General features: G+C 48.8%; 5 protein-coding genes and 2 long non-coding RNA genes across 12 annotated transcripts; 4 read left to right on the forward strand and 3 right to left on the reverse strand.

Moving 5' to 3' along the window:
* Window positions 1-13,970: 13,970 nt before the first annotated feature.
* Window positions 13,971-28,910, reverse strand: ENO1 (enolase 1). 3 transcript variants are annotated; one of them, XM_036925284.2, is made up of 12 exons: window positions 28,753-28,910; window positions 26,330-26,421; window positions 23,749-23,844; window positions 21,847-21,905; window positions 20,148-20,217; window positions 19,542-19,675; window positions 18,863-19,085; window positions 17,566-17,763; window positions 16,491-16,692; window positions 15,910-16,018; window positions 15,626-15,684; window positions 13,971-14,410 (listed from the first exon to the last, which is right to left on the reverse strand). In XM_036925284.2, exons 2-12 carry the CDS (start codon window positions 26,412-26,414, stop codon window positions 14,341-14,343), a joined length of 1,305 nt encoding a protein of 434 aa, XP_036781179.1. In that variant the 5' UTR covers window positions 26,415-26,421; window positions 28,753-28,910; the 3' UTR covers window positions 13,971-14,340. The 3 variants fall into 3 exon arrangements, with proteins under 3 accessions (XP_036781179.1, XP_036781180.1, XP_057355672.1); XM_036925285.2 differs by lacking the exon at window positions 21,847-21,905 and adding an exon at window positions 22,210-22,268; XM_057499689.1 differs by lacking the exon at window positions 21,847-21,905 and having other exon boundaries at window positions 26,330-26,423; window positions 28,753-28,904.
* Window positions 28,911-29,426: 516 nt separating this feature from the next.
* Window positions 29,427-53,528, forward strand: LOC130683296 (uncharacterized). Its single transcript, XR_008996875.1, has 4 exons — window positions 29,427-29,680; window positions 29,767-29,863; window positions 36,726-36,867; window positions 52,676-53,528. It is a non-coding gene; the product is annotated as an uncharacterized LOC130683296 (long non-coding RNA).
* Window positions 53,529-75,856: 22,328 nt separating this feature from the next.
* Window positions 75,857-106,777, forward strand: CA6 (carbonic anhydrase 6). Its single transcript, XM_036925282.2, has 9 exons — window positions 75,857-75,953; window positions 79,867-80,007; window positions 81,998-82,177; window positions 86,895-87,043; window positions 87,694-87,786; window positions 90,920-90,989; window positions 102,254-102,411; window positions 104,313-104,436; window positions 106,339-106,777. The coding sequence occupies exons 2-9, from the start codon at window positions 79,929-79,931 to the stop codon at window positions 106,449-106,451; spliced, it is 966 nt and encodes a 321-aa protein (XP_036781177.2). The 5' UTR covers window positions 75,857-75,953; window positions 79,867-79,928; the 3' UTR covers window positions 106,452-106,777.
* A 30,860-nt stretch (window positions 106,778-137,637) lies between these two features.
* On the reverse strand, window positions 137,638-165,263 carry LOC118932185 (solute carrier family 2, facilitated glucose transporter member 5-like). The gene is made up of 12 exons (XM_036925444.2): window positions 163,782-165,263; window positions 158,353-158,451; window positions 157,636-157,796; window positions 153,785-153,909; window positions 146,874-147,026; window positions 142,329-142,454; window positions 142,045-142,232; window positions 141,847-141,957; window positions 141,293-141,394; window positions 140,903-140,978; window positions 140,304-140,431; window positions 137,638-140,209 (listed from the first exon to the last, which is right to left on the reverse strand). Exons 1-12 carry the CDS (start codon window positions 163,812-163,814, stop codon window positions 140,006-140,008), a joined length of 1,506 nt encoding a protein of 501 aa, XP_036781339.2. The 5' UTR covers window positions 163,815-165,263; the 3' UTR covers window positions 137,638-140,005.
* A 9,808-nt stretch (window positions 165,264-175,071) lies between these two features.
* On the reverse strand, window positions 175,072-192,632 carry GPR157 (G protein-coupled receptor 157). Of its 2 annotated transcripts, XM_036925280.2 has the most exons (4): window positions 192,124-192,624; window positions 181,760-181,973; window positions 178,366-178,560; window positions 175,072-177,877 (listed from the first exon to the last, which is right to left on the reverse strand). In XM_036925280.2, exons 1-4 carry the CDS (start codon window positions 192,504-192,506, stop codon window positions 177,671-177,673), a joined length of 999 nt encoding a protein of 332 aa, XP_036781175.2. In that variant the 5' UTR covers window positions 192,507-192,624; the 3' UTR covers window positions 175,072-177,670. The 2 variants fall into 2 exon arrangements, with proteins under 2 accessions (XP_036781175.2, XP_036781176.2); XM_036925281.2 differs by lacking the exon at window positions 178,366-178,560 and having other exon boundaries at window positions 192,124-192,632.
* Window positions 191,172-198,824, forward strand: LOC118932142 (uncharacterized). The gene is made up of 3 exons (XR_008996876.1): window positions 191,172-191,276; window positions 195,199-195,549; window positions 196,576-198,824. It is a non-coding gene; the product is annotated as an uncharacterized LOC118932142 (long non-coding RNA).
* Window positions 198,825-257,663: 58,839 nt separating this feature from the next.
* On the forward strand, window positions 257,664-280,946 carry H6PD (hexose-6-phosphate dehydrogenase/glucose 1-dehydrogenase). 3 transcript variants are annotated; one of them, XM_036925276.2, is made up of 5 exons: window positions 257,664-257,961; window positions 265,967-266,603; window positions 267,688-267,805; window positions 278,313-278,582; window positions 279,250-280,946. In XM_036925276.2, the coding sequence occupies exons 1-5, from the start codon at window positions 257,861-257,863 to the stop codon at window positions 280,611-280,613; spliced, it is 2,490 nt and encodes an 829-aa protein (XP_036781171.2). In that variant the 5' UTR covers window positions 257,664-257,860; the 3' UTR covers window positions 280,614-280,946. The 3 variants fall into 3 exon arrangements, with proteins under 3 accessions (XP_036781171.2, XP_036781172.2, XP_036781173.2); XM_036925277.2 differs by lacking the exon at window positions 257,664-257,961 and adding an exon at window positions 262,238-262,392; XM_036925278.2 differs by lacking the exon at window positions 257,664-257,961 and adding an exon at window positions 263,809-263,923.
* Window positions 280,947-285,893: the final 4,947 nt, after the last annotated feature.

The raw sequence follows: 285,893 nt of genomic DNA on the forward strand, positions 1-285,893 counted from the left end.
GACATTCTTCCTGGACCCTCATACTCTTGAAGCAATGTGGATCCCCATCCTAAAGGAAGAGTTGCAAAGGAAGCGGGGAAAAGCAAAGCACAAATATGCATGATGGAAAAATTTCAAGATATTATCTTGCTTTGTTCACTAGTGGACAAGTCTGGTTCAGCCCAGGGCAGTGCTAGAGAAAACATGAACCTTAACCCATCTGTAATTAGGGACTTCCTTCCTCTCCCCCTTCTTCTGTATCCAACCCCTTCGGTCAATCCTCCATGATAATGAAGCAAAATAGTAGGAACTGTGGTATCAGTGGATATGCAGGCACAGGTAAGATAGTGGGGGTTTCCTGCCCTGCAAAGATCTGAACAAATGTAAGTCACGCTTGAAGCACCCTAAGTGTCCATCAGTAGATGAATGGATAAAGAAGATGTGGTACATATACACAATGGAATACTATTCAGTCATAAGAAACAAATCCTACCATTTGCAACAACATGGATGGAGCTGGAGGACATTATGCTCAGTGAAATAAGCCAGGCGGACAAACACAAGTATCAAATGATTTCACTCATCTGTGGAGCATAAGAACAAAGCAAAAACTGAAGGAATGAAACAGTAGCAGAATCACAGAACCCAAGAATGGACTAACATTTACCAAAGGGAAAGGGACTGGGGAGGATGGGTGGGAAGGGAGGGATAAGGGGAAAAGGGGGCATTACGATTAGCAGACATAATGTGGGGGGGCATGGGGAGGGCTGTACAACACAGAGAAGACAAGTAGTGACTCTATAGCATCTTACTATGCTGATGGACAGTGACTGTAATGGGGTATGTGGTGGGGACTTGATAATAGGGGGAGTCTAGTAACCACACTATTGCTCATGTAATTGTACATTAATGATACCAAAATATAAATTAATAAGTAAGTAAATAAATAAATAAATAAACGATGTAAGTCATGCTTGCTGCTATAACGGGCCCAGAACATCACAATCCCAGCTCTCACTCGTTGGTGTTTCAGGGGTGAGGCCACTACCTTGCACCCCCGCTCCACTGTGGGCTGATGACTCAGCTGGCAGAGGGTTGGTGGGAGGCAGCAGATGGAAAGCCACGAAGACCAGCAGTCACAGGGACAGAGGGCTGAGTCCTCGGGTGGCTGCATTCCCGGAGCAGACCCAGAGAGCTCAGCAGAGCAAGGACCCTTTAAGGGACCTGAAACAGAAGGTGGTCAGTTTTTTCTTATTGAGAAACGGTTCATATTACTGTGCCTTTTCTGTTCCATTTTCAGTATAGCATGGGTGGCTCGTGACTATAAGAAAGACCACTTAGAGTATCTGCATATAACGCTCTCTAGGAGACCATAATAAGCATAACAGCAAAGAAACCCTCCTGCAGTGGCAGCCAGGAAGCCAAGGGAGAGGTTGAGAGGAGTAGAGGGACCTGGCGCTTTACATGCAGCTTGAGGCAAAGCACTTCAGAGGCACTGGAAACAGAAGGGGCAGCAGGTCATCCTCCCACCTCTGCTGGACAATGAGGAAGCCAGCCAGGTGGCCGGCAGAGGTGCGGTGGAGGAATGTTACCCATAAATAGGTGACGTGTCAGCCGCCTGCAGGCAGCCTCCAGCGGCCCACTCTGGGCTCCAAGGGAGAGTGACCGCCCTGCAAGGCTGTGCTCGGCGGCCCAGTGGCAGGTGGCTTCCTGAAATCACCGTGCTGTGCCGTGCAGACGCCGCGCAGACACGTCAGGACTCCGTGCTCAGGCCTTCACAGCAAGAACGGAGGGCTGGCTGGAGTTCCCAGCCTCCCAGCGCTGCTCGGCCCTGGCTGCTGCCAAGCACCAGAGGGGAGCTTAGGCCTCCAACACAGCTAAGACAGGCAAGGCCTCGACAGGGCTGCCTGCTCTGGCCTGTGCCCTCAGCTGGTCCTAACCCACCAGAGCCCCACTTCCTCCTCCCCTTCGCTGAGAGCATTTGAGGAAAGGGAAGGGAAAGCAAACCCAAAGGCTCTACCTTGGCCAGGATGATTGGTTTCTCTTTCCCAACTACATTCTTTGCTTAGAAGGGTCAAAGGAACAGAATTCTTAATACATCACCTTATAATTGATTCTAAAGCAAGTTTCAAATACAGTAGGAACCTCTGCCGCACCCCCGTTTTTATAAAGGAAGGGACCATTAAGACTGAAACAAGTTGTGTTTCCATCTGAGGCTCAGAGAAGTTAAGTGGCCTGGCCAAAATCACACAGCTGGGAGGTGACAGCAGTCAGCTGTGAATGGGAATGGATGGCCTTGCCTGCCTGCCATCCATTCACCCTCTTCCTAGTCGCAGCATCTGCCCTTCCTTTGGGAAATGCCCCTTCCCTAACTTCAGCCCATATTGCTGAGTGAAGCTAACCTGTCGCAGGACCTGGGCATGGGCATGTGACTCAGGCCTAACCAGTCAGTGGTTTCATCCCTGTTTGTCACAGTGATTGGTTCAAGGATGGGTATTTGACCCAGATTGAGCCAATGAGTCTGGTGTAGGATTCTGGCTGACACAGTTGGGAGAAAGAAACTAGGACTGCCAAGCTGAACATAAAGAGGTGTGGGGGCCACCAAGCCTGGAGAGCCTGCCTGGGGGTAAAACCAGCACAGAGGACAGCAGAGTGGAGAGATGGAGAGATCCTGAGTCCTGGTCACATTCTCTCAGCTGCTGGATCCAGCCATGCCTGAAGCCATATGCCCATAGACATCCTTTTTAGTTCAAGCCCCTTTGGATTTGTCACTGCCTCTTGCAAATGAAAAGTCCTGAGCCCAGCAGACCCCAAACCCATCAGCCAGGTCCATCATGCCCCCTGGGAGCACCAACCCATCCTATCCTGGGGTCTCTAACTCCAGCAGTACTCAGCCTCAGCTTGTCTGTGCTCCATAAAGCTGTGTTCACCTTTAAAACACAGCCCCTGACAGGGTCCTGGCCCAGGATAGGTACACAACAAATGAAAGGAAGTAGGCGCCAGGAACAAGCTGCTTTGCCGTGATTTTCTCCTTTGGATCAAATTAGCTCCAAGGAGTGTGGGAACCTCAGCAGGGCCAGGATTCTCTCCCTGCATCTCCTCCCACCTTCCCTGGCCACTCTGTCAGCTCTTCATCCTTCTAGGAAGGAGACAATTAGAGACAAAACAGAAACTCCCATCTACCATCTCAAAGGAGGCAGGAACCCTGGAGAGGAACCCATGTATAAAGCTGTACAAGCTTTGTATCTTGTAAACTTTTGTTATTTTTGTTATCTCCCAGATGCTTCCTCATAGTGTCTAGGTAAGAAGGAGGGGGGTGGGGGAGGCGGAGGAGGGGAGTAGAAATCCCTTACAGAAAAAAGAAAATCAAGGTAGGGAGCTGGTCCGTGCCAAGGTCTGCGTGAATTCCCAACGCCAGTGTTGGTGTGACACACGCAGCTGCTCTGAAGTGGGCTCGTGTGACAGACATGGTTTTGGCAAGGGCTGCCTCCAATGCCAAGGTCTGTCTGATGAATGTCACCCCGGCATGTGTGCAATTCCAGAGAGATTTTGCTCTCCAAACCTCTCGTGCCAACAACCCTGGGAGCCCCCATCCCCACGGGGCCATATGAATGGGATTCAGGGTGTGGCCACATTTAGGAGACACAGAGGCTGTCCTGCTTATTTTGCAGGTAACAGGACAAAGGACATCCAGGTGCGCAGGCACATGCTTTTCTGGGACTCAAACACTTGAGGTTTCTGGTTCATTTCTATTCTAGTCTCTATATGTCTGGGTCACCTGAACTGGGGTGACACGACCATGGACACATTGGTTCTGTGCTCATCAGTGGGTTAGGCTGAGCGGCCTTCTTCCAGGAGGAGCGGGGCCACGGCCCTAAGGTCAGAGAAGGGCTGGCCAAGCCTTTGTGTCTCTATTTCTGCTTCGGATTCAGGTTTCTCCAGTGCTGTAATTTTCAGGGTTCATGGGGGTGCTGGCCACTTACATGGGTCTTTTAACACCACTGGCTCTTTCTGCCGAATACTTCAGCCCCTTTTCTCTGCAGGCTGCCTGGATTTGATGGTGGATAAGATGAGGCCTACCATGCCATAGAAGCCGGGAAAAGGCATGAACGGGAGGCCCAAGAGGAGGGATCCCAGGATTGATTGCTCCCCAGACCCCATCTCTGCTGCCTTCCCCAGACCAGGCATCCAGGGGCCCTGCCTTTCTTGGTGGTGCTGATTCTCTGTGAATGGAACCAGATGAGAACAGAGGGCAGAGGCTGACTGCAAGGCCGGAGCACCTCTGGAAACGGGTGCTGTCACGGGGGCGGGGGGCCGAGCCCCTGCGGGATCTTCTCAACCAGCTGAGCAGGTGCACATGAACTTGTCCACCACGTGTGCTGCCAGGAAGCTCCCGAAAGGGCCACCCCAGCCCTCGCTGGCTTGTTTTCCCAGCGATGCCAGGCACAGCCGTGCTGCAGGGAGGCCCGTGGCCAGCGGCTGCCACGCTGCCGTGTGTTCCTGTGAGGCTGCGCAGGTGAGATGAGACCCACAGCATAAGACCCCAGAGTTTGGTTTTAGGGCCGGCGCAGCAAGGGCAGGAGGCACATTGTTGTCCTTCTGCCTGTTTCCTTCTCATTCCCGTGTCCCTTGGAAGCCTGAATGACAGTCAGCACCCAACAGTCTGAGGGAGACAAGTGCTTCCTAAAAGCCTCAGACCTCAGGGCCAGCCAGGGGAGAGCTCGCTTTGACCGCATCGCCGTGGCGCGGCGCCAGTTCCTCTGGCAGGTGTTGACAAGGACTTGCTGTCCAAGAACTTCCCTTTACACCGCGACAGCTTCATTCATCTCGCCGAGCCTTGCCCAGAGTGTTGGGCAGGCTCCACCCTGGCCCCGAGCCCCTGTGAGCCACGGGGTACAGTCCGCTCAGGGGAGCAAACAGTGCCGGGCAGCTGGGGCTGGAGAGGAGGGCCGAGGTCAGCCAGCCTTGCAGAGCCAGCAGGCGGATGGGGCCTGGAGGCCAGGGGGCTCAGGCAGCTCCCACAGCGCCCCTGGTGGTTGAGAGGAGCCCTAGCCCACCCCTAACACCCAACTCTCCCCCAGCCCCCTGGATGAGCCCGGACCCTCAGCCACCGGCTTCCCCAGTTAAGGAGTAGCCAGGATGAGACCCCGAGCAGGGCCAGGACTAAGGGGAGGGAGCACCTCCTACGTTTTGTGTCTTACAGGCCTCTCTTGCCTCACCCTAGACCTGGCCCTGACTTTCACCCCAGGATGGCGGATGGAGGGGCATCCTGCTCGCACGCCAGTGGGGACTGAAGCTGCACCAGCAGGCGGCCCGGGGAGGGCTTGGGGTCGTTCTAGCCCTTGGCCCCAGGCCTCAGACGTCTGACCAGGAGTTCTGGTTCCACAAGGCAGACTGAAGGTTGCATGCTGACTGGGGAGCTTCATTTTCTCAGTCTTGGCCAGGTTTTCTCAGGCTGGACTAAGGGCTGAGCACTGCAAGGCACTTGATGATAAAAGTACAGCTGCGGGTGAAGCAGGGTGCTGGGGGGCCGTGACATCTGAGCACATTCTCTAAAAGCACCACCTTTCTAACATTTTTAAAGGTGATCTGTTGACAGCTATTACAACTTAGATGAGAATGACATCTTTTCAACAAATGATGCAGAGACAACTGGACAGCCACATGCAGCAGCTTACCCCAAAATGAACTCAAGTGGAGCAAAGACCTAAATGTTAAGAGCCAAACTATTAACCCCTTAGAAAGAAACACAGACCTTGGGTTAGACCATGGTTTCTTAAATAGGGAACCAAAAAAAATCAAGCAACAGTAGAAAAAATACATTAGACTTCACCAAAATTCAAAACTTCTATGTGTCAAAAGAAATTATCAATAAGGAGAGAAACAAACTATAGAATGGGAAAAAAAATTTGCAAATTATATATCTGATAGCACCTAAAATACATAAAGAATTCTTACACGTCAACAGCAAAAAGACAAACCAATTCAAAACTGAGCAAACAACTTGCATAGACATTTCCCCAAGAAGACATACAAGTTACTAATAACCACATGAAAGGATGCTGAACATCATTAGTGATTAGGGAAATGCAAATCAAAACCACAATTAGATACCACTTCATACCCCTTAGCATGGCTATCATCAAAAACCAGAAAATAGCAATGTTGGTGAGGATGTGGAAAATCCCCACTGTTTTACATTCTCAGTGTTGGTAGAATGGAAAATGGTGCAGCCACTGTGGAAAACAGGAGGAGCTGCTCATTAAGGTTATGCACAGAGTTCCCATATGACCCAGCAATTCCACTACTAGGTATAAACCCAAGGACACTGGAACTGTATGTTCACACAAAAATTTGTACACAAATATACATAGCAGCATTATTCACAAGAGCCAAAGAGCAGAAACAACATGGATGTCCATACTCTGGAAATATATCCATATGCAGTCCAAAAATTAACTCAAAGGTCAAGTACAGGAACTAAAACTATTGAACTCTTAGAAAGAAACAGGTATAAACTTTTGAAACCTTGGATTAGGCGATGGTGGCATTATCCATACAATGGAATCTTATAAAAAGATGTGAAATACGAATACAAATGACATGGACAAACCTTTCAAACATGATGCTAAGTGACAGAAGCCAGACCCAAAAGACCACATATTCTATAATTCCATTTATATGGAACATAAATTATGAAATTTATGTGGAAGAGGTAACTCCATAGAGACAGACAGTAGATGAGTGCTTGCCAGGAGCGGAGGGAGGGAAAATGGAAAGTGACTGCCAGTGGGTACAGGTTCTCTTCTTGGGGCGACGAAAATGCTCTGGAATTAGATAGTGGAGGTGGTTGCGTGACTTTGCGAATATAACCTGAACTGTACATTTTAAACTGATTAAATTGGTGAAATTTGTTTTCTGTCAGTTAACAAAAGAAGACACCAAAGACACCTGAGGGAGCAGTGAGGTGCCTGGAGGAGGGCGCAGAGGGTGACCCCTTGTTATGCCCCAGTGCCAGGTTCACCCCCTTTGATGTGAGAACCTGGTGGTGCTTCTTGGTCACTGGCAGGCAGGAAAGGCAGTGGGCTGCGGAGAGGTCCGTGGCCCCTCCCTGGTCTCGCCCTTGGTTTTGCTAAGCAGATTCCCTGGGTCTCGGGGGTGATGGGGGGGGCTGGGGATTATCACTGCCCCCCGAGGCCCCAGGCCGACACTGTCTCACAGTGCAGGGAAGCCCCACCCTGTGGGACCCCTGAAATAACTTGGGGCCTCTCGGGTCCAAGGCCCTACCTTCTTCATGACCTCACCTGTAGAAACATCTGAAGGCCTGGTTGGCCATGTTCTCCAGGTTTCCCTCTCCTTCGGTAGTTTGCTTCTGAGGTCATATTCTTGGACTTCAACCACTGTTTGTTTTTTTAGTCTCTGCACTTAAACAAAAAAGTCTCCGTTTCATCTTAGGCACCAAACTTGTGAGTTCCAAGTTCCACCATGTGCCTTGTGCCTTGCATCCCGGCCTGCCCACGTACTCACTCATGCCTCAGGCACCTGCTGGGTGTCAGGTGCCATTCTTGGCATCAGATACTTGCAAAATAAAGATACTGAGGAAAATAAAGACTCATGATGTTACGTTCTAATGAAGGAACACTGAAAAGCAGATGCTTAACATTTTAGGTGATGTTATGTGCTTTGGAGAAAAATAAAGCTGGGTAGGGGACAGAGAGAGTATGGGCTGGTGTAGGGCTGGGTGTGGGTGTGGGTGTGTGCACAGGCATTTTGCAGAGACAGCAGCACCCCCTTGCCCTGTAGTGTTTCTCAAAGCACTACAGCCCCAGTATCCTAATAGTGGGGAACCTGTGAACAAGCAGACAGGCCCAGACTGAAGGGCAGATCAGAGGGATACTTCCTTGCAAGACCTACCCAGCACTGCAGCGAGACAGGCAAAAGCCAAACAGTTCCAGGGTGTCCTTTTAAGGTCAAGTTTAGCCAGGCCGTGAAGAGGGCAGCTTCAGCCCTTTGGGGAAAGGCATCTATAAGTATCCATCTCCAGGAGGGGGTGGCTATGGCCTTTGAGGAAAAGGACCTCCTCGTCCTCAACTGGATCGGAGCTACTGAGGGTCACTTTCTTCCTCTTGGAAGACCCCTGGCTTTGGGATTCAAATAGCTCGAGGCCTGGGAATACATCCTCTACCTTGGAGGTTGTTTTTGAGGTAAAGATACCAGAATTCATACCTTTTTGTCTGTCAACCTGGGGGCACTTACAGTGACACCTTGCAAAAGACAGTAACTCACCAGCTCTGTGACCTAGGGTAAGTCACCTAACCTTTCAGCCTGATTTTACACAGTAAGAAGATTATAACACCTATTTTATAGTGTTTGGTGAGGAGTAAATGAAATGATTTATGTAAAAAACTAGGCCAGGTCCTACAAAGGTAATCGAAACAGTGATGCTGGCATTAGGATAGACATATAGACCAGTAGAATAGAATAGAGAACAGAAATAAACCGTTGCATGTATGTATAGTCAGTTCATTTCCTATAAGGGTGCCAAGACTACTTAATGGGGAAAACATGTCTCTTCAACAAATGGTGTTGGGAAAACTGTAAGTCTACATGCAAAAGAATGCAGTTGGACCCTTACGTTACACCTATTATAATAAAGATTAACTGAAAATGGATCAGAGGCCTAAATATGAGAGATAAAAACTATGAAACTCTTAGAAGAAAACATAGGAGCAAATCTTCCTAACCTTGGATTTGGCAATGGTTTCTGGCACATGACACCAAAAACACAAGCAACAGAAGAAACAATAGATAAATTGGACATCATCAAAATTTGGAACTTTTGTGCTTCAAAAGACATGATCAACTACAGAATGGGAGAAAATATTTGCAAATCATGTACCTGATAGTCTCCAGAAATATAAAGACTCTATAACTCAACAGCAAGACAACCCGGTTAAAAATGGACAAATGACTTGAAAAGACATTTCACTGAAGGAAAGCAACAAAAGGCCAAAAAGCACATGACAAGATGCTCAACATCATTAGTCATTAAGGAGATGCAAATTAGAACCTCAATGAGATACTGCTTCACACCTACTGGGATGGCCATAAAAAATGGAAAATAAGTGCCGATAAGAATGTGAGGTAACTGGAACCTTTGTACATAACTGGTGGGAATGTAAAATGGTGCAGATGTTGTGGAAAACAGTTTGGGAGTTCCTCAAAAAGTTAAACAGAGAATTACAATATGACCCAGCAATTCCACTGCCTAAGTGCATACCCAAAATAATTGAAAGCAGGGACTCAGATATTTGTACACCAATGGTGTCCACAGAAGGGTCCACAGAAGCATTATTATTCACAACCAAAGCATTACTCTAACCAAAAGGTAGAAAGAATCCAAGTGTTCATCGACATAAGAATGAATAAACACTGGTGGTATATCCATAAAATGGAATATTCAGCCATAAGAAGGAAAGAAGTATTGCTATATTTTACATGTATAAACCTTAAACACATTATGTTAAGTGAAATATGCCAGACAAAAAAAAGATGAAAATTTTACAAGTCCCCCTTATGAGACAGAAAATAGAATAAAGTTACCGGGGGTTGGGAGGACAAGGAAATGGGGAGTTATTGCCGAATGGGTGTAGTTTCTGTTTGGGATGAAAGAGTTCTGGAAACAGATAATGATGCTGATTATACAATTCTTTAAATGAACTTAAGGCCAATGAATTGTACACTTGAAAAATGGTAAAATGGTAAATTTCACCATGTATATTTTGCCACAATTAAAAAACTAGGGCATTGTCTTGCATAGTGACTTCTCCAAAATAGCACCAGGGGCCCTAGAGAAGGACTGGGAATCTGCGGAAGCAGCCCCCCTTGGGCCTGAGTATGCTTCCCTCAAAAATGTGCAGTCCTGGAGGCAGTCTGGTGGCCAGAGGGAACCTGAAGGTGACTTGAGTTCAAGCCAGTCTCAGAAGTGGTGGCCATGTGACTGTGATGTTAGAGGGTTTTAATTGCTCCTGAATTACCATGCTCACTTCTCACCCATGAGGCGCCTGGGTTTAATTACTGTCTTAGGTTACACATGCAAGAGAGTCTGCCGTCACTCCTGGTCTCTGCGGACAGGAGCCCTGATCACCAGGCCTTCACGCTTTGCAGCAAGATGGGCAGGAAGAAGCAGGGCTGCCACAGGCCACGCTGGCCTCCCTTTAGAGCCCACAGGAAGGATGAGAGCAGGCCTGAAGGTGGGGCCTGCCTGTCCTGTTTCTGGGCCTGCAGGAGCCGAGGTGTTCACGGTTGCATCTGGGGAGCCCTCGGCTTCTTCAGGCACCCGGAGATCAGCTGCCAATGGCAGAGAAGCCCTGGAGGACCTGAACTCACAGAATCCCTAGGGATAAAGGATTTTCACAGAAAAGGGAAGAGCTGGGAAGATAGCTTGCAGAAGAGACCTGGACCAGGGGTTGGTTCAGAAGCCGCAGAGGGCCGGGCAGGCAGGGGAACTGCAGCTGCCATCAGAAGTGAGTGGCCAACACTGCCTTCTCGGAATGCAGGCCCGGTGCTGTCAATTCCTAATCCATTAGAACTCAGAAATTGGAATTCTTACAGAAAATGTTTTTTAAATGTTGACAGAACTTTTAAAACAAATTAGGTTGCCTGGATGAGGGGTTGGGTGGTGGTGGGGGATAGGGATTGACCGGGAAGGGCTGAAGGAACTCTTGGGGGTGCTGGTAACTCAGGTGGATTGGTGAAAGCACATCAAACTGAACACTTGGAACGGGGCCCATTACTGAAGGCTACACGTACTCAGTAAGGTGGCGAAGCTGCAGGCTGGCGGGTGGGTGGCAGAGCTTGCCCTGGCTGCTGCAGGCCTCCCACTGCACTCTCCCTCGAGTTTAGTCACGACCACAGGTGCTTTATCTGCTCTAAAGACCTTCCTCCCTTTTCCCTATGCCCTGCACTTCTTAGGTAAGCCTATGATCTCTGCATTCACTTGGATGTTCACTATGAAATAACCCACAGGCAGTGCTCATGGTCATGGAACTAGTCAGGGGGCAGGCTCCTGTCCTGGCCTCTCTCCAACATGGCGCAGCTGTCTGGACTATGTCGGCAGCAGTCAGCTGCCATCTTCCAGCCTTGTCTGCACTCATTAAAAATTAGCAGGGCTGCAGGTTCCCAGGGAAATGTGGCTGCTTCCCACTGTCCCCCTAAAAGCCTGGCATTCTGGCCCTGCCCGGCCATCACCAACCCCGCGCCCCAGGTACTGTGCACCAGGGTTCTTAGGCCCAGCAGCACGAGCCACCGGAAAACGTACAGCTCCTCATGCTTTGGGTGCCACCCCGGGAATCTGATTTGCTTGGTCTGGGCAGTGCGAGCTTCAAACCCTTCCCAGATGATTCTAACATGTGGCCGAAATTGAGAAGCGCATGGCTTCAAACTTTCAATTGATTTTTGTTCTAATATTGAAGGTGTGGGAATTTGGAGGTTGGAAGACTACAGATGAAATACATGTTTTGTAGAAAATAATTTGTAATATGGCGCTAAATTTTTAAGAAGATAGAAAACATAATGCAAACTCAGAGACCACCAACTACTGCTAACATCCCTCTAACCCCTGCAGCTCCTCCAAGTCTGGGGACCAAGCCCAGGAGTTCCTGGAAACGTTAGATGTTGCCTGTCCTGCTCTAGACAGGGACCCCAGGAAAAGATCTGGTCTGCAGTTCTTCCAGGCTTATGTCTGCCAATGTCAGGAAAGGACTTCATTGCTGCTGGGTTAGTTGTCAACTGTCCTTTCCCTGGGGACTGTGTGCTTGGGGGCAGCCCCAGAAGCTTCCTTATGGGGGTTGGTGAGCAGATCTGGAAGGGCTCCTACCCATACTTGCCCTTCCACCCGAGTGTCTTGCTTGACGGTTTCAGCCCTGGACGTGTCCACTATGGATTGAGACCAAGAAATGTCAACAGAATGTTCTTATTTGTTTATACCCACCTTTATTCTCATGGCAGTAGGTCGAGCACTAGGATCCTGTTTGCAGCCAGTCTGTAGATCTGAAATCCACCTATGTGTCCTGCCCAGAGAACTGGGCAAAGCTCTTTATAGTAACTCAGTCAGTAGCTCATTGCCTACGGCTGTAGAAGCCACAGCCTAACAGTAAGCAAATTACATCAAATAGTTTAGGGTCAGGTGAGGATCCTGGCCATAGGAACTTTCATTTTCCCCAGTGATACATGCCTGTATCTGCCAGCCACTGTTTTAAAATTAGTGTCAGCAATGTGGATATTAAACCAAATTTTAAAAATACTAACACTTACTTACCACTTAAACCCAGTGTAAACACAGATGAGGTCCAGTAAGACTGTCACACCCAGCTTGATTCAGATTCCTCCAGAATCAATTTTCAGATAGAAACCAGTTATTACAACCTCATTTTGGGTGCATGTACCATGTTAGATGGAAATAGGACTTTGTTATTTGGAGAGTAAATATGGGTTAAGATGTGTATGGCTGCTGAGGCGACAGGGGATGATGGTTTGTGGTGCATCGACTTGACTAGAGTTCTATAGTCTATGAATCTAGGTATTACTGTGAAGCTCTATTGCCACTAATTATCATTAAAGCCGCTCATCAGTTGACTTTAAATAGGAATTATCCCGGAATACCTGGGTTGGCCCAACTTCATCAATTGGAAGGTCTTAAGAGCAAGGCTTTGAGGTTTCCCCAGAAATCCTGTGCCCACAGTCCTGTCCTGGTCATCTTCCCTCTGACTGCTCTAGGGATCCTCAGAGAAGCCAATTCCCTGTGATAAAATCTCCTAATATACACCTACTGGTTCTACTTCTTGGGTTAAGGACTGATAAGAGATAAGCAATGAATAAAAATGTTCACAAAGGGGCCTCTCAGACCCCTGTGGCAAGGTGTTAAAACAGCTCAAGAGACTCAGATCGAATTACCTTAGGAGAAGAAAAAGCAAATGCTAGTAAAACATCAGATCTCTTCATAGGCCAGAGAGCAACCGGCAGCTCACCTCTTGCTTTTCAATGAACGCAGTGCCTGCATCTGGGCTTGCACCTAGTGGGTGGCAACGGGGCCAAAGGCACTACGGTCGGAACTGTCAGTAAATATGGGGCCTGTTATGGTGCCTCCCTCAGGAAAATGGCGAGGACAAGTGAAATAAGCCAGCACACCACATACACTGGCTCCTTCTGTGGCAAAGCCAAGGTGAGGAGCTGAGCTGCGGGGATCTAGCTGTGGTTCCTGCACAAAGGTGCACCTGCAGAACCACGTCTGCAGCCACCAGACAGAGGGACCTGAAAGACCAGAAGAACCACCACGTGAATCATTGCTGGACAATAAACAGGTTAATTATGTAACCAAAATAAAAACACCCCCCCAGCTCCTTTCTCTAAGTGAACTTTCTGCAGTGATTCTGCCTGCCCTGCCCAACACAGGGGCATTGCTGGGAGCACCTGGAAGGTTGGGGAAAATAAGGAATGGAATTAATTCTCATCTGTCTACATAAAGCTCCAGGACCCTCCAGATGCCCTCCTACCTCGACAGAGCTGTCTTTTAACCACCTGCTTACTGCTTCCCCTGGGGACAGAAAGCCTACATGCTAGCTTGCTGCGGATGGTTTGCTCTATTCTGACAGCCCCTCTGGCTCCCACAATTATATGGTCACATGACTGAGACGCCAGGCTCCCTGTAATAGCTCTGCATTTGCATTTTCTCCCTGACAAGACATCTCAACTTAAAGTCATGCCGACTCCTGGCACTGACCCATCTTTGTGCGAGGGACACGGCACCCCTGCTCCTCACCGTTGCCCAGACTGCCCTTCCCAGACATAGCAGTATCCCCACCTTGTCCCTTTTTGCTATGACACATAACCTCTAGCTCTTGCAGGCCTGTACCCTAACTACAATGCTCTACGCACACTCTACACATGGGGATGGTCAGACCCACAGACTGTACACACGTGCACACAGAAAATTCCTACGGATCATTGAGGCCTTTTTATTTTGCACACAAAACCACTGGGGACCTTGCCTGTGGACACCTTGGAGATAACAGCAAGAGAAACACGGCCCTGGACACTTGGTGGGAAGCAAGGTGGGGAATAATGCTCTGGGCCAATCACATGATTACAGAGCTAGGGTTTCCAGCAGGTTTCAGGCAGTCGAGCGTGGCTTCTGCAGCAGTTCTAAGGAAGCAGTGAGGTCACAGGGAGGGGGCGGGCTGGCAACTACTGGAGGCCTGAGAGGATCGGCTGGGGGCCTCAAGCTGCCCACGTGGACATCAGGAGCACAGGTCTAATAGGCCAACTAGGGACTGCAGGGCTGAGGGGCTCACTGCCCAGAGATCACTTGGCAAGCGGGTTTCTGAAGCTCCTGCCGGCAAACTTAGCCTTGCTGCCCAGCTCCTCTTCAATTCTTGGGAAGAAAGATGGGGAGGGGGAGGGAAAAAGAAGTCAAATCCTGACTCCTGTGGCCCCGTTTCCCCCCCAGAGATGAGGTCAAGGCCACACCTCCTCCAAATCGAGAGCCCAGCACCTGCCCACCTTATTCTCCAACCCTCTGAATGTGATCTCCTCACAGACAGGCACAGAAGAGCGCCCAGCTCTCCTCACCCGCCCGGCTGTCCACCTGCTGCCCCCTGGCCCCAACCCATGCTTCTGAAGGACAGAGTGCACGAAATGTCAAGATGCTGATTCTTGAAAGATAAACCAAAACCCCCAAACTTTGTAAATAAAAGGACAGCCTAATTTCAACAACTAAGTGGCATGGGGAGAAAGGAGGGAACCTGTTACTGTGAACTCTAGTTCTTGATGTCAAAATGAAGGAAGGAAGGGCTGAAGCAAGTGCCTGGGACAGGCAGGAGAGATGGAATAAACAGCCTTGGTATTGTTATCACAGAATTACTGCTCATCTTGGGCACTATCGTGGTAGAGTGGTTCTGTTAAAAAATACAAGGAAATCTCCAACTGAAAGACATATACACAAAGGCAATTATAGGTGACATCACTATATGACTGGAATCCGCTTTAACATTCTCCAGCTAACAAAAAGTGCGGTGTAAAGGGACAACCCATACAGGAGTGTCAACAACTTCTATCTGGGTGACAAGGAAAGGGCACGTGTCCTACTCTTCACTGTTTTTATTTGCTTGAAATGTCCCAGGATAAAATGTGCAGGGACCATGTGGGAGGACTTAACGAATGCACGCTCCCTTCCCCAAGACAGAAGAAAGGACCAAGTACCCTCACCTTCCCCCACCTGCCTGGATGCCTGAGCTTCCCAACAACACCCTGAGACAGAAAGGGGGACCAGGATAACCAACGACACCCTGCTGCTGGGCTTTGGCTATTTCCTTCCTTTCTCTGAGCCCTGGTTTTCTTGTCAACAAGGAAAATTAGACAATAACTAAGGCTTCCTTGCAGCTCTAAAAAAGTTATGATTAAATTGTCCAAGGGGCAGCCTGTCCCCTCTCCCACCATTAGATGGCAGCACAGTGTAGTGTGGGCCCCTGTGTTGGGGCAACACTGCAGGGAGCCTTGATTGGGCTCTCTGGCCACTTCTCCCAACCTAACATGCTTAGGCCGGGGACCCCCAGCCCCTGCCCCCACCCAGTGCAGGCATCCTCTTTACCTGAGGATCTGATTGTACTTGGCCAAGCGCTCGGATCGGCAAGGTGCACCTGTCTTGATCTGGAAGAAAACAGAGGCCGAGTTTGCTTGTTGTGGACACCCAATCTCTGTGGGCATCTTGGGAAGGACTGGGTGCCACAGGAAGAGACAATTTCTTCAGGAGGGTCTCTGACCTTAGGAGGGAGGGGAACAAAGGACCCCAACTCGACCCTGTCCCTCTGGGTTCTATGGTCAGGAACCTGAGGTCAGTGGGAAGGACCACTTCCCACCCCACGGAGTGCTTACCTGCCCAGTGCACAGCCCCACCACCAGGTCAGCGATGAAGGTGTCTTCGGTCTCCCCGGAGCGATGTGACACCATGACGCCCCACCCATTGGACTGGGCCAGCTTACACCTGCAAGCCGGGAGGCGACCCAGGGTCGTGATCACATTTTCCAGGCCCGACAACAGCGGCCGCCCTGCTGGTGCCTTGGCCCACGTCCCCAGCAGGAGCCGAGACAGCTGTCAAGCATTTAGACAACACGGCACCTCCCACCCTCTGAACTCCATGGTCCGAGGACCTTCTCAGCCCTCTAGTGTGTGGAGACCTGGCTCAGCCTCCTCAGGGGACAGAGGCTTGTCTCCTGACAGTGCCTGACTGACATGTCCTCATGACATTAAATGACGAGTCTGGGGCCACAAAGGGGTAGGATTAGACCACAAGTGCCCAATGCCCTAGGCCCCCTGGTGCCATCACTTACTTTAAAGGCCACCTAGAGTACAAACTTGAAACCCCATGACAGTTCGTCAGAAGGGCTCCCTGCACCCAAGGAGCTGCTGCTCAGATGTGGTCCCTGCACTGAGAGCCACCCGCCGAGGGCACTCACGCCTGGAGAGACTCGGTCACGGAGCCGATCTGGTTCACTTTGAGCAGGAGGCAGTTGCACGACTTCTCGCCCACAGCCTTGGAAATCCTCTTCGGGTTGGTCACCGTGAGATCATCGCCCACCACCTGGATCCCTGCACTGGCAGTGAACTTCTGCCAGGCCTCCCAGTCATCCTGGTCAAAGGGGTCTTCAATAGACACCACTGAGGGGAGAGGAGCACCATGGTTCATCAGGGCAACCCTCCTGTCTGCTAGGTGGCACGTCCCCTGCCTGGCCTCACCCTCACATATGGGACCGCAACAGCTCCTCGACTGATGTCATGGAAACACTCAGCCGTACCGACCTACTCCTGTGACTGGGCATGACCGCCACCTGCGATCTTGAGACCCTGCAGTGACTAAGCAGGAAACTGACCTGCTCAGGGTGGTTTGAATTTAGTGCCACCAAGAACAGGAACAGAGCTGTGGACGCAGAGGGTGAAGACCTGGGTTTGCGTCTTGGCTCCTTGAGCAAGTTAGTTACCCTGGTGGTTAGATGGAGGGACACAGTCAGACCTCCTGCTCTACTGGGTTTGCTGAGTGCCACTGGGCAAGGTACCAGCCCAGCCCGTGCCACAGCTTCCCCTCCTACTAGGGGGTATTAGCAGTCCCTACTCTGTGTTTGTTAAGGGGCGGGCAGAGCCCAGAGCCCAGCTCACAGGAGACGGAACACACTGGCACTTCTGGTTCTCAAGGCTGGCTTCCCCACCGTCCTCACAGAGCCAGGACTGCGTTTGCCCAGGAGGCTGTTGTGATAGTGACAGAAGGTGATCACATTTTGCAAATGACTCATCACACAAAGCCACAGCTGGCTGGCCCTGACGAACCATCTCCTGGCCCCTCTGCTGCACCAAGGCCCTGTGTGAAGCCCCCATAGGCTGTCTGCACCTGAGCTTGAAAAGCCCCTGGCAGGGGGCGTGTGTGGCCTATGCCCCGTACCCACCCTCACGGCTGTAGCCGTCATCGGCCAGCCGTGTGCAGCAGCTGCCCTCATGCACGCCAGCCGCTGGAGAAGGGGCCCCTCCGGGGGCGCTCACCTGGGTAGTCCTTGATGAAGGACTTGTACAGGTTGCCCAGCTCATCAGGTGTGATGTACCTCCTGGGGTCATCGGGGGACTTGAAGTCCAGGTCATACTTCCCTGACCTGAAGAACTCAGAGGCAGCGACATCCATGCCAATGACAACCTTATCGGTGTAGCCGGCTTTCCCGATGGCATTCTTCAGCAGCTCCAGGGCTGGAAAAAGATGACAGCAAGTTTGGGAACGACAAAGGGAGAGAGAAACTTCCATTAACAGTTGCTAAATGGGAACCACACATAACAGAGAGACCAAGAGGCGCTCTGGCCCCACCACCTGTGCCAACAGTAACACTTCTCTCTACTCTGGGGCAAGAAACCATTGCTCAGGGCCCTAGTAAGTCAACAAAGGGGAATTCAGTCTTGACTCTAAGAGGCCTTCTCAGTGACAAATGCCCTAACATTTAGCAGCAGGAACAGCTGCGCTGGCCAGAATACAGTCACAGTGACCAGCTGGGTCAGCGGTCCCGAGGAACAGGCTTTCAGGGGGGCCTGTTCTAGGCTGGGATCCAAGAGGGAGCCCTGGACGGCGAGGCCCTGCCTCCAGGCCCAGGGTCGGGGGTCTGTCTCACCAAGACACTTGGCTCCTGTTTTGCACCAAAGATCCCTAAGCTCTGAGGTTAAACCCTGTGAAAGGGCCATTTCTGGTGGGTCAAAATGTCAGAACAGCAGCAATTCCACACGGTTGATGCAAAGAGTAGGATGGATATTTCCTTTCACTCATTGCCCTTGAAGGCAACAAAATGTTTCCTTCTAGAACACCAACTCAGCTGTGATTTCTTGTCCCCAGGCTTTCCATGCCCTCTACTCAATTCTCACATTTAATTCTGGGCCTGATTCAAAAGCAAAACCAAGCTGTGTAAGCACTACTGTGGATGAATGACTAAATCAGTTTTGGTCACAGTCCTGAACAAATGGCATCTCTGAGCAGAGATTTCAAACCTTTGTCATTGCAAGATGGAGTAAGAATACAAGAGGAATAAACTGCCTCCCTAGGCCCCACCATCCAGCCTAAATTTAATCATCAGGCCATTCAGAGGTCAAATAAATAATGAAATTCCTTGTTATCTTAAAAGAAAAAAAACACAAAGCCCTGGCTCCCATATCCCCTCCCAGAACTTGCTTGCTGTGTTTTGCACTTTAACACTTGATGAATGGAAGGTGTCCAAGAACCACAGTTCCCGGGGCAGGTGTGGCTGACCCGCCAACAGAGTGGGGTTCAGTGTGGCACACCGTGGGGATTCCCGTAGACCTTTACCTTCTTTATTTTCCAGGATGTTAGGTGCAAACCCGCCTTCATCCCCCACATTGGTGGCATCTTTTCCGTATTTCTCCTTGATGACATTCTTCAGGTTATGGTAAACCTCCGCTCCAATGCGCATGGCTTCCCTAAAGTTCGCTGCACCAATAGGCAGGATCATGAACTCCTGCATGGCCAGCTTGTTGCCAGCGTGAGAACCACCGTTGATGACATTGAAAGCCTAGGGAGAGACAGAGGAGTATGGCAGCTGGCCCCGAGAATCCCACTGAACACAAGCCCCCCATGCCCAACCATGCGGATCACAGATGAGGCCCTGAGTGGCTATGAAATGCTCCCCAGGCCTCTCTGTAGTCATTACCAATACTGTCCTGAGCACCGGCAACCTTCTCAACAAATGCACACAACCCAACAAGGCCAGTGTGACTTTTACCTTGAGCACCGCCCCCCACTATCAACAATAAAGGATGCTGGATGCAGGAAAGTCAAGTCACTTGTTTAAGGTCACTCTTAGCAAGTAGCCTAAGATTCCTTTGCAGCAAAGACCTCTAGACCCTAGTCATATACCCACCACACCGGGAGAGTCATACATGGGTGAGATGAAGATGTGGGATGCTTGGGTCACGAGAAATCTAGCACTACCAACTGCTCACTTGGGAAGTTCAAAGAAGCTACTCACTGGAACTGGCAGGATGACCTCGGAATTGCCAGCCAAGTCAGCGATATGGCGGTAGAGGGGTACCCCCTTCTCAACAGCTCCAGCCTTGCAGACAGCCAGTGACACACCCAGAATGGCATTTGCACCAAACTTAGCTAGAATAGAACAGAAGAGTGCAATGAAGGTTATTTCTTCCTCGCTGATCTTCCTCCTGCTGGCTTCTAGCCTGCACCCCAGGCTGCAGTACACCTTGGAGGGTATTCTGAACCCCCTCCCCTCTCATCATTATCTACTCCCCATGTTCACCCTAGGAATGCAAACAGTGTTCCATATAGACTCATCTTTTTCAAGAGAAAGCCCTTTCCTTGGTCTCTGGAACTCTGGCAAATTCCACAAATTGCTTGATTATAAAGCACAAGGCTCTTCTGAGCAACCCGTACACACACTGTCACCCAGTTGTGCTCCTGATATTTGAAAATGTGATTTATTAAGGTGGGGCAAGGAAACCAGAAGAGACCATAGGTGGTCACACAGTTCATCAACTGGGACAAGACCTCTCCCCAGAGGCTCACAAGGTCACGAGGACACAAGGCCACCTTCACCAGCAGTCCACCTCAGGCCACTCACATTTATTTTCCGTCCCGTCCATCTCAATCATCAGTTTGTCAATCTTCTCCTGTTCCACGACGCTCAGCTTCTACAGGGAGAAGGAAGGACAAGCCACTGGGGAGGCAGCAGTGCCACTGCGCATGACCTCTGCTTTCCTGCCATGGAGCCGAGCAAACTTTGGAACTGTGCAAAGTCCCAATCAGCTCCGTGTCCTACATTTGTTTGGCTGGCAAAAGGGGGGAAACTCAAAGAGAAAATGGGGAGACACAGAACTGCCCAGACTTGCTTTAAGTTTCAGGCATTTCCCTGAGCCCCAGGGAGCCAACGGTGACATATCTAAGACTTGGTCCTTGCGTCACAGGGGCCAGTCTACTGAGGGAGTCCAAAGTTACACTATGCCAAAGACGACCACCTGGTACGTGCTCAGGAGGGTCTTGCCACAAAGCAGCGTGACTCGTGGGGCAATAAATAACTGATGGAACTCATTGTTCACTCCCGCGAGCCGCACCCTTCAGAGGTAAGTCACACTGCCACCACTCGTGGCTCTCCTCAGTGACAGCAAATTCCATCATCTGATGGGGGAGACGATTTCTGTGGGTGTTCCCAAATCATTTAACAGAACGGTGACTGGTCAAAACTGAGTATTTTTGGTGAGTGTGCAAAGTAGTAAACTGGTGCCTTAAAAACTGGCTCAAAGTGATTTAACAATTGGCATTACCTTTAAAAGTCACAAAAATCAATGACGTGTTATTTTATTTATAATATTATTTGTATAAAAACTAAACCATGATTAGCAGTCACCCCAGCAAACCGCCGGTGGCCACCCCTCATTGAGAGAGACTGAGGCACGTTCACCCCAGAGGAAGGAACGTGTCCAGGAAAGCCCTGCTCATTGCATTTGTCCCCCAGGTCAGGGCACCAAGGCACCAAGGCCGGGGTGGTGACGGTGCCTGGGAGACGGCACAGCAGCCATGAGAAACTTCGTCCAGGGATCAATTAGAGGGCCACGCAGGCCGGGCCCCAGTAAGCACTCTGGGAGACAAACAGCAGAGGAGCCCGTGGGCCCTGGCATGCAGGAGTTCCGGGAGGGGAGACTCCATCGAAGGAGAACAGGACAGGAGGCTGGGGCTGGGTTTCGGCCTTGAGACGGCTTCTCTAGCCAGGGGTTTTCAAATCCGTCCTGTCCGGGCTGGCGCCAGTTACAGGAGGGCGGAAGGGAGGCTGAGACAAAGCTGTTGAGTAGGCTGCACACTTGGGTCCAGCCCTACTTCACCAATAGCCACTCTCCTTTTATCTGTTAGACAAACCAAGGCTCCAAGTTTTATTTACTAAGAGTTTCACTGTTTAAAAAACTCAGCAGAAATATAGTAATTCCATAGTTCACAAAGAGTCAGTGTGTCCCATGGATACTACAGTCAAAACCCTTGAGAGCCACTCTTAAAATCTGGATCTTAACTTCCCTAAGTTTAAGATAGCTGGAGGGGAAAATCAAGGCTCTAAGACAGTCTCCTGTCCCTGTCATCCAATCCCATGCATTGTTAGATGTGGACACACAGGCTGAGGGGGGTTAGAAAAGGCAAAATTATCCTCATGCTTTACAGGGAATCCAATCGGTGTCTCTAGCTCTCAGAATAAGCTCTCCCATACACAGAAGGCCCCTGGCCTGGAAGACACTCTGGTGGCATCAACACATTAGTTAACAAAAGGCAGGTCCTACCTTGCTAATCAGGGCAGGTGCAATAGTTTTATTGATGTGCTCAACAGCCTTTGAGACACCTAGAAGGAACAATCAAATCAAATTACCAACATTAATGAAAAACAGGCTTGAGCAGCACTGCTGGAGATGAGCCCAGATATGCGGAAGCCCACCAAGAGCATGATGGGACCTCCTTCAACCCCCTCTCTCTAGCCCTCAGGATCAAGGACTTCCTGGCCCAGTCTGAGCGCTCTTACCTAGGACCCCCAAGGGTTAGAGCCACACACAGAACCACCGCCTCAGAAAACCTGCAGGGAGGTTAGTTGGCAAGACCATGCACTGGAAATGCCAGCTGCAGAAACTGAAGGATGTCCGATGTATTACCTGTGTGCACAAGGCTGGTGCCAGGAACTCATTAATATACTTAACAGGTCTGGAGACGCCTGACCAGCAGAGATGGACAGAGAAGGAAAAAGACAGACTCAGAAGAGCAGGCCGTGAAGGACGCTGAGTTGGAGAGAGGAGAGAGGGGGGGCGGGAGGGTTCTGCAGGGTCCAGGGGCTCACCCTTGTCACAGGCACAGCTCAGCTCTGCCTCAGACGAGCACCGCCCGGGGCCGAGGGCCAGTGTGGGGCAGGTCCCTTGTGGAACTCTAGGCAAGACTGAAAACACTGCCCTCTACAGCATAACAGCTGACCGCAGGCCCAGGGTTTCCAACCTTATTTCACTGTTGCCCCCACCCCCATGGCGTTTTTAGATTTCCCTACTCGCTCTCCCCTGAAAATGTCCTCGTACAGATACACTACAGATCTGTTTACACACTGGCCCTTTGCAGGGCCCTAAACCGTGTTTAAAACTGAGTTTTTTTTCCTCCCCGCAACAACTAGTTTCTGCCCCCAGAAGGGTGACTGCCCCTGTTGGGAATGCCTGGTCTACCCCACCTCATGTGGCTGCACAGGTTCCATCTATAGGAAGGTGGATAAAATTAAAGTTCCTGTGGCTAGGATTCTCACCTGGCCCTAGTTGGCCAGCTCACTACCCACGTGTGGGCAAATAATACATTGCTATTGACTCTATATAAAGAGCTCCGCCCAGTGCTCTGGGCAACATGGTGGCATGGCTGTAAGGCTGCAGGAGAGCAGAGCAGAGGCTGCAGTGGTGGCAGCACCAAGGACAGAGCCAGAGACCAGCTTGCTGCATACAGATTTGCTCTGAGTGAACAGGATTCTAGTGATTGACCTGCCACCATGGAAATAAAGTTGGGTATAACCTTTCACTCCAAGAAAGTTCTACTGTCATTTCTTTGGTCACACTGAATCCATAGTGAACTTGCCCGGGGCTGAAACCCATTGGCAAGACAGTTGCAAACACAAACAAGTTTATCTGCAGATAGCTCACCAGAGATTGACTCTGCCACAGTGGTGCTTCTGTGAATCCATCAACAGAAAGATCAAACTAAGACTAACCTGTAGGTCACCATTAACAGTGAGCCATTAGATAGACCTTCTAGATACTTTCCTTCTCTGAAACCAGGCCCTTGAAGAGAGCTGATGGCTTCAAAGACCCACAGGGCCCTCCTGGGAGAATGGCAAGGCTTTTTGTTAGTTTAGTAACATGTGTTCTTATCCTTAGGGCCCTGGCCTGAGGAGTTTTTCACAGAACGGAGACAAACCAGAATACAAGTATTAAAACTCCTGCCCGAGTTTACAGGCTTAGGAACACTCGGCTCAATAAGCCAACAATCCCACGTGGGGGGTCCATGAGCACCAGCAACACTGTGGGCCAAACCAGGCGTTTGCCTCCCTCAAGTACAGATCCCAAGGAGGGTGGGAGACTGGCCGCGCCAGGTCAGGAGCAGGGAAGGAGGTGTGGGAGACATGTTGCAACCACGCTCTGGACGCAGGTGCAGGTCCCAACCCTTACCTTTCCCCATGTAGCGTGTCTTATCATTGTCCCGGAGCTCCAGGGCCTCATAGATGCCAGTTGAGGCACCACTGGGCACAGCAGCTCTGAAGAGACCTAGATGTCGAGGGAGGGAGGGGAAAAATCATTAACGATTAGGAAACAGTTACAGCCCTTGCCCCAGGACAGCCCGCTCACAGATGGCATTGCCATTAGGAAACAATCACTTCCTTCCAGCAACTGGGAGGTTCAGACGGTCTGTTCTTCCTGCCTCTCACATTTTTATGATTCTGCAATGCAGAACCTACAGAAAAGCTGGTGAACTTCTCTAGTTTAAAAAAAAGGCTTTATAGCAGAGCTCAAATTGTTATGTGTACACACATTACCTGGAGCTCTTGTTAAAATGCAGATCCCCCAATGGGGGTAGGTGGGGGGCGTTTAACAAGCTCCCAGTTGGTGCCCTGCATCTGGCCTGCTGGACTACCCACCACTCTCCCAGCAGTGCTGCTCCACAGAAGCACAGTGTAAGTCACTTAGGGGACTTAGGATGTTCTAAGAGCTACGCTGAAGATAAAACAGTAAAAACAGGTATCTTATTTAACCCAATATATAAAAATATTATCATTTTAACGTGTAATCAACTAAAACACTATTTCAGACAGTCCAGCTCTAAAGCACTGTTGCTAAGTTACCCTTAGGAAACCGAGATCATTCAAGTTTTGGCTCAAGAGGAATTTCTACAGCTTGTATGTTTCAGTTTAGGCAGTGGTAAAAATGCTGTTTTGAGGGTTCTCTGCATAATAGGAAGCCAGGAGACAGGATAGATTGGGTGAAGAAAGGAATAAAGACAATACAGGTGCAGTTTAATAACACTAAAACACAACTAAGCATCGCACCAGGCAGTCTAGCAGATATAAAAACCAGCCATATGGCTAAACCTATACTGTGAAACAAAGTAAATGGCAAATCTTAGACAAGGGCAGTGTCAAGAAAGGAACTGCAGAGATCTGGTTACACAGGGCAGATGGGGTTAGGGGAGCAGGAAGTATAGGCAGCCTCCTGAATCTATTTTAAACTGTAAGGAATTTCCCCATCTGTGGGTGTGAAGAACTAGTGGGTGTGTGGAGGTGAAGGAAAATGAACAAAGGGAAAAACCCAACCAGGTATTTTAACAAATGATCTACCAGTAGGCCTGCATCTGCGTCACTGCAGGGACTGAGCGGGCGTCAGGACCCATGTGCCTGTCGCAGGCCCTGGACTAGCTGAACACCCGAAGGGAGCAAGGGCAGTCCTCGTGTAAACTAGGCCACTGGGTGGTGATGGGCTGACACTGGCTGGACAGTCACAAATGACCCACGCTGGGGGGTAAGCTGTGCATGTGTGGAGGAAGTGGGAACTCTAACTTTTGCTTAGTTTTGCTGTGAATCGAAAACTGGTCTAAGAAATAAATTCTAAGAAAGAACTAATAAAAGGCTCCCAACAAATCCATGATTTCCTGTTTTCTGAAACAGATTTGAGCACGAGAGAAGGTTCCATTTGCTTAAATTTTGAAAAATAGTCATTTTAAATTGTTTTAAAGAAAATGCCCCCTCCCAACAACTTTCTAGTTAGTGTTCTCAGACCTTTTTTCACCGTTTGAAGTTCAATTTCCAAGTGGAAAAGGTTCACCCTCTAAGCAAGCTGATCTTGTGAGATGAAATTCTCAGCATCTTCTGAGAACCCAAGGTATTAGCCATAAGGCACAGGCTCAGAAGCAACCCAGCTCAGAGAGTACCCGTCACAGCAAGTAACCACAGGCAGAACACTGAGACTTCTGCAAACCAAGGGGCCTTCTTTTCCTGGGCAAGGGGGAGGGGAGGGCAGGAAGGGAAGGGCTGCAGGTTCTCGTGCCAGGCCTGTGATTCAGACCCTGACTCAGCTCTGACCAGCAGGCCTGTGAGCCCCGCACCACTGCCTGAAGCAACTTTTCCAACCTCACCCACTAGGTCTATTTAGAAAATAGCTGAGACACTGCTGGAACCAACACAGGGCTACAGGAGCATCAGATTTTTGTTAAGTAATAAAAGGGGGGAGTTATAACAGTCCCCATTCTATTCTTCCATGTGGGCAAACTCCTCCTAGGGGGATGTAAAACCAGGTAAAAACAACAGCCTCTGAAATGTCCCAACACCCCGAAAAAAAAATGTCCGACCCTTGGTTTAGAGTCATTTCAGGAAACAAAGACATGAGCGCTGCTCACACACTCGCACTCCCCTAATCTCCTTCCTTTCCAGGGGAGGCAGAGCTATCCTATCTATCACACCCCATCTGCTTATGTGGCCATAGCAAGCTGTGAAGCACAGGTGTGAGGGTCCCTCCCCTACCTCACTGACCACAGGCGACCTGTTTTCTGTTTTAAATATCAAGAAGCATAAAGACAAGGACTCCAAGCCTTGCAACCCCCCACCCCCCTACTCCAGGGAAGGAACCACTGCCTATTTGCACATGCAGACCAGAAAGGCTTTTTTAATAATGGACTTTTTCGTGCCTAAGGCTCTGTCATCTTAAGTTTTAGAAGTTGGAGTGTGGTAGAAGGAACTACAGAAGCAAACGTGGCACATACCTTTGCTGGTGTAGAGGTCCACCTCAACAGTGGGATTCCCACGAGAGTCGAAGATTTCTCTGGCATGGACCTTGAGAATAGACATGGTGACTCTCTGTGGGGAAAGAGTTCATATTTTCCATCAACCACAATGCAGCCTTGGCTCATTCATTCAAGGGATTGCTCCTCAAGATCCCTAGGCTAGGAAGAACCTGCACTGGACCGAATACTGGTTGTAGGAAGGCTGCCGAGAGAGAAAGCCTGCTGGAAAGCAGTGAGAGTTGTTCCTACAGAAGCAGGTTGGGCCCAGCTCTTCAAGGCCTCAAACCCTAGTATCTCAGGTCTTGTCCTATAAACACAGAAAGCCTGAAAATGTGTGCCAGGGAGAAACCAAATCCAACAAGAAAAATTAATGTGTTGCTCGTATGAAGAATGGCTAAAGAGGCTGTTATCATTTGTTACCTATGAGGGTTGGCATGGGAATGAAAAGGAACTAAGTCAGGACCAAGGGGACACGAAAGTCACAAGCAAACCCATCTAAGGCCAAAGTGGGTAAGGGGCCCAGAAGGAAACCAGGACGCAGGCCTGGTGTGCAGTGAAAAGTGAATCGAAAGCTGGGGGCATCATCTAGTTAAACTTGAGGCAGCAGTAGGATGTAAACTGGTAGCTATCGGATACTCAGGATTTTGAGTGTGGTGGCCAGGTATGATCTCCGTGGTCTGTGCACTGTGATCTCTGCTGCTGCCCATTTCTGGGCCTTTCAAATTTCAGAGTACTTGAGTCATTAGCAAGACAGGACATGCCAGTAACGACATTTAACTTGTATTTATTTCAACGGGCATTTTACCCCATTAAAAAAACTCAATAATGCGATTCCATAATTTATAACTATCTTTGAACACTAGGGTACTCCAAGGGAAGAAGCTTCTTTTGAAAACCCTTTAAAAAAAAAAAAAAGAGAAGAAAAAGACGACGACCTGTAGCTACATAGAGCAAGTCCTCAAAGAAAGCCCCTTTCTCACTCCCCACTCCCCTCAGAGACTAAGGAAGAAACTAACCGCACAATTTGTAAGGCTGAAGTGGATGAGAGGAATCGAATTAGTGTTCAGGAGCCATTATCTACCCGGGCTCCCCGCCAATATCTTTTCTGGAATGTTCTCAAGCAGCAAATATTTGGTTTTTTTTTTTTTTTTTAGTTTCAAAATTAGATACTGAAGTCACTTCTGTGGCTTTGTTATCTACGTAACAATGGAGTTTCATTCATTAGCCAGCAAAAAGATATCTAGTTTTTATCTACTATCTTACAAAAAAAGCAAATCTGTTTAAATCTACTTTTTAGTTTTAAAATTTTGGGATTTTGGCAAATTATATACTTGTGTAGTATTTCCATCACCCCAAAAGGCCCCTCAGGCTGTTACCCACCATAACCCCTACCCCCAGGCCACAACGTTTTACTTTACCAATTTGAGATGCACTTTGAAATATCTTCATTATGCTGCTTCAGCATAATTTTAAAATCTCGTTTTTTGTTTGGTTTCAGTGACGTAAGACAATTTAATCAACTTATTTCATGACGTGAAAATAAAATTCGACTTATTGTTAAACTGGATAGAAAAACTGTTCTCCATGGTCATTAAGGCTCAGGGAACACAGACAAGGAGGAAAGTTGGTCTGACAAGGAGGCTTCACAGTTTCTTATCTGCCTGGACTGACCCACTGGCCGGGGTCAGCGAGAGTGGACCGGGCAGTCAGGGCCCACGTGTGTCCCGGGGGCAAGTCAAGCCCGGGACCACACTGCCCAGAGAAGACCACATTGCAGGGAAGCTAAGAAAATTGTTTTCTTAAAGTACATCCTTCTTATGCTGGACCAGGGGCCGACTACTGGTGGCCAGCCCGGGGAGCCCGGAGCAGAGAGCGCCTGACCTGGGCGAAGAGGCCCGGAGGGATTTCCCAATTACCTAACGGCAAGGCTGCAGCCTGCTCAAAAATAAGCCCCTCCTTAAATTGTATTAGTCGCTTCTCACTCCGGAGCCGCCGAGCAGCAAGCTGAGGGCCCCCCCAACCCTCACTCCCCCGCGCGAAGCAGGGGCTGCTGGTGGGGGCGGGGGAATCGCGACTTCCTGGGCATCTGCTCATTCCCTGCCCCCTCCTCCATTTGGGAAGGACACCCGGGGTTAGGCCCGCGTCTCCCCTCCAGCCTTTCTCTCTCAACGCCTGAGGTCATACACGGCCCGCGGCTCTACTGCTGACCTCCCAGTGCAGTCAGGCGGCCCCGTAACTCCGGAATCACCCGCTGATCCGCACCTCGCACGCGCCGACCCGCCCTTCCACGTCCCCGCCTGACCCGGGGCACGCAGTCAGACGGACCGAAGTCCTGCAAGCCTGAGAGGCTAGTATGCCGCCCGCCTGGGCGTCTGCTCCGCAGCCACCCCCGGATTCCTTACCGCGCCAACGGATGTCCCCGCCCGGGAAAGAAGCACAGGGTGCTGCAAACACAGAGGGCAGACGAGGAGCTAAAAGGTCTGTGAGCTCCGAGTACCGCGAGCTGGTCTCCGCGCAGTCGGCCCCAGCTTCCTACCCAGTTCCGGTGGCCACGCCCACTTCCCGCCCCGGGCCCGCCCACTCCCGGGCCCATTCGCCATTGGCCCGGTGCGCCGTCACTCGGGTCCTCGCCTCCGGAGCGGGGCGGGGCTGCAACCTCCGCAGCCAATGTGCCCGGGACTGGGGTGCGACCACCCGGGGAGGTTGGGCGCGGGGTGGGGGGATCCGGACTTTCCCGCGGTCGTGTGTGAGCACGGATGAGACCGCGCCCCCGCTGTCCTTCGCTCTCGCCCGCTGCTGGGACCCCTGGCCGAAAGGGGCCTGTGGCGGCTGGTCCCCAGGGGAGGGGCGGGGCCGGGTGGGGCGGTGCGACGCGGCCGGCATGAGGGCTTCGTGCCCCGGCACGTACTCCGAGTCCCGCACGCCTGCAGCGTCTCCGGCGCCACACGTCAGGCCCCTGACCTTGCTGACGACCTCGCGGTCCGCCCTTTCCGGCCCATCCCGTCCCACAGCGTGGTACTGGAGACCCCGTACGGCTAGCGACGTTAGCGGCCGCTTACGCGCCCCGGTTCCGCACCTGGACTAGGGATGCGCGGGACCGCAGAGCCGCGTGCTGGGGGCCACGTGCGCCCGTCCGCGCCTGCGCGCTGCGTCCCTCGCCACACCCAGCCCTTCCGCGCCCTAGAGCCGCCGGTCAAGGCGATCGCGTCCTTTCGTCCTTGGGCGTCCAGGCCGAGGTGGCCGGAAGGACGTGCACTCTCCTTTAATTACAGCTGATACTTTTTGAGCTCTTCCTAAGGACCACGCACGTCTCCACGGGTTTACACAGCGGTAATTCATTACCCCCTAAGTGTTAGGAAGAATTGTTAATGTTGCATTTGAAAGGAGACTGCATGTCCCTCCCCTTGCCCACCTAGGTAAATCAAATCTATCGGCATTCATGTGAACCGTACACGTAGTGATTTGGGACTGGAATTTCACCCAGACGGGAGGATTTCTCAAAGTTCATTACAGGTAATATTCCACAGTAGTCAGAGTGGGCGCAGTGATTTCTACCTTTCTGATCAAGAAAAACGGATACCCGTTTTGCACCATGTGCCCGCCCTTCAAGGGAGGATTGGAGGCGAGCATTGTCTTCTATTGTAGTTGTATTCTTAGCATTCCTCCTGGTCTATAAATCTGAGAGCTAAACCAGTGTCATCTCCATATTTTCCATGCCTTACATAGATTCCAATGTATTTGCCTTCATAATTATTCCTTCTGGTCAGCTTCAAAACTGCTTTTCTTCCTTAACAGCTAGTATTTTTTATATCTGCGGAGCTACTGGCTTAAGTTTCTAAGCCAGGATAAATTAAGTTACCCATTTTCCAGTGCCTAAGAAGCAAAAATTTAAGATTAAATTCAGCAAAAAAGCAACAAGGAAATTGTAAAATGTTTCCTAAATAATTTAAGTGAATTTTGCAAGCAGAGTTTGTGATTTCACCAGCAAACTGGTGGTTCAGACTGCTTACAACCAAGATCCCAGCCCCATGACTCAGCAGCAAAATCAACAGCCAGCATCTCTCAAGTCACCTAACTCTAAGAAAATTAGACACTTAGCTCTTATATTCAGAGTAATTCTAAGGCGTGGCCCTGAAAAGGTTCCAAAACAATCTCTTATTTTACACGAAAGTGGTTAGAGAGATTAAAGATAGCAAGACATGGCTCTTATAACTGCTCTCTTATAACTGCCAGAACCAGTGAATCTAGCAGGAAATCAAATGCAGAACCTGATCTCAGCTGCTGTTGCAAGATTCTTGGAGGCCACAGCATAGCATTCTGAGCCAGCACTTGGGACTCTTAATTGTAGCTCAAATGTTAAGGGTTGGTAGAGAAGCCCTCAAATCTTTTCCAAAATCCACAGGCTGCCAAATGCCCTCCCTGTCTCCAAGGCTCTTAAGACTTTTTTAGCAGGCCCTGGGGTTCACATTTGCCTCAGTCCAATCCATTTACCTTGTTTACAGGCATTTAGTTATTACTTATCCCTGGCAGTATGCTTGTTGAGCAATTTTATGGCAGTGGCATACCAAGGGCACTTGCCTTGCTGGTTGTCAGACAGGCGAAATGAATGTCCAGTCTGTTACCAGATCACCCTGGGAAGCACTGCAGGCATATTTGCAGAACACTTGCCAGTGGACACCAGCACTGAGTGAAGGTCAGTCCACAACAGCCTATGATCCACTCACTTGGGCTACTGATTCTACCTTTAGTACATATGTGCACCCCTGGTTAAAAACTGCTGGTTGCCTGAAAAAGTGACATACCTCTTTTGGAAGGGGGGTCTCTAGCCAGACAGGAAACTTCAGGGTTGGATAAGGAGCCCAAGGAAGGTGAAAAATCAGATGAGAGCAGAGAGGCCTCTAGGGATCTAGGTGGATGGCCCTGCATTTAAATAGACTGAGGGTTTTGGGTTTATCACAAAATATTTCACATATACCAAAGACTACATAAAGTGTATCTGCTATAGAGGATAATGAAAATGTACCCACTACTAGCTTAAGAAATGGGAAATCAGCAATGCCATTAAGGTCACTATGTGTTCTCTGGCCTTACAGGAGCCACTGTCCTAAATTTTGCGTTATTTCCTTGTTTTGCTTTATGGTTTTGAAATAAATTTTTTGAACTTTGTATTAATGGCATCATACCATTTTGTAGCCTTTAGCTACTTTTTTTTGCTCAAATTGACAAGTGTGAGCTCCAGCCTTGTAGCTGTAGATGGCTCATTTTCTGTGCAGTATAGTATTCCATTGTGTGGATATCCTTGCCTTTTCCTTTCAGTGTACATTTGTTACTTCCTGGTTTCTCCATGTTAATACCAGTAGTGCTGCTATAAGCTTTGTTGCAGATGTCTCCTGAGCACAAGGGTGGAAGTGTCTCTAGGAACTGTACCTAGGACTAGGACATAACACCTAGACATGGAATTCCTGGGTTACAGATATAAGCACCTTCAACTCTGTTTTCCAAAGTACTTGTATTTCTATGCACTTCCAACAGCAGTGGAACATATATATATGACCCAACATGAAAAACAAATAATCTTTCTTTGCAACTTTTCCTAGAAATTCGATTTGTTTTCAATTTACTATCCTTTTCAAGTCCCTTACTTAAACCCACATGTCCCCTCTGTAAATTGCAGTTGGCATTCTACCCTTATGATGCCTCGGAGGGCACCTCTTAGGGCTTGTAGCTGTCAACAGCCTCTGCCCCTGCCTTCCTCAAAGCTGACTTCAGGAGTCATCTGTAGGAAGTAGGAGTTGGGCAAGGCATATGTTTGGGAAGACAGAAGGGAAGAGCACACTATGGCTTTTAAATAAGTCATTGCTAGGAAAGCATTTATCTAGGGGTGCCCAAGTGAGGGGAGGATAGAGGATAGAGCTTAAAGAAAAAAATCCCAGGGGAGTCAGGGGAGCAAGGAGTGGGCACCCAGTGAGCAGAGTTCCACGGGGAGGAGCCAATAAAGGTAGTGGTGGCAGGGAGTGGGGGGTGGTGTGGGCAAGTGGAGACTGAGAGGGGCTCAGGACCAGCAAGAGAAAACCAGTCTAAAGGGGTATCAGAGGGAAGTGTCTCTGTCTTGGTATCAAAGAGCTCTGCATGGATCCTCTGGGCCTCAAGTCTTTTATCTTTGAAATGGGTGCAATAATACCAACCTAGGGAGGGGTGGCTCTTACCATCAGCCTGGGACTCATGCTCACTCATGCTCACTCATTACTCACTGCTTGAATGGCCTGCAAGGCCCTGATAGCTCTACATAGCTGTAGTTGGTCCCTGGGGCAATTTCCTTTTCATCTCTATCTGTTGCCACCTCTTTTCTCAGTTCTTAAGGTTGTCGCTTGACGGGAGGCCCAGGGGAGCAGCTGTCTTGGGACTGAGGTGTCCTGAGTGTATGGATGGCCAACAGAGGTTTCCTGTCAGCCATGCTGGCAGCATTCCTGGAAGTAGGAGTAGAGGACCATCAGGTGGCCCAGTCTGAACTGCCAGTAACCACAAAGGAAAGAGAGGTCAGTCGACAATGTGACTCCGAATGGAAAAGCATGACTCTGCCATGCCACCAGGACAGTAACCACATCAAATTTACCTGTAGCAGCTTCCTGTTGGAGAAACACAACTGATGAAAGCTTCATATCTGCTGGATACTGTAGAGATACTGCAATTCTGTAACAAGCTTGTAGCTGGAAGGAGAACGCAGCTTGCAAAGTCAGAGCAACAGTTACATTGTATGGCAACTCGAGTTCCAATTACAAACTGTCTCCAGCCCCATGCTCATGGGGACATCTGTTGGCACTTCCTAAAGAAAAGGGTAGAAATTCTGCTTTTCTACAAGCCCCCTTGGAGCAAGATCCAGGGCCTCCTACATTGGAATTCCTTAACTAACCTTGTTTCTTATTTGTTTGTCACCTCAGGGTCAGGAAGTTGCCCAGGAGAGAATAGATTTCAGCACAGGGTTTGTCAGGATAGTCCTGTGGCTGGAAGAGCCATGCAGAGAGTAGATTGATGATTGGCTGAATGAGGCTTCTAAGCTGCTGATCTTAAATGGAAGTCTTGCTCCTAGATGAGGGCATGCTGCTAAAAATTCAGTTTGTGGCAACTGGCGGCGCAGCTGCTCCAGTGAGTGGCTGACTCAGGATTTGCACCAGACAGGTCCAGCAAGGTGCCAAGCTGCTAAATTGCCCCTTTTGGAGGGGCTTCTGAGTGTCTTCCACAACCATGGCACCTGTGGAAGGATTTTTAGACTGGGCAGGCCTTTCCCATCTGAATGCAGCCAAATGAATCAAGTATCAAGGACCAGCCTGTGGTCAGTGAGGTGTCCTGGCCTGAAAGCATGCCCAGTAGGAGCATGTCACAATGGACTGTGGGTGACTGGCTGGCCAAGTTTGGATTCAGGACCTACAAAGAAAATGATCTCTTGGTAGAAAAATGCAGATGTAGATGTAGAAACACATAGAACCGGCTATAAGCAGAAGCCACAGGCCGGAAAATCCCTGAGGAAACAGACTCCAGGAGGTGGCAGGAAGAAGTAGTGTCTGTCAGTGACTGGCGTAGGAAGAAGTAGGTGACAGCTCAGCAGAACTGATTGGACACGGAGATGCAGTACGCAGAGTTGTGACCTTTTAGTCCTCAGGAGACTGGGATGTCCAACTGCTCCGATTCCTGTGTTTCTACTTCCCTGTGACACCCCCAGGAAACCCAAGTAGCAAAGGAGCCCATGTGAATCTTCTGCTTCGCAGTCTGAACAAGCACATAAACAAATCTCTACCAGTTGGAATGCAGGCCCAAGTCTAACTCAATGAAAATAGAAAGACAAAGTCCCTGAATGGAAAAGAAGTGAATAAAACTTGTTACTACAGTAACTCATTGAGCCCCTACTCTGTGCCAGGCACTGGGTAATGCAAGGGAAAAGCAAGCAAGGCCTTCACCTCAAGAAACTTACATTCTAATGGGGTGCGAGGAGGAAGGTGGACAGTATTTTAAAATACATGTGAATATACATGTGGCCCATATCCGAGAAGACACCTGAGCAGAGACTGGGGGAACTGAGTCACTGGGAAAAGTGTTCCAGTCGAGGAAACTTAGTATATTGAGGAACTGGAAAAGATTGGGGTGCCAGAGCTGGGGGCTAGAAGAGAGGCAGGACCTGATGCTAGGGTGATGGGATAGGGATCTTGTGGGCAATGCCAGGGATTGTGGGTTTTACCTTGAGAGGAGGTTGTAGTGGGTTTTGAGCAGAGGGATGACATACTGTGACTTGTGTTTTTGAAGGATCATTCCCGCTACTGTTGAAAAAACATAAGAGCATGTTTCAGTTATCTGATGCCGTGTAACAAGTCATCCCAAAACCTAGTGGCTTGAAACAACAGCCTTTTCCTTGGCTTTTGATTCTGTGGGTTGACTGGGGCTCAGCTGGCAATTCTGCGGTTGATCTCACTGGGAGTCCCTCATGTGGTGCTTTCAGGTGGGAGCCTGGTGGAGGCTAGCAGATCCGAGGTGGCTTCCGCATTGGTTTTGGGGGACTTCAAGCAAACAAATTTTTCTCTCTCACAGTTCTAGAGGCCAGAAGTCTAAAAATAAGGGTGTTGGCAAGGTTGCTTCCTTCTGGAAGTTCTGAGGGTATTCATCCCATGTCTCTCTGCAGTTTCTGGTGCTTTCGGCATTCCTTTGAGCTTGTGGCTTGTAGACTTGTCACTCCAGTATGACTCTGTCTTCACACGGCATTCTCCCTGCGTACTTCTGTGTCCCTGTGTGTGTCTTTCTTTTTATAAGGATGTCAGTCACAATAGATTTAAGGCCTACCCTAATCCAGTATCGCCTCATCTTAATTTGATAACATCTGCAAAGACCCTATTTCCAAATAGGTCATGTTCCCAGGTTCTGGGTAGATGTGAGGTTTTGGGGGACACTATTCAACGCAGTATAGTCTCCCATCCTGCAGGATCTTTCCTGCAGCTTCTCATCAGTATTCTAACCCAGAGATTGGCAAACCATGGCCAACAGGCCAAATCTGTCTGTAAATAAAGTTTTATTGGAATACAGCCACACTCCTTTGTTTACATATTGTCTATGGCTGCTTACAAGCTGCAGTGGTAAAGCTGAGCAGTTGCAGCAGAGATCTTAAGACCCACAAAGCCTACCCTTACCCTTTATAGAGAAAGTGCCCACCCCTGGTCTGTCCCAGCTTCTCACATGCACATGACAGCTGTAGCCCAGGGAGCAGCCATCCAAGAAGACAAGACTTAGTATGCAAGAACCAACAGAGAACCCCCTTGCTGATGTCCCATTGGCCAAAGCAGATCACATGGCCAAGTGTACAGTCAGTGTGGGAAAGGTTACCCATAGGTGTGGATACCAGGAGGTGGGCTTTTGGTATCACCAAAGAAATGGTCTACCATGGGGCAGGGCTGGAAACAGGGAGGCCTGGTGAGCGGACTCTTTCTTGTCTAAGGCAGAGACCATGGTGGCTTCACAGGTCACTAGGGTGCTGGCAGTGGACACGTGAGAACTCATTGGATTCCAGGAATACTTGCAAGCAAAGCTAATGGCTTTTGCTGATGGACTGGATGTGGGCAAAGCACACACTTATTCCTACCCCACCTACTGCCAAAAAGGATCTGAGGCTCCTTGCAGGAAGTTATATGCAACAAAATCAATACATACAGCTCAAGACTAGAAAGATAAGCATCAAGTGGGCAAGTCTGAGGGGCAAACAGGCATAGGTGGGGGAAAAACTTGAGAGCAGGGCTGCCCTTGACCCAGAGGCACCTGTGTGGTGGTAAGAAAATGTACCTGTTCCTTGAGACATTTTGCTTCCATCTTAGGAATCTATAGTTATAATAAAAATACAAAAATATCAAAAAAAGGATGACAGCCATGACTGGATGATACCCCTTTGGCATCAGCACCCGTGGGTGGTGCGTGCTCTGACCACATGTATGCAGTGGCGCTGCCTGGGGCCTTAGTTCACTGTGAGCGCTGGGGATCCGACTGGCTGGTGTAATGCTGAGTGTATTAGAGAAGATGTTGGAAAGAATATTGATGAGTTTGCTCCCATGAAAGCCAGGAAAGTAAAATTATAATAGATTATTTTGGGGGTACAAGTAATATATTTAAACTTTAAAATAATATTGTGAGTTTTAATACAGCTACTTTTAATTTTTAAATATTTTTTGCAACCACTTTAATGTCCTGGGAAAAAGCAACTATTAAAAAATACATATATTTGGGGGCATGCATTTTTCTTCTTGAATCAAGCTCCAACATTATTTTAAATGTTGATATTTTGTTCGCTGTGGATTTCTGGTGTTCATTTGGATGTTTTAAGATGTGATTTCTCTTGATTACTGAGGTTTTGGGTGCCCCCTTGAGTTCTGCCCCACAGACGAGTGCCTCACTCATGGCATTAACGGCAGCTAGTGCTTGAGCAGCATTAATGGAAGATTTCTGTCCAGCCTGAGGGTCGTGGTCTGAAGAATGGTGCTCAGTTCTGAGTAAGTAGACCACAAAGGACTCCTGTGGGAGGCAGGCTGGGGGGATGCAGGACCCCTACCCCCCAGGAGGAGGAGGGCAGACTTCAGGGGACTCTGAAAAAGAGCCATTGAAAGATTATTCTGCAGCAAAGGAAATAGATTCAGTCTTTGTGGCTCCAGAAATGAGGACAACAATGGAGAGAAGGTCTCAGGGAGGCCAAGAGCATTTCTAGAATGACACATGGTTCCCACACTGGGCCCCGAATGTTCTGGAGAGTCTGGGGGCTGCAGTTGTTCCATGTCAAAAGCATTATGTATATTTAAGGCAATTAAAATCAATTCACTTTCAAACCTTTTGAGATTCTTAGAATATCTTTAAGATCCTTTCTGAAAATTTGGGGAGAAAAAGTAACCCCAAGGTGGAGAATTAGCAGCCCAGGCTCCTGCTCTTATCCCATTCATTTCAAATAGATTTTTGGACCCAGGAAAGGCAAAGATGCTTCATCAAAGACAAAGATGCTTCTGTTCTTCTGCAATTAAAGTCTGCCCCATTTGGACCCTGTCCCAGGTCTCACTAATGCAGTGCTTGTGCCCAGATCCCTGGCAGGAGGTGAGCCACCCTAGGCTGGTGCCAAGGTCCCTTTCTTGTCCATCCTAATGGTGTTCTTGGGCTCAGTCTTGACAGGATTTCTCTCCTGCTGCCAGCTTCCCAGGCAGGAGCTTACATCTGCACAGTGCCCCTTTTACTGTGAGTTTAAGTTATTCTCATTCATCAGAAGAGTCAACATACTATGTCCCGTTTACTGCAAAACAGTTTCTTAATCTGGGCAGGAGTCCCATGAACGAGGTAGAGATGCAAGGAGTGCCTGAGACTGTATGTAAATGTGAGAGTCCCTGCACATTTTCTGTGGCAAGGCGTTCTGCTTTAAATTTCTGAAGGGGTCTCTGGCCCCAAGAGATTAAGGCACATTGCTCCAGAGAGTGCCCCGAATGATTTTGTCTTTGTTTATCTGCATCAATCCAGGAAGTGAATTAGCTTTTCTATAAACTGTGAAATGTTGCAGTAGTTTCTGTCCTTAGATCGTCACTGCTTTCCACTTGAAGCTCAGGAAGTCTTAACGTGGACTGCAAAGCTCTCAGCCAGCAGAAGGCCCCTTCATTTTCTTCCCTCTCCTCCCAGCTTCTCAGATGTCCTCCTCAGAAACAGGAGTCAAGAGGCCCCCCCATGTGGGTGGTCCTGCCTTCCAGCCCTTTCTTGTGAAGATCTTTCCTAGGCAGTACCAAGAAAGTGCTTGCTTGCATGGGTGGTGTTATAGGGTATGTATATGCAGTACTAGGGTACCTCAGAGTTGAAGGCACTAGACCCTCTCTTTGACTAGAAGCCTTTTGGATTCTAGCATCTTACTCCCCAGAAAAAACAGACAAGAGCCAAGCTCAGCATCTTACGAAGACAGGCAGAGAGGGGTGGTTCCCCTCTTTAGCAGGCAGCATTACCTCCTGCCAGCTTTATTTGGAGCAATGTCTTGGGCTAGAATCTATGATAAACATGCCAGGAGAAGATAATGAAAAAGCCAAAAAAAAAAAAAAAAGACATCAGTTTCTATTAGCCATACTGTAGTTTTTACCTTTCAGAGAGGTTACATATCCTTTTTGAGTTTCAGGTTCTTGCACCACACAAAAGGCATATTCATGTGTAGATTCCCACAGCGTTTTGGGGTGCTCTTAGACATAGGTAGGGTGAGAGCATCAGTTTCTCTTTTGCTTTCTGAATGAGCTATTTGGAAAAGTCCTGCATGCAGCAAAGTTTACTAAAGGCTTTCCACCCACCAGTCAGTGCTGCGGATTCCAAGGTGAGTCAGATGCAGCTCCGGCCTTTGAGGCACCTGGACTGGCTGAGTAGTCAGAAACAAACACAACTGTGATGCAAAATTAAATGTTGGAGGGGTCCAGAATATGACACTGTGGCAAGAGAATTATTTTGAGCTGAAGGCATTAGAAAACAGGATTGTTTTTTTCCTGAACTCTCTTTTTTTTTTTAGATAATTATTTTTTATTGAAGGGTAGTTGACACACAGTATTACATTACATTAGTTTCAGGTGTACAACACAGTGATTCAACATTTATATACATGATAATTCTAGGTACCAGCTATCACCATACCAAGTTGTTACAATATTTTGACTATATTCCTTATGCTATACATTACATCCCAGGTACTTATTTATTTTACAATTGGAAGTGTGTACTTTTTTTTGGTTGTTGTTGTTAGGGCATCTCTCCTATTTATTGATCAAATGGTTGTTAACAACAATAAAATTCTGTATAGGGGAGTCAATGCTCAATGCACAATCATTAATCCACCCCAAGCCTAATTTTCGTCAGTCTCCAATCTTCTGAAGCATAATGAACAAGTTCTTACATGGAGAACAAATTCTTACATAGTGAATAAGTTACATGGTGAACAGTACAAGGGCAGTCATCACAGAAACTTTTGGTTTTGCTCATGCATTATGAACTATAAACGGTCAGTTCAAATATGAATACACATTTGATTTTTATACTTGATTTATATGTGGATACCACATTTCTCTATTTATTATTTTTAATAAAATGCTGAAGTGGTGGGTAGATACAACATAAAGGTAGAAAACATAGTTCAGTGTTGTAAGAGAGCAAATGTAGATGATCAGGTGTGTGCCTGTAGACTATGTGTTAATCCAAGCTAGACAAGGGCAATAAAACATCCACATATGCAGAAGATTTCTCTCAGAACAGGGAGGGTGAGGTTCTAAGCCTCACCTCTGTTGATCCACAATTTCTCACCTGATGACCCCCCTGCGACTGTGCCTGTCTTAGGTTGTTCCTCCCTTGAGGAATCTTACCCGTCTCTGGCTAACCAGTCATCTTCCGGGGCCATACAGGGAAATGTTAAGTTGGTAAGTGAGAGAGAAGCCTTATTGTTTGAAATGGTTAGCTTTTTATTTCTTTGCATATTTATGCCCTGTGGCTTCTATGCCCAGCATTTGTCTTGAGGTATCTTTACCACTTGGAGGAGTTATGATACTCGGTAAATTTGATATGAGGCACGAATTCTATTTAAGAATTCGTTGTAATTAGGAAGGAAGAAGAAAAGCTATAGAAGTAGCAGGCGGGAGAAAACATGGGAAGATTGATTATTTCTTTGACATATCTTCTTGTAGAGTAACTTCAGCATGTATAGATTTTAAGCTACTACTTAAATTGCGCACACACATTAACATAATAGGAGTATAGTTACATAACCAAAGCATACCTGTAATTACCAGCCATCTCCAGTGAAACCAAGAAAACCAGTTAGGCACCCTAGGCATTTGTGAAAACTTATCAATGATATGATGGTTATTATCTAACTGAATTTGAATAGTTTGAGAAAAATCAGACAAATTAAAACAACCCATTCCTGGGCACTGTTCACATCCCATATGTTCTTTTAACAGTAAATAGTCTGTAGTTGTAAGATTTTGGAGCGCTACAATTTGCACTTCTCCTAATTCTTGGTTGAGTTCCAACAGTATAGATCCAGTCCAATTTGTTGTTTTACTGTATGCACCAGCCAGCTTAGATATCTCCTTCATTCCCATGGCAAGTCCAGGAGCTGGTGGGATGAGTGCATCTACAGCTGTAGCAGTGCGTGGATCTTTGTTGGGGTTTTTTGATGATCATCTTCTGGCATGAGTCTTCCCGAGAGTGCTGATGTTGGAAGTTCTCTTTCATATCGTATCTTAGTTCATTTTCGGGGTAGCCAAATTAGGCTTTGATCCTCTGTATAAACACAAACAGACCCTTTGCCTACACTTTTATATGTCCTTTATATCATTGTGTAGAACTCATTAGAGGTCACCACATAGGAACTGCATTTTTTTTTTTAATCATTAATCTACACTTACATGACGAATACTTTGTTTACTAGGCTCTCCCCTATACCAGGTCCCCCCTATATACTCCTTTACAGTCACTGTCCATCAGCGTAGCAACCTGTTGTAGAATCACTACTTGTCTTCTCTGTGTTGTACAGCCTTCCCCTTTCTCCCACCCCGCTATGGATGCTAATCTTAATACCCCCCTACTTCTCCCCCCCTTATCCCTCCCTACCCACCCATCCTCCCCAGTCCCTTTCCCTTTGGTACCTGTTAGTCCATTCTTGAGTTCTGTGATTCTGCTGCTGTTTTATTCCTTCAGTTTTTACTTTGTTCTTATATTCCACAGATGAGTGAAATCATTTGGTATTTCTCTTTCTCCGCTTGGCTTGTTTCACTGAGCAAAATACCCTCCAGCTCCATCCATGTTGCTGCAAATGGTAGGATTTGCCCTTTTCTTATGGCTGAGTAGTATTCCATTGTGTATATGTACCACATCTTCTTTATCCATTCATCTATCGATGGACATTTAGGTTGCTTCCAATTCTTGGCTATTGTAAATAGTGCTGCGATAAACATAGGGGTGCACTGATCTTTCTCATACTTGATTGCTGCATTCTTAGGGTAAATTCCTAAGAGTGCAATTCCTGGGTCAAATGGTAAGTCTGTTTTGAGCATTTTGATGTACCTCCATACTGCTTTCCACAATGGTTGAACTAATTTACATTCCCACCAGCAGTGTAGGAGGGTTCCCCTTTCTCCACAGCCTCGCCAACATTTCTTGTTGTTTGTCTTTTGGATGGCAGCCATCCTTACTGGTGTGAGGTCATACCTCATTGTAGTTTTAATTTGCATTTCTCTGATAATTAGCGATGTGGAGCATCATTTCATGTGTCTGTTGGCCATCTGTATTTCTTTTTTGGAGACCGTCTGTTCAGTTCCTTTGCCCATTTTTTAATTGGGTTATTTGTTTTTTGTTTGTTGAGGCGTGTGAGCTCTTTATATATTCTGGATGTCAAGCCTTTATCGGATGTGTCATTTTCAAATATATTCTCCCATACTGTAGGGTTCCTTTTTGTTCTATTGATGGTGTCTTTTGCTGTACAGAAGCTTTTCAGCTTAATATAGTCCCACTTGTTCATTTTTGCTGTTGTTTTCCTTGCCCGGGGAGATATGTTCAAGAAGAGGTCACTCATGTTTATGTCTAAGAGGTTTGTGCCTATGTTTTCTTCCAAGAGTTTAATGGTTTCATGACTTACATTCAGGTCTTTGATCCATTTTGAGTTTACTTTTGTATATGGGGTTAGACGATGGTCCAGTTTCATTCTCCTACATGTAGCTGTCCAGTTTTGCCAGCACCATCTGTTGAAGAGACTGTCATTTCGCCATTGTATGTCCATGGCTCCTTTATCAAATATTAATTGACCATATATGTCTGAGTTAATGTCTGGATTGTCTAGTCTGTTCCATTGGTCTGTGGCTCTGTTCTTGTGCCAGTACCAAATTGTCTTGATTACTATGGCTTTATAATAGAGCTTGAAGTTGGGGAGTGAGATCCCCCCTACTTTATTCTTCTTTCTCAGGATTGCTTTGGCTATTCGGGGTCTGAACTCTCTTATCTGTCTAAAAGCAGAACTTCCCCCAAAGAACTCGAATTTCATAAAACCCCTTCCTGGGAGCAATCAAGGAAGATTGACTCTTATAATAAGACACTGCCTCAGAACTGTCACATCTCCCATCTATTCTCCTAAGGTCTGTCTGCCCCCTTTCCTTCCCCTATTAGGATGGTATATAAATCCAAAATTTGAATCATCTCCTTGAATCACATTCTTGTGTGAACTCCCCTACATAATAAAAATCTTATAAATAAAAACTTGTCTTTTCTTTTGCTAACCTGTCCTTTGTCAGTTTAATTTGCAGGCCCCCAGTGATAGAACACAAGAGAGTGGAAGAAAAGCTTTTCCCCTTTGACAACGTCACCACCAGGGTAGCAACACCTGTGGTTTCTGATTGAAATATGATTCAGGCTACACACTCTAAATTACCTTGCTATGTATATACTCTTACTAGTCCAGGTTCATTCAACAGATATTTACTGAGAGCCTACTATATGCTAGGCACTGGTTTGGGAGCTGGAGATAGAAAAAAGAAGGTAAAGTTCTTGATGCAGGAAACAGACAATGTGCATGTAAATAAATACATTGTCAGTTGGTGGTAAATGCCAGGGAGATCATTAAAGGAAGTCTCTGGGGGAAAGGGCATGATGGTGGGGTGTGTTGGAGCACTATATTATGTGATCCATATAGATAAATTTCTCAGTACAAAATTCCAACAATTTATATATTTAGAGACTCTTCCAGTGTTTTCTCTGAAAACTTGGCAGAGAAGAAGCAGTCGAGTTTTTCTACCACTTGCTTTTTAAATTACAAAAGTAGTCTATGCTGGTTACTAAAAAATTCCAACAAAACAGAAATACACAGGAGGGAGCCAAGATGGCGGCATGAGTAGAGCAGCAGAAATCTCCTCCCAAAACAACATATATCTATGAAAATATAACAAAGACAACTCTTCCTAGAATAAAGACCAGAGGACACAGGACAACATCCAGACCACATCCGCACCTGAGAGAACCCAGCGCCTCGCGAAGGGGGTAAGATACAAGCCCCGGCCCCGCGGGAGCCGAGCGCCCCTCCCCCCAGCTCCCGGCGGGAGAAGAGCAGGCAGAGCGGGAGGGAGACGGAGCCCAGGGCTGCCGAACACCCAGCCCCCGCCATCCGGGCCAGAGCGCAGGGCCCTGGATACTAGGGAAACAGGGCAGCAAGAACACTGAGCGGGCACCGGAGGCTTGGTGCCGGAGGACATAAGAAAAGCGAGCGGCCATTTTTTTTTTTTTTTCTGTTTTGTTTTGGCGAGCGCTTTTTGGAAGACTTAAAGGAATAGGGACCCCAATACTAGGGAAACAGGGCAGCCAGACCGGTGAGCAGATGCCTGAGGCTGGCGCCAGAGAATAAAGAAAAACGAGCGGCCATTTTTTTAAATTAATTAATTTTTTTAATTAAAAAATTTTTTTCTAATTTTTTTGTGGGGTCGTTGTTTTGTTTTGGTGGGTGCTTTTTGGAAGTCTTAAAGGGGCAGGGCGGGACACTTAATCCAGAGGTAGGGAATCCAGGGATCTCTCGGCACCCTAATCCCCTGGGCTGCAGGGAGCTCGGAGGCCCCTTACAGAGATAAATAGCCTCACGGCTGCTCCCCCTCCAACACAACTCCACCATTTTGGAGCAGCTGCCCAAGCCAGGCCACGCCCACAGCAACAGCGGAGATAAACTCCATAGCAGCCGGGCAGGAAGCAGAAGCCCTGTCTGTGCGCAGCTGCCCAGCACAAGCCACTAGAGGTCGCTGTTCTCCCAGGAGAGGAGGGCCACAAACGAACAAGAAGGGAAGTTCTTCCAGCCGTCACTCGTCCCAGTTCTGCAGACTATTCCTATCACCATGAAAAGGCAAAGCTACAGGCAGACAAAGATCACAGAGACAACACCAGAGAAGGAGACAGACCTAACCAGTCTCCCTGACAAAGAATTCAAAATAAGAATCATAAACATGCTGACAGAGATGCAGAGAAATACGCAAGAGATATCGGATGAAGTCCAGAGGGAGATCACAGATGCCAGAAAGGAGATCGCAGAAATGAAACAAACTCTGGAAGGGTTTATAAGCAGAATGGATAGGATGCAAGAGGCCATTGATGGAATTGAAACCAGAGAACAGGAACGCATAGAAGCTGGCATAGAGAAAGACAAAAGGATCTCCAGGAATGAAACAATATTACGAGAACTGTGTGACCAATCCAAAAGGAACAATACCCGTATTATAGGGGTACCAGAAGAAGAAGAGAGAGGAAAAGGGATGGAAAGTATCTTGGAAGAAATAATTGCTGAAAACTTCCCCAAACTGGGGGAGGAAATAATCGAACAGACCACGGAAATACACAGAACCCCCAACAGAAAGGATCCAAGGAGGACAACACCAAGACACATAATAATTAAAATGGCAAAGATCAAGGACAAGGAAAGAGTTTTAAAGGCAGCTAGAGAGAAAAAGGTCACCTATAAAGGAAAACCCATCAGGCTAACATCAGACTTCTCGACAGAAACCCTACAGGCCAGAAGAGAATGGCATGATATATTAAATGCAATGAAACAGAAGGGCCTTGAACCAAGGATACTGTATCCAGCACGACTATCATTCAAATATGACGGTGGGATTAAACAATTCCCAGACAAACAAAAGCTGAGGGAATTTGCTTTCCACAAACCACCTCTACAGAACATCTTACAGGGACTGCTCTAGATGGGAGCACTCCTAGAAAGAGCACAGCACAAAACACCCAACATATGAAGAATGGAGGAGGAGGAATAAGAAGGGAGAGAAGAAAAGAATCTCCAGACAGTGTATATAACAGCTCAATAAGCAAGCTAAATTAGGCAGTAAGATACTAAAGAGCCTAACCTTGAACCTTTGGTAACCACGAATTTAAAGCCTGCAATGGCAATACGTACATATCTTTCAATAGTCACCCTAAATGTTAATGGACTGAATGCACCAATCAAAAGACACAGAGTAATAGAATGGATAAAAAAGCAAGACCCATCTATATGCTGCTTACAAGAAACTCACCTCAAACCCAAAGACATGTACAGACTAAAAGTCAAGTGATGGAAAAACATATTTCAGGCAAACAACAGCGAGAGGAAAGCAGGGGTTGCAGTACTAATATCAGACAAAATAGACTTCAAAACAAAGAAAGTAACAAGAGATAAAGAAGGACACTACATAATGATAAAGGGCTCAGTCCAACAAGAGGATATAACCGTTCTAAATATATATGCACCCAACACAGGAGCACCAGCATATGTGAAACAAATACTAACAGAACTAAAGGGGGAAATAGACTGCAATGCATTCATTCTAGGAGACTTCAACACACCACTCACCCCAAAGGATAGATCCACCGGGCAGAAAATAAGTAAGGACACGGAAGCACTGAACAACACAGTAGAGCAGGTGGACCTAATAGACGTCTACAGAACTCTACATCCAAAAGCAACAAGATGCACATTCTTCTCAAGTGCACATGGAATATTCTCCAGAATAGACCACATAGTAGGCCACAAAAAGACCCTCAGTAAATTCCAAAAGATTGAAATCCTGCCAATTAACTTTTCAGACCATAAAGGCATAAAACTAGAAATAAACTGTACAAAGAAAGCAAAAAGGCTCACAAACACATGGAGGCTTAACAACATGCTCCTAAATAATCAATGGATCTATGACCAAATCAAAATGGAGATCCAGCATTATATGGAAACAAGTGACAACAACAACACTAAGCCCCAACTTCTGTGGGACACAGCAAAAGCAGTCTTAAGAGGAAAGTATATAGCAATCCAAGCATATTTAAAAAAGGAAGAACAATCCCAAATGAATGGTCTAATGTCACAATTATCGAAATTGGAAAAAGAAGAACAAATGAGGCCTAAGGTCAGCAGAAGGAGGGACATAATAAAGATCAGAGAAGAAATAAATAAAATTGAGAAGAATAAAACAACAGCAAAAATCAATGAAACCAAGAGGTGGTTCTTCGAGAAAATAAACAAAATAGATAAGCCTCTAGCCAGACTTAATAAGAGGAAAAGAGAGTCAACACAAATCAACAGTATCAGAAACGAGAAAGGAAAAATCACGACGGACCCCACGGAAATGCAAAGAATTATTAGAGAATACTATGAAAACCTATATGCTAACAAGCTGGGAAACCTAGGAGAAATGGACAACTTCCTAGAAAAATAAAACCTTCCAAGACTGACCCAGAAAGAAACAGAAAATCTAAACAGACCAATTACCAGCAACGAAATTGAAGCGGTAATCAAAAAACTACCAAAGAACAAAACCCCCGGGCCAGATGGATTTACCTCGGAATTTTATCAGACATACAGGGAAGACATAATACCCATTCTCCTTAAAGTTTTCCAAAAAATAGAGGAGGAGGGGATACTCCCAAACTCATTCTATGAAGCTAACATCATCCTAATACCAAAACCAGGCAAAGACCCCACCAAAAAAGAAAACTACAGACCAATATCCCTGATGAACGTAGATGCAGAAATACTCAACAAAATATTAGCAAACTGAATTCAAAAATACATCAAAAGGATCATACACCATGACCAAGTGGGATTCATCCCAGGGATGCAAGGATGGTACAACATTCGAAAGTCCATCAACATCATCCACCACATCAACAAAAAGAAAGACAAAAACCACATGATCATCTCCATAGGTGCTGAAAAAGCATTTGACAAAGTTCAACATCCATTCATGACAAAAACTCTCAGCAAAATGGGAATAGAGGGCAAGTACCTCAACATAATAAAGGCCATCTATGATAAACCCACAGCCAACATTATATTGAACAGTGAGAAGCTGAAAGCATTTCCTCTGAGATCGGGAACTAGACAGGGATGCCCACTCTCCCCACTGTTATCTAACATAGTACTGGAGGTCCTAGCCATGGCAATCAGACAAAACAAAAAAATACAAGGAATCCAGATTGGTAAAGAAGAAGTTAAACTGTCACTATTTGCAGATGACATGATACTGTACATAAAAAACCCTAAAGACTCCACCCCAAAACTACTAGAACTGATATCGGAATACAGCAAAGTTGCAGGATACAAAATCAACACACAGAAATCTGTGGCTTTCCTATACACTAACAATGAACCAACAGAAAGAGAAATCAGGAAAAGAACTCCGTTCACAATTGCATCAAAAAAAATAAAATACCTAGGAATAAACCTAACCAAAGAAGTGAAAGACTTGTACTCTGAAAACTACAAGTCACTCTTAAGAGAAATTAAAGGGGACACTAACAGATGGAAACTCATACCATGCTCGTGGCTAGGAAGAATTAATATCGTCAAAATGGCCATCCTGCCCAAAGCAATATACAGATTTGATGCAATCCCTATGAAGCTACCAGCAACATTCTTCTATGAACTGGAACAAATAATTCAAAAATTCATATGGAAACACCAAAGACCCCGAATAGTCAAAGCAATCCTGAGAAAGAAGAATAAAGTAGGGGGGATCTCACTCCCCAGCTTCAAGCTCTACTATAAAGCCATAGTAATCAAGACAATTTGGTACTGGCACAAGAACAGAGCAACAGACCAATGGAACAGACTAGAGAATCCAGACATTAACCCAGACATATATGGTCAATTAATATTTGATAAAGGAGCCATGGACATACAATGGCGAAATGACAGTCTCTTCAACAGGTGGTGCTGGCAAAACTGGACAGCTACATGTAGGAGAATGAAACTGGACCATTGTCTAACCCCATATACAAAAGTAAACTCAAAATGGATCAAAGACCTGAATGTAAGTCATGAAACCATTAAACTCTTGGAAGAAAACATAGGCACAAACCTCTTAGACATAAACATGAGTGACCTCTTCTTGAACATATCTCCCCGGGCAAGGAAAACAACAGCAAAAATGAACAAGTGGGACTATATTAAGCTGAAAAGCTTCTGTACAACAAAATACACCATCAATAGAACAAGAAGGATCCCTACAGTATGGGAGAATATATTTGAAAATGACACATCCGATAAAGGCTTGACGTCCAGAATATATAAAGAGCTCACACGCCTCAACAAACAAAAAACAAATAACCCAATTAAAAAATGGGCAGAGGAACTGAACAGACAGTTCTCCAAAAAAGAAATACAGATGGCCAACAGACACATGAAAAGATGCTCCACATCGCTAACTATCAGAGAAATGCAAATTAAAACTACAATGAGGTATCACCTCACACCAGTAAGGATGGCTGCCATCCAAAAGACAAACAACAACAAATGTTGGCGAGGCTGTGGAGAAAGGGGAACCCTCCTACACTGCTGTTGGGAATGTAAATTAGCTCAACCATTGTGGAAAGCAGTATGGAGGTACATCAAAATGCTCAAAACAGACTTACCATTTGACCCAGGAATTGCACTCCTAGGAATTTACCCTAAGAATGCAGCAATCAAGTATGAGAAAGATCAGTGCACCCCTATGTTTATCGCAGCACTATTTACAATAGCCAAGAATTGGAAGCAACCTAAATGTCCATCGATAGATGAATGGATAAAGAAGATGTGGTACATATACACAATGGAATACTATTCAGCCATAAGAAAAGGGCAAATCCTACCATTTGCAGCAACATGGATGGAGCTGGAGGGTATTATGCTCAGTGAAACAAGCCAAGCGGAGAAAGAGAAATACCAAATGATTTCACTCATCTGTGGAATATAAGAACAAAGGAAAAACTGAAGGAATAAAACAGCAGCAGAATCACAGAACTCAAGAATGGACTAACAGGTACCAAAGGGAAAGGGACTGGGGAGGATGGGTGGGTAGGGAGGGAAAAGGGGGGGGAAGAAGAAGGGGGGTATTAAGATTAACATGCATGGGCGGGTGGGAGAAAGGGGAGGGCTGTACAGCACAGAGAAGGCAAGTAGTGATTCTACAACATTTTGCTATGCTGATGGACAGTGACTGTAAAGGGATTTATAGGGGGGACCTGGTATAGGGGAGAGCCTAGTAAACATAATATTTGTCATGTAAGTGTAGATTAATGATACCAAAAAAAAAAAAAAAGGCAGTTCCTGTGTGGTGACCTCCAATGAGTTCTACACAAGGGTACAAAGGGCATATAAAAGTGTAGGCAAAGGGTCTGTTTATGTTTATACAGAGGATCAAAGCCTAATTGGGCTACCCCAAAAATGAACTAAGATATGATATGAAAAAAACTTCCAACATCAGCACTCTCTGGAAGACTCATGCCAGAAGATGATCATCAAAAAACCCCAACAAAGATCCACGCACTGCTACAGCTGTAGATGCACTCATCCCACCAGCTCCTGGACTTGCCATGGGAATGAGGAAGGAGATATCTAAGCTGGCCTGTGCATACAGTAAAACAACAAATTTGACTGGATCTATACTGTTGGAACTCAACCAAGAATTAGGAGAAGTGCAAATTGTAGCGCTCCAAAATCTTACAACTACAGACTATTAACTGTTAAAAGAACATATGGGATGTGAACATTCCCCAGGAATGGGTTGTTTTAATTTGTCTGATTTCTCTCAGACTGTTCAAGTTCAGTTGGACAATATCCACCATATCATACATAAATTTTCACAAATGCCTAAGGTGCCTAACTGGTTTTCTTGGTTTCACTGGAGATGGCTGGTAATTACAGGTATGCTTTGGTTATGTAACTATACTCCAATTATGTTAATGTGTGTGCACAATTTAATTAGTAGTTTAAAACCTATACATGCTGAAGTTACTCTACAAGAAGATATGTCAACGAAATAATCAATCTTTCCATGTTTTCTTCCGCCTGCTACTTCTATAGCTTTTCTTCTTCCTTCCTAATTACAACCCTTAAATAGAATTCGTGCCTCATATCAAATTTACCGAGTATCATAATTCTTCCAAGTGGTAAAGATACCTCAAGACAAATGCTGGGCATAGAAGCCACAGGGCATAAATATGCAAAGAAGTAAAAAGCTAACCTTTTCAAACAATAAGGCTTCTCTCACTTACCAACTTAACATTTCCCCGTATGGCCCCAGAAGATGACTGGTTAGCCAGAGACAGGTAAGATCCCTCAAGGGAGGAACAACCTAAGACAGGCACAGTCGCAGGGGGGCCATCAGGTGAGAAATCGGGGATCAACAGAGGTGAGGCTTAATACCTCACCCCCCCTGTTCTGAGAGAAATCTTCTGCATCCGTGGATGTTTTATTGCCCTTGTCTAGCTTGGATTAACACATAGTCTACAGGCACACACCTGATCATCTACATTTGCTCTCTTACAATACCAAACTATGTTTTCTACCTTTATCTTGTATCTACCTACCACTTCAGCATTTTATTAAAAATAATAATAATAAAGAGAGAAATGTGGTATCCACATATAAATCAAGTTTAAAAATCAAATGAGTTATTCATATTTGAACTGACTGTTTATATTTCATAATGCATGAGCAAAACCAAAAGTTTCTGTGATGACTGCCCTTGTACTGCTCACCATGTAACTTATTCACTATGTAAGAATTTGTTCTCCATGTAAGAACTTGTTCGTTATGTATGCTTCAGAAGATTGGAGACTGACGAAAATTAGGCTTGGGGTGGATTAATGATTGTGCATTGAGCATTGACTCCCCTATACAGAATTTTATTGTTGTTAACAACCATTTGATCAATAAATATGAGAGATGCCCTCACAAAAAAAAAAAAAAGTACACACTTCCAATTGTAAAACAAATAAGTAACTGGGATGTAATGTATAGCATAAGGAATATAGTCAAAATATTGTAACAACTTGGTATGGTGATAGCTGGTAGGTAGAATTATCATGTATATAAATGTTGAATCACTGTGTTGTACACCTGAAACTAATGTAATGTAATACTGTGTCTCAACTACCCTTCAATAAAAAATAATTATCTACAAAAAAGAAAAAGAAATACTTCAGCCTAATTTAGGACCTTTCAAGAAAGAAGGGAAGAAAGAAATCCCTGTCTTTCTTGCTCTGGAAGTCCCTTGAGAGAGAACTCTTTGCTGAATACTTACATCAGTGGTTTCAAAGTGGGGAGTAGGCATCCCAGGAAATGTTTAAGATGATCTACTGAGATAAAGCAAGAAATCACTAGAATTTCTACTGATATGTTTTTCAATCTGTTCAAATTTTTCTATTATAGCTATTTTATAAGGTATCATACTAGCAGAGTTTAACATTAGGATACAATTTAAATAAATAGGCCCACCATCTTACTACCCTGACGGACAGTGACTGCAATGGGGTGTGGAGGGGACCTCGATAATATGGGTGAATGTAGTAACCACATTGTTTTTCATGTGAAACCTTCATAAGAGTGTATATCAATGATACCTTAATAATAAACAAACAAACAAACAAATAGGCCCACAAATATGGGAAGTGCGTTCTCAGATTTTGCTTCTTTTTATCAGACGACTATAATAAAACATGTTTGGAAATCACTGGGTCTAATCTACTTACCCTACATTTCACTTAAATTTTTTTCCCTGGATATTTAAAAACCACTTTATTGGAGTGTAATTTACATAATACAAAATCAATTCATTTAAAATGTACAACTTAGTCATTTTTAATAAATGTATGGAATTTCTACATTAAAAAACAAAACAAAACAGAAATACACTCTTTTCTTATCCCTCCCTGTTTCACTACCACTGTTAATGGTCTGGTGTGTGATTCTCCACCTTTTTTTGTACATAGTCCAATAAACATTCATATAGGGATAGATACATGTATTTTTTTAAAACACTAAAATGGGATAATGCTAGGTATATTCTGCAGTTTGCTCTTCTCCCCACCTCATTGTATTATGTGTATCTTTCCAGGAACACCATCGTAGTTCATCCATCTTTGCTCTTTGTAAGGCTGCAGTGAAAAAAATCACACATGATTTAATTAGTGTCCTGCTCCTGGACATTTAGATTGTTCCCAAATTTTCACTCTTATGTGTAGGTCTGAAACAAACATCCTGACACTCAGTTTCCTTGCACAGATTTCTAAAATTTGAACTGCCAAGTTAAATGCTACAAATATATAACATTTTCATAGATATTGCTGAAGTGTCCATATCAGCTAACATTGCCACCCTATCAGCAAAAGAGAATTCTTGTCACTGTATCTTTCCCAATATTTGATAACTAGTGTTTTATTTTTTGCTCGTCTGTGAAGTGAAAATCATTACCTTGCTTTAATTTTCATTTTTATGAGCGCTGGCTAAATTAACTTCTTTCCATGTTTATTCCTCAGCCCATCCAGACCTCCAAGCAGAAGGAGTGGGAAGGAAGCAGAGGACTTTGAGACTTGCTCCTCTGTTGGCTTCACCCAAGCCAGTTCCGACACACCGGGGCAGCCTGCCCTTTCCAAGGCTTGACAATGTAAACGTGATCAGTAGAAGTAGAGATCGTCTACATTTAAAAGAAAGAAACCCCAGAACCAAAAAACTGGGGCCCAAGTCACGAGATCACCATCCATTGACACTATTCAATCTGCAGACACTTTTAGAATCAGCTGGAATAATGTTATGTAAATTTCATACATAAAAAAAATACCATCAAGCCATCTACTGAAGCTGGCAAGCTTGCATCTCTAGTTAGCTACAGATGGAGCTGGAGGCCTATGTCCCTAGAGAGCCTGAAGACAAATAGAAATGAGAATTAGTGGCAAAAAGAGTACTTAGTAAGGCTCAGGAGGACCTTAATAAATGTTTATTGACTGGTGTTAGGAAAGAGTATAAACCTAAATGTGATTTATTCCCACTAGGGTATTTAAACATTTTAACAGTAAGGTTTAACAAAGGGCCACGTGGTAGAAGCTGCTCCGGCTGGGAGTGGGGGTGGGGGAATTGATAAGGGCCTGGCTGTACCTGTTTGAGTTTTTTTTAAACCTACCAATAAGATTAAGACAAATGTAAAGGAAAGATATAACTGGCTTAGGCGACTTCCGGGGAAGAATGTGAACCCTGTAGTACTCAGCCAATGAGGAACCAGGGGAGGGACTTGCGCACTAGGATATAAATTATTGGCGCCAAACTCCCCAGATGTGCCTGCCCACCGGACACCTGATCTTGCAAGACCGTCATTAAAGCCTCGCTCCGCTGTTCTCTTTGTCTCCGTGACCACTTATTGAATTTGGACCAGTGAGTGTGTTTCTCACACTGGTATTAAATGAAAAACAATTCCCCTGTTTTCTGAAAGCCATCTGAAGTTTGTGAACCATGGTCACAAGGAAGAAAGCAAAAATATAGTCCCTGGGAAACATAACCTTTTAAAAACAGCCCTTTTCCTTTTACAAAAGTAGTCAGAAATTTAGAAAATACAGAAAAGTGAAACGAAGCAAATAAAACCCATAAACAATCCTGTGAACAATTCAGTTTGTCTTTCTCCCTTGGCAACTTCATCAAGATAGAATTCACATAATAGAGAATTCACCCATTTAAGTCTACGATCCAGTTTTTTTGTGGTATATTCACAGGGTTGTGCAACCATAACCACAGTCTAATTGTAGACTTTTATCCTCCCTAAATGATACCCCTGCCCATAGCAGATAATGCCCATTCTCCCCAGTGCTAAGCAACCACTAATCTAGTTTCTGTCCCTGAAAAAATTTATTCCAGATATTCCGTACACATGGCATTATATACGTGACAGTTTGTGTCTGGCTTCTTTCACGTCCCATAGTTTTTTCAAGTTTCATCCATGTTGTCAGAACTTCATTTCTTTTTATTGCCAAATAATATTCTACTCTGTGGATATCCCACATTTTATTTATCCATTCAACCATTGGTGGACATCTGGTTTGCTTACACTCTTTGGCTATCATGAATAATGCTTCTCTCACCATCCATATCCATACTTTTGCATGGACATATGTTTTCATTTCTCTTGGGTATAAAACTAGAACTGGAATTCTTGGGGCATATCTATCTTTCTTCCTTTGCTTATATATTGATATAGGGTTTTTTCTCCCATTACAAAGGGACTCATTTTGGACATTCTGTTAAGTAGCTTACTTTTTTTCTTCCACTTAAAAACATACTCTGAAACATCTTTTCATACCATTAAGTATTTCTAACCTGTAATCTTAAAAAACATTGGTGTTTTAGGCAAAATATAGGCTGGATGTGGAAAATGATATTTAGGGGGTGGCATTCTCCTGGTGATCCTCTCCCAAATTTCTATAAGGTTCTGGAATAGTCTTAATAATAAAGTCAAAACAAATACACAAGCTGCCTGTTTGCAGCAGGAGTGATGCGCAAGTTTTAAATAATAATCCAGTTATAAGGAATAACAAGAACTCCTTGTAATTGGGAGTTTGGGCCACTTGTTGCTGCTTGGGTGCCTTCTGCCCCGGGGGGTTCCCTCCCAGCACATGCTCTGCAGGAGCAGCAGGGCCCTTACTCCCGGCAGGGAGTGACGGGATCCTTGGCCAGTGAGAGGCCAGGAGCCCTTCCCGCTGTCCTCAGCTCCTTTGTGACTGGCTGACCCCCTGCGTGTGGCAGAAGAGCCCTAAAAAATTAGCAACAAAACAGAATTCTCGAGAAAGGTCTAAGGGATTTCTCAGTTCAATTTGTAAACACAGTCACATTGGATATTAAAAGGTCTAACACCAAGTACAAAAGATGTGTCTAAAATAAAGTCCTTGGATTAAAAATGATTGGAAATTAAAAAGATCCATAGGGGAGGGGGGTGGTGACACATGACCTTTTGATCATGTCCCAGAGGAGGAGACAGTAGCGAGGGACTCACAGAGGCAGGAGCAGGAGAAAGCCGTTTGCAGACACACAGGCTCCCATCTCCCATCTTTCATCGTGTTGAGTAAATTTGATTAGAAACACCATGCCATGGTAAAGGCTAGGTTCCGAGGGCTGGGAAGCACTGAACACCGGTTAGCAGCACAGCGGAGAGGAAAAACATGCCGGTCCTCAATTCCACCCAGTCCTCGCACCCCTCGGAGGGCCCCATGGTCCCGAATTGTGCTTATCAATCCCTTGCCTTTCGTTCAAGTATCACACATGCTGGTCTCCCTACCTGCTTGACTGCATAGTTGAAGTGTCTTTGACCTTCATGGAAAGGGAATTATACTCTGTATTTTCCTTGCACACTCACAGCATTCCTGTCCCATTCCCAGCCTCTTGAATTCTGTTCAAGATTACTGTGTGTGAGCCTCTTCAACAACTGGTGTTGGCAAAACTGGACAGCTACATGTAGAGAGAATGAAACTGGATTATTCTCTAAATCCATACAAAGTAAACTCAAAATGGATTAAAGACCTGAAAGTAAGTCATGAAACCATAAAACTCTTAGAAGAAAACACAGGCAAAAATCTCTTGAACATAAAAACGAGCAACTTCTTCCTGAACACATCTCTTTGGGCAAGGGACACAAAATCAGAAATGAACAAGTGGTACTACATCAAACCAAAAAGCTCCTGTACAGCAAAGGACACCATCAGCAGAACAAAAAGGCATCCTACAGTATGGGAGAATATATTTGTAAAGGACTCATCTGATAAGGAGTTAATATCCAAAATATATAAAGAACTCACATGCTTCAATACCCAAAATACAAATAACTTGATCAAAACATCAGAAGAGGACCTGAACAGACATTTCTCCAGAGAAGAAATTCAGATGGCCAACAGGCACATGAAAAGATGCTCCACATCACTAATCCTCAGGGAAATGCAAATGAAAACCATAATGCGATATCACCTCAACACCAGAACAACCACTATCCAAAAGACAAGAAATAATAAATGCTGGCAAGGGTGCAGAGAAATAGGAACCTCCTACACAGTTGGTGGGACTGTAAATTGGTGCAACTGCTGCAGAAAGCAGTATGGAGGTTCCTCAAAAAACTAAAAATAGAAATACCATTTGACCCAGTAATTCCACTCATAGGAATATACCTGAAGAAAATTAGATCCCTGTTTCAAAAAGACATATGCACCCCTATGTTTATCACAGCACTATTTACAATAGCCAAGATATGGAAGCAACCTAAGTGTCCAGTAGATGAATGGCTAAAGAAGAGGTGGTACATATACACAATGGATTATTATTCTACCATAGCAAGAAAAGAAATCCTGCCATTGGCAACATGGATGGATCTAGAGGGTATTGTGAAATAAGCCAAAGAAAGATAAATACCATGTGATTTCACTTATTTGTGGAATACAAAAACAAAGCAAAACAGAAGGAACAAAACAGCATTAGACTCATTGACACTGAGAAATGACTAGTGGTTATCAAGGGGGAGGGAGAGAGAAGGGGTAGGGGTAAGGGGGACTGTTGAACCACTGTGTTGTACATTTGATTAAAAAAAAAAATATATATATATATATATATATAAAGATTACTGTGTGTGGTCCTAACCCACACAATACAGTAGGGCTTATTGTAGGCATAACCAACCTTTATGTCTCTCGTCTACTGATGAGGGGCCATCTGGGGGCCGCTTTTTGATGTTATCAGCAAAGCTGCAATGAACATTGGACATTCTTGCATGAGTGTCCAGTCCACATGCTCTTCCCTTGATTTTTCACACTGGCAGCCCCACCCAGTCTCACGCCTGGTCCTGCTCGCCTGCACCCTGGTGTCCTGCAGAGCGCTGGGCCAGCCCACGTGAGTGAGTTTTCCACCCACCTTTACTGCATGTCTGGTTTCTATGGAGGCCAATGCCGGCCTTTCCCTGGGTGGAAAACCAAACCCTTTAAACCGCCTTGACTTAAGGACTTGCTTTTCCTTCTGGGAATAACCGGTGCTTGTCAGGGTATGAGCCCTGAGACTGGGCCTCTGTTACTGTCCCACCTGGGACACACCTTATGGCTTTTCATTCCTCAGGTTCCCTATCTGTTAAATGGGGGAGAAACACCTGTCTTGACTAAGTCAGAAGGTCGTCACAAAAAGAAACTGTCCAAAGGTGGCTCCCCAAGTACCACCGAGCCAATCTGTTGATAAAACAAACTGAGTTTATTGCTTCCCAGAGCAGGGGGAGCACCTGCAGCCTCAGCAGGTCCTCGGGGGGGCCACGGTGAGGGCAGAAGGTACTGACAATCAAGGTGCGGTTTAAAGTGGATCTTTCAGTGCGGGGACTTGATGAGGGTCGGGTCACCATCATGATACAACATGGACTGGCGGGGAGAGCAAGATGAGCATCTTGAGATGAGCTAGGAATTCGGGGGTCTTGGGGCACGTGCTGCTGGTGCTTTCCAGTGAAGAGCTGATGGGTCTTTCAGGAAGTTCTTGTAAGGATCAAACCATTTTCCTCGGCAGACCTGGGGAAGCATAAGGACGTGCTCATGCCGACAGGGAAGGGGAAAGTTGCCTTAATGCAGGAAGCCAGGGGTGGTTCTGGTTCTCCATGTCAACTGAGCCAGTACAGATGGTTTCTGTCCTCAAAACCCAAGCAGACATTTTAACTCTTTTCAAATGTAGGGAGAAAAGCTCTGTACGAGGTCAAGGAATTAGTGATACTAGTAAATATGTCTTTAGCTTTCTGGAAAGCATTGAGCATGCTAGGTATGGAATAAGATGACCTTAGGTTTGTACAACCCAGAAATACGGTACCTGGAGATGTGAAATCCCAGGTGCTGGCCCAGGGGCTCTGCGTCCCGAGGGTAAAGAAGCGCATTGTTCCTGCCCTGTACACCCCAACTGCCCCTTCCTCATCATTCCATCTCACGCGCCTCCCATCCCCCACAGTGCAGACTGGTGCTCCCTCCTCTGGGCTCTCTGGACTCTGTCCACCCCACACCCTACAGCTGCCTTCCCACCGGCCTGTCTCCCTCCTCAGACTGGGAAGCTGGAACGCGTCAGACTCACTGCTGTATCCACATGTCCAACCCAAAGCAGGTGCTTAATACATTTTTGCTAGATGGGTGAAGTGCTTCCCCATAGGGGATGTTGGATTCCATTTTCTAGCTGCCTCAAACCCACTGTCTGAATCTCAGATTCCTCTTGCTGTCCTTGTCTGTCAATGCTGAGATCTGGCGGTGACCTTCTTCAGGAATCCACCTGCACCCCTGAGATTCTGAAGGAGAAATAGATCCAGCCTTTGCAGGCATCCAAATCCCCCTTTGGCCGTGGGGAACAGCTACAGGGATCAGAGAAAACAGCTGCAGTTTCCTGTGGCTACAGCTGGACTGGGATTATCAGGCCAGCCACATCTCTCCCCAGCTGCCTGGCACCAGTGGGATGAACCTAGTGAGAAGCTCAGCAACCTGCCCAAGGCGGCAGAGCCAGGCATCTGTGCGATGCGGGTTTGGGCGCCAGTCTGCTGTTCGGGTAATGTTTTCCCCCTGAAATCAGCAATTTTAAAGCACTCACACTGCTTGTCACAGGGAGCAAAGGAACAAGCTGTGAAATGTTAGCTTTGGGTGGGGCTCAATTTCTCCCTCCCTGGCTGAGAGGCGGGAGGGGCACTGATTTCTCCACAGCTTACGGACAGATCTTCAGGTTGGGACACTGATAGAGGGTCTTTAATTCCCATGTACCCTCCTCAGCACCTCCCCCAGGACATCTCCCCACACAAGATCTAGGTAAAAATAGGTTCAAACACAGTTTTAAAGCACCATTCCAGGTCCCTCTTCCAATCTTGCGGCTGTATTCACAGAAATGCTAAAGGTACTGCTCACCGTGTAGCAGTGTCACCTATGTCAAAGTTCTTTTTCCTGGCTAATTTTGTCCAGCCAAGTTAACAACTATTCTGAAATGACTCTATTTGGTAATATTCCTGTGTGGCTGAAAATAATTTTTTTCCTAAAGAAAAGAAGGATATCAGGGACTCCATCCCATAACAACCCATTTCTCTCCCTTTAATATCCACTTAAGATCGCATGATCACTGAAAGATTTCAGATCGTGGAGCAGTCAGATACAGATCACTAAGTAACTACATATGAAATTTTTAAGGAAAGAGTTTTTTAAATGTACAATAAGAAGATATTTCCAAAAATGACCAGGTATATTTTAAAAAGAACCAAACAGAACTTTTAGAAATGAAAATGAATGGATTAAAAAACAGAATATTACACACAATTGAAGACGGAATTGGTCACCAGGACTGGGTAGAAAAAATCAGCCAGAATACAGCAGAGAGACAAAGAGAAAAACTACCAAAAAGTGGAGAATTAAAAGACCTTACAACCTAACACAAATATGGACCTGTTTGGTTCAAACAAACTAAATGTAAAAAACAGTTTTGAAAAAAATCAGAGACATTTAAATATGAGCTGGACATTACATGATATTAAGGAATTACTGTAAATTTTGTTAATTGTGAGGATGGCATGGTGGTTCTGGAAGGTTGAATAATGGCCCCCAAAGACATGTCCATGTCCTAATCTAGAACCTGGAACATGTTCCCTTACATGACCAAAGGGACTTCGCCAATGTGATTAAGTTAGGGACCTTGAGGTGGGTGATTACCTCAGGTTGCTGGGTGAGCCCAGTGCAATCACAAGGGTCTTTACAAAAGGGGATCTAGATGGTCACAGGCAGAGAGGAGATGTGGAGTATGGAGTGATGCACAGCAATAAGCCAAGAAATGAGGGGCGCCTCTGGAGGCAAGGAATAGGGTTCTTTTCCAGAAGCTCTGGAAGGAATGCAGCCCTGCCCACACCTTGATTTTAGACCCATTTTGGATTTCTGACTGCCAGAACTATAATAGAGATGTATGGTTTTCGGCCACAAAGCCTGCGGTGATTTATTACAACAGCAAGAGGAAACTAATATAGTGCTGTTGTTTTGTCTTAAGGCCTTATCAGTTAGAAACGTATAATAAAGCATTTAAGGGTGGAATGGCACAGGGTTTACTTAGAGTACCCTCAAAATTTAAAAAAGCACATGTTGGGGGAGACAAAATAAAATTTAAAAATGTTGACAATGGTTGAAGCTGAATGATGAGCACAAGGAAGCTCAGTATACCATTGTCTTTACTTTTATGCTGGCTAAAAACTTCTAGAACAAAAACTTAAAAAATATATCGTGTCAGTGTTGTGACCCTGGCCTCCATCCCCAGATGACTTCTGTATCTACACTCACAGCCTGGGTGGGCTCGCTGTCTCCGGCCAGACCTTCCTGTGGGCTCGACGTTCACATCCCATGGTCCACGTGCCCCTCCCTTGGGGGCTAATGGGCTTTCAAACCCAGCGTGCCTACGGAGTGATGGCCAGGATGTACTGTAAGGGGGACAACACAAGGGCATACCAGGGGCTCTAGCGTGCTAGCCTTTCCGTAAAAGGGGAAACATGTGAATACATGTGTGTGTCTTCGTGTTCATTTGTGTATTTAAGGAGAAACATGATAGGGTCCCAGAGGTCTTAACTGGCCTCGCTCTCCCCGCTCCCTTCCTCCTCTTACTCGGGTCGCCCTCCAGCGAGCCGCCTCCCAAGTTCTCCCTGCAGCTTTGTCTTCAGGGAACCTACGCGGAGACATTTCTCACGTCTACGGACCGACCCTCCGCTGTCTTTCCCGTCTCGGTAAATGGCAGCTCTGACCTTGCAGTTGCTTAGGTACAAACCTCAAGGTCAGTTTGATTTCCTCTCTCACGCCCACACCCAGTTCATGAGCAATTCCTGTTGGCTCTACTTTCAAAATACACGCAGGCTCTGGACATTCCTCCAAACACCTCTCGCCACTTCTAGTGCCACCGCGTGGGCAGGGCCTCTGCCACCTCTCGCCTGTGCTGTCACACTCGCCTGCTAACTGGTCACCCTGCTTCCGTCCTTGGCCGCTTCACAGAGTGCTCAGGTCAGGTGACTCATCACACGGTAGTCGCGCTCTGCTCAGAAATCTGCCCAAGGCTTCCTGGCTCACTTCCGTGGCCCAGTAGCATCTGCCCCGCAACCCCCCAGCTACCTCTTTGTCCTAAACTTCCTATTATCTTCCCGTCTTCTTTAATTCCGACATATTCAAGGCACAGAGGGAAGGCCGGCCCAAGGCGAGTGAGGAGGGGAGAAGTACAAGGCCAGGCTGAGGCGGGGAGGCGTCGCCCCGCAACAGAGAACTTGTCCTTCAGCTGCAGAGCGCAGGGAGCGCACAGCTTCAGGTTTTGAGCTTGGGCAGCCCCAACCCCACAGCACGGCGGGTTACGGGGTCTGGCCGTTTCTGCCCAGTGGGGCTGTACCCAGGGCTGCACTGCCCCAGAGCGCCCCCGAGGGTTAGCCGCGCCTGTGGTGCCTGCTCCCCTGGGCCTCTCCCTGCCCAATCCAGCCCCGTCCCCCTTTGCCTGCCACAGCCCCTGCCCCGCCATCCGGATAGGACAGGCAGGTGGGGAATGGGCCATGGTAAGGAGTTTGAATCCTATTTGGTTTTACTGGGAAGCCATTGCATGGTTTTAAGGAGGGAAATGCACTGGCGTTTGCCTTTAGAGCGATCTCCTTGGACTGCAGGGAGCGGGGTTGGAGCCGAGAGGCCTAGCTGTGATTGTTCAGGAGGAAGATCCTGCGTGGACTGAGAGGGCAGCAGAGGCCGCCGCGAGCAATGGTTGGACTCAGGATACATTTCAGCAGGACTTCCTGAGAGATGAGATGACAGATGCGAGCTCCTGGAGGATGGTGGTTGTTCCTGAGATAGGGAGGCCGCTTGGGCAAACACCTGGAGACCTGGATGAGGGGACTGTGAGCCATTCAGGTGGGGATGCTGAGAAGGCAGAGAGGCAAGGCTTTGAGCTGGGAGGAGAGGGCAGGCTGAAAACGGTTCTCCGGGAGATGGTGTCTCACAGAGCAGAGCTAGTTGGGGCTGAGGCGAGAACACGCCAGCCTGGGGCGGAGGGGTAGAAGAAAGGGCGTGCGATTGCCTCGTCCATGCTATATTATGGCACAGACAAAACAGGATGGATTGCAACAAGTGAAAGAGCGAGGTGGATCTGTCGTGTATGTACAAATGGCAAGGAGCCTTACTAAGTGGAGAAAACTCAAGCCTCGGAGCCGTACGCATCCATAACACGAACCCATCTGCACGTGTGTGTCTAGAGAATGTCCAGGACACACACCATGTAGTTGACGGCAGCTGCTTCTGGGGAGAGGGCTGAGGGGAGGAAAGGAAGTAGATTTACTTTTATTCCTCCACACTGCTTGGATATTTTATTTATTCCTTAATTTTATTTTATTTATCTTGTTTTACTTTGTTTAATTTTGTACAATAAGCATGTATTACTTGTAGTATACAATTTTTGGGTCCCACACATTTGCCTGTGGACTTAGATTGGGGACCAAGGGTGGCAGGGCAAGGGTGGGTGACATCCTGCGTGCCCAGGGAAAACCGGAGAAGGGGAATGGCCAGGGGGAGGGAAGGTGAGCACGAAGCAGTGGGTGACGGGATCCAACCGGGTTTCCATCTTCACTTCCTTGCCCTTCCCTGGGGCATGAGCCACAGCCGGGGGCCCGGGGGGTCCACGCTGGCCCTCAGCCAGTTGCTCTTTTGTGCGGAAGGGTTTGTTTTCATATTAGTTTCCCTGTTTTGCAGAGGTGCCCCTGGAGCCCAGGGGCAAAGGAAAGTAATCCATTTTCTTCACTCTCCTTCTGCTTTGTCTTCTCCTGTAGGGTGTTAAGGCCAGGCCAGGCCAGGCCATGGTTCTAAAAGTTCCTTTGATTCTTTAGAAAAATCCTTACATAATTTAATCGGAGGGACCCCAGGGATCAAATGCATAGTCTCGTCTGGATGGACTGAACAGAAAGTTCAAATTTAGTGAACGGGGTTGTTTGGATGAAGTAACGCCTGGATCTCCCAGAAAGGGGTCTCTGAAGACTGTATGTCTCTAGCTGTCCTGGAGGGACCTTCAGTTAGCTTCTGCATGAACACAGGTATCTTGGAGGAGTCCACGCTCTAGGGAGATGGCAGTGCCAACTCAGGGGGCTGGACTGGACGGCGACTGGGGTGACCCCCAAGTGATCCTGGCCTGCTGGCTGGCCAACCTGAGAATTTTGCTGTTGTCGTCTTTGTAGTTAGGCTGGTTGAAAGTGACATAGAGATTCAGGGTGACAAAGTCTCTTGAAGATTCTTGCCATTTTCAATGAGTATTTGAAAGATTCATTTCATTATTTGGGAGACTGCTTGGAAATCATCCCAGTGTAGTTCTTGTCACTTGCTCTGTGTGTGTACTTGCCTGTGTGTTCTAAAAATGCAGATAACTTCCCCCAAGTCTGTTTTCTTAATGAGCTCACACAGCCTAGCTTCTGAAGATCAAAGGGTCAGTAATGCAGGGCACCATCCCCTCTTGGGTAACATGATACGAAATGGGTTTCTGCCTGAGAAACGACTACTCTGCCTTTTCCTCTTTCGCTAGGGCGATGCATGTTGCAAAGACTGCAGGGCCTTAGCCCAGAGAGAGAGAAGGTCCTGAGCAAAGGGTTTGGATGCTGAGTTGAGTCCTGTGTCTTAGACTGGGTTGCCTTGAACACTGCAGAGGTAGCCTGGGGAGCCTCTGGGGAGAGACGCCGCCAGGGAGTGAGGAGGGCAGGACTGAGCACAGGGGGAAGGTGACCCCGATGTGGCTGCAGCTGAGGCCCATCCTGCTAAAAAGCTCCGGTCCCAAACTGAAACAAAATGGCTGGGACTTTGCATTTGCATCAGCAGGTGCAGGATGGAGGATCGGGGAAGATCTGGGTGTGACTCTATTATCCATGACACCTGGCTGCCACTGGCACCTCTGTGTCACCGGAGAAACTTAATATCTTCAAGCCTCAGTTTCCTCATCTGGAAAATGGGTCCCAAAATACCCTGCCTTTCAGGATTAAGGATTTGAGATATAAAATGCACATAATGCTTTTAGCACAGAACTAGTGTGACTAGTAAACTGCTCACTGGATTTTCAAGACTCAGGACAAGAAAAATAATGTACCCTATCTCATAAATATTTTTAATATCAGTTGCATGTTGAAATGATAACACTTTGGATATACTGGATTTAATAAAATTTATTATTCAAGTTAATCTCACCTGTTTCTTTTTACTTTTTAAAACGTGGTTATAAGATTAAAATTACATCAGGACCCATTTGATTCATGCATCTTGCTCATATATGGGCAGAAGTGTCTAGAGTCTATTCTAGACATTATTCTTGGCTATTCTATCATGTGATCAATGAAACATTATTCTTAGCACCCATTAGGCTAATTAAAAACCAACTGGTGCTGATTGGAGATAAAGAGAGCCAAAGTGGGCTTTGGATGAATCTTTCAAATTCAGGTTCTAACTACCTCTGGAGTTTTGCATTTCCAGTTTAGCAGAGCATAATCTACAGTCTACTTACTGGGAAGTAGATTGAAACCACGTCACATGTGCAGATCATGCTGAAGGGTTTTAAAATAAAGTGCAGGCACTATAAACCCTTACCAAGCCCTTCACTTTTGAGAAGACTTCTGTAGGTCTAGCAAGTGTTCATAATCACATTCAGCATCTTCTGTTTAAGAAGACAGGAAATCAGATGCTCAGTTTTAGGAAGCATTTCATTCAAAATGATTAACATATTTATAATAGGGGCTTAAAGGGAATATTCATTTATGCCAAGAAGCTCCTTCTCCATTGATGTTAAATCAAGAATATTTTACTGTACAAGGCACCGAATACTTCTACTCACTGTTTTCTCCTTTTAAAGAAAACATGACAAATTAGTGATCTGGAAGATTTGAATAAAAAAAATATCAGGGAAATCATTGTTTTGAGAGTTCTTTCAGCTTAATTAATTCACTTTGGCTGTCCAAATCCATTCTAGGTCTGCAGGCGATTTTCAAACAAAATGTTGTGATAGAGCTCATGCCAAAGATTTGGGGCAAGGATTTCTGCTTGCTGAGCTGTCACCGCAAGCTAACCAAATGTCAACAGAGAATTCTTAGGCAGATTAACTTTCCCCTGAATGATCTGTTTTATCTCATCCATCTGCATTCCTTCCCATGGGTATTTTCAGACTGGGCTAACAAGTTAGATACATAGGAATCATGTAAATTGTTTTAAAAAAAAATCAACAGGTATTGTTTATAGTTCATGATGCGTGATCAAAACTGAAAGTTTCTGTGATATGACTGCCCTTGCACTGTTCACCATGTAAGAATTTATTCACTATGTAAGAACTTGTTCACCATGTAAGAACTTGTTTGTTATGCTTTAGAAGATTGGAGACTGTTGAGAATTAGGCTTGGGGTTGATTAATGATTGTGCATTGAGTCCCCTATACAGAATTTTATTGTTGTTAACAACCATCTGATCAATAAATATGAGAGATGTCCTCTCAAAAAAAAAAAAATCAACAGGTGACTTGGGAAAAGTTGGTCATTGATCTAAAAAAATTCATTCAATTTTTGGAAAGAATTTCTTAGTTTATCAGTTTCAAGGAGTCTAAAAGTCTCTTCCAATTTCCTCTGCCCATTTCAAGGAGTCTTAATCTTTTTTCTTCAAAAAGTTAAATAGAATTACCATATGACCTTGCAGTTCTTCTCCTAGGTATATTCATAAAAGATCTGAACATCAGGTACTCAAGCTAGTACATGTGTACAAATGTTGGGGGAAACACCCAAACTGTTTATCAAAGCAGATGTATGGATAAGCAAAATGTCAAATGGGCATAATGGGATATTACTCAAGCATAAAGAGGAAGGAGATTCTAATGCAATGCTACAAATGGAAGAACTACAAAAAATAATGGTGAGTGAAAGACACCAGACATAAAAGTCACATATTATATGAGTCCATTTATATGAAATGTCCAGAATAGGTAAATCCATAGAGACAGAAAGCAGCTTGGTGGTTTTCCCGGCCTGGAGGGAGGGAATGGAGAGCGACTGCTTAATGGGTTTGGGTTTTCTTTGGGGGAGTAAAAATGTTCTGGAACTAGATAAAGGCGGTGGTTGTACAACCTTGTGAATGTTCTAAATACCAGTGAACTGCATTCTTCACAAAGGTTAATTTTACATAAAAAAAATAAAAGTAAAAAAGAAAGGTTAATTTAATGTTGTATAAATTTCGCTTCAATTAAAAAGGCTCTATCACTTTATAACCACTTATTTGATGGTCTGGGAGATGGGATTTTCTGAATAGCTAAACAACCGTCTATGGGATCAGTCAAATAGGTGTCCTGAGCCAGCCTGGACTCCCCTTGACACCAGACTCACTTCTCTTTATCACAGGCCCTCATCCCTCTACAGACCAGCTGTTGCAATTACACCCTGCATCTTGTATGAAATTAAAAAAAAAAAAAATTCTGCACGGTATTTTTCTGACCACTGGGTGTCATGAGTGTACAATATATGCTTCAGCTAGAAAACTGCATGCTTAGAGGAACGCAGCTTTGTGCAATATGGCAGCAGTGCTCTACATGACAGAGGGCACGGGCGAATAATGAGTTGTTTAAAGTTGCTTTGTTCCTGCAAACATGACACTGAGAAACAAACGACATGCAGGCATTTGAAGATCAGCAAAAGCACAGCACTGGCCTCTTTGCGTTTTCTAGAGTATTTTTTGTGGATCACCAGTTACAGGAAAGCAATCAAAATCTCACATAAGGTGGCCCTGGGGCCACTTCTCAAAGTACTCTCTGACCAAGAGCGGTGAGTGACCTGGAACCCTTTGGCCTCAGATGGTACAGCATTTCTGTCCTTTAGCAAATTAAAATAAGAACAAGTAGGTGCTTGTTATCACTATGTTAGTTCCCATTGACTGGCCTTTTGATTTCACTAGAGAGTGACTTCCTTGTAAATTGTCCTGAATACAGTTGACCCCACTTCGGAATCATATGGTTATGGAATTTGCAGCTCTTCCCAGTCTTGGCATCAAAACCTCCTCTCTGATGGAAGTATTCTGGGTTCCGTCTCTAATGTGCAAACCAGCATCTTAAATTTTTCCTCTTGGCTGTGGGAAATTGTCTGTGTTATTAACATCATTAACATATTTTTAAATTAGGAAGGAAGGTCATTGAATTAAGTAGGAGGTAAATTGGGGCTTTTGTTAGGTTAAATATAATACTTTTGAGGACACCAGAGTCATCTACTCCCATGGCAGATCTGTTTCCAAGTTACAAGGATTTTAATGGTTTAGTAAAAGCACATTCATGTTCATAAAGGTGGAACCTTTGAAATCTGGGCTTAGAGACATTGGAGGCAGGGGGCTGGAAAAAAAGAAGAGAATGTTCACAAATATGTTTATCACTATTTGAAAACATCTTATTTATTTGTAACATTTGTTTAACCAGAATGTAAACTCTGTGAAGACATAGCCTGGCAAATGATAGAAATATTGTATATTTGTGGAAGTATCACTTAGGAATGCTTTCATATACAAGTAACAGAACCCCTCCACTACCAGAGACTCAAAAAAAAGGATTTTTTTCTATTATTATTATTTTCTTAATAGCAAGAAGCCTGGAGGCAGTTGCTGGTACTGCTTCGGTTGTTCTAAGAAACCATAAAGGACCCAAGCTCTTCCTCTTATTCTGCTCTGCCACCATTAGTATTCTGTCTTTTTATTGTCATGGTTGCAAAAGAGCTGCCACAGCTCCAGGCATCAGACCTGATTTTAGTGCCAAAGAAGGGGGAAGAAACAATGCTGGCAAGCTATCCTCATCTCCTCATGCTTGTTTTTATAAGGAAGCAAAAGCTTTCCCAGAAATCTCCCCAGCTAACTTCCCTTTAGATCTCATTGACTAAAAGTGAGTGATGTAGCTGTTAGCTACTAGGAAGTGGGCAAAGGAAAGTGGATGGTTAGTCAGCAATGGCAGCGGTGACTTCCACAGTAGAATAAATGAATTGGAAGAGACTGATCAATAAAAGGTTGAAACCTATCTAAGGGACCAGAAAAGCCCAGTGAACATAGACTGAAAACTCTTAGGAAGATCACTCATTGCTGCTTTGTTTAGGATTTTTCTATCTAAGTTCATGGGTGACATTGGCCTATAATTTTTTCTTGTTCATGCTGTGTCCTTGTTAGACTTTGCTGCCATAGTTATATGAGGCTCATAAAATGAGTTGGAGAGAGTTCTCTATTAGTTGGCAATTTTTTTTTCTGTAAAGGGCTAAATAGTAACCATATTAGGCTTTGCAGATTCTACAGTCTCTGTGGCAACAACCGCTCGGCTGTTTCAGTGTGAAAGTCGCCACAGACAATACGTGAAAGTTGAGGCACGGCCACATTTGGCCCACAAGCTGTGGTTTAGCTATTCTTGTTCTAGGCTATGTTTTATGTGAGTTTGGAATTATTTGTTTCTTAAATGTTTGGGAAAACTCTCCTGTAGTACTTCATGGGCCTGTTTTTGATTTGTGAAAATATTTTTACACTTGTCGATTCAATTTCTTTAACAATTATAGGACTCTTCTGGTTGTCTCTTCCTAAGAGACATTATGTTACAATATATTCTTGTAGGAAATTGTCCAATTGGTCTACATGTTCAAATTAATGGAGAAAGAATTTTTCATTATTAACTTTTTTATTGTGATAAATATATGTATAATACTTATGCATATTTAATTATTTATATATAGGAATATAGAATTAATATGTGTATATATAGATAGTAAAGTTTACCATTCTAACCATAATTTTTTAAAAATTTTAAATTGTGATAAAATATTCATAATATAAAATGTACCATCTTAGCCATTTTTAAAATGTACAGTCCAGTGGTGCTAAGTACATTCACACTGTTGTGCAACCAGTCTCTAGGGCTCTCTTCATCGTGCAAAACTGGACATTTTAACTATTTTCAAATGTACAATTCAGTGACATTAAGCACACTAATAATGTTGTATAACCATTACCATCGTCCTCTCCAGAACTTTTTCACCTTCCCAAATAGAAACTCTGTCCCCATTAAGCAATAACTACCCCATACCCCTCCTCTCCCCACCAGGCCCGGAAACCTCCATTCTACTTTCTGTCTCTGTGACCTCCAGGTACCTCATATAAGTAGAAACCTGCAATATTTGTCCCTTTATGTCTGGCTTATTTCACTCAGCATGTTGAAGCATGTTTCTGTCATAATTTCATTCTTAGTCAAGGCTATGGTGGCCCTCCTTTTGCAATGTATTAATGTGTCAAATCAACACAATGTATACCTTAAACTTACACAATGTTGTACGTCAATTGTATCTCAATACAGCTGAGAAAAATAAATAAATAAAAAGAATTTCCTTCCTTTTTAAGGCTGAGTAATATTCTATTGTATATATATATATATATATATATGCCACATTTGGGTTGTCAGTCATTTGTTCTATAGGCATCTGGGTTGTTTGCACCCTTTGGCTATTGTGAATAATGCAGCTGTGAACATGGGTTCTGTTTGTGCCCCTGATTTAAATTCTTCTGGGTATATATCAACAGGTGGAACTGTTGGATCATATGGTAATTCTATGTTTAATTTTCTGACGCATTGTCAAACTGTTTTCCTTCATTATTAACTTTTTAACTGAAGCTTTACATCTTGAAAATTGTATAAATCATAAACGTACAGTTCACTAAATCATCTCAAATGAACAACCAGATCAGAATCAGGACCAGCTGTCCAGAAGGCCCCTTGTGTTCCCTTCCACTCACTTCTAACATCATGGATTACTTTTGCCTATTTTGGAACTTCATATAATAAACTAATTCATTCCATTGTATATTTATATCACCATTTACTGATTTATTCTGCTGTTAATATGATATTTGGGTTGCTTCCAGTTTGGGGCTATAATGAGTAGGGCTATTATGAACATTCTTGTACATGTCTGTTGATACACAAATATACAGATTCCTGTTAGGTAGACACTTATTGTTAGGTCATAGGGTTTGTGTACATTCAACTTTAGTAGATACTGTTTTCCAAAGTGGCTGGATCAATTTCATGCACTTCCACTAGCAATGGAGTAACGTTTGGATTGTTCTGTAATCTTGACTATATTTGGTACTGTCAGCCTTTAAAATGTTTGCTGTCTGGGTGAGGATAACTGTGTAGTGGTACCTCACTATTGTTTTGCTTTTCACTTTTTTTTGTCACTAAAATCTTTTCAGATGTTAATTTGCCATCCAGAAATTCTCCCTTGTAAAGTGCCTCAAGTCTTGGCCTATTTATGTATGTTATTGGATGATTTTTCTTATTGATTTGTAAGAGTTCCTTATATATTCTGGACATAAGTCCTTTGTTGGTTATGTGTATTGAAAATATCTTTCTCCACTCTGGGACTTGGCTTTTTACTTCATATGTGTGTTTTTATGAACTAAAGTTTCTAATTTTAATGTTGCTCAAATAATCTTTTTTAAAAATCCTGTTTTAAGAAATTCTTGTCATTAGCTTCAAGATGGTGGCATGAGAGGTGAGACAGAAACCTCCTCCCAAAACCACATATAATGTGAAAATATAGTTAATACAACTAATCCTGAAAGAGCAAAAGTAAAGAAGGCTGCAACAGACTGCCTACATCTGGAGAAAAGAGCAGACCTCATGGAAAAAGGTAAAGTACCAAAGTCACAATCTGGCAGGACCTAAGCCCTTCCCCCACCCCAGCTCACCCGTGGAAGGAAGATAAATGGAGAGGCGAGTGGATGGAGGCCTAGGACTGCTGAACACCCAGCCCTGGAGATCTGCTCTGAGAACACAAACCTACATTACATGGTGCTTCGGAAATTAGTGGGGTTAGAAAGCTATGACCGGTCGAATACTTGGAGAGACTGAGATTCTAGCTGCTTGTGGAGAATAGGTACCCACAACTGGCTGCTCTGGGACAAAAGAAAGGTGGGCAGTCTGAGAGAGTTCCTCACAGCAAGAGGGCTGTTAAAGGAGCAAGGTTTGCACAGAGCTTGCTGCTCAGGAGAAAGGACAGGTGGACAAAATGGTCCTGGCACACTCAGCCCAGCAGGTTGGGAACTTCCATGAGCTTCAGAGGCTCCATCCCCCTGGCTGGCAACACATCTCTGAGGCCCCCCACCATGAAACACAGCTTGCCATTCCTTCTTCCCAGCCGGCACCAGCTCACAAACCTGCTGCCCCCACCATTGTACCAGACCAGCCAGAGGACAGCCCCACCTACAGCAGATACAGGGTCATAGCACAGAGGCTCCTTCCTGTGCGCTTGGCCCACTGGCCCTGGCAGTGGAAGCAGGCACTGCAGCCAGGAAGCAGAAAAGAGCTCTTTCCTCCCGGAAGGTACCAACTTCACTCACCTGCAGCCCCTGCCATTGCTCCAGGGGCTGAGCAGCTCCAGAGAGTAGAGCTTCTGGGTACTAGAGGGCACCACCTACACCAAGTTATTTTTACAAATATGAAATGTCGAAAGAACCTGGTACAAACCAAAATCCCACAAACACCAGAAAGAGGGCCAAATGAAAATGAACTCACCAATCTTCCTGAAAAAGATTTCAAAATAAAAATCATAAACATGCTCAAAGAGCTACAGAAAAATATTAAAGACCTCAGGGAGGAATTCAAGAAAGAGATAGAAACTTTGAAAAAATATAGTATCTGAAATGAAACATACAATGGAGGGATTTAAAATCAGATTAGATGAAGTAGAGGAGATGGTAAGTCAAATATAAATTAGAGAATAGGAATACAAAGAAGCTGAGGCACAGAGAGAAAAAAGGATCTCTAGGAATTAAAGAATATTAAGATAACTGTGTGACCAATCCAAATGGAACAATATTCACATTATAGGGGTACCAGAAGAAGAAGAGACAGAAAAAGGGATAGAAAGTGTCTTTGAGGAGGTAATTGCTGAGAACTTTCCTAATCTGGGGAAGGAGATAGTCTCTCAGGCAATATAGGTGCACAGATATCCCACCAAGGGACCCAAGGAAGACAACACCAAGACATATAATAATTAAAATGGCAAAGACCAAGGATAAGGACAGACTATTAAAAGCAGCCAGAGAGAGAAAAAACATCACATACAAAGGAAAACATATCAGGCTATCATCATATTTCTCAACAGGAACCTTACAGGCCAGAAGAGAGTGGCATGATATATTTAATGCAATGAAACAGAAGGGCCTGGAACCAATAATACTCTACCCAGCAAGGCTATTATTTAAATTTGAAGGAGGGATTAAACAATTTCCAGATAAGCAAAAGTTGAGAGAATTTATCTCTCACAAATAATTTCTACAGTATATTTTGGAGGGACTGCTATTGATAGAAGTGTTCATAAGACTAAATAGATGTCACCAGAGAAAATAAAACCACAGTAAAGGAAGTAGAACAATTAATTACTAAGCAAATGCAAAATTATATCAACTACCCCCCAAAGTCAGTCAAGAGATACACAAAAAGTACAGAATAAGACACCTAATATATAAAGAATGGAGGAGAAAGAAAAATGAGGGGGGAAAAAAAAAGAACCTTTAGATTGTGTTTGTAATAGCATACTAAGTGAGTTAAGTTAAATGTTAGATAGTAAAGAAGCTACCCTTGAACCTTTGGTAACCACAAATCTAAAGCCTGCAATGACAATAAGTACATATCTATCGATAGTCACCCTAAATGTAAGTGGTCTGAATGTACCAGTCAAAAGACATAGAGTCACTGAATGGATAAAAAACAAGACCTGTATATATGCTGCCTACAAGAGACTTACTTCAAACCCAAAAGACAAACACAGACTAAAAGTGAAGAGTGAAGGGATGGAAAAAGATATTTCATGCAACTAATAGGGAGAAAAAAGCAGGATTTACAGTACTTGTATCAGACAAAATATACCTCAAAACAAAGAAAGCAACAAGAGACAAAGAAGGACATTACATAATGATAAAGGGGTCAGTCCAACAAGAGGATATAACCATTATAAATATCTATGCACCCAACATAGGAGCACCTACATATGTGAAACAAATACTACAGAATTAAAGGGGGAAATAGAATGTAATGCATTCATTTTAGGAGACTTTAACACACCACTTACTCCAAAGGACAGATCAACCAGACAGAAAATAAGTAAGGACACAGAGGCACTGAACAACACTTTAGAACAGATGGACCTAACAGACATCTACAGGACACTCCACCCAAAAGCAGCAGGATACACATTCTTCTCAAGTGCACATGGAACATTTTCAAGACTAGATCATATACTAGGCCACAAAAAGAGCCTCAGTAAATTCAGAAGGATTGAAATTGTACCAACCAGCTTCTCAGACCACAAAGGTATGAAACTAGAAATAAATTATGTAAAGAAAAGAAAAAAGCCCACAAACACATGGAGGCTTAGTAACACACTCCTAAATAATCAATGGATCAATGACCAAACAAAAACAGAGATCAAGCAATATACGGAGACAAATGACAACAACAGCTCAATGCCCCAACTTCTGTGAGACACAGTGAAGGCCATGCTAAGAGGGAAGTATATGGCAATACAGGCCTACCTCAGGAAAGAACAATCCCATATGAACAGTGTAAACTCACAATTAATGAAACCAGAAAAAGAAGAACAAATGAGGCACAAAGTCAGTAGAAGGAAGGACATAATAAAGATTAGAGCAGAAATAAATAAAATTGAGAAGAATAAAACAATAGAATCAATGAAAGCAGGGGGTGCTTCTTTGAGAAAATAAACAAAATAGATAAATCCCTAGCCAGACTTATCAAGAAAAAAAGAGAGTCTACACACATAAACAGAATCAGAAATGAGAAAGGAAAAATCACTACTGACACCACTGAAATACAAAGAATTATTAGAAAATACTATGAAAAATTATATGCTAACAAACTGGATAACTTAGAAGAAATAAACAACTTTCTAGAAAAATACAACCTTCCAAGGCTGACCCTGGAAGAAACAGAAAATCTGAACAGACCAATTACTGGCAAGGAAATTGAACTGGTAACCAAAAAACTACCTAAGAACAAACCCCTAAACCAGATGGCTTCACTGCTGAATTTTACCAAACATTTGGTGAAGACCTAATACCCATCTTCCTTAAAGTTTCCCAAAAAGTAGAAGAGGAGGAAGTACTTCCAAACTCATTCTATGAGGCCAGCTGACATATAGAAAAACAATTGCATTTTGTATATTGTCTTTTGTATGTATCAACTTTGTATATTTGTTAATTATAATAATTTATTTTGTTGACATTTTTAAAATTTTCTGTTTACCCAATTATGTCATCTCTGAATAAGATTACATTTCTTCCCTTCTAATCCTTTCACATCTTTATTTCACTGGACTGGGCCTCCAGAGAAATCTGAATATAAGTTGTAGCAAGCATCCTTGTCTTTGACCCAGTCTCAGGAAAACTTCCAAATTTTATCATTAAATATGATGGTTGCTGTAGAATTTTGGGGGTAGATATTATTTATCAGATTGAGAAAAATCCTACCTATTACCCTAGTTTCCTAAGTATTTTTTAAGTTACAAGTGGATTCTTATTTTCTCTTTTAGATGGTGAATTTCATCAATTGATTTTTCTGCATATGTAGAAATACTTTCAGTATCTTTTTCCCTTTTACTTTTGCTACATTAATTTTCAAATGTTAAACCAACCTTGTATTCCTGGGACAAACCCAATCTCTGGTGATACCTTATCTTGTTTGTAGATCCCTGGTGATCTCTGATGCTTTCAAAGACATTCTCACACAAATGATTTTCCCAGTGTTTCTAGTGTTCTCAGTGGATGGGTTGGTATAACGTAAGCTAGACTGCCTCTGCAGAAGTGGGAGAACCTTAAAGATTTAAAATTTCAGTGCTCTGTTATGTCCTTTACACTTTTAGATCAATATTGCAGAGGTTTGTACGGGCACACAGCAAAGGACTCTATTTCTGATGCAGAGGCTCCCCTGCATGTTGGGCTGTGACACAGGCCCAAAGCTGACTCTTCAGTCTCCTGCCACACACACTGAAGGGGTATTGCCCCACCTACTCATGGAAGATTTGACCGCATCGGGTCTTTGACCCCCCTCTCCTCTGGGCAACCGATACCTTCTCAAGTTGCTGTTCCAATCCAGCCAGCTAACTCTGGTCACATCATTGTGGCCATTAAGAGCTTAGATGCGCCTGGCAATTGTGTATTCTCCTGACAGGTCAGCTGTTGTCCATCTTGTCCCTCCATTCCTGGTGTGTTTCATGACATTGCTGACTTGTTACTCTGTTCTTTAAAGTCTAAATCAAATTTCCAGCCACTTATGCTTTAATTTAGCTTGGTGGTTCTCTACATCCTTCCTTGGGGTGGGCCGAATAACAGCCCCCTGAATAATGTCCACATCCTAATCCCTGGAACCTTTGAATACTACAAAAGAGATTTGCAGATATGATTCTGTTAAGGATCTTGAGATGGGAGAGATTATCCTGGATTATCCAGGTGGGTCCTGAATGTAATGACAAGGAGGGAGGCAAGAAGGTCAAGGAAGAAGGAGGCCCCTTGAGCCTAACGTAGGAGTGAAGACGGATTGGAATTGCTGATTGACCAGCTCCGGGTGGAGCTGAAAGACTGACATACCTGTCTTCCAGAAGTAAACTAGGGTGGAGTCCATACAGGGGATATAAGCAAGACTCTGGACGCTGCCAGTCAAAGGCACAGCCCGAGGGAGATGCAGAGGGCACAGCGAGTTCCGACAGCAGGTCCCGCGGTGAGTCTGCCCAGAGAAGGGGCACATGATGTTAACGGCAGGCTAAGCTGTAAATGTTTTTAGGTATTTGGTTCCTATTTTGCTAATACCTAAATTAATAATTTAGAGAAGAGGATTTCTACCAGGGTTTTGGTCTGGGTGTTTTGATGTGGGTTTTTGGAAGAAGGTAGGTATGGTGGAGGAAAATGCCTGTGGGCAGACACCCCTAAATGAGAGATGCTGAGTTCTAGGAGGACGGATGAGACAGGAGATAGTCTAGAAGATCAGGGAGTTCATCCACAGGAGGCTGGTGAGAGAGAGCACGGATGTCCCCGGTGAACTGCGGCTGGGCATGACCGAATTCTGCAAGCAGGTCATTAAACATGATGGTTTAGTTATGTGAATGCTTCACTTACATGAACATAACTGAAAGTCAGAAAGGAAATAAAAATTGTTTGAGGAGTCACAAAAGGTGTTTCAGGGTTTGTGTACGTTTGTATTTGTGCAGCTTCTGGGCGCTCCGTTCAGCTCGGCCCATTCTTCTGGCACACAGAATTCTAAGGCGGGTAGTCACCTGAGCTCTGGGCAGATAAAACACAGCAAACAAGAAGCCAGGAGATGGAGAAAGCCCAGGAGACATCTAGCAAGCTAAGGCAGCAATGCTAGTTACACAGGATGGACAGTCACGCCCGGGACTTTCAGGCACCCCTGCTGCCCAGCCCTGCCCCAGAACCTCCCAACCATCATATAACCAACCAACTAAAGGGTCAACCCGGCGCAGCAGGGGGCTTCCAGACCCTGCTACAGTACCGTCCCACTTCTGTTCTGATTGGTCGGGCCCTGGCCTTATGGATCTTGATAATTTGAATAATACCCATGAACGTGTATGTTGCTTTAACAATTAAGCTAGCTAATTCTCCCCTCAATATCTGATATAAGAAACCCAAAGTTATACTGGCTTGGGGATATTTCAAGATGGGAGAACAGTCTCACATAGTTAGGCCCAGTGGGCATTAATGCATTACAATGCACGATAGTAACTGATTTTCATATTCGTGGGCCTCGGTCATTAAGAAAAGCTTAATCATGTTCCACTTAATCTATTTAAGAAAGCAGGCAAGAGGCATGAGTGTGATAAATTTTAGAAGTTTTCATCCAAAACGGATTAAACGTCTTGGTGCTTATATAGAAGCCTATAACCACTAGAAAACTTACTTGTCCAGAATGACTTCAGGATTCCAGAGCTGAAGCTCCCGAGTGAAACAGAACAATGGCCTCTCTGTATGACAGACAAGACGTGTGTATCTTGGGTAGCAGATCCGTGCTTCCACGCCGGCTGACCTGAGCATTGCTCACCTGGCGCCTGGGCTGTTGCCTCTCCTGACTCTCCTGGACTGACCAGGCCTCCGTGCTCACCTGGGCTGGGCACAACTCCCCACCCTCTTCCTTTTCTTTGCCTCAGTGGGTCTTTGTCCAAGAGCTTTTGTGGCACCAAGAAGAACAAAGTTCCTTTCTCACTTTTACCGTGATGTTGTGAAGAAAATGGTCTACTTGTCAACTCATCTCAGCTGCTCAAACCATAGGCCCTAGAAAGATAGGAGTAAATAATAAGATACAGCCTTGATGAGCTAGAGGGTGGTTGGATGAAGGCAGAAGCAGGTTCAGAGTCTAATGTGACCCACTAAAACCAAACAACCAACCCCCGTGCTCCACAAATGCAAGGAGGAAAGGCACGTTCAAAGTTAATGAAGAATTTTAGGGTTGAAGACAGTGAGCCAGAAAGCAGGCAACAGATGACCTTGCCTGATTCAGTGCTACGTCATTGGCGTATGTGACACAGGAAAGGGAGGAGCCTCTTTCCTCTAGGAATGTGCCCTCATTAGCAGATGGGTCCTGGCTGATCTGATCACCTTATTAACTTAAGTACTCACTCTAGCCACCCATTGTCCAATTAGCCAGCTGTACAGACTGCCAGCCCGCCCAGGCTCTGGTCTGAGCCAAAGGGCAGACGCAGACCTGTGGCACAAATATGGTGCAATAAGGCTCCCTGGTGGGGTTGCTGAAATTACAGAGTCACAAAGATAATTGTGCCCTTACTGCGAGCTTTCTGTGGGGCAATAGCAGCACCAGGGCACCCTGGGCTCCCAAAGCGCTGACCCCAGGACAGCAGACGCCCGCGGGCAGTGGAGCCAGAGGGCACCCTCCAGCTGGGTGGGTCCTGCCCCTGGAGCCCTCCCTCCGAGCTCTCCACCTGCCTCCTCCAGCTCCCCACGGCCCCTCTCTCCTCCCTCTCTGCAGTCCCCCCACCCCATAGCTCCTCCCCACGCCAGCACCCCCTGCACAGGTGATCCAAACCTCCTGGGCTTCCACCACACCCTGACCTCTCGGGCTCCATCTCCATTCCCTAATTCTTTCCCTGATTTCCAATTCCTACTCCCAAGAAAAAGCTCAGCTCAGTGTGTGTGTTCCTGCCAGGTGGATACCAAGGAGCCCTGCTGTCCTCAGCAGAGGTGGGGTCTCACAGGGCCTACAAAGTGGCTCTTTCAAGCAGGGCTGGGGCCCGGCAGGCAGGGTGTGACTTACTGAGCCAAGACTAGAGGTGGGGGGGGTTCTAATGTCTGAAGATGTGGAAAAGAGTTCTATGATTTGGAGAATGAGTCCTTCATTTTTTTACGGCTAGCCCCTCCCTAATGGTGGAGTGACAATGAGAAGTCACTTCCTTCTTCATAAAATCAGGGTCTCAATAAATAATAATGCCATTTGCCACACACCAGGTGACGCTCTGAGTACTACACACAGATTTTGTTGCTGAATCCTATCATTAAATCCCATTTGAGATGGGGAAACAGGCACAGAGTAGTTGAGTAACTTGCCCAATGTCACACAGCTTACAAGGGGCAGAACAGGGATTGAACCCTGCCAGTCTGGTTTCAGAATCTTTGCTCTTAACCTCGAAATAATGCTTAATTTGTGCTGCCCTATTGCCATTCCAGCATCCCTCAGACTCCAGGGAAAAGTGAGTGATGATATAGATGAGGCTGGGATGGGGAGGGAGGAGCTAGTCTGCTCTCCAGAACACGACGGGCCTTTGTATCTGGCCAGGGCAGCAAGCCCCTGCCTGCCCTTTGCCTTTTTCCCTCTCTGAAGGGCATGGGAAATGCTGGGCTGTCAGCAGGAATAAACTCAGGAGTTTCTCCTTCAGCTAATTTCAAGAGCTGTTTACCCAAGGGCACGCAGGAGGATTAGGTAACCCGTTGATCCGGCGTGTCCGATTGGTTCGGGTGTGACCGAGCACACTGCAGCTGTGCGAACAGGTGCATCCCACGGAGGAACACGGTGCCCCCCAGCTGCCGTGGCCCAAAGACACGCTCGGGATGTGGTTTCTGAGCCGGGGCCCTCGGGGCAACCAGCGATTTAAGAGTGAGGACGAGAACGTGATGGCATCCAGCCAGGACTTTCCATTCCATGCCCACAGCCCCCACGGGCAGGTGGTAGGGGGGCCAGGCCGTTTCCAGCATGGCTCCCTGAGGGCAGCCGTTAGTCTGCAGTGGTGGCCTGTGTCACCGGTGGAATCCACTAGGGTTTGCAGGCCCTGCGCCTCACCTGCCCCCAGCTCTGCAAGGACACAGGCCAGGAAGTGCATTCGTTCCAGGAAGGCCTCCCATCCCGCCGCTGCCTTGGGCCCTTCTGTAGCCACTTGTTCACAAAGGCCGCACTGTTTGGCCCTTCGAGCGCCTGCTCTTAAGTTAGGGCAACAAACACCCAAACCCGGGGCTACCTGGACGCAGTCATGACACCGGAGGAGATGAGGCAAGTGACACCACTTGGCCAGGTGCACCAAGTCAGAAGGGCCATTGTGGGGAAGGTGGTGTTGTTTTAGTGGGAGCAGCAAGGGGTGGGTCAGCCACCAGACCCGGTCAATTGTTATTTACAGTTTCTTGGCTTTTAAAAGAAGCGCTTCCCCAGCTTTGGTCGTGATTCCAGACCTGCGGCACCATGACTACTCTCGTGCCACTGCTGTCTCTGCTCCTCCTGGGGGCCCAGGCCCAGCACGGGTCCGAGTGGACCTACTCAGGTAAGCCCCCACCCCAAGGGGCTCATTCCCCGCACCTTGAGGAAGAAGCATCCCCCTTCCTGACGACAGTGGCACTTCATGGGCAGCCAGGCCAACCACACACGAGGGCACGCGGTGCCTCTGCTGGGTCTGCTCACCGTGGGTTCCACATCTTGGGGTGCACAGAGAACTCCCCAGACTTAGACCCTCATTGAGGAAAAGAGGAACCAACCCTCCCCCTTCACAGGTCCCTGACTCATTTGCAGGTTTTTTGCTTTAAAACCTTTTCTGCCCACGGTGCTGGCTGAGAGCCGCTCCCCCTTCTGCCGCATCTCGGAGGGCATGAGGGGTTTGAGTTTTCTTGGAAATTTCACGAAGCCCGTTTTATCCAGAACGTCTTGACCTGCCGAGAAGCCAGTGGCCTGTAGATGGCCTCCAGGCTGTCCTCTCTCAGTTGCTGCGGCCTTGCTGAGCCCCGAAGCTGCCGAAATCCAACTTCTGAAACATGAAATTGAAAATCCTGGCACTTAGCACAGGTGCTGGTCCATGTGTGAGCCAGAGATGGGAAGACCGTGTCTGTGGGTCTGGGCAAGGGATGAGGCCACAGAGGACGCTCAGGACCGCTGGCAGATGACAGAGCCAGGAGCACCCATGCTGGTGACACCCGCTCTCTGCACAGCCCCCTCAGCCTCCGGCACAAGGGAAAGCCTGCATTCGGGGGAGGGGAGCATATGTTCTGTTTGGTCAAGGGCAAGAGAACTGGGGACACTGCAAGGAGGCTCGAAGTGCAGCCCCAGAGGGCAGGACTGCCCCCTCTGCTGACCGCTCCATCCTGGAGCAGGAGTGCCACACGCAGCCAGGGCCACAGCGTCGCTGGGGCTCCGCTTCCTGGGGCCCCTCGGCCCTGCGGGGGCTCAGACAGTGGGGAAGAGGCAATTGCAGCAGCTAAGGGCTTGTCCTCCCCGGGCTCAGCCTGGCCTCTGAGTGTCCAGCAGCCCAGGGGAACTTGGGGAAGCTACTGCAAACGCCTCAGGGATACTGGAGAAGCCGCAGCACTGCTAGGGATGCAGCCAGAGCCTTTGATCTATGAAGGGGCTGTGCTCCAGGCCTCTGGTCTTCATCCTGGCATCCTGCCTCCGGGAAAGATCTATTTAAAAGCTGGTTTGTGTTATTAAATGGAGAAGAGCAGAGAAATAGAGTTGACTTTTCTATTGATTACAAAGCAAAGAATCTGTGAGAGGCCCAAACACACCCCGCGGCTCTCCCCCAAGGGACAGAGGGCCTGGGCTCCCAGGTGAGAATGGCTGGGACCAGGACGCACGGATGCCTGGGGGCCGAGTTGCTCATTATAATGACCTGCTTCCATCATTCTCTCCCTGTGATTAGACCTGCCTTAAGGAAGATAAATTTCCTTCCTTTGATATTTTTTAATGAATCATTTTGGTCGTTTCTGAACCTGACGCTTCCTTGTGAGCACCCTAAAACCTTGTGGGCACCCAGGTGGTCCTTGCCATACTGGGAACCAATGAAAGGGGCCGGGGCAAGAAAACAGGTGGGGAGGTCCTGCCGTATGGGTGAGGGCTGCGTTACTGTTGGGAAGGGGACATCTGGCCTTTCAGGGGAAATGAGCAAGACAACCCTAAAGCCGCACAGAAATGCTGAGCCCTCTGATGCACTGATCAGCTGAGAGTAATTCAAAGGGAAAATGAAACCATGCATGAAAGATTTTTGAAAAATCTTTTTGAAAGCCATGCTTTCAAAACACTGGCCAAGTTCCCAGGGCCCGTGGTTGCAACAGAGATGTTAGGAATGAGCAACCAGGGCCCCCAGACAGCAGGGTGGCGGAGTGGACTTAGATGCCCTCCCGCCTCCTTCTGCAGGCCCTCCTGCTTTCTGGGAGGCAGACCTCTGGCCTTGATCCTGGCACCCTGCCTGCCAGGTGGGCCTCCCACTGGGAGGGCTTTGCTGCAGCCCCTCCGGCCATGACCCGCTCTGCTCTCTCCCGTCTCAGTGGGGCCCCTGGACGAAGCACACTGGCAGAGGGAGTACCCTGCTTGCGGGGGGAAGAAACAGTCGCCCATCGACCTGCAGAGGAACCATGTTCAGTACAATCCCTCCCTGAAGGCTCTGAAACTGACAGGCTACGAGGACCAGGCGGGCGAGTTCCTCATGACCAACAACGGCCACACAGGTGAGGGACAGTGACGGGCTCCAGGCCGCGGGTCGTCAGCCGGGAATGGCGGGTGTTGCTGCCAGGAGCAGGACACACACCCATCAGAGCACCGCCTCGCAGCGGGAGGGCTGACCAGTGGTAGGCCCTGAGGAACCCTGATCTACCAGTTTTCAAATGTAGTGAAATTTGAATGAGTACTAAGTTTAATAATAACATTAATATGATGGAATTCAACACCTGTGAATTTTGATTTTACAGGGTTCTTTTTATATCTTGGAGTCTAAGATAAATACATTTATTTATATATAAATTTTAATAGATTTCATTTGTTGGAGCAGTTTTAGGTTCCTAGTAAAATGGAAAGTGCAGCCATTTCCCATATTCCCGCCTCCCCCATTATAAACATCAGACTGTTTGTTACCAAGGATGAACCAGCGCTGACACCTAACACTGAAGTGCATAGTTGACCTGAGGGCTCACTCTTGGTGATGTAGGTTCTGTGGGTTTGGACATATGCATAATGACGTGTATTCATCATCACATTGTCCTTCAGAGGAGTTTCACTGCCCTGTCACCCTCTGTGCTCTGCTCTGTTACCCCTTCCCCTGCTCCCACCCCTGGCAACCACTGATCTCCATTGATCTTTTCACCATCCCCACAGTTCTGCCTTTGCCTGGATGTCTCAAAAGTGGAATCATACAGTATGTAGCCTCTTCCGATTTGGTTTCTGTCACTTAGTATCTGCATTTAAGATCCTCCCTGTCTCTTTACGGCTTGATAGCTCATTTCTTTTTAGTGTTGACTAATATTCCATTGTCTGGATGGACCATAGCTTATCCATTCACCTGCTGAAAGACATCTTGGCTGTTTCCAAGTTTCCACAATTATGAATAAAACTGCTATAAACATCCATGTGCAGATTTTTAGGTGGATATAAATATTCAACTCCATCTGGTAAATACCAAGGAGGGTGATTGCTGGATCATATGGTAAGAGTGTGTTCACTTCTGTGGGAACCGCCAAACTCTCTTCCAGAGTGGCTGCACCACGTTTCACCCCACCAGAAATAAGGGAGACTTCCTGCTGCTCCACGGTCTCGCCAGCATCTGGCGTTGTCAGTGTTCTGAACTGTGGCCATTCTAATAGGTATACATGGTATCTCATTGTTTTAATGTGCATCTCCCTCATGACACAGGGTGTGGAGCACCTTTCCATATGTTTACTTGCCATATGTATATTTTCTTTAGGGAGGTGTCTGTTTAGTCTCTGGCCCATTTTTTAACTGGGTTGTTTGTTCTCTTTGGTGAGTTTTCAGAGTTCAATGTGTACTTTGGATGGCAGTCCTTGATTAGATGTCCCTTTTGCAAATATTTTCTCCCAGTCTATAGCTTGTCTTCTAATTCTTTTGACATTATCTTTTGCAGAGCAGAAGGTTTGAATTTTAATGAAGCCCAGGTTATCAACTATTTCATGGATCATGTCTTTAGTGGTGTATCTATAAAGGCAGCACCATACCCAAGGTCATCTAGATTTTTCTCCTATGTTATTTTCTAGGAATTTTATAGTTTGACATTTCACATTTAGGTCTATATCCATTTTGAGTTAATTTTGATGAAGGGTGTGAGGTCTTTTTATTTTTTTGCACGTGGATGTCTAATTGTTCCAGCACCATTTGTAGAAAAGATTCCATTGTGTTTCCTTTGCTCCTTTATTGAAGATCAGCTGACTATATTTACATGGATCTATTTCTGGTCTCTATTCTGTTTCATTGATCTATTGTTCTTTCACCATTACCACACTGCCTTTATTACACAACTTTATAGTAAGTCTTGAAGTCTGGTAGTATCAGTCCTTTGATTTTGTTGTTCTCCTTCAGTTCTGAGTCAGCTATACTGGGTCTTTGGCCTCTCCATGTAAACTCTCAAATCAGTTTGTTGACATCCACAAAATAACTTGATGGAATTTTCACTGGGATTGTGTTCAATCTATAGAACAATTTGAGAAGAGCTGGTATCTCAGCAACATCAAATCTTACTACACAGGAACATGGACTACCTCTCCATTCATTAGCTGTTTGACTTCTTTCCTTGGAGTTCTGTCATTTTCCTCAGATAGATCTTAGGTATAAACCTAACAAAATATGTATAAGTATTTAATTTTGGGGGTTGCTAATATAAATGATATGGTTTATAATTTCAAATTCTACTTTATATTTTTATGTGCCCCATTTTAAGTTGTTATATTCAACAGATATAAAATTATATTCCAATAAAAAGAAATTGAAAACACGCTTGGATGTTGAGATACACTCAGATTGCTACAAAAGTTTCTAAGTGTATTCTCAATTTCTCTATTTTCTTAGGCCCGAGGCACCAGGCCTTCAGTGCTCAGGCTGGGAAACAACACTGTTCTCTTACTAGGTACTGTCTGGCACTCCACTGTCAGCTTCCCGGAAAGGAGAGGCCATCTCTCATTCTTCTTTCTACCCCAGGACGTGTCACACAGCCTGACACAGATCAGATGCATTTCAGGGGAAACAACCTGTGCATGGAAGGATTAATCTCCGAATAGAGGCCACTGAGTGGTGCAGGATTCTGAGCAGGTTTTGATCTTTGAAGGCTACAGGAGCATGGTTGGTTTTGTCTTGTCTTTTTTTTTTTTTTGACTTTTATTTTGAAATAGTTTCAGGCTAGAAAAATTGCATAACTACTGCAGAGAATTTCCATATACCCTTCTCCCATTTCCCCTGATGCTAACATCTTATGACCATACTGCACTGGTACAACACAATTAACTTCTCTACAGACCTCATCTGAATCCATCACTGTCCCATTAATGTCCTTTGTCGGATCCAAGATTTAATCCAGGACCCCACTCTGCATGTAGCCATCCTATCTTGTCTCCTCCCAATGGAATCAGTTTCTTAGTCTTCCTTTGACCTTCACTGAAACCTTGACACTTTGCTGTTGTTTCCTGAGCACAGAACATGCTCAGATCACATGGTTTTTCTGGTCTGATCAGAACTTGGTTAAATTAGTTTTAAACAAGGGGGAGCAGCTTCTGGAAGGCAATCAATTTTCAGAATCTGGAAGGTTCAGCAGGTTGTTTTAGGGGGACGGATATTCAGTCTCACTTTTTCAATACACATTGACAAACTCGGAATTACTGCCATTTTTCAGTCTGGCCTGTGTGATCTTGTTGGTAAACCTTGAGAACTGGGACCTCCCGTCTGCAGGGAATTGTGTCTTGGGGAAAATTCCTTTTCAGGATCTCTGTCGTTGCTCAGGTGGTGCTCACTGTCCACTTAGGAAGCTCTGGTCTGGCCCTCAGCTCCCCAGTCTCGTGGCCCAGATGACTCTGCACATATTCTTTTAAGGGCTTGTCCATTTCCTCATGTGAGCTTTGATCCTGAGGCTGGCCACATTTTAAGCACTAAATACAAAACACCTGCCAAAGGGCACATTAAAAATCTTTGAGGCCAGATTCCTACTTCGTGGCATATTGTTATGAATTTAATCACAGCCCTTGTTGCTTTAAACAATTTGGAAGGAAAGAAGGGGACATTGGACAGTATCAAATATTTAATATTTTCTCTTTAAGAAGACTTACTTGTTTATAACCATCTTTGAGACTTTAACTAGAAAGACCTTGTTAACAGGACAGATGCTGGCTGTCCCTTTCCAATTCCTAAATTCTATCCTCATAGATATTTTTCTTAGTCAGGCACTGGTTTTACTCTCCATGCTTCCCTTTGCCTGGCTCATTCCAAAATACAGAGATTTCTCCAAGGCCTGAGCCACTGAAATGAACAATTGCAGTGGTACGATCGGAGTGACTTCCCCGAAGTACATCTGTAGGGCAGGAGGCAGGTGGCAGAGTGATCCATCTTCTCACTGGCAAGCACCAACCTTTGAATGCATCCATGGATAACAGCACATCAAATTAAATCCCAAGCCAAGAGTCCATGTGTTGTTTGACTTGTGGCAGGATGTGGTCTCTCGTCTTCTGAAGACAAGCTGAGGCCCACGGTGACATCCCATCCCTTCTCTGCCACGTTCCTGGCCCAGCTCTGCCCCCGACCAATGAATTGTGTGGCTCTGAGCAAGTCTTTCCACCTCCCCAGGTTGGCTTCCTTAGCCCTAAAATAAAAGTGTTAAAGGTCCACGGGATGTTCCCTTACATGGGGTGGACTGGACTGTTAATTGGGCTACTTCTAGAGGGCTACACAGGATGAGGGGTCTTACCACATCATGAAGAAGATAACAACCTCCACTTGGCCTTACAAACAGTACTCACTCTGGGGCGTAAACGTAATCAAAATAGTTCTGCAACCCTGCTTCTATTCTTACACCATACCCGAATTCCAAAATTGGCCAGAGGTGGAGAGCAAAATTCTATTTTCCAAACCCACTGGCCATACTTTTTCAGGGCCTCCCCCTGTACTGGGACCAACAAGCTGGACCTGCCACTGTGTGGTCCTGCCCCTGACCTTCTGGTTCTGGTGGGAAGGTGTGTACCCTGGGAGGGGTGCCAGCCCAGCCCAGCTTACTCAGCCTGGTCCCCATCCTGCCTCATGTACCTCCTCCCTACCGGTGACCCTGCTCTTGGCATTGCAAGCCAGTCTGTACTGGCTTGGCTAGGTGTGGCCAGGTGACCTGGGAAGCTGTCCAACCAGCTGGCCTGACCCATCCAGGCCCACCCACACAACTCCCTGCCCCCTCATCTTCTCTTCCAGTGCAAATCAGCCTGCCTCCTACTGTGCGTTTAACAGCCACTGACGGCACTGAGTACGTAGCCCAGCAGATGCACTTCCACTGGGGCGGTGCATCCTCAGACACCAGCGGCTCCGAGCACACCGTCGATGGGATCAGATATGTGACTGAGGTACCCTGAGGCCCCCAACTGGGTCCTCTTTCCTCCAAACCCAAGTCACTCTTCTTGGGAAAACAGCCAAGAAGAGTGTGCCATGGTGCCAGTCAAGTCACCCTGAGGCTGAATTTATTTTTCATTCATTCACAACTATTCACTGGTTGCTGCTGTGTGTGGGGGTTCAGGCAGAGTCCCTGCCTTCTCAGAACTCAGAGCAAGGCAGGAGTTTGTAGCCCAAAGAATGGGGCAGACCCTGTTGGTTTCAGCTGGGTTTCTATGTCTTAGATTTTCAGGGTTCTCTGTCTCACTTAGATCTGTCCTTAGGATGACTCTTCTAGGGAGACCTCAGGAGAACCCAGTGGCTTCATATGATCCCTCTGGACTCTTCCTGCTTGTCTGCCTGGAGGCAGGTGGGGTCAGGAAAACGCCCTTAAACTGCCATCTCCCCAGAAACCTACTCATGCTCTTCCTATTCTTGGAGAACTTTCTGGTACCGATAGATCTCATAGCCTGGATGGAGGGATGGGGGTCAGAATCACCCGTGTGAGACATTTATCTGAGGCCTCAGGCAGAGCACTTCTCTGACTTTTGCTCCTTACTTAAGACCTAGAAGCAGTTGAAGTCTATAGGAACTTCCCTTGACTTACCCTTTGTTGCTCCCACAGATTCACGTTGTTCACTACAACTCTAAATACGAGAGCTACGACATAGCCAAGGGTGCACCGGATGGCCTGGCTGTCCTGGCAGCCCTCGTGGAGGTAGGCGGAGACTGCACGTGACATTGCAGATTAGCGTCCAAGTGGCAATGAAGGGCCTTCCTTCCTGTCCCTCCTCATCTGTTCCTGAGCCCACAGTTCCGGGAACCACAGTCTCATGGGAAGATCTACCCTTTTCCCAGCTTTGCTCATGGTCACTATGCTCCTTCTGTGTTGCCACCTCAGACCCTTGGGTTTGGACAAGCTGCCTTGGAAAAGCTGGGATCACAGAAGGGCTGATGGGATGTGACCGGTCTGAGGATGAGCACCAGAGAGGCAGCACTTGGGCACTGCTCAGGAAGTCTGCAGGGTGGGCCTAGGGCTGGGGTGCAAGGAGTGGTCAGTGAGTCCAACCCCCCAACATAAGTATTGAGCTGGACAAAATGGTCAGAAACAACTGTGTCAGTGCTCTGGCCATGGACCAAGGGCAAAAGTCCAGGCATTTCCTTACGAAAAATAGCTAGAATTTTGAGTAGGAACAACAAGAATCTGTGGACTTCTTGCCTGGAGCTACTCCCACTCCCACCCCTTAACCTGGTCAGCAAGGGAGTTTTACTGGGAGGGGCTGCACAGGACAACCGGCAGCTTCACTGCGGCGGGGCGGGAGGCTCACTGGGTTTGGGATATGAGTTGAAGACCTATGTTCTGGGGCATTCCGGATAAAAGCAGCAAACTTGGCAGAAAAGACAGGAAACAGAGAGGAAACTTGCAGCTCTGAGTCTGAGGTTGGGGTGAGTGGCAAATGGCAACTAGTCAGAAATTTAATGGGGAGACCTCGGAAATGTGAGAGCCGCGGAAGGGCTATGCAAGACTCCCAAGAGGGCCTGATGCGAAGGCAAAGCTGAGGCCGACTTGTTAACTGGCTTCTCAGCCCACACACAGATCCATCAGCAGGAGGGGCCGGAGCGCGGCCTCCGCTAACATCACAGACAGGCCACAAAACTCTGCTGACCCCAGGTGGCCCTGGGAATCCAGGAAAGTAAGATTTAAGAATTGAGCAGGAACATCAGCTGCTATGTACTGCTGGGAAAACCTGCAGATGCAGCCCAGGTGAGTTAGCAAACCACACACACACACAACCTTTCAGGACAATTTTTAAAAATGAGAATTTAGATTTGCTGCTATATATTATCCAAAATATCCAGTGTTCAACAATGCAGTTGAGCATGCAAAGAAATGGGAAAACATGATCTGTACTTAGGAGAAGAAAAGTGGTCCATGGGAACTGACTCCGAGTGGACCTGGAGTGATGTAGCAGATGGTACTTTAAATCAACCATCATAAATATGTTCAAAGGATTAAAAGAAACTATGTCCAAAGAATTAAAGGAAGTGACAATGACTCAAAAAGGGGGAATCTCAATAGAGAAACAGAAACCATAAAAATACACCAAATGGGAAGTCTACTAGAGTTGAAAAGTATAGTAAAACAAAATGAAAGATTCACTACCTGGGCTCAGAGCAGATTTGGGGAAGCAGAAGAAAACAAATCTGTTCAACTGAAGATAGATCAAATAAATTATTCAATTTGAAGAACAAAGAAAAAAAAGTTGAAGAAAAATGGACACAGCCTTAGAGACTCCTGGGGACAAGATCACTCACCCCAACACACATGCTGTGGGAGTCCCAGAAGGAAGGGAGAGAAAAAGGGGCAGAAAAAGTATTGAAGAAACACTGGCTAAAAACTTCCCAAATTTGATGAAAACATTAGTCTTCCAATCCAAGATCTCCACAAACCCCAAGTCTGATACACACTGGACACATCACAGTCGAACTGCTAACAGCAGCAAGAGAAATAGGATTCACTGTATGCAGGGGACTGACATACATTCATGGCTGGCTGCTCATGAGAAACAAGTCATGGGAAGGCAATGGACTGACTCAACCAGGAATCCTATGTCCCGTTCAACCACCTTTTGAAAATGAGATGAAATAAAGACATTCCTAGATAACCTAAAACAGGTAACAGATGTCTTACAAGAAATAGTAAAGGACATCCTTTTGGCTGAAAGGAAATGACACCAGATAGGAACTCAAATCCACACAAAGAAATGAAGACGACTGGAAATGGTAAATATGTGGGTGAATATAAAAGACTATATCCATGTATTTTTTTGTCTAAAAAAAAAATCCCATATGATTATTTAAAGCACTGAGGACACCACTGTATTGTTGGGTTTGTAATGTGTGTAGATGTGTGTATGCGTGTGTATGTCTATGTATGTATATCATAGATGCATATGGGACAACAGCAGAGGAAAGGATGGGAAGAAGTAGAGCTATACTGGAGCAAAGTTGCTCTATTTTGCTGGAATTACATTAGTATTAACCCAAAGCAGACTGTGATTAAGTTAAGCTTTACATTGTGATCACTTGAGCCACTACTAATAACTAAAAATGGTGAAATGGTAAACAAGAAGTATTTGTTTAACACAAAAGGTGGGATGAGGAACAAAAAAGAGAGACATTTGGAAAAGAAATAGCAAACGGCAGCCATAAATCCAAGAAATCTGAACGTGCACTCGGCAGAAGAAAAATGGGATCCACACCACTGACTGAAAAGAACCCTTGAGAAATAGGACCTCCCCCCCGTTGGTTTGTGGGCTTTTTTTTTGCCAAAAGCAGCTTTGCACCTTTGACTTAAGATGTCAACACTCACAGAAAAAATAAGGAGTGATCTGGCAGGGGGCAGAATTGAAGGGGTTTCACCTAGGAGCCCCGGCTCCCGTTTGCTCAGCCAGAGGTCCTGGGGGTGAAGGGAGAGGGTGAGGCCAAGCCCCTCCATCACAGTGAATGGACTGGCAGACACGTCCCGAAGCTGGGTCCCTGGGGATGCTTTCATCCTGACTTCCGGTCATTCCCTGAGGGCATCACCAGTCACCAAGAAGCTCCTGTCCTGAGAAGCTGCCAACATGCTTCAGATCTTGTCTCCCTCGGAGACCAGTGAGCCCAGGCGGTTGGTGGCAGAACAGCCCGACTGTCTCCCCCATTCAGCTGGGACCCGAGTAGGCTGCCTCCTCCCAGCCCTGGCAAGTCTGCCCAGGCAGCAGAGCATCCAACAGCTGGATGGGTGGGGGGCAAGTCCCGGATGGGGGTCCCTTCTCCATTGGGCTGACAGCTCCATGTCTCTCCTACAGGTCCAGGATGATGCTGAAAACACGTATTACAGCAGCTTCATCGCTCACTTGAACAACATCAAGTACCCAGGTAAGGGAAGCCAGCAGCGGCTGCGGGAGGGAAGAGGAATGAGTGTGGGTGTGTCGGGGGGCACAGGAGGGTGACTCTGGTGGGAGGGTGGCAGGTAAGCCCTGCCCCGGGAGCACAGCCCTCCCTGTGCACCATCACTTGTTCCAGCGGCCCACCTGCTCTTAAATGCTACCTGCTGATCCCCACAATCAGAACTTCCGGATGGCCAGAGCTCCGCTGACTAGGGATGGCCTCTCTTACTGGCTTCTCACCTCCGGCCCCTGCTGGCTGGGAAAATCCCGATCACTAGAGAGCGCTGTCCTCCGTAGCTTCAAGCTGCAAAGAATGTGGAGTGAGGCCCCTCATCTTCACACCTGGACATGCAAACCCCCTGGGGCTGGTCTCCCTTCCCTCTGCCTCCAGAGCGATCACCCACTCCCAAGGTCAGCCCTTGACCTTGGACAATAACCTCATCAGCTTTGAAGTGGTTCTGTGCACCCCACCCTGGCCACATCCCCCGGACTCCAGCCCCGACGGCAGTCCCCACTGGCCTCCTCCATGGGCCTCCACATGCTCATGACCAGCCGCCCTTGTCCTTTCATCTCTTCACCGAGCTTAGATCCCACGGGCCACCATTCTGACGTGCCAGGCAAATGCCCTCCACAAGCTCACCTGGCAAAACCCCAGACCAGCTCCCACCTACTCAAAACCTGAGCCAAATGGCTGAGTGTGGCTGGACGGAAACACACAGACATCTAACTGGTATTATTGTTGGACATATTTGCCAATACCTAAACAAATATGAATGGGCCAGAACACTGCCCGGAAATCCTAACACAGTCCTCTGGGCATTTGCTCTCCCCCCTCCGAATGCTGCTCCTCCTCTCTCCCAAGGCCCCTGCACCCTGGCCCCAGCTTCTCCCTTGGAGCAGGTGCCTCGACCCCACTTCACTGAGAAGATAGAAACTCATCTGAGCCTGTCCGCACCTGCCCAAGCTCCACGTGCCCTCCTCTGTGCGAGGGGTGAAGAGTCCCCGCCCCAGCACCTGAGTGCTGAGCCCCCCATCTTCGCTCTCAAGGCCTTCCCACCTGTTCCTCCCGCTCTCCTGCATCATTGACTTCCTACTCTTCAGATCCTTCTGCTCAGCACACAAATCTCTTTGTGTCTGAGGTCCAAACAAACACATCTCTTGAGCCTCCTACTCCTCCAGCTTCCTCCCCATCTTTAGCTCCCCGTGGAAGAATTGTTTAAGGTCCCATTCTCTTTTCTCACCCACCCTAAGCTGGCCCCAGCCCTCCCTGAGCCTTTAAGGCCACCCCGTTGCCGGCTGCCCCGGCCACTGTTGTCCTGAAGCGATGGCCCGTTACGCCTGGCTGTCACTCTGGCCCTGCCCCTCCCCCTGCCCCCAGCTCTGCTCTCTTTTCTGGCTCTTGCCCTAATGCTGGCGGGCACCAAGGCTTCCCTCGGTGACCTTCAACGCATGGCCTGAGTTGCCTTCTCTAGGCTGTGGACTCCAAAAATCCCCATCTAGTCCCCCATGTGGTGACAGCACCAGGCCAGCAGGTGAGGCGAGGAAGAAGCAAGAGCCGGTGGCTCATTTACTGACCACGAACAAAGCCAGCGGGAGAAACCACGGGCGTGTGGTGTAAGGCACATCCGTGAACTCACTGGCCTCAGAGATTCTAGTTCTACTGACTGACCCTGACGCATTCCCTTCTCTGATGCAATAAACTCCACTTCTGATCAAAACTGCCCACAACACTGACCTCTCTGAACTCAGGATTCTTTACCCGCCTGGTTACCTGATATTGCCATGTGGATTTAAACCCAACGTGGCCAAAACGTAACTATCCCCCTTCCAGGCTTGTCCCTAAACTGACATTCTCACCTTAGCAAAGAGCACCATCATCCATCCCGTTGTTAAGCCCCAAATCCCGAATTCATTCCTGATTTTCCTCTGCCCATTACCTGCCACACACACACCAGCAGCAGGTCCTGTTGTTTGTAACTCCCTGTTTCCAGATCTTTGGGGAATATATCAAAAGTGGAATTATTGGATCAAATGGTGGCTGTATGTTTAATTTTTTAAGGAACTGCCATGTTGTTTTCCATGGCACCATGGTTCTGGAGTTCCTGGCTCACTTAAATACCTTAGACTTAAGAAACTAAATCTATGCAGTAAAAGTCCTTTAGGAGGTTATATCTTGAAATCTTTCCAATGACACTAAAACTTAGAAACCTTTTGCCTGCTCATGGGATTGTGCACTACTGATCTCACGGCTTTGGTTCAACAAGCCCATTTATGTGTATATAAAACCATATCCTCTAAGCCATTAAAAAATGCAAAAGTGCTCAGGAAAAGTGAAGTGAAATTCAGCTCAACTCCATGTTGCTTTGATAGTCTGATGCTGAGCTCAGGGGCTCAGTGTCAGTGACATGAACAAAAGAGAAATTCTCCAAATGCGGTGATGGGCTCTGTAGAGGCTTCAGAGACCCCCCAGAAGTACTTCTCCCCACACCGTGCCTGCAGCTGAGCGTGGTTCCCAATGGGCGTGGCAGCAAGAGTCCAGGATGGGATGCCTGCACCTGGACTGCCGCTTGGTTCTGATTCTGCCTTTCTGTCTCCATCCACCCACTTCTAAATGAGCCCAAACTGGGGAATTTTGTTTCTTTTTTTTTTTTTTTTTTTTTTTTAATAATTATTTTTTATTGAAGGGTAGTTGACACACAGTATTACATTACATGAGTTTCAAGTGTACAACACAGTGGTAGAACATTTATATACATAATTCTAGGTTCCAGCTATCACCCTACCAGGCTGTTACAATATCTTGACTATATTCCTTATGCTATACATTACATCTCGGTTACTAATTTATTTTACCATTGGAAGTCTGTCCTTTTTTTTTTTTTTTTTTTTTTTTTTTTTTTTTTTTTTGTGAGGGCATCTCTCATATTTATTGATCAAATGGTTGTTAACGACAATAAAATTCTGTATGGGGGAGTCAATGCTCAATGCACAATCATTATTCCACCCCAAGCCTAATTTTTGTCAGTCTCCAATCTTCTGAGGCATAACAAACAAGTTCTTACATGTAGAACAAATTCTTACATAATGAATAAGTTACATAGTGAACAGTACAAGGGCAGCCATCACAGAAACTTTCGGTTTTGCTCATGCATTATGAACTCTAAACAGTCAGTTCAAATATGAATACTCATTTGGTTTTTATACTTGATTTATATGTGGATACCACATTTCTCTCTTTATTATTATTATTTTTAATAAAATGCTGAACTGGTAGGTAGATACAAGATAAAGGTAGAAAACATAGTTTAGTGTTGTAAGAGAGCAAATGTAGATGATCAGGTGTGTGCCTGTAGACTATGTGTTAATCCAAGCTAGACAAGGGCAATAAAACACCCACGTATGCAGAAGATTTCTCTCAGAACAGGGGGGGTGAGGTTCTAAGCCTCACCTCTGTTGATCCCCAATTGCTCACCTGATGGCCCCCCTGCGACTGTGCCTGTCTTAGGTTGTTCCTCCCTTGAGGAATCTTACCCGTCTCTGGCTAACCAGTCATCTTCCGGGGCCATACAGGGAAATGTGAAGTTGGTAAGTGAGAGAGAAGCCTTATTGTTTGAAAAAGTTAGCTTTTTACTTCTTTGCATATTTATGCCCTGTGACTTCTATGCCCAGCATTTGTCTTGAGGTATATTTACCACTTGGAGGAATTATGATACTCGGTAAATTTGATATGAGGCACGAATTCTATTTAAGGGTTGTAATTAGGAGGGAAGAAGAAAAGCTATAGAAGTAACAGGCGGAAGAAAACATGTGAAGATTGATTATTTCTTTGATATATCTTCTTGTAGAGTAACTTCAGCATGTATAGGTTTTAAGCTACTACTTAAATTGCACACACACATTAACATAATAGGAGTATAGTTACATAACCAAAGCATATCTGTAATTACCAGCCATCTCCAGTGAAACCAAGAAAACCAGTTAGGCACCTTAGGCATTTGTGAAAACTTATCTATGATATGGTGGATATTGTCCAACTGAACTTGAACAGTCTGAGAGAAATCAGACAAATTAAAACAACCCATTCCTGGGGACTGTTCACATGCCATATGTTCTTTTAACAGTAAATAGTCTGTAGTTGTAAGACTTTGGAGCGCTACAATTTGCACTTCTCCAAATTCTTGGTTGAGTTCCAACAGTATAGATCCAGTCAAATTTGTTGTTTTACTGTATGCACAGGCCAGCTTAGATATCTCCTTCCTCATTCCCATGGCAGGTCCAGGAACTGGTGGGATGAGTGCATCTACAGCTGTAGCAGTGCGTGGATCTTTGTTGGGGATTTTTGATGATCATCTTCTGGCATGAGTCTTCCAGAGGGTGCAGATGTTGGAAGTTCTTTTTCATATCGTATCTTAGTTCATTTCCGGGGTAGCCCAATTAGGCTTTGATCCTCTGTATAAACACAAACAGACCCTTTGCCTACACTTTTATATGCCCTTTATACCCTTGTGTAGAACTCGTTGGAGGTTACCACACAGGAACTGCCCTTTTTTTTTTTTTTTTTGCTATCACTAATCTACACTTACATGACGAATATTATGTTTACTAGGCTCTCCCCTATACCAGGTCTCCCCTATAAACCCCTTTACAGTCACTGTCCATCAGCATAGCAAAATGTTGTAGAATCACTACTTGCCTTCTCTGTGTTGTACAGCCCTCCCTTTTCTCCTACCCCCCCATGCATGTTAATCTTAATACCCCCCTACTTCTCCCCCCCTTATCCCTCCCTACCCACCCATCCTCCCCAGTCCCTTTCCCTTTGGTACCTGTTAGTCCATTCTTGAGTTCTGTGATTCTGCTGCTGTTTTGTTCCTTCAGTTTTTCCTTTGTTCTTATATTCCACAGATAAGTGAAATCATTTGGTATTTCTCTTTCTCCGCTTGGTTTGTTTCACTGAGCATAATACCCTCCAGCTCCATCCATGTTGCTGCAAATGATTGGATTTGCCCTTTTCTTATAGCTGAGTAGTATTCCATTGTGTATATGTACCACATCTTCTTTATCCATTCATCTATTGATGGACATTTAGGTTGCTTCCAATTCTTGGCTATTGTAAATAGTGCTGCAATAAACATAGGGGTGCATCTGTCTTTCTCAAACTTGATTGCTGCATTCTTAGGGTAAATTCCTAGGAGTGGAATTCCTGGGTCAAATGGTAAGTCTGTTTTGAGCATTTTGATGTACCTCCATACTGCTTTCCACAATGGTTGAACTAACTTACATTCCCACCAGCAGTGTAGGAGGGTTCCCCTTTCTCCACAGCCTCGCCAACATTTGTTGTTGTTTGTCTTTTGGATGGCAGCCATCCTTACTGGTGTGAGGTGATACCTCATTGTAGTTTTAATTTGCATTTCTCTGATAATTAGCGATGTGGAGCATCTTTTCATGTGTCTGTTGGCCATCTGTATTTCTTTTTTGGAGAACTGTCTGTTCAGTTCCTCTGCCCATTTTTTAATTGGGTTATTTGTTTTTTGTTTGTTGAGGCGTGAGAGCTCCTTATATATTCTGGACGTCAAGCCTTTATCGGATGTGTCATTTTCAAATATATTCTCCCATACTGTAGGGATCCTTCTTGTTCTATTGATGGTGTCTTTTGCTGTACAGAAGCTTTTCAGCTTAATATAGTCCCACTTACTCATTTTTGCTGTTGTTTTCCTTGCCCGGGGAGATATGTTCAAGAAGAGGTCACTCATGTTTATGTCTAAGAGGTTTTCGCCTATGTTTTCTTCCAGGAGTTTAATGGTTTCATGGCTTACATTCAGGTCTTTGATCCATTTTGAGTTTACTTTTGTATATGGGGTTAGACAATGGTCCAGTTTCATTCTCCTACATGTAGCTGTCCAGTTTTGCCAGCACCACCTGTTGAAGAGACTGTCATTTCGCCATTGTATGTCCATGGCTCCTTTATCAAATATTAATTGACCATATATGTCTGGGTTAATGTCTGGATTCTCTAGTCTGTTCCATTGGTCTGTGGCTCTGCTCTTGTGCCAGTACCAAATTGTCTTGATTACTATGGCTTTATAGTAGAGCTTGAAGTTGGGGAGTGAGATCCCCCCTACTTTATTCTTCTTTCTCAGGATTGCTTTGGCTATTCGGGGTCTTTGGTGTTTCCATATGAATTTTTGAATTATTTGTTCCAGTTCATTGAAGAATGTTGCTGGTAGTTTCATAGGGATTGCATCAAATCTGTATATTGCTTTGGGCAGGATGGCCATTTTAACGATATTAACTCTTCCTAGCCACGAGCATGGGATGAGTTTCCATCTGTTAGTGTCCCCTTTAATTTCTCTTAAGAGTGACTTGTAGTTTTCAGAGTATAAGTCTTTCACTTCTTTGGTTAGGTTTATTCCTAGGTATTTTATTTTTTTTGATGCAATTGTGAATGGAGTTGTTTTCCTGATTTCTCTCTCTGTTGGTTCATTGTTAGTATATAGGAAAGCCACAGATTTCTGTGTGTTGATTTTGTATCCTGCAACTTTGCTGTATTCCGATATCAGTTCTAGTAGTTTTGGGGTGGAGTCTTTAGGGTTTTTTATGTACAGTATCATGTCATCTGCAAATAGTGACAGTTTAACTTCTTCTTTACCAATCTGGATTCCTTGTATTTCTTTATTTTGTCTGATTGCCGTGGCTAGGACCTCCAGTACTATGTTAAATAACAGTGGAGAGAGTGGGCATCCCTGTCTAGTTCCCGATCTCAGCGGAAATGCTTTCAGCTTCTCGCTGTTCAATATAATGTTGGCTGTGGGTTTATCATAGATGGCCTTTATTATGTTGAGGTACTTGCCCTCTATTCCCATTTTGCTGAGAGTTTTTAACATGAATGGATGTTGAACTTTGTCAAATGCTTTTTCAGCATCTATGGAGATGATCATGTGGTTTTTGTCTTTCTTTTTGTTGATGTGGTGGATGATGTTGATGGACTTTCGAATGTTGTACCATCCTTGCATCCCTGGAATGAATCCCACTTGGTCATGGTGTATGATCCTTTTGATGTATTTTTGAATTCGGTTTGCTAATATTTTGTTGAGTATTTTTGCATCTACGTTCATCAGGGATATTGGTCTGTAGTTTTCTTTTTTGGTGGGGTCTTTGCCTGGTTTTGGTATTAGGGTGATGTTAGCTTCATAGAATGAGTTTGGGAGTATCCCCTCCTCCTCTATTTTTTGGAAAACTTTAAGGAGAATGGGTATTATGTTTTCCCTGTATGTCTGATAAAATTCCGAGGTAAATCCATCTGGCCCGGGGGTTTTGTTCTTTGGTAGTTTTTTGATTACCTCTTCAATTTCGTTGCTGGTAATTGGTCTGTTTAGATTTTCTGTTTCTTCCTGGGTCAATCTTGGAAGGTTATATTTTTCTAGGAAGTTGTCCATTTCTCCTAGGTTTCCCAGCTTGTTAGCATATAGGTTTTCATAGTATTCTCCAATAATTCTTTGCATTTCCGTGGGGTCCGTCGTGATTTTTCCTTTCTCGTTTCTGATACTGTTGATTTGTGTTGACTCTCTTTTCTTCTTAATAAGTCTGGCTAGAGGCTTATCTATTTTGTTTATTTTCTCGAAGAACCAGCTCTTGGTTTCATTGATTTTTGCTATTGTTTTATTCTTCTCAATTTTATTTATTTCTTCTCTGATCTTTATTATGTCCCTCCTTCTGCTGACCTTAGGCCTCATCTGTTCTTCTTTTTCCAATTTCGATAATTGTGACATTAGACCATTCATTTGGGATTGCTCTTCCTTTTTTAAATATGCTTGGATTGCTATATACTTTCCTCTTAAGACTGCTTTTGCTGTGTCCCACAGAAGTTGGGGCTTAGTGTTGTTGTTGTCATTTGTTTCCATATATTGCTGGATCTCCATTTTGATTTGGTCATTGATCCATTGATTATTTAGGAGCGTGTTGTTAAGCCTCCATGTGTTCGTGAGCCTCTTTGCTTTCTTTGTACAGTTTATTTCTAGTTTTATGCCTTTGTGGTCTGAAAAGTTGGTTGGTAGGATTTCAATCTTTTGGAATTTTCTGAGGCTCTTTTTGTGGCCTAGTATGTGGTCTATTCTGGAGAATGTTCCATGTGCACTTGAGAAGAATGTATATCCCGCTGCTTTTGGATGTAGAGTTCTATAGATGTCTATTAGGTCCATCTGCTCTACTGTGTTGTTCAGTGCTTCCGTGTCCTTACTTATTTTCTGCCCAGTGGATCTATCCTTTGGGGTGAGTGGTGTGTTGAAGTCTCCTAGAATGAATGCATTGCAGTCTATATCCCCCTTTAGTTCTGTTAGTATTTGTTTCACATATGCTGGTGCTCCTGTGTTGGGTGCATATATATTTAGAATGGTTATATCCTCTTGTTTGACTGAGCCCTTTATCATTATGTAGTGTCCTTCTTTATCTCTTGTTACTTTCTTTGTTTTGAAGTCTATTTTGTCTGATATTAGTACTGCAACCCCTGCTTTCTTCTCACTGTTGTTTGCTTGAAATATGTTTTTCCATCCCTTGACTTTCAGTCTGTACATGTCTTTGGGTTTGAGGTGAGTTTCTTGTAAGCAGCATATAGATGGGTCTTGCTTTTTTATCCATTCTGTTACTCTGTGTCTTTTGATTGGTGCATTCAACCCATTAACATTTAGGGTGACTATTGAAAGATATGTACTTATTGCCATTGCAGGCTTTAAATTCGTGGTTACCAAAGGTTCAAGGTTAGCCTCTTTAGTATCTTACTGCCTAACTTAGCTCGCTTATTGAGCTGTTATATACACTGTCTGGAGATTCTTTTCTTCTCTCCCTTCTTGTTCCTCCTCCTCGATTCTTCATATGTTGGGTGTTTTGTGCTGTGCTCTTTCTAGGAGTGCTCCCATCTAGAGCAGTCCCTGTAAGATGTTCTGTAGAGGTGGTTTGTGGAAAGCAAATTCCCTCAGCTTTTGTTTGTCTGGGAATTGTTTAATCCCACCATCATATTTGAATGATAGTCGTGCTGGATACAGTATCCTTGGTTCAAGGCCCTTCTGTTTCATTGTATTAAATATATCATGCCATTCTCTTCTGGCCTGTAGGGTTTCTGTTGAGAAATCTGACGTTAGCCTGATGGGTTTCCCTTTGTAGGTGACCTTTTTCTCTCTAGCTGCCTTTAACACTCTTTCCTTGTCCTTGATCTTTGCCATTTTAATTATTATGTGTCTTGGTGTTGCCCTTCTTGGATCCTTTCTGTTGGGGGTTCTGTGTATTTCCGTGGTCTGTTTGATTACTTCCTCCCCCAGTGTGGGGAAGTTTTCAGCAATTATTTCTTCTAAGATACTTTCCATCTCTTTGCCTCTCTCTTCTTCTTCTGGGACCCCTATAATACGGATATTGCTCCTTTTAGATTGGTCACACAGTTCTCTTAATATTGTTTCATTCCTGGAGATCCTTTTGTCTCTCTCTATGTCAGCTTCCATGCGTTCCTGTTCTCTGATTTCAATTCCATCAATGGCCTCTTGCATTCTATCCATTCTGCTTATAAACCCTTCCAGAGTTTGTTTCATTTCTGCGATCTCCTTTCTGGCATCTGTGATCTCTTTCCGGACTTCATCCCATTTTTCTTGCATATTTCTCTGCATCTCTGTCAGCATGTTTATGATTCTTATTTTGAATTCTTTTTCAGGAAGACTGGTTAGGTCTGTCTCCTTCTCTGGTGTTGTCTCTGTGATCTTTGTCTGCCTGTAGCTTTGCCTTTTCATGGTGATAGGAATAGTCTGCAGAACTGGGACGAGTGACGGCTGGAAGGACTTCCTTTCTTGTTGGTTTGTGGCCCTCCTCTCCTGGGAGAACAGCGACCTCTAGTGGCTTGTGCTGCGCAGCTGCGCGCAGACAGGGTTTCTGCTTCCTGCCCGGCTGCTATGGAGTTAATCTCCGCTGTTGCTGTGGGCGTGGCCTGGCTCGGGCAGCTACTCCAAAATGGTGGAGTCGCGTTGGAGCAGGAGCTGCTGGGAGGCTATTTATCTCCGTAAGGGGCCTCCCTGCTCCCTGCAGCCAGGGGTTAGGGTGCCCAGAGATCCCCGGATTCCCTACCTCTGGATTAAGTGGCCCGCCCTGCCCCTTTAAGACTTCCAAAAAGCACCCGCCAAAACAAAACAACGACCACAAAAAAAACCAAGAAAAAAAATTTTTTTAATTAAAAAAAAAAAAATTTTTAATTAAAAAAAAAAAGGTGGTCGTTCGTTTTTCTTTATTCTCCGGTGCCAGCCTCAGGCCTCTGCTCACCGGTCTTTCTGCCCTGTTTCCCTAATATTGGGGTCCCTGTCCCTTTAAGACTTCCAAAAAGCGTTCGCCAAAACAAAGCAGCAAAAAAGCAAAAAAAAAAAAATGGTCGCGCGCTTTTCTTATGTCCTCTGTCGCCCAGCCTCCAGTGCCTGCTCACTGTTCTTGCTGCCCTGTTTTCCCAGTATCGAGGGCCCTGCACTCTGGCCCGGATGGCTGGGGCTGGGTGTTCGGCAGCCCTGGGCTCCGTCTCCCTCCCGCTCTGCCTGCTCTTCTCCCGCCGTGAGCTGGGGGGAGGGGCGCTCGGCTCCCGCGGGGCCGGGGCTTGTATCTTACCCCCTTCGTGAGGCGCTGGGTTCTCTCAGGTGTGGATGTGGTCTGGATATTGTCCTGTGTCCTCTGGTCTTTATTCTAGGAAGGGTTGTCTTTGTTATATTTTCATAGATATATGTTGTTTTGGGAGGAGATTTCCGCTGCTCTACTCACGCCGCCATCTTCCGCCCCTCTCTCCGGAATTTTGTTTCTTGAAGAGAACTTACTGAGAAGCCCCTAGGAGTCACAATTAAATTTTTATTTGTCGTAAGACGTGCCCTCTGCGTAGCAATGATGGTTACCCCCTTGAGTATTTTCCCATGTGCTGATTCAATGCCAGCACTTTAAAAACACATTCCCCTTTACCCTCATGGTAATCTTACTGAATCTGCCGATGAGGGAGCAGCCTTAGAGGACTGAGCACCCAGCCAGCCTCACTCAGCCAGGAGTTGGCATCTGAGGAGCAGATCTCTCCCCACAGTCTTTGCTCTTAACCCTTTCAGGAGGCAGCAAACTTGGGAAATGTTTCCCAATGGTGGGCTTTTATGTTCTTCTGCTCAAGTCAGGAGATTTGAACACTGTGAGGTCCAAGCTGACCCCCCAAGGGCCAGCAGTGGTCCCTAATACTCCTTTGTCTCTTGTTCCCACCATTAGGGCAAAGCACATTTCTGAGAGGCCTTGACATCAAGGACATGCTACCCGAGGACCTCTACCACTACTACCGCTACGAGGGGTCCCTCACCACTCCTCCCTGCACCGAGAATGTGCACTGGTTCATGCTGGCAGATTTCGTCAAGCTCTCCAAGGCACAGGTAATGCATGGCATCACTTCACCAAAGTCTCCCCTTCCGATTGCCTGGTTAGCAAGGGTGCTTCCCAAACCCTCACCCAACACCAACACCTGGGCACCCATGGTGTTTTCCACCACCAGGTTACTGTGCCCACTTGTACTGCCATGGCGATCTCACTAGTGCTGTGGCAGAAATGGGCAAACAGAGGCAGCAGGGAATCCCAGGAAACATAGTTGATGCAGCAAAAGGACTGGGGCCAGGTCCATGGTAGAGGAGAAGAGGTGCATGGTGAAGGCGAATATTTATTGAGCACTGCTCTCATCGGGCACTGCCCCAGGGCCCTGGTACTCAAGACCCCGCCCTCCCAGAGCTGACACTCTACCTTCATGTATGGCTTTATGCAAGAAGGATAGCTTCATGTTTATCTTGTTATCATGCTAAAATACCCATAGCCCTTTGAGGAGAAGAGCTATACTGGACATCTTTTGTTCCCCAGCATAGCGTGAGCACATAATAAATATCTGATGAGTTAAATAAAGAAAAAATGTTGCTGAGGTTGCAAAATAAAGCTGACATTTCCTCCTGGATGATGTTCTTCCTTAGAAACATTTATTTCTTTTTCTTAAAATTTTCATTTCCCTACTCCAGGAAAAAGTGGAAAGACCCCTATTCAAGGATACCTACACACAGAAAGGTTGTCAACAATGTTGGCAGTGTCACCAGATGTTTAACAGAAGCAAATGTAAATTATCTCTGGAAAAATGCACCTTAAATTCAGATCTAGAAAAATTTCCACAAATAAAGTTACCTGAAATAAGCTCAATTAAAAAAAAAATCACAAAATTTATAAGGGAAAAGATAGTATGAATGAGCATCAGCAGAATCAAACCTACAAAGATTTTAGATAGTGGAATCATCAGAAAATTAATATAAAATAAGAATGTTTAATATGTGTAAAGAGTTCATTATATGTATAAGCATGTTTAGTATGTCTAATATGTATGAGTTTTAAATATGAGAAAAGAAAAAAGTGTAAAATGATCAGTCTTAAAAAAGTAGGATTTCTAGAAATAAAAAGTTACTGAAATTAACCCAATGAATGAGTTTAATAACATGTTAGACACAGCTTAAGAAAGAACTAGTAAACTGGAAGACAGAGCCAAGAAAATTACCTAAAATGCCGCACAAAGAGAAAAAGAGATGGAAATATGAAAAAGAAGTAAAGATACAGAGAATATAGTGGGATGGTCTAACAAATATCGAGTTGAAATTCTAGAAGCAGAAGTAGCATAGAGAAGAGGTATGGTTTCAGAAACATTGGATGACAATTTTCTAAAAGAGCTGAAAAACACCAAGTCATATATTCAGGAGGCCCAATGAGTCAATGTAAATACAAAGACACTCACACTAAACACATCACAGTGAAAGTACAAAATATCAAAGACAAAGAGAAGATTTAAAAATCAGCCAGAGAAGAAGGGCAGACTGTAATGAAAGAAGTTCTATTAAAATTGATTCAACACAGCAATAATGAATGTCAGAAAGCAGCGGGATCTTATTTTCAAAGTGCTTAGAGCAATGAATAGCCAACTTAGAATTGTCCGTGCAGCAAAAATGTCAAGGATAGAAAAAAAGCACATTTTCAGAAAAAAAAACTGAGTTTGCCACTTTTATCTCTGTTTATATCTTTCTCTCCTTTCTATTCATAACCAAATTCTCTGAGAAAAAGATTAAGAGGTTGTTGGAAGAATGAATGGATGGGTGAATGGTAGCTATCATAACACCCAGAACTCCTCTGGACGTGAGATCTTCTCACATCTGCCTTTCCAGGGTTATGTAATCCAAGCTCCAGACTTATCTTTAACTGAACTCTTTTCAATCACCCCAAAGCCTCTCTTCTCCATAATTCATGTTTTCTTCAGATTTGGAAGCTAGAGAATTCCTTACTGAATCACCAGAACAAGACCCTCCACAATGTCTACCGCAGGACCCAGCCCCTGAACAACAGGGTGGTGGAAGCCAACTTCATGTATTTCCCTCATCAGGGTGAGTGGCAGCGACTCTGGTTCATTCTTTGCAATTTGTTGTGTCCTGTTGTCTTCCTTCTTTGGGTGGATTTCTCTCTTATGGCAATAGTAAGGGCAGGAGAGCAGGAGGCTCAGAGGGGCAAATCGGTACAGGCTTGGGCATAAGGGATGACTTGTTTTCCCAGTCCAGGCAGTGATGCCGGTGAGTAGAACAGAGGTGACACTGAGGAGGACAACGCTGTGGTTTATTACCTACCTGGTTGTGGGCAGACAGTAGGAGAAGCAAGATGCCAGCAACACCCAGATGCTCTCATAAGGTTGTAGGCGCAAGTCAACCTTTAATCCCAACTCAAATGATTTCCTACTCACCTTTACGTTGCTCTTACACAAATCCATCCTCAACTCCTATACATTCTCTCAAGGTGGGTTTAACAAGACCACATATTGTTTACTACATTTTCTTGGGGACCACGCCCCAGACACCAGGGTGCTGGAAGCAGGCATGAATAGTCTAGATCCCCCTGGAACCTCTAATCTACTGGGTCAGGCTCCATCTGTATTCTTGGCTTACCTCACTTCTGTGGTTGCAAGAATGTAAATATTCTGCAATTTTCCCATCTTTATTTTGTCTGCTTCTCTGTAAAGTTGTGAACTACACATATTCCTTGAATTCACTGTTTTTACGATCTATTTGTACTAATCATCTCTAAAGTCTGCACATCCTCTAATACAATAGAATCAGTCTCCAATCAGTGCTGACCACTCAATATTACTTCACTTTAGACGTATCCTCCAAAACTTTTAAACCTCCATACATACTACTGTCCCTCCCCATAAGGCCCACTTGTGATTTCCTCCCCAGCTTTCCTTCCTGGTGCATTTACTGCCTTCTCTTGCATCAGTTTGCTCTTCCAGTACAATAATACCGAAGGAAAAGTGACACCAGCCATAACGATTATTTCCCTATGTTATACTACATATGATATAAACAGTAACAATTTATTTTTCTGAAGAATGGCTCCCTCCTAAATTGATCCAAATGCCAATAGACTAGCCAAAGAGGGCTTAGACCCATGGGGCTGCCTCCTTGTTCTCCTTTGGCCACATTCCCATTTCCCCTAATATAATTGTACACTATTCTTGCAACAGGCACAAACAGAACGTATAGTTTCCCATATGCTCATATCAAATGATCTTTCCACAAGTGGGGGGTCACCCCAACTTACCCTCGTGGGAGCTCAGATGTTCTAGATTCCATGGTGGCCCTCCCTTCTGAGGCTCACTGTTTAGGGTTAAGCTTCAGTTTTCAGTGGATAGTAAAAGGGCTTCTTCCCCAGCCCCAGTTGAGGGATTGAGTGATGGCTTCCTTTGCTGCTAAGAGAACAGGGAACTGGGTGTCATTCTGCCCCCCTCCCCCACCTGCCCTCAAGCCCCAAACTTCTATGTGGCAGGGATGTCTGCAAGCCACCCAGTTGTGTGACCCATGTAATACCTTATACTTCTACATAATTCCATCTCAGATAGGTCAATATGACCAACCCATCAGCAAGGACTGACCTGAGAAACCAGTCAGTTACAGGAACAAGACAATGGCCAAAGCAGACCTCTTGCAACTTATTAGGGAACACCCTTGCCCCCCAGACAAGGGCACCAAGCATCACATGAGGAGCCAGCGCCCAACACAGAACCTCCTCTGTGTCCCCCTTGGATTCTAGTGGCTGATGAGCCGGAAGTCAGACACAATGAAGATGCGTGGAACCAAGGGGTGGGAAAGCGGCTGGCATTCTAAGGGCTCAACAGCTCTTCCCGTGTGTACACGTGTGGGGAGTGGTGCCTGCATGGCCCGCATCCCTGTTTTCATGAGGGCCCTCAAGTTTTCACCTTTTCTTATTAACTCTTCTTTTCATGGGATGTATTCCAGGCTCTGAGTTCCAGTTTTACCTAAGCAAGATGGATCATAAACTCAAGAACTTAAGATTTACGGGACAGAAGAAATTGGGAGGAAAAGCCAAGAGCAGGAAGGCTGCACCCTGAGTCGTAGGGGAAGAGGTGGCCTCCCAGCCCACGCCCCGCCTACCTCCAAGAAACCCTGTGTGTGGGAACCCCCACCGGGGCGCCTGTTGAATTTCTAACTGAATCAGGGGAAAAGCACCATCCATGAGAGGAAGTGAGATAGTAACTGGATGAGAAGCCACTTGAGTTAGATGGCACCAGGGGACAGTGACTGGAATAGAGGGGCGCAGGGAGCGGAGCCCTAACTACCCTCAAATCACGCCCATTGATCTAAATCACAAACCCACCCCCGCTGTCCTGTAGCATGCAATGCAATAAAATAACTTAGGAAATTCGTCATTTACAAACGTCTCTTTCCCATTCCTTTGCACCACCTCAAATATCCCTTCTTGGCCTCGAGAGACGCCGGCAAAGGGCTAGCGGTGCAGGTGGGCCGGAGTCGCGGGACCAAGATTAAGCAAACAGACTTGCTTGCGGGTGGGAGGTCTGGAGCATCAGCGCTGCCCCGTGGGAAGAGGGCAGAGGAGCAGCAGGCAGCCTGGGGGCCAGAGGGAGACGGGCCTCTGCAGAGCACGTCCGCGTTGGTGCAGGGCAGGCCCGGTTCAGTGCCAGCTCGCCCCTTTTCGTCAGGTGAGATAACAAGATTACCTGCCCCTTTGTCCTCACCTCCCTACCTCCCTTCCTCCCTGTTGCTGTTCATCTCGCCCACAGCACTTCCTGCCTGACTTCATTTACCCTCCGGGTATCCGCCACGAAGCCTGTCATCCTGAGGTTACAAAGATATCAGGACTTGGAAAGGCCAGGCAACCTGCCCAAGATCTGCGAGGGGACAGGTGGGAGAACCAGGACCTGAACCCACGTCTTTTGTATCCAAGCTCCTTAAAGTACAGAAGGCTTCCCTTTCTTTATACAAGCTTTGTACAGCACCTGCATGGGCAGATGGGGGCCCCCACTGGGGTACACAGAGACAGGGCAGACATTTAAATAACCAGTCACCCCCTCCTGGGGAAAACAACTGTTTAAAGCCTCCACGGAGGGGCTGGTGGCTTGCCTGGGTCTGGAAGGCGACCAAGTTCACCTGGGGAGCCAAGCAGGTGCCGGAACAGACCACCGGGGGAACGGCGGAGCTGATGGGAAAACCCGCGGGGAAGTGAGAGTCCCTGGGGGTGGCCGCAGGACCAGGTTCGGGGGGCCGGCAGGGAGGCGGCGTGTGGCCGAGGGAGGTCAGGCATCAGCAGTGCCTTCTGTGCTGCCCCCGTAGGATCTTGGCTTTGATCCTGGGAGGGACGGCGGCTACTGCAGGGTTTCCAGCGGGGGGTGACGTGGTGAGACTCACGCTGCAACCGGAAACCAGAGGCTGCGATGAGCTGGGGGGCAGGACCCCCCGAGGAGCTCACGTGCCTGTGGGCCAGAGACACTACAAACAAGTAAACAAAGGCGTCAGCAAACAAATCACCCATGCCTGTTTGTGCTTGAAAACATGGGGAAAGGAACCAAAAATAACAGTTACCTACCACAGGGAGGAGGGTGACAGGAGGGAGGTGGGGGGGACAGTGGGAGGAGAGAGACTTTTCTGGATGCACCCTGTTTGGTAATTTTGACCTTGGGACCTTGGGTTTTACATCATTTTAAGAAAATTAAAAGATTTTTTTAAATCCCTAAAGCTTAACCTAAAATGTAAAAATATAGTAAAATGATTGAACAACTATATACGTTGAGTTGATAGCATAAACACAGAGAGAATTTTTCTAAGCTGTTTTAAACACAGTATTTTTACTATCATACCTAGTGGGTTATATCCTAAAGACAAGACCACAAAGAAATCATAAACAGTTGTCAGGAATTGTGTTAGTAATAACACTGGTATTGTTATTTTGAAGGTCTGGGTGTTGTATGTGTAATTACTATATTGCTACACATATGTATATCACTGTTTATGTCATTAGTAATTCTCAGCATAAGAAAACAGATCCAAGTATAAAATCAGAAGAGCTATGTAAAAACCCGGTAATCATACATTTGAACTGGAAAGATCAGTATGAATCTGTACATTCTTTTTCTCTTCCTAAGGCATGTATTTCCTAGCTCTGTCTACTTTTCAGGGCTAGAACAACAGTAACGCAGTGGCAGGGAACATCTTACGCCCAGACAGGGGTCTCTCAATACTATTGCCTGAGCAACCAGGGCCCCTGGGAGAAATGGCTGATTCCTGGGGCAGCGAGATACAAGCTGAGTCTGGGATATCTTTTTAGGGCAGAAAACAAGAGATTAGTGTAAGACTCCTGGAGTCATGCCCAAAAGACACAGGGGCCATCCACAAGGGGGTCCTGGGACAACTTCAACATTGAAAAGATAATATCAGGAAAAGATGGGCTGCAATGGATTGAAACACATCGAACAGAAAAGCATGAGCCCAGAATGGTACTAAAATAATGAAGGAAAATTCACTGGTCCACTTTGGAGGTTGCTAGGGAAACCCTTTATTATTTGGTAAGCTGGCAAATAGAGACAGGAAATCGAGTATCTGCCCTGCCTTTCCTGTCCAAATTGCATTTCAGAGTCATCTCAGAGTTGGCTGTATTGGTTATCCGTAGGCTGCTGCAGCAGACGAACGCAAACTGGCTTGAAAGAACAGAAATGCATTTTTTCACAGTCTGGAAGCCATAAATCTGAAATCAAGGTGTCGGCAGGGCCAAGCCCCCTCCAAAGCCCCTAGGAGAGGATCCTTCCTTGCTGCTTCCAGCTCCCGCTGGCCCAGGCGGCCCTTGGCTTGTCGTAACTCCGCTCCAGCCTGTCTGCCTTCACATAACTTCTCCTCTTCTCTGTGTCTTCTGTCTTTCTCTTACAACACATGTCATTGGATTTAGGGCCCACTTAGATAATCCAGGACAGTCTCATGTCAAAATCCTGATCCTTTTTTTCAGACAAGGTCAGATTCACAGGTTCTTGGTGGACGTAACTTTTGGTCCCACCCACTACAGTTGGTGAACAGAAGTTCTTCTTGGAGCAATTCCGGATGGTAAATTCAGAAGGAATCATTTTGCAGCCTCAGTGACATAATGGACCCAGGTGGTGATCATCACGGGTTCCTGACACCAGGAGACGGAAGCGTGATGAGGCCTTTACATGACGGATGGCTGAGGCAACCACCTCTAGAGACGCTAAGTGACGTTGACATCACTCAGTGTAGAACAAGCTCATGTGTTGTGCCTCGGGATGACACAGCACTGCCAGGAAGACTAGTTGCAAAAGGAAATTTTTTTTAAAACTGAATTTAATTAAATCTTTAGCTAGAACAAGCAGTTTTCAGGAAATTCAGGGGATAGAACAACATGTAGTCACCAAGAAGACAGATGCTCCATGGGGAGTTTTTTTCACAACAAACTCCAAGTGCCTAAGCGAACTTGGCACATTAAGGTGCTCAGTGAAAATGTACTACATGAATGAATCCAGACTATATAAAGAAATCCTAAAAATCTATAAGAAAAGGACTTAGCTGCCCAAGAGAAAAATCATAAAAAGGGATGAACTGGCCATGTACAGGAGAGGAAAGGGGACTGATCCATAAATACATGCAAAGACTCAATCTCACTAGTAATTATGGTAAAGAAAATTAAAATCACAACAAGGTATCATCTCATACCCTCAGACTGGCGCAAACCTTAAAGTCTGACAATACGGAGGACTGCTGAGGATGTGGGGCCGTCTTCATCAACTGCCAGGAGGCATGCAGATGGGGGCAGCCCCTCGGCAAGCGGCTGGGTAAAGCTGCAAAAAATGGGACACGTGCATATCCTGTGACCCAGAAATTCCACTGCTAGGTATTTACCTTAGAGAAACTTACTGATATGCATAAGCAGCAAAAATTACTTGTAAATCGAAAAATATGGGACACAACATAAATATCTGTCAACAGGATAATGTGAAACAACCACAGTGGGTAGCCGGGAAGGATGAAGGAACCAGAGCTACGGGTATCAACGTGGTACAAATTCACAAGCATGATGTTGAGCAACCGAAGCAAGTAGCAGGAAAATGTGGCATAACAGTAGTTATAAAAAGTGGAACAGTAACAAAGTAATTATATACCTATATAATTTCAGGGTGGCATAGCACATTGTAAAGGTGATTCATAAGAAAAAAACAAATTCAGAATAGCGGCCTCATCCATTATGGAGAGATTGGGAGACGAACACAGGGCCTTCGATTGTGGCTGTGATGGCTTGTTGCTTAAAGTGGGTGGTGGGTACATGGGTGTTCCTTACTCTTTATTAACCATTATTGATTCCTTTTTATATAAAATATAAATCTGATTGCATCACTTCCCTACTCAAAACTTTCCAATGATTTCCCATTACTGTTTGAATAAATTCCGAAGCCCTAACTGTGGTCACATCATTTGGGCCCTGGCACCTTCCTGGACATCATCTGTCGCCACCCTCCCTTGTGCCCATTGAGCCCCAGCCAGTGTTCCTCAGACATACCAAATACTTCCCAGCCTCAGGGCCTTTGCACATGCTGCTCTTGCTCCATTGAATGCAGGACAGAGTTCTTGGCTCCTGGAGGTCACAGTGGGTGGCAGGAGGCAGGGGTATCTGTTACTGCCAGGTAAGCATGTGGGGGTCAGCAACAGAGTTTGCCAGGCATGGGGGCTGGAGCCAGGAAAGGTGAGGAGGCCGGGGCAACTTGGGCAGGAGTGAGTCAAGGGCCTGAGATGGAGAAGTGTCTTTTCCTGGAGGTGTCTGCAGCCACCTGGCCTGGATACCCTGCCCACCATCCTGGCTCGGAGGTTTGGTCTTTATCACTGTCCAGGGCTTTCCAGGGGCCCCTGTGGGAGCAGGGGCCTTGGACCTGCTACCATCCTCCTGCTGGAGACCCTGTGGAGACAGCAGGAATGAAAGGGAGAGATAATGAAGACGGGCACCCAGGAAGGTGACCAAGGAAATGACTGTCCAATGTGCAACACCTGAGGGTGAAGAAATTTCTATGGAAATTTAAAAACATTTTAGCCCATTATGTGTTCTCAGTTTTGAAGTAGCAAAAAGTTGGAAATTTTGTAAATGTCTAATCTCAGATAATTAGTTTGGAGCTGAGGGTGGCATGAAATGTGTGTGCCTGTGTATATGTGTTTGTCTGTGTATGTGTATAACCAAAGAAATCGGGAAGTTTCCATATCAAGGATTGAAATAACAGAGCCTTCTGGGTGGGTTAGATTATGAATTTTTCCTCTCCAATGAACAAGTATTACTTCTGTAATAAGAAAAAATATAAAATATAATAAGAATTTAAAAAGAATGGAGAAAGGTCTAGAATCTTCTAGCATTTAAAACATTTTTGTAGTCAATTATATTAGTTCAGTTTGTTTAAAATGAAAGTTTTTGATCATCAATTGACATTTTTATAACCTTTATGGAAACTAAGATTATTTAATTGTGTTATTGCTTACTGTTAATTTATGGCTCCAGCTTTTATTCACTATTACAAACAACACTGAGTAGGAGTTTGGCTGAATTTACTTTAAAAACTAAAAACAAACAAAAACACCCAAGAATTTTGGGCTTATTTATTTCTCCCAGATCGTCATTCTGAACGCCTTTTTAACTAAATGGATGAAGTCAGTTTTGTTTCCCAAAGCTTGTCTCCTCAGAGCTGAAAGGACAGAGGGTATGTCCTGTCTGGTGAGAACAGAAGGAATCTGCTCTCTGACAGCCACAAAAAATGAGCTTCACACCAGCGAGAAGAAAACCACTGAGCTGACTGCCCCCCTCAAGGCAAGCCTGGGCCTCCCGGGAACAGAGGCTGGAACACCCCTCAGCAGGCCCTGGAATTTCAGGATCCCAATATGGGTTTCCATGAGTTCATGGTGCTTGAGAAAAATTTTGAGAAACAAAACGTCCCTTAGAAACAGCCTGTCAGCGGTGCCATGGTGCTGTCAGTGGGTGTGCCCATCAATGGTGCCAGGAATTTTCCAAAAGGCCTTCTCTGTCAGTGTCATTTGGTGAAAAACTAAAGCTAAGGTTTGGCCAAGGACAGATTAAAGGGCAGAACAGATGGGCTGTGTTTGCGGAAGAAGGTGCTGCTGTCGAGTGGCCACTGTGAGGATGGTGGGGTCTGTGCTTGGAGACCTGAGAGATCTCCAGTTCACCTGCTCCCATGTCTTGTGTTGGTAAACTGAGGCACACAGGACCTATAAATGTCTCATGGTAAGTTGCAGAGATACTAGGGACAAACATCACAGCATGTGTCCCTGGGCTGCTGTTCCCTCTCACACGAGGTGTGGGATTGTCCTGGGCTATGGTCCCTGTTGCAACCATGTCCTGGTTCTTGAATTTCAAAACACATTCACACCTGGATGACAGATGCCCAACCCTTCCTACCCACCTTTCTGTCACCAGGGGCTGCCCTTCCCCCCCAGGTGAATGAGCCTAGCCCACATCTGAGTGCCAAGGCCATGCGGGGGTGGGCCAAGTGCCCGGCTACCCTGAACCTCACCCAGGTGGATGCTGGGGGAGGGGACACCATGTCCTTCCAGGGACAAGTGCCACCCTCAAGAAGGATATGGGTGCTGGAGAGTAGCAGGGAAGGGTCTTCCCTGGCTTTGGGATTCAAATTCACATTACCTGCAGGTTAAAAGAACACAAAAACAAAAAAGGGGAAAAAAAAAGTGAACCAAAAATTCGACAGCACATCCTAGTCCCTGGCAAACACAAAAATACTTTGGGGGTAGTTGTAGATGTTTGAACCTGGCAGGAATATTAGACAATATTAAGAAATTATTTATATTTTTTGTGCATGAAATAGAGGTATTATATAAATATATGACATTATTTTTAAAAAATCCATAATAAGGTACTTAGGGGTGAAATGTCATGATGTCTATAATTTACTTTGAAATGTTTCAGCAAAGAAGGAAGAGAGGAAATACAGCAAATTTATATGCTTTTTAAAGAGAATCATTACTGGGACATGTCTAAGAGCTTGAGAAAGCTAGATAGAGCCTTTGAGGACCTGAGGATGAAGAGAAGGGATTGCAACAGGTGGAATCAGGGAGCAGGAGATGGGGCCCAGGACCCTCAGTGCAGGCCACACTCTGTCCCCACAGAGGGGAGTGAAGAGGCTAACCGGGAAGTCAGGAAAATCAGCAGGATCCTCACCCCTGTCCGCCCCGTTTCTGGCCTTGGCCGGTGGCCTTGACCCCTCGCTCTCAGAGACCAAAGTGGCAGGTCCCTCCCCCACTGGTGAACGTGAGCACAGGGCCAGGGGTGAGCACACACCCAGCACTGCCCGAGAAGAGATTTCAGCTCAGATGCCTTGACCAGTTTGAGGCTCTTACCAGGATGGGAAAGGTGGCAAAGGACATTACTGATCAGTGGGGCTCCCTTTCTGCAGCAATGGCATGGTCTAGGGTCAAACTCTGGGGACAGAAGGCGACTGAGATGGCAGTATCTCTTTGGACATAAAACACAATGAACTGAATGACAGGGGTAATGTGACATCCAAGCCCATCCTTACGGAGGGTCCAGGAAGGTATCTAGGGTGGGACGGGACTGATGCAAAAGTGAGGGTCAAACGGCTTTCCAGGGAGGGAGGTCTGGGATCAACGCAGGAAGAACTCTGCATCAGATGACGCTGCCTGGCGAAAACTGCCAACACCTCATGCCCCGCACTGTGTGAGGTGCTCTACCAGCTGACTTAGTCTGGGTTCCCCAGAAGCAGAGCCCGAGTCGAGGCTTCCAGGGCAAGTAGTTATTCAGAAAGTAGAACAAAATACTGGTGGGAGTGGAGAGTGAGACTGGGACGAGAAGGCAGCCAATAAAGAATATATGATCCAGCTATTTATTATCAGGCATCTGTTGCTTTAGCTCCAAAAGTTTCACGAGGAAACGTACAGATCACGCTCAGACTGATCCCGCTTGAGGGCCAGGGGACTGGAGCAGCTCCACACCAGCTCCATCAGCCAGAGGCACGGGCATCCCCTCCCCAGGTCCCCTGGGTCACCCTGGCCTCAGAAAAATGCCTCGGGTGAAGAGGAGTGCAGAGCCAACATGCAAAGTTAGAGCACCCGGAAGGCTGTCTGAGCCACACGCACCCACACATTTAATCCTCTCAACAGTCCTACGAGGTAATGTGAGTACTATTATTGTCACTGTTTTTCAAATTGGAGAACAGGACAGAGAAGTTAAGCAAATTACCCAGAGGGAGGAGGAGGCAAAGCCATGCTCCGCGCAGGAACGGGCTGTCGCTGGAGTGATGAGCTCCCTGTCAGTGGAGGCATTCAGGCCCAGGCCAGGTAACCACTGCAGGAATGCTGAACTAGGGTTCCTACTGGGGCAGAGACTAAGGTCCCTCTCACTGTTGACATGGTCACATGAAGCGGTGTGGAGAGGAATCTGAAAAACTGGTCCAGGCAGCCAAGAAGGCTCTGCTGCCAAACGAGGGGCTAGGGGTGGGGTAAAAGAGACCTCTCCAGAGAAAGCTCCAGGGGTCCGCGAATACAGCCCCCCGAGTTCCACCCAGGACTCACCAAGCAATTAACGCTGCCATATCCGGAGCCGGTTTCGTCTCCCTGGGAGACTGCTCATCAGAGCCCAAGCCGGCCTCTCCCCCGGGCCCACCTGACACCCAGGAGCTGTGTTGGCCTCAGGGAAGTTCAGGGCTGTCCAGACCCCACTGGGACAAGGCTGACTCCCCCTCCGCCAATAGGCTGAGGACCCTCATATGCACAATGAGGGTGGTGGCAGGACCTGTGCCTGAGAGTCCTGTACTGCCAATGTGCTGTGACCATAAGGTTCGGAGAAGTAAGTAGAGGCCAAGCCTGGGCTTCTAGAACAGCCCAATCACTCTGGACTGAGAACAGGACACTGAATTACAAAAAGCCGTGGATTATGGCATAATTACAATACATTGAGTGTTTTTTTTCAAGTACATGATGTATGGAGAATTAGTGATTAGTAAATGTAGAAGAAGTCCTATGGGTCCTGTTTTAATAAATGATTTTCAACTGGCAATGCATGAAATTCCTTCTATGAATGAAAACGGAATTGCTATGGTTCTTTAAAAGTTTGTTTTCTTTAAGGGGCTTTCTGCTCCCTCCCACAAACTGCAGACCTCAGCACATCAGGTCCAAGTGTAACTGTGAACTGCAAGGAGTGGGGTCTGGCCAAATGCAATTCCGCGGTGCCTCACCCTGAGAGCTTGGCTCACGCCCTCGCTTCCCGGGAACCTGGACCTGGGCATCCTCCCTTATGCGAAGTCACGTCCTTGCTGCACCCCAGCTTAGGCATAAAGATCAGCGGGTCTGTGTAAGCCAAGCAAAGTACAAAGAACTATTCTTCACTCTCAAACAAGACATGAGCCAGGGACACGTGCAGTGACTCAGTCTGAACCCCAAACCTCAGAACGACGGTGCTGATGAGGCCACGCGGGGAGAGGCTGCAGCTGTCACCACCTGCAGCCACGGGCCACCTGACCACCCATTAAACCTGACTGACAGCAGTCAGTGAGCACCTGCCAGAGGAGCTGACAGACACTCACTTAAGTAGCATCAACTTTGCTCCCCAAGGCTGTGCCTCCACCATGGGGCTGGTGGCGGGGGGACTGCTGTTCCCATGCAACTGACAAGGGGAAGAAATCCCAGAGAAATTCGGGCGCTTGCTTTAAGGGCTGTTGCCCATGGCAAAGTGGGGACTGGATTTCAGGCCTCCTGATATTCAGGGTCATGCCATCTCCCCACCATATGCACAAGCATCAGGAGATAGTGTGGCTTACCAAGGTGAATTCAAGAAAAATTTTTTTCATTAATCATTATTTAAAATGTACAATTTGATGTTTTAACATGTGTATGTATACAACCATGATATGATCACCACAATCAAGGTAATGAGCACTTCCACTACTCAAATAGTTTCCTCCAAGCAACCACTGATTTGTTGTCTGTCACTATAGATGTTTGCATTTTCTACAATTTTATATAATTGAAATCATACAGTATGTACTTTTTTGGGAGGTCTGGCTTCTTCCACTTATCAAAATTACTGGTGACATGCACATTGTCGCACGTGTCACTAGTTAAAATCTTTTTATTACTGAGTAGTATTCTATCGTATGGTTATACCACTATTTGTTTAACCATTTACCTAAGGATGTACTTTTATATTGTGTCCAGTTCTGAGCCGTTACAAATAAAGCTGCTATGGATGTTTCCATACAAGCCTTTGTATGGACATATGCTCTAATTTCTTAGATACCTAAGAGTAAATACCTAGGAATGGAATGCTGGACCATTTGGTAGGTATACGTTTAGCTTTTCAAGAGATTGGTAAACTGTTTTTGAAGGTGGTTGTACCATATTATACTCCTACCAGCAGTGTATGAGAATTCCTGTTCTCCACATCCTTGTCACCACTTGATTTAGTCAGTCTTTTTAATTTTAGGCATTCTAACAGGTATGGTATATCATTGTGGTTTTAATTTGTATTCCCCTAATCACTAATAATATGGGCATCTTGTCATGTGCTTATTTATCATCATATGTCTTTTTTGGCAAAGGATCTATCCAAATCTTTGCCCATTTAAAAAGTTGAGTTCTTTTCTTATTGAGTTTTGAGAGTTATTTATAATTATACACTTATAATACAAGTCTTTCTCAGATACATGATTTACAAATATTTTATGCCAGTCTCTGTCATGTTTTTCCATTCTCATAACAGTGTCTTCCAAATAGCAGTTCTTAGTTGTGCCCAATTTATCCATATTTTCTTTTGTGACTTTGTTTTTGGTGCTGTTTTTGTGTAACCCCAGCTCACAAATACTTATCTCTTATGTTCTATTCTAGAAGTTTTATAGTGTGAGGTTTTAATTTAGGCCTATGATCCATTTTCAGTTAATTTTTATATATGATATGAGGTATGGATAGAAGTTAAGTTTTAATTTTTTTTGCATGTCGGTATAATTGCCTCAGTACATTTGTTGGAAATACTATCCTGTCAACATTCAATGGTTTTGTAAAAAATCAGTTGTCTAATCCAAAATACATAGAGCTCACATGCCTTAACACTCAAAAAGCAAATAACCTGATTAAAAAATGGGCAGAGGATCTGAACAGACACTTCTCCAAAGAAGAAATTCAGATGGCCAACATGACAATATGCTCCACATTGCTAATCATCAGTGATGCAAATTAAAATCACAATGAGATATCACTACACACCAGTCAGGACGGCCAATATCCAAAAGACAAGGAACAACAAATGCTGGCAAGGATGTGGAGAAAGAGGAACCCTCCTACACTACTGGTAGGAATGTAAATTAGTTTAACCATTGTGGAAGACAATATGGAAGTTCCTCAAAAAACTCAAAATAGAAATACCATTTGACCCAGGAATACCACTTCTAGGAATTTACCCTAAAAATGCAGGAGCCCAATTTCAAAAAGACATATACAACATGTTTATTGCAGCACTATTTACAATAGCCAAGATATGGAAGCAACCCAAGTGCCCATCAGTAGATGAATGGATAAAGAAGAGGTAGTACATATACACAATGGAGTATTAGTCAGCCATACAAAGAAAACAAATCCTACCATTTGCAACAACATGGATGGAGCTAGAGGGTATTATGCTTAGTGAAATAAGCCAGGCGGAGAAAGACAAGTATCAAATGATTTCACTCATCTGTGGAGTATAACAACAAAGCAAAACTGAAGGAAAAAAACAGCAGCAGACACGCAGAACCCAAGAATGGACTAATGGTTACCAAAGGGAAAGAGATTGGGGAGGGTTGGTGGGAAGGGAGGGATTAGGAGGAATTATGATTAGTGCATATAATATAGGGGGGGCACAGGGAAGGAAGTATAGCACAGAGAAGACAAGTAGTGACTCTATAGCATCTTACTACACTGATGGACAGTGACCATAGTGGGGTATGTGGTGGGGACTTGATAACAGGGGGGAATGTAGTAACCACAATGTTGCTCATGTGAAAATTGTATATCAATAATACCTTAATAAAAAAAATCAGTTGTCCATATATGTGGGTTTCTGGATTTTGTACGATGCTCCACTGTTCTGTTTGCTATACTGTACTGTTTTGATTACTAATTTACAATAAGTCTTGATAGTAGGTAATATAGTCCTTCAACTTCATCTTTCTCAAAGTTGTTTGGTTATTCTATGTTCTTTGCATTTTCATAATCAGCTTGTCAATATCTATCTTCCTCAAGAAAGCCTGCTGGGATTTTGACTGGAATTGTGCTATAGATCAATTTGGGGGGATTAAGCCAACCTTGCATTCCTAGGATAAACCACACTTGGTCAGATTATTATCCTTTTAACATTATTAGATTCTATTTGCTAAAATTTTGTTAATAAGTTTAGTATCTGTATTCATGAGGGATATTGGTCTATAGTTTTCCTTCATGTCTTTAGTCTGGTTTTGGTATCAGACTAATTCTGGCTCCACAAAAAGAATTGAGAAGTATTCCTTCCTCTTCAATTTTCTAGAAGAGTGTTTCAAATTTGTATTATTCTTTAAATGTTTGGTATAATTCACCAGTGAAGCCATTTGGGCATGGAGGTTTTGTCGTGAGCAAGTTTTTAACTGTAAATTCAATTTCTTTAGTTGATGTTGGACTATACAGGTTATCTATTTCTTACCAGGTGAGCATTGGTACGTTGTATCTTTTGAGGAGTTTGTCTATTTCATCCAAACTGTCAAATTTGTTGGCCTAAAATGGCTCATAACACTCGGTATCCTGTCTCCTTGCTATATTTTTTGGGTAGAAGTGAGTCAGCTTTGTCCAGGCCCAGACACTATTTCCACTCATACCAACCACTAACTCCATCTTCTGTTTTACTGCAGATGGCAGTGAATGTGTTTGGGTGAGACTGGGCTCACTGGGCCAACCTGTGGTGGGTGCCTCCCTCACTGTTTTACTCCTGGACCACGAAGTGGACCTGCACCACGAGACCTGGCCTTCCCCCTCAGGGCAGGCTGTGCTGCCGATCATGGGAAAGGCTGATGGGGATGACCTCGGCGGGGGAGGAGTCAGCACTCTGGGGAAGGATCACACTGGCTCCCGGGACTCTGGAATGAGAGGCGCAGGTTGGGACAGATGCATGACCTGCTGGAACCACATCCCAGATCTCTTGAAGATTCAGTCACTGCCACAGGGCACCGCACACATGCAGATAAAGAGAACAAGGCTGGGATGGACATCCTGGGGGCTGGGTGATCAGATATATTTTAATAGTAATTATAAAAATCACTCCTGCCATTTGTAAAATGTTTCCTAACTTACCCGGAAAGATCTCATGGTAGTTTTAAATTCCTTCTGCAAATTCTTTGACAGGCCTCTGTTATAAAACTAGAGTCTGATGTCCCCCTACCCTCAGTGTGCATAGCTTCTAATGGACAGAATGTGGCAGAACCGATGCTATGTGGCTTCCAAAGCTGTGTGTGTGTAACAGTCTCTTCCCTTCCCCCACACCCAGGAATCCAGCTCCCAAGGTATGAGGACGCCCAGACCGTGCTTCAGCTTCAGGGATCAGAAATGCGAGTGGATGAGCCTTCAGATGGTCCTGGGCCTGGCCTCTGAGTCGTCCAGCTGAAGCCCCAGATGTCAGGAACAGAGAAGCTGTTCCCACTGTGCTTTTTCTGAATCCCTGATCCACAGAAATCATGAGAGATAACGCCTGTTACGTGAAGCCAGTAAGTCTGGGGGTAACTTGTTACACGGCAACAGGTAAGTAATAACTAATGTGCAATGTGGTAAGTGCTTCAATGGAGAGCGCTGAAAGTGTTTCAGGGGTGCAGAGGTGAGAGGGCCCTTGGCCCAGCACAGGACAGGTTATAAAGGTGCATTCAGCAGAGTTTTGAAGGCTGAGTAGGGCTCTGACCGTTTGGGAGGAGGGAGCACGGGAGCTCCCAGGCAGAGCGGCCCAGAAGTCCAAGGTGCTCGGAGGTGGTGGCAGGAAAGCCATGCCAAGGGTTTGGGCCTTATAATCTTCAGTGACAGCTATCCAAGGATTTTAGCACGGAGGTGACAAGGTTAGGCCAGCACGTAGGTGTTGGAAGGTGACATAGTGCTCTCATGGTTCCCACCACAGGTATCAACCGACCCAGCCCAGGGAGGGCAGTTCCTTGGGTGGTCGTTCCAAACAGTCCCATGAACTTCCTGGCCTCTCTTGCTCAACTGCCCCTCCGAGCTGCAAACGCTTCCAGGATTAGCCTTGCAACCCATGGGTGCCGTCCCAGGAAGGCAACACGATCCAGAGCGGGGGCCTCTAGTGCCTTCGATTCTCTAACCAACCCATCGATCAGGATTGGGGCTTCCATATCATTCCTGGAAACATTTTACTTTTAAAAAGTGCGTCCAAACATCATGCTGATGTAGAATCAGGGAACTGTCCTGCCAGTCAAAGCTGCCATGCTTGCCTGTCCTCAGTCAGGCCTCCCGGTGGTTAGTGCTGAAAGGGAATCACTTCTCAACTAAGTCAGGAACTAAGTTTCCCAGCCTTCCAGTTGCAAGGTGAGTATAAAAATCTCAGAGCCGTTACCCTCCCTTGAGGCCTGGGGCAGAGTCCCTGCTCAGAGAAGGAAGCCTTGAATATGGCACCCGGAGGCCACCCAGAGCCATTGAGCGGAAGTTTCCTTGGCTGGCAGAGCCGGGATGGGAGGTCCGATAACGGCGATTTCTTCTTTCTTCTCTGGAATCTCCACTTTGTTTCTCTCGGCAAAAATTTGGTTTATCTCCACAGATATTTGGCCCCTGGTCTCAGGAATGGCCACATAGATGTAAACAGCAGTGGAGAGGCAGCTTCCAGAAAAGGTGATGAAATTGTAGGCAGCAGTGACCCCCCCCACCCCAGGCAAAGAGACAAGAAGGGGATGGGGGATGGAAGAAACGACAGGGACAGTTCTGGGCGAGGCCTCGTGAATCATTCAGGAGTTTCCTGGTGGCCAGTTTTATCTACCTGGAGGAGTGAAATAGCTAGAAAGTTGGGTCCTGCCCTCATGTCAAAAAGGGACTTCTTGCCTATTAACCACAGGGATGTTGTGGCCCCTAGAGTTGATGTGCACACCTTTAGAAACAGGAAGGTGAATGTGCTCCCATACCCTGCCTCTCACTTGTTTTCTGTTGCCTCTGAACTTGACAGAGCAGAGGCCCTGTGTAACTAGCCCTTCACGACTGAGTGGGAGCTCCCTTCAGTAAGTGGGAAACTGGCATGTTGACAGAATTTGAAGAGGCACCGCACAGGTTTTTTGGATCTTGAAAGTGTCTGAGAGCCACCCCCCTCAGCAGAGGTTCTTAGAAGGGGAACCACTGCTTATTTCCTGGAGCCCCTTCTGCCTTGAGGGTGGGCAGTGGAACAGGGAGTGGACACAAGAGGCCACCCACCCCTGCTTCCCGCCTGACGTCCCCACTAGCCTGGATGGGAGCGTGAGGCCCACAGTGCACTTGGTGAGCCAGTGCACAGCCTGGTCCTCCACGCAGGGGGCTGGGCTGGGAGGGTGACAGGAAGATCAGCCCCCCCCCACCACAAAGGGGACAGGACCTCGAGGCCAGAGCGCACAGGACGAAGAGCACACGGAGCAGAGTGGGGCTCGGAGGGCCCTCAAGGGCTAGCAGTATGGGGCCAGCCTTAGTCCTCAACCCAGACCCCTTGGGGCAGTCTGTCCCAGATGGCCGAGGGAAGATGCTGACCTCTCTCAGCCAGCATGCCCTGCTTCCTCTTCCCCGTGGCTCCTCCTGGGAGCACCCACAGCTGTGTGGCGCAGGGGAGGAAAACCTCCCCAGCCTGCCCAGGGTTTCATTTTGAGATTCTTAGACTGGAGGTGGGGTTGGAGGGGGCGGTACAGGACTCAATGAGCGCCTGTGCCTAGGAAGTGCTGCCCCCCTGTGGTAGGTCTGAGGAATGGCAGGCACCTGCCACTTGATATTGCCTTGGGGTCTATTTTTCAACCTTTTTTCATTAAGAATTTTCTCAAATGTCTAAAGCCATTTTTTTTCCTAATCACCATCCCTCATGAAATTTTAATACCACATACTGTATATGTCTATCTATGCCTTTATACATAAAAAGATAAGATTCTGTTCCTCCCCCAAGCAATTTCCCACTCTTGGAGGTGATGAGGCCACACTGAAAACGCACAGTCCCAGGGGATGGAGATGCGGCGGAATTCAAAGCCCCATACAAACTGCGCTTGGGACCGCAATTGTGAAACTCCTACAACTCCAGAGAGGAGGGGGTCCCCTTCTTCAGGGCTCTGCACCACAAGGGGGCGCTGGTGGGGGAGTTATCTGTCCTCCGGCCTCCCCCCAGCGGCCAAGCCGCACCCTAGGACCTGGCTCACAGCTCCAGTCAGTCCACGATCTGATCCTGAATCTGCCACGTTCTTGAGGCAGGAGCCCGAGACCGGGAGAAGTGCCGTGGCTCGCTGCAGGTGGCACTGGCATTATAGGGCAGAAGGGTCTAGAAGCCGGGTTTCCTGACACAAACACCAGCACTTTCCCCACTAGGCCCCCCTGCCTCCACAGTCAAGGCACCGCGGGAAAGCCTCCTGCTGGAAAAACCCTGCTTAAACATCCTCAGACATGACTGTACCCGTCTCGGCTGTGTCCCCAGTGCCCGGTGCAGCCCGGACTAGCAGGCTGCCTGCCAGCGTGTGCAGAATGGACCGACACCTTTACTTTCATTTACAGACAGATTGTTCAAAACCAAGATTCCTCAGGGATAGTCCTAGTCTTAGGAGTCAGAGGAGACTTTCCCCAGGCAGAGAGAACGGGGTTCCATTCTCAGGAGGACACACAGGGGAGGGGAGAGACAGGCTGGGAATTGGTATTTTCCTTGCCAGCGTCAGCCCCCCGCGGAGCTGTGATTCCCTGGACACAGCCGGAGGTCCTGGGCCTCGGGGTCTTTGCTCTCGCCCAGCAATGGAGGAGGAAGCAGTTACAGGGGACAGCTTGGAGGAGGAGGCGGTGAAGGCACGGTCTCTGCATCGGAGTAGTCCCCGCCCCTCCCCTCGTGTGTGACAGCATTCCCACCCATGGAGTTTGGAAAAGGATTTCTGTCCACTCGTGCAATTACTGCAAACGCAACCAGGGCAGAGAAGTAGACCAGGACGCACACAATGTGGTTGTTTCGGAGCACTTTGTACTGTGGGCGTCCTGGCTATTTTCAAAATTTTCGTTGAGCAGGGATGATAAACACGTGCCGCGAACACTGCAACGAGCACGCCGTAGCTCTCGGGCAGCGCCGGGTCTCAGCCTCTCTCCGGGGCCCTTCCCGGCTCCTCCGCAGCCCCGTCCGCTGCCCTTCCTCTTCCCGCCGCATCCTCACCTGGCCTCCGGGGTTTCCAGCATCAGAGACTGAGACACATCCTGACGCGGTGGGGTTTCGGGATGAGAGCTCTGTCCGCTGTGTAAGCGGGACCATTATTTTAACATCACGTTTATAAATTAGATCAAGCTCACTTGTGAGAACGTCAGGCTCCTTCCTCACGGCCTCCATCGTGTCTTCTATTTTGGCATGTGTGTTGTCCCTCCTAAATTATGGGCATTTCCCTTATCACACCCAGATATGTTTGTCTGGCACCGTTACCTATCCTAACACTAGCCGCCGCTCGTGCCCGCCTCTCTTCTCCCTCCCGAGGAGCATCATCTCCGACCTTCCTTCTGCTGAATCTACTCTTGTTCATTATGGGTCGGCATTTTCTAGTGCAGGTGGTGCGTGAGCACTTAGTATTGGAATACACATTTTATTGTAAATTCTCCCTAATTCTCCTTTACCTTACCCTTAGGGTGTTGTTATATTTAGTTGTTTGCATGCATGTTGAGTTGGGTGAGGTCACCCAGGAACTTCAGCACAGGGCATAACAAAGTACTTGCACCTGAAAGGGATGTGGGGCTGGACCCCGCTGAGACCCACCCTGGTCTGGTGGTGCTGGTCCGGTCACACAGGCCTCCCGCCCCTTGGACAGACCTGGGGGGTCAGACCTGGAGGCGGAGCAGGCGTGGGGCAGGCTAAGCTGCACATCCGGGAGCTGACCAGCAGGAGGCCCCACCTGCTCCTGTCTCCCGAGGGCTCCGGCCTGGAGGGGAAGGCCAGTGAGGCGCCTCCGTGGCACCAGAGTGCCCAGCACGCGTGGGCCTGAGAGCTGGCCCCTGGGCACCTGCTCCCTCCCCCAGGGCCTCCTAGGGCCCTCTCTGACCCCTGCTGCCTGCCACGTGGAATGCAGGCCGCTTATCTGGACTTGAGTTCGATGTTCATGATGTCAGACTCTACCCACTACCCTTCCTTGTATCAGTCTCTGCAGGGCCCAGATGTCGTCTGCCTGAACTCCCAGCCCCACCAACTGTAGTCACGTTGCCTAGTCTTGGTCTCTGCAGCTCGGACCCTGGAACGGCCCCTCCCCTGGTGAGCCACTGTCTAGAGATTGCAAACAGCTGGCCTGGGAGAAGCCTCGCCAGGCTCTCACACTCTAGGACGGGTGGATACAAGCCCAGTCACCCACAGGGGGTACCAGACAACTGGGGGTGACCCCTTGGCTTCAGAACCTGCTGAAATTATTCACACTAGCCAATCCCAAACCTGCTTGCCCTGCCTCGCCTGTTCCTTCCCACAGAAGCCACAATAAAGTCTGTTACCCACGCCCCCAACCCCATGCTTCCCTGGGTGGCACACATGCCACTCCCTCCCTCGGCAACTCCAAGTAACAAACTGTCTTTTTAACAGCGATTACCTCCCCATCTGCTGGCCTCTCCCCATACCTGAATGTTAATAAAACCTACATTCTGCAGTGTAGCCCCTCCGCTTACCTGCTGCTCCAGTTCACACCCTGGCCTCCGGTCTGGCCTCCCATCATGAGGGGCCCATCGCCCCACACACTGCCCCTTCTACTCCTGGACATGCCCTTCCTGCCCAGGCCATCGCTCCTCCAGTATCCCAAGCCCGGGCATGCTCCCTGCAGCTAGCGTTCCTCCCTTCCTTCGGGATCTAATACCATTTCCAATTCTACCCCATCCCCACCACCAGCATCCATGACAGCGCCACCACGAGGGCAGGCTCAACGCCAGGCCCTGTGCCACTACACACGTCACTTCAGTCCTCCCCACACCCATACAGACCGTGGTTACTGCTGCCCTGCAGGGAGGGCCTGCGGGGAGCAAAATGGCAACCCTGGTATTGGATTTAAAAGTTAGAGAGAGAAGACCAACCTCATCGTCTGCGCCTAGCACCCAGCCACGGTTCCTCCAGAGAGAGGGAGGCTCCCCATCTTTCTGGCTTGGGTTTCTCCAAGCAGGTGATAGGGAAGAGGGTCCCAGTAGGACAGCGCACCCTAGAGGCTCTGGGGCAAGAGGATGGGTCCTGCCGTGGACGAGGCGGAGGGCAAGGGAATCAGCCGGAGGGGGACAGACTCAGGGAGCGGGGCTTCCCTCCTCCCCTCCTCCTCTTGCTGCTCGACCCCCGCCATCACCGTCCCCTTCTGCTCCTCTCCCTCCCTGTAATAAATGACTTTCTAAGCATCTTTGACCTCACAGATAACTCAGGAAACAACAATTAGAAGTAAGAGAGCTTGGAAACCTGGAGAAAGGAACACCGTGGCCCCTTGACACGGAAACGAGCAACATTTGTTGATTCACTTTTTTAACACAGCATATATAGTAAGGCATAGGGGGTTCAGCTTTTAAACAGAAAACTCTGAATCAAGTTTACCACCACCCATAAGCAACAGCTACGCCGGAACCCCGGGCACTGCAATCACGATAACCATTTCACAGAGGGAGAGGCCTGTGTGCGCCTCGTCTCCTTCCATTCCCAAGCTCAGCCTGTCCCCATCACTCACCAAAACTGCCCTCGTCAAGGTGACCCATGACCAACAGGCTGCCCGCTGCCCAGTCCAGAGGTCATCACCTCTTGGTATCTGACCTGATCCGCCAGTAACCTGGGCAGAGCTGAGCGCCCATGACCCCACACAGCCTGCAGGCCCTTCTTGCCCTTTGACCCCCGCAGCACCAGTACCTGTAGAACTGCTTAGGACAGCCCACAGGCTGAAGAGCCGCCCCTGGAAGATGCCCACCATGACAGAAACTTCGGTCATTTTTCCCAGCATGCCCCACAGTTCTTGGGGGCCACCTCTCCTAGGAATGCGGGAAGGATGCATAGGAGATAACCTGGTTCCGGCAAAACAAAAACAAATCACAGGGGGAGAAAAGCAGTCCCAGGAGCCTAAGCTTACGTCAGCTTCATCCCACAGTCCTCGAGCTTCTGTGGTGTCAGCCGCCACTGACAGGCAGCTCAGAGCCCTGCCTTCCTCCGTGGAGATGAAAGGCCATGTGGACTGCTCAGGTTGCACATCGAAGGAGACCCTCCCAGCATCCTCAGCCCCCCCGGGGGCGCTTGCCAACCTGGGCGCGCCCCCGGGGAGCGGGACTCCAAGACAACGCCTTTCCTGTGACTTACTTGCCGAGTTGTCTAAGGCACAGATGGCTTGTGCTACTTTTGTCTTAGAAGAAACTGCTGCAGTTAAGAAAGCTTCCTCCCCTGCCGACCAGGGCCCCAGACTCTGTATTCCTTTTTGCTTGAAGCCCCTTATCCTCGGTGTAAACTTCTTGGAAGATACCCCGTAAAGCCTTTTCAGTTACTTATACTTGATGGTACCGGTGTGTCTTTAAAGATCCTTCCCAGGTAGAAAATTGTATTAAATAAAGAGAAGGGGAGAGAGCGTTAGGTTTGCAAGGGCCTGGGAACAGAGACCCAAGGGTGCCCCAAAAGGAAAAGAGCCCGACCCAGCCAGGAAGGCCCTGTCCCCCTGCTCCCACCTGGACCAGCAGCGCCGGGCGTGTCTGACACAGACCCCACCCCCATGGGTGAGCCTGAGCACAGGCCTGGGGCTTCCGGTGTCACTCCAGGCACCTGCGCAGACCCCCAGCACCACTCCAGAGGTGATCAGCCCTAAGGCCCTGCCCACTTTGCTGACTCCCAGCCAGACGATGGCAATGATGACAGGAACGGTGCTTGATCAGCAGGGTTCCCTTTCTGTGAGGACAGCAGAGCCCGGGGGGCTGAGGTGGCAGAAGCCCTCCTGACACCAACTCCTAGTGTCCAGGCCAGCCATTACCAAGGCGCCATCTGGGAATGTAGCTGAGAGGGGCTGGGGAGAACGGGAAAGCAAGGGCCCAAGGGAAGAAGCCCCAGGAAGGTTTGGGGCCAGCAGGGCAGGGTGGGTATAGGAGTGTCTTGCTAATGTGTTTCAGCCCTGGGTAGGTTTACTATGGATTCAGTGAGACTGAGGAATGACAATGGAACGTTCTTGAGGTGAAAAGGTTTTTACCCAACTTTATTCCCATGGTGGCAGGTCAGTCACTAGAATCCCATCCACTCAGAGCGAGTCTGCACACAGCAAGCCGGTCTCTACCCCCGCAGCCATCTCTCTCTCTATGTATATGTGCATGTATATACATATATATATAGAGAGAGAGAGAGTCAATAGCAATGTACTCCCCACACGTGTGCAGTGAGCTAGCTGACCAGGGCCAGGTGAGAATCCTGGCCACAGGAACCAACCTTCATTCTATCCATACTCCACACCTCCCGTATTCTTGCCTCTCAATCTATGTGCCCTCCATCTTCTGCAATAGTCCCTGTGCAAGGCTGCTGGTGGGAATGTAAGCTAGTTCAACCATTGTGGAAAGCAATATGGAGGTTCCTCAAAAAACTAAAAATAGAAATGCCATTTGACCCCGGAATCCCACTCCTTGGAATTTACCCAAAGAATACAACTTCAGATTCAAAAAGACAGATGCACCCCTATGTTCATTGCAGCACTTTTTACAATAGCCAAAATATGGAAGCAACCTAAGTGTCCATCAGTAGATGAATGGATAAAGAAGATGTGGTACATATACACAATGGAATATTATTCAGCCATAAGAAGAAAATAAATCCTACCATTTGCAACAACATGGATGGAGCTGGAGGATATTACGCTCAGTGAAATCAGCCAGGCAGAGAAAGACAAATGCCAAATGATTTCACTCATTTGTGGAGTATAACAACGAACAACAAAGCGAAATTGAAGGAATAAAATGGCAGCAGACTCACAGACTCCAAGAAAGGACTAGTGGTTACCAAAGGGCAGGGGTGGGGGAGGGCGTGTGGGGAGGGAGGGAGAAGGGGATTGAGAGGTATTATGTTTAGTACACATGGTGTGGGGGATCACAGGGAGAACAGTGTAGCACAGAGAAGGGACATAGTGGATCTGTTGCATCTTACTACACTGATGGACAGTGACTGCATTGGGGTCTGGGTGGGGACTTGATAATATGGGTGAATGTAGTAACCACATTGTTTTTCATGTGAAACCTTCATAAGAGTGTATATCAATCATACCTTAATAAAAAAAAAAGTAGTCCCTGTGCAAGGAAGCTACAATGTTTTACAAATAACAAAAATTATGACAAATTATAATAACCCTCCGGCCTGAGGAGATCCACTGCCCCCAAGGGGTCATCCCGGCTGTACTCACACCGGCTCTACTCAGATGGGCTGACCCTAAGGACCACGGGTGGGCCCTACAACACCCACCTTCTCCAGCCTCTCCGGCAGGAAGTCTTGCAGACACACAGGCTGGTCTTGTTGCTTTGTCTCTGGCTTTGGCTGCTTCGTCCTCAGCGGCCGGAACCGCTGCTCAGGTCTCAGTTGTTGTTGCAGCTCCAGGAAGAGTCTGTTTGACCTTCCATCCAATTTTCAGCCCCGTGGGGTTTCAACCAAGGAGGGGCCGATGCTTCCGGCACCGGCAGGGCCTCCACCCCCACCTGTTCACCAAACCTCCACTGCATCCCTCACCTGCCCCAGGGCACCTGGCCACCCACATTCTCTGGAAGCCGCTTCCTCTTGGGCCACCACGACATCCTTCACCCTTTCCACAGCACCTCATCACAACGCCGTTTCAGTCACCAACAAATTTTTTACTTCCTCAATGGTGCCTCGCAGCTCACGATCTCGTGCTGCCTGCAGGAGGGCGTCTTTCTCCCTTAGGGCCCCTCTCATTACTGTGAGAGAAAACTCCCCACCGCTCCGGCTGCCTCTGGTTCTCCAAGGAATTCCCTATTTTGCTGGGGGCCAACTTCACTGCGTCAGGTGTCGCCTTCAACCCTTCCCAGTCCTTGGGGGGGTGCCCAGTCCTCTAGGAGGCAGCCACGTCGGACCACACGTCCACTGGGGGACACTCGGATGTCTCCCCATCTGTAGGGGCAGCCTGTTCTTTTCCTTGTTCAACAATGAATCCTGCCAACGTGGCTAATTATCTTGCCAATGGGTTTCAGCCCCAGGCAAGTTCAACATGGATTCTATGAGACCGAGGAATGACAATGGAATGTTTTTGGGTGAAAGGGGTTTATACCCAACTTCATTCCCATGGTGGCAGGTCAATCACTAAAATTCCACCCACGGGGCGGTCATCTCAGGGTCTGCCCTCCTGCAGCTGTGCCACCGTGTCACCCAGAGCTTGGGCGGAGCTCTTTATATAGAGTCAGTAGCAACGTATTGCCCACACGTGTGTAGTGAGTTAGCCAACCAGAGCCAGGTGAGAATCCTGGCCACAGGAACCTTCACTTTACCCACAGGGAGCATGCTAACAATTGGACTGAAACAGCAGGGGAGTGTCTTGCTTTATTTATACCTTGCTTTATTCCCCCTGGGGTGGGTCAACAGTCTGCAGGTCCTTAATCCACCGCCTATCTGCCCCCACCGCCCCCCAGAGCACGGGTGTTCTTTATACAGTTACTCAGTCAATAATACTCACTGCCTATGGGTGCGGAAGCAGTAGCCTAGCAGGCCAATTATATCATCAAGTAGCATCAGGGGAAGATCCTGGCCTAGGAACTTCCATACCCCCCACGGGGAGGAAAGAGAATGGGCTACCTCCGCAGGTAGGGAGCATCCTGTCCCTGGAGGCATTCAAGCAGAGACTAGATTGGTGGGAATGTTGAATGGGGGATTCTCACAAGTGGGATATAGAATTAACTAGATGACCTCTAAGATCCCTCCCAAAGCCAGAACACCATAAGATGTGCAGGAGGGAGGGCATCTGAGGAACAGAGCCATGCTGGAGGTGCCCCACCTGCCTCCCAGACCATGCTCTGAGCCCCACAGTGACTCGCGTCAATGGCTCCCCTGCCCCCCACCCCACCGTTGGTTTGGGTTTTGCCAAAGGACAAAACGGCAGTGGACTGGGCAGGGAGGGAGTGCCCCAGCAGTGGGTGGCTGCCGGCTGCCCCAGCTCTGTGCCCTCCCCGCTCTCTGCCCACCTTTGAGGACCATCAGGACCCTGGCTGACACGGGTGCACTGAGTCAGTCAGCCAGCGGGTGGGGCTCTGATGCCAGGAGCGCAGTTGGGGGTGGGGAGATCTCCAAACACAAATCCCTCCTGAGGGGTAGCCGCAGAGCTCTGTGAGAATCCCCTGCCAGGCGACACCAGGGACTCACGGATGGGCAGACTGGTTTTCTAAGGCCACTTTGCTCTCCCTGGGGCAGCCATACCCCAGAGAGCGAGCATCAGAGCCCAGACCCTGAGAGCAGAGGGTCAGCCAGGCCTGAGCCCCCCGAGAACAAGCAGCCCACACCTGCCTGCCCTCCTGCAGCCCTTCCTGACTCCCAGGAAGCCTTAGCTTAGCTCAGTGTTGTCCAGACCCCACCGGACAAGGCCGGCGCCACCGCAGCAGCTGCTCTTAGTCCTCAGGGGCAAAATAAGGGCAGTGACGAGACCATCTCTGAGGTCCCAAGCTATGTGATGGTGGGGTTCAGGCAAGGAAGTGGAGGCCAGGCCTAGGCTTCTGGAACAGTCTAGTCATCATTCTTGGTGTAGCTGCAAACAGCATAGTCTTGAATTATAAACAAGCTTGGATATTATATATATATATACTTATATAGCATAATTACAGCATGTTGAATATTTTCTCCATCTACGTATACAACGTATGGAGAATTGTTAATCAAGTACCCAGAAGAAGAGGTCCTATGGGTCCTGCTTTAATAACTAAATCATTTTCAATTGGCAATATTTTCTTTTATGCATGAAAATGGAATTGCTACAGTCCTTTAAAAGTTCGTTTTCTTTAAGGGGCTTTCTGCTCCCTCCCACAAACTGCAGACCTCAGCACATCAGGTCCAAGTGTAACTGTGAACTGCAAGGAGTGGGGTCTGGCCAAATGCAATTCCGCGGTGCCTCACCCTGAGAGCTTGGCTCACGCCCTCGCTTCCCGGGAACCTGGACCTGGGCATCCTCCCTTATCTGCGAAGTCACGTCCTTGCTGCACCCCAGCTTAGGCATAAAGATCAGCGGGTCTGTGTAAGCCAAGCAAAGTACAAAGAACTATTCTTCACTCTCAAACAAGACATGAGCCAGGGACACGTGCAGTGACTCAGTCTGAACCCCAAACCTCAGAACGACGGTGCTGATGAGGCCACGCGGGGAGAGGCTGCAGCTGTCACCACCTGCAGCCACGGGCCACCTGACCACCCATTAAACCTGACTGACAGCAGTCAGTGAGCACCTGCCAGAGGAGCTGACAGACACTCAGTTAAGTAGCATCAGCTTTGCTCCCCAAGGCTGTGCCTCCTCCATGGGGCTGGTGGCGGGGGGACTGCTGTTCCCATGCAACTGACAAGGGGAAGAAATCCCAGAGAAATTCGGGGGCTTGCTTTAAGGGCTGCTGTCCATGGCAAAGTGGGGACTGATATTCAGGGTCACGCCATCTCCCCGCCATGTGCACAAGCATCAGGAGATAGTGTGGCTCACCAACGTGAATTTTCAGGGAGAGCAGCACACTTCCTTTTTACCCGCTGCATTTGCAGCCAGCAGGCCAACTGTCAGCGACCCCAACAAGCCCGGAGGAAACGGGGATCTGGTGCAAGACCACAGACGCCCCGGGACCTTCTTGCCTGTGAATGTCTGTGTCATCACTCAAAGTAGGTTTCCTTATAAAACGACTTCAAGACCTGGAAAACACGGCTCCAGCCACAGCCAAGAATATCAGGCAACTGGTGAGATGACGAGGTAGTGTTCCCAGCTGCCCCATGTCATTGTCTGCCAACACCCCTGGGACACAATTGCTTCCCTGCTGTTACCTGAGAACACAAGGGCTGGGGAGAGGCCAGAGGGCACAGAGGCGTTAAACATTCACTGTTAAAAAATTCGCTTTGCAGAGCCCTAGTCTTCAGAGGAAGAGGCAACATAAGAAATACTATTACTAATTGTGTGACTTTGGGCAAATTACATTACTTCTCTAAGCCTTAGTTTCCTTATCAGTTACAGGAATAAAGTGGATCCGAGAGAGAATTCCTGAGCAGTCAGGATGATACCGCGACGGCATATTGCTTGACTGAGAAAAAAAGGCCCATGAGTGACAGCAATTATATTAACATGTCACAAGCGACATGTTACAGGCTGTTGTAGTGCAGCCTATAAAGCAGATGCTGAATGATGTGTAGCTATGAACTAATGACATGGAATTTAAAAGTACAGCAGAGCCCATATACCCAAATGACAGTAGCTGACACGGGGGCCCGTCCTTACCCTCCCGGGGATTTCTCCCTGTAGCCGTCCTGTCTGTCCTGCACCACTGTCCCTCCTTCTCATGGGTATGCAAGCATGACTCCTGCCCTGGAAAGTCCTACCGTGACCCCCTCACCTCTCATCTCCAGGCCTCATTTTTTGCTCCCTTATGCAGAACACCAAGTTGCTGTGTGTCCTCACGGTCCCTCTCTGGCCCCCCCGTTCTCCCCTGAACCCACTCCAGTCAAGCTGTCACCGCCAGCTGGTCCTGTCAGGGTCACTCACACCCTCTGTGAGGCCAAGGCCGGTGGTCGGTTCTCGGCCCTCCTCTTGACCCAGCAGCTGGGGCTCACCTCCTTTACTAGGCCCTGGGGACCCTCTGCCCTCAGGCGCTTCCCCACCTGACAAGGGCCCTTGGCTTTTCCCTTGCTTCCCCTCGTTCCATCGCAATCCCTAAATGCCCAGGGTCTGGTCCCTGACCCCATCCTCTGCCATCTCCAAGTGGCTTTCCCAGGAGAAGGGAAGTGGGACTAAGACCCACAACCACTGGGCAGAGAGTCCAGGTCCCCCCACCCCGCCCCGCCCTCTGTGTCTCAATGTGCCTGGAAAGGATGACACCCCGGGAAGAAACAACCGGACCCATCCCCTGGTCCCCAGAAGCCGGCATCCGGCAACACCAGGGGAAGACGGAGGCTCCGGAAGGAAGAGGGCTGCGGCCTCCTGCCCACCTCGTGCCCACCTCGTGCCTGCCTGGGGTGGCGGGCCGACCATGGTGATGCAGCTGCACAGGGAGGTCGAGCCAATGGCTGGCTCAGTGATGCCTGCTGGGCAGGAGGCGCGGTCCCCGGGCAGGGGCTGGGTGGCCCCTGAGACCCCCAGGAGCACCTCCGAGTAGGGCCGGTGGTGGGAGCCGGACCCCAGGCCCTGGCCTGGCAGGTGGAGGTGGCTGTGCAGGCTGGGGCGGCCGGCGGTGAGGGCTGTGGCGCTGCTCGCGGTGCCCACTCCCGCCCTCCCGGAGGACCTGGCCGGCGGCTCCCGTGGGTCCTGCCCGGCCCTGGGTGAGCAGGGATGCTTCCGGTGAAGGCCCAGCATCGCCCTGCCCTTGCAGAGCTTACATTTCAGCCGGGGGAGGCCGCAAGGCAAAGACAAAGAGGAGAATTCCAACTAGCCATGAGGCTATGAGGACAATCAAACAGGGTAACGGGGTGGGAGCCAGTGTGGGGCGAGGGCCACGTCCAGAGGGGCGGACAGGGAGTGCCTCTCCGTGGACGGGCCTACACTCCCAGACAGGCCTGGGAAACCACCGCGTCGCGCTTCTGTGGCTCCGGGGAACTGGCCCGTGGGCCAAATCTGAGGAGGGGGCGGGGCCCAGGGTCTGTGGCTGCCCAAGTCCACGCCTTGGGGCGCCAAGAAGCCAGCTGGTGCAGAGCCATCGCCCCTGAGCCTTGCCCCCACCCCCGGCCAGCCTGTTAACTGCACCCCCGACCTCCCCGCCACCATCAGCTGCCTGACTGTGACAGCCCCGCGTGCCAGCCGGGCAGAGAAGGGAGGGATTCCTGCACCTGCGGGGGCTGGGGGACCAGGAGGCAGGGAGGGCGGCCTCTGCACTGTCCTCACCTCCCGCACTGCCCGAGAGCTGGACTTCGCCCCCATCTCTCGAGCTGTGGGTCTGATGTTTGGAGAAGCTGCTTTATCCCCCCAGCAAAGGCAGGGGTGGTGCTCTCCCTGCTAGAAGCCTTCCAGAAGCTTCCTCCTGGTGGGAAAAGAACAGTGACGGTTTCCTAGACTTGGCACTTACCCCCTCCCCGGGTGGGGTGGGCAGAGGGGCCCCTCCTTATCTCCATCCTTGTTCAGGTGAAAAGCAGGTGTGCTCTGCCTCCCAAGTGACACCTGGAACCGCTTTGTGCTGACCACATGCAGGACCAGTTGTTTCTCCGGCGTCTGTGTGGCGTTATTGCCCTTTGGGCCTCTGGAAGCTGCCAGCTTTCGGAGGAGCACATTTTCCTTGGAGGTGTTGATAGAGTCACACACAGCATGGATTTTTGCCTCTGCCAAGCCCCAAACCAGAAGCTTCCCTGTTGCACCAAGGATGGCAAACCACTATCTGCTGTTGGTCCCTAGAAAGGAAGTGTCTTGGAAACCAGCTGGGCCTGGTTGCCTGGCTCTATTACGCTCTCCTGTGTTATTTCTCTGCCTGTGTTCCTCTTACAAATTTGGACTTATTGTCCATTTGTGGGAAAGAGGAAACTAAATACTGCTGAAGAAATACAACTTAATGATGTCAATAAACTTCTCTGTAAGACAGGAAAGATAAACAAGGAGAACTTTATCATAATAGAAAACAGATTGCAACCTTGAGTTGTGCCCTGGTCTCTGCCTTGGGTGGCACCTGCCTGCCTTTTAACCTTAGCGGCAGAGCCTTGCTGCCCAATGAGCAGTGGAATGTTAACATTCATATTTCTACTCACAGTCTGTTCAAGGCAACCTAGGTGTTTTCTACAAAATTCTTCCAGCCTCTTCCCATTCCTAATGCTAAAGCCATTTCTGAGTTTTTAGGTATTTGTTATAGCTTCCTTACTTCCCAATTCCAAGATCTGTATGCATCTCCTGTGGCCGCTGTAGCAAAATACCACAAACTTAGTGGCTTAAAACAACACAAAGGGTCACCTTACAGTTCTGGAGGTCAGCAGTCTGACACAGATTCCACTGAGCTCAAATAAAGGTGTCAGCAGAGCTACACCGGGTTCCGGACGTTCTAAGGGAGAATCCATTTCCTTGCCTTTTCCAGCTTGTAAAGGCCACCCATGCCCCTTGCTTACGGTCCCCTCCTCCATCTTCAAAGTCATCAACACGGGGCTGAGTCTTTCTCATGCTGGGTCTCCCTTTTCCCTGTGATTACATTGGGCCCACTTGAATAATCCAGAATAATCCCCACCTCTGGGTTAGCTGATTACACTCTGTACCCCTCCCTGCCTTGCCGAGTGGATCACAGCAACAACGTCAAGCTGATGGCAAAACCACGCTCCTTCCCTCTGCTTGAAATGGTCCCCTCCTGGTCTCAGGGAAAATGTCACCTCCTCACCTTCCTTTCTTAGTAACTCCCGCCCCTCACCTGGCCCTCTCTAAACACTTCACCCTGAGCATTATTTTGAAGTACCTTAAGTATTTGTTCACTTGTATTTATGACCATTAGATCCAATATATCCCCTACCTGGCACATAGTAGGATCTCAACAGATATTTGTCGGATAAATGAATGTCCTTGATTCCTGATGCTCACGATGCTGCCTCGTCTTCTACCCTCCAAATCACCTTATCCATTCTTGAAGGCTCCGTGCACAGATTGCCTCTTCCTTGAAGGCCCTTACAGGGCACATTTATCCATTCAACATTTATTGAGTGCCAACAAATGCCAAGCCCCCTGTGAGACACTAGAGCTGCTCAGCTAATGAAGACAATGCTGACAGCAGACTCAAAACTAGCTACAGATGCTCCCGCTCGGTCAGCTCTTATTGCCCCGAGGTACCTCTTTTATGTGGTTTTCATCTTCCTGGCTAGACAGGAAATTCCTTGAAGACAGATGATGCCATGCATGCGTCCCTGCCCTGTCCCAGTGCTGAGCTGAAAGCTGGGGGACGGGAGCGGCCCTCAGCGAGCTTGCCGTCAGCTGGCTGAGGGAGAGTGGGAGCGGGGAAGAGGACAGGCAGTGTTCATGGGTAAGAGCCAAATTTCACGTACTTGTGCGAAGAAATGCATGCAAATGAGGTGTCGGGCTGGCAGCTACATCCCTGCTCCTTCTTCTCGCAGGAGCCGGTCCTTGAGGAAGCAGATTCAAGAAGGCAGGACTCCACCTCGCACAAGCTCCAGGGTGGGACTTCGGACTCCATTCCACAAGCCCTCCCATACCCAAAACGGCCGACGCCTGCCTCCTGGTGGCTAAGGGACATCAGGACCGAGGGCAATGTAGTGAGGTGTCCACAAAGTCTGTTCAATATAAAGGACTAAAATTTATTCTGCGATCACATCCTTCCTCTGTGGTCAGATGCCCTTTCAAAAAAATTGTCTATTTCTCATTATGGTAGTAGTAGTCAGAGGTTACTTATTTATTCATTTTTAGTGTTTTTGCTTGCAAAATAAAAAGTACACAGGCCAGTGTTGGCCCATCACATTTGGGTTGGTGACATACACGTGTGGAAACTGCTGGTGACAGCTGCTCCCCAGATCGGGTTATGAACATGTGGCCTTGGGGCTGGCAATTGCTCCCTAGTTATGCTCTTGCCTGTGTCAGCTCAGCCTCACTCTACTTGGCCTTCACCCCAGAAAAATCCTCCTGGCCAAGTCTCATCCATTTGAAACCGCACAGGGAGGCCCTGCTGCGAGCCAGCCACTCCTCGTGGCCCTCGGGATGCAGCAGTGAGCACATGGGGTCTGCAGCCCCTCTGCACCTGCCAATCACTTGCTGACCGCCCTGACCCCAACTGACCTTGACCAGCATCCAAGGGACCTCTGATCTCCTGACATTTTCCAATTCTCCCAAAACGTCATTTCTCCTCAGTCTTTGCTTGTCTTTGCAGCCAGCTTGGTCCCCAGGGGTCTCCAAACCCTTTCTATCGTATTGTTCCATCAGTGACAAAGTTTTGCACACACACTGCCAATATATGTACGTTTATTTTTTGCAAGTTCTATACATGTACATGTTATGGGATAAAACACATACTCAAACAGGAACTGTGAGGGGAGGAAGGAGGAAATAAGAATACATTTTGGTTATAAAACTTCATCTCTGCCTTGCTGTCACCCTCTCCCTGGAGGTCTCCCTTCTGCCCTCATTCTCTTCTAACTGCTCTCCTTGAGGTCACCGAGTCCTGGAACTGATGGACACCTCCCAGCAAATGGCAGAGCTGGCAGCTGGGTCTTTGGTGGCACCTGTGTCCCTTACTTGATGGTACTTCACCACTCACCTTTTGTCCACCCAGTCTTTAGCCCAGGGCAATCTTAGGCGGACTTGGGGCTTTAACCTGTTTGTGGGTCTTTTGGAGAGGATCTGTCTTCTCTAGAGAGCTGGAAGGGCTCTTCCTGTTGCAAATCAGACTCAGACACCCTGGCTCAAGTCAGCCAGTGGCTTGCCGTCACAGCTGGAGTGAAATCCCAAATCCCCGGTGGCCCACCAAGACCGCACAGCCCGATCTTCCTCTCCCCTTTCTGCCGTAGCTCCACCGGCCTCTCCTCACTTCCTGGACAGGACCAGGCCCCTCACCTCGAGACGTCTGCACCTGCTCTCCCCTGGGCCAAGCCCATGCTTGGGTAGCTTCCCTCCTGACAGGCTCTCTCCCTCATTCTGGAAGGCCCTCCTGTCCTTCCCTCAAAAACAACAGGCCCCCATCTGTCACCCCTTATGCTATTCTATTTTCCTTTATCATACCTCCCACTCCACACGGTTTTCTTCATTGCTGAAGCCCAGTGCCTGGAACACAGTAGGTGCTCAGCAAATATGTGTTGTTTCCCCAAATCTACATCCCAGCTCTCCTAAGCTGCAGAGCCCTATGGCCAAGCTCCTTCTAGACATCTTTTTGCACATCCCGTGCGCTCCTCTTGCGGGCAAAGTTCAGATCAGTTTGGCTCACGAGGACCCAAAGGCTCTCAGTCAGTGTCCCACACCTTCCTGGCTTCACTTTCAGACCAAACACCGCAGTCCCTTGACTTCTGACATTCCAGCCTTCCCACTTCTTAGCCTTGACAGGTTCCATCTGTGGCTGTTTTCTGTGTCCCCTTCACACTGCAGGTCCCTGCTGCAGAAGGTCAAGGATAGTTCAATGGTGGATTGTAATGTTTACTTGTCTGGGCCTTCTTACTCTTGCAGATCCTCTAATTCATCACCTGTGGAATGCCCGTTCCACCCTGACAACAGCGGCTACCACTCTCCCCTCTGTTTTGCCTGGTCCCTGGCCTCTGTCTCCCAAACTTGCAGGAGGAGAATTCCCATCCTGCCAGAGACTCCTCAGCAGGCAGCCTCCCCTTTCCCATGCCTCAAAGTCTTCTTTACCCTTTTGCACACACCCTTTTCATGCACACACAAGTCTAAAAAGAGCCTGTAGCTTGGCTATAGATGGAGAGGGACCCAGGACTCTCCACCCCAGGAGCCCTCAGCGTTCACTGTGTACCTCAGGGTTCACTGTGCAGAGGCTTCCCCAATCTTAATTGTTAAAAATCACAACTTTGCAGCCACCTCACCCCTCACTCTTCCCCTTCTTTCAGCAAATATTGTCTGTGTGCCTGCTCCAGGCCAGGCCCTGCTCTAGGCAGGGGGACTGGGATCCCAGGATGAAAAACACTGGCCCCACCCATGCCCTCAAGGGGCTGACAGCCTGGCAGTAAACTTCTTGAATGAGCAGGGAATGCCCCCTGCCTTCCACCTGCACACAGAAAAGCAGCGCATGTTGTTAAAAAGTGATCATACTTGTTTTAATGCGTATACAGAGGCAACTCCACTATCTTCTAACAATGTAATTTAGGATCAATCATCCCTGACTCAGGACCTTTTCCCCAGCTTCCTGGACATCATTCTTTGTGGCATCACACTTTCCAAGGCTGGCCTTTCTGGAGACGGCTCTGACAAGAGGACTAATTCTACTCGGAACACAGGTCTGTGGTCTCCGTCTGAAGACCCGTGAGATTGGAGAGGAGTTTGTTTCTCTGACCAAATTTGATTCCTTCCATCTCGCCACCTTAGTAATGATGTTCATTGTTAGAGCTGGTGTTACCAGGAGCCACGCAGTGGTGGACCCAGTGTGGTTGAGCAGCAGTTCTCGCGGTGACTCGGGGCCGCCGGTGTGACAGTCTGGAGAGACACAGCCTGGCTTTCAGAACTGCACAGAGGTGCTTCGGCCAGTCCCAGCGGGGCCTGCTTTCCACACTGGACGTGTCCTAGTTCTGGATATTCACAGACAACTGCTGGCCAGGAAGAATCCCAGCAGGGCAGCTCCATGCAGACCTGCTCAGCAGGCTCCTGCTCTTGGGTCACTGCCCCAGCGCGGTGGGCGGATAGTCCTTCAGCTCCTCCTTTACTGGGTCCACATCCGACACCTTGTTCCTCTTGGTGAAGATATGATTGATCTCCATGAAGGTCTTGCCCTTGGTCTCAGGGACCACCAGGAAGGTGTAGATGGTGGTAAGAAGGCATATCGCGGCAAAAATGATGAAGCTGTAAGCCCCGAGGCCCACCTGTGGGAAGGGGAGCCAGGTTCACTTCCTTGCAAAGGTCCTCACTTGATTGCTACAGGATTTCGTGAATCCAGGGCCCTCAGGTTGCACTTACCTGAATGAATGGGAAGACCAAGCCCACGGCGAAGTTGGAGAGCCAGTGGACGCTGCCCCCCACCATGTAGGCGGCTGGCCGGGAGGACTGCAGGAAGATCTCGGTGATGAGCAGTGCGGGGATGGGGCCTTGTGGGTGCAGAGGGGAGGGAGAGGAAGAGCTGTTTGCCCTGAAGATGTCGCAAGCCCACAGAGACCCTGGGGCCCCTGCTGCGGGCCTGGGGCCCGAGGCATCCGGCCCGCAGGAGGAGCGGTGTGTCTCCAGGGCTCTGGTCTTGTGGAGAAGCAGTGTGAGAGGGCAAACAAGAGTTTTAGCGTAATAGGCTACATCCTCTGATGTCCCCTGAGGGGACGACCTAAGGCTCTCCATGACGGCACAGGGCTGCGTGTTGCCACCTACGCAGGCTGCTCTGCTGATTTTGCCCTGATTATGCTCTGCCCAAATCCTTTTTCAAAAGGAAGGTAGGGAGAGAAGCCATCTCAGGGCTGCATCCAGCCCTCCCCGGAGCCTCACCAAGGAGCTCAAGCCTGAAGTTTCTAGGGCTGATGGTGTGGGAGGGGGGGGCAATGAAACCAGAGAACCAGCTCTGGGGTACCTACTGGGCCCCAGGGCGTGTCCTATGACGTAGGCAATGACACAGGTAATGCTGACATAGGACATCCCAGTTACCATGTCCTGTGGGAGGAAACAGAGTTGGATCACACCTGGCAAAACACAGACAACTTCAGGAACAGCAGGAACCTTGGTCCCGAGGGCCAGCCACCCCACCGGGCTTGGGGAGGATGGCGTCTAGCTCCTCATTCAACAGGCAGCACCACCCTGATGCCTCCAGAAAATCAGCTGGAAGTGGGTACTGGGCCGCTGGGTTGGGGGCTGCAGATGGATGGTCCCTGGACTCCTGCTGCATTACAATTGCTAAAACAATGTCATTTTGGTCTTTTTGCCTTGTACCGAGAGTGAGGAGCATGCGCCCCAGGCCCCACCGTCACCTGCAGGGCCAGGGCGGCGGTCAGCACACAGCAGGCGATGAAGCAGACGGAGAAGCCCAGGAGGAGCAGGGCTCTCCTCCCCAGGAGCTCCACCACGAACACCTGCAGGGGAAGAAGCAAGGGCAAGTGGGGAGGCTCAGGGGCCCTGCACCCCACGGGCAGGCCGGTGGGCCTGGGGTTCCAGCCACACCCCTGCCTGGAGCTGCCGTGCCTTGTAGCTGGGGTGGGGGGCTTGGGGAGGCCCCCTGCCCAGTGTGCATGCCCTTGGATGGCCACCATACTGCCCAGCCCGGGGCCACTGTTCCTGTCACGCTGTGGCCCTGGCACAGGTACTGGCCCCAAATGTAAGACGTTGAAGCAGAGCCACGTCACCTGGGAAGGCTTCCGGAGTGGGGACGGGGTCTCCATCTCTGAGGGCCGTAGGCTGTAGAGGTGAGGGGACCCTGGGGCGTGTCACCACCTTGGATCTGGGCTCCTTCCTCACCAGAAACCCCCACTCTCAAGATGCCCTCCATCTTCGGGGCTGACGGACCTCAGCCCCGGGGGATACTCACAGCGCAGCAGGTCATCAGCACGTTGACGGCCCCCGTGCCCACCGTCGCGTACTGGACATCTTGTCTCCCCACCCCAGCCTTCAGGTAGATCTGGTCTGCGTAGTAGTAGATCTGGAAGGCACCCCAGGGGCTGGTGGGGCTGGCGGGGCCGCAGCCTGGCCCCTGCCCCCCGGCCCCCGGCCCAGCCGGCCCGCCTACCGCGTTCACCCCCGACAGCTGCTGGCCGCCCATGAGGACGATGACGGAGAGGACCTGCCACCGCAGGGACCTCACGCGGAGCAGCTTCGGCACGGAGACGACGCCCGCGGCCCTCTCGGCCTCGGCCTCCTGCTCGATCTCCCCCATCTCGGCGTCCACGTGGTCCCAGCCCCGCAGCCTCCGCAGCGCTGAGGGAGGGCAGCCGGGCCGTCTGAGGGCGCAGCCTCCCGGAGCGGCGCTGCTGGGACCCCCGCCCCCTCCCTCCGCCCGCGGGGGAGCCTTACAGCGCCGGGCAGCTCCTGGGTCTTTCCTCTGAGTCAGCAGGTACCTGGGGCTCTCCGGGAAGAAGGGCAGGAGGAGGAGCTGCAGCGCTGCGGGGATGCCCGTGAGCCCCAGGAGCACCGGCCAGCCTGCAGGGACACCGGTGTCTCAGGAGAGCCGGTTCCGGGGCGCCTCCCGGGCAGGCCCGCCCCAGCCCCCACAGAGCCCAGCCGGCCACTGTCCCATGGCCCTGGGTGATTTTCTTCGGAGCCAGAACACAGGGCCTGGGGGGGGGGGGGTCAGGGCCTTAGTCTCTCTCAGCCCTGTGTCCCCAGCACCAAGAACAGTGCCTAAATAGTGGACACTCTGTAATGGGAGGTGGTGAATAACCGCTACCCACCTATGGGGTGGGCAAAACGAATGAGAGATTCTGACAAGACCAAGCGCAGGTGAGAATGTGGGCAAATGTGCAGTCTCCACACTGTCATCGTTTAGACACCTTCAGAGGACAGTCTGGCAGGAGCTGGTAACGCTGGACACCCTCACACGCTCTGAGCTGGCAGACCTGCTCAGGTACGCCAGGCCACCAGGACACCTGAGCTAGGATGGTCAGAGCATCACTGACCATAGAAATGAAAACTGGTGGACAGCCACATGCAAGAGAATGAAACTGGATCACTGTCTAACCCCATGCACAAAAGTTAACTCAAAGTGGATCAAAGACCTGAATGTAAGTCATGAAATCATAAAACTCTTAGAAAAAAACATAGGCAAAACCTTCTTGGACATAAACATGAGCAACTTCTTCATGAATATATCTCCCCAGGCAAGGGAAACAAAAGCAAAAATGAACAAATGGGACTATATCAAGCTAAAAAGCTTCTGTACAGCAAAGGACACCATCAATAGAACAAAAAGACATCCTACAGTATGGGAAAATACATTCATAAATGACATATACAATAAGGGGTTGACATCCAAGTTATATAAAGAGCTCATGCACCTCAACAAACTACAAGCAAATAAGCCAATTAAAAAATGGACAGAAGAGCTGAACAGACAGTTCTCCAAAGAAGAAATTCAGATGGCCAACAGACACATGAAAAGATGCTCCACATCGCTTGTCATCAGAGAAATGCAAATTAAAACTACGAGATATCACCTCACACCAGTTAGGATGGCCAACATCCAAGAGTCAAACAACAACAAATGTTGGCGAGGATGTGGAGAAAGGGGAACCCTCCTACACTGCTGGTGGGAATGCAAACTAGTTCAACCACTGTGGAAAGCAGTATGGAGATTCCTCAAAAAACTAAAAATAGAAATACCATTTGACCCAGGAATTCCACTCCTAGGAATTTACCCTAAGAATGCAGCAGCCCAGTTTCAAAAAGACAGATGCACCCCTATGTTTACCGCAGCACTATTTACAATAGCCAAGATATGGAAGCAACCTAAGTGTCCATCAGTCGATGAATGGATAAAGAAGATGTGGTACATATACACAGTGGAATATTATTCAGCCATAAGAAGAAAACAAATCCTACCATTTACAACAACATGGATGGAGCTAGAGGGTATTATGCTCAGTGAAATAAGCCAGGTGGAGAGAGACAAGTACCAAATGATTTCACTCATCTGTGGAGCATTAGAACAAAGAAAAAACGGAAGGAACAAAACAGCAGCAGAATCACAGAACCCAAGAATGGACTAACGGTTACTAAAGGGAAAGGGACTGAGGAAGATGGGTGGGAAGGGAGGGATAAGAGGGAAAAAGGAGCATTATGATTAGCACACATGATGTAGCAGGGTGGCGGGGACACAGGTAAGGAAGTATAACACAGAGAAGACAAGTAGTGATTCTATAGCATCTTACATCTTAGTACTCTGATGGATAGTGACTGTAATGGGGTATGTGGTAGGGACTTGATAATAGGGGGAGTCTAGTAGCCATAATGTTGTTCAAGTAACTGTACATTAAAGATACCAAAATAAAAAATAAGTAAATAAGTAAATAAAAAGAAATGAAAACTGGAAACAGTACAAAGGGCCATAATGGTAGCCTGGATCCATAAACCACGGTGTGTTCATAAAACGGAATTCTCTACTGCAGCAACAAGAAAGCAAGCACCACGGGACCAATGCCACAAACAAGCTGCCTGTGCGGCACTCTGCAGTGTGATCCCATCATACGACGTCAAACAGGGAAAACCTGTCTTTGCAAAAGGTGGTAGAGACTATTGAGAAAAGCAAGGATGAGATGATCATAAATGTTAGCATAGTGGCCCCTTTCAGGGTGGGGAGGCCCTGATGGGAGGGCACATGGCAGGCTTCCAGGGGGCTGGCATGGTTCTAGTGCTGGACCCGAGTAAGGCTCACACAGGTGTTTGATTTCTAGTTGACAAAATGTACATTGGTATCTTAGGCACTCTTCCTTACGTATGTTATGTCTTACAATAAAAATGGTTCAGTAAGTGACTCAGTAGTTGAGGCCCTTCGAGGAACTGTGCATGTGCCAACCCACCCCCTTTCTGCTAGGGTTTACCTGCTCTTGTCACCAGCTGGTGACAAGAGCGGGTGTCTGCAAGCTTGGCACTAGTCTAATGGCTCTTCATGTGTCAGCTCACCTCCCACGGCAGTCACGTTATGAGGCAAGAACCATCCCAACTCTGCTTTACAGCTGAAAACCCTGGGGCATGGAGGGTCTAGGCCCCTCACCCAAGGTCAATTATTTAGGAGCAAAGCTGAGATTTGAACCCAGGCACAGTGAACCCTGGGTACCCCTCATCATGTGTTATATGGACTTTTAGTCAAACTCAAGGCAATGACCACCTGCCAACCGGTGACTTATCTCTGGTTTCTTTTTAAATGAAGAATGTCCTCATTTAGACATCATCTCTTAAGTCAGACCTCAACCTTTGAACAACCCCCCATCCCACAACACTGTCACTCTTCACAAGGAGATGAGCGCCATGCAATGCTAAGTTCAGCTGCTGCCCTGCCCTCCCCTGCACAGCTGGGTCATCGTTTCCCTGACCTCCTCTCCTGCCTCGGCAGAGCCGTGCTAATCTTGGATCCTGCTTCAGCCACCCCAAGTGGCCTACAGTGAGTGTGCCCCCCCCTCCCATTCAGGCCCCTGCCCCCACCCCTGCACCCCAGCTCCTCTCAGAGACCCCTGGACTGCCAAGTCCAGATGCTGTGTTTCCATCTTGCCCCCTGACTTTCCAGACTTTTCACGGTGACTGCCCACCCCCACCGCTCCATGCCACGCTCCCCCAGAGGCTTCTCTGACACCATTCTCTTGCAATCTTCCCTCCTTCCATCCCTCCCTTCCTTGTTTTTTGAGCACTTACTATCAACCAGGAATTGTGCTACACATTCAAAGAGGAGCAAGGCCAAGCCCTACCCTCCACACTCTGACCTGAAGAAGAGGCCGATGGTTGCAGACCCTCACTAGGGATGGAGGGACCAAATGCAGTCCAGCACCACACCAGCAGCCCCTTGAGTGCACACAGAGCACACTTCTGTCCCCTCTGCCCATACCTGCACCTCCCCGAGCACAGCCCCTCCCCGTGCAGCCAACCGCCCCCTTCCCCACAGCACAGAGGCCTTGCACAGCGGCTGGGGCTCTGCGGGTTACTCAGGGTCCTGCCGGTCGCTCGTGTGCCATCACAGGGACACAGGAACCTGGCTCCTTCACTCCGGGTCCCAGCCCCTGACAAGGGTGATCAGAGGGTGGGAGAGTGTGGTAGTCAAACACAAGCCTGAGGCCCGAGCTGCCTGGATCCATGTCCTAATGAGACCTTGGATGTGTGACCCAGCCTTTCTATGCCTCGGGCTCCATGTCTGGAAGGTGGTCATAATGACCCTGTAGGCTTCATAGGGTGGCTTGGAGGAATAAATGGAATTAATGTAAAAAACCTGGTGCCTGGCCTATGATAAGCATTCTCTATATTTTGATGGGTTATTTATAGTGATTTTGCTTTCACAAGTTCAAGATCCAAGACAAAGAAAGGGGCAGTCACACAAAAACAGGGACAGTTATGAGTTACTGTGCATCTACTATGTGCAAGGCCCCTGTCTTTTGGGGAGGGCAGTGTGGCTCCAGAGTCAGGCTCTGGGATGGGACTGACCACCTCACCCACGTGGGATGGGTCAGGTGACCCTCCCCTTCTGGGTCTGTGGAGCAGGCTGATCACAGACCCCTGCAGCGGTGTGGCTGGGAGGCCCAAGGGGTGCTGGAGAAGCCTTGGGCCCAGAACCGGGCACACTGGTGGCTGTTGTTATTGTGCTCCAGGCCCCTATACGGACAGACGCCAAGCTAGCCAAGAGGAAGATTACAGGGCCTCCTGCTCAAAGCCACCTCATCCACATCCTGTGAGGGACTAGAAAACATCAGCTAGGCCGTCCCCACCAACTTGTCCAGGGCCTGCTCGGTGCAAACACCATCCCAGCATCGTGGGGACAGGACGGTGTGGGGGCTCACAAGGACAGCCAGCTAGCCAGCTCATAGAAACATCCTGTTGGAGCAGAGGGAGGGCTGGGGCTCCAGAGGTGTCCTGAGTTACCTTCTTTGTTTGCGAGGAGGCTCCGAAGGCCAAAGATCTGGGCCACGAGGATGCCGATGGTGATGAGGAGCTGGGGCACCACTCCCAAGGCCCCCCTCATGTTTTTAGGGGCCAGCTCCCCTAAGTACATGGGAACGACGTTGGAAGACAGACCTGGGAGGGGGAATGAAGTGAAAACACAGTCAGGAAACCTGGGTCTGGGAGGGACAAGCTAAGTCTTCAAATCCATTTATTCTCACTCAGTGATTCCGTTAGTCAGACTGCAAGTGTCTCAGAGTTGCAGGAGTAAGTAAACACTTCTTGTACTTCTTCATCCTTTAAGATTTAAGGAAAGAGAAAATAATCTTGACCGAAGAAGTTTGTGGACAGGTGCTCTTGCTTCTCAACTAGTGTCACCTGGGGACACAGGCTGGCCTGCCCTCAGGCCTTCTTTCCCGACTGGCATGGTCTCTGAAAGGAAGAGCCCAGATGGGGGTCTAGACACTGCCTCCCCTCTTGCTCCTTGGGGAGAATCTGTTAATAAAAGGCCAAAGACCCCTGCCTGCCAACTCCACCTTCTAAGACAGTCTATTGCATAATAAACGGATGCATGGATATGTTCATAGACATTTAAGCACAAACTATATTTATAGATAGCATTGGAAACTTAAATATATTCTATGGAATAATTGCAATCTGGGATTTATGTAATGCCCGAATTACTTCTGAATCCCCAATATTTAAACGTTTAGGTTTTCCCATCTTACTGGAATTTGACTCACTGAAGAATAGGTGGAATCTAATTTACAGGCTCTGAAGTATTTTCACATGTATTATCTCATTTAATTCTCCAAACAGGCCAATGAGAAGCTGGGAATCCTTTGTCAGTAGTTCAAGTATTATGCACCTAATCAGGAGTCACACTGAGGCTCAGAAACAAATGGGTGTCTGAGAGGGAGGCCCTGGCCAGGGAGAGACCAAAAGGAAATAGAGTTTGGGGTGAGTGGAGCTTAGGGATGCTGGTAATTTGATAACATTGACATAGGAGGAAACTGAAGTTTTCAAGCTTTGCAATTCTGCACAAGGTTGTCTCTGCATAGTAATTTAAAGAGATGTCACTGTGGATCAATGACCAAATAAAAACAGAGATCAAGCAACATATGGAGACAAATGGAAACAACAACTCAACACCCCAAAACCTGTGGGATGCAGTGAAGGCAATTCTAAGGGGAAAGTATATTGCAATAAGGCTTATGTCATGAAAGAAGAACAATCCCGAATGAACAGTATAAACTCACAATTAATGAAACTAGAAAAAGAAGAACAAATGAGGCCCAAAGTCAGTAGCAGGAAGGATGTAATAAAGATCAGAGCAGAAATAAATAAAATTGAGAAGAATAAAACAATAGAAAGAATCAATGAAAGCAGGAGCTGGTTCTTCAAGAAAAGTAATAAAATAGATAACCCCTAGCTAGACTTATCAAGAATAAAATAGAGTCTATAAACATAAACAGAATCACAAAAGAGGAAGGAAAAATCACTATGGACACCACAGAAATACAAAGAATTATTAGAAGATACTATGAAAAATTATATGCTAACAAATTGGATAACCTAGAAGAAATGGATAACTTTCTAGAAAAATACAACCTGCAAAGACTGACCCAGGAAGAAACAGAAAATCTAAACAGACCAATTGCCAGCAGCAAAATTGAATTGGTAATGAAAAAACTTCCTAAGAACAAAACCCATGGACCAGACGGCTTTAACACTGAATTTTATCGAACTTTTAGAGAAGACCTAATACCCATTCTCCTTAAAATTTTCCAAAAAGTAGAAGAGGAGGGAAATACTTCCAAACTCATTCTATGAGGCTAGCATCACTCTAATGGCAAAACCAGACAAAGACACCACAAGTATAGAAAATTATAGACCAATAGCCCTGATGAACATAGATGCAAAAATACTCAACAAAATACTAGTCAACCAAATTCAAAAATACATCAAAAAGATCATCCATCATGATCCAGTAGGATTTATTCCAGGGATGCAAGGATGGTATAGTATTAAAAAATCCATCAACAACATACACCACATGAACAAAAAGAAGAACAAAAATCACATGATCATCTCAAGAGATGCTGAAAAAGCATTTAACAAAATTCAACATCCATTCATGATTAAAAATTCTAAAAAATGGGAATAGAGGACAAGTACCTCAACATAATAAAGGCCATATATGATAAAACCACAGTCAACATCATACTTAACAGCAAAAAGCTGAAAGCTTTTCCTCTAAGATCAGGAACAAGACAAGGATGCCCACTCTCCCCACTTTCATTCAACATAGTACTGGAGGTCCTGGCCATGGCAATCAGACAACACAAAGAAATAAAAGGCATCCAGATTGGTAAGGAAGAAGTTAAACTGTCACTGTTTGCAGATGACATGATATTGTACATAAAAAAAACCCAAAGAATCCACCCAAAAACTACTAGAACTTAGAACTGAATTCAGCAAAGTTGCAGGATACAAAATTAATACACAGAAATCTGTTGCATTCCTATATACTAATGATGAACTAGCAGAAAGAGAAATCAGGAAAACAACTCCATTTACAATTACATCAAAAAGAATAAAATACCTAGGAATAAACCTAACCAAGGAGGTGAAAGACCTATACTCTGAAAACTACAAGATACTTATGAAAGAAATTAAAGAAGATTGGAAATACATCCCATATTCATAGATAGGAAGAATTAATTTGTCAAAATGGCCATCTGGCCTAAACAATCTACAGATTCAATGCAATCCCTAACAAAATACTAACAGCATTCTTCAACGAACTATAACAAATAGTTCTAAAATTCATATGGAACCACAAAAGACCTCAAATAGCCAAAGCAATCCTGAGAAGGAAGAATAAAGCAGGGGGATTATGCTTCCCAACTTTAAGCTCTATTACAAAGCCACAGTAATAAAAACAATTTGCTCCTGACACAAGAACAGACCCATAGATCAGTGGAACAGAATAGAGAGCCCAGATATAAACCCACACATATATGGTCAATTAATATATGATAAAGAAGCCATGGATATACAATAGGGAAATGACAGCCTCTTCAACAACTGGTGTTGGCAAAACTGGACAGCTTCATGTAAGAGAATGAAACTGGATTATTGTCTAACTCCATACAGAAAAGTAAAGTCAAATGGATCAAAGACCTGAATGTAAGTCATGAAACCATAAAACTCTTAGAAGAAACATAGGCAAAACTCTCTTGAATATAAACATGAGCAACTTTTTCCTGAACACATCTCCTTGGGCAAGAGAAACAAAAGCAAAAATGAACAAATGGGACTACATCAAGCTAAAATGCTTCTGTACAGCAAAGGACACCATCAGCAGAACAAAAAGGCATCCTACAGTATGAGAGAATATATTGGTAAGCAACATATCTGATAAGGGGTTAACATCCAAAATATATATAAAGAGCTCACATGCCTCAACACCCAAAAACAAATAACTTGATTAAAAAATGGGCAGAGGATGTGAATAAACACCTCTCCAAAGAAGAAATTCAGATGCACAGGAAAAGATGCTCGACATTACTAATCATCAGGGAAATACAAATTAAAACCACAATGAGATATCACCTAACACCAGTTAGGATGGCCAACATCGAAAAGACTAGGAACAACAAATGCTGGCGAGGATGCAGTGAAAAGGGAACCCTCCTACACTGTTGGTGAGAATGTAAATTAGTTCTACCATTGTGGAAAGCAATATGAATGTTCCTCAAAAACTAAAAATAGAAATACCATTTGACCCAGGAACTCCACTTCTAGGAATTTACCCAAAGAAAACAAGATTCCAGATTCAAAAAGACATATGCACCCCTATGTTTATCACAGCACTATTTACAATAGCCAAGATATAGAAGCAACCTAAGTGTCCACCAGTAGATGAATGGATAAAGAAGAGGTGGTACATACACACAATGGAATATTATTCAGCCATAAGAAAACAAATCCTACCATTTGCAACAACATGGATGGAGCTAGAGGGTATTATGCTTAGTGAAATAATCCAGGCAGAGAAAGACAAGTACCAAATGTTTTCACTCATTTGTGGAATTTAACAACAAAGCAAAACTGAAGGAACAAAACAGCAGCAGACTCACAGACTCCAAGAAGGGACTAGCGGTTACCAAAGGGGAGGGGTGGGGGAGGGTGGGGGAGGAGGGAGGGAGAAGGGGATTGAGGGCCATTATGATTAGCACACTTACATAATGTAGGTAGGGGAAGGCAGTAGAGCATGGACAAGGCAAGTAATGACTCTATAGCATCTTACTATGGTGATGGACAGTGACTGCAATGCAGGACTTGATAATATGGGTGAATGTTGAAACCACAATGTTGCTCATGTGAAACCTCCATAAGATTGTATATCAATACCTTAATTAAAAAATAAAAGAAAAGGGACCTCACTGTTCATTAATACCTATTCTTGCCAATTTTCAGAGCAAAGGGTGCTCTTTAGAGCAGCCCTCAAATGTCTTGTTATGGGGAGACCCTGCAGACCTAGGGCCCAAATGGTGGGGAGGAAGCAGAGGCCCTTGAGGTGGGGGCTCTGTGGTTGCCACTCAGGGCCCTGGTGGCCGCTTCCTAATGGCACACGTTCCTTGACTGTGGATAAAACTGTAGAGTCAAACATCAGGAGGTTTGTGAAGAGATGAGATTTCCTTCACCTTGAAGGAAAGCAATCTCTATTTTGTCCTAGAAATGACTCTACTGCGCAATTGCTGCCAGTGTCTTCTGACAGAGTCACAGAGAGCAGCTTTTACATTTTAATTCCTTCAGTGAAAGGATCTGGCATTCTTGCCAAAGAAGCTGACTAATGGCAAGCCGGCAAACAGCATCCAAAGGCCCAGTTGTATATACCTCTGTGCCCCTTCGTCTGAGTTGGTGTTCACTTCGTTTCTAGGATGCCTGTGTAGCATGTGCTGGATCACACACTTCCCTGTGAGAGAATGAACTGCCAATGGATTATGCTTCTGCTGGGGTTGCCCAAGTATGACCTGAGGACCCAGGAAGTGCCTCATACCCTTTCAGGGGGTCTGTGAGGTCAGAGCTAGTTTCAGAACAATCTGAGATGTCATGTGCTCTTTTCATTCTTGGGTTGTCAGGAGCACATGGCGGAGCACAAATGACAGAAGCCAGCAGTAGGTTTCAGAACCCAGTGTCTTCCATGAAGCCAGACATTAAAGACATTTGCAAAAAATGTAAAGCAATGCCCCTCTTCTCACTTTAAAAAAAAAATTTTTTTTTAGAAAATACAGTCATATTCCTAAAGATATGCAGTGGACTTATTATTGCTATTTTTAAATGAATCAATCATTTCTTGGTTATAATTTCTAATATGGTAAATATGGATCAACAGAGCCCATGTGAGCACAAGCTCTTTGGAGTCCTCAATAATTTAGAGTGTCCTGAGGTTGAAAAGTTTGAGAATAGGTGACTGAAAATAACGCTTCTTTAAAAGTGGAGGTTGGGCTTTGGAACCGTGCTTTGCTATCTACTGGAACCTCATCCTTCTCTGTGGGAGCACCTCCAAGGTATCGGGTATCAGCAGGGACGGCACTGGCTCACTGCTGACAACTTTTAGGAATCACCTATTTGTCATAAAGCTGAGCCCTGCAAGGTAGGCGCAGGGCCCAGGGCCCCCGGGGTCAGCCAGGACAGCGGCTCCTTCCAGGCGCTCTCAGGAAAAGCAAGCGTGGAGTGCAGGCTGTCCAGGGCCCATCACTCTCTCCTTATATGCCCTCTTCTGTCTGCTGGAATCTTGGGGTCCTTTACGTCCCAGCCCTGCAATTACTCGCCATTCCTCCGAGCTCCAGGCTCCTCGATGTCTCCCTATTTTCAGTTAACTCCAGCTGAGGAGTTTGCTCAGCCAAGTCATCCTGGGGTCCCCATCCCTGTGTGTGGAAGGAGAAGGTAAGTGGCTTGGCAACACCAGGGTGGAGTGGCGGGGAGCAGGTCAGGAGCCCAGGCTGCAGCATTGCTGGGGGTGCTCACTCTGAAGGTGCCCGGTCCTGAAAGTGGGCGCCTCCTCACATTACACCCAGGCATCTTGCTCACTGACCGGCTCTGGGAAATACTGCCTACAGAAGAATGCCAACTTGGCGGGAGGCCACAAGCACAGCTTTAACCTCCTCTCTTCAGTCTGAAGCAGCATAGCTCTGGCGGGTTTGCAGACCAGCTGCACAGCGGATGAGCTGAGACTCTTCAGGGAGTCATTACCCTCCTCAAGGCAGGTGGGCCTTGAAGGACTAAGTGATGCAGAATCCACAGCACGCCCTTTGCTACTAGAAAAGCCGGGAGTTTGTTATCATTGATGTCTTTCTGGGGGAGGGAGTTGTATATTCGATTGTTTCTCAAGCTTTTTTGACCGCAACCCGCAGTAGAAAATAAAGACATGCTCCATTACACCCTGATTCTCACATACTATACAGGTAAATAACCGAAATGAAAGTTTCAAAGGACAATCCTTACCTTTACTGAGTGTGACAGTCTACATAAAAAAGAAAATGCTGCTTACTAAACGGAAGTCCTCACCCACTAACCATCCTGACCGGCAGTTTAGAAAACACTGAGATAAAGCGTTTCACCAGAGGGACCCTTCCAAACCTAAGATCCTGTGTTTGTCTGCCCAAGAGCAGCTTTCCTTGCAGGAAACGTCAGCAGTGAAGATCTGCCTGCCAACCACACTTGAATCTAATGTGGGGGCTGAAGCATCCATCTGGACAGAGGCACAGGAATGGCTGGAATCTGCATGCGCCAGTGACCCCAAGTTCAGGCCCCAGGCTCCTTCTCCCTTGCCCTCGATCACCCCACAATACAGAGCAGAAGTCCAGTGAGGCATTGCTCACCTGCACAAATTCCCACCAAAAGTCTGGACACAATGATCATTTCAAACGACCTGGCGATGTCACTGCACCCCATTAAGATCGCAGGCACTATGGAGAAGATGTTGTTGAACAGCAGGGTCCCCTTTCTGCAGAGGACAGAACACCGATTAGTTTGCTCTGAGGAGCCCCTTGTCCATGCAGCAAGTGTCCGTCAAGCGTCAGCTCGGGGACAGCAGTGGGCTTTGCTGTTGTTCTAAACTCTCCGTGACCTAAGACGGATATGGGTCAAGTGCCCAGCCTGGTTGGGAACATTCCCTGTGGGAGTAAATGGAAAGGACCACAGCGCAGAAGGGAGTAGAGGGAAGGGGTTGCATGTTACGGTACAGTAAAGGGTTTTTGAAACCATAAACTAACATGATTTTAGTGTAATCTTAAAACCCAGATGGAGTAAGGACATTAGCAGGAACGTGTAGGCCACCCTTGCTTACAAAGAGTTGGAAAAATCTGGAATGAAACAGTAGCAGATTGAACTCAACAGGATATATAAAATACTTTCAATGTTGGAAACACCCTTATTAGGGATTATATGGGGAAAAATATAGAATTGTCCATTGAAGCAGCAAAAGAAGTCCATAAAATTTGATACCCATTATGATTTTTTAAACACCTACCTTTACCAGCTATAAAAAGGAGGAAATTCAGGTGTAACTGATAAAGGATATCTCCTAAAAACCTGTAACAAACATCAAACTTAATACAACTTAAGATGCATTCCCATTTCAGTCAAGACAGGAGATGGGCTTGGGCCCTGGAGAACGTGACAGAGGCAGAGGGAGAATTCTCTGGGGAGGCTCCTGCCGTCGGGCTCCCAGCAGGCTCCCCGGCGGCCCCTCGGTCAGGCCTGCTGGCCGTGGGTGGATCCCCACCATCACCAAACGCACACGGGCGAGAGGCCACATCCGTGACAGCGCAGCTCAGGCAACAGGATTAGACAGAGGCTGCAAAATCTTTAAGGCATTCGTGTCATAAAATAAAGAATCCCAATGGTGCCAAAGGAAGAACAAGAAATTATATAAAACAAAACTACCCAAAACAAAAGAAAAAAAAAAAGGACAGACTTTAAAAACAAGTGAATAGAACTTCTTGAAATGAAAAATACAGTCCTGAAATTAAAAAAGCTTAGTAGGTGAATTACAGCTGGGGAATTAATGAATAGGAAGGAAGACCTGAGGAAGTTACAGGAAGCAAAGGAGAGAAAATGGGAAAGAGGAGAGATCAGGGTATGGAGGGATCACAGTTACCATCATCCAGCACAGCCAAAAGGGGACACATCCTAAGTGTCTATCGATGGATGGCGGGATAAACAAAATGCGGTTTCTTCCTACAACGGAACGTTATTCAGCCCTACAAAGGAAGGAAACACTGACACACACCACAACGTGGGTGCACCTTGAGGATGTTATGCTGAGTGAGAGGACCTAGTCACCAAAGGACAAGTTGTGTAGGATCCCACTCACAGGAGGCACCCAGTGTAGACGATTCACAGAAACAGAAAGCCAAATGGTGGCTGCCAGGGACTGGGGTGCTGGAGGGATGGGGAGTTAGTGCTTAATGGGTACAGAGTTCGTTTGGGATGATGAAAAATTTCTGGAGATGGATGGTGGTGATGGCAGCATAACAATGTATTTAATGTCAATAACCTGTAAACCTGTAACAAAAGAGTTAAAATGGTCAATTTTATGTTACATATATTTCACCACGACTTAAAAAGATCTTTTAAAGAAGTCAGTAGGGCAACAAAGACTTGGCAGGACTCCTTGGAGTTCTAGAAGAAAGAATATTGAAAATGGAGGAGACAATGTTTGTAGAAATGATGGCTGAAAAATTTCCAGAACTGATGAGAAAGACATGCCATCTTCGGCGAGGAACCACAGTGAGTTTCAGGGTAGACAGGTTTAGCCCCAGCTTGCTCGTGAAGGGGAGGATTCAACGGTGTGAGGAAGTCAGTTTTCCTCAAATTAAACTATAAATCCAAAGCAATTCCAAGCAGGATCCTTTTTCAGGGATTTTGATAAACTGATTTAAAAGCTAACACAGAAGAGTAAAGGAACATAAGTAAGATAGATTTGAAAGCAATTGACTTATCACATGAAAAAAAACAAGAAAACAAAATTAGCTTTCTCTCACTACTGCCCATATATAAAATAAACATCCAGATCGAGCTGGGAAAAGCGAAACTGTAAAATTACTTTTTAAATTACAGAAGGCTATCCTTACAACTTTTCTACTTATGGTAGGGAAGGCTGTCTTAGGACACAAAAAAGCAAACATCATAAATGACAGTTAAATTTGGCCCCTTGAACATTAAAAAATTTTGTATAAAAAAGATACTAGGTGTATGATAAAAAAATAAAGCAGCAGATTGAGAAGACATTCGCCAGCTTCTATCAGACAGAGTACAGTATGGAGGTTCCTTGGATATGCCCAGGAGTGAAATTTCCTCCTAGCTGCGCAATTTTGGGTAAGTTACAGCCTCTCTCTCTCTCTCTCTCTCTCTCTCTCTCTCTCTCTCTCTCTCTGCCTCATTTTCCCACCTTTAAAAAGAGATGGAGCTTTTGTAAGGATCAGAGGAATTAATAACCCTAAAGGCACCCAGGACAGAGCCTGACACATAGGAACCCCTCAATAAATTGTTAGTTGCTGCTGTTATTTAAGCAACACCTCAAGTCCTTGACCACAAACCACTGAATAGCATTTAGCACATCCTCAAGCAGACGGTTGGACAAGCAACTGTCAGCTCCATCTGTGGACCAGACGGCAAAGTCCTTTGCTCAAGGACACGCGTCCTGCAGATCTGACCATGACTTCACTGATGTCCTGCCCCCTGGGGGTCCCCAGGGAAGACTGTGAGTTCAACACCCATCTCCCAGGAAGACATTAGGATCTTAGATCCCAGACCAGAGGCTGTGTCTTTCTATTCGCAGACTCTTTCTGAAAAAAAATACTGGAGAAGGAATCAAGGACCGGTTCTGGCCTTGACTCCCAAGCTAACTACGACTGTGGCTGAGAACAGGGACTTGACCTCATCCTGCCTGCAAGTGCTCAACCTCAGAGGGAAGGCATTGGAGGAGAGGCTCTTGAATCCTGTTCATAACAAGGATTCAAGATTCCACATGCCTGTGGAACTTACACGGGGTAGTGTGATGTCTTAAGGACCTTTTTTGGGAAACAAATAAAGAATTTCTAATGCTTCTAGAATTGGGGGCATTGATATAAGCTGTGCCCTTGATGCTCATGACACTCACAGTGAGAGTCACGCTGGGGCCACACACAGTTTCACACGGAAGTGCCTGTCATTCATCTCCACCTCTTCTGAGTTTTACAGGCATTTAACGTGAGTTAAATTTTGCATATTACTTGATCCCAAGTTAGAAGAGCAGTTAGCTCATTAGGAGGCAGAGGTCAAGGACGCCATGCTATGATCTGCACTGGGAGTGACGTCCTGGCCGTGTCCTGTGAGGTCTGACTCTACTAAAGGCAAAAGAAGCAAAGAGAACTTGTTTTTGTTTTCGGTGAGGAAACTGTCAAGGCAAGTGAACAGAGAGGGCGGGACTGGTCCTCCTCTTGGAAGTACACCTGGCTCTTTCTATGTCTGTCCTAGAGCCTGAAACTTGTCACCCCCACCTCTAGACCCAAGACCCTGCCTGCATCCCCAAACGGTCGGTCAGCACCTGGTCTTCACATTAGAAAACAGACATCATCACAGAGGTTATCACCAGCTTTACAATAATGGTTTCAGCTTTAGGTCTGGGTCTTAAACTCTGATGGGGTCTCCATGAGTTTCAGGGAGCTGAAAATTCACCTTCCCTTACCTGCCAAGTTTATTCACCAAGGGCCCGACCATGAGGGATCCGAGGAAGCCTCCGAAGGGGAACATGGACACGGAAAGAGACCACAGCCATGTCAAGGAAAACTCGCTCAAGTACTCATGGGTTCGAGAAGAGTAGGTCTCATTATAAAAATCCTTCATGAGCTGCAGAACAGAGCAAAACAGAACACCAAAATGATTTGGCCTGATTTTGTAGGAAGAACCATGTCAGCTGTTAGGCCCCCAATGGGGTGCCCAGCGTTATTAAGGGGAAGACAGGCGGGAGGGACATGCTGTATGCCCAGCAGTTAGCAGGGCGCCCCTGTGGGGAGGCCTGGGATACTCCTGAGAGGCAGGCCACCCAGGGCGTTTCTAACACCAGAAAGCAATGACTCCAGCCTTCCAGTCTGCTGGGTGGGCCCTGCCCCTCAGACCCCCCACAGATTGCAGGACTGCCGAAGGCCGGAGCCCCCGGCCCCCAGAGGCAGCCCACCCTGTGTCCAGCCAGGCCCGGTTCTCCAGGAGAAGCTGGGCCCTGTGGACCTGGTTCACCCCTGTGGCTCTGTGCCTGCAAGTCCCCTGTCCTGTGGGTGTTCCCCGCCCTTCTGCTTGAGGACCCATCGCGTGTCCTCAGTGTGTGAGGACTCCCACCCCAGGGCCACATCCAGGTGCTCCCCCCCCATTTCCTGGGGGCTGCGTCCCACTCACCACAGTGACCTACCTCGGCAGGGGAGTTAATTACAGCCACATTGTACCCGTACTGGAAGGACGACCCAAACGCAGCTATCAGGGTTGCTAGGGCGAGCACGGGTGTCAGCTTCTGCAGGAGGAGAGGACAGGCTTGGGTTAGTGTGGGGTTCAAGGGAAATCAAATTTCCTTCAAAGTGTTGTACAAATACAAGAATCTGACGATTTGTAGTCTCTCAACTGCTCCTTGTCTTGAAACCTACCCTCTAGCTCGGGGGGCAGCAGCTTGTCTCACCCGCAGCAGGACTCTCCTGGGTTACGGGGAGCTGTCCTGTGCGCACTGTAGGAACATCCTCCCTGCATCTGTGACGACCCAGACATCTCCAGACATTGCTAAACGCTCCCCGTGGAAGGAGGGGAACTGCCCCTGGTTGCGAACCACTGGGTCAGAAAGACACTGAAGGGTCACCCACTCCAACGCTCCATCTAATGTCTGAACTGCTTCTGTGACATTCCTGCCACGTGGCTACATATGTGCCCTGTGGCAAATGCACTCAAGCACAGCCTTAAACACAAAGCTCCCCCAAATGCAAAGAAGAAAAAATGAGGGCATTTAAAATTATTTATTTAGGGCCACTGATTAATTCCCTTTAGGCCCCAGACCTGCTGTAACTGGCAGGAGGCGCAGGGGAAAATATTTAAATACAGATTTCTAGGGACTCTTAAACACACACATCTGTAATATCTCCCCTTGACACACGAGGAGGGAGACTGGACACTCAAGCACCTTTACTGAGGAGGGAATTCATAAGTGAAGTAATGAGAAATGGGAGAAACATAGGAGCATTGCTCTACATCTTGTCTACAAATCACATCTTGAATTTGCTCACTGCCACTTTCGAGCTTAATTTCTCTGATCTTCAGTTTCCTCATCTTTAAAGTGAGGATAGCAACACTCCCTCAGAGTCATTGCAAAGATTAAGGAGAGCGTCCAGCATGCAGGGAAATCTGCCGGCCAGGGCGGCCTGCACGTGGCTCTCTGAAGCCACCTGCCGTTGGTCACCTTCATCCACGTGCTCTGATGGAGGACCCCTGTCCACGGCACACATGTCCCCCCAGTGGCCAGCTGAGGGCCTTGTGGCACCCTCTGGGCTACACGCCACCTAATCTAGAGGCTGACTACCTCTCAGGAGGTAAGTGAGGAGCAGGACAGGCAGAGAAAGAGTGGTCACTCCTGTCTCTTTGTGCCCCAGAGAGGACAGAAGTTAGCCTCCGCAGACCAGGAGCAGGACCTGGGGGACCCTGGCCAGGGGCAAACCCACCAGGAAAACATCACCCTTCTCTGCCCACCAAAGGAACAAATGAATAGCTAATACAGCAGCAAATTTCTGCTAAGGAAGAGAAGGGCTTCAGCCAAGGCAGCCTGTCAGAAGCGGTGGGCTCTGGGCCTGAGTCTCTCCTCTGCGCCCACCGTTCCTGGGGCCAGCACTGGGGGCGGGTGACACAAGGGGAGCTGGGCGGGTGATGGTGCCCAGGAGGGAAGCGGGTCCAGAGGCTGCTGCTCCCCCTCCTCGTGTTTTCAAAAGGCAGGTGATATGCAAGTAGGCACCCCCCACACCACGAGATGTAGGACAGGGCCCACTTAACTCACCACGCACCTGAAGTGTTCTGGGTATTCATTCATTCATTCACTCACTCATTCATTCAACACACTGAGGCTGCCCTGTGAGCCCAGCATTGTTCTAAGTGCTGGGGATATAGTGGAGGACAAGGCAGAGGTCCCTCCACTGCAGCGTTCTGCTGCCTGATTTTGTGGAAGGGAGGAAGGGTAGGAGGGAGGAGAAGAAACAGTGAAGAAAATATTGATAAAAATTTCTTCTAATTCTTTTCCCAGTAAATGATTAACACCAAAAGCAGCAGGCTCCACTCCCACTGCCAGGCACAGCCCCTGACCACTCTCTGTTTTGAGGTCCTCAGGTTTGAGGTCCTTTGCAAAGCTCAGCTGGGGAGCCAGCTGGTGTTCCAGCAACTCATGCCCCAGAGTCGGGACCCTGCTGGGTAGCATGGATGACCAGCCACCTGTTTTTATGGGACCTCTGGCTGTCGAGTCTCTAAGCATAGAGTACACAATTCAACTTCTATTCTTTGGCTCCCTCCCTGAAATCCAGCCACAGAACATTCTGGACCCATAGAAATCAAGATTTACCCTTTGCGGAATGAGCAGAGACATTCTGGGTAGGTTCGCACTAACCATACTGGTCCAAATACTTTCATTCACCAAACAAATACTGACTGACAACTGACTGTATTCCGGGCACCATTCTACAATCTCATGAGGAAAACAGCGGTCCTCAGAAAGACGAGGGTCCAATGAGGAAGACAGACATTAAAAAAAAATACATATTAAGATGATGAAAATCAACAAGTCAGATAATAAGTGTTAGCAAGGAGAAAACTGGAACCCTCTTACGTTGCTGGCAAGAATGCAATATGGTGCAGTCACTTTGAAAGCAGTTGGGCAAATTCCTCCCAAAGGAAACATACAGTGACCATAAGACCCAGCTATCCCACTCCTAGGTATATAGGCAAGAGAAATGAAAACATGTTTCACACAAGAACGTGGACACAGATGTTCACAGTGGCATTATTAACAACAGCTCAAATGCAGAAACAGCCCAAATGTCCACCAACTGATACATGGATGAACAAATGTAGTCCATCCATATGATGGATTATTATTTGACCATAAAAAGAAATGAGGCACTGAAAGAAGCTACATGTGGAGGAACCTTGAAAACATGCTAAGTGAAAGCTTAGCCAGTCGCAAAAGACCACCTATTGCCTGATTCCAGGTGAAATGTCCAGAGCAGACAGATGCACGGAGACAAAGGTAGATGAGCGGTTTGTGGACGCCGGGAAGAAATTCGGAGCTGCGGCCGGCAGGTATGGGGTTTCCTTCCAGGGGGATGAAAGTGCCCCCAAGCTGACTGGGGTGAAGGTTGCATAGCTCTGGGAATATACACTGCATTGTCCACTTTAAATGGGTGGATCGGATGGTCTGTGAGTTATATTCTCAGTAAAGGTTATTATATTTTTAAAAGGCATGTAAAAGCTAGGTATAAAGCTAAAAGCTTCTTTTTTTTTTTTTCAGGAGAGAAAAAAAGCAGATTTGGTACTGGGCTGGATTAGGCACAGGGAAGAGGAAGGGGTCAAAAAGGATGTCCAGGTCTCCTGTGAGTTTATTAAAATGACAAGTGGCCCAGGGGCCTTGAGCCATGAATGGGAAGAGGTTCTCTGAGTGACTCTGAGCTATGCTTTGGGAGAAACCAGGAACCACGCCCGCCGTGCCCACAGCCAACTGGCTCCTGGTTCTCACGAGGCTGTGGGCACTCTGAGACTAGATGAAAACAACCAGCTTTGGGGCGGGCCTCCTGGGGGGTGTGAGGGCGCCAGAAAGGACGCCCCTTCCAAACCATCTCCCCCAGGCATGTGCCTCCCTCCGCCTTCCATCTCTGCTTGGGAGAGGCACTCTCAGCCTTAGACTCTAACTCGCCCGGAATCGCCGTTCAGAAGGCATATCTCCGGGGAAATTAGTTCCTATGAATCACTAACACTTCAAGTCACTTTATCAGTCTATTGAACTCAAAGTTTCACCAACAGAAAGTGAGCTTTAGGTGGGGGGAGAGAGGAGACAGAAACCTCCTAGTATTTCCGAGCTGGAGATGCCGTCTCTGGCTGTGGTGGTTTGGAGCACGTCGCCACAGCCTATGACATGGGGTGGAATCCTGCTTTTCCAGCTGCAGGTTGTGTGGCCTTGGGCCAGTTACTGAACTTCTCTGCATCTGGGTTCCTTTGCCTGTGCAATGGGTACAACGAACCTACGATTGTCCCTCACAGGATTGATGCAAGGAATGAATGAGTTCATGCATGGAAAATGCGTGGAACCACACCTGGCTTCATTAGGCGTTACAGTCGCATTTGCTGTCATTATCAACAGTAAGGGACCAGCCCAGAGGGGAAGGCGTCAGTGGGAAGGGCATCAGCAAAAACAGAAAATACGTCTGCATTTCCCAGAGAGCTTTGGCATCTTTTTGCCCCCTTATTTTTTTCCTCTCAGGCCAAGAGTCCATTTTTGCTGTCAGGTAGTCCTTGATACACACTGGACAGATTCTGGTCTTTTTCTCTTAACAGACGAAGAACCCAAAAGCCATTGAGGTCACAGTCACGCAGCCACGCAGGGTCCTAGAGCTGGCCCCTTCCCCTGCCAGCCCAGCTCCGGCTCTCAGCAGACCGTGCCCGCCCCTCTACGTCTCCTTGCCTCCCAAATCCCTCCTCGGAGTCACTTAATGATTTCTGTAAGCCTTACCAGTAGCCTTCATTGCACCAGTCTTGTTTTGGTGCCTACGGGAAGCCCAGCAAGGGCTCTGGCCTTTGTCCAAGAAGGCGTCTGCCCTCAGGTGGCTGAAGGGGCTGCCTTAGCCCCAGGGCCCCTGCTGGAGGCTTCCTTCAGCGGAGAACTGAGGGGGCAGGCAGTGTGCTCAGCCCATACCTTATGCAGGTGACCATTTAAATCATTTCCTTTCAAAACCTATTGCTTATTTTTAGGGCCCACCATGCAGGGGCATGTCCATTCTACAGCCACACCTGGGGGGCACAGCTGGATGGTGCATTTCTCTTTGAAGAGGGGGTACAGACCAGATCAGGGCCTCGCTGGACCCCAAAACCCCTAAGACCTTGTAACCTCACAGTTCCTTTTTTATAAAATAGAGGATATAACACTTGACTTATCTAACACTTTCTTAGTTATTGTGAGGTCAAACAAGATCCATGTGGGGGTACTTGGTAATGGCTAATGCTTCAGTTCTCATTGGGATGAAATGCTCACTGGCATCCAGTGAGGAGAGACCAGGCGGGCCACTGAGCTCCTACAACACACAGGCCAGCATCCACACAGCAAAGGACTCTCTGGCCCCAAATGTCGACAGTGCCCTGCTCTAAAGGGTGCTCAAAAGTGATAACATCTATGCGGGCCTCACTATGTGCCAGGCAACTTACATGCATTATCTTATTTAATTGTCCCAGCAGCCCTACGAGGTGGTGTGGTTATTAGTCCCATTTTATAGATGAGAAAACTGAGGCATGGAGCATTTAAATAACTTGCCAGGTTCCCACAGCAAGAACAGGATGGAGCAGGAATGAAACTCAGGTAGCTCTGCCTCCCAAAACTGCTTTTAATCCATGGCTGCAAGGCACGTTACCAACCTGGCTATGGCCAGTCTCACATCCATGACGGAACAAATACTAATGAGCACAGTTAGGTGCCTCTCCTCCCATAACTATAAGCTAATACTGTTGAGATGAGTAAATGCAAGTTTCTTAAAAGTGTCAGCAAACTCATATCTTCCTGTCATTATGCACCTCCTTGGTGCAGGGACTCTGAAGGCACGGCAGCAGTACACTTACGCCTTCCTGTCTGATTGCGTCCTGCTGCTCCATCTTGGCTCAGGAAGCGCAGAGCGTGCCTTACCGCCATTCAGCTCCCACAGGTGCACGGAATGGAGAGAGAGGCATTCTGCTATTCTTTGGCCGCGCCAGGGAACAGCCAATAGAATTTTTATGGCAAGTCTAGGGCACAATAACCCTTTCAGGGGCCCAGAGGTTTGTCTTCCTTTCACTTCTGTTAATTAAATATCTAGGGCTTAGCTCAGCAAGTAGGCACCCCAGCATGGCAGCCCCACGCCTTCCTGATTGGGACAGTCTGAGATGTTTCCTCCCTGAGCAGGCTCGTGGTGAGTGACTGGAAGAGTTATTTTTGCCGCAAACCCATAGAAAGCCGTGGGCCGGCCCTTTACCACCCCAGATAATTCAGGGGCAAAAGACAGGGTCATTCCACGCTTCTCGGAAGTGGCTCCTGCCAGGAAGCCTGCAGCCGAGGCTCTCTACTGGACAGTCAGCATTTGCCCAAGTAACCGTGCAACATTTTCTTAGCGAGTTTCTTATTTTCCTTTTTAAGAAACTCCAAGTAGCTGAGGGATGTTATTTTCTGTGTAACCAACACTACTGTAAAGACAGTAAATATTTCAAATTCCTTTATCTTCAGAGCAGGGAAAGTGAGTCACCACTGCTGGTGTGGGCCCTCCACACCCGCCAGGCCACCACTGGCACCCTGTGCTCAGCATGCATGTGGCTGCCATGGGGCACCAGGTCAAGTGGCCAGAATCCAGAGCAAAGTCCCACCGGGTCTGCAGGCTTTCATCTTTATGGGACAGCTCTTTGTTTTATTTGCAGTGGCACAAATCCACTTAATTCGGTCATTCCTTCCCTTCACTCACCTTCAAATAACCAGTTAACGGGAGCCCACCATGTATGGGGCCCTGTTCCTGGCACCAGCAGCAGGCTGGGGAATTGTGACGGTGTGGGGCACAGTGGGGGGACTGCAGCGGGGATGGCCTCTGCGTGTGTGTGTTGGGGGGGTCCCTGTGTCTGATCACAAGGGAGGCCTGGCCACTTCCTTTCACCAACTTCACTTCCTGTCCTTTCCGTGTCACAGTCCTAATTTAATGATTTCCAACTAAGGTTTAGCAAGACGAGAGGCTTCCAGTTATTTCAGAGTATTGAAAATGTTTCCAAAGAAAATGCACTTTAGTTGGGGGGATAATCAACTCCTGGGAAATGATGGAAAGGGTGCGGGTTGTGCAAGCAAAAGGAAATGTCCAAAGTCTACGATCTTTGCTCACCGTCAGGCCCAGGCCTCCAGCTGCCCCTGTGAAGCAGAGGGGGCACTGCACCGTGGACACGCCCACTCCGTCTTGACTTCCCCACCTGTAGGGGGTGCTCTGCAAAGAGGGGCCGCCCTCCCTGGCGCCTGTGGGTCCCAGGGCATCGCAGACATGACCGTGAGGTCACCAACGCCTCCTTGGTGGATGTAAAGAAGGAAGGAGGGGCTTGCATATGGGCGGTGGGGTGCAGGACCCCGACCCCTGGCAGCCCCCCAGGACCCCAACCCTGTGGGCCCAGTGACATGCAGCTCCCCAGCCTAGCCTCCATTAGGCCTGTAGGATCCAAGACTCCCCCCCATCAGGCTCCGGAGGGGCCTAGAACAGTTGGAAATGGGCCCAAAGCCGGGAGACCGTCCCTACCCACGTCCTCACTGTCCCCTGCTGGGTCCTTCCTGCTCCTGAGCAGCAACAGCAGCCGCTGGGTCTCAGGCTGCCCTCAGGCCCACTGGGGCTCCTTGGGCTCCTGAGAATTGGGGTCTCAGATCGGGGAATAGCCCACCCCTTGGACCTGGGGACTGTCCCTATCTGGGGTCCTTCCAAGCCCCAGCCTCAGGCTGACCTGAGGTGTGTGGCCTGGGCTCACTCAACACAAGTGGTCTTTTGGTTTGTGAACTTCCATGTTTATTTACTGCCCGCCAGAGCTGGAAAGGGGAGGGGGCCTCCGATTCCCACCCCCTGGGCCTTGCCGTCCCCACAGCTTTGTCCCTGCCCTGTCAGGCCTAGAAAGGGAGCCTGCCAACTAAAGCCCGCGTTTGCCTTAGGGTTTAAAATGACACTGATAAACAACACTGATTAGCCCAATGACCTTTCAGCTCAGTGCAGATACCAGGCTGAGGCACGTGCAGGAAGAAGTGCTAATAATTCCAAGAAACTGACTTATGTTTTGAAACCACCTCTGAGGAGAGCCAGAGAGTCCCTTTTAAAGTAAAGGGAAACTGGACAGTTAGTTGCAGGGCCACTCCTGGGGACTGGCCAGGCTTTCCTCACCTTCTCTTCTCCACCTTCCTTACAGTTTGAGTCATTACAGGGAAATTGCATTAGGATTTTATCACGGAGGGACAAAGCCAGTGTTCCTTCTTCTCAGAGGGCCTCTCTAACCTCTCGCAATGGAGAAAACGTCTGCCAAGGATTCTATGTGAAGATTTGGGTCCCAGATCTCATTTCCCAAATTGTTCCTGCTAACACAAAATGTAAACATGTTAGCACACGGTTTTGCAAGGCTTAACCAGAATCTGAGCACAGTGATTACTCTGGGATATGAGACTATGGGTGGTTTTAATCCTAGCATATGTTTACCTTTATAACTACCAAGCCTGCTACTAGGATATAAGAAGGGGCAGGAATAAATGTACTTTTGGCCTCATGTGGCTCAGACTTTGAGGAAACAGAATTTAGTCAAGCACAGTGATGAATTCACAACTACAAAAGGGGCTCTTAAAGATGGGGGGCAGGGAAGGCTCCCCTAAAAAAGTGAGTTTGAGCTGAGATGGGAAGGGAGGATAAAAGAGTTTACTAGGCAAAGTCAGTGGAGATGGGGTGGCAAAGGGAGCCTTCCAGACGGGGGACAGTATGTGCCAAGGCCCTGTGGTAGAAGTGAGGGCGCTGCCATCAAGAAATTGCAAGGTCAGCGTTGACTTAGCACCGCAAAGCAGGCTGGAAAAGCTGAGGGCTGTTCTGGGACCAGACAACGATAGCAGGACTTCAGGTCACTGCTGGTTTTCCCTCTGCTAGGAATGTTCTGGGATTTTAAAGTTTTGCCGTGGGCCTGTATTGTCCAGACTGCTGGGGCTCTCCCATCCCATCCTCAGATCCCTTGCTCAGTCCCTCTTCAATGGAATAGGAGCAGGACCTGTGGCTGCCCCAAATAAAGACTGCCTTTCCCCATCACTGTTGCAGCTGGTGCAGACGTACCAAGTTCCGTATGCACAGGTGTCATGCGGTGGCCGCCAGGAACCTCGCTCTCTTCTTTGCCCTTCTCTCCTTCCTGCTGCCTGGAATATGGCTGCCACCAGCTTGGACCATGAGGTTGAGGGACAGAGCAGCATGAGGGAAGATGTGTAGGTCACTTACCATCGAAGTTCTATTCCCGCCCCATCCCTCCTCGTGGACCTAACATGAAAGAAAAATCCTCATCTGTTTCATTTTCTGTCACTTGCTGCCCAGCCTAATTCCCACCACATAACCATCAAGCATTTGCCTGCCAAGTCTGTTGGGACAGAAAACGGGAAGAGAAGGTGTGAAGACATTTCATATGTCTATGTATTTGTTGGTTTTAATTAATTATGGCCTAAATCAGATTGTAAATTTTAACGGAACGGCTCTCAGTTGGATATGAGCAGCCAGAAGAGCCCCCGTCTTCGGGGACAAAGCGCGAAGCCCTGCGCCTCAGGTGTGAACCCCGGGGGGAGATTCACCCGTCTGCCCTTTTCACCAGGACTGCATTTTGGTTTTCAGGCTAAAAAGTTTCATGGGGTTCGCATGTCTGCAACAGTCCTATTTTTCTCTTACCCCCTATTATTATTATTTTTTTTTTCAAACAAGTTGAAATTTTATTACTCATATTTGTTTGCAGACAGGGAGTGTGTAATCTGTTTTTTTTTTTTTACATTTTAAAAATTAATTAATTTTTAAAATTTTGGTATTATTAATATAAAATCACATGGGCAACATTGTGGTTACTAGATTCCCCCCATTACTAGATTTCCCCACCACATACCCCATTACAGTCACTGTCCGTCAGCGTAGTAAGATGCTATAGAGTCACTACTTGTCTTCTCTGTGCTATACTGCCTTCCCCATGCCTCTCCCTATGTTATGTTTGCTAATTGTAATGCCCCTTATTCCCCCTTACCCCTCCCCACCCACCCTCCCCAGTCCCTTTCCCCTTGACAACTGTTAGTCCACTCTTGGGTTCTGTGAGTTTGCTGCTGTTTTGTTCCTTCAGTTTTTTTCTTTGTTCTTATGTTCCACAGATGAGTGAAATCATTTGGTACTTGTCTTTCTTCACCTGACTTATTTCACTGAGCATAATACCCTCTAGCTCCATCCATGTTGTTGCAAATGGTAGGACTTGTTTTCTTCTTATGGCTGAATAATATTCCATCGTGTATATGTACCACATCTTCTTTATCCATTCATCTACTGATGGACACTTAGGTTGCTTCCATTTCTTGGCTATTGTAAATAGTGTTGTGATAAACATAGGGGTGCATCTGTCTTTTTCAAACTGGGATCCTACATTCTTACGGTAAATTCCTAGGAGTGGAATTCCTGGGTCAAATGGTTTTTCTATTTTGAGTTTTTGAGGAACCTCCATACTGCTTTCCACAATGGTTGAACTATTTTACATTCCCACCAGCAGTGTAGGAGGGTTCCCCTTTCTCCACATCCTCGCCAGTATTTGTTGTTCCTAGTCTTTTCTATGCTGGCCAGCCTAACTGGTGTGAGGGGATAGCTCACTGTGGTTTTAATTTGCATTTCCCTGATAATTAGTGATGTGGAGCATCTTTTCACGTGCCTGTTGGCCATCTCAATTTCTTCTTTACGCCCTATTATTTTTGTGTGCCACATGGTAGAATGTGGGTTTCTTTAGGAAGGTGCATGATGTGTTATAGCAGAAATGCCCGCAGGTGCCTCAGAAAGTACAAAAGGAGGCTGCTGCCAAGGTGCAGGGTGTCTGCAGAGTGCCTGACTGGGGGGAGGGGCAGGAAGGCTGGAACAGAGCTCTGAGTCATCCCTGCTCCAGGTTAGGCAAGGAAGGAGTAATTAACACACCCCCGGGGATCCAGCGCCCTACGCAGGGAAGGGAGGAGCCCGGTGTCCGATCTGCTGACACGAGACTCCCCAAGCCCAGGGCCCAGTGGGGCCAACACACCCCACAGACCATCCGATCCCAATCCCAACTCTGCGGGGTGAAGGAGGAGGGAGAAGATGTGTCTGGTCCTCAGGCCAACCGCGTGCTCTGCCATTATTGGATGTGGTCCAAGATTCTATCAGTTGCCCCCAAGGTAGGGAGGTTACTGATCTGGCCAGCACACCTGGTGAGTAAACTGAGAGACATGAGGTTCCTCTATTTTCTTACCAAGAACAGAATTTGACCTTGCTATCGGTGTGCACATGCACGAAAGGGTGTGCCCCTCCGGAATCACGGACAGAACGTGTGAAAACCATTCTAAGGGTCACAAGGCTCCTCAGGGACCTAGGTGGCGTCTGTTGGTTGCACATTACCCTGGATAGACAAGCCTTTTTTTTTCAACTATGGTAAAAAACACAACAATTTACCATTTTAAAATGTACAGTTCAGTGGTGTTTAGTATATTTACTTGGGCAAGCCATCTCCAGAACTTTCTCATCTTGTGAAACTAAGGCTGTGTATCCATTAAACGACTCCTGATTTCTGCCCCCGCCCCCAGCTCTAGCAATCTACTTTCTGTTTCTATTAATTTGGATACTGTAGTCACTTCATGAAGTGGAATCCTACAGTATTTGTCTTTTTGTGACTGACTGATTTCACTGAGCATGCTGTCTTCAAGGTTCATCCACACTGTAGGCAACAACGTAGAGAAAGTGGAACCCTTGTGTATTGCTGGTGAGAATGTAAAGTGGTGCAGCCACTGTGGAACAAAATTTGATGGTTCCTCAAAAAGGTAAACCCAGCAATTCTAGTCTTAGGTATATACCGAGAGAATTAAAGACAGGTATGCAAGCAAATATATATATATATACACACACACATCTACACAGCAACACTATTTACAACAGCCAGAAGGTGAAATCAGCCCAAATGTCCATGGATGGATGAATGGATAAACAAATAGTGATATATACACACAACGGATTATGCAGCTATAAAAAGGAATGAAGCATTGATACCTGCTACATTAACCTCATAAACATTATGCTAAGTGAAAGGATCCAGGCATAAAAAGGTCATAGAGAGTGTGATTCTGCTTACAAGAGAAATCCAGAATAGGTGAATCCATAGAGACAGAAAGCAGGCTGCTGGCTGTGAGGGGGAAGGGGCGAGCGGACTGGGGAGGGATCTGCCCCAGACTTGCTCAGTCAGGACCTGCATTTTAACCAGAACCCCAGATGGTTCCAGCTCCTGCAAGTGAGAAGCGCTGCTCTGTGATTTTCCTGAATGTGGCATCAATTCCTCCCTGGCCAGCCAGCCCCAAGGCCTCCTGCCTCTGTGCCCAGTCAGGGCAGACTCACCCCCAGCCCGGCAGTGTTCTCAGGGGTCTTCTCATCGCTCAGGTGGGTGCCGCTCAGCCGACTGCAGACAGCACTGAGTGCTGGCCCCGACTCTGGGCTCTCGCTGCCTGCTGAGACAAGAGGTGGGCAAGAGGCAGGGAGCGAACACATGCTGGCTGCAGGGAGGCTTTCTCTGCTGGTATTTGCCATGCTCTCCCGGATGCAATGGGCCCAGCAGACCCCGGGATTCGCAGTCTGCCAGGGAGAAGAGAAGCTGCAGAAAGGATTAGAGGCAAGGACGGTCTACTCCCACCTCTGACACAAGGGTCAGGAGATTCCCCGAAGGCATGTTAGCAGGGGCTGCCCTGTGAGATTAAGTTTAGCTTTTCCCCGCCAGAGCCCGGGGCGCTGGAAGGAGGGTGGTGGGACCAGTGTGTGAGGTGGGGCAGAGTTAGAGTCCCCAGGGCCTCTTGAGTGACGCGAGGAGGGCTCTGGGCCTTGACAAGGACAGCTCGGCTTTACGGAGCTCTCCGGCTCAGTCCCTGTACCAGGCGCTGGGGCCCACTTTGGTCTCATCTTCCCCACCATGTTCCGAGACGAGAGGTCACAGTTGTTTGCCCGGAGTGGTGTGATTGCACGTGGCGGAGCTGTGGTTGGCCCCTGTCTCTCTTTCCATAGTCTCGAGGCTCACAAGCCTGGCTGGTGGGCTCCCCTGTTTCTCCTGATGCCCTCCTAGAACACGGCTTGTCTGCCATAGCATGGACGAAGACACAGCTGTCCTCACCAACATCACTCCTGTACGCCTAGGGCACTCTGGCCCTGAGAGAAAGAAATCACAAATAACCTCATTGTTCACTCCAAGAACTTCCCAGAAACACTGGACAGCTCTCCCAAGAAAAGGCATCAGCTGATGGTTTATACCCCAAACTCCTCAAACTCTTCACCTCCAAATCCCCATCTACCATGCCCATGAACTCGCAACCGTGTTGTGATCCTGGCCTGATCCCGGCGCTTTGAGGGCCCTGCCTTAAACACACTTCAGAAACATCCCTGACTGTGGCAACATCGCCCCTCCCGTTCTGAGCCCCTAAGGGCGGTCTCGGCGCTTTCCCCCACCCTGGCAAGAACACATGGCTTTGTCTTAGCAATAGACAGGGCTGGCTCTCTGGGCCTGTGCCCAGTGCAGGCACCCAGGCTCTGCACGGAGAAGGGCTACGTCATTCGGCCCCATACCTGGTAAATGTTGGCTATTACTACTGACCATGTCCTGACCCCATACCATTAGGCAAGCCCTTTCTTCATGGAGCTTGGATCCTGGACTTGGCTCCAATAAGTGACTCTGAGGTTTTTGTTTTTATTTTTGAACCCATATGCTCCATTGGGAAAGTGGATCTCCTCTTCCCCCAAGCTTCTGACTTTTCGGATGTGAAAGGCCAAAGCCCCCGGCATATGCTGGGCTGGCCTGATAGAGTCCCTCTCTGTGCCAGGAACTCAGAAGGCTCCGGAGGAGCAGGCTGGGAGAGTGGCCTCTGGGACTTCTGGCCCTGTGGACACCGTGGCATCCCAGAGGTCTGCTTAGGAGGCTGTGGAACAGAGGGAGGTGCCTTGTTGGGTGTCGGCCGGTAAAGGGCAGAAGCAGGACATGGGCAACAAGGGGAAAAGAGGGCTTTCGGGGAGGGGGAACAGCATGGGACAGCATGGAGCAGCACTGTGATACTGTGATTTATAATAAATATACATTGGTCTTCATCTCATTCCTGGCACCCAGATTCTAAAATCCTTGGAATTTCCTAAGTGTTAAGAATAGTAAAGGTGACCTTTGGAAAAGTCCTAGGTAAGCTAAGGATAGGGCTGGTTGCTAGGGGAACCAACCACGTGATTAGAGGGTTGGAACTTTCCATCCCGCCCACCAGCCTCCAGGGAGAGGGGTGGGATTGAACTCAACCACCAATGGCCAGTGATATAATCAGTTATGCTGCTGTAATGAAGCTTCCATAAAAAGCCAAAAGGTTGGGGTCCAGAAGGCTTCCAAGTTGGTGAATGCATAGAAGTTCAGGTGGGGGAGAGGCATTTGTAGACACCTTTCCCCATACACTGCCCTATGCATCTCTTCTGTCTGGCTGTTCCTGAGTTACATACTTTTATAAAACTGGTAATCTAATAAGCAAACGTTTCTCTGAGTTCTGTGAGCTGATCGAGCAAATTACTGAACCTACAGAGGGAGTCATGAGACCCTCCCATCTACAGAGAGTCGATCAGAAGCACAGGTGACAACCCCTGCCTTTCACCTGGCATCTGACCAGGCGGTGGTTGGGACTGAGCCCTTTGCCTGTGGAATCTGACACTATCTCCAGGCAGACAGTGTCAGAATCTAATTGAATGGTAGGACGCCCAGCTGGTGTCAGAGAATTGCTTGTTGGCATTGGGAAAAAGCACACACAACCAGCATGGAACAGTGTTGTTTGCTGGGATACAAAGAGTGGCCAGGGCCCTGAGGAGTGACAGGTACCAGGTCAGGGGAGGCCTGAGAGCAGCCAGGGCTTTGACTGCTCCCAGCAGCCTCTGCAGTTCAGGTGGGGGCGGGGGGTGCCTGGTCAGACTGAGCTTTGGGGAAGTGGCAGGACCTTCCTGAGTAGAGCAAGGAGGCTGGTGGGAAGGTCAGGGAAGAGGTGCTGAAGGGTCAGCAGGGGAGACAGGATGGAGGGGGGAGGCACACCACACCTCGTGAGGAATGGAGGGTGACAGGAAGGTTTCTCAGCATGGGAGGAAGAGGCTTCTTCCAATTTCCCACAGATAAGCACATAGCATCTAGTTCAGAGATGCAGAGGCAAACGCAAGGGAATTTTAAAAACCTCCAAAGCGGCCACCTCAAAGAAGCAGGACAGGGCACTGCTATTTTAAATTATTTAAGTTTGTGCATGTTGCATCTTAATAGCAAAATTAATATGAAAAAGATGCATGCCGTTTCTAGGAGCTAGTCAATGTATTTTTAATTAATTAATTTCATTAAGACTTTAGGTTTTAGCAGAAGTGAGTGGAAGGTACGGAGATTTCCCATGTACCCCCTTGAGGGGACCATTTGTTACCTAGGAAGAATCTACTTGGGCACATAATCACCCAATGTCCATAGTTTACATTGGTGTTCACATTTGGTGTTGGTGAGGTCTGTGGGTTTGGACAAATAGATACTTCCAAGTATCCATCATCATACCATCATGCAGAGGAGTTTCATTGCTCTAGAACTCTCTGTGCTCTACCTATTCATCCTTCCCCAACACCCGGCAACCACTGATCTTTCTACTGTCTCTATAGTTTTGGTTTTTCCAGAATGTCATATTGTTGGAATCATATAGCATGTAGCCTTATCCGATTGGCTTTTCAACTCAGTACTATGCATTTAAGGTTCCTCCATGTCTTTTCATGGCTTGATAGTTCATTTCATTTTAGTCCTGAGTAATATTCCATTGCCTAAGGTTCCACAGTTTTTCAACTTCTGAAGGACATCTTGGTGGCTTCCAAGTTTAGGCTTTATGAATTAAAGCTGCTATAAACATTTGTGTGCAGGTTTTTTCAGCTTTGGGTAAATACCAAGGAGTGTGATTGCTGGATCATGTGGTGAGAGTATGTTTAGTTTTGTAAGAACTGCCAAACTGTCTCCTTAAGTGGCTGCACCATGTTGCATTCCCACCAGCAATGAGGGAGCATTCCTGCTGCTCCACGTCCTCGCCAGCATTTGATACTGTCGGTGCTCTGGACCATGGCCATTATGATAGGTATGTAGTGGAATCTCGTTGTTTTAATTTGCATTTCCCTGATGATACATCTGCGTATCTTCTCTGATGAAGTATCTGTCAAGGCCTTTCACCCATTTCTTACTCTGGGTTTCTTGTTCAGTTTTAAAAGAGTTCATTGTATATTTAGGATAATAGTCCTTAATCAGCTATGTCTTATTTTTTTTCCAGTTTTATTGAGAAATAATTGACATACATCACTGTGTAGGTTTAAGGTGAACAGCATGATGGTCTGATTTACATATATTGTGAAATGATCACAATAGGTTTAGTTAACATCCATCATCTCATATGGACACACTGATGTGTCTTTTGTAAATATTTTCTCCTAGTCTGTGGTTTGTCTTCTCATCCTCTTGATAGTTCATGTTTTTTTAACTTCACAAAATCCAGGAAGTAGAACAAAGGAACAAGCCACCTTTGGGGGGTAAAGTTCCCAAAGCAATTAAAAGAAAGAGTTGGGTGGGGCTGCATGGGCTGTGCAGGCCCACAGAATGCGGCAGCTGGCCCCTGTGGCTGATTTTGGAAGGCTGCTCCCTCCAGAGAAGAGCCCTTGTGTCCCAGCAGCCTCCGACTGCCCAGAAGCCCATAGCTACCATTGCAGAGGGTCGCAGTGGGTCTTCACGGTGTGGGAAGGATGATGGGGTTGGTGGCTCAGCACCAGAACATTTCATCCATGAGAATTTAGCCCCACACTGTGGGTCCTTGGAACTTGGACCTGTGGAGCCTCACATGGGACAGGGCCCAGGAATCTGTAATCTCCCCCCTACCCTCCCACACACCTGTGATCCCATGGGGCAAACTCCAGGGAAGCTGGCTATGCCAACAGGGTGGCCACCTCTGTGACTACATTTGTCCATAGGGAAGGGCCCAGATAATCGTTTCCAGGTCTCAACTACATGTAGGGCTCTGGAGCCACCCTCACAGCACAGGCCACTCTGAGCTACCTTGCCCCCACTCCCCACATCACAAGTTTACCAAACAGGCAAATGAAAAATAATTATTTTATTTTATTTTAAATAATAAGACTTTGGCCTCAACCCCGGTGGCCAGGGCTTGCATTACAATTTTGAGTTTTGCACGTGTACAACAACTTCACGCTATGTTGTTATGTCACAACAGAAGTTTGTAAAAATGTTTTCTCTTGTCATGGACATATGAAGAGGTTTGTTTGCATCCTCAGCCTGGGTCAGATAATTACTTGCATTAAAAACAAAACAAACGAAAACACCTCAGAAGCACAGAGAGGCAGAAATGCCTGGTAAACCTGATTACAATACCAAAGTTCCGAAAGTGCCTGAGAAGAGAGGGGCTCTGGGCTGTGAACACACTATAATGAGGCCGTAGCACCGGTTCAGGCTGTCACACATCCGTAGCCGGGGATGCAGGGAGGTAAACATTAACAACACTAACAGGAGAGAAGGAAACCCGCTGGGGCAGAGCAAAGGGTAAAGGAACACACCTTTGTCTCGCTCGGATCAGAAGCAAGAGCCCCTGCTGGACTTTTGGGACGTGGCTTCATTCCCATATTCCTTCAGTTATGAATGTGACTTTCCCAGCCAGATTGATCTCAGAAAGAGGCGATGTTGTTTTCAAGGCTGGCTGGCCAGAGACTCAGCCGCGTTCTTCAAGGGACCTGGCTTCTGGGCTGGGACAAGCCCCTCCCCTGCCCGCACAGTCTCCACCTGCAGAGACCAGGTGGGCAGTAGAGGAAGCTGCAATGGAAATCCCCAGCTGTAACTTTTGGGTGGTTTTTACCAAAGAAGCAGCAGACAAGCAGAATAGGAGCTGGAGGGATCCCTGGGTACCCAGGGGTGCTCTTGTGAGCCCTGGACTCCCCCTGCAGGCCTTTCCTGACCGCAGCCTCCTGGGAAACCCAGGTCTGGGCCTGTCGTGCAGAGCCCAGGAACCTGGGCCCCTTCTGAGCAGGATTTATTACAGCAGCACTTCCCTGGGGCCAAACTCTCACTCAGCTGTGGATCATTTTCTTCATTGCAGGCAGCAACTTCCTGCATCTCTGCTCCATTCTAGAAGCTCACATGAGGGTGTCTACCAGCTATGTGATCCGCTGTAACAGCTTTAGGGGAGACCCAGTTCCCCTGACATAGTCCATTTCTGTAAGGAGATCGCCTTACTGCCAAATAGCTTTCCGTAGGGCAGCCCAGTGCTTTCTTTGAATCCTAAGAGGCTGTCCACCTCTTGTTGATTTTCATAAAGAGACTTTCCTTTAAAGGAAACCAAAAATGAGCATTTGGGCCTGGTTCTATGAATGACTATTCCTTTCAGATTCTCTTCCCGTTACAGATTCTGCTTCTGAGAGTAACACAGGAATCAACAGGATGGTGAGGCGTTGATTTAAAACCTGACTGATTTTATGGGTTCAGAAAATCATGTCCATTCTGCAGAGGTCTGACAGAACCCAGGGGAAGGCTGCCATCGGGTAAAGTTGTCATTTCCCTCCTGCCCTGCCCCCCCCCCACACCCTCAGTGACATTTACACCTCCCGTTCCTAGCCAGTGGCGTCTGTGACTTAACAGAGAAATTGTTTTCTGAAATTACACAGAAGTATTGGTGGAAGAGCCATAGAATATAGAGGACAGAAGCTTATTTGAAGCCCCTTTTCTTTTAAATGTACGCAGTCACCCCATGCAACCATCTCCCAAAACCTTCACCTCCAGGGAAGGATCAGTACTTGGGTCATTCACTCTCTGGTCACCTCTCCCGGGAAGAGAACAGCCAACTCCTGCTCCCTGCTCACCCTCGCTTCTGCCTTCACCAGCCCAGACCCGGGAGCGGCTTCTGCAGGGATTCCCTGCAACAGCCTCTTCCTCTCCTTGCTCCAGCCCTTGCACTGCAAGAGGGAACCTGTATTTAAGGGCCTAGGGAAGGCAGGACTCTGGATTCTAGCCTGTGCTTGAGACTCAAACACTATTTACATCAAGGGTTGGCAACCCTCAGAGAGAACGGTGTTGCCTTGAGCCGCTGTGTTGGGCTGTGAGCATGACAGTCTCCAGGAAACCTCAAAGGGACCTTCCACCTGGTCATAGGTAATGGGCTCTTCTGTTGACCAGCAAAGCCACCCAAGAAAAGCCAAGCTCTCCAGGGAATCTCAACACCCTGCAAACCAGGGGTCTGCCCATGATATCTAGCTGGGGGACACATCTCTGGAACCCCCGACATTTTATTGAGGATGGATGCATAGTGTACATATCTCTTCGCTCTTTTCCCGCAGGTGTGGGTCCCTCAAACTGTAAGCAGTGCTGAGTGGTCAAGAGGCCAAAGACCAGTAGGCCAGCAGGCAGCATGGCAATGAGCACGTACAGCTGTGTTCCCTGGCTCTCCCTGCCAACCCTGGTGCAGACAGATGCCCCCGGTGCAGCAAGACTTGGGTGTGAGTGGACATGTGTCGCCTGAGGGTCTAGGAGGTAGAAAAAGCTGAGTCTGTGGCTGTGCCCCCACCAGGGGTCAAGAGCTTCAAAAGCAGGTTTTCAGTGTGGCAGATGTCACCCGGCTCCCTGCAGCAGAGGCACCCAGGACCGCCTGTCCCCAGGCCGGCAGCACCTACACACAGAACTGGGAAGAGAGAAGCTCAGGTGCTTGGAGGTTCACCTGGGGTCCGTCTGGGTCCCTGAGATTCTCCTGCCTTGGAGGACGCAGGAGCCTGGGGAACAGGCCTCTCAGCCAAAGGCCGAGAATAGCAGCAGCGGCAGAGAGAGCAGAGCCGGTTTCGGACGGCGCGGGTGCAGAGCACGAACATGATGCAGTTGGCACCCCCCTGAAAGGTGTTCCCGATGCCCTGTCAGGGAGGAGAGAAGAGGCGTGAGGAAATAACAAATTAACTAACTAATTAAGTAAATAAAAATAAAAAAATACAGAAGAGGCATGAGTGCCGGGCCTGGAGTGGGTCTCAAACCAACGTGCTGCGAGTGTGTGGACCCCAGGACCTTTCTTCCACCCTTTGAGGCTGGTCTGCAATGACTCTGGCCGCGTGGGCCTTTGGCAGAGCACTGGGCAGGCCTGAACTTGCAGGATCAGCCATCTCTCCTGGGGCCACTCCTACGCCACCGGATAGCGCCTACCATCTGGGGCTGTTAGACACACTCTGCCCTTCCACCTCCTTTCGTCGAGGCCTTCCTGTCCCGTGGGGAGGAAGGCACAGTGGAACCAAGACCCAAGCTAGCCGCATGTCTGCTGGCCTGTTGGGATGCACACCCATTCTGCTGGGGGAAGGGCTCAGACCCGGCCACCAGCGCAGTGAGGGCTGCGGAGGTCAGACCTACGTACGTGCAGAATGACCAGCACTGGTGTCCGCACTGCAGGGGAGCCACAGAGGGTCAGGACGAATCGCACAGTGCTCCAGACCCGGAGGCAGATGAAGATGAGCGGGATAAGAACCAGCTTCTTATCGGCCACAGAGGTGTGGTGCTGGGACCGGTGTGCCTCAGAGAGGAGAGGCCGGTACTCAGAGAGCGCCTCGTGCTGTGCGGGCAACACCGAGAACAGACGTGAGCAAAACAGGCTGCCCAGGTCCTAGGGACTCAGACTAGCTCGGGAAGGAAGAGAGGCGGGCAGCGCCTTCCACCCGCGCCCTGGTATCCCGGGCTCCCATCTCTCAGTCAGATCCTTCTCCTGAGCTCCTGTCTCCTCGATCCACTGCCCGCTCCATATATGCACATGGATGCCTAAGACACATCTGAAGTTTCTCTTGTTGAAAACGGAACGCCCGATCTCTACCCTATGCCTACTGTGCACTTCTGATGGAAGCTAATGGAAACCCATCCTTTCTGCTGCCCAGGCTACCCCAGCCCGCATCTCATGCACAGGCCAGTCCCGAGGGCTCGACCTTCAAGAGATCCGGAATCTGCATGTTCTGTCCGCTGTCACTGCCACCAGCTTGGTCCAGGCACCATCACCCCTTCTTAACTGTGCCCCTCGTCACCCTTGCCACCCAGCCTCCTCCCCACTATGGTCTTGTCCTCAGCACAGAAGTAGCACAGTTCCTTGAAAACCTAAGTCACCTTAAACCAACCTTCCACTCAAAGCTCTCAGTGGCTCCCCAGTTCACACAGTGCCCCCCTCCTGGTCTGACTGTGACCGAATTCCTGCTGCTTTCCCTCTTGTTTACTGTATTCCAGCTACACTCCCTCATCATTCCCCGCACACCCCAGTGATAAGGAAAAATTCTGATATGTCCTAAATTAAGGGACATAAGGGCTGGAAAATGAGGGAGAGAGACAAGGGGAGGTTATCAGTCAATAGCTATGGGCCACAGCCAGCCAGAAACTCCATGTTCCTGGATGAAGTCATGTCAACAATCATCTAGAAGGTTCCCGAATCCACTACATCCCCCTTGCGCGTGACTGGTGTCTGCCGGTCAACAACCAATCCACCACCCTTCTCTATGCACTAACCACCTATCTCCAGACTTTTCCCACTTTGAGTTAGTCCACCTTCCTTATCTGTAGCTGATGAGAATTTAAAGAACTGTCTTTCCTGGCAACCACTCATGAATATGTCCTGTTCCTTAAATCTGGTGGACAAGCTGTTCTGTTACCTGGCCTTGCTGCTGGTGAATCAGAAACTTCCTGCCCCGGGACTCAGTCCTTATCTTGCTACATCTGTAAAGGCTCAATAAACCCATTTATTTTAGAGCACTCTTGGTAGCTAGAGCGTTTGATTTGCCCCCAGGTACACCCACTGCAGGGCCTTTGCACTAGCTGCCCCCTTATCTGAAATGCTCTTCCCCATCCATCCACTCCCTCACCCTCTTCAAGTCTTTGCTCCAATGTCACCCTCTGGATGAGGCCTTTCCTGACAACCCTATGTAAAGTACAAAGGCATTTTCAGGTAGCCTCGTGCCCATCGCCAGCTCTTTATTTTTGTTTTCATAGCTCTCATCCTCCTCCTTCTTGGACGTCCCTCATCCCTGTTTGTCAGCCCTGTTGCTTCCTAGTGCCCTCTCCCTCCAGAAGGCAAGCTCCCCCAGGCCAAAGGCCTGCAAAGGAGGGGCTCCAACCACAGCTGGGCAGAAAGAAATGGTGAGCAGGCAAGGCGTCTACTCCTGGGAATGCCCTTGGTGAGAGGAAGGGGTTCCCCACCTCCAGATCACACCTAAATTTGGAAAAACAGATGAGACTACTCATGACAAAGCTGTGATTTTGAGCCTGGTCCTGGGTCTGGGAGGAGCCGCACATCCGGGCATCTCTGAACGCCCAAGCTGCTGCAACTTGTGCCCTTTAGCAGCAGCCCAGAGAGCTGCTTGCCCACCATCCCCTCCAGAACCCAGTGGGCCACGGGACAGGGAGGAGGGTGGGTGCTGGGCACCAGCTAGGGCTGCTGGTACCTGGCTTCAGAGCAGAGCTCTCTCCAGCTCATGCATTTTCAGCTCTCCTTCCTAGCCAGAGGCAGGGAGCAACTCCTACACTCCCAGGAAACGCCTGAGGAGCTGAGAGGGCCCACGCCCACGTGTGGGGGTCAGCCCCTGCCCCAGGCTTCTCGCCCCGCTGCAGGAAGGGCCAGAAGGAGAGGCACACCAAAGGGCAGCTGCAGAGGGCCCCCCGCCCCACGGGCAGAGCCGGGAGGAGCTCCGGGAGCCTTCGGAGGGGGCCAGGAAGCTCACTAGGGCAGCAGAGAGGAGGAGGTGGGAAGGTGCTCCAGGCTAAAAGGCCAAAAGAAGACCGGACCAACTGGTAAGCCCTGGTTGAGTCTCCGTCAATTACTCCAGCTGAGTCAGAAGCGGTTGGCAGGAAGGGGGAAATAGGTTAAATTTCTGAGTAAAAAGAGAATCAGAAGCTTGGACTTGAGATGACACAGATGGGAGTAGAGGCTGAGGATTAGTTGTCACACGCGACTGCGAGGGGCACCCTACAATAGGCTGAGCCAACAGTGCGCCCTGAAGTGGGGGGGGGACACTCCCTTCTACAATTTCAGCCTGACAGATCAAGGCAAAAGAACCAGCGGCCCTGCGGGCTGGGCTCAGCAGCCTGTTCAGAGCTTTCACAGCAGCTGTCTCACTGCCCAGCCGCTGGCCCACGTCTGCGCCCTCATTCTGAAGCCCCACCGTCAGCCTGCTTTTGGGCGCAGTTGAGAAAATGTGCTGAATGAATGGCTGCGTGGATCCACCATGCGTTTAACTTGAGGCCTTTTTTGGTAGCAGTATTTGTGCCTGGGAGGAAGCCCATACTTCACCTTTGCAGAACTGAAGTTAAGAACGAGGAACAATTTAGGCAGATTGTCAGAGAAAAGCCATCCTTTCCTAGAATTTCTGGCCAGCGCAGCCTACTGATTTATGAATTCCTGAGAGCCCGAAAGCCTACCATTTGTGGGAGCACCTGTGTCAGCGGGGATGGCGAGGTGGTCGCCTGTGTTGCGCATTAGGAAAGCCGGTGCCCGGCCCTCCCGGGGCGCCGCCGTTGGGTCCCACCCGGATCCCGCTCACCTCCGACCAGCGGCTCGGGGCTGAGCGGCGGGTCCGCCCGGCAGGGGGCGGTCGAGGGCCGGCAGGGAGCAGCCGCGGCGCGCGCACCTGGGCGCTGGGCGGGTCTGGGGCCCCACCCTCTGCGGGCCCCGATCTCTCAGCCCAACCCGACCCTCCCGACAGAACCGCGCAGTCAGCGAACCAGCCGATCCGAGACGCGGAAAGTGCCCCGCCACTAGAGAAAGCCGCCCGGGCACCCACCGCTCTGCTGATGTGCTTCCGGACCAGCAGGTAGAGCACCGGCAGCGCGACGTAGGCCAGCCCCTCCCACAGCTTCCCGGTCAGCAGCATCCACAGCACGCGGTCCTCCGCCTGCAGGTCGATCCAGCACCAGCCCACTGACACGTCCGAGGCGTCGTAGCCGATCTTCTTCAGGGCCACGGCTGCTACGGTGATGACCAGTGGGACCCCCCAGCTAAGGAATGACGAGCAGAGGAGACAGAGGTCAGGCCCCAGCTCCCGGCAAGGTCTGCAGGGCGAGACGGCGTCCCTGGAGAAGACAGGAGTCCCCAGACCCACCCACCCAGCCCGGCCAAGCCCACCCTCATGTCACCGAGCCCAGGTAGGAGGACACGGGACGTCCCAGCCCCTCCCTGCCTGGACAGACACACCCTCCCACCCCTGAGGCTGGTTCTACTGCAGCATTGCGCGGCTCCTTGGAGACGGCACTAGAATGCCATGGCATGGGGAGGCGGCTTCTTCACGTGCTCAGGGGGCCTCTGCACCAGTGCGCACACACCAGCCAGCATGTCCGTGCCTCACCCACACACTCAACAAGCAGTCAGCCCCCTCGGCCAGCCGGGGGGTCCAGGAATGCACACACTCGTGGCTGGTGTGGCCTGGGCAGGGAATTCCAGGGTCCCATGCACCTGCAGCAGGATCCGGGCAGACACATCTCCTTGGTCCTGAGGCCTTCTTGCTCTATAGGAAGGGGGCATACCCTGGCAAGGGCCGAAGGGGGGACTTAAAGCATAAAGCCCAGGGCAGAGGCCCCTCTCGGGCAGTGCCGGGCTGACTCTCCTAGAGCTTACCCTATGGCAACGAGGGATGAGAGCCACACCGGCAGGCCCCTTCCCAGTGATGCCTGCACTGAGTCAGCTTGCAAAGCACTTTAAACTGGTCAGGGGGACACACTGATCTTCCTGGCAGCACAGCAGGGTGATTAAGAACTTGGGCCTGTGGTGCAGGCACCAGGAATGCATGAGGCCTGTAGGTTTCTGTCCCCGGGAACAACACAGGGCCTATGTCCTAGTTAGTCACCTGGAGGACAAGCAGTATATAAACAAGGCAGTGTCATCACTAAAGTGTCCAGTTCAGGTACTGGTTATATTTTGAGAGCTCTGTGTAAGGAAGAGTGGCTCTTTCTGAGAGAAGTTTCAGAAGAAGAAAAACGATGAGTCCAAAGGTTCCAAAACGAGGCTAGAGTGCTGTTTCAGGAAGGTCTTCCAAAAGCTGCAGGGCTGTGGAGGACTCACGTGGCCAGGGGAGGACTCAGCGCCAGTCACTTTCAGAACAGAGGTGCCATGTGCAACCTGCCCTCTTCCCCTATGCTGGCCTTGCAGGGATGGACCGGAGCATGAGGGGAGCACGTCACCCACAGCCTCAGCATCCACGTCCCCGAGAACAGGCAGGTGGGAGGCAGCCTGTGCTCTCTGAAGTCACAAAGGCACAGAAGGGGCAAAAACCCATAAAAGTTAAAGGTGTATGAGAATGGTAACCAGTTACACCCAGGAGTTCGTCCTATTTTAAATCCTTCGTCTATACAAAGTTATTCATCTGATAAGTTAATATATGTCAATGTCAAGCTATTTTGTCATAATAGGTGGTCAGCATTTTAAAACTCATGCCATCCTGGGATTTTAGGACAACGTATGTCCCAGCTACGTGCTCCACAAGGTCTGGTTCACTGCTCCATCTCCAGCACCTAGAACTGTGCCTGGCACCTGACAGGGTCAAAACAAGGGCCTGCTGAATGAATGAATGAACAAAGTTTGAGCCAAGTGCCTGAGACAGTTCTCCCTAACTTACTCCTTAAATATTCAAGGCAAGGACATTACTGAAAAGCAAGCAAAGGGCTCTTAAAAGTGCTAAAACTGGAGTTTAAAAGTGCAATCCTGGAGTTTATGTTTTGTTTCTTGTGACATTATGGTTTACAGGGTTCCTCCAAGGAATTCTGGGAAGAGAAAAGCGCTATGTATAGGGAGTGTCAGCCTGAAGGAAGCCGGACCAGAGCTGAGGGTTGCTGTGGGGGGCTGGAAGAGCAGAGGCAGGGCCCAGCAGGATGGAGCAGCCCCCCACACAGGAACCTGGGGACCAGATGGTGACGGACTGCATTCTATAACTTGAGACTTCTGGAATGAAAGCTACAAAGTGATGTATTTCCTCTGCTACTGCGGTGTGCCCAGAGCAGAGTGTGTGCTAGGAAACAGAAGACCAAACGGGCAGCAGGCCATATAGGGTTAAGAATGTGGGTTGGTCAGTCAGTCACTGTTTGAACTTAAGCACAGGTGGAAGCTATGTGAAGCCAAAGGTACTGGGAGGTACCGAGGAGGTATTTAGGTGAGATGGTAAGAGGAGGTAGTATCAGGGAGATGGGGTGGGTGGAGTAGGAGGAATAGTCAAATGATCCAGCAGAGCAGGCTCACCCAAACTCATAATTTGTGCATCTGGGCCATGGTGTGCTGGTAGTGTTTCAACAACTGGCTCTCCACAAAAATGTAATTGTATGCATGTATATATGTAAACATGCACATATAAACTAATTAAAAATTTTACTGATATACAAGATGAGAAGCACACAATTTGCAAGTAATTATAAAATACACAAAATTCCCTACATAGCCAATTGAATCACACAGAATGCTGTTGTTGATGTTTGCCAAAGTCTGGTTATCTGTGGCCATTCTGTGGCTGCAGTTAGCAAATGAGAGCACAGGCAGACCTCAGAGCCATGGTCAATGGAGTCAGTCCCAGACCACCACAATAAAGCGAATAATGCAGTAAGGCAGTCAAATGAATTCTTTGGATTCCCAGTGTATATGCAAGTTTTGTTTATACCATAATATAGTCTACTAAAGGTATAAATAGCATATGTCTAAAAAAGGTGCATATCTTAGTTAAAAAATGCTTTATTGCTAAAAAATGCCAACCCTCATGAGCTCTCAGTTGTAATCACTGATCACATATCAATGTAACAAATAGAGTAATAATGAAAAAGTTTGAAATATTATAGGAATTAACCAAAATGTGACACAGAGACATGAAGTGAGCAAGTGCTACTGGAAAAATGGTGCTTGATGCAGGGTTGCCACAAATCTTCGATTTGCAAAAAATGCATATCTGCAAAGCACAATAAAGTGAAGCTCAGTAAAATGAGGTCTGCCTGTAGTTCCATGATGTAAAAGTGGTTGTTATTTTCATTTTCCTTAACAAGTAAGATGAAAGTTAAATCAAAAAGATACAAGAAGCAAGACAAAGCAGGAAGTCACTGGTTCAGCAGTGACTTAAGCCACTTCTTTGTGGGATTAGACGATACTTTCCAACAGCGGAGGAGTATTTTTTGTTCCTGCTCCATGATACTGCCTCTTCTTACCACCTCCTCCCTTAAATACCTGGCATTCTGCCTGCCCCATAGTGGCTGCCATTTCTGCTTAAGTTCAGACAAGTAACACTTTTAAGTTTAACCTTTACTATTAGTATTTTCACCATTGCTTTTTTAAGTCTAGGTCGGGAGTCCAGCAGACTATGGCTCTTGGCCAAATCTGGTCCAAGGTCTGTTTTTTTAAAATAAAGTTTTATTGCAAAGCTGCAACATTCATTCATTTACATATTGTCTATGGCTGTTTTCAAGTCAGCACTGCAGAGCTGAACAGGTGCAATTGAGATCACACAGCCTATAAAACTAAAAATACTATCCGGCCCTTTACAGGAATTTTGCTGACCTCTGCTCTACACAACTGACAAAACAATAAACCAATCCCTGATCTGTAGTGTTTGCCAATTTCCATGCTATACACATTCCCACCATGGCTAATTTCAAGCCACCAATATGTGTAGCTGGGAACAGATGAGCAGTGGCATACCATTACATAGAATTTCCATCACACAGACCCAACAGATGTGCATTGATAAAAGTAAAATAAGATACGAGTTTTGAGTATTTTTATTACTTTTGTTTTTAATAAAATTTATTTAATTGTAAGCTTATACAATTTAATTTTTATTAATGGTTGTGTTTAACAACCAGCTCACAAAATGCCCTAAAATTTAACTGTGGGGTCTCATTAGCCGGCTCCAGTTCACCACTGGGCAGGACATTAAAAGGAGAGAGAGCTGAAGATTCACCCACATTCTCAGCCTGGGGAGCGTGTCGCAGGTTGGCATTTTTTGACAACCTTGGATAAGCCGAGCTACCCTGAGCTGTAGGTGGTGTGAATCTGGAAGGCACTCCACAAAGCCATGTGTGATTCTTGCTTTCCTGGAAAATACACTTCCAATTTCTGTCATGTACCACATAACCATTTTTTCCACCCCCAAAAAAGAAGCCATCCACCAAAAAATAAACAAGATCGGAACCAGTAAGATATAGCTTACAGCAACGCACATGAAAAAGACCTTTAGTTGATTGTGATCTAGAAACTCATGAGGTGAGTGGGGTTGCCCGGATGCCCAGAGGTGGACGGTTCAGAACTGCCAGTAAGTAGACTGTCCCATCTCTGTATGGGCACCTGTGACCCACATTCTAAATCTGGGATTAAGTTGGCCCAACGCCAGGCACATTAGGAGACGTGGACCTTGAGTCATCCTCATATGAGGAGGTCCTGCTGGGGAGAAGGGGTGAGGCACCCGGAGGAAAGGGCAGGGTGGCCTGCTCAATCTTAACCCAAGGGCTGACCTGGCAGCTTCCCAGGAAGCCCAGGATCGGGCAGAGATGCATGAAGGATGCCAGGAGAGGGACAGAGCTAAAGCAGGTGCCTTCTAGTGCCCCTTCTCTCCAAAGTTGTGACTCTGAGCCAGGGGAAGCAGGGCTGGAGCCCAGAGACCACACTCCAAACAGAATCCCCCCTTGGAGACTGGGCCGCAGCTCTCACTGTGTTTGCCTGAAACCAATGCCAGATTCTGAGTCGGCTTCATTCCCACTCAGAGGCTGTTATGGGCTGAGTTACGTCACCCCAAAATTCCTATGTTGCAGCCCTCACCCCCAGTACATCAGTATATGCCTCTACTTGCAGACAGGACCTTCAAAGAGGGGATTAAGTTAACATGAGTCTGTAGGGTGGGCTCTAATCCCATCTATCTGGTGTCCTCATATGAAGAGGAAATTAGGACACAGACACACACAGAGGGACACCAGCGAGCACACAGGGTATAGATGGCTGTCTGTAAGCCAAGGAGCGGGGACACCACCCCTGCCAACACCTTGATCTCAGACTACAGCCCCCAGGACTGGCAGAAAGCCGCCCAGTCTGTGGTCCTTTGTTGGGGCAGCCCCAGCAGACTAATACAGAGGCTTTCTACAACTACGCGGGAGTCACATGTCCCAGCAGGGGATCATATCCCAGTTCCTGGGCCTCCCACACCCTGACTGGCAGAGCTGGGCGGGGGACCCACAGTAAGCTTGCAGGGGAGGTGAGCCAACAAAAGCCATTCAGATCTGTCATGAGTTTAGCTCTTTTCGGAACTTGCATTCCTTTCACTTTTTAACTCTCCTTCAGAGAGGCAGAACCAGAAGCATAGCAGGATTAGCAGGTGGTGTGGAAGGCATCGCTGATCCCGGAACTCCGTGCTTTTGCCAGGGAACTCGGAGCAGGGGGCCTGCTCCCAGAACAGTGGAGCCTCTGGCTTCCCCTTGCAGTTCCCAGCTCTGCCCAGCTGGGGGCCTCCTGTCATGTGGTCCCTGAAGCCTCCCCACCAGAGTCAGGGTGGGGGACACCTGCAGTGACGAGAGGTCTCCAGTTCACACACAAATGGGAATACCCTTCCCCATCTGCATGAGGGGGTTGGCCTGCAAGTGGCTCAAGGCCCCTGGGTTGGGTTCCTGCACTTACCCTCACCCTAGACCTCACCCTTCCTACAGCTCTTTCAGAAGGGGTGGCTCCTGCTGGGAAGGAATGAAAGGGTTTTCTCCCCCAAACAGCAGCGCCTGGTCTATGTAGGAAAGCTTATGGAAAGCCCTGAATGGTAACATAACTCAAAAAATGCTTTGAGAAGAAAACTATCAGGCAACAAGGTGTCAATTTATAAAGCTCTTGGGAGCAGAAGCCCAGCTGCAGCCAGCAGGGCCTGGTAAAGAGCCCCATGGGCGCCGTGGCCTGGAGGTTTGTTCCTGGGACAACAGGCACTCACTGTTAAGCATGGGGAGGAGGGGCAGGTCGTGGGAGAAATTCAGGGAGTTGGCCACCAGCCGGGCCACCATGAGGTCACTGCAGCTCTGGCTGCAGAAGCGGGGGGTGTCCAGAGGAACTTTTAACCACCCACATGATAGCAACACCTTCTGCAGCCCTGGTTCTAGTGTGCCCCAAGGAACCACCCTGTAGTGCTCAGAGATGCTGGGCAAGGTGTAAGGGCCCGCAGAGTCGGGCCTTGCTCTGGCTGGAGGGGCGTGGCGGCCTCTAGGACTGCAGCCAGCTTCCCATGAACACACAGGGGTGCAGCACAGAGACCTCCCTCCCCAGCACTACCCTCTGAGAATCTTTTGGGGCAAACAAACAAAGCCAGTTCAACTCCTGTGATCTGGAGAAGCACAGCCCAACATGGCAGACTTCTCATGCAGCCAATGTGCGTATCCCTCATTCAGACACCGCCTGCTTGAGGCCTTGTTGCTGGCTGCAAAGTGAGCTGGTTTCCAATCAGACAGCTTAGAACACCCTGCCCTTCAGGGCTCACGTTTTCCCTTTTCTCTGCATTGCTATTGACAAAAATCTCAGTGGAGCCCACAATCAGGTAACAACTTTGTCCATGTTTTCTCCTGCTTTTGGAAGGTGCATGAATACTAAGTGACTGTCCTTGTCTTTTGGAAATACACAAGGACTCAGGAATTCCAGGGACATCAGGTCTGCGAGCTAGTCATAAATGGTTACGGAAAAAATAATTAGGATAAAGCTGATATGGCAAAATACTAATAATGGGGGGAAATAATCCAGAAAGTTAGAAATTAATTATTGCTGAATTTTATCTCAATTTAAAAAAACTAATGTCAAGGCCAGGAGACAAGATGGAATCATAAAAGAACAAACCCCAAGCCTCCCACCTGTGGTTATGTGGCAAGTCTCAGCAGCTGGGACTGGAGGGTGACCATCCCGCCAACCCTCAGCTTACTGGTGATCAAGGAGCTAAGGAAAGAACAGTACTTAGCAGGACCTCAGGAGCCAGAGGCAGTTTGTGATGAGATGCAGTTTCTCTAAAGACCAAACTGCTTACCTCCAATGAGACAAAAAAAACCTTTCTCTGAGGGGAACCATGTCAGCTCACGATGGGGCCCTGGAGGGCCAGGCAGGCACTTTTTGGGAACTTGTATGTGTGCAGGATTCTCTCCCGCCTCCTGCTTTACACGGCTGCATTTGGTTTCATAGATGGCTTTTTCCACTTAACATTGTATCATGCCATTTTTGAAAATATGACTTATAGAGTGCACAATCAGTATTCAATGGCAGCACACCAGTTAATGGTGGGGTGTGGTCTAAAACTTAATGTTCCCTATTGCTTGGACATTGGGGTTACCTGACAGTGCCACACAAACTCCTTTGTACATAAAGCTTTGCATGAACTTTGGATTATCTCCTTAGATTAGGTCCCAATAAGAATTACTGGGTCAAGGGGTATGAACCAAATATTGTCTAAGTGGTTTATTCCAATCTCTGTTGCCAATAACAATGTAGGAAAATACCAGTTTCAGTGACATTTATGATGTTAGTAACCTATTTTTTTTCTTATAATTGAATGAGAAAATGGTGCTGTTATAATCTGTATTGTTTTGAGTATTAATGTGGGCTAAACTTTTCTCCACATATTTATCAACTGCTTTTATTATTTTGTCCTTTGTCCATTTATCAAGTTAGTTGCTATTTTTTTAAAAATCAATTGATAAAAACTATTTTACAGAATGGAGATATTAACCTTTTGTATTGCCAAATTTAAAAATACTCTCCAAAGCTGGAAGGCTTGAAGAACAGGACTGATTCTCCGTGGGCTGAAATGGTTAATAAGTGGGTGACCAATTAGCCATGTTCGAGGATGAGATTTCTCATGCCATCAGGTCTTTCAGCAACAATAAACCGGTACTGCAAAGAAAGACACTAAAGAGCCCTTAGCAAGGCCATGAGCAACACAGTCTGAGAGGATCTAGGTCAATAAATGAACCTGTTAGACAGGTGCTCTACCAATTCTCTTAGACTAGCAAAGTCCATGTGCTAAGAGCTAGAGGCTCCAGAGAACAAACTGTCAAACTGTGATACAGGTAATTTTTTTTTCTTTTTAAGAAACAGAGGGACTATGGACCCCTATGTTTATCACAGCACTATTTACAATAGCCAAGAAATGGAAGCAACCTAAGTGTCCATCGGTAGATGAATGGATAAAGAAGAGGTGGTACATATACACAATGGAATACTATTCAGCCATAAGAAGAAAACAAATCCTACCATTTGCAACAACATGGATGTATCTAGAGGGCATCATGCTCAGTGAAATAAGCCAGGCGGAGAAAGACAAGTACCAAATGATTTCACTCATATGTGGAGCATAAGAACAAAGCAAAAACTGAAGGAACAAAATAGCAGCAGACTTACAGAGGCCAAGAATGGACTAACAGTTTCCAAAGGGAAAGGGACTGGGGAGGGACAGGGAAATAAGGGACATTACGATTAGCACACATAATGTAGGGCGGGGGGTGTGGGGTGCACAGGGAAGGCAGTATAGCACAGAGAAGACAAGTAGTGACTTTACAGCATCTTACTATGCTGATGGACAGTGACTATAATGGGGTATGTGGTGGGGACTTGATAATGGGGGGAATCTAGCAACCACAATGTTGCTCATGTAATCATGTATTAATGATACCAAAATAAAAAGAAACTTAAGAAAAAAGAATCCTACCTTACAGGTTTATCACAGTGTATTGGCTCCCTGATGCTAAACATTCTGCATGGTCCCAATGTTAGCTACAATTAACATCCTTAAAGCTGGAAAAAAAAAGAAAAAGAAACAGAGGGACTACAAATAACCGACAAGATGAACAGCTGCCATCTTTCTCACAGCCAGAAGGGGATACACACTCTCACAGAAGGCCTTTCCTAAGCAACACAGACAACGTTCCTGTCTGCAGGTCTCTGAAGCATCTGAGGGACTGTCTGAATGGCTCTTTGCAAAGCTTTTGACGTGAACAGCTGAGAAGCAGGCCATTTGGTTTCCCAGGGACCAGCTGGCCTCCATCCAGCAGCTCTGAGATGTGACGGTCAAGTGACTCTTACAGGCTTGTGACCTCACTGTTGTGACACCCAGGTGACCTGTCCCTACCAAAGTGCTGACTGTCCTCAGTCCCTTGGAAAGCACTCAAATATTTAACAGAGAGGACCTATAATTAGGGCAGTATTTGGTGCTCTTATCTGGGGGAGGGAGAAGAGGGAACAAGCCCTATAAGATTCCTGCCTTGGGCTCAGCGCAGGACAGCACCAGGTGTTCGGATCTTGAAATTGCCCAGAAAGAGAGCAACCTTCCGCAGGTGAGGGTTACCTGATGAGGTGCTTTCACACCAGGGCAGGGCAACGCCTTGGTTTTCTCGACTCTCAGAGACGCCTGGCAGTTGGTGGCCCTCTTCCAGACCAGCCTCTGCCACTGACCTCAACCTCAGAGTTGCTAAACCCTAGAAACTAGCCTAGATCATCAAGAACAAAATGAGAGACTGGGCCTGGAGGTCTAGAGATGAGCAAAGACAAAAGACAGACAGTCATTAGGATATTTTACAGCTGAGGCAGTGCACGTGCAGAGGGCTGGCCAGATGGGCAGCCTGGAAGTGGCTGAACGCACCACAAGTGCTGTGGCGTGGCGTGAGAGGATGGGATGGCGAACTGCCCCACTCTGCAACCTGGGGCAGCACCTAACTCATCTCCCAGCCTGGAACCAGGTGCTTCTCCCCGTGGGCATCAGAGATAGCCAGAACGCAGGGAAATCAGGAGGCAAAGGGCGTAAGGTGTCCTCGCCCAGCTCTCCAGGCGCTGCCGGTTACCAGGCAAGGGCTCTGAGGGTGAGCTCTGGCCCCCGCACCCACCAAGGGGTTGCACCGAGGCACCCACATCGCGGAGAGGCTCGGCCTGGGGCAGGCACAAAGGGCGCCCTGAGCGGCGAGGCTCGGCACACGTCTGTCTCTTGGGCAAGCCTGGCATCGTCCCGCGGACCCAGGCCTGCCGGGCGTGGGAGGCGTGGGACATGAGCGGCCACTGCCCGCTACACGCCTGGCAGGTCCAACCAAGATGCGGGTGCCAGAGGGGCGAGAGGGCCACAGGGGCAGCAGGCGCAGCCCCCCGGAGGGCCGGGAGTGGGAGGAAAGCAGCGCCGCCGCCGCCACCCACCTGACGACGTGAAAAGCCCAGAGCAGGCGGCCGTCCCGGGGCCCGCGCGACGCGCGGACGATGCTGAGGTACAGGTAGAGGGCGACGGCCACCGTCCAGAAGAAGGAGCTGGTGTTGGCGAAGGTGGAAAGCGCGCCCTGCAGCACGCAGTCCCACGAGGGGCCCTCGAAGTCCTGCAGCACCCCGTAGAAGTAGGAGGCGGCCGAGAGCAGGTCCGCCAGCGACAGGAACAGCAGCAGTTGCCGCGCCCGGCTGCGCAGGTCGGGCCACAGGGCGTGCGTGGCCACCAGCAGGCCGGAGCCGAGCGCGGAGAGCGCGCAGGACAGCAGCACCACGACGCGCTCCGATGGCACCAGCTCGGTGGGAGGCGCGGGCGACGGCATGGCGGGTGCGGAGGGGCCGGTGGCCGGCGCCGCGAGCACTCAGGCGGGACCGCGCGGGCGGCCACCGCCGTCTGGGCGCCAACGCGCCCGCGGCTCGTGTCCCGGCGCGCACCCCGCCCGCAGCCTACTTCGCCCCGCCCCTCCCGCTCCCGAGCCCCTCCCCCGGACGTCCCCGCGCCCTCCACACTCCTCTCCGTGGCGCCCACGTGCCCCCTGCGGCCTCACGCCCCCAAGCCCGCCACGCCCCACCTTTGCACCCCCCACGCCCTGTCCGGGGCTCCGCGCCTGGGCCGTAAGCCTCTCCCACCAGCCCCGCCCGCGTCTGCCCCGCTCCCCGTGGCTCCCCATCCCGTCGGCGTCCCCGTGCCCCGCCCTGCATTCCTACCCGCCTCCCCCGTGCAGGGCTACCTACCCCTCCCTGCTCTTGCCAGATGCCTGGGACGTCCCGTCCTGGAGAGGGAAGGACTAGTATTTTTAGGGCTAATAATACCCTCCTTTCCGCCAGCTCGTGTACGGGGTGTGTGTGTGTTGGATGGGGGATGGAGGTATTCTTTCCACTAGTAACACAACAACTAGAGTAAAATCCTTTAGCAGTGGTGCCCGAAGTGTTCACAGGGCTACTGGTGGTAGTTATTTCGGGAAGAGGGTGTTTCCAAATTTTCTTACAATGAGCACACTATCTTTTTAAATTAAGCTTATTTGTCTTTTTTTAATGAAACATTAGTTCCCATTTATTGATTTTTGGTTCTTTTAAAATTTCATTTTAAAGTTGAGATACTATTCATATACTGTAAATTTGGCTCTTTTAAGTGTACAATTTAGTGGTTAATAGTAATACTCACTAGTTTGTGCAGCCATCATTGTATAAATTCCACGTTTTCATCACCTCAAAAAGAAATCCAGTTGGCAGTCACTCCCCTCTCCCTTCCCCCCCTGGCTCCCCACCACCACCCCGCAACCACCAATCCACTTTCTGTCCCTGGATTTGTATATTCTGGACATGTCACATAGATGGAATTAGACAATAGGTGTTCTTTTGTGACTGGCTTCTTTCACTTAGCATGCTTTCAAGGTTCATGCACATTGTAGCTTTCTTTCTTTTTATGGCCAAATAATATTCTGTTGTATAGATACACCACATTTGCTTTTCAATTTATCAATTGACAGCCACTTGGCTATTATGAATAATGTTGCTATGAACTTTCACCTACAAGATTTTGTGTGGGCATGTGTTTTCAATTCTCTTGGTTATATATAATACCTAGGAAAGGAATTGCTGGGTCATATGGTTACTCTAAGTTTAACTTTTTGAGGAACTGCTAGACTGTTTTCCAATGTGGCTGCATTGTGTTACAGCCCTACAGCAATGCAGGAGGGTTCCAGTTTCTCCACATTTCTCCTAACACTTACTATCTCTTTTTGATTCTAACCATTTTAGTGGCCTGAAGTGGTGTCTCATTGTGGTTTTGATTTGCATTTCTCTAATTAATAATGATGTGGAACATCTTTTCATGTGCCTGTTGGCCATTTGCATACCTTTTTGGAGAACTGTCTGTTCAGTTCCCTCACCTGTTTTTTTAATATGCTTGCTTTTTTTGGTTATTGAGTGCTAAGAGTTCTTTATATATTCTAGATACTAGACTCTTCTCACATACATGATTTTCAAAAATTTTCTCCCATTCTGTGGTGTGTCTTTTTACTCTCTTGATAGTGTACTTTGAAGCACAAACGGTTTTAATTTGATGATGTCTGATTTACCTATTGTTTTCTTTGGCTGCTCTGCTTTTTGTGTCTTATCTAAGAAATTATTGCCTAATCCAACATCATGAAGAGTTACAACTATGTTTTCTTTCTTCCCAATATGACAGTTTTGGTTACTGTAGCTCTGCAGTAAGTTTTGAAATGAGGAAGTGTGTTTTCCTTTTTCAGTATTATTTTAGCTGTTTGGAGCCCCTTGCAATTTTGTATCAATTTGAAGGTCAGCTTTTCCATTTCTGCAGGGGGTATGGGGAGCCAGCTGGGATTTTTATAGGGATTGCATTTAATCTGTATATAAACTGGGGGAATAATACTATCCTAATAATATTGAATCTTATCCACCGTGATGTCTTCCCATTTATTTAGGTCATCTTTAATTTCTTTCAATGATGTTTTGTAGTTGTCAGTGTACATTAGTTTATGCATACTAAAAAAGCACTAAAATATAAAATCAAATAATTATAAAGCAAATAGTCACCCTGAGTAAGAAGTAGAACATTTCCAGCACACCAGACTGTCCCCCAAACCTTTCTTCCTCCTTAGTCATTTCCTTGCTTTTTATTAATTCATTCATATATGTATGTATCTCTGAACAAAGCATAGTTTGCCTGCATTGGACTTTATATAAATGAAATCACACTATTTTTTTTTGCCCAATATTATTTTTATGGGATTCAGCCCTGTTCTTTGCAGGAAGCTGTTACTCATTCATTTTCATCACTGTATAGTATTCCATTATATGTATAATATATTAACCCAGTCTACTGCTTTGGACATTTGGGTTGTTTGCAGGTTTTGGTTAATACAAGCAATGCCAGAATGAGCATGTATCTTTAATTTTTATTTTTAATTACTAAAAACAATTCTCAGCAGCTCAAGCAAGCATACTCATGGACTTTGCAGAGAGCTGAAGAGCAGCTGCTTTCCTTCGGAGTCCCTTCAGAAGGCCCTGACCTCCTCCTGAGGGGACCCCAGACCAGGAACTCACCATGAGAGAGCTTGCTGTCAATGAAGCTTCTCAGCTTTTTACTGGCATGAGCAATTTGAAGTTTGGATTGTGCAACTGGCACTGGGCTTCAGCACATGGCCCAGCAAAAGCCTGGAATGGACTCCCTCCCGAAGTTAAATCCCTCCAGGATGAAATAATCATAGTCATTTAATCCTCTGGATATTCTGGGGAGAAAGAGGGACAGAAGGAGTCTTCCGGAAGCTGCTCTGCTGCAGATCAAGCCTGACTACATCTTTCCTGCTTTGCTGAGATGAAAGCCTTCGCTCACTTCCCCAGGTGAGCATTTGGCTATTTTACTGATAATTTGGTCAGGAGATGGCTTGGTTTTATTTGCATTGGAAGACAACATTCAAAGAATATTCATACTTCCCACTATAAGGGGAAAAAATGGTAAAGACATGCAATGATCTAGTTTCAGATGGTTTAGACTTAAGCTTGAGGCTGGTTTTCCAGTCTGAACTCACTGATGTTGCCTGGATGGAGGTAAGAATCAAACAGGAGGTGAGAATCACTACTACCAAGTTTCTGGGTCATCATGAGCCACCTTAGTGGTCTCCACCAAAAGGAGCCAGCAACTCCTGACACCCCACCCATCCCCACATTTCTCAATAGAGTTCCTGGGCTCTGCTCCTTCTATCCCAGGGGCTGGTCCTCAAAGAACAGCAGACCCAGAGAAAACTCAGTCTTGGCTGCCACTGCCAGTTCTCACCCCATATGGACTGTGATATCCTATTAGACACGCGTTTCATTTTCAGTCCCTCAGTCCTCCCTGTCCTTCCTCCTCCATGGGGGGACTGGTAAGAGCTCAGATGGATTCTTTTGATCCCAAGTCAACTCTCTAGAGGCTGCGCCAAGCCAGCTGGCAGTCGTCTGCTGCTCCATGTCCAGTGTCCAAAGAGGCCATGTCCAAGGTCCTGGCACCCCACAACAGCCTCCTTTGCACTGCAGATGTCTGGCTGCAGAGCTGGGGCCCAGACCCAGAGAGGCCCCATGACCATGGCCAGAGGTCCCAGGAGCAGACTGGCTTTGGCCTGCTTTTCTTCCTGCCTCCCCCCAGGAACTGGCACAAGATTCTCCTCCTCTGACAACTGCAAAAGGGGCAACAGTTCGGAGTCTCGAAATCGAGGAGCCCTGAATGATTTTCTGAGCTCAGCTACAAACTAATCAACAAGCCCCATGTGTGATTTTTTAAAAAGGGGACATAAGAGGGACTTTTCCTCACATTGTTGGTAGGAATGTGAGCTGGCCACCTTTCTCATTTCCCTTTTTAAAGGTGAGTATGGCTCATCTTGTCATTTCCAGGTACACAGCAAGCAGTAACAGTGGAAGAGGAACCTGGCCATGTGGGCCCCTCGCCGTACTCCCCACACCAGGAGGTTGTGCAACCTCTGGCATGTTCATGTGACCGTTGGGCCACACAGATGAAAAACCAGGACAAGACTGACCAGCCACGTTTCTGGAGTCGGGGGCTCCTCTGCGAGGGGCACCATCTGGTGGGTGGATTTTCCTAGGGAGACGCCCTCAGTCCTCTGTGGGGTGTGCCTAAACTCTCTCCCAACACCTGAGCCTCACCCTCCCCACCCCAAACTCTGAAGGTTCTTGCTCCAGCTTGCTCCGTACCATCCCTCCTACCTGCAGAAACCCTGCAACCCTGGTTCTGATGGGCTCTTAGGTTGCAGCAGCTCCCGGGGTCACTGCAGCATAGGTGCAAGCTGCCCGGGTTGATGGAAGAGTAGCTAAGCCACTGAAGGGAAAGGCGATCTTCCTCTAAGCCTCTACTCGGGGCCTCACTCTGCAAATGGGCTGGCTTAAAGCACACTGCTGGCACCAGGAGAGGGCTTAGGATACACAGGAAACCCAGGTTCTGGGCCTGCTCCTCTGTCCTGGCCACGTCTGGTGGGCAGAATCCTGAAGACCTTCCACTCAGAGTTCCTGTCTCCTGGTTATTTAACTAAACGCGAATCTAGGTGTTTCTGTGAGGGGGTTCCGAGGATGGAATTACAAGTCTGTTGCAGACTGCATGTTTGTCTCCCAACCCCCAAATCCCTAGATTGAAGCCCCAACCCTCAATGTAGTGATATTAGGAAGTGGGGCCTTTGGGAGGTAATTAGGCTTGGAGGAGGTCATATGGATGGAGCCTCATGATGGGACAGGGCCCCTTAAAGAGGAAGAAACACCACAGCTGCTTCTCCCTCTGCCACGTAAGGACACAGCAAAAAGGCAGCTGTCCGTAAGCCAGAAAGCAGGCTGTCTCGAGGACCCCAACCAGCCAGCACCTTGATCTTCTAGCCTCCAGAGCTGTGAGAAACCAGTGTCTATGATTTAAGCTGCTCAGGCTGTGGTATTTTGTTACACAGCCCAAACTAAGTCAGGTCCCACATTAAGTGGACCTTAAGATACAAAGATTATCCAGGTTGGCCTGGCCCCATCAGAAGAACCCTCTAAAAGCATAAATTTTTCTTTGCCTGGTAGCAGAAGGGGAAGTCAGAGAAATCTGAAGAGTGAGGGAGATTCTGTGTGAGGGACATGTGGCATGGTGATCCAGCCACCTGCTGCGTGTCATGGGAGGGCCTGTGAACAGGAAGGAAATGCAGGTGACTGCTAGGATGAGGGCCATCTGAATGAGCTGGGGGAGCAGATGACAACAGTCAGTGTGTGAGACCCCGAGCAGGAGACCTGGTTGAGCCATGACAGACTTCTGACCTACAGAAACTGTGCAATAAACAGGTATTGTCTTATAAGCCACCAAGTTTATGTAACTTGTTACACCGTGATAGCAAACTGGTAATACCACATGACCTAAAAGGGGCCACTTAATCTTTCTGAGCCTCCATTGCCTCATCCAGAAAATTCACAGGGCTGTTGTGGATAAGAGGCCATTGGGTGTGCAGACAAAGCCCTGGACTGGGGACCAGAAGGCCAGAATCTGCTATTTGTGCCACGTTGAGCAAGTCATGTCACTTAGACTCATTTTCCTCCCCTCTGCAATTCAGGCAACAGCAGCTATTTCTTGGTAACTGAGTAGTAGCCAGACATATAGCCACCCAGCCAGATCACAGTTCCCAGAGCCCCTTGCAACTAGCTATGGCCCCATGACAAGGCTTCACCAATGAACCATAAGTGCAGGCATATAGGATGCCAGGTGTGGGCCTTAAAACATGCACATGCCCTCTGGCTCTTGCCCCTTCCTATGACTGGAATACTGTGATGCTGAGGTCAGCCACGGGGCTTCCACATGCCAGCAAGGAACATGACCTATAGGTTGTGGAGAAAGAAGACGGAGAGAACCTGAGTGGCAGGTGTTGCTGGGTCACCTACTAATCTGGCATGCTTGTCTTTGATGTTGGCTGGGGGAGAAATAAACATCTTATGTTTCCTCAGATCCACTGGCTATTGGGGCATCTTTGTTACAGCAGTCTAGTTCCTGGCTGAACCAATACAAGCAACCACTACAGGGAAAATAGGTCCAAGGGTCACAGGGAAAATTTGGCAATGCCCTATAAGCATTAGCCCAGCGTTTTGCTTTGTAAAACGGAGCTATTATATGTGTCACGTAATTTACTTGTGCTTATCAATATAAGTGTTATTTGAAGACTGTTCTAGAATTTCAGTGAATCAAGGGGTTCTAGTAATTTATTAATTCTACAAATATCTACTGAGCCCCTAAATTATTTGAAGATGCAGCAGTGAACAAAAATTCCCCACCTACAAAGAGTTTACCTTTTGGCCAGGACAGATGATAAACAATGAACAAATATATAATATATCAAATGGCAGTAAGTGTGGGAGAGAAGAAAGCCTGGTAGTGGGCCAGGGCACACTGGTGGGCATGATGGGAGTGCTTTGTACAGGTATTCAGAGGTGTCTCTGATAGAGGGCATTTGAGCAAGATCCTGAAGTGGAGGAGTGAGTCCTGGACACCTGGGGGAAGAACATTCCAGGCAAAGGAAACAGCATGTGCAAAGGCCCTGCCAACCCGTGGAGGAGGAGCACAGCCTATCCATTCAGGGAGGGAGCAAGGAGCTACTGTGGCTGGAGCAGTGCTGGGGGGAGGAGGCTGCAGGGAAGCGGGGGCCCACAGCCAGTGTGAGGACTTCAGCTTATGCACTGACACGGGAGCCCCTGGAGGGCTGAGCAGAGGCGCCCTGCCGGCTTAGAGGCTACTCTGTCACCTGTGTGAGGGATGATGGAGACAGAGGTCATGGATATAATCTGGATGTGGAGATGACAGGATTTACGTGGGTGGGGGGGTGTCAGATATGAGTGTGAGCAAAAAAAGAGCCAAGGAAGATTCTAGATTTCTCAGATTAGAGGGCAGTATTGCTTTGCACTGGAGGGAGCAGGTTCATGGGGAGGCAACAGCGGCTCAGTCCTGGACGCACTAGGTTCAATTAGACAAGCCAAGTGCGGGGGCCGGGGTGGAGTTCTTGGGGAGGCCCTTTCTGGAGATAGAAATTTACAGGAAGTTGGCCTGAAGATGGTGTGTAAGCCATGAGACTTGAGATCACACGTATAGAAAGACATCTCAGAGGGAGCCGGGGGTCCTGCAATGACTGGGGGTGGGGGTGTGAGTCAGCATAGTAAGATGTCTCTAAGCAGTGACTTTAAAAAAAAAAAAATTGTGGTAAAATTTATATCATATTAAAAATTGCTATTTTAACCATTTATAAGTATACAAATCATGGCACTGATGGCATTCGCAGGGCTGTGTAACCGTCGCTATTTCCAAAACTTTTTCATCACCCCCAACAGAAACTCTGTCCCCCTTAGGCAGTAACTCCCATTGCCTCCTCCCCCCAGCCCCGGCAGCCACTAACCTGTCTCTGTGGATTTGCCTTTTCTGGACATTCCACACCAATGCAATCAGACAATAGGTGGTCTTTTGTGTATGACTGCTTTAACCTACCATAATGTTTTCAAGGCTTTGCCATGCGGTACTGGCACCTCATTTCCTTTCAGGGCTAAATAATATTCCATTGTATGATATTTTACTTATTCATTCACCTGTTGATAGACGTCTGAGTTGTTTCTGCCTTTTTGCTGTTGAGAGTAATGTTATGAATAAGCAGTGACTCTTAATATAGACCTGGGGAGGAGATAAAAGGAATGAACAGCCCTCCTCAGAAGCCCTTCAGAATCTTCCAGAGGATGTAAGATTTCTTTTGCTTGGTAAAAAGGGACCATGGGCTAAACTGGTTGAAAACTTGGCTTTAAAGGAAAGGGAACTAATACTTGTAACCAATATAAGATTGTATATCAACTATACTTCAATTTTTTAAAAGTTTTTAAAAAAGGGAACTGAAAGAAAAATTTCAGTAAGAAAAATTATTTATCAATTATATACAGATGTCCAGACAGAGTGTCTTTGATAGGGTGACATTTGTGCAAGCTCTTACAGTGAGGGAATGAGTCCTGGGACCCCAGGGGGGTTGTGGGAGAAGCATTCTAGGCAGAGGAAACAGCACATGCAAAGGCCCTGCCGACCACTGGAGAGGAGAACAGCCTGTATGTCCAGGGACTGTGGTTGTTATAAGACCAGCTGCTGCTGTATCTTACTTAATGCACTAATAAGGGGCACGTGTACTACTCCAACAAATTCGGTTTTATCAACTATTTTGATAACTATATTGCACTAGAATTATACCGCTTCGTAATCCCACATGTTTTATTTTTCACCGTTCTCCTTTGCGTCCATAGGCACCACTGATGCGCAGAGGGGTCTATGGTGTAACAGGTCCAGAGCCTGCTACAAGGGCTTGCCTGGCTTCCCTGTCTACCGTCATCCCTGGGACAGTCTTGGTCCCAGACGCGAGGACTCCGGTCATGATCTGCGTAGTGCCGTATCTCACCACCAGGAGGCGCTGCTCCCCCCCATGTCAGAGCTCCCTCCCATCTTTGTCCTAACCAGGGCTGGCATCATAAACTCCTGGCAGGTTTTCTCCCTTAAAAAAAAAACTTTAATTATGGGAAGTCTCAAACATGTACAAAAGTATATGAATCCCGAGGGAGCCATGAACCAACTTCAATGATTATTGCCTCATGACCAATCTTGTTCCGTCTTGTTACACCCGCCTGGGGAGCTAAGTGTGCAGACGCCCAGGCCCCGCCCAAGAAGGGGGAAGGAGAGGCTTAGGGCTCACAACACTGCCAGGCCCCGTTTGGGAACCACGGTTATGCACCTGGCCCCGCCTCCCGGACACCCCAGGCGACGCAGTGCCAGGCTCCTGAGGTCGCCCCCGGCTCCCACAACCTCGGCTCCCCACCGCTGCCATGCTGAAGGGATTCTGACGCGAACCCCCTGCTCACACTCAGGCCCCACAGGCCCTGGGCTCGGAGCAGCTGGCTCCCGTCCTCTGCAGCCACTCTTCCTGTGTCTATCTGAACGCTGGGATCAAGTAAGCCACGCCTCCCACCCTTGTGCAACCTCCCACGGCCACACTGCTGGCCGCCCAGGCTTCGTTGCCTCTTCCTATGGATGGAGAGCAGACCCTGGAGTTGATGATTTCTCGGACTTTCAGATGGGAAGAGACTGTTAAGCTGGCTGAACTTGATTCTGAAGTGTCCAGATAAACCCGTGATGGGCTGAGTTGAGTGCCCCCAAAATTCATATGTTGAAGTCTAACTCCCACCACCTCAGAATGTGACCGTATTTGGATATAGGTTCTGTAAAGAGGTAATTAAAAGGGGGTCATTAGGGTGGGCTCTAATCCAATGTCCTTATAGAAAGGGGAAATTTGGGCAGATGGGTACAGAGGGAAGACATGTGGGGACACAGGAGAAGGTGGCCAGCCACCTACAAGCCAAGAGGGGCCTCAGAAGAAACCACTCTGCTGACCCCTTATCTTGAATTTCTAGCTTCCAGAACTGTGAGAAAACAAATTTTATTGTTCAAGCCACCCAGTCTGTGGTAATCTGTAAGAGCAGCCATAGCAGACTTAATACAATCCCCAAATAGATACTATTTGCAAAAGACAAACTCCCTCCCTGAATTCTGATGAACCAGTTTCTCACTATGGCCAGAGGCTGCCCTGTGCACAGGACCTGGGCTCTCTATTTGCATGTCCCCCTGGGCAGCCTGGGGTTCAGCTGCAGGGAGGGTCTGGTCCCACTCAGCCCCACTTGCCCCAATCTTCTGGATGAGTTGGTCCCACCTTTAGCAGGAGCACCTGCTCTGGGCCAGGTCCTCTTGGGAAGTGGGCACCAAGTCCCGAGGCTATGCCAGGTTACAGGTTTGATCTGGGATGATAGAAGGCTGGCGGGAGGTTGTTAGGCAGAAGTGGCTGCACAACACGAGGCCTGGTGCAAAATGATAATGTGGCAGAGTCCTTGCTCAGAAATCATTGCTGATTTCAATTTGGTGACTGCTCAAATGCAGGCCCTGCTAAGTGCAGGGTCCTGTGTGTACACGGGCACACCCAAGAAGCCAGTTCTGCTGTTAGGGAACGGCAGGGGAGCAAAGGTCAGAGTGCCCCCAGGCACTGTGACGTCCCTGGGAGCCACTGCCTTATCACAAGAGCCTTCCCACATTTATGGCCAATGTACACACATGTGCGTGACACAGAGACAGAGGAGAGAGAGAGAGGCTACTGTCATGTATAAAGATAACAGAATATAGACTATATATCTGCTCCAAAGACTGCTGGAGTCAATGGCCACAAATACTTCAGTTTTATGCAAAGAGCTGAGCTGAAGCAAAGTCTGCCATTTCTGTTTCCTAACTTACTGCACAGAAACCTCTACAGGCGAATGTTATCTGAAAAGGACCATTTTTCCTTTTTTTTTTTATTGAACTATTGTTGATATACAATCTTATGTTGGTTTCAAATATTACAACACAGTGGTTCAACAGTTACCCAGATAATTAAATCCTCACCTCTACTAGTGCAGTTAGTATCTGGAGAAGGACCAGTTTTCTTGTTTCTGTGTTTTTAGCATAGCTAAAAGCAAAGCCAGACAGGGAAAGAGATTGCTTGCAAAAGATTTTACCTGCACTTGAATTAACAGACTAGTTAGATCATAATCCAAGAGTGTGGTCCCTTTAATTTGCAAGTGCAAGACCTTGAATCAGTTGGTGGGAGAAGGCAAACATTCTTTACTTCTGCCTAAAACTGGGAAAAATGCAAAGACTTCAGCTCAGAAGCAAAACCGAATGCTGCCTCAGTCAAAGCTCCCAGTAGGGATCTGAGCACTGGTCTGTCACTGCAGCAGGCATTCCAGCCATTCCTTCAGCCCCACTTCAGCCCACGTCTGGCTCCGCGGCCCGGGGAGCAGAGGGGAATTTGTGGCCAAGTGGGCACAGGCGTGGTCAATTCATGTGCATTAAAGGGGCCCGCTCCGAAGCGAGCCCTCCGGTTCCCACAGGAATCTGCTTTGCTGGAGAGAGCCTGGCTGCCTGTGCTAGTCTCTGGCAGTAAGAAAGGAGTGCCTTGGACTGGAGCAGGGCCTGCCAGCCGGAGTGTGTCAAGGCCAAGGTGAGACTCCAAATCCCAGAAGACATCTCCGAGGGGCCTTTGGAATTTCACCAAGTGTTTAGAATGGCAACAGGCTCCTCTCCCCTCCAGCGCTAGGAAGCATGACAGGCAACATGAGCATGGGCTCCAGGCAGGGGAGGTTCCCTGGGTGGGGCCGGAAGGGGGGCAGCAGGAGACATGTGGACACTGGGGGTCACCATAGGGGCTGTCCTTGGTCTGTGTCAAAAGTGCCAGTGGCCCCATCACCTCATGGACTCTGGAGGCTTGTCTTAGTCCACGGAGCCTGTGGTGTTTGGACTCACCTCTCAGACTTGGGAAATTCCTACAAGCACAGGATTGGAGAACAATGGAAACAAATCAGTGGGGCAGAGAACCTGAGTCTCCATGGCTCAATGTCAAAGAGCACAGACACCAATGGGAGACAAGCAAGGACCGAAGGCTGGCATAGTGGGCTGTGAAAGCACAGGGCCTGCTAATGGGCTACACGCCAGGCTCCCTGGAGGCCACGGGTATGTGTCTTGTGGTCCAAGATGTGGAGAAGCCAACGTGGCATCTTCCCTCTCCATCCTCTGGTGGCTTGGGTGCTGTTCCTGTTGCCATGCAATCAAGCCAGCATCGCTGTTCACTGGACCCAGAGTTGGCGTCTGCAGGTGGAGCTGGCGGTACCCAGAGAACTGGGTGTGCTGCTCCGCTGAGGTCCCTTGGGGGAACCTTTCCCGCTGAGCTCCCTCAGGGGAAGCTATCTCATCAGCCACTGGAGCAGAAAACCCCACCGACTCCTCATACCCTCCGACATCCTGGGCCTGGCTTCAGCTGAAAAGGAACCTTCTCCCCAAGGCAGATGCATGGAATGCCCACCCAGGTACATTCTCCAAAGCTAATGACTGCATTTGAAATATGCCTCACGGCGGGAGAGAGTGTGCCTGTGTGTTCACACTCAAGGCCTCTGCAAAGCAGGTCCACAGGCTCCTGAGTCCACCCTAGGGCCGTCTCTTACGACAAGAGCCTGTGGTTAAGAGAACAGAGGCTCTGGCCAGTCTACTTGGGCTCAAAACCTGGGCCCCCTTTCTACCAACTGCATCCTCAGTTACTTTTGCTCTTGGTACTTCTGTGTTCTCTGTAAGACGAGAATAACATGAGACTCTTGCCCGCAAGATAATACATTTCGAAGGCTTCAAACTGGGCTTCATACCTAACTCCTCATTATTGTTATCCCTATATAACGTGTTGCAGCCGGAAACGGCCCATGCCCCAGCCTGTGCGCCTTTCCACATCCGTGAGCCCAAGACCATGCTAGGGCCTCGAGCTCGCGTCCCGGCAGCCCTTACCCACCGACATGGCAGAGCAGAGCTTCCGACGCCCTGGTCCTGGCGTCCTGCACTGGCTGAGTCTCGCCCGTCTCTTCCCTCGGGCCCACCAACGTGCGGCACTTCTAGGGCAGTATACTTGCTGATTGCTTCCCCACTATTACTCACAACAACCAGCTAAGACACTGCCAAAGAAACACGCACAGCTGGCCCCGCCGATGACTCAGGGGGCAGGCCTGCCTGCCTCTTCCTGCGACCTGTGGATAGGAGGACATGGGGGAGGAAGACAGGATGGAGGAGAAAGCCGAGCCGGGCAACAGACTCCAACAGGGCTGCCCACGGCTCACTGACACGGAGGGAAAGACAAGTCAGCACTTCCCTGGAAGAGAAAGTTAGAAAATGACAGCAGTTTAAAACCTGCTTGCCTCCATGAAAAGGAAGCAAGGCCATAAACTGCACTGGCCACCCCCCGACCCTGGGCACCATTCAGAGGGTGCATTAGTCAGAGTTCTGCCAGAGAAACAGAACCAGGAGATACAGGTTAAGGGACTCACCCCAATCAAGGAACTTGCTCGTGTGAGTGTGGGGCTCGCTCAGCCGGGCTGCAGCTGTAGGGCAGCCTGGCAGGCTGGGAAGTCTCAGGCAGGGGCTGACGCTGCAGTCCACAGGTGGAACTTCTTCCTTGGGGAAACCCCAGCCTTGCCCTGACGGCCTCTCAACTGATTGGATGAGGCCCACCCACGCAGAGGATAATGTTCACTTAAGCCAACGGATAGTGGATGTTCCGCTAAATGCCGTCACAGCTCCCCCTAGACTAGCATTGGGTTGGGTTACTGGCCCTTACAGCCCCGCCAGGCTGGCCTCTTTAACTCTCCACCACAGAGGCTGCTTGAACGTTTAGCTGCTGGCCACCGACGAACAGTTCCTCTGCCGTGTGGGTGTGGGGACACACAGAGGTAGTCCTGGGAGGGTCAGCATGACCTCTACTCCAGCAAGGAAGATCCCAGAAACCTGAGTTCCAGGCAAGGTTGTGCGGAGGAAAGCAGCTTATGAACCAGCAGGGTCCCTCTGCCCGGGCAGAGAGAGCCCCTCCGAGGCCTTCCCACACACTCACCAGGACGTGGGGTGGAGAGCTCATCCTCTCCTGGCTACTAAGTGTCTAGTGGGAGCTGATGGGCATTTGCACTTACCTTAGTCCTCTGCCACCAAACAGGTGAACCTGTAATGCTCAGCCTAAAAAGCAAGCCAGACTAGACTTAAATTACGATGTTTTACTGTGGAAAAAAGCCTCTAATATGTCCAATTTTGTCCCAAAGGAAGTCCCAGCAGAGCATGTTTATCAGGTTAGTACACTAGCCCTGAGCTTGACTGTGGGTAGGAATCACCTGGGAGGTTGGTAAATGTGGATTCCCAGCTCCGCACGGAGGTTCAGATCGCACGGAGGTTCAGATCAGCTGCACCCAGCCAGCTGAGAATGAGTCACAGTTTTGCATCACACACTCCCCTGCCCTCCAGGCTTTGAAGGGAATCTGAGGATGTCTAACACCAGCCACCAGGGTCCTCCCAAATTTCACAATGATGTTGAAAGCTGGAGGGAGTTTTTCTAGTCTTGCACTGATCTCATCTAAAAAAACCCAACCTGGCAGCAGAAGGCGATGGAGGCTCAAAGGAACTCAAGACACCTGCCTAGATTTGCAGGTGACTTCTGTCCAGGTTGGAGCTGGAGTGGAGAGAACCCTGCCCTAACAGTGGCGGGTCTCAGGGACGAGGCCAAATAAAGACCAATTTCGATGTTCAGCCTCAAAAATTACCATCAGGTCTGTGTCTACTGGAGCCAGTTTTTTCCTAGTAGGGTAGCTACCACCCTATTTTCTCCCGAATTTCAGGGGCCATCTGTACCTGCCCTGGAGAAAAAAACTCCAGCAAGTCTCTGGTAGGTGATGGTGCACAGCTGTCCCTCTGCTGATCCCACGGTGTCCTCGGGCAAATGGTGGGTGCACCCGCTGGCTCCTGGGGGCTGCCAGGCAGAAGCCTGTTGTCTCTGCCTTTGCTGAGCTGGGAGACTTGGCCATCTAATGCCTGTTAATATTTAGGACGCCTTTATTTCCTCCTGTTCTCATCCTTATGGATGGAGCCTTGAGCAGCCAACTCTGGGAGGCAGCAGGTTCATGAAGAGGAAGAAAAGTCTAAATGCCTGACAACCACCAGCCTGGATGCTTATTGGTAAGAGGGCCCCCTGGGAAGTGAAAGGCTGAGCAGACATATGATTGTGTAAAACTTGCCTTGCATTAAGAACTGAGTACAAAATACATGTATTTTAGGACCCACTGTTATTGTCTTACCCAAGTTAGTTGGAAATCTGAATAAATTTAAATTCTCTGATGTAGCAGATGTTGGTTCTTGTCCCAGCGCCCACCCTCTCTTCTCGGCTCACTGGCCCTGATGTGTCAGGCAACTGCCCTCCCCTCCCTACTTACCCTCTTCCAGAATTCCTCCACAATAACCCCTCCCCTTGCCACTGATTGGTTGGGGCTGAGCACGAGGCATAATTCTGGCCAATGAGGTGTGTGGGAAAGTCAGCCAGGGGCTTTGGGAAAGGTTCCTCCCTCCTAACAAGAGACCCCTAGGAGGAGCCTGATGGGAAGGGTGCTGGCAGGAGACATGTGGGGTAAGTGGAGACAGGCAGAGCAGAAACACCAATGGAACCTAACTCCTGTACATCGCTGGGCCATCATGAAGATGCCTGACCTCTGGACTTATATTTTATAAAAATTTTAAGGTTCTGATAAAGTCATTTTGAGTAGCAGTTTTCTCTTACTTACTGAGGAAGGAATCCTCACTGATATATTGCATAATCTAAGCAATTTGGGTCACAAATTACCTTGAAATTTTTTTTAAAAAAGCAAATCATTTAATAAAAAACATCATCTCTATCACACAAAGTTCAACAGCAGAAACAGCTTCCCTGTCCTCTCCCTGCAAGGTCTGATGGACAAGTGCAGTTTTAGGCAGCCCTGTACCTGCTCTTAGCCTTTCACTTCCCAGGGATGCTCTTCCCGGTGGGCATCCCAGTGATGTCCCATAATGGTCCCAGGCAGGAGAGAACACCAAAGGCTCAGGGGAAGACGGTCAATACATTTTCAGTGACACCAAATGGGACAAAACCAGCCCTGGTTTCAGGTGTGGGGGGGGTCCTAGGTTTGCTCTTCAGACTCAGCTCCTTCCCTTCCTGTCCTTGAGCCAGAAATCGCCCAAAAGCCTGGCTAAGGGAACATTCCCCGCCTAATAACCCCTCCCCTCTCACTCTCACGGTAGGAGTGAGAATGCTGGAGGCTGGCTTTACAAGTCTAGAATTAACAGGAGAGGTGATTTCAGAACTTCAAACCATTTCAAAACAGAATCCAGGCCAAGGGGCTGTAAGATAAATTTGGGTTTCAGAAGAAGCCCAGCACCCACCGAGGGTCTCTGAGTCGGGTTGAGGACGCTGCCTGGACAAAGCCAAGCCCCTGCCCTAGAGAAAAGGCAAATAGCCCACCTGCCACCATGAAGCCTTCGCAGGCTTTCCATTTGCAGTCAGCAAACACATCTGACCGTTTCTGGACCGTGCCTTCCTAATTTGCCACTAAGCATCCAACTTGCCAGGCTCTGTAAGAAATTTACTCTTCAGAACAAAGGACTAGAAAACCAGAAATGCTTTGCTGATGCCAAGGCGAGATTTCCTACACATGAACCACATGAATCCTCTCCAAATTCATGATTTTCCCTGCTGATGCCAAAAGTCTTTTTCTCACATTGGAAGTGTTCCCTGAGGTGGACAGTGAACTAAATGAGCAGAAAAAACAAAACGGGGGGTTACCTGTGGGCTGAGGAGGGACTGGGATCGGACCTTTGGCCAGGGCCCCGCAGCTGCAGGCTGCTCCGCCTGTCTGACCTGTCTGCTCGCCGCTGCCTTGGGCCTGGCACGGCCGCCAGGGGCTGGGCCCCCCGTGGGTGTGCATTCACCTGCGGAGAGGTGCGGGCACACAGGTCCCTCCCCTCTCTGCTTCCACCCTGCGCTGCCCCCAGCCAATCAGGCCTGGGAATATCCCTCCTGAGCTATCTGGATTCTAACCTAAAGCTGGGGCAGAGAAAGGACAAAAGGGAAGAGGAAGGAGGGAAGGGGAGAGAGGAAAAACCCAGCTCCCACACCCACCAGCAGTCCCTGGTGATGGAGCCGGGTGGGACCCAGGGCCTGGGCAGGGCCCTCAGGGTGATCATCAGGGTCAAATTCCAGGGCGGCCCTTCCCCTCTGGGTGGCTATTTTAGGAAGGCAGCTTTCCTCCTGCAGTTGGCAGACTGGCTACTGCAGACACTGGAATCCGGAAGACTCAGAGCTCTGCCAGGCCCCAGCGCAGGTAGAGACAGGAGAAGAGCCCCAGAAGCAAGGGGCAGGTTAACAGACACCCCGAAACTCCTCTCTGAGCACTCATAGGCCCACCCAGCCCTGCAATATAAGGACTGCTGAGCACCTGTGAGTACTGCCGGTTTGTAGGAGGAGGTCCAGGCTTGATGTCTCAACCAGGGTGCTGACAGGCACAGCTAGAGGGGCTGATGGCATCAGGTCCAGCAACACCAGTCTATTTTCCTGATATCAGGATGAAGAGCCATTGGCAGCCAAATCTAGCTTCTCTCCTGCTCCAATCTCTGGCCCCTGATGTCCATCAATAGTGAGCATGGTGGCTCACAGCACAGGCTGAGGGTAAGGTCACAAGCAGTGGCCCAGGGCACCCCACCCACTGCTCAAGTGTAGTTGCGTGCTTTGGGGTCACCAGTTAAGCTGAGCAGAAACAGTGGTGCCCAAGAGGAGAGCTGTGGGCACCCTGAGATCTTTTGATAACTAGGGTTTTCAAGTACAAGGCAGACGCTGAAATATGTAGCTCCTACTAGGAAACCAGAATCCATCTCCTAAGGAGACAGAGAGGTAGGGAAAGGAGCCCAGGAGATGACCAGTGGTGTGGGATTCAGACAGATCATAACCTCCTTCCTCCTGAGTTACAGCCTGACTCACCAAAGGCAGGAAGGAGAAGGTTGCTTGGACCAGGCGTGGCCTCCGACCTCAGGGCAACTCTGTGCTTCGTGAAGTACCATCGCAGAACTGGTAGCTCCCTCTGGAGCCCCAAGAGAGGCCAGCAAAGAGGCCTCCTCCTCCTCTTCCTCCTCCTCCTGGCTCTCAAACAGCAAGCCCTGCGTCACAGGCCTCAGAAAACCCCCAAGCAACAGCCAACTTCAGACGGCCCTGGCCTCAGATCATCTGCTCGTCACTGGGCTAAGACCCAAACTGATGGGAGAGAAATGCTTAGAGATCTCAGACAACGGTGCTTTAGATGTGTTCACAACAACATCAGCAGCAGGAGCTCTGGGTGCCTTTAAATACTTCGGGGAAGCGTTTATCACGCAGAGCTGTGCGAAAAGTGGGGGGCTTCTGCCTCCGATTCAGTAGACAAGAATCTTTGAAATTTACATACAGAGTCCCAGAATAAGTCATCTGGGATCCCCCAGAGCAGGAGGGCTGCCTGAGGTCAGAGCTGGGTGAGTCAACGAAACAAATGAGCTGGGTGAGGTCAGCTTTCTGGAAAAGGAACAAAGAAGACTGCACCCAAGCTCGAGGCAGCTTACGATGCCAGAGCAGTGCTTCTGAGCCCTCAGACCCGGTGGTTCTCAGTGGGGGGCAGGGGACGTCTGGCAATGTCTGGAGACATTTTTGGTTGCCACAACAGGGGGCTGGGGTGCTGCTGGCATTTACTGGGTAAAGGCCAGGGTGCTGCTGAATATCCAGCGGTGCACAGGACAGTCCCACAGCAAGGAGTCACCCCACCACCAGTTCAATAGTACTAGGACTGAGAATGGCTTTAATACAATGAAAAATGTTTTTCTTTCTTCTAAGTCCTGGGAAAATGGTCTCCTTTAGTCACTGGACGTGTCCCTTGGCCCGGTGGGGCCCTGGTGGGGACACCTCCTACCTGTGGTGAGGCCAGGTGATCATGGGATTGGTATCTCTGGAGGAGCCTGGGAACAGACCCCAGCTTGAGTGAGCTGCTGCTCCAGGCCTCCACTGGCCTCCAGCCAAGGGTTCCAAGCCCCAGAACCCACCCCTGCTGCTCAACTGTGAAGAGCTCCGAGTGACACTGTGGAGAGAGAGTGACGACGTTCCATCACAGCCTTGCCCAAGGCAGGTGCTTCTAGGTGTCAGTGACCTTCACCCACTTTGTCTCACCTGAATGAATAGGAGCCTGGCCCAGGAGGCAGTCTTTCTTCTCTCTGACCTGCCAGGCCAGTGAATCATGCAGAGGCCACGCTTCCTAGAGCATGGAGGTTGGGAGAGGAGAGCCAGGTGTAGGCAGGCATGGAGGGAAGCTGAGAGCTGGTCCAGCAACTCCACCCCGGGACCCCAGAGCAAGCTGAGTGTGGGGGCTCCTGAGCAATAGACTCGAAGAGTCCCTCCTGCCTGGTGAGGCCCCAGGGCCCAGAGCAGAGCCGATGGCAGCAGCCTGTGGGGTCTGCCCTAGCTGCTGCCTGCAGATCCCTGCAACCGAGGGTCTGGAGGTGACTCCCAAAGAGACTAAGGCTCTGGAAATATAAGGAGCACAGCACATTTCTGCAGTTTTGTCTGGTTTGTCATAAGGCTCAGCGAGCAGTCAATAGAAACCACCCTAGAGCTGGGTGGACAGGAAGAACACATGCCCAGGGCTGAGAGTGGCCGCCCTGGGAAGATGGGAGGAGAGGCAGGCCAGAAATGAGCTTAACCAATTAACATCATCGACCTCTGGATTGCTTGACTTCTCATGAGCATTATTACTAATTTTATAATTTCAAAATAACATTTTTAAAAAGCATGCAAGCAGAGTATCTGATTACCAGGCCCAGTTCCCTGTGAATACACCTACCTGCTCAGGAAACTCTCCCCTGCAGTCTTGCACTGATCCCCAGGGTCAGACCATAAAAAACTGCCCCCAGTGAGACTCTGCAAAGGTCAGAGAGAAAGGGCAGAGGCACAGGGAGAGCCCCCTCACCAGCCAATCTCAGGAAATGAGAACAAGCCCACACTCTGGGCCAGGAACCCAAGGTGGGTGGGAGGCTGCAGTCTGACACCCCCATGCCTCCTGCCCATCCACCCTGAGCAGGTGGCTGTCACCACCGATGGCACTCAGACCCAGACAAGGTTCCAGATCCATCACCCGCCCCTGAGGATCATAAAATGAGGAAAGTCATGCCCAGCTGAAACGCACCCCACCACACACACACGCCATGGCACCTTGAAGCTTAGTGCCTTCTTCCACCCAGCCTGCTCTCAACTGGAACAGGCACAGCCACTTAACTGCCATGCTGACCGCCATCGCACCCCACTTCTGGACCCTCAGAACCCAAGATCTGGTTCCCACTTACTATCTTGCCTCAGCCTCAGCCTTGAGCTCGGCACTATTGCTACTATTACTTCTTGCTTCTCCCCACCATGAGAGCTCTGGGCGCCCTCCGATGGCTGTTCCCACAGCCTGGTGCACAACTCACAACGTGTGCCCAGGAGCTTTGGCCTTCCCTGGTTCCCATCCTGCAAGAGGGACCCAGACACCCAGAGACAGGGCTGGAGCTGGGTATGCAGGGGCTGACCCCACGGAACAACTCACATTTCAGACTTTCTCATGGGCATCCACTTTTCCGCAACACTGACAGCAAAACTGGAAAGGCACCCTTTGGCCATAACAACATCGCATTTTAAGGATACACTATACATTGGGAAATGTAACGAAAAATGGATAGGTTGATAAAATCATATTCAAAATAATAAGCTAAAGTTTATGTGTGTGTATCTTTAGCTTAAGAATACACAGCTACAAAGGCAAACAAAAACAATATTCCCAATGGGCTGGACGAAGAAGGCACATCACTGCCACGGAGACGCTGCTCCTCTGGATCATGAAGTGGGGGGTCAGTGACCTGTAGCCCCAGTCTGGGGTCGTGGCTCTCAGCAAAGGCTGCTGGCACTGGAGGTAACTGGTGATAAGGGATGCAGGAGCGAGGAGAGAGGAAAAGACAGAGGAGACAAGCAGATAGGAATTCACTGCACCGGGCAGCCTGCTTCCTGCCCTCCAAAAGGCAGGGCTCAAGCATCGAGTCGGCTCGTAAAGAAGAGCATCAGGAGCCCACGTCCAAATGCGGGCAGACAGGGGATAAAGGAGGGAAGCGTGTGGGCCCCCAAGTGCTGCCCCTTCTGCTCCTGTCCCCACAATTTCCACCTACACCCTCAAGTACCGGTGTCCTCAGATCTCGCCTGACCCCCTGGTGTACTGAGCAAACCTTCCCTCAGAGCCCCAGACACCCTAACAAGCAAACTCGTTGGCTGAACAGGAGCCTCGTCCTGTTCAGGGGTTTTACGTTTAAAGGTAGAGTAAATTCACTATCTGGCTTAAGCCAAAAGAACAAAGCTCTAATTTTTAAAATTTTAGCCAAAACTAGCTCTCTGAAGGAGACTGGGTGGGGGTCGCAGCAGAGGGGAGACCTCACTGAGACGGCGGGCCAGGGCCGTCCGCTCACAGACACGGGCTCCCCTGCCCCAGGGCCTTGCGGGCGCTGGTCTCCCAAGCTGCCTCCCTGCGGGCCTCGCCAGGTAACCGCAGCTTGCCCATCACACCTCGGTCAGCCTGCCCCAGGGTAGGCAAGCTCCCCCCCACCCCCACTGTGGGCTCCCAGTCCCACCACAAGCCCCACCCTGTCCTGGTCGCCCTCCTTGCTACTCAGGGTGAACTTCCTGTTCGTATTCTCAGCGCCTGGCACAGCAGACAGGACATGGCGGGCACCAATTAAGGCCTGTGGAAAGAGCAAGGACAGGAGGGGAAAGCAGACAGATGGACCGGCCGGCCAGCCTGCGCTCAGAGAAGGAACCCCGGGCTCCTGTCCTCGCTGGCTCCACAGCCTGGCTGAGCCGCAGGGCGGGCCGTCTGCGCAAGACACACACAGCGCAGGTGAGGCAGCAGATGGGAAAGTGGTTTGAAAACTGTAAATGTCGGGAATTCCGTTTACGTTTTAGACTCACTTGAGCAGACCTAATTTCTAAGTTAACAGTGATTCAGACTTTTCATTAAGTTTATTTGTAAGGAGGGTGTTTGAAACCAGGGAATGCCATGCCCCACACCGTAAGTGTACGCAGGCAAACAGACCCTGCCTGGGACGTCCGGTCAGCCTCGTGCTGGTGCTCGGAGCAGACCTCAGGTGTTGGGAAGCCCTGCAAGTGCCCTCTGCAGGGCAGGGGCACACCTCACTCCACTTCACTTGTGCATCCCTGGCACCCAGCACAGTGTGGGGGGCTGGGACAGATACCTGGTTGCTCAGTGGATGAGTAACATAGCAGCAGCCTCAACATCAGGAGGGGCCCCACTGTGCACCAGGCACAGTTCTAAGTCCTTCAGCTGCGTCACTCACTGTCATGGGCCAAGCAATGCCCCCCAAAGGGTGTCCACACCAAACCCCTGGAAACTGTGAATGTGACTGTATTTGCAGATGTATGATTAAGGATCTTGAGATGAGATCACCCCATATTATCTGGGCGGGCCTTAAGTCCAATGACAAGGGTCCTTGTAAATTGAGGCAGAAGAGATTGAAGAAAAAGAAGAGGGGACAGACACACAGAGAAGGGCTGTGGAGACAGAGGCAGAGGTTGGAGAGAGGGGGCCACAAGTCCACGGTGGCCATGAGAAGCTGGGACAGGCCAGGAAGGATCTTCCCCAGAGCCTCCGGAAGCAGGGCACACCTGCTGGTTCCCAGACTTCTAGCCTCCAGAATTGTGAGTGAATTCATTGCTGTTGTTTTAAGCCACGAAGTTTGTGGCAATTCGTTACTGCAGCCACAGGACACTAATATACTCCTGGAGTCATCAATTAACTCATTAAACGACTGTGACGGTGGTGGGTGGGGTAGGAATGAGGTGCCTGAGCTGTCCCACGCTCCCTTCATCAGGACACACTGTTACCCCCAATACCCCCAATATTGTGTCTGTGAATACTCTCATTTTCTGTTAATCAACACTCCCCTTGGATAAACATAGTCACCCAACTTTACAGCTAGCCGAAGTTCAAAATCAAGTAAATGCCTGACTGATACTAAACAAAAACAATGAATCAAAGCAACGCTTTGTTTTCAAACTACACCCGCCCCCTTATTCTGATATCGGGGCAGGGACAGGCTTGCCCTTGATATCCACTTATTAACTTGTATCTTACACACAATACTAACTTGATACAAGGAGGGGGCTTTGTGCCCCCACAGTAACTTAGAAGCGGCAACTCAGCAGGGAGGAAAAGCTTTGCTGAAATCAGATTCACAGACAAAACCAGAGAGACAAGTGAGGGGCGGGGAACACAGAAGAGATAGAAATGCTATCATACACACCCAGCCCCAAAGAGCCCCGAGCCTTGGGGCTGGGGCCTCCAGGCCATTGTTCCACACTACAGCGCACAGCCACAAATGTTCAAACTGATAATCTGGCTCAGCAGGAAAAGGTAAATTGTGTTTATTCTGTTTTACGAAGCATACTGTTCCCTTTGTCTGCCTGTCCGCACAGTGAACTCCAGGGTGGTCCCCCACCACGGGAGTGGGGCTGCCCGCGCTGTCCCAGGCAGGAGGGGTCCCACCCTCGCTTCTCTGTTAACTCTGCCCTGGATACGGAGGAGGGACGTTGCCAGCACAGCACCGGGCACACAACACAGGAGAATTTACCAAAGTGTGCCCGACATGCAAACACAGCAATAAAGGAAGAAATAAATAATGGGTGAATCTTCAAGTTTTGATTAAATGTCTGAATTCTTCACAGGGCTCCCCCCTTTTCTCTCCACTTACTGTCTCAAGTTCCTGTGGCTTGGTTTTGCTTTTACAAAATTCCTGGGACCATTTAACCATGGAAACAGCCATGATGGTATTAACTCCCGGGAGGACAGGTATCTGCAACCTGGGGGGGAATCAGGAAAAAAATGTAAGAAATGCTGCTGGTGTCCTGTTTAAGTTGTAAATTGCTGACATGACAAGAAAGTATGAGGATGAAAGATCCATGGGTAGAATTGGAAATGTTGGTGGCGAGACCCTAAGGGCCCCCCCCCCCCCATGGCAGCCTCCTGGTAGCCACACCCTTGTGCATCTCCCCCGTGGAGCATGGGTGAGTCCTCAGACTTACTTTTCACCCACAGAACAAGGCAAAGGTGGTGGGAAGTCACTCCCATGAGTGCAGTTGCAGAAGTGCCTCCACACCCACTTCCATTCCCGTGGGACCTTCTGGCACAGCCACCACGGCAGTGGCACAGTGACTGCAGACTGAGTCACACTGCACGCTTCCAAGCCTGGGTTCTGCCATAACCACTCTCGTGCCCAGTGCTGTAACCTGAGCCTCAGTGTCCCCACATATAAAATGGGGACAACAGCGGCCTCCGCACAGTGCTGTTACAAAGATTCAGTAAGATTTGAAAAGTGCTTAGAACAGTGCCCCATATCCAGTAAGAGCTCGGTAAATGCTTGTTATTTATGCATTACTTACTTACCTTCTGCTGTCCTGAAGCCCACGAGGGCAGAGACAGTCTGTCCTGCCTGCTGTTGCACAGAGCCTTGAACTGGGGGTGGACCAAGGAGTTCCTGTGAATGAATGAGCTGTCTCCCGTGATCCCCCTGGCGACTCTGTGGAGTAGGCGGGGCAGCAATTATTCCAAGATAAGAAAATGGGTCAAGAAATGTTAACTTCTTGCCCAGAACCACCGAGGAAACAACGGGAAATTCGATGACTAGTCACTCAATGTTCTTTATATTTCTCTTGTGCCTTAAATACAATTTCTAACAAAGTTAATTTGACACATCTTTACGGATAAGCATAAGTGTTAGCCTCCAGTACAGTAATTAGGCTTAAGTGGAAACAATTCACATAAATGAACATAATTAGCACTATGTGTGTATAGTTGTCGTTAGCATTTCTGGAAGTGCTTGGGAGAAGGTGTGATGCTTTGGTGAAGGGGAGAGAATGAGACGGGCACGTGTTTGCTTTCTGTGCCTAAATTCAGTGTGGAACCACGCGGCTTATTAGTCAGCCTACAGGAACTGAAGTTTTAAAGTATTTGTAGTTAAATGGCTTTTGAGGGGTAGGACAGTCCTCAGGGGGTGCCAAAGCGGGGTGCACGCTCAGAACTGTGGGGCAGCAGGCAAGGGATGTGATGCCTGGCAGGGAAGAGGCGCAAGGCAAGTTCTCCCTGGTCTGGAATGCCACTCTGGGCCTGGCCCGCCTTCTCCCCTGCAAAAGGGCCATCGTGGCACCCTCGAGGGTCACCCTACGTCCCTCATTTGGTTCTGTCCTGACCAGGCGGAGGATGACCAGGGCAGGGAGACAGCTTTGTGGCACCCAGGTGAGTAAATTCAGCACCAGCCCCTGAGCAGCTGTTCCTCTGAGGGTGGGAGGCAAGGGATTTGAATCTGCTTTGGGGTTTGGGGAGGCGTTTCTGAGAACCACTGGCTACCCTGTGGTGCTCCTGGAGGAGACACTGCAGCGGTGGTAGGTCACGTGGTCTAGGAATTCACAGTAGCCTCACCCTATCACAGGTTAGGGGTTTCATAATAAAATGGGGTCACGGCGGCAGTAATCGTATCCACTTTCACTTCAAGTCCATTTTAATTAATTTTGTTTTGAGAGGACGTGACAGCCTCAGAATGTGATGAATGCCAGGATTAAGAATCAGTTCAATTTAAGTCAACCAACACCCCTCCCCCAATTCAGACACCCCTGTGCCCTACTGTCAGGCCAGCTCTTTCTCTTGTGATAGACCCTCCCATTCCTCCACCCACTTTCCCCGTCCACTGAGTGCTGAGACCCCACTTCCTCATAGGGAGCTGCGGTGCACCCAGCCTGTGGCTGATCTGGCAAGAGGAAGAGGCATCCTCCTTGCGCGAGGCAATGGGAACCAGGCGTGAGCTGCAGGCTGTGGCTAGGCAAGGCCGGCAGGCTGGGAGAAGTGTCAGAGACCTTCTCAGGAACGGGCAAAGCAAGCATCAAATGACAACGCAGTAAGAGGCCACTTGGTTCCACAGAGGTCAGGGTGGGGCCCCAGGGTGACTGATGGACCAAGGGCTCCATGCACGGAACTCCCCACAAGCACTGGAGTCAGTTACCACCTGCCCACAGTCAGGGACGTGGGAGCAGGTGGATTCTTTTTGCATCAACCTCAGGCATTTTACCGCATTCAAGTATCTGCAGTACTAGTTAACAACACCAACAAAAATGAAAGCATCAATTTTTAGGAAGAAGTGAAGGATATTTGCAATGCAAAGATCAAACAAAAAACTCCAAACCCCTCTTTTTAGATTATATTGGTAACTTAGTGAAGGCATTACACATCTGTGAAAATAAGGCTCTTTACCACTGACAAGACCTAATAGCTGCCACAGCAGGTCCATGGTTTACGTACATTATCGAATTTATTTTAAACTGTGACTCTATAAAGTAGGGCCTAACATAAGCCAAATTTTATACATGAGGAACCAGAACCAGGAAGGGTCTGTCACATTTCCAGATTCACACAGCTATGGACAGAGATGCGCCTGGAAGGGAAATTTTGACTAGAAAGTCATATATTTAGTGGACTCTTGGGGGCCCCAATGGGAACTGAGGTGACTTGTGCATGTAGAAACATGACCCATACCCACAGCTGGACCCTGGCCTCCAGCAGCGACTACATGGCATCTATAGCAACCCAGAACAGGAAGAGGAAGCCCCAAGGCTGGCCACCAAACGCTTTCATTCCTAAGGACTCTTTAGTCCTTAAGTTAAGACTTAAATTAGCCCCTGCCAGTCCTCCCTGACCACACACACCAATGCTCGTCAGACAGCCTAAAAGAAAAGGATGCCGATTTCCTGGGATGGTGCAGACAGCATACTCTTCCTTAAGGTTTGGTATAAGCAGGTGTTTCTGTCCTCAGTCCTACAACAAAAGATTGCAGGCAACCCCTTCAGCCCAGGCCACAGGCGCAAACAGCTGGGGAGTTTTGCAAGGGATGGTACCCACATCACCACTAAGGAGGGGAGCCCCCTGCACCTCAATTTTTGTCTATCAGAAATGATGCTCTGAATCCCCACATACTCCCTACCTCATCTACCCCTCCATCGAAGCATGCGACAAACATTTATCAAGCACCCGCCATATGCCAGGTGCTGTTTGCCACATCCCTGGTCCACGCTCTCTCTATTCTCCAAGATGACTAGTTTCTGCTCTTCCTCAAGCCCCCACTACCCACACCCTGGGCAGTCTCACCCAACCTTGGGGCATGAGGTAGCATCTCAGTCAGAGACCCCTACCCTGACCTGTCTCCCACACTCCAGGCTCCAACACCCAACAACGGCTGTGCTTCAGTATCAACACGCAACTTACTGCAGCCAAAACAGGATTCTGGATCCCTCATAAAGCCCTACAGCCACTTCTCCCCATCTCAAAACATGATTCACCTTTCTGTGCAAGCCACAGACTTTGGAGTCAGTCTTGTCTCCCGCATTTTTTGTCGCATTTCCCTGTTTCCCCCATCCATCCAGCACACTCTGTCAGCTCGCCCTTCAAAACCTACTGCCCTATCCCCGTGTAACAGCCCTAGTGCAAGCCACTGGTTTGCTGACCCAAGAAACAGCTACAGGGGGTCTCCCTGCTGCCCCCCCTTAGCTCCTTCTATTCTTTACACAACAGCCTGAGTGATAGTTTTAAAACATAAGATCGTGACATTTGCAACTCAAAACCCTCCAAATGCACATGAAAAGATGCTCCACATGGCTAGTCATCAGAGAAATGCAAATTAAAACCACAATGAGATATCACCTCACACCAGTAAGGATCGCCACCATCACCATCCAAAAGACAAACAACAACAAATGTTGGCGAGGTTGTGGAGAAAGGGGAACCCTCCTACACTGGCTGGTGGGAATGTAAACTACTTCAACCATTGTGGAAAGCAGTATGGAGGTTCCTCAAAAAGCTCAAAATAGAAATACCATTTGACCCAGGAATTCCACTTCTAGGAATTTACCCTAAGAATGCAGCAGCCCAGTTTGAAAAAAGACAGATGCACCACTATGTTTATCACTGCACTATTTACAATAGACAAGATATGGAAGCAACCTAGGTGTCCATCAGTAGATGAATGGATAAAGAAGATGTGGTACATATACACAATGGAATATTATTCAGCCATAAGAAAAAAACAGATCCCACCATTTGCAACAACATGGATGGAGCTAGAGGGTATTATGCTCAGTGAAATAAGCCAGGCAGAGAAAGACAAGTACCAAATGATTTCACTCATATGTGGAGTATAAGAACAAAGGAAAACTGAAGGAACAAAACAGCAGCAGAATCAAAGAACCCAAGAATGGACTAACAGTTACCAAACGGAAAGGGACTGGGGAGGATGGGTGGGACGGGAGGGAGAAGGGGGGGAATAAGAAAGGGGGCATTATTATTAGCATGTATAATGGGGGCAGGGGGCACGGGGAGGGCTGTGCAACACAGTGAAGACAAGTAGTGACTCTACAGCATCTTACTACGCTGATGGACAGTGACTGTAATGGGGTTTGTGGGGGGACTTGGTGAAGGAGGGAGCCTAGTAAACATAATGTTCTTCATGTAATTGTAGATTACTGATAACAAAACAAACAAACAAATAAATAAACCCTCCAAATGCCTTTGATCATCACCCTTTGGATTTTATTCTGAGGCCTCAGGGCACACAAAGCCCTGCACAGTCTGGTCCCTGCCCGACTTCACCTGCTACCACCCACCTCCAGCCTCACTGGCTTTCTTGAAAATTTCTCAAATACACCAAACATGGGACCTTGGCACTTGCTGCCCCTTCTGCCTGAAAAGCCCTCTTCTCACTCTATTCAGGTTTATCCTCAGTGAGTTAAAGCCCCTCCCATTAAAAATAACAATCCCTCCCTGGCCTCCTCCACCATTTACCACAAACCAACATTGTTTTAAACATTTATTTTTTGTTCCTTTATCACCTGCTTCCTCCATCAGAAGATCAGCACCACAAAAGCCAAGAACGGCCTGTTACATTCACTGCTGTATTCCCAATGCTAAAGTAACACTGGCCTACAGCAGGGACTCAGTAATTCCGACTGAATGAATGAATGAGTCTTGCCTAGTTACTTTCGTATTACATATGCCTGACCTCCTCTAACCTGACCTTGAGCAGCCTATGACTGGGACTGCATCTTGTTCATCCTTCCATCTTCCTACACCTCCTAGCCCAGGGCCAGTTAAACGGGCAGGTACAGGGCTGGGATGGCAGTCAGATTACAGGATCAGTGGGAAGTGCTGCCTGGTGTGCAGTGATGAGAAGGACCCACATACAAGTCTAGGCTTAGCTTTATTGATTTGTGATGTGCACCAAGGGCGTGGGGTGGGGAACAAAAGCACAGTCCCTGGGGTTGCCAAGCCTATTAACCAGGGATCCTTGAGGCTGCAGAAACAGTTGGGTTGGTAGGGCCGAGCAGGACTGTTCTGGCTAGTCTTCAGGTGTGGGAGGCTCAGGAGACAGGCCACTGTCTACACAGCAGTAGGGGCCAATAGGGTACCCACTAATGCTGCCCCATCAGCCCCCGCCTCTGGGTAGACCCTCAAGGGGAATGCTGGCAAATACAGGAGCCTCCCCACCTGCTCAGCCCACCCATCCCGGCCATCTGTGACTCATGCTAGACACAGAAGCTCAGGGGAGCAGCCCTTTGTCCTGAAGGTCTCTCAGACCTGGGGGCACAGGCAGAAGTGGCCCCACATAATTTCCAATGGGCTGTTTTTGTCACCTGATGTGGCTCTTGGCATCTGCTAAAGGGTTCCACAGGCATATCCAGGCAGCCCAGCCACTCCTTGCTGCCGGAGACCAGCGTGTATGTATCAGGAGGTGCAGCCCAGGGTCTTTCTACACACCTATGCTATCTGTTGCCTGGTTCCCTGTGCCCCTCCAGGCACAGAAATAGTGAAGGTGCTGGCGCTCATGGCCTTACAGGTACCCAGCCACATAGCCACCACGATGGGGGAGGGGGCCTTGGCAGCAATGGCCCAGGGGATCCGGGCCCATTGGGTGAACTGCCAGGAGCGCCCTCTGCATCCCCCCTGCAGCTCCTAGGCTGGGAGCGCACCCTGCAAGCGGGCTGGTGTTCAGTCTGGGGACAGGAAGGCCGACAACCCCTTCTCCTGTTTCTCTCTTTAAAACACAAGTTGACAGACTGACCTCTTATACAACACAACGTCAGTAACGAAAGCACGTTTCACATCTCCTAAGATATTTTGCAACTACTCTGGGCCCATCTCAATGCCCCCACTTACAGGCCACCGGGGAATTTGCTCCCAGCCCAAGTGGTCATTAGCGGCAGTAAAACCAGGGTCCCATTTCCCCTCCCTGACCAGTGAGCCCTTCTGCACCCACCATGCAGACGAGAGGATGAAAGAATCAGCCGCGCCAAACCCTTTATGAAGAGGCAACATTTCTCTCCAGAGATTAAGAAATCAGAGAGCATTTTGTTGTATCTTGGAAATTCTTCTCATGACTCTGAGGCCACCCCATTCAACAGGGCTTCCATTATTATTATTATTAAAGTCCGCAGTCTAGTTCCTGCCTTCTTCCCGAACTTCCACACGGGCTGAGAACACAAGCGTTTACCTGGGCTCAACCTTGGCCGGGGCGTGCAGGTCGCGCGGGCTCCCGGCCCCCCTCCGCCCGGGGCTTGCTGCAAGGCCGGCGCCCACCTCGAAATCGCCGCGGGTCTGAGCGGCCACCGCGGCCAGCAGCCCGGCTCCCCGAACAAGCCCAGGCAAGCCCAGGCAGAGCCCGCTGCTGGGGCCTCCCTCCCGCGTGCGCCACCCGGCCGCGGGGTGGGAGACGCGTCGCTGCCGCCGGAGATCCGGGAGCGGGCTCGCCGCAGATGGCCCGGGCGCCGGCATCCCCCCTGGGGGGAAAGGCGGCGGGGACGGCGCCAGCCCGCGGGGTCACGTCGGGAACCCGGTGAGCGCGCGGCCCGGGCGGGGGCGCCTGCCGGAGTCGACGTCCCGGGCCCCACAGCCATCGGGACCCTCCTGGGGGCGCCTCGCCCTGCAGGCGGGACTCATCCCGGGCGGCCCGGCGGGCGCTCGCCGCGGTGCTCAGCCCGCAGGCGTCTCCCGGGGCCGGGGAAGAAGAAACTCACGGCCCGGCCGCGGGGGAGGAGGCGTCCCAGTCCAGACCTGGAGTCTCCGCGGCACCGCCCGCCCGGAGAGCCGGCAGGTTCCACGCAGCCCCGGAATCAAGGAGACGGGAAAGGACTTTCCAGCCCAGGAACCCGCACCCGGCCGCGGCCACAGCCCGCCGGCCTGGAGCCCCGCCCCACTCACCGCGCCCCCAAGTTCCGGCGCTGCGGGCCCCTGGGGTGCCTCGGTTCGGCAGGTCCCGGGGCGCAGGAAGCGGGCTGGGAGCACGGACGAGGCGCAGTGCTCGGGGGCCTGGTGTGCGGGGAGGCCGACCGCAAGCTGGGCAGCGCTCTGCTCAGCCTTAAAGGTTCCCGGGGACGCAAACGCGGGCTCGGGTCCCGAGCGCGGAGCTGCAGGGTGGAGCGGGGCAGTCGGCAAGGTGCGCTCCTCCTGCTACTTCTCGCGATTTCACCCCTGCTCTGCCCGTGGAACAGAACGCCCTCTGAGTTGGTGGGGACGCACATGTATGGGCAGCCCCGAAGACCTCCCGGGTCCGCTGTGGGGATGGGCTCCCCATCCATCACCCTGCCCTTCACCATCTCAGATCCCATTTAGTCCCATCTGGTTTGGACGTGGGGGCCCTTGAAAGATAAGCTATGCCAGGGACTGCTGTGCCCAGGTACTAAGGGACAAGGAGTTCCCAGGGGGCAAGGTGGGGGGAGGCTCTCTCTGCAAGAGTTTCTGCCCTAGAGTTGTGAGGGATCGAGATCGCTTCAACTCACAATTGCTGGACTCGGAGAGACGCACCCGATACCTGGCAGGTACCTGTGCTCTCCACACCGACGAAACGGAAGGGCACGAGGTCTCCTTGGCCTCAAGAGACAATGGCTCCCTAAAATGAGGATGGAGACATTAATCTTGCAATGGGAGAAAATAATCCTTGGGGGACCTTAGGGAAGCAGCCGCTGCCCAGGTGAGCACTGGCATTCGGGCACGCTGAAAGGAGCAAGTGGAGGCTACATGTGACCTGCCCCCATTTGACAGATGAGAATCCCGAGGCTCAAGGCATGAGTCTGGGTGGAGCCCATGTTTCCCAGACTTTTCCAGGGATTCTAGAACAGTCCTAGAGAAGGAAGGAGCCAGTCAGTCGGTGAGAATGCCCAGGCGCTGCTGGATGGGTGCGGGTCAGGCTGACCTCTCTACCACCCCAGCAGTGTGGGAGAGGGGACAGTTCCCCCCACACCCTCATCCCAGGGAGGCCACGGCCACATGGGGTGGAGAAGGCTTTCACAGATCCTCAGAGACTCGTTTGTATTAAATGAGGCTAATGGCTCTGAGGCAGGGCGTGGCCATGGCGGCGAAAGGGGGGTTCTACCCCTGACTTGCTGTTTGACCTCGGCGAGAATACTAATATCATCTAACTCCCAGTGTGCCAGACATCATGCTAAGCCCTTTCCCAGGCAATGTATCCAACCTTCAAAACTGTCCTGTGAGATTGGTACTAATACTGCCCTGCTTATGGGCGAGGACATCGAGGACCAGAAAGATAAAACGTGGCCACTGTCTCAAAGAGGAGAGTGCGGTGGAACAAGGACCGAAGTGCCTGCCTTTTTCAGACCCCCAAGACTCACTCCTTCAGCACCTGTCATCTTGCCTCAGTTTGGCACACTGCTTAGCCTCCCAGCCGAGCGTGGTATCCTCACGTGCACAGACAGCATCCGGCTCATTCCAGAAGTACCGTGGAATGCATGCACGCCTGCGTGGGTGAATGAAGCCCCGCCCCTCCGGGAATTCTAAGGAGCACCTGGCACCACGGCACTTACGTGCTTCTCTGCTTCTCCCGTTCATCTGCGGAAGCTGTGTGGGGCCAGGCCCCAGGCAAGCACCAGTTCTCTGCAAATGCTTGCGGACAGCCTGGGCACTTTCCTGTCTGAGAGCCTCTGCGCTCATCGGCCTTTCTTCTTCCTTTCCTTTCAGAGCCACCAAAGTGCCTCGGCCTGGGAAGCTAACAGGTGAAGGAATACACTTTGGAGACGCCAGACTCTGGCCACAAGAGAATTAAAACAACCGGATTCTTACCCACGTTTCCATCCAGAGAGGCCAAACCATATCCAGGCCTCATTTCTTTTCCTTTAAGCATTTTTGTGTGAGGTAAGATTGTTTTACAAAGGCCTCTCTATTTGCCAAAGTCCGTTTCACCTCCCGGCAGCCTCGCCAAGCAGGAGGATGCCGGCCCGGCTATATTTTCCCTAGACCCCACCCAGCACCCGGAAGCACACCCCGCCCTAACTTACCAACAAGCAAAGGGGGCTTCGGGGTAATGTGGACAAGCTTCAGTTTATGCCCCTGGGTGGATGGTGCCCCCATCCTCACACACAGTATCAAAACGGTGCACCCTGGAGGCCTTCAGGCCTTAAATTTAACTACAGAGGCCCAGGGGGGGTCCTGCACTCCAGTCGGCCTATGGATCGATCTTGTCTAAAAATGTGAATGAAAGAAAGAGTAACAATGTCCTGGGATCAGATTATGGTGATGGGTGCAGTTTTGTGGATGTGCTACAACCCCACTAGATTATAGTCTTAAATGGGGAGATTTATGGAATGTAAGTCATATCTCAGCAGAAAAATAAAGGAGCTGCCATTTTTCCTTACTGGCTAGAAATACATGGCAAAAACCTAGCAGGTCATCAGAGAGCCCCACGCACGCTTAATAAAGACTCACTCCCCTGGTTAAGAAGACAAATCCAGGTTATGGGTAACATAGGAAGGTTGCACGTCCGTTCTCTGCCAGGGCCTGTCTCCGGGGCAGGTGGCCAAGGGGCCAGGGCATCTTGTCTTTTATGTGCCTGAAGGCAGGACTACAGGGACACAGGGTCTGGGACTGGACCCTGCAGGAGAAAAGGATCTTGTGGGGAGGGGCTTTCTTCATTGCAGCCTGACATCACTGGGTGATGGTGGACAGGCCAGTGTGTGTGGCACTTGGGGGTGCTCCAAGGAGCCCACCTCGCACTTACAGAGCCCTGTGTCAGCGAGCACAATTTTCAAGGCCCCATCTCTGAATAAGGAAGCCTAACATGACTTGTCAGGTTGATGGAGAAATCAACACTGGATTAAAAATAACAAATAAATGTAAGAAGTCCAAATGCCATACAAAGGGGAGAATTACTTTGAAATGTTGACTCATTGCTATGCTGACTAGGCATTTTAACTAAACACAGCTTTAAGGTTCTGTTTTCCAGTACCTAAAGCTGCTCTGTGGTTTATACATCAGATCAGCCTTTTTCCTAATTGAGGGCAGAGCGGTTGACTTACTCTTAAGAGATGATCTTATGGATCAGTCTGTCCCTAGATATTTAATAGGTATAGGTACTTACCTAATTCAATTACCATGTTATCAAGCCCTTATTAAATATATAATGCACTGTAGTGATTTTACAGCATCTTACTACGCTGATGGACAGTGACTGTGAAGGGGTATGTGGGGGGGACTTGGTGAAGGGGGGAGCCTAGTAAACATAATGTTCTTCATGTAATTGCAGATTAATGATACCAAAATAATATATATATATATAAAATGCACTGTATGTGTTGTACAGACCTGATCTTCTTTGATCCCCAGCTGCTCTGTGATGTCCCTGGCATCATGCCAATTTAGCAGGTGATAGTTAAACTAAGTCTCAGAGGAGTTTCAGTCCCATGTCCTTGTCAAAGGTCATACAGCTTATAAGTGACAGACCCCGGATGTGGACCTCTGCTGAATCTCAAAGGCAGGGCAGCTAACTTAGAACACAGGGCCACTGTTTGACAAAGGCAGAGGGCACAGAGGGAAACACCGCCATTTTTGCTGGAATGAGGGCAAACTCCGCAACCTTGAGGCCAGATAACCTTTGCCCAGATCTGTTTGCTGCCTGCAGCTTTCATAAATACATGCAACTGGTACCTCCTATTTCTCCAGGTCAAAGAGGAAAATACAGCCAGTTTCCCTTTAATGTCCACATTGACAATGGCTCCAAGCTGTCATCCTAAGAGTTGTGAGAAGGACGAGGATCTTGCCCCACAAGGAACCTTGGGAACATCAGCTCACCCCAAGGCTGCCAGTCCTGGTTACCCCTTCAGAAGATACCTGCTAGTGTCCTGGGTGCAGCTGGGCAGGGTGGTAGAGGACAGTGCCCCCTCTCAGCCAGGGCAGCCCACAGCCCTCATTGTCATAGCTCTTTGGAGACGTGAGTCTTGCTGATCCACACATTGGGTTATTCAACAAGCACTTACATTAAGGCTCTCTCTTGGCCAGGCTCTGGTCTAAGTGCCTTACAGATATGACCTCACTTAATCCTCAAAGTAACCCCAGGTTTTTATTATCCCCATCTTATGGATGAAGAAACTGAGGTACACAGCTGCTAGATAACTTTGCCAAGGCCATGCTGATAGTTAGCAGCAGAGCTAGGATGTGTGCCCAGATGGTCTGGTTCCAGAGTCTGCAGTCAGCCCCCCATCTAGGATGGCCCCCAGGATACCACAGCCCTGAGGCTGCTCCTTTCCCTAGGAATTCCCAGTCCTGGGGTTGGCCTCAGAAGACCCGTCCCCCTAACTTGTGTTCCTGCAGGCTGACCTCATCAGGGTGCTGATCCCATATATTAGCCACTAGCCACTTTTGACTATTGGAATCAATTAATCAGATAAAATGAAACATTCAGTTCCTTGTTGCATTAGCACAAGTGGCTACTGTATTGGACAACGCAGCTCCAAGTTCTATCTGGAATTAATCTAGGACATCAGAAAATGGCTAACCTGAGCCATATTTCATGTTGGCCAGCTGTCAGTGGCTTACTCGAGGGACCTTATGAGAAAGAGCCTGGGACACAGCTCCCTACCCACTATGCTTACATGAAGCATAGCAGGGATTGGTGGGAGTCTCCATGACAATACACTTTCGGGGTCTGGGATCCCCAAATGCAACATGGTAAGAAGACTTTTCTTCAGTCACCAAATTGTCCTTTAAATGTACAGTTGAAGGCTAAACGTCTTTCAGGATCAAGTCAGCCAATGAGCTCTGATTATAAGGCAGCCAACTGAATATGAGCACAAGGATGGTGTTTGAAAGGTACTATGTGACTGAGTTTGGGCAAAGTATTTTGAAAGTTCTGATGGGTCGCTTGTGCTGAGCAGCCCAGTGCTGAACGCCTGGCAGCTCCCAGGGGGACCAGAGCTAGGTCTGGTTGGCCCCACAGACCAAAGGCCTGAAGGCCGTCTCTCTACAATCACTGGAGACAAGAGGACAGACTCCAGGCCCTGCAGCTACAACCGCACCTGGGGAGACCAATGGCAGAAGGGATGGGCTTCCCCTGAGCCTGTGGGGTCTCAGAATCTGAAGGCTGCTTTGCCGGTGCCCACCCCTTTTGCTGCCATGGGCCCGGGTCTGCCAGATCCTCTTTCTTGCCCACTGGGTCTAGGGAAGCAGTACTGAACCTTTAGTTCCATTCATACCTTAACAAGGTCGCTGTGACCTCCACGTTACTCAACTCAATTGTCAATTCCAAGTCCCCATTTTGCTTGTCCCATCTGCATCATTTGACACAGCTGGTCTCTCCCTGGTCTTTCAAACTCTTTTCTCCTTTCCATTTGGATTTTTGGATACAACTCTCTTGGTTCTCACCTACTTCACTGACACCCCTTTTCAGTTTCCTCCACTGGCTCTTCCTCCGGCTCCCCCCTTCTTCGTGTTGGAGGACCCCAGGGCTTGGTCCACCTACACTCCCTCCCTGGGTGAGCTCTGCCAGCCTCACGGCTTATTAATCACATCTATATCCTGATGACTCCCAAATTATCCTCATGACCTCTGCTGACCTCCAGACTCCAACGGCCAAGTGCCAATTCAGTCTCATGGGTGTGTAAGAGGAATCTGAAAACAGGATGCATCCCAAACCGAAGTCCTGACTGCACCCGGCCTCCCGAGGGAGCTCCTCTGAGTTTCCCCCATCTCTGCACGTGGCAGCCACACCATCCCAGTGCTCAGGCCAAAATCTTCCCAATCCATCCTTCACCTCTCTCTTCCCCTACATCCAGTCCATCAGCAAAGCCGGCTGGGTCCAACTTCAAAACACAGCGGGAACCCAGACCTCCTCTGATTTTTCCCATCACATTCTTTACTTCTGCACTTGTCCAAGCCAGTATCACTCTCTTGCCTGGATGATGGCTGTAGCCTCCTAACTGGGTTCACTTGGCCCTTGCTCCCTAAAGTCCAACCTCCACACAGCATCCAGGAGCAATCTATTTAGAATGAATGGTTATATGACCTTTTGCTTAGAACCCTTCAGTGACCCTTCACCTTGCTCAGAGTCAAAGCTAAACTTCCTTCCATGGCCTAAAAAGTTCAAATGAACTGGCCCCAAACTGACTCTTGACCTCATTTCTTGCTACTCTCTCTTGCTTACTCTTTTCCAGCCACACTCACCTCCTTGGTGATCTTGGAACACACCAAGAAGTCCTCTCTCTGGCCTAAGGAACTAGACTAGGACACTGGGGGCGAACGTTCACCATCCTTGGTCGCCACTGTCATCATCACCAACAGGCAGTGAGAACCAGAGGCTACACCCATTCAGCAAGTGTCCATCCTGGGCCCCTAGGGAGACATCCGAGGGAACAGAACTAAGGCCCATCGTCACCACATTCATCTCTTACAGCCAAAGGGCCATGGAGGGAAAAATTCTTAATTCAGAAAATATTAACATAAGCCTTTGTTTACTCTGCAGATAACCATACTATTCTGTTGATTAACCAGAGAGGGGAAGAAAAAGAAAAAGGAGAGAGGGAACCTCATGCCAGTAGGAGATGGGGATTGTCCTATAGAAGAAAGAGACATCCATTTGAGGGTGGGTTGAAGAGAATTCCACACCAGGGCTTTGAGATCATGGGGTGGGAAATGCTGTTGAAATGCTGAGGACAGGTGCAGCCTTTGTGAAACCGGGCCGATGTGAAACAGTGATTGGTGGAATAGGCCACCCACCTAAGGTAAGTCTACTCTGAACGATAGCCAAGGTCAACAGACAAAGCCAGAAAGAAAGGCAGCCACATCCTAAAATATGTACTTGCAGCATGCAGACCGTCAGGATGACTCTAATGAAAGATGCAGGTCATGTCCTCAGTGAAACCTCTTTCCCTCTACTCAGCCACCCCAGTTCTCGTCCTCAGTCCTCCTGACCCATACCTCCAAGTTACAGATTTGCACTTTTGGCCCCTTGCATTGTAGTGGGCCACAGATGAGCATCACCCATGTCTTTCCTGAAATAGGAAGAATGCTTAGCACAACCCTCCGAAAACTGAGTTGCAAGCATCCAGATTTCTGGCTGGCACAGACAAAGGGCACTCACAGGACATCTTTGCCAGAGCTGCATCTCCCACCCCACTGCCTGGAAGGCACACCTTGGGAGAGCAGCCGCTTTAGACTTCTGGGGACCTGGAGAAGCAAAAAAGCAAAACACTTATGAAAACCAAACTGACCCCAGGGCCAGGCATACGTGGAGGCAGCCCGTGGGTACTGGCGGGTGTGCTCTGCATCCTTCACCGACCTCTCCCAAGGGGTCTGGTAAGAATGTCTCCTTTGAGTTAAGGCATTGTAGACCCCAGGAAATGCTTGTGCCTTCCAGAGACCTATGCGCATTGATGTCCCCAACAGAATTTGCAAACTTCTAAGGTAGGAGAGAGAGAGATGGGTCAGACACTACACCAACCTGGTGTTCAGGCCTGAGCAGAGGCACTAAGCAGAGAGTCCCCGGTAGCCTGGGGTCTTCTCTGTGTCTCTGCAATAGCCTGGGAGGTCAATAGGGTGTAGGCAATGAGGGAGCTAAGACAAGCTTGGCCCATTTCACAATTTTATCCTGAGCCAGTCTTATCTTACCCCTCCTGGTTTGAAGAAAAAACAAATTTTTACTTTTTAAAAAACCACTTATGCCTGGTCCACTCTCTGTTGTGAAATAAGCACATTTATGATATAGAAGGAAGCTTGATATCTCAGACTTTGAACAAACTATTTACAACATTTGGGCTGTACGGCAAGATGGACTTCAGACCACAAAGGGTCAATGACTTGAGTGTGTAGCAGGGCCTTTCTGAGGACATGAGATACCCAGGCCTGTGCTACATCTTAGGGGACCAAGGGGGTTACAAAATGAAGAAATGTCAAAACAGGGTTAGAAAAATGCATATTCTAAATACCTCAGATTTAAAAACAATGCTTCGAGCACACACACCCCAAATACAAGAGAACTGTGTTTACTAGAAATGCTATAAAAAATCTGAAGGCCCTTTTTGAACATGAGCCCTATATAGACATACTGTTTTCTCCTGTATATACATACCTATGATAAAGCTTGGTTTATAAACTGGGCACAGGAAGAGATCAACAATGATGCCTACTAATAAATAGAACAATATACTGTAATAAAAGTTATGTGAATGGGGTCTTTCTCTTTCTCTCTCAAAATATTTTATTGTACCACATTCACCCTTCTTCTTGTGATGATGTGATGATAAAATGCCTCCATGATGAGATGAAGGCAGGTGAATGATGTAGGTGCTGTGACGCAGCATGAGGCTCCTACTGACCTGACGCTGCACCTGGTAGATTATCTGCCTTTGGGCCAAGGTTGACTGTGAGTAACTGACACCGGGAAAGCAAGACCACGGATAAATGGGGGCTGCTGTAATATTTCTAAACCACCAGAGAGTGAGAAAGTTATGTGTTGCTTATTGGTCCCATTCAAGACAGCCCTAGTCAAATTTTTTTAGTTAACTTTCTCCACCTATGTCAAATCAACCTAACACCACCTACAGCTTAACAAAGGGTCTGGCAGCTCTCCTGCTCTGCAGAACTACATCAACAAACGTGCTGTGCATACATGGACACTTACAATATTGTCTTATATTTGCCCTAAACTGGAGAAGAAAGAAGGTACCACCTGGACATGATAACATAACAAACTGGAGGACATATTCCACCTTGGAAGAGAGAGGTGATCTCATGACATTGTTAAATGGGCTGTCTTCTATAAAATCTATAATAAACCTCCAAGTGGCTGAAGGTTATCAGCATACAGCATTTCGGTTTCAAGGGTATTCAGACGGGTCCTACTCACAGCATCAAATCAGCGTTAAGCAAGTGAAACCATTTGGGAGGAGACAGGGAACTCGCTGGCCACAAAAGTGAGCTGAGACTGAATAGAAACCCCCAAACAAGGAAGGAAAGACTGATCTTCAAGGGAGAAGCTGGAGGGAAAAGAATGAGGCCAAACCCAGTGGCTGCCCCACGTGATCTTCTGTCTGGGTTTGCTATTGTCACTCTGTAACTTCCCCAAGGAGGAGTGGGCACAAGTGCCCATCTGAAGCCTAAGGCTGCCCTAAAGATCTTACAAATGGGCCAGAATGCTCAGTTTAGCATTGCTTGGTGGGCCATCCCATTTGTCCTTTGTCACCCTGTTCAGGGATGCCCAGCTCTCCCTGGGAATACTGTTAAATTTCCTCAAATAACAGATATGCAAACGACCAATCAAGCAAGTCTGCTCTAAGAGATGAATCTAGCAAAAGCCACAGACACCCTGTGTATAGTGTTTGACATTTGCTTTATAAGATGGAAATGAAACATTGGATGACCTAGGAGATGACACAGTTTCTGAATGGCAGGGAAATGCCTAAGCATACTTTATGTTCTTATTAGTGGAAACAAAGTCCTGAAAAACTCTTCTGCGTGAACGCCATGAACGAAAACAAGAAAAACTGAAAACCACATTCCGCAAACCGTCCAAACCGCACAGCCCTGCCACCGGCACCCGGGTTTCCTTCCTGAGTCCTCGGGATCCCTCTGCTGGTCGAAGCGTGCATTACAGCACTAATAACCCGACAGCGCACCGCGGGACTCAGGAGGCCCCAATTTCCCAGAATCAGAAAGAAGTGCAGCTATAAAAGAAGCCCCATGTTTTCTGCCCCCTGGCACTTTGCTCAGTGGGAGTTGTAAACCAGAGGAGCTTCAAACCTGCTCAAAGGCAGCGTTCAGATCCCAGAGCAGAATTGCCAGATGTCCAGCAAGTTTGCTCTTTGGTTCTTAGGACCCCAGGTCTGTGTCACCTCCTGGTCCCCAATTTCCTTACCTTGTCCTATTTACCCGAGCTGGGGTGCCCTATGGGTCCAGTGTGATGATTTCATCCTTGTCCCACGTGCCCGGTCAGAACATGTCCCGGGGACTCCCAGGTCTGCCCTGAGCTGTGTCCTTGGGCAGGTTGGTCATGTCTGGGCCCCCCTGTGCTCATCTCCCAACCCAAGGTCTGCACCAGATGATCGCTAAGCATCTTCCATTTGTGGGGTGAACTTTACATGCATAAAAGGAAAGACGGGTACTGTTCCTTAGTCAGATATGCAGAGAATGAGAACAGCAGAGTGACTGCCGGCTCCCCATTGGGTGAAAAGCAGAAGATGCTCCTCAGGAAGAGCTGTAGGTCAGGACCGGGCCCCAGTGCCCTAGGACCCCAGCAGCCCTGGGGAGTCTTTTCCTGTCCCCCACCTGCCTCGCTGGTGCCCCTGTCTTCGGGATTCTGCATGCTGCCCTGCCAGGGAAGCACCACCCTCTCTCCAGTTAAAACTCAGGCCCACCATTTGTCCCCATTACCCTCACCTTTTCCTTACACCTTAGACCCTGGAGGAGCTGCAAGGACTTGGCTGGCTGGTTGGCTCTGCCTGGAGGGTGCGGGCAGTCCCCTGGAAATCTGCCTGTCCCTGCGTCCTTGGCTGGAAGGCTGGCAGCTGCAGTGCTGCGCCTGTCCCAGGCTAAGCAGGAGGGCTCCTGTGTCAGTTCTGGGGCAGCCACGGGCAGGGACAGGCCCAAAAAACTGATATCAGCATGGAGCAGGGGCTGCAGGCCCCACACCCCCTGCCATGGGGCCTCCTGCCCCTCTGCAGTCTCCTTTCCCACCTGGGGGCAACACAGGCCCCAAGGGCAGCCCCCAAAGTGGAGACACCAAAGCTAGAGACAGGAAGAAGTAGCCGCCAGTGCCAAGGCTCTTCTTTGGAGTCCAGGGTCCAGGACAGTGAGAGACATCTGTCCCTGAGCTGTCTCACAGCTGGGAGCAGCCCCGAGGAGCAGCCTCCTGTGCGCAGCGTGACATCACTTCCCGTCCTGCCGGGAGACAGGGCTTTTGCCGGAATGGGCCCCTGGGGACGAGTAGGGCAGCCTTTTCATGCCTCTGGCACAAATGAACACCTGCACAGAGGCTGCTACTCTAGGGAGAAGGTGCTGTCTGGACCCCTGAGGCTGTCCTCTCTGTCCCCAGGCCCTGGCTCTGCCACCCAAGCCTCTCATGTCACCCAGAAGGGTCAGTAACTACTGGACCCCACCCACATTTGCTGGCTTGGCTTCCCTCTGCAGGGGAAGCTGGACTTCCTCCATAAGCAACTTTAACCTTCCTCAACCAACTGGTGTCCCCACGACACAGGAGAAACCCTTCTCCCACTGCCTTTGAGCCTTGGCCTGTCTCCATAGGCTTTTGCAGAAATCCTGAGTGGGGACATTCTAGAGTGTGGTCCAAGAGGGGCCCTTTGCCCTCCCCCAGGAGGATGCTTGAGTTGGGAATCCCCTCTTACCCCCCAGCTGGAAAGGCAGACTCACTTTCCAAACTGATGTCTGCGATTCGGAGGAGGTCCAAAGCCAGGGCGCCGGACACAGCTTCCCTTGGCTTGTCTCTAAGCCTTCACCCTCCTAACCCTTCCGAGGGGCTGCACGTCTTGCTCTTCTGTGGACGTTTCCAAAATCACGCCCACACTTGGGTGCTCAATACCGAAGCGCCTGTGAAATGGCCCCGTCCAAGGATGCGCCAAGCCAGTGGGTAAAACGGCCCGTTTGTCATCCTTCCCTCCCGGGAAGGCTGCCTCCTGCCCCAGCCCCTCAACTCGGATCAAGTAGAGTCGGGAAGAAAAGGTTGTATAAATAAAGCCCGAGACTCACTCACCGCACCAATCAGGGACTAGGTCCTGTCTCGGCGCAGGCTGCGCGCAGCCGCTGGGAGGTGGCCGTGGGGACGAGCAGACGCGCGCCGCCCGCCCGCTCGCCGGAGCAGTGGTGCAGGGCCTCTGCACCGCCGCTGCTGCAGCCCAGCACTGCTGACTGGGCCCCGGCGGGTGGGGGAGGGCCTGCAGCAGCGCGGGTTCCAACGGCCCTGCGCAGGCAGACCCGGAGAGCCAGCGCACGGGCTGGGCTGGCCGAGGCTGGGGCAGTTGACGGGGTGGGAGGAGGCTGCAGAAGCCCTGAGTCAGCACTGGTGCATTGCGAGGCGCCTGGAGACTCCGACCAAGTCTGTACCCCTTCCTTGCACCCCCTCCTGACTCCGGGACCTGCTCTGGCTTCGTTTCTCCCCTCAAGGATTACTGGGCTATAATGCCCCTGTTCTGGGTATTCCAGGGGATGGAGAAACAGAGATTCTTTCTAAAGGCCACCAGTCCAGGCACATGTCACCCCCTAGATGTTACTGTGGGGTCAAGCACAGGGCCATCGGGTCTCACCTCTGGGCAGCACAGGGGAGCAACTTTTCCTCATTCCTGCTATCCTGTAGCCTGGCAGCTAGGGCATTTGACATGGGGGCCATGGGTGTGTGCAGTGGCCCTTCCTGATTATACCGGTTTCCTGCCTGAGAAAGCCTGGGAAGTGCTGGCCCCTCACTGTCTTAGGCCAGCGCTTGACTTACCAGCTCCTCCGCAGCTGGCTTCCCTGTTCTGCTGCCTGAGAGATGAAGGTGCCTGGGGGTCTGCGGGGGAGGGGCTGAGGCCTCCCCTGCCACCCATCCCTGAGGGTCTCAAGCCCCCTCAGCTGTTTCTTCCAGGACTGCCTGGGCGCGGTCACTTCGGCCCAGACAGCACCTGCCTGCAGGAAGGAGGCACCCAGGAGTGAGAAGCTCGTGAAGCCCCTTGTTCATCTCCCCGGCAGTGTGTGTAGTTCACTGCACAAGCCCAGCCATGTCAGAGTGCTGGGCTCCGTCCGGCCCCCCTCAGAGCACATCTGTGAATATGCTGCCTCAGACTTCCCCACAGGGGACCACAGACTCGGGACATGGGCAGCACACTGAGGGCCAACAGTGGCATCTGCTTTGCAGTCTTCGACAAGACTGTTCTCTTGGCTAATTGCAGATGTAAAGGATGTTCCTCTGCCATCCACGCTGGGCAGGGAGGTACTGAATGGGAGAGGAGCTGACCTGGGCATACCAGCAGCATTCACTCCCTAATGTGGCGAGGCCACCAATACCTCCAGCCCACTGATGAGGGAGAACTTGCCAAGTTCCGTCCAAATGGCACAGCCTAGCAGCTCGGGGCTGGGGTGGTGTGTGTGGGGGCGGTGGAGGTATTGCAGATTCTGCCCAATGCACAAATGAGGCTGCATCTTCATCCCCACACAACACTGACCTCAAAAGACCCTAGCACGTGGGACCCTATGACTCATCTGGATGCACCAGGCTCAACATCTTTCATGTACAAGGATGTTAGTCTGGAAAAATAAAGTTGCTGCGCATCACTCAGGGGTTCCTGCAAACACATACTTCACATTTATAAGCAGAGGTCAGAGATAGTTTTAAACATACAGGGAATGTATGAAACATGGGTGGAGCAAGCCAAAGGGCTCTGAGAGACAGAACAGGGGTTTCAAAAGTAGACAACTAGGAAGATGCTTTTAATTTGGGGGAGAGATCTGCTTTCACCTGCAGTGTGCCCTCCCAGTCTAGGCGAGTATGTGGTCCAAATTAAATCCCTATAAAATATTTGTCTATGAGCCTGCATTTCCCCAAATGCCTACGGGGGAGTTAGTGGGATGCACCAAGGAGCTTCCATTCCAGCAGCTACTGCTGGAGTACAGGCAAGGGTTTCTAAAGATGAGCCTTCCAGTCTGGCTTCTGTCTGCAGCAAGAACCACAACACAAGGCAGGGACCTACGGAGGTCACGGCACATTGCCAGCCTCGGCCCAGTTGCTGTTTCAGGGGCTTGCCTGGATAATTTATATCTGAGAGGTTTGCTGCACATCCTTGGAGCTGATTTATTGAGAGACCTAAAGATTTTTTTTTAAAGGACACCTTTTTGCTATGGGAGGAATTGTGAGGAGCTCAGCCCTCTCAGTGCCTAGGACCACCTGGGCAGATGCTACTGTTGGCCCTGCACGACATCATCCCCAGTGCAGATCCAGATCCAAGCACCGCCTGTCCAGGAAGTCCATGCCAGCTGGGGAGCTCCTGCAGCAGGCACGTACTGAGGCAGCAACTGGCTTTGGGGTGTAGGAGGAGGGGAGTCTGGTCAAGAAGGGGAGGAGTCCGGTCCAAGAGACCAGAGCTGAGGGACTTCGGGCCGCTTGTGCACTTCCCTGGAAAAAGCCTCTGCCCACAGCATGCTTTCTGCTACTTCTGTGCAGTCCCTGTCCAGAAAAGACCCTTACGGAGCCCTCACAATTGCCTGGCACCCCATGCATCATCATTCAACACCTACGACTAACAGAGGTAATTCATCCGTTCTTAAATGCAGCATCCTGTGCACTTGCAGTTGCAAAGCACTGCTTCGAGTTTCCCTCCAAAGCTCATCTCTGTTTACCCTAAAGAAGAAAAATCTCCACCCCCAATTAATGAGACAGTGGAGGCTGCATCTGCGTTCCCAGGGTTCAAGGCAGGTTGGAAAGATCACAACAGAGATCGGACCCAAATCCTCCAGCCCGATTCCACATGGCTTAAAAAGCCAGTTAGGCAGACAAACGCACGCATCAAGGCAACGACTAAGCTTCAACTCCTCAGGAAGTCTGTGGGGTCCCGCGCCCCAAGCATGTGGGAGACAGAAACCAAGCCAAAGTAAGGTCCTGACTGTGCTGTGCATTTTACCCGGTGCTGAGCGCTCTCCCATCTGAGGTACCCAGTGGGCTGACCCCGGAGTGGGTGTCCCTGTCTCCTCCACCCTCCTCTTCCTCTCCCCTTGTCGGAGGCTGCTGCCCAGGTTCTGCAGTCACTTGAAGGAGAAAGATTTCGCAGTACGGCATTCTTAAAGCTGCAGTGTCCAAATTCTCCTTCAAACCCAAGTGTCACGGACATCAGCTCACTTACCGGGGTCCTTTGCCAAGCGTGGGTGGGCGAGGAGAGAGGGGATGAGGGGCTTAGAGAAGACGGGCGGGTGGGAATCAGAGTCAGACCCTAGCAAGGGTAAAGAGGAGGGGCCGCCCGCACCGTGATAGCCTCTGCAGCTAAACCAGGTTGCCGGGACTGCAGCAAGACTGCAATGGAGGAGAATTTTGTTTTTTAAATGATAAAACCCCCACCAAAATTTCTTCTATAAACTTATATTCTTTGTAGCTTAATGAGAACACAAGATACCAACATGAGAAAGAAAACCATTTTAAAAAACAATAATCCGAACAGCATTTTAAGATTATTTTGAAAAATTTACTCCTGCGAGCAACTGACTCAGCTTTCCCTACGCTGCTCAGCTGGAAAGCCGTGCGGAGAAGGACCCAGACGAACTTCATGGAGCCCAGAGTTTCTGCAAAGTGCAGGGAGAGAGCTCCAGCTTCTTGGAAGAGAAAGCTTTTTAAAACCCAAAGGAAAGGAGATCTTTCTGCCGTCTGTCTAAGGAGCATGTAGAGCTAGCTGATCTAGCAGCAGGAAATCAACACACCCCTCCCTGGAAGTTACCTCTCTCCTCTGCTCTGCTGCTGCCATGCTGCCCGGATGCCGGCAAGTTGCAGACTGCTCTGCTGGGGAGGCAGGACCCGAAAGAAGAAGTGTCATCTGGGTCCCTGCAGCGAAGTGATGCCCGGAGTTAGCACTGCAGGCGGTGGGGATGGTGATGGTCTCTTTTCCTTCCCTCGGTTTAATTTAAACGCCTGACACTACAGGATGCCCGCTCTCTGAAACACCTCATCCAAGGACTTCGTCCATCCCCACACTTCCACACGGCCAGGTCCCTGGCTTTGCTCCACCTCCCGCATTTGTTCACCTGAGGTGCTTTTCTCGCAAAAAAGACCAGGGCTGCAGAATCCTTAATTCCCTCCTTTCTAGGACCTCCTTTAGGAGTAGGTGTCACTTGGTCAGAAGTCTGTGAATTGCAGCCTGCTGCCCAGGAAAGGAGCAGAAGTAACGTGTGGCAGTCTGCTTTGCTTCAGACTAGTCCACACCATCATCTTCCTAAAAAGGTCAGAGGTAGGCTCAGGGTAAAAAGAAGAGGAAAATTCCTCTCTATCTGCTGGCAAATTTTCCACAGTTTGGGAAACCTCTTTCTTTGCTCTCTTTCAAGAAAACCCCATTTTAAAAATGTACAAGATGGCCACAAATGTAAATTTTGATCTGACATGTCTGTGATTCTTAAAGTTTTTCCTCCTGCCTCTGTGCAAGTTAGTATCATTAAAGATCAACACAGGGATTTAATTAGGAAAATTCCAGGAGAGAGAAGCACTCTAAATGCAGAGATGGTTAAAATAGTGCATCCTAATATAATCCACAAGGGATAATGCAGAATAGACAGAAGGTGAGGGGTGTAGTCCCAGGTTTTGAATTTAATGCCAACTCAGAGTCACAGGAAGGACAAAAGAGGAGAAAGTGGAGGGAGGGCAGCTAAGACTCCCAAAGAAATTGTTCAGAAGACCAATTACATCAATTCTATGTACATTTCATTACCAAAATGAGATGTGGCGTGTATGACTTTGTGTGTGTGACTTATTTCTAAACAGACTGGGAGGCAAGGCTCGGCCGCTTGCATCCTGCCTGGGATGCCCAGGGCCACACTGCCGCAGGGCACCACAGCCTACACAGGCTCTGCAAATCCTCTGCTGCCCTCGCCTACCTTCCTCGCCCCTGAGCTTTGGCAGACAGGTAAGGTCGGGCGGCTTGGGCGATGCTGCCGGATGCAGCCAAGCACCTGCCACCGGAGGCTGTCATCATGCTCCTTCTCCAGGCTGCAGACTCACTGAGTGTCTCAAGGGAGGGGACCCCAGAGAGCTCACAGCCCAACTCTCCCATTTCACAGACAGGAAAACTAAGACCCAAGAAATGGCAGCACCTCACCCACAGTCACCTGGCCAGTAAAATGCAGAACTTGGATTAGAATTTGGGTCCTCAGATCCTCCATCCTGTAATCGTCCTGCCGGACCTGCCATCATCATCCCCTTTTAGGTGACCTTTTGCCTCTGCCTCTTTCTCACATGACCTTGAGGATCCCCTCTATGTTCAGAGACTCTATTTCTCCTCCCCAGTTGATACGCAGACTTAGGCTAAGGAATGAAAACTTGTTGAAAGTGGGGGGAAAATACCACGTCATTTTCTTGTTGCCAGGGACAAGACCATGCAGAAGGCTTAGGAACCAAAATACCCTTTTCTCAGTCTCCTTCAGTTTTGGGACCCAGCATATCATCAGCATTAGTGTCCTAAAGCTGTTGGGACAAATTGACACCAACTTGGTGGCTTCAATCAACAGAAATTTGTTGTCTCACCCTCTGGACACCCAAGGTCTGAAATCGAGGTGTCAGCAAAGATGGTTCCTTCCGGAGGCTCTGCAGGAGACCCCATCCCACGCCTCTCCGCTGGCTTTTGGTGGCGGCTGGCACTCCTTGGCGTTCCTCGGCTTGTAGAGGTGGCACTCCCATCTCCGCCTCTGTCTTTGCGTGGCTTTCTCCTCTGTGTGTCTTCTTCCCTTTTTTTCCTATCTCTTCTCAGGGCACTTGTCATTGGATTTAGGGCCCACCCAAATCCATTGTGATCTCATCTCAAGATCCTTCACTTAATTACATCTGCAAAAACCCTTTTCCCAAATAAGGTCATCTCCACAAGTTCCAGCTGGACATATCTTTTGGGGGGCCATCATTCAATCCACTGCCTTGTCCAGTGAAGGTTTTCATATGAGAACCAACAGCCTTGTTATGTGATGGCCACCAGTCCCATCTAATCTTTAGAGATGCCATAAGATGGGCCCCTTTGGCTAGAAGTTAGCTGCATCTACAGAACACTCAGCCTCTTTCTAAGTGCTTTACGTGTGATGGCTTATTTGCTTCTGGCAGCAGCCCTCTGAGCCAGGCAGTGCCTTATCACCCCCACAGTCTGGGAAACTAAGGCACAACGGCGTTAAGTCATCCTGAACTAAGTGGCAGGATTTAGGTCCCTGGCTCCAGAATTTGTGCTCTTACCCAATCTTCTGCTTAATCATGCTGGAGATGCAGATTCTTTTCTCTCTCAACTTGACACCATTAATTTTCTGTCCAACCCACATCTCTGGTGTGTTTCTCTTACAGCTATTTATTGGGTGTTTGGGGATGTGTGCTCTGTACTGAGCTAGCTTGGGGCATCATCCCCTGCTGTCCCAGCCTGGGGTGGCCTCTATGGCCTTTACACACATGGGAGCAACTCAGTAAAATTAATTGTGCAGATCAGTGCTCAGGTCATCTTGAGAACAGAGGGGACATGTCACTGCACATCTAACTTTGTCACTGGTGATTAACAAACCCACTCTCAGGTCAATAATTGACACGAAATGAGCATTCTTTTTTAAATAAGTAGAAATTTTGGAACAATGGTGGGCTTCTGAAACTGCCAACGTGGGTCTTTGTATTTTACCTCCTGTTTCAGCAAATCTGGTGGTTCTTCCATTTTCTTCAAGAACAAGTTCTAACACACTCTAGATTTCTTCTTAGCCCCTAAATCCTGTAGCTTTGACATGCAAATGACCCTGGCAACTTAGACCTTGAAAATAAAGGCGAGCAGTGTAATTCCTCTTTGGGTCTCCTGCACTGGTTCTAGCATTTGCAGGCACTGGGGTGGAGGGCAGATACCAACCCAGCTTTTTGCATCAGCTGCCTTGAGTGGGGTTAATATGCAAAAAGCCCCGCTGTCTCTTTTTTTGTTCAGTAACAGCAGGAAAAAACTGGCCTAAGCCTAGGGAAAGTGTTGTGGCCGGATTTGTTCTGAAGGGTTACTCTAAAACTGATCTCAGGGTCTTTCCCTTTTTAGGATGAGGTAGAACCGCTAAAGGGCCAGCAGCAGAGCTGCCTGGAGGTAAGCCCTAGATTGCCATCTGACTCAGGAGATTCCCTACGTCTTAAATCATAAAAAGTCCCTTAGCCTTCAGATAGCAAAACATTTGGGTTGGGACCGGAGAATATCGAATCACAGTGACTTTCCTTTCCGGATGAGTAAAGCCTTCTGTGATGACTTCCATGTGCATGGCCTTTTCTCAGCCAACACAAAACCACCATCACTGGGGAGGGGTACCAGAGGGTGGCTCTGGTCTTCAGTAGAAGAGAAAGGCTTTTCCTGCCTTGAATCTCTTATGCCATGTATGTTGATAAGTGTGCCGTGTAGGGTTCATTCTGCTCTGAGCAATACCGTGTGAGGGCACAGACGGAGCCAAAGGCATTTTATAATTCTTGAAAACCCTTCCACTCAAAACAGTCACATTGTTCGTTCTTCCTGCTTTGTCACTGTCAACAGTGGGGTGGCAATTTCCCACCCTCCCGATCTGCCTCTTGGTGTATTTAAACAGAACCATAAATGCCCAAATATCAGATCTGCCAGTTTACATCTGCATTCTGTGGGTTTTCCCACTCGTTCATTTACAAGTGTTTATTGAACAGTTACTGTGTGCCAAGCAGTGGAGACTACAAATTCTGTCCACATTGGACACAGGTGAGCTAGGCTCCATCGATTGTTAATGTGTCTCTGCTAAGATGTTGCAGGTTCACCACCTTAGGCTGCGATTCTTGCCAGGGTATCGGTGTTTAACAGAAGAATGAAGACACTAACTGCAAAGGGAGGACGGGGGCACTTTCAGACCCTGGTTGTCAGATGAGAAATATTTTTGGTGCAAGAAAACCCTCCTTGGATCCTTGAAATGACCGCAGATGTTAGTTATATACCCTGCATCTCTTGGTCAGGGCCCAGGTGTCCCCGTTTCAGTCTTTCCTGCCTTTAAAACAGCATACCAGCACCACACCCTGGCTTTATTCTCTGCTAGGCCCCTATCTTAGCACTTGACACTGTATACTTACTTGTTTATTTGTTGTTATTTGTCTGCCTGCACTGGAATGCATCTTCCTCCAAGCAGATCAGTTACTCTTATTCACTGCTGTGTTCTTAACACCAGAACCACGCCTGGCACATAGTAGGGACTCGATATGTGTTTGTAGATGAGTAAGTGAATGAATGAACACATTCCCATCCCCTCCCCATCTGTGCTTGGTGGAATTCTTCATCAGTCCAGGCAAACCTATGACCTGTTCCATGTGGGCACTTCTCATTTCCCCCAATGTGAAAGCTGGCTTCCCCCAGGACCTCTGTCACCACGCCGTCCTTGACGCAGAGGCTGGGAGGAAGGGCTGGCTAAGCAGGCTGTCCTTCTGCCACTTGCCCCCTTCCCAGCTGCCCCTCCTCCAGAATACAGCACAAATGCCTCACAGAGGTCCAGGAGGCACGAGGCCTGGCCTCGGCAGCCCCAGCCTCCTCTGACCCCATCCTCCCACGTGCTGGGCTCCAGCAGCACCCACCTCCTTCGGAGTCTTTCAGAGGCCGGCCACTGGCAGTTCCCTCTCCCTGGAACTTTCCCCAGCAGGTTGCCTCCTCAGAGAGCGCCTTTGAGGGGTTCCCTGGAGCAGCCCCTGTCTCTCTGCTCCTCACCCTCCCCAGGCAGCCGCCAAGCCCAGCATCTGCTGCTGTCTACGATCCTCTGGTTCTGCTGTTCACTCGTGCTTCATCTCTTATGAGACCCGAACATCCTGACACCAATAACAACAACAGTGACAAACAGTAATACCCGCGGGGTAAAGGGGCGGCCAATGGCTGCCAAGGGCTTGCTTCCTGCCTTTCCGCAGCCTTTTTTGACACCTGTGTTAGTTTCCCAGGGCTGTCCTAACAAAGAACCACAGACTGGGGGGCTTAAACAGCAGAGCTTTGATTTCTTGCTCCTGGAGGCCTGGAGGTCCCAGATCAGGTACCGGCAGGGCTGTTTCCCTCTGAGGCGTCCTCCCCGGTTTAGAGGCTGTCCTCTCCCTGTGTCCCACATGGTTGTCCCTCTGTGTGTCTGTTCTAATCCCCTCTTCTTATAAGGGCACCAGGCACACTGGGTTAGGGCCCACCTAATGACTTCATTTGCCCTTCATTACCTCTTTAAAGACCCTGTCTCCAAATCTGCTCACATTCTGAGATGCTGGGGCTTAGGGCTTCCATAGGTGAATTTGGGGGACACATGACCGGACGCATGCTGTCCACTTAAGCACCCCACATCGGCTGACAGCATGTGCTCTCCACTCCCCTATGGCCTCAGCATCCAGTGTCAGCCTCCCTCCCGCCCCTGCTCAGACCTCCTCAGCACCCCTGTTGCTCATGTTTTACTCATAGAAGGTTTCTCCTCGGATCCCTGTTTCTCAAGCTTGGTTATCCGGTTGCTGAGCCCACCGCATGGCTATTACCCCATTCGCCAGTGCTTACTAAGGGCCAGCCGCCGGCCCGGCCCTTCCCACATTTAAGCCACACATAACCCATGAGGCGGCTCTGACTAACCCCATATTATGCAAGCGGGAATCCAAGTGCCAACAGGTCAGATGAGTTGCCGAAGGTCATAGGGCTGAAAGTGGGGGGACCCAGACTTCCCGCTTCAGTGTGTTCTGAACCCCATGTTTGCCCACAGATCACCAAGGCACATCATCAAAGGGGAGAGGGGCTAGGATGGCAGGCACACTTGTAGAGGAACAGGCAAGACAATCTGAAGGCTGGCAACCCAAGAAGGGCCGGGAAATACAGAGTGAAGTAAGAGTATATAAAATACATGGCGATCTGGGGCTGATTCATATAAGGACTAAGAGCCCTTCATGCCTCAGAGGCCCCGAAGCATCTCCACACACATCATCACGAGTAGCGGCAGAAAAGGAGCCTGCTCCATTAGGGCTGGCAGAGTTAGCAAATAAAAATACAGGACTCCCAGTTAAATTCAAATTTAAACAACAAATTATTTTTCAGTATGTTTCATGCATATGTATGGGACATGCTTATACTAAAAAAGCATTTGTTACTTATCTGAAGTTCAGATTTACTGGGTGTCCTGTATTTTAACTAGCAAACCTATGTTCACTACGCACTTGGTTTGAAAAGACAAGAGAGTATGCAATGTGTTCCAGAAGGATTTCCTTCCTAAATGGGTAAAATAAAAATATTTGTGTTTAAGTGATCCTTTATGACAGATGGAACAGATAAGAGCTGTGAAAATGACAGAATTTGTTTTAAAAAGGAAAGGGAGACTTAAACAAAATAGAAATTTATTGCTCTTTCACATAAAAGAAATTCCAGAGATCAGAGGCCCTGGATATCTTGTTGGTCCCACACTGTCATCAGGGGCCTGGGCTCTTCCTACATTTGTCTTCTGCCATTCTTAGCATATGACTTGCAGCTTTACCATCACCTCATGAGCAAATAGCATTGCTGGAGCCCCAGCTGTCGCATCAGCATTCCAGGTAGGAAGCAAGGAGTGAGCATAGGGAAAAAAATATGAAAAAAATACATGTCAGCTGTCTATCCCCCTTTTCATAAATTCTGGTAACTTCTGCTTATGTCTTGTTGGCCAGAACTTAGTCATGTGGCCACATTTAGCTGCAAGAGAAGCTTGGAAATGTAGGGTTATAACCGAGTACATTGCTACCCGAAATAAAATCAAGAGTCTGTTACCAGAAGAAGGGGAGAATGGATATTGGGTTGGTCATCAACTCAACAGAACAGTATGTCCTTTTTCCTTGTTTATTAGGATCCCTGGCCTTTTCTACAGGAGGATGTTAAGGGCCTACTTTTTAAAAGTACAGGCAGTTTTAACATGCCTGCTGTTTTGTTTTACAGACTTCAAGCATTATGGTTCTAAGCCACCAGGGGCACATTTTAATGTAACAGGAGAGTAATAAAGCAACAGATTGATTTTTTTTTATATCGAAAATCTAATTAAAAAGAATGTTTTTAAAAGGAAAGCTCCTTTAAGAATAAATTCCTAGTCTCTGTGGATCTCCCCACTTCATCTTTAGATTGTAATTCCATTTGGGCTTTGTTTAGATCCTACTCTGTGCCAGGTACTGGGACTGGGGATAAAATGATGGATGGGGGCTACCCGCCACTGGGGTGCTTGCCCACAGAAATGACAAATGTGTGTGAAATAGTCTGAGAAGGTGCCTGGACTCCAGCCTAATTCGGTTAGGGGAGGAAACAGACTGTGCTACCTACCCAGGAAGGAGGGCACCAGTATTCCTGACAAAACTCATCCAGTGGAAGAGATTCCGGTCCCTTGAGTTCTGCTGAGAATTTTGCTTTTCACCTTTTAGATTTAATACTATGCAAAAAACTCTTAAAAGATAAAACAAAGAAACCCTTGTTTTGCCTTCAATCTTCAGTCCATGAAAAGAGTGTGTAAGAGATGCTAAAATGGGATTCGGGCCCCATGTCAGCGGCAGGCCTGTCTTTAGAGGCCACAGTTCCCAGTTCCAGAGTGAGTTGTGGACAACGGAACAAACAACAAAGGAAAGGGTCAAGGGACCATTTTGCATCCATCTGCTCAAAAACTACTTTGAAGCCGAAAAAAGATGCAGCACCTTCGAGATCAGGGAACGGTTTTCAGAGTATCGCCCCCATGTGGAGGAGACGGGACTTGCGTCCCCAGGCCTCCTGCTGACTGCAGGGATCTTTATAGAGAGAACCCAGAGGGAGGCACGTGTGCCCCAGGGTCAGGGTTGCAATGACTTGCGTGCAGCTCCCACCTGAGAAGTTAAAGGTGAGGGGGGTGCCTGGCTTACAGCAGCCCCAGCAGTGACATTCTTTCCTTGACAGCCAGTCCAAGGTGGGAGTTTCTGCAGACTGGGGATGGGTCTGGTGGACTTAGATCTCCCCAAAGGGACTGCCTGGGAGGGGAAAGAGGCTGAAGAGGAAACGGTCTGATCTCCAGGGACTGAGGGTAGAATTTCAAATAACAAAAGACCAGCCAGAAAAGTTGTCTTCTCTGAAATCAAAAGAACAGCAGGTGTGAGCTCTGACTCTGTTGGAATCCCCCAAAAATCCCCCGAAGGGCCCGTGCTGTGAGCTTTAAATACCTTCTGGGGCCCGGGAGCAGCGAGGCCACTCCCTACGTCCCAGTCTAGGTAAACCTCACCTGTCCCTTTCTCGTATCTTCCCCGTCCCCCTGCAATCCTGGGGGAGGCAAAGAGGGCATGAGCGAGTGAGCAAGCAGAGGGATGTATCAGAGGAAAACAGCATCCCAGCGCCCCCCGCCCCCCGCCAGAGGCTGGGGAGGGTGGGGAGGAGCTGGGCTTTGGGGTTTTGACTATTACACAGACTAGACAATTTAAATCGTGTCTGGGAAGAGAGCCCAGGAAAGTCAGATTTCATCCTAAAATTCCATCCCAGGGTGGAGTTTAGAGCGCCCCCGCAGGTTTCAACGAGCCGTGGGGGAACTTGAACTTCTTTTCTATGGCACCCAGTGAGCCCCACTTTTTCACCAGCTACACACGGAAGCTTTAAAAATGTGTCAGGGTTAATCTCCCAATTGCAGGGAAACACAATTAGCACCTACGTTAATTAGGGCTCCATTTACACTTCCTATCCCACCTCTAAATACCTGTTTATGTGGAGCTATTCCTTCTAAAGGCTGCACTCCTTAGGATTCTATTTGTAATTCAGATTTCTTCATGTACCTGGGGGATTCTCTCTGACATTGCCCAATGTCTTGGAACTTTACACAGATGAACTAATTTTGGGCCTCATCCATGTGGCGCTTAATTTTAGAAGAGTTAGGAAAACATCATTGTGTGTTACCCAACTGCACAGGTTGTGGGAATGTAGTGTTTCAGAGACCTTGACATACGTTTGAATTTCACACACCTTTTATTTTGTAACAGGGAATCAGATGTACTCAACATCCTCTTGCAGTGGACTGGTTATCAAGGCAAAGCATCTGGCTTAAGCTAACGCATAATTATCATTTCCAATAAAATTGCAGCCAGACAGGTGGTTTTGTGGCATCAAGAAGGACACAGGGGCAGTGGAGACAAGATCTGAGCCCTTGCTGTGCGGTGTTGGCTTCTGTCTCAGCTCTGACAGGTGTCAGCCTTGGGGCTAAGGCTCCCTGTGCCCGGCCCTCCCTATACAGAGGTAAAGGGTGCCTGGCCTGTCTTAATCCCAGGGCAGGGGAAGCTGGCAGGCATTCTGGGTGAAATGATGCCACACAAGCCGGGTGCCTCTCAGCTTCTCATCTGCGGGTTGCTGCCCTAATGTGACTCTCTTTTTCTTTTTAGTGATTTTTTAAATTGTGATAAAAGATTTGTATCATAACAGTTACTACCACTGCAATCATTTGTATGTGTACCATTTGGTTACTCACAATGTTGAGTAACCATCATCACCATCCATCTCTACAACTTTTTCATCTTCCTAAACAGGAACTCTTCCCTCATTAAACACGGACTCCCTATCCCACCCCCACCCTCCACCCTGCCCCTGGCACCCACCATTTGACTTTCTGTCTCTGAATGTGCCTAGTTTAGGTATTGCATTAAATGGAATCCTATGATATTTTGTCTGACCTGTTTCACTTGGCGTGATGTTTTCAAGGTTTATCCATGTTGTAGCATGATCAGACTTTCATTCCTTTATGCATCTGGATAATATTTCATTGGGTAGATAGACCTCATCTGGTTTATTCATCTGTTGATTGACACTAGACCTTTTGATTCTTGTGAATAAAGCTGGTATGAATGCTGGTGTACACGTATCTGAGTCCCTGCTTTCAGTTTTGGACAGTTACCTAGAAATAGAATTGCTGCATCACATAGTAACTCTACGTTTAACTTTTTGAGGAGCCTCTAAACTGTCCTGCATGGCAGCTGCACCATTCATTATACATTCCCACGGACAATGTATGAGGGTCCCAGTTTCTCCGCATCCTCGCCAACTCTTATTATTTCCCTCCATTTTCTTGGTTCCTTTGATTATAGCCAACCTCCTGGGTGTGATACAGTATCTCGTTGTGCTTTTGATTTGCATTTCGCTAGTGACTAATGATGCTGAGTATCTTTTCATGTGCTTATTGGCCATTTGTGTATCTTCTCTGGAAAGATATCTATTCAAGTCATTCAAGTCCTCTGCCTGTTTTTGAATTGGGATGTTTGGTTTCTTGTTGAACTGTAGAAGTTCTTCATACATTCTGAATATCAGTCATGCAGCAGACCCAGGATTTGCAAATATTTTCTCTTATTCTGTGACTGTCTTTTTACTCTGTCGATAGTATCCATTGATACACAATCAAATGTGACTTTTTGCATATGTAAAAAAATAGCTGATCTGACAAAGATATGCCAGCTGACAACTATGTTATATTAATCATTTCCCCCATTTAACTCACAAGGAGAGCCTTGTGCTGAGTGCCGGGGAGGGTTTATGCAGACAGCTCACTTTCAAAGTGTTAATAGTCTAGTTGACAAGACACTTCCCATAAAACAGAGATATTGAGAACAAAATGGATTATCACCTGTGATAATTCTAATGTGTGAATTCCAGAGAGTTCTCCAGCATCAAGGGAGGTTAATCAGGGAAAGCCATGCAATTCCTTCATCACCTGCCCCAAACCATGCAAATTTCTTACCAAAATCAGTATTTAAATCCTCATAGGAGATGCTGTGGGACATCTAAATTAGCAAGAATTCGAGAATGTTAACTTCGGATGTTATAACATCCCCAGATCATTTGGTCCTTTACCAGGTCAAGGTTAATTTCTAGGGAGAGAGTTTCTTCGTAAATACATCACCTGTCCTGCTTTTGTGGAGGCTGCACCATCAAATCAAATCACAGAAAAGAAATTTTTTATCAAGCACCTGTTCTATGTCAAAGGAGCTCTGTCTTCTTAGTCTTGATTTTAAAATAATAGTAATAAAAGTATTTACTGTCATATATTATATACAGTTGAATTTAGCAAAATAAGGTCTTACAAAACAAAACAAATTAAAAGGGGATTATTTACATGGTCAGAAGATTTACAAAACAAAACAAATTAAAAGGGGATTATTTACATGGTCAGATTATATTTTTGAAAGGCTTCATGTTAAATTCCTATGAAGAGATTCTCTACCACAGATAAATTGGGTCTATAGAAGCATAAAGTTCCCGGACTGTAGAGACAGAGAGCCTCGTCATGGAAGAGTCCTGAGCCTTGGACAAGTGAAAACCAACCAGAAATCATGGTTGCTGAAATGAACACAAGCACACAGGGGAAACAGGATTTTTAAATGGTTAATATGAATTTTTACATTATACATTACTTTTTAGCAAGAAATTTGTCATTTAAGTCAAAGTAAGCTCATATTTCAGGGAGCCTAATGCCACTGACTTGTTCTGCCACCTTTCCGTACTTGAAGCTGGCCCCCACTACCAGGGCTTAAGCTCCTTGACGTTGGCTATGTTTCCTGGCTCCCCAAAGACTGACTTTGTGAGTGAGGGGCCCCAGTTGCTTAGGCCAAAAGCATCCTTCCTTCTTCCTCCTCCCTCTGCACCGCCATCCAACCCAGCAGCGCCTCCTGCCAATTTCCTCTCCAGAGCCTCTCTCCCCAGGACACAGGTGTCCCCTGACTGTAACTATGTGTTTCTCCCGCTTTGACATCTGGGGCCTGGCTGACCCTGGAGGAACTGACCCCCGGGCTAGGGCTAGTGCTAGGGTAACCTAGAGCTTGTCAGTGATTCGCCCTGGAGTGCATGTTCCCTATACAAACAAACCAATCCAGAACCGATACCCTCACCCACTCAGGGCCACTATCCGCCTGCTCTAATCATGCAGGACCAGAACACGTGTAGGGGGCAGCCCCTGTGTCCCAGAACCTGCTGGAACTCTTCGATCCTAAGACTGCCTACCCTGCCTTGCCTATGCCTTCCCACAATACAGGCCCTTGCGCCCATTTTCCCTGGTGCCCTCTGCCCTCTGCCCCTGGTACTTCCCCATGCAGCCCTGTGTGGGTGCCATGGCAGGCCCCCTCTTCCTGGGAACTGTAACAAACTATCTTTCCAATGGCAGGCATTCCTCATTTGTTGGCCTTGCCATACCTGAATATTAATAACATTTACTTTTTAAAATGCCCTGGAGTTGTGCCCCTAGCCAGTCTGAACCCCACTCCCCCAACACACATACTCGATGTGCTTCAAGGAGCCCCAAGACTTTTCCAAAATGAAAACTCTCTTTAGAATTTTCCAGCACCTCCCACTACAAATTAGAATAAAATCGACATTCTTTGCTGAGGCCTAGAAGGCCCTGGGTGTCCCAGCTCCTAAAACCCATTCTTGGGCCACCTCTTGCTTAGTGTTCTAGCCACACTGGCCCTTTTAGCTCTTCAGAGATGCTGAACTATTTCCTGGCTTGGGCCTTTGTATGCACCTTGTGTTCTCTCTGCCTGGAACATTCTTCCCCCAGCTTTCGCATGACTGGCCTCTTCCCTCTAAACTCAGTCAAATGACACCCCTTGGAGAAGCTTTATACGCTCAGACATTCTATTCCATTATTCTGCTTCATTTTGTTTTCCATTACATTTATCACTCTGTAATTATTTTTTTACATCTCTCACCACACATCCCCCATTTGGAGTAGAATATAAACTCCTTGAGGACAGGGCCTTGCATCCCCCGAGCCTAGGCAGCTTGGATGCAGTGCTGGGTGAATGAATGAGGGGTACCTTGCCTGTATTCCCAGGTCTGGAGTGGGAGGAGAGGAAGGGGCTGATGAGTGCAGAGGTGTCCCCTGCTGTGACCCTGCAGCTACTCAGGAGCTGCTGGCTCACCAGAGACTCCCGGACTCCTGGCCCCAGACCAGGCCACTGCAGTGTCAGGGCTGGGAAAGCAGACCCGAGCCTGCTTCCTGACAAGCCAACGGGAAGCCAGCCTCTGTCTCGTGAGGTCCTGCTGACCATCACATTTCCCCTGCAAGGGTGCCCTGTCCTTCCCCAGACCCCAGGCTCATCCATCACCTGTTCCAGAAGCCTGGCTGTCCCAGGCTGCGTCTCCGCTTGGCCCAAAGGATATGATGCAGCTTTTGCTGGTGCAGAGATGTCTGGGGTGGCTGCCAGCACTTTTATCTTTTCATTTCATCTGCCAGCCAAGAGCAGTTCCCTGCTTTTGCCTCTTAAAGCTTAAGGCAAGAAATGTTGACCTTGAGCACAGGTGCCTCTTGTTTCATTACTCAAGGTCCCCTGTCCTGGTTCATGTCCAGGCTGCTGCCCCCCATTCTTCTCTCTTCTTTTCCCTTGACCACCTCCCCATCCCCCAGGCAGTCTCAAGACAAAATCTGGGACTTTTTCCTGAGATCTGGTCAGGCGGTAATGGCACTGCTAGTTGGCCTCTTTTCCTCAGGGGCACCAATGCACCTCTTCAGACTGTGGCCAAGGGACCACGTGGAGAGAACATTCCCAGAGGGCCCACAGCCATGTGCAGAGCAAAGGGGATTCTGAACTGGGTGATTCTGTACCACATTCATCTGACAAACACTTTCTGAGGGCCAGGCATTGGTTTGCTAGGGCCTGTCTCACTGGACCGGGCAGGGATGTTGGTCATGCCAGTGTTGCATAGCTATCCAAGCAGATGTTCTTGGAACACATTTTGTGACAGTTCAACAAAGCATCCTGGGACAACTGGATATTCACAGGCCAAAGAATGAAACTGGACTGGCTACCTCTCATATCATCTACAAAGGTTAGGTAAAAATGGACCAAAAGTCTAAATGTAAGAGCTAAAACTATTGAACTCTTAGAAGAAAATGCAAGCATAAATTTTCAGGATATTGGATTAGGCAAAACCTTCTTAGATATGACACCAAAAGCACAAACAACAAAAGAAAAAATAGATAAGTTGGACATCATGAGAATTTAAAACTCTTATGCTTCAAAGGACACCATCAAGAAAGTGAAAAGACAACCCACAAAACAGGAGAAATTTTATAAATAATGTATATGGAAAGGGACTTGTATCTGGAATATATAAAGAATTCTAGTAACTCAAAAATAACAAGGAGACCCAATTGAACAATTGGCAAAGAATATGACTAGAAATTTCTCCAAAGAAGATAAACAAATGGCCAGAAGCACATGAAAGGATACTCAGTGTCATGAGCCATCAGAAAAATGCAAACCAAAGCCATAGTCACATCACACTTCATGCCCACAAGGATGGCTAGAATCAAAAAGTCAGATAATAACAAGTGTTGGTGAGGATGTAGAGAAATAGGAACACTTGTAATTGTTGGTGCTAATGCAAACTGGTGCACCCACTGTGGAAAATAGTCTGGCAGTTGCTCAAAAGGTTAAACATAGAGTTACCATATGACCTAGCAATTCTACTCTTAGGTACACATCTAAGAGAAATGAAAATATATGTCCACACAAAAACATGGACACATACGGTTCATAGCATCATTATTCACAACAGCTAAAAAGTAGAAACAACCCAAATGTCCATGAACCAATGTGTGGATACATAAAAGGTGGTATATCCACACAATAGAGTATCATTTAGCAATAAAAAGGACTGAAACACTGATATGTGCTACAACATGCATGAACCTTGAAAACATTATGTAGATACACATTATATATATTTGTGTGTCTATCTAACATACATACACGGAAGGCCATATGATATGATTTCATGTGTACGAAATACCCCAAACCAGCAAATCCACAGAGTTGCAAAGTAGATTATTGGTTCCCTGGGGCTGAGAGGGTGGAGGGGAAATGGGGAGTTGAGTGCTAATAGGTACACAGTATCTTGTTGGGGGTGACAAAAATGTTCTAAATTGATTGTGGTGATGGTTGCACAACTCAATACTAAAAAAAACAATGAATTGTACACTTCCAGTGAGTAAATTATATAGTATGTGAATTATATCTCAGTAAAGCTGTTATTAAGAAAATCATGTGATAAAGATCCTGGACAATCAAGAGGGTTTGAAAATCTGGAAATTTATAATTTTTGGTAGGCAGAATAATGATTCCCTAAAGATGTCCAGCCCCTAACGTCTGGAACCTGTGAGCATCTCACTTTATATGGCAAAAGGGACTTTGCAGGTGTGATTAAGGATATGGACTCATATCCATATCCTTGTGGATGGGGAGATTGTCCTGGATGATACGAGTGTGCGCAATCTAATTATACCTTCCCTAGATGGGTCTGAAAGATGAACCTGAAAAAGAAGTAGGAGAGAATCACGGCACATGACCTTCTCTGCTGGCTTTGAAGATTGAGGAAGGGGGCCAACAAGCCAGGGAATGTGGTAGCCTCTAGAAGCTGGAAATGGCCCTCAGCTGACAGCCAGCAAGGGAACAGGGCTCTCAGTCCTAAAACCACAGGGAACTGAATTCTGCCAATATCCAAATGAGCAACAAAAAGGCTTCCCTTGCGAGGAACACAGCTCCTTGTTTTTAGCCAGAGACCCATTGCAGACTTCTGACCAACTGGACTGTAAGATAATACACTTGCATTGTTTAAGCCACTAAATGGTGGGAAAAGAAAGCCAAAACATAGCTATTTTATGAAGCCAATCTTTACAAAAAATAAGAGAGCTGAGCTTCCTTGTGTCTGGGGATGAAAAGATCTACTTGTGGCTGAAAATCCACAACACCTGTTCCCCTTTCCCCGCTGAAATGCAAGGAGTGAACCAGTAGAGCTGACTTAGTGAGTGGTTCTGAAAATAGAAACTGAAACATGATTTTATTTCTAACTCCACAGACATCTCTTGTGAGTCATTCATCTCTCTGGGTCTCTCTTTCCATGTCTATGAAGCTGGCAGAGTTGACCCTGACCTCTGCCTACCCCACAGTTTAGGAAGATGAAAGAAAATAAGCTTCACAGAGAGGGCTCCTTCCTTTGGCTTCCTTCAGAAGGCCTGGGCACATCTGGGCCCTGGTGCTGGGGCCTGGGGTGTCTGGGAGCTGCTGTTAGCACAGGCATGGGAAAAGCTTCAGGGAGGCAAGTGTGCTGAAGCCAATCACAAGGCTCAGATGGACAAGGTTTTAGCTTTTTGATTTTGGGGGGCAGTACTCTCACATCTGGATGAGACCAAATTGTTTTCATGATGGAAAGCAAAGCAATAGTCCAGGTCAGACTAGAAGGTAAAATCAGGACAAGAATTAAAGCAGGGCTAAAAGTGAGGGAGGAGGCACAAAATGAGACCATCTCAGCGATGTGTGTTGGGAGAGGTACCAGTGGAGAGAATGGTTGGGAAATCCTAGGCTCATTTCACATCACTCCACACACACCACCCCACTGATACCTAAGTGGACACAGGCATTTCCTTAGCACGCTGGTTACAACGGACTTAGTTTTGGAATATGCCTCAAGGTAACCAAAGATCACCCTTGTGATGGCTATATACGGGTCTGGGAAACATCCCCTCGGCTCATACCGGTCTCTGGGCACCTGCCTTCTGCCATCTGTGTCTCCTTCAGCTGCAGTTTACATAGTTGTGTGAGTGCAAGGCGCACCCAGGGTCACAGAATACAGAAGGGCTTTTGGCAAAGAGTCCTGGCATTGCCCAATCTGAGTTTGGCTGGCCCCTGTCCTAGACCCTCCTGCTCACTTCCCGCTGTGAAGGCAGCCCAGCCCGTACCTGGGTCATTGACCCTCTGCCCAGGTCCTACCCAGTATAGCTCAAATCCTTCCTGAGACCTGGCAGCTCACTTCAGGCCCCCAGAGGGCTCCTGGCCTTGGTCACAGTGGGGCCCAGCCCCCCTCAGCTCCCCAGCCTTCCTGGAACCCTCTTGCCCAACATCCTGTGTGGTAATCACGCCTGTTGGCTCTACTTGGTCCTGCTGGCAACTGCCAAGTTCCCTCTGCTAGTTTAGGACACTCCTACCTCTAATGGAACCGTCAGGAAATAAAGAACTGCTACGAGATCTCTCTCCCCTGTCCGAATCCCATGTTGGTGGGGGGATCCAATATTTTCATGAATTCTCCTATCTCTGGGGTAGGAGGAAGGTGAGTTTGGAGACGGGGCAGAGCTATGATGCTCTTAAGAGTAGGAGGGGAGATCTACGTCCAGGAGGTGGTCCTGCGGGGCCCGGCTGGCCAGTGCAGCAGTGCTCCTGCTTAGTTAACCTGTCACTTAGGGTCTGCTGAGAAGCGGGAGGGAGCAGCTGCTTCTCTGATGGCTGGGAGCCCTCTGGGGACGCTGACGGCACGGTAGGGCTGGGAGAAGAGTGGGGATGAGGCTGCTGCAGGGTGAGGGTCAGATACTGCGTTATAACGGCGAGGAGAGGGGCAGAAGCTGGTGCATCCTCCACTGAGTGCCGAGAGGCGGCTGAGCACGCTCATTTCTACACTTCGCCCTCACCTCCAGAAAGTCTCATTCCCATTTGTGGGTAAAATTGAAACACTTACAGAATTTCTCGCCTGGCTTTGGTGCATCTGCATATCAACAGGTGTTCAGAGGTGTTAACAAGTAGGCTTTAGTGCATTTGCATCTTTCCTCAGAGGTGGAGAAGTTCATCTCCATATCAATGGGTGATTACCTGGGTAACAGAGGGCTTATCTGTACCTGAGAGGGGAGGCGGAGGGCCGGTGTGGTTGCTGTTTGAGCGGAGAAGGCCGTCTGGGACTGCAGTTTGTGAGCAATAAACGGGTTTTAAACTTTATTTCTCCCTTTGACTGATTTCGGTTTTTAGAGGTATTTTGCCCCGGGATTTCCTTTCCCTGGACTTACACCATTCACTGTCTTTCTAATAAAGCCACACAGGTTCAAGCTACTGTTTACCGAGCACTTACTTAATCACAGGCCAGAACCCCCTGAGGCAGATATTCCCATTGTCCCCATCTTACAGATGGAGAAACTGAGTCACAGGTTAGTGTCTTCAGGGTCACAGGGGTGTTAAGTGGAGGTGTGAAGCTTTCTGGCGGAGGCATGGCAACAGCATGCTCTCAGACCCCTAAGTCACTACTTCTGGGTATGAAATATAAACCACGCTGCTTGTTCTACTGATGAAGAAAGGCGAGGCTGGCGGAGGTCAGGTAACTTGTTCCAGGTCCTACAACTTGTGCCAGATTCTGGGAAGGAGCCAGCGATTTTGGCTTCCAGACCTCCTCCACGACACAACCACTTCCCCCGGCCATTCGCCTGTCTCAGAAGGCAGCCCTCCGAAGCACAGCAGGACTCTGGGCGGAAAGAACGGCTGAGGACCGGAGGGGACGCGGGCCGCTTGCCCGCCCACTTCGCCCTGGAGTCCAGGCCCTCCACGCGAACCAAGGAATCATTCGGGAGGTCCCGTCTCCTCCCCACACCGCCGGCCACTCAGAGACAGGGGGCGTGGTTTCGCCTGCGCCTCCGCCTCCGCCGCGCGCCCCTGGCCCGGCTCCCCTGCGCGCGAGCCCTGGCTCGGGGCCGCAAGGCGCGCGCGCCGAGGTCGCGGTGGTCTGGGGCTCAGGCCAGCGGGTTCGCGGGACTGCGGGATCCCGACGCGTCTCGAGTTGGGCAGGGAAGGGCGGCGGGGCGGGAGTTGACCTCGCGCCTTCCGCGCTCGCCTCCCTCGGCTCCGCAGGCGAGCGCGGAGCACGCACCCGGCGCGCGGCCGCGCCTGCGTAAGAGGATGAGCGGAGCCCCAGCCCGGCCCGAGCCCGGCCCGCCGCGCGCCCCGCGCCGCCGCCGACGTCCCGCGGAGGAGCTGCCGGCCCGGACGGGCGCCACGAAGTAAGCTGCCTCCCCGCATGCTCTCCGGTGCCTCTGCGCACGGGCGTATTTATAGGCGGACGGCGGCTGCGCGCTCGCGCTGGGCCGAACCAGAGGGCAGCGGGCCGGCCGGCCGCGCGCGGCTGTGGGGCCCTCGGGCGTTCCGATGGGAAGAGTCGCCTCAGCCACCCCCCGGCCGCCGGCGGTGGCGCCGCCCGAGGCGGGAGCCAGAGCCCGCCCGGACTCCCCGCCAGCGCCCCCTGCTTAAGACAAACCCGCTGTTCCCGTCCCCGCGGAGGCCCCGGCGCGGCCGCTGTGCGCGGCGGGGCGGCGGGGGACAGCCTGGCCCCGGCGCGGCTGGACCGAGCGGCCGGGGGCGTCCCTTTTCCTCGGCTTTCTGGAATTCCGTTCAGTGAGACGAGGAACGCGGCGCCTTTTTTCGGGCATCTGTTTAATCTTGGGCATTAGCCCGCAGGTTTCGAACGGCGTTTCCAGTACGCCCGTCCAGTGAATGGTTTCCCAGAAGTAAACCTGTCCGGATCTCTGAGAAGCAGCTCACCCAAACTTCAGTGTTTAGCCGGAAATGAAAAGTTCTGCAGAAATCATAAGCCTAAGTCCCTTGCCCGCACGTTCCCGTCCCTCCCACCAGGCCTGTGGCTCATAAATAGTAGCAAATGAGGGAGAACTTGGTGTAGAGGGGGCATATTTTAAATTATATTCTACATCCTCTGCAGTGATGTGTGGCTGATAGAATTTTTTTATGAACTCAGTAGAATTTTGAGGCTGATCATTTGATGTTTGCCATGAACAGACAGCCCGTTTTGCAGACAGTATTTTGTGTGACTTTTCTTTAGGGTAAATGACTACTCAGCAAATGACCACGCTAGGCAAACGTTCAAGTTATTGTCATCCAAAGACAAGTTTGCTAAGTTACTCTTAGAGTCGGGTGGCTTTAGGCCTACTAGGTTTCTCCCATTTAAAAGAAACTGTTGAATCTGTGGGCAAACAAATGGAAACCAAAAGTACCTTCCGCCCGCTGTGGCCTAGCCACTCGTCAGTTTTGATAGACTCTGAACGAGGCAGAATGTCATTGCTTGTTGCCAAGCCTCACCATGGATTGTGCCAGCCCCTAGCCCAGGGGCAGAGCAGGAAGTCTGGTTTTGCCATTTGCTGCCCTGAGTTTGGAGCCAGGTGGCTGTTGGTCTGGGAGAGCTCTTATCACCATCGCCTCCCCAAGTGATTTCACAGCCATGAACCGGGGTTTTTTGGCCAGATGTTAAAATGAGGTAAATGATCCCCAATTTAGAGCTGGGGGAAAAGCCTAGTGCTATACAGAGTTAGAGGTATACTCCACTCCCGGGTTCTTTGGGCCAGATTATAAACCTGACAAAGGCCAGGATGGGTACTATTTTAGCATAATAGTCCTTGGATTTTTCATCAGCATGACTAGAAGCTCGCAAAGCTTTTGATGAGCTGCTCCTTGGCATTTTCTCTGTTGTGGGATGGTTAATTGGTTTTGCAGCAGTTCCAAGAAGCTGGCAAGAAAAGTCCCTTTACTCAATGCTGTTGGTTTAATGATGGAAGCTAACATTTCTTGGGTGCTTACATTTGCCAAGCATTGTGCCAAGTGCTTCATATGGATTTTCTCATTTTGTGCTTCTTAGTGACTTGTTTTCCCACTCTGTGGTTGAGGTACAGAGGTTAAATTACTTGTGTATGGTCACACAGCTACTAAGTGGCAAAACAAAGATTTGTACCCTTAACCACTTCTCCAGAAACTAGCCCCCTGAGGGCCTTCCAGGTTTGACAAAGCAACTCAGACTTAAACAGAAAGTCTTCATGACTTTCTCAGAAGGAAGGTGAGTGAACCACTGCTAGGCAAAGTGGACAGGTGAGGCTGAGGCCATTTACAGTATTCAGTGTTCGGGACAACTTGACCTTTGGGAGCAGAGCTGCCTACCAGCTTTGGTAGCTTAGCTGGTGAGAGAAATAACCTCCCTGCGCAAACCTTTGTTGTCACAGTCTTTTAGAGGAGCAGAATCAGTGTTCACATGAATATAGTGTTTTAAATTTTGTCATTTGGGGTGTAGTCACACATTCACAGGTAGGTGGGAGGTAAGTGCTGAAGCCAGACTGTGTTCAGATACTATCCCCACTGAGCTGCCTGACATTCTTCAGTAAGTCATTTTACCTCCTTGTACCTTAGTTTCCTCTTGACTCATTCTAAACATGGGGATAATAATGATACCTCCTTTGTAGGTTGTGGCAAGGATTAAAAAGTAGGATGCATGTGAAGCTCTCAGCCTAGTATTTGACATATAAATACTCTATAAATATCTCTTTTAGTATTAATAGTATTGTTGCAAGTATTAAGCTGCTGCTAATGTGTGCTGTGTCACAGTACCTAAGTCACCACTAGAGATGATTCCTTTGTGCCAGCATTCAAATACAGATGGTTCATACTCAGGTGACAGTGGTCTTGTGCAATGGGATTCATTTGTTCATTCAGCAAATATTTATAGTGCACCCACTGTGTGCCAGGCCCTGTTTTGGATACTGGAGATAGGCAGGGAACAAAACACAGAAACCCCTGTCCCCACTGGCACCTACATTCTTGAGGGGAGGGGTAACAATAAAATGAATATACTTGTCACATACAGTATATTAGAACGTGATCTGCACTACAGAGAGAAATAATGCAGGGGGTGATGTTGGGAAGGGAGGTTTACAGCTTAACACAGAGTCAGCTGAGAAAGCCTCAGGAGAAAGTGACATTTTGGCAAATAACTAAAGTTAGTGAGGTGTGAACCATGTGGACATCTGCAGGGAAAAGTAGGTCAGGTAGGAGAAGAACAAGTGTAAGGGTCCTGAGGCAGGAGGATGAGTGGCTGGAGCCTAGAGAGGGGCAGAGTAGTAACAGAAAGATCAGGGAGGTCAGTGGTGGGAGGCGAGAGTGTGTAGCCACTGCAGGCCATCCGAATGACACGATCTTCCCAGTGCTATAAAATACATCCCGTGGCTTTGTCCAGGCAAAGATAAAAACGGGAGGCCACTTAGGTGGTTCCTGTGGCGATCCAGACAGCGTTGTTGGTGGCTGGGACCAGAGTAGAATGGTAGAAGGTGGTCAGGAGTTGTATTCTAGATAAATTCTGATCATAGGGTAGGATTTGCTGACAGATCAGATGCCCCGAAGGTGTCTGGCCTGAGTCCCTGGAAGGACAGTGCTGCCATTTACTGAGGATGGAGAAATCTGCATTTGGAGCAGGTTAAGGGATAAGTCAGTTCAGTTTTGAACATGGTAAACATCCATCAGATGGTGTCAGAGTGGCAGTTGATTGCCTGGGTGTGGAGTTGAGGGGAAAGTCTAGACTGGAAATAAAGGCAGTGGTGTTCTGGTAAATGTTTACTAACTGACTCTGCAGGGGTGGGGGTTGGTGGAGAGCCTAATTTATAGTATTGGCCAATACCTGTGGTGTAACAGGTCCCACCTTGGCCAGTTTAAGCACACCATTATAGAATATCTTCATCTTACAGATAAAATAGATATAAATAATATCAAGAGCAGAGTTAATAGTAAAATATACTAACATAATTAGCAAATGATGAGTTTTGAGTATTCATTACTTTTGTTTTTAATAAATTTATTTGGTTATAAGTTTAGGAAATTTGGCTTTTAATAAATGGCTGTGTTTAATAACTGGTTAGAAAAACTCCTGAAAATTTAGCAATTGTATCTTGTGCAGAGGTGTGCGGTGGCTCCAGCACATGATTTGGGTCTCAGAGACCCAAAATTGATACCTAAGAAGGCGATGGAAGAAGGATTCTCTTGAGATTAGAGAAGAAAAGGGCCCAGAACCTAATTTTGCAGCTTTTGCCCCCAGTCTAGCCCTGAGTGGGGACAAATACAGATCACATTCATTGAGGAAAGGTTTGACTTGCACCTGCAAGGCTGTGTTTGGCACAAATGGGCTGGATATAGAAGGACCGGGTGCAGGAAAAATTCTTGAGTTGGCGTTTGTAGAAGGCCCTGGGCCCATCCCCTTGTAGTTTAGTTAAAAATTATCTTTTGTTTTATACCCCCACATTCTTTTGAAAATTGCAAGTCCATGGGCTGTGATTTGAAGAAAAGTGCACTCCTTCCTGCTGACAAACAAAAGGTAAAGGTCAAAGGTGTGGATGTGGCCTTGGGAAAGGGGGCAGCCACTGACCGGTACCTCCCGCACATTGTCTGCCGGGAATACTGGATCAGAGCTGCCCCCCTACAGTTTATCAGAAGCTGCCCTGCAGGAGCACCAGCAGAGCAGGGACTGGTGGGGTGCAGCTACCTGGTGCTCCGCGCATCTGCCTCACTAGGGCAGAAAAGACTGGAACTGTGGTTCTGATCCTATCCCTCTGGCTGGCCAAGTCTGTATTCACAGCTTTGGGGATGTTAGCAGAGCCGTACTTTAAAAGGTGAGTCTCCCGGGAAGCCTGGTAGGAACCCCTCAGACCAGAGTTCAGGGCATTGGAGGTGCCCTGGACTAGAGCCACGTACCCAGGCCCTCCTGACTCTAAGACGAGCCTGTCAGAGCACTTCCCTTAAGGGGGCCCCCAACCCCACGATACCATATTGGTGTATAGAGTGTGTTTCTGTCAAAATATCTTGACAATAATTGTTGTTAATGAAATTGAATCCTCCACACACTTGTTACAGCTTTTCTAAGAGTTTTGTCTTAACTTCAGGATAACTTAGTTACCAGCTCATTGCTTCATAGTTTAATCCCATTGTTCAGGCCCCGATGCACTGTTCTAAGGCTCTAAGCACTTCACAGCCCTTATAGAAAGGTGGAGGCGTCTCTGCAGTCACAGAGTGGTCATCTCCTTTCCTTGGAAAACACAGGATTTAGGGGCAACATTGTAGAGATGCTTTAGCTTGTTCTCTTCATTTCACAGCTGAGGAAACAGAGGCCCAGCCAGGTAAGTGACTTGTTCAGGATTTTGTGGTTGTGTAGCAGCAGGACCTGGAGAAGAATCACTGCATATTCCAGTTCACAATCTAGTACGCTGTCCTTCCTGCCCTAGAGCTTCTCAAACTCCAGAAAGCATTTTGTTTGTTTGTATGTTTGTTTATTTAAAAAAGAAGCGACCAATAGCAGTATCAGCCACTGAAATACCATTTCCATGCCTTTTTTGGGTTAACTTAAAGTGTGTACCTTTAGAAGATTTATTTTATAGCCCATTCCTCTCCGAGCAAGGAAGGAGGCAGGAGGAAGGGCTGTAGAAAAACTTGCCGAAGTAGGACCTTGCAGCACAAGAGGGGTTCAGACTGCAGGTGGTAGGGCCACCGGGTTTCCCTGTTAGCCGGCACCCTGTTCTTGACTTTATGTGATTGGGCTTCTCTGAGCCTGTTTGTTTCCCCCTTGGGGCAACAGGGAAGATAACCATCAGAGTCACTGCCTTCCTGCTCTCAGAGTGGGGTATAAGGACTAGTCCCCGGGGTGTTATGTAAATACCAGGGCTTATTGTCCAGTGCTGTCTGCAGGGCTGGGCTCTGTAGCCTCTGAGATGAGGGAACTGCACAGTTTTCCTGACTACAGTGGCACTATGCCACCCCTGAAGGCCAGGGATCATTTATATTCAGTTAACCTAATTAGCTAACATTTGTATAGGGTTTTGGTCACATACTACCACCTCAGCTAAACTCACTTAATTTGGTGGTATTAGCCCCTCCATTTTATAGATGAGGAAATGTGGACCCAGACTGACTGGGTAAAACTTAATTGAGCCGCACAGCTGGGAGATGGCCTTGGGCCCAGGTCCTCTGACCCAAAGGCCATCTTGCTGCGCTTGACTGAGGACACTGTCTCGCATGGGGACTGGGGCCTCAGACTTTGTGACTCAGCAGTCTGCAGTCTTCTCCAGTGGGGGTAGAGCGGCTGGCCCTTGGGCTCCCTCACCTGCCCAACCAGGCGCGCTCTGGTTCTTGAGCGCTTCCCTTCTAGTGGTACATACAGAGCCCTGGCCACCAGGATCCGATCAAAAGCTCTGAAATGCAGCTTGCCAGCTGGTGGCTCTTCCTCCTCCAGGCTGTCCTCTGGGCTTCAGATTTCATGCTATTTCTCTCCCGCACTGACCTTGCAGCTTTTCCTTCCCTCCAGACAGGAGCAGTTGCCAGTTGAGAAAGAAAGGTTTGCAGGGCCCAAGGACAGGGACTGCAAAGCAGGAGAAGGAAGTAGCATGGCCCCGTGGTCCATGTGGATTTGGGGGTGAGTGCAGACAAAGGGAAAGTGGAGGAGGAAGGCTGGGAGGGAGGCCCCTCCAGAGGTACCTCGATCCTCCACTTAAAGGTCCAATAATGGAAGTGCCTGGCACCCCATAGATTGTGGTGCGTACACTGGTGTTTGATCCTCAGCTTGGCTTAGCCGCTAGTTGGAGCCATCTTGGTGATGGATCTTGAGAGAAATGAGGAAGAGGCGAAGGGACCAGTGAGAGGAGGGGGTCTGATGTTGAGTCAGTGGGCAGCTCTGGATGTAGAGGATGACACAGGGATGTAGGAAGGTGAGCTGGCTGTTCTGTAGGATCTTTTATAAATTCCTATTATCTCTTTAAACCTTAATTTCCCTATCTGTATAACCAGATTATAACCTCATTGTTGAGGATTTTCTTAATCCTTTATCTGAGTATGCTTGTCACATAATAGGTGCTAAATCAGTGGTTCCTCCTTTAATACTCCCATGCCTCAGGCTGGGCCTCATTCCCCCATGTATTTCTGAGAGCCAGCTTGCTGACCCCAGTTCTTTCCTCCTCACTGCCTTCCATCTATCCCTCAAAGCACTGGCCGTGCTGGGAAATTGGAGGATTGGAGTGCGAATTGAGCATGGTAAGCTCTACAACCCTGGTCAGAGCAGAAGCCAGAGAAAGTGAACCTACTGGTGCACCTGTGGCGGGTCTGAAGCCTCTCACCTTTCATACACATCCCTTGCTTCAGTTCAGGCTGAAAACCAGCCAAGAAGTTAGGTTTACCTTGGGGAGGCTGCAGCAGGCAATTGCTGCACATCTGCTCAGGAGCTGGAGAGCTTGGTGCCTCTCCAGCTCCTCCACTTTCCCACCTGGGACCTTCACCTACCTGAACCTCAGCTTTTCTATCTGCAAAAGGGGTCTGCCAGAGTACCCACTCCACTCTTGGCTCTTTTCAGGGTTCTTGTCTGTATTCAATGAGATGGAATGCACTTAAGTACCCAGTTCAGCGATTGGCACATGCTAGCATTCAGTGTTTGCTCTTAATTGATATCCCATAATAATAGCTACCACTTATATAGTGCTTAATAGATGGTAAGTGATAACAATAAAATTAGGCACTAATTTTATAAATATTAACTCATTTCTACCCTTTAACACCCTATGATGTATGTAGGCCCTGCTGCTGCCCCATTTCAGGGGAGGAAGCTGGGCAGGTTAAATGTCTAAGGTCATACAGTGAGCAGGGAGTTGAGCTAGGATTCAATCAGTTGGTTTCAGAGTCTGTTTCCAATCAGTGTGCTGTAGCAATTCCTAGTAAGCATGCTGTGCCTGGAGCAGAGAGAGGTGAGGGGTGAACCTAGCTTCTCACAGCGCCAGCCGTCCTCTAGGGGCTGCTGCTGTTGCCGAGCTCCTCTCGTGGTCCCCAAGCTCCAAGGTGACCCTTGCTCAGGGAGTAGCCTGGCCTTGTTCATAGGCAGGCAGCCTGTGGGCGTCCCTGGAGGCTTGTGTCATTTTCCCAAGCTCCTGCAGCCAACTGGCCCATCTCTAGCAGGTGGCTTACCACCTTCTGGGCAGAGTCCCTGTTTACAGAGCAGGCTCCCTACCCACCCGAGTCTTGGTACAGAAGCCAAGCTGCTAAAGAGGGAGGGAGAAGCTGTGGCCTATAACATTTTCCCGAGAAACATGTGGCTGTTTCTTGCCAGGCAGGAAATGTTTGATAGCCTAGAAGTCTGTTGCTCCCCCCATTACAGCTGCCTAAGCCATGTCTGATCCTTCCTTGTTCCTTGTCTGTCTTACCCATGCCCAGGCACCCAGGCTTTTGGAAGATGCTCACAGTGGCAGTGTGCATGGCCCTTCTCAGCTGCCTGCAGGCCCAGGAGCTCCAGGGACATGTGACCATAATCCTGCTGGGAGCAACTGGCGACCTGGCAAAAAAATACTTATGGCAGGGACTGTTTAATCTGTACCTAGATGAGTCAGTGAAGGGCTACCGTTTTAGCTTTAATGGAGGTGCCCTGACGCCCACCAAGCAGGGCCAAGAGCACGTGGCCAAAGTCCTGGAGTCCCTCTCCTGCCCCAAGGACGTAGCACCTGATCGCTGTGCTGAACTCAAGGACCAGTTTCAGCGACTGAGCCAGTACCGCTGCGTGAAGACAAGTGAGGACTATCTGGCTCTGAGCAAGGACATTGAGGCACAGGTCCAACACAGTGGCGTCCGGGAGATTGGCAGAATCTTCTACTTCTCGGTGCCACCCTTTGCCTATGTAGACATTGCCCGCAATATCAACAGCAGCTGCCGTCCAGGCCAAGACACCTGGCTGCGGGTTGTCCTTGAGAAGCCCTTTGGCCATGACCTCCTCTCAGCCCAACAGCTGGCCACACAACTTGGGAGCTTTTTCCGTGAGGAGGAGATGTACCGAGTGGACCATTACCTGGGCAAGCAGGTGAGCTTCAGCTAGGATCCTGCCAGGGTTGGGCTTGGGTGACCTGGGCATAGGTATTCTCCATCAGCATTGCTAACTGTGGAATCAGGCCTGAAGGTATTGTGAAATCTGGGTCCCCACAGTTGTCTTGAAGGTGGGCAGGAGGTGAGAGGGCAAAGGAAAAGTGAGCAGCAGGGGCAAAACTGCATGGCCCTTGTCCATGTGTCCATCCAGGGTCTGGGCCCTGCATCCTCTACAAAGGTGGCCCTGAGACTCTGGTGTCTAGAACCGGGCTTCCAGTTGGACATGCTATGGGAATTAGAATTAACCACTTTATTCCACATCCATCTGCCTTTTTCCCTTATCTTTTTGTTCTTAAGTTCTGAGCTGAGGCAGACGGCTGGTAACAAGATCTTAATACTAAGTAGGACCCTAGGTCCACAGGGTCTCAGCCAGGCCCTGTGGCAGCGTGTGGAGCTGACCTCCCAGGTGATGGAAGGCAGCTGACCAGTTCACTCTGGACATGCCCGTGGAGCCCTTTCGGGACATCTGTCCCCAGAGGCCACCAGAGAGCACACCAGCCCTTGTGTCTGTGGGGCTGGCAGGGCTGGGGAGCCCAGGGCTGTGTGGATGGGCAGCACAGTCATCTGGGACAGAGGCAACACTTTCTATCCAGCCTGTTTGGAGTTGCAGTATTCCCAAAGAGTGGTCCTCAGACCAGTGCCTGTCCTAATGAGGTTTTCCCTTGATTATGGGAAAATTAGGCAAAAATATTGAATGTATTCAATTTGAAGCTTTTCTTGCTCCATTTTTGGTGTTAAAATATCTATCTTTTATTAAATGTTGATGGTAATAGAAGATAGATGATCTTCAGTATTTTCTTTCTTGGCAAAATTACAAAGGTTACCTCCAGTAACCCTGTGGAGGTTACTTAAAATGGTTTGGCGTCCCTGCCAGGCTGTGAAGCCCTGAAGTCCAGGGACTCTTGCTCCAGAGCATCTTCTCTGAGCAGGCAGTAAAGAGGCTTGAGGCCCTTGTTTGGAGTCAGGATTTCTTCTTTGTTCTGAGAAGAACTTGCAGAGCAACCGGTCTCCTTCCCTGGCAGGTGGTGGCTCAGATCCTGCCTTTCCGAGACCAGAACCACAGGGCCTTGGATGGCCTCTGGAACCGGCACCACGTGGAGCGGGTGGAGATCGTCATGAAGGAGACAGTGGATGTAGCAGGTGCGTGAGTGCCCCTGCGCCCCGTGGCTCCTCGGCCTCCACCTGCCCTGTGTCTGGTGAGGTGTTGGGCCCAGGACTGGAGGCATTGTGCAGCCTCCACGCCTCAGCTGGTGCTTCCCAGAGGGACCGTGCTAACCCCAGGGTGCCTGTAGGCAAACTGACGGACTGGTCACTGCTGCCCTGAGTTAAGTAAAACTGGCCCAGGTGCTAAAACAGCTGGCAAGCAATAAACACTGGGAGTTAAGCCAAGTTTTACATGCGTGTGGTGGACACCAAGCTGCACGAGAGGCCACCTCAGACTTTTGACCCTGTCCAGGCAGCCCCTCTACCTCAATGCTTCCTGTCCCCTCCTCACCTTCTAGTCCCTCTTGTTTGCTTGTTCTCAGCTCAGTTACCAACTTCTCGGGGAGACTTTGCTGACCGTCTTGATGAGGGCCACCCCCGCTGCACTCCCGGAGTGCCCGTGCCTCCCTTCACAGCCCCTCCAGCCTTTTCCTTGTCTTATCCTGCCCAGGCTGCCTCTCCCACTGGACTGTAGGTTCTGGGCCACCTGCCCACTGGCATCCAGCACATACCTATACCTTGGAAGTGCTGAACAAATACCGAATTAATGAGCAGAGCTGACCTGGGAGTCGGGACACCTGAGTGCCAGGCCTCTCCTGCCTTCTCCCAGGTGACCACAGCATGTCTCTCCCATGACCTGTGAGGTGAGCAGGTCAAGCAGGTGACAGGCCCCTTGGCGCTCTGGTATTCTGGGATTTCATCAGTTTTTGAGCATTGATCTGATTTTGCTCAAAGCATTGACTGTTACCCATAATAATAAAAGCTAATTCTTACTGTGTCCAGACCCCTCCAGCAGCCATGTGAGATGGGTGCTACTATCAGCCTCCATGCATAGATGAGGCTGGGGGGCATGTGCAAGGTCACACAGCAGGAAGTGCCAGGGCTGGCCCTGCTGTGTCCCTCACCCAGGCTGTGCACTACTGCCCCTGGTGCATCCTGTGACTGCTCTCTGCAGCTGGGGCAGGAGTGCCCAGGCTGCCATCTGCACTCCACAGGGAGTGCCTGGATGGAGGGCAGGCCCCCATGCCCCTCAGGCCGGGGTGGGGAACCAGCTCTGTCTTTCTCTGTACCTTTTCCTCTTTTTCTTCCTCTTTCCCTTGGTCACTCTCTTCAGCTTTCTCTCCTTTTCCCTTGGGATGTGTATCAGTGCTGGGAGCTCTGTGCAGGGGCTGTGGTGACGGAGAAGTACGAGACCCTGCTTCTGTCCCCTGATACCTCACAGATTCACTGGGGGGGATAACAAATCCAGACAAACTCCGAAATGAGTGGGGCCAGCAGGAGGTGCTGGGGTGCCGGGGGAGTGATGGGCTGTAGCCTCCAGGCCTCAAAGGGTACTTGCTGTCCCTGAGGGGAGCTGGGCTTCTCTGGTCTGGAGCCCATATTGGAAAAGAGGTCCCCTTCCCATTGCAATGAGCCTTTGTGGGTCTTGGGGAGCCACCCAACCCTTCCCGATTTCCCCTCCTGTCCTCCTCAGCAAGGGCTCAGGCATGGCTTTCCTCCTTGTGCCTGCATGTGTCCAGTGTCCTGGCAGGCTGAGTGCCCGCCATTGCCCTTGCTTCGTCTGCAGAGATGAACTTCAGATGGTGCTGAGGGCCTGGGGCAGAATGGGAAGGTACCAGTGCCACCCCTGCAGCAGGGGCTGCCGGTGGGTCGAAGACACCAGAGCTCCTCCTCCCCGTTCCTGGCAATTCCTGTGTCCACCCTGGGCTGGCGAAGAGCTGTGATGTCTGGAGTTGCCAGTTGGCACTATTGCCTCATTTCTTTCAGCCCTCCCACCCCATTTCCTTCTTGGTGTCTGATGTCACTTGCAGGTTTCTTTGCAGGAGCCCTGTGGAGCCAGGGGCTAGGCAGACTGAAGTCCTGCTCATCCTAGTAAAGGTACTTGTGGGCTGTGAAGAGAGGAGAGCAGAAGGCAGGACGGAAGGGCAGGAAGAATCTGGGCTCGAAGGGCAATACAGCTGCCAAGGGCTGGGAGGGGCACCGTGCCTCTGCCTTCAGGGCTGCTGGGGGGACAAAAGGACAGGCACAGCTGCCTGTAGGGTGTGGGTTCTGGTGGGGGGGGCGGTTCTCACTGCTGCCAAGCCCCAGAGCACGGTGCTTTTTCACTCTGCTGGGCTCTGTGCCCTCAGTGCAGAGGCAAGTAGGGACACAGAGCAGGGCAGACCGTGGGGGACCCACTAGCCCCGAGGGTCTGCAGCCACAGGGGCCACAGCTCACTGTCTTTACAGAAGCTGCTGCAGGACTGCAGCTGTCTGGGGGTTGGGTCTCCCCGTTGGCCTGTTCACCTGCCAGGCGATAGACCGGCCCTGCTCCATCCCAGTGTATTGTGGGATGGCTTTGTGCAATTGTGCTCGTCCCCACACCAAGTGGGGCCTCCGGACACGGGCCCTTCGGTAACAGAGTGAGTTCTCTATCCTCTCTCACTCTCCTGGGTCTTGGAGACCCAGAAGGACAAACATTCTCTGCATCCCAAAAAAGTGGCCTAGTGCAGCTCCAGTGGCCCAAGCAGTGATCCTAGCTGTCCCCTCCGGGTCCTGCTTTGGGGCCTGTCCCTCCGGGACCCCTGTAGACTCTAGTGCAGGCTGGAGAGAGGACAGGCACTGTGGACCCTGCAGCCACCCCACCAGGGCCAGGAAGCCCCGTGCCCAGCGCATCAGGGCCTTGGCTGTGCCCTCTCTGCAGGGGAAGCAGCAGGAGGAAAGACTGCCCTCCCGCTGGAGGTCACAGCACTTTCCTGTAGCTGGTGAGCTTGGTGGGCTCTGCGGCCGGAAGCTTTCCAGGCAGGAGTCAGAGCCCAGCAGTCCCGCAGGTCAGCAGAAGGTCAGAGGGCTGCAGGCATTCTTTTTCCACTCCATCCCCCACCCCTAACTTTGGGCTTGCTCCTCTCCTGCTGCTCTTGGGCAGCCCTTGCTGACTTCTGTGCAGGGATGCCCCCGAGTGCCGGAGCTCCGGGTAGCAGCCAAGACTGCCCCTGATTGCTCGGAAGGGAAGGGAGGCGGCTGCAAGCCAGGCCTGGAAGCTTTCCTGGTCCTCACTGCTGCTGGCCCTGTAAGATCGTTGTGGTGTCCCCACCCCCACTCACACCCACGCGGCTGGAGGCCTGCTTCCCCAGCTCCCTCCCCCTGCTGCTAGGTGAGCGGTTCTTTCTTTGCCATGGCCTCTGGCCCAGAGGAGTCTGCTGCAGAGTCAAGGCTGCTGTGGAGGCCAGAGGGAGAGACGGTGAAGGGGAGAGGCAAGGAAGAGACATTGTGCTGCCAGCCCCAGCACTAGCACCCCTCTGCCCTCCCCAGGCTCCCCTCTGGAGAGTCGCCGCCCAGTGAGTCCCTGAGGGCCATACAGGGAGTGGCCTCGGCTGGGCTCCTGGCCTGTGTGTGCAGGTGGCCCCTACTGACCCCCGTGGCTGCTGGAGAAGGCTCTGCTAGAGGGAGGGCCGTGTCACTAGTGGACTAAGGCTCAGTGCTGAGGCCAGGCTGCCCTTCCTTCTGGGAGGGCTGGAGTGTGAGCAGGTCCTTGGCTACTTAGGACCGGAGCTTCTAACCACTGCGTCCCCAGCCTGAGTCTGTCCAGGCCCTCCGCAGTTGGCCTGCCTACCAGGATGTGCTCTAGCCGACTCCCTGCTGCCCTAGTTTCCCCTCTGCGTGGAGGGCTTTATTTTTCTTTTTTTGGGCAGGAGGAAGGAGGGAGACTTCTGAGGACAGTGGAGTTGTAAGAAGACAGTGCATGTTGACCTCTGAGGGTTGGAGTGACCGACCAGTGCCTCTCGCAGAGGGACCAAGGCAGCCAGGGTCCTCCCAGGTGCACACCAGCTGTCCTGCCTTCCCGAGGGGGCTGGGAGCTCGCTCAGCAGGCCAGGCTCGCCTTCTGCAGGGCTGTCTGCAAGGTGAGCCCAGGGCAGCTGCCTGGCCTCCTGATGGCAGGGAGCGCAGGCCAGCCAGCAGGCCCACTGTCTCCTTGGCCCTTTTTTCTTTTTAGTGGACCCAGAAGGTATTGGTAGGGATTGTAGCTAGCTTTTAGCTTTTTTGTTTTTAAATCTGTTTTTGCTGGGAAAAATCCGGATCTTCCACAATGTGGAGGCAGTGGGGATGGGGTTTTTGGCCCCCGTTCTGAAGGCTGCAACCTTCAGCACAATCTCTATATAATGACAATAACCCATTACTTCTCTTGGGGTTTTAAGGATTAAATCAGGTAACATAAAGAAATACTTACAAATGGAAATGCTGTACTCCTTCCAAGCTGGCAAGGAGGGGAAGCAGCAATTCTCAGCCTCTGCGAGCTCCCTGTGACTTGTGGTGGGTTATATAAAGACCCCAGATTGGTCTCTAATACTCCCTTATGTCATCCTTCACTTAGTAATCTCTCTTCCTCCTACATATAAGCACACTTAAATTTCCATGTATCAACAATCTTCAGAATATGCCTTTTTGGAGCTATTTCTGTTCAATTCAGTTTCTACCATAGAATATGAATTGCCCTATGATTAGGCATTTTGGTTGTTTTCAGTTTTTGCTGTTTCAAATAGTATATTGCAAGCTTTTTAAAAAATTAAGGTATAATTCACATACCATAAAACTTACCCTTTAGAAGTGTACAGTTCAGTAGTTTTTAATATTCACAAAGTTGTGCAACCACTCTCTAATGCTAGAACATTTATTAGCATTTAAAATATATTTTTCCTTTAAGGATACTTATGAAGTGGAATTACTAGGCCAAAGGGTAAAAGCGACTTTCTCACTGTTATTACATCTTCTCAGACTGCTTTCCAGAAAAGCTGCAACAGCCATGTGCATACATGGGGGCATCCCTGCAGCTCTGCCAACACCGGGCATTGTTCTTGCTGGTGGGGGAGGCATGTAGCGGCTGTTTCAAGTGCCCAGCGTCTGCCTGCCATGGGATGCTACCCAATAAGCTTTTGCGGGGCAAAGCAGTGGGTGTCCCCTGCTTGTGATCTTGGATAAGCTCAGGACTTGAACAGTTTGGAAGCCAAGTTTATGAGGGTCTTTCTTCTACTTGTCCCACCTGATTGTGCTTTTTTTCTCTCCTTCATATGTGAGTGGGCTTTTCACCCTTATCTTTCAATCGAGGAAAGGGCACAAGGAGTCAGTACAGGTCATTTTCAGGAGAGATCAGTCCACAGCAAGCAGTGGGGCACTGTCAGGAGGGCCTGTCTGCCGGCTTCCTGTCCTCAGGGTCAGCTACACGGCCTCTTCCCCAGGGGGTGCCAGGCCAGGGTTCTGGTCACAGCACTCCAGGACCATCCAGGAAGGGATCGCAGTCCACACATCTACAGGCTGTGCTGACTCACCCCCTGACGCTTGAAATTAAGGAATAAAGGAGGCTGTCTTTTACACAGCAGGTAGTAAACCTATGAAATGTATTCTCCCCACAGATAGAGAGAGGATAAAAATAAGAAGAGAGCCCTTTAGGGATCTGCAAAACTAATGAATAGTAAGCAGCTAACAGGGCTTTTAAGGGCTCTGCTGTGTTTTCTCCATCAGAAAATCATTTGTTCTCAGAGTTTTAACTATACTCTTTGTAGTCTTAAATCTACTATAATTCATTGATTCTAAGACACATTTTTTTTCATATTTGAACATCTCTGAAGTTTGGTTTACCATTGACGGAGTGACATAGCTGGCAGCCCCTTTCTTTCTTGGTGGTTATAAAGTAACAGTGCATTCCCCATCACTGGCATTTTCGTTTTGATGAAATCCAGCATTCATTGCCTTTCCAAGCTGTAGTCTCATACCTCCAAGCTGCCTTTTAGACATTTCCACTGGATGTCTTATCACCACTTCAGACTCAGCAGATTTAGAACTTGAACCACCATCACATTTTTCTCATGAAATCAGCTACTTTTTCTAAGTTCTTTATTTCCAAACAGCACCTGTTCTGAGCTGCTTGGCTGGTGACCCTGCTCTGAGCCCCTGTACTAATAGAAATACCAGCCAGCATCATCCCTGCTCTCTGGGTGCCTGGCCCTGCTCCAGACCCGCATATGTGCCAATTGATTAATCCCACAGCAGCGCCCAGGGAGGTGTGTGACTGTAGCTCTTTTATCTATGTGATGGGGCCACTCACCTGGGGTCATGGTGCTAAAAGATGGCAGAGCAGGCATTTGAACCTGTGCAGCCTGGGTCCGGAGACCACCTTCCAGGTCTGACTCTGAACTGCCTTTCCCAGACCCAGCCTATCTCCTTGCAGTTTTCACTCATCCACCGAGTGCTGTCTTCCCTTTCAGGTCCCTTCTGTGCTCTGGCCCACTACTTCCTTTGACTGCAGCAACCGCCGCCTGGTTGGTTGCATCACTGCCAGGCCCCCGGCAGCTCATCCTGCGGATCCTAAGTGGCCTGATGCTTCCACAGCGCCTCATTCATGGTTCCTTCCCTGCTCTAACACTTTTTTAAAAAACAGTTTTATTGAGACAAAATTCACATATCAGACAATTGGCCCAATTAAAGTACACAATCCAGTGTACCAGGTATGTTCACTGAGCTGGGCAGCCATCGCCATAGTCCCATTTTTGAACATTTTCATCAGCCCCCAAAAGAAGCCCCATTCCCCTTAGCCACCATCATCATCTGCCTTCCCCAGCCCCTCACAACCCTGATCAACTCCCTGTGTCTATGGGCTTTCATAATCTGGACCCTTCATATAAATGGAATCCTGCACTATGTGATCTTGTGTTAAGCATCTTTCACTTAACATCATGCTTTCAAGGTTCGCCCATGTAGCATGTATCAGTACTTCATTTTTTATATTGTTGAATAATAGTCTATTGTATGGATTATCACATTTTCTTTATCCATTCATTGGTTGATGGACTTTGGGGTTTTTTTCTGTCTCTTGGCTATTGTGAATAATGCTGCTGTGAACATTTGTGTCGACATAAGTTTTCATTTCTTTTGGGTACATATGTAGGAGTGAAATAGCTAGATCATACAGTAACTCTGTTTAACTGGTTGAGGTCAAGAACTTTTAGTAGTTCCTTAGACTCCTCGGTCTAGTTTCAAGGCCCGAAAATCTGTTCTCGATTTCTGCTATTCTGAATCACAAACTGGCTGCTTCTGCCAGGCTAGGCCTACCATTGCCATTGGAACTGTGTGGTGGGGCCCCAGCCCTCTGGCTCATGCTGTTCCCCCCAACTAGGATGTGGCCCAGGGGCAGAGTCAGCCCACATATATTTCTTTGAGACACATAGCATTAACAAAAATCTGAGTTATTGTACATATTTAAAAATCAGAAGATTATATCTAATAGTCCAAATTTTTATATTCTCTTTAAAATATTGGAAGATTTGGTCAGTCTGGACCCATATTCTTATGAGGTACCAGCTGACTTAAGCTGAGGCATTAACTGTCCTGAGGTACACAAGCCCCACTGGGCGATGGAGTTCCGGACCTTTGACAAAGACCCATCCTTCCGAAGTGCAGCTCAGCTTGCTTCGTCTACCATTATTCTCTGCTTTTGAAAACCGCTGTTGCTAACATGCCATTCAGTGTCCACACTTGAGTCTAATGTTCAGTTGTAAGTTTGTTTGAATGGGAATGGTAAGCAAGTTAAAAAGGAAAGTGTTTTGGTGGTAAGAATTGCAGGCTCTGAAGCCAGCTGCCTGGGTTCGAATCTCATGTTTACCCCATTACCAGCTGTGACCTTGGGCAAGTTACCTAACTTCTCTGCACCTCAGTTTTCTTGCATGTTTAAAGTGGCCTAATAGTAGGACCTCCTCATAAAACACTACTGTGAGGAGTAAAAGGACTGTATGCATGCGTTATCATTGTCTTTTTCTTGATGTCTTCTCAGCAGCACTGTAAGAACTTTGAAGACCAGAACCCCATGGGGCTGGGAGGGTTCTGGGGATTCAGCCATTGTTTTCTCGGTGGGGGGCACTTTTGGCATTTTGGCTGACAAGGTTGGGCTGGATCGTCCTGCACTGTCGGCGTTTAGCATCCCTGGCCAGAGCTGCACCCTCAAGCTCTGGTTGAGAACAGAAGAGTCAGACTTCTACCACTGAGGACGAGGGCGTGTTCCTACAGGCAGGCTCCTGGCTCCATTTCTTCCCCCCAGCGCTTGGGTGCTACCATCAGGCATGGGATATCGGGCTGGATTCAGAGCAGGTTGTTCTGGTCACGGCTGGTGCTGCTCACCGTCCAGCTCGCCTGAGCCGGCACTGTGAGCCTGGTTGGGGTGGGCGGCTGCGGACCCAGGATGGCCTCTGTAGAGGAATGTGCTGAGCCAAGCAGGTCTGAACTAGGAGCCTTTTCTGTTTGTTTTAATATTAACTAGATAAAAAGAATTCTTAAAAAATGTATGTAAGATATCCAGAACAAAGATATAAGAAATACTAATATACCTACAAACCCATTTTTTTAAAAAGAGCTCTATTAACCTCCTTGGAGCCCTCTCCAGATTCTATCCCATTTCCTCTCTCTTACTCTTCCAAATTTTGGGTAGATCATTTGCTTATGTCTCTATTTTTATATGTATGTCTAATTCCCTGAACAATATATTGTTTAATTTTGAGGAGCAGTCATCTGTGGGTGCCTGAGTGTGGGTCTTTCTGTCCCTTTATCCTGCATGCGGGATAATCTGTGCAGGTCTATCTTCTAATAACTGACTCTTAAACTTTGTTTCTCATCCATAAAACCCATCTATTGGATTTCTAATTTCGAACTGTATTTTTCATTTATTAAAGTTGTTTATCTTGGTCATTCTATATCCTATTTTCAATATTAATTTTTATTTTATCAAAGCAATCATGTTTCTTTCAACATTATTTTATTGAGATTGTTTCATGACGATGTGCGTATATGCATTTTCTCTGCTGTATGGTGTCCCATGATATGACAGTGGCTCAGTGTCAGCCACTAGGAATGGAGCAGTGAGCAGACCAAGGAAGGCCCTGCTGTGATGGTTAGTAGGGAAGAGAGAGAAACAGGCATAGAGCTAGTCAGGTGGGCTGGGAAAAGACAGGGCCTCCAGGGCAGCAGGCCAAGGGGTCAATAAAATCTAGAAGCTGAGACCTGAAGGACAAATAGGAGCTACTGGCTGAAGAAACTGATCCCGTTATAGATGGTGCATGCAAAGCCTTGGGTAAATGATTGCTCCTCCTGCCACGATGTCAGGCTTTCTCTGCATGTGAGGCTGTGAATTGGCCTTGGTATTGGCATGGCAGTGGAATGTGAACCAACCATGTCAAGTGAGGTGTTGTGCATTTGTACCCTAAGCTTTGATACTATTGGGTGTGTATAGTTGAGTCACTGATAGTCAGAGCTCACACTGAGCTCTGGGGGAGAGTGTATAGTGTATGGTTCACTGGCTCCAGACCCTGCGCACACTAGCCCTAGGCACTTGGCCCCTCTCTCTGGAAGCCTGGTAATCTGGTAGCTGTGTGTGGAGCCCTGTGGGTGTAGCAGGAGGGGCGCGTGCCGAGTCGCAGGCAGCTCTGTGCTGTCACCGCGGGTTCTGCTTTGGGTTGCTTCTTTACCGTCATGGGCACCCTGGCCACCTGCCCACCTGAGGTGTCCACCTGGATGTTTTAAGCTTAAACACACCTAAAACAGAACTCATAGTCTCCCCTCCATTAAACTATTCCTCTCCCCGCCCCCCACCTCTCCTCGGAGCCCTAGTCCCAGGAGTTCTCTGGTCGTCCTTTCTGCCTGTGCTCAGCCCCTGTCAGCAAGTCCAGTCAGTTCTGGCTCCAGAATGAATCCTCCATGCCCTGCAGGTCCTTTCCTGCCGCTGCAGTCCCAGCTCCCTCATCTCACCTCTGGGAACTGCGGGGCCACATGTGTCCACAGCCGCTCCCCCATGTAGGCCAGGGATCTCTGAATATGCCTCAGAGTTTGTCTTCTCCTCTTATCCCTCTAGGGGCTTCTTCCGAAAGTAGGAACGGGTGAGCCTCCTTACCTGGCCGTACAAGCCTCTGCTTTCTTGCCTTCTGCCCCTTGCTCACCTTGCCCAGATCCCCGGCAGCCTTGCCTGCCCCTGCCTCGTGCCCCTCCTCTGCAGGCCTTCCTCCTCAGCTCTCCAAGGGACCTTCCCAGCTCTTTCTGTAATTTCTTTATTGGGTTTTGCTCTCCCTTCCACTGTAAGCTGAAAGCAAGGACCTATCAGTCTCCTCAGCACCCGTGTGCACTTGGTAATGGGGTGGTGGCAGTTGGCCCCATTTAATGGCAGGACGCAGAGAGACTCAGAAGTCAGTGACACCCAGGATCAAACACTAGTAAGCAGTGGTTCCTCCTCAGGGTGCTGCAGGATCCTGCAGCACCAATCCTGCCCACAGATATCCACAGAGGGGCAGGCCAGAGTCCAGGCAGGTGCCTATGAACGCAGTCCAGCCTTTGCTAGGTGCCTTTCCCACCCAGATTCCTGGAAAGGCCAACAGAGTTTGGGCTGGACATGCCGTCCACTCTTCACAACCTCCCCCTCTCCTTCCCCTGCTCAGGCCGCATCAGCTTCTACGACAGGTATGGTGTCATTCGCGATATCCTCCAGAACCACCTGACAGAGGTCCTCACCCTCGTGGCCATGGAGCTGCCCCACAACATCAGCAGCGTGGAATCCGTACTGCAGCGCAAGCTTCAGGCCTTCCAGGCACTGCGGGGCCTGCAGAAGGGCAGCGCCGTCCTGGGCCAGTACCAGGCTTACAGCGAGCAAGTGCACAGAGAGCTGCAGAAGCCAGACAGCTTCCGCAGCCTGACACCAACCTTTGCAGGTGGGCTCTGGAGCTGGGCACTGGTGCTGGGCTGCCCACTCGCAGCTGGAGGCAGGATTTTCACTAGGGTGTTCGGGCCTTGGCAAGGGAGGACTTCCCTTGCCTCTCTGGCCACCTACCAGCCTGAAGCAGTAGGCTGCCATTGGCTCCCTCAGGGCGAGGGGCACCCCAGGGCGGCCTCAGTTCAGTTACATCCCTCTCCGAGCTGGGCTCAGACCTGGCTCCCATCCTCTTGGAGCTTATGCCCAGTCTGTAGTGCACTCGTGGCCCCTGCTGCGAGCCTCCTCCCCTGCACACTCCCGCACCTCCTCCCTGCATCTGAGGGCTCCACAACAGGACGGAAGCACCTGTCTCTCTAGGGCCCTTCCCACAGCAGCCAGGAGCCCCCCTGCCCGGCCCCCACCAGGAGATTTCTCTAGCATCCAGTTCTCCTTGCTCGGGCACCCTAAGAGGTGCCCCAAGGGAGATGTGTGTCTGGGGCTGTTTGTCAAGCACTGACTAGGAAATGAAGGGTGAGTGTAGCCAGGCAGGGTGCTCCAAAGGCAGTTTGATGCCCAGAGAGGAGAAGGTAAGGAAGGGGAAGGCAAGGGGGAGGCCAGGGTCCTTTGTGCTGGAGCGTCACCTCCACTGCCGCTCCCCCCCCCCCCACTGTCCCCTGTCGCCTCAGGCGTCCTCGTTCACATGGACAACCTTCGCTGGGAGGGCGTCCCTTTCATCCTGATGTCAGGCAAAGCCTTGGACGAGAGAGTGAGCTACATCCGGGTCCTGTTCAAGAACAGGGCGTATTGTTCCCAGAATGAGAAGCACTGGCTCGAGGGCCAGAGCCACTGCCTGCCGCAGCAGATCATCTTCAACATTGGATACGGCGAGCTGGGCAGCCCCGCTGTGCTGGTCAGCAGGACCCTGTTCAGGCCCTCCCTGCCTGCCGAGAGCTGGAAGGAAGTGGCCAGTCGGCCCGGGCTCCGCCTTTTCGGCCGCCCCATGTCCGATTTCTATGCTTACAGCCCTGTGAGGGAGCAGGATGCCTACACTGTCCTCATCTCTCGCATCTTCCACCACCAGAAGGACTCCTTTGTCACCACGCAGAACCTGCTGGCCTCCTGGGCCTTCTGGTCCCCCTTGCTGGAGAGCCTGGCCAATGAGGTTCCACGCCTCTACCCAGGGGGAGCTGAGAATGGGCAACTGCTGGACTTCGAATTCAGGGACACCCAGTTGTCCTTCTCCCAGCAGCCACTGGAGCAGCTGGTGCCGGGCCCGGGTTCCACGCCAAAGCCCAGTGACTTCCAGGCTCTTGGGGCCAAGTACCGAGACAGCCCACTGATCTCGGCCTGGCCAGAGGAGCTGGTCGCTAAGCTGGCCAGTGATATCGAGGCCACAGCCGTGCGGGCGGTGCAGCGCTCTGGCAAGTTCCACCTGGCACTCTCGGGTGGCTCAAGCCCCGTAGCCCTGTTCCAGGAGCTGGCCACGGGGCACTATGGCTTCCCCTGGGCCCACACTCACCTGTGGCTGGCAGATGAGCGCTGTGTCCCGCTCTGGGATCCTGAGTCAAACTTCCAGGGCCTGCAGGCCCACCTGCTGCAGCACATCCGGGTGCCCTACTACAACATCCACCCCATGCCTGTGCACCTACACCAGCGGCTCTGTGCCGAGGAGGACCAGGGCACTCAGATCTATGCCGAGGAGATCTCCGCCCTGGTAGCCAACAGCAGCTTCGACCTGGTGCTGCTGGGCATGGGCACCGACGGGCACACAGCCTCCCTCTTCCCACAGTCGCCCAGTGGTCTGGATGGCGAGCAACTGGTCGTGCTGACCAAGAGCCCATCCAGGCCACACAATCGCATGAGCTTCAGCCTGCCCCTCATCAACCGGGCCAGGAGGGTGGCGGTCCTGGTCATGGGCAGGATGAAGCGCGAGATCACCACACTGGTGAGCCGCGTGGGCCATGACCCCCAGAAGTGGCCCATCTCGGGCGTCCAGCCTAGTTCCGGCCAGCTGGTTTGGTACATGGACTATGAGGCGTTCCTGGGGTGATGATGCTCTTGGCCTTGCTCAGGGCTGGGCTTCCTCCCACCTGTCTGCTCCCTGCCCAGCCCTGCCCAGCCCCGCCACTCTCCCGCATGCCCTGGCTCTCCAGAATCTGATGCCTCAGGCTCAGGCCCCTGGAGAGGAAAGGACGAGCCCTCCCCAGCCCCTTTGACCATCCTGCTGGTGTGGCAGGCAGACCCATGCATGCATGTGGAAGTGGAGTCTCTGCTCTGGAGAAGCTTCCAGTCCCGTTAAGCAAGAGAAACATCTACCCCAAGAGAAGCCCTGCAGCAGTTGCATCTGAATGTGACTCAGCACAAAATAAACAGCCAGAAACTCTCAACTTCTGGAGAAATGCAGTGACCGAAGTTAATCAGGGAGGTTTCCCAGAGGCGGTGACTCTTGACCTGGCTCCTGTAGAAAGGGGCAGAGAGACAGAGCATAGGTGTCCACGGGGACTGTGGTCCATGCAAAGCAGGGTGCTGGAAGCTGTCGGGAGACCTCGACTCCCACTTCTGTACCCATCCCCTTCTTCCAGAGCCTCTGACACTCGGCCTACCATCCAGTCCTCAGCATGGCCACCACCACATGCTCTGTCTCTGGGTTCCTTTCTTGGTCCCAACACTGGAGGGTCTTCTCATCCCGTTTCTCTGCTGTCCCTCAGTCTCCATTCATGGACGGGTGAAGGCTGATCAGAGTAACACAGCAGCAAATTGACCAGAATGTGAATGGTCCGGGGATCTTGGACTTACCTGGAGCTCCCTTTCTCAGTAGATGACCTCTCTGCGTGGGGTGGGGCAGTGCTGGCCACCCTCCCTCCACTTCCTCAGGAAGGACCCTGCCTGCACCCCATCTCCAGCCAGCTCCTTCAGGGAAACACGCTGGGCATAGGTGATCAAACCATTCCAGGACTCCTCGTTTCAGGGGGTCCTTTACATCTCGGGCCTACCTGGTGCCTGTTTCCACTTTCATTATCCCTTCCTGTTTTCTGAAAGATCCAGTTAACCCTTTCTCTGATGGTGACAATTCATTTTGGGGAGAGATATGACATCAAGTGGCTGCCCGCGACCTTTGCAGCACCAAGGGGGGGCAGCTGGCTGTCTCACATTACCTTTCAGCAGCCCACCGACTTCCTGTCTGCTAGTCCCTCCTGCCACCTCTCAAGTCACCATTATTGCACTGCTGAAGACTGGGGGAAACAACAGGCAGCTCCTTTCTCTTTCAGAGCAGGGTGGGCGCTCTGCGCATGAGGAGCCCTGGGCCAGCAATAGTGGTTTTCCTGAGACCCCAGTGGGGGCCTCTGAAATTCTTAAAAACTCAAAGTTCTCAAGACACATTAAGCTTTTATTGCAGCTTCCCACATAGTCAGGCCCGCAGGATATGACTGTAAAGGGAGAAGGCTTGTTCTCTGTGTGACTGCTTCCCCGTGGTGCAGTGGTAAGTGGTTTCGGGCAGATGCAGTGTCGATGGTACACAGCACTTTCCTTAGAAGGAACATCATGAACTCTTTCTCTACTTTGGATTGTTTATCCTTTCAAGGCTTCAGATTTGAAAGAATCCTCTCATTTGAGATGAGTGCATGTGAGCCAGGGGCTCTCTCTGAAAGGCACTCTTGTCAAAACTCTGCTTTCCCGGCCTCCAACGACCCATTCCAGACAGGACATCCCTCCCTATGCCACAAGAGCAAAGCTTGACAGAACAGAACCACAGTGCTGGAGTGGGGAAGCCTGCTTCCTTTCTGGGGGTCAGCATTTTGGCATGTTTGTATTCAGTGGGCCATGCTCGTGAACACACAGGTGGTTGCAATCTGGGTGTGCCATGTCTGGCCACCTGGAGGCGCTCTTGCACCATCCCAGCAATCTGGCTGCAAAGGACTCTTACCCCTGGAAGGTTCCTGCATTCACTGCATTTCTCAGCCTTTCCATATTCCGCTTCCCTGGGTCTTGGCCCCAAGCATGCCCCCATCTGTTCTTCAAGAACTTATTCCTCTGTGATTGCTACACCAAGCAGGACCTACATGTACCCAGAATCCAGGATAAGGGCAAGCAGGCTCCTGATGTCACCATTTCTGAATAATAGTCACTGTGGTCTTGAGCCTAGGATGTCCTGTTCTCACAGGAGTGCCTTGCCTCAGAATGCACCCTTTATCTGTAGAGCGCGTGTGTTGGGGGCAGGGGTGGGTGTTCCTTCCAGAACTAAGTGCTATCTTAAAATCACATCAGAAGAGTCCACCAGCAGACCACTGGTGATGTCCTCTGCTCCCTTTTCCCTCCCTTGCCCGGTGCTAGGATGGAAAGATTCTCAGAACCAGGCCTCCTAGGCTGGTGGTTTTCAAGCTTGGACTATGTAAGAAACATAGCAAGAAACTTTACATCGTGAGTCAATGCTCATATTCACACATAAATAAGTCTCCAGCAAAAGTTTCATAAAGGAATTTTTACCCTTAGAACATAGGATACCATACCCTCCATTTCTCCATTTTTCACTTTAAAAATGCTGCTTGCAATCCACTAAATGGAATTGATTCACAGCTTGAAAAATGCAGCCCTAACTCAACTTTACCCTGTTAAATAAGCAGAGGACCCTGAGGCTTGGAAGGGAGATGTGCCCAGTTCACACTCGTGACAACATTGGGACTGGCGCCCGGGCTTTCCATTCCTGCAGCTTCACCCCTCAGGTGCATCCCGGATCCCAGCACGGGTGCTGCTTTAGCCTGCACAGTGGCATGCTGGCTTCCTTCGGCTGGAGGGAGGGAGAGCTGTGGGGCATGAAGAAGCTCTAATCAGAAACCTGGAGCTTCCAGGAACCGTCGTGATGCATCCTTTCCAGAGAGGCCAATAGATACCGAGGCTCCCTAGACACTGAGCACGTTGCACAGCATGGTCTCCGATCGGTTCAGCAGCCCTGTGGGGATAGGCAGAGGGAACTTCACTGGTGATTTTGAAACTGAAACTGAAGTTGTCTCATGACAACAGGCCAGGATTCTAAATGTGTGCTCCCAGCTACCCTGCAGGGCCACCTCCTCCCCAGGGAGCCCTGGGGTGCTCTGTGCAGTGATGGTATTCCCAGGCCCACCCTGAGTGGGGAGGAGCCACTTTAGGAGCCCACGTATGCCCTTGTGGACCTGGAAAAGGCAGAAGGGGCCCTCCTCTGGGAGGCCTCATCCAGTTAGCATCTCGAGGGTGAGCATCTTTGCTGTTTGATACAGGGAAAGAACTGAGGGACTTTCCAGGCTGTCGTAAGCTAGATTCCGATTCTGATCTGGGAGCATGGTTCCGCTAGCCACAAGTTAAAGCCGCATCGTCTCCTTCATCTTCCCTGGTTCTTGTTTCTCTGCAGAGACAGTGCTTTCTCCCAGCTCCGGGGCCTCCGGGTTAGTAGTGTACTCCAAGCTTCCTGCCAGCAGACGAATATTCAGATTGCCCCTGTCAGGGCTGTCATTCCAGAAGCCCCCTCCCTGCCTTGTTTGTACAGAGAGCCTGGCCGAGAGCTGGGGACAGTGTGACAGAGAAAGGAAGGGAGAAGCTTCCACAAAACCTTAAGGGGAGGTCTGCAATTTAGTTTTCAGGGACATTTTTTTTCTACAAAAAGATGCAGCCTCACATAAGCCACCTGCATCAGCTTTACCCAACTCCAGTTTGATCTGAAGCAAAGAGGGCCCTGTCGACCCAAGTCCTCTGGAAGAGAAGCTGCCCAGCAGTATGTGGGTGTCAGAGAATGAACAAGTCACTGGAAAGGCTAGTGGTGACACGGGGGTGAGGTGGCCATGGTGACAAGCACCCGCCTGCCCCTCCAAAGACAGACTCAGAGGGGAAGGGCTGCTGCTCTTCTGTCCCCAGGCTGCGTGGCCCATGAGGGGCCATCCCTAGCCATCCACTTCCTGCGTGGCAGGATGTCTGCCCCGCGCAGTGTCCCCCTGCCGCTCAGGCAGCTGCTGTGCCAGGCACAGCAGGCCTCTAGTCTGCAGCCTGTGCAGGTGGCCCTTGAGGTGGTGCTATCTATCACTTTGTTCCAGTGACATTTCCATGAGGACGATTGTAGTTCCTCCAACTACACACCACTTGGCAGCTGATGAGAACCTGGGGGGGGCGTCTAGGCGATAATGCAGTGGACACCCCGCTCTTGCAGGCTCCGGGCACGTGGGCTGCAGAGGCCTGATTGGAGGGGCAGGTTAGCCCTTTAACAGACCGTCCTGCGCTTAGCACCTGCCAGCTGCCAGGTCAGCCCAGCCACTGCCGTGCCGCCAGCGTCCATCTGTGCTCGCTCTCAGGCCTCGGATTGGGTGCTTGCATATTTTTTGTCTTCCTTTGTTGATCCTGTAGAGCCTGCAGGGGAGTGGAAATCCCTGCCCTGTCTGCTCTAGAGCAGAACACTGCTCCGGTTTAGATCAGCCTGCCCTGCACAGTGTGTCTTTACGGAAGCGAGTGGGAGCCTGAATGGGCATGTGTTCTTGGAAGACATGAGGTGGCAGGTGTCTTCCAGGAACATTCACAGACCCCTCTCCAGAGGCACGTGCTCCATGCCGCCTCCAGGCAGCAGCTCAGGGTGGGGCATGAGTGAAGAACTCTCAGGATTCCTCAGCTCGTTGCTAAGCAAGGTGCCAACACGGATGCTGTCGTCAGCACAAGAGGTTTGAGGAGGCATTTCTGAAATCGGCAAGCCAGGGGAAAATGATCCCTTTGAAGCTTCCTCACCAGCCAATTTTCAGGAGTGCATCTATTTGCACAGCGGATCCCCGGGTGTGTGTGTGTGTGTGTGTGTGAGACCCACAGACAGGAGCGGGCAGAGATCTGGATGAATTATGCTTCTGCCTATTTGTGGATTCCCAAAGACGGCCTTTGTCTACAACTCCTGCCTTGCTCTCAGGTGCTTGAAGGGGCCCCTGCATCTTCTCTGTCCTTAAGGTGTGGTGAGGGGTGTACACATTTTCATTTGCCAAAAGCTACATGGAGTATATTTGAATGGCTAGTAGTTAGCTTGGGAAGTGGAAGCGTTAACAGGTACTACACCAGTGCGTCAGCTCTGGTCCTTGGCTGCACCCCCACGGAAGTCTAGAAGAGCCAGTTCTAAAACATCATGAGGCGTGTAATTCAGAGGAAAGGGCCCTGGAGTCACTGGGAATCAGTTTGCATACAGTCTGCTCCTGGTCCTGTCCACTTGGAAGAATGGCCGAGAGCAGATGCCGGCAGGGCCTCTGCTGGGCCCCGGAGCTGTGACTGCCCGTGCCCAAGTGACAGGCTTTGCTTCCAGCTGCAAGGCCTCGTAAGACTGTTGACAGCACAAAAC

This window comes from Manis pentadactyla, chromosome 4 (genome assembly GCF_030020395.1).
Source record: "Manis pentadactyla isolate mManPen7 chromosome 4, mManPen7.hap1, whole genome shotgun sequence".
Classification (NCBI taxonomy): domain Eukaryota; kingdom Metazoa; phylum Chordata; class Mammalia; order Pholidota; family Manidae; genus Manis; species Manis pentadactyla.

What these genes read in the sequence shown, in the direction of transcription:
- ENO1 (XM_036925284.2), bottom strand. Translation starts at nt 26,414, where the DNA reads ATGTCTATTCTCAAGGTCCATGCCAGAGAAATCTTCGACTCTCGTGGG. An exon ending in GACACGCTACATGGGGAAAG is followed by an intron (nt 21,906 to 23,748) that starts GTAAGGGTTGGG and finishes TGTTCCTTCTAG; the next exon opens with GTGTCTCAAAGGCTGTTGAG. An exon ending in TGGGGCTGTGCACTGGGCAG is followed by an intron (nt 15,685 to 15,909) that starts GTAAGCACTCCG and finishes GTTTTCTTCCAG; the next exon opens with ATCAAGACAGGTGCACCTTG.
- CA6 (XM_036925282.2), top strand. Translation starts at nt 79,929, where the DNA reads ATGACTACTCTCGTGCCACTGCTGTCTCTGCTCCTCCTGGGGGCCCAG. An exon ending in GTCCGAGTGGACCTACTCAG is followed by an intron (nt 80,008 to 81,997) that starts GTAAGCCCCCAC and finishes CTCCCGTCTCAG; the next exon opens with TGGGGCCCCTGGACGAAGCA. An exon ending in TCAAGCTCTCCAAGGCACAG is followed by an intron (nt 102,412 to 104,312) that starts GTAATGCATGGC and finishes TGTTTTCTTCAG; the next exon opens with ATTTGGAAGCTAGAGAATTC.
- LOC118932185 (XM_036925444.2), bottom strand. Translation starts at nt 163,814, where the DNA reads ATGGAGCAGCAGGACGCAATCAGACAGGAAGGC. An exon ending in TAATTAACTCCCCTGCCGAG is followed by an intron (nt 157,797 to 158,352) that starts GTAGGTCACTGT and finishes TCTGTTCTGCAG; the next exon opens with CTCATGAAGGATTTTTATAA. An exon ending in TTGGTGAATAAACTTGGCAG is followed by an intron (nt 153,910 to 157,635) that starts GTAAGGGAAGGT and finishes TGTCCTCTGCAG; the next exon opens with AAAGGGGACCCTGCTGTTCA.
- GPR157 (XM_036925280.2), bottom strand. Translation starts at nt 192,506, where the DNA reads ATGCCGTCGCCCGCGCCTCCCACCGAGCTGGTGCCATCGGAGCGCGTC. An exon ending in GGAAGCACATCAGCAGAGCG is followed by an intron (nt 178,561 to 181,759) that starts GTGGGTGCCCGG and finishes TTGCCCGCACAG; the next exon opens with CACGAGGCGCTCTCTGAGTA. An exon ending in CAGTGCTGGTCATTCTGCAC is followed by an intron (nt 177,878 to 178,365) that starts GTACGTAGGTCT and finishes CCTCCCTGACAG; the next exon opens with GGCATCGGGAACACCTTTCA.
- H6PD (XM_036925276.2), top strand. Translation starts at nt 257,861, where the DNA reads ATGAGCGGAGCCCCAGCCCGGCCCGAGCCCGGCCCGCCGCGCGCCCCG. An exon ending in ACCATTACCTGGGCAAGCAG is followed by an intron (nt 266,604 to 267,687) that starts GTGAGCTTCAGC and finishes CTTCCCTGGCAG; the next exon opens with GTGGTGGCTCAGATCCTGCC. An exon ending in CCTGACACCAACCTTTGCAG is followed by an intron (nt 278,583 to 279,249) that starts GTGGGCTCTGGA and finishes CTGTCGCCTCAG; the next exon opens with GCGTCCTCGTTCACATGGAC.